Source organism: Copadichromis virginalis, linkage group LG16 (genome assembly GCF_057382275.1).
Source record: "Copadichromis virginalis isolate Kocher_CV1m ecotype Utaka linkage group LG16, C_Virginalis_male_GT1.1, whole genome shotgun sequence".
Classification (NCBI taxonomy): Eukaryota; Metazoa; Chordata; class Actinopteri; order Cichliformes; family Cichlidae; genus Copadichromis; species Copadichromis virginalis.
In genome coordinates, this window is record NC_140633.1 from 19240396 (window position 1) to 19507130 (window position 266735).

At 40.8% G+C, this 266735-nt stretch overlaps 8 protein-coding genes and 3 long non-coding RNA genes across 29 annotated transcripts; 5 read left to right on the forward strand and 6 right to left on the reverse strand.

Annotated features, from left to right (window-relative positions):
- The first annotated feature begins 2872 nt into the window (after positions 1-2872).
- On the forward strand, positions 2873-8014 carry LOC146690589 (uncharacterized). Its single transcript, XR_014915846.1, has 2 exons — positions 2873-3479; positions 7206-8014. It is a non-coding gene; the product is annotated as an uncharacterized LOC146690589 (long non-coding RNA).
- Positions 8015-10840: 2826 nt separating this feature from the next.
- trim13 (tripartite motif containing 13) lies at positions 10841-13928 on the reverse strand. Of its 3 annotated transcripts, none has more exons than XM_085435752.1 (2): positions 13871-13928; positions 10841-12387 (listed from the first exon to the last, which is right to left on the reverse strand). In XM_085435752.1, exons 1-2 carry the CDS (start codon positions 13898-13900, stop codon positions 11173-11175), a joined length of 1245 nt encoding a protein of 414 aa, XP_085291878.1. In that variant the 5' UTR covers positions 13901-13928; the 3' UTR covers positions 10841-11172. The 3 variants fall into 3 exon arrangements, with proteins under 3 accessions (XP_085291878.1, XP_085291881.1, XP_085291880.1); XM_085435755.1 differs by lacking the exon at positions 13871-13928 and adding an exon at positions 13081-13143; XM_085435754.1 differs by lacking the exon at positions 13871-13928 and adding an exon at positions 12517-13074.
- A 166-nt stretch (positions 13929-14094) lies between these two features.
- Positions 14095-20843, forward strand: spryd7b (SPRY domain containing 7b). The gene is made up of 5 exons (XM_085435756.1): positions 14095-14200; positions 15172-15288; positions 15702-15868; positions 19121-19223; positions 20220-20843. Exons 1-5 carry the CDS (start codon positions 14095-14097, stop codon positions 20315-20317), a joined length of 591 nt encoding a protein of 196 aa, XP_085291882.1. The 3' UTR covers positions 20318-20843.
- Positions 20844-21599: 756 nt separating this feature from the next.
- Positions 21600-37367, forward strand: kpna3 (karyopherin alpha 3 (importin alpha 4)). Of its 2 annotated transcripts, none has more exons than XM_085435762.1 (17): positions 21600-21766; positions 24288-24332; positions 28433-28522; positions 29709-29738; positions 29860-29912; positions 30000-30095; positions 31667-31752; positions 34478-34564; positions 34681-34850; positions 35168-35212; positions 35359-35490; positions 35580-35708; positions 36024-36128; positions 36404-36475; positions 36775-36937; positions 37054-37148; positions 37263-37367. In XM_085435762.1, the coding sequence occupies exons 1-17, from the start codon at positions 21698-21700 to the stop codon at positions 37359-37361; spliced, it is 1566 nt and encodes a 521-aa protein (XP_085291888.1). In that variant the 5' UTR covers positions 21600-21697; the 3' UTR covers positions 37362-37367. The 2 variants fall into 2 exon arrangements, with proteins under 2 accessions (XP_085291888.1, XP_085291887.1); XM_085435761.1 differs by lacking the exon at positions 21600-21766 and adding an exon at positions 23922-24074.
- Positions 37332-41098, reverse strand: LOC146690593 (uncharacterized). The gene is made up of 2 exons (XR_014915848.1): positions 40673-41098; positions 37332-37634 (listed from the first exon to the last, which is right to left on the reverse strand). It is a non-coding gene; the product is annotated as an uncharacterized LOC146690593 (long non-coding RNA).
- A 562-nt stretch (positions 41099-41660) lies between these two features.
- LOC146690594 (RCC1 and BTB domain-containing protein 1-like) lies at positions 41661-56306 on the forward strand. 3 transcript variants are annotated; one of them, XM_085435760.1, is made up of 13 exons: positions 41661-41930; positions 43890-44137; positions 46682-46832; positions 46915-47081; positions 48516-48674; positions 48771-48878; positions 50265-50407; positions 50484-50674; positions 51818-51944; positions 52071-52222; positions 52434-52564; positions 52772-52862; positions 55157-55278. In XM_085435760.1, the coding sequence occupies exons 2-12, from the start codon at positions 44012-44014 to the stop codon at positions 52817-52819; spliced, it is 1503 nt and encodes a 500-aa protein (XP_085291886.1). In that variant the 5' UTR covers positions 41661-41930; positions 43890-44011; the 3' UTR covers positions 52820-52862; positions 55157-55278. The 3 variants fall into 3 exon arrangements, with proteins under 3 accessions (XP_085291886.1, XP_085291884.1, XP_085291885.1); XM_085435758.1 differs by lacking the exon at positions 52772-52862 and having other exon boundaries at positions 41662-41930; positions 55157-56306; XM_085435759.1 differs by lacking the exon at positions 52772-52862 and having other exon boundaries at positions 41662-41930; positions 43899-44137; positions 55157-56306.
- Positions 56307-56354: 48 nt separating this feature from the next.
- Positions 56355-65818, reverse strand: phf11 (PHD finger protein 11). The gene is made up of 18 exons (XM_085435757.1): positions 65595-65818; positions 63701-63805; positions 63480-63613; positions 63312-63346; positions 63131-63234; positions 62341-62411; positions 62174-62223; positions 62006-62085; positions 61894-61916; positions 60696-60763; positions 60518-60606; positions 60382-60401; positions 60028-60062; positions 59878-59930; positions 59443-59602; positions 57970-58341; positions 57808-57879; positions 56355-57052 (listed from the first exon to the last, which is right to left on the reverse strand). The coding sequence occupies exons 1-18, from the start codon at positions 65700-65702 to the stop codon at positions 56976-56978; spliced, it is 1656 nt and encodes a 551-aa protein (XP_085291883.1). The 5' UTR covers positions 65703-65818; the 3' UTR covers positions 56355-56975.
- A 762-nt stretch (positions 65819-66580) lies between these two features.
- On the reverse strand, positions 66581-115875 carry mcf2lb (mcf.2 cell line derived transforming sequence-like b). 8 transcript variants are annotated; one of them, XM_085435769.1, is made up of 34 exons: positions 100960-101470; positions 92477-92560; positions 91288-91402; positions 86174-86264; positions 82786-82905; positions 82532-82648; positions 81361-81510; positions 81114-81238; positions 80399-80513; positions 80207-80326; positions 78938-79129; positions 78651-78842; positions 78279-78438; positions 77546-77604; positions 77364-77449; positions 77146-77212; positions 76943-77058; positions 76764-76833; positions 76576-76668; positions 76137-76229; positions 75906-76031; positions 74685-74906; positions 74499-74591; positions 74329-74407; positions 74149-74221; positions 73892-73998; positions 73532-73624; positions 73050-73109; positions 72466-72531; positions 72240-72317; positions 71700-71809; positions 68962-69074; positions 68770-68873; positions 66581-68673 (listed from the first exon to the last, which is right to left on the reverse strand). In XM_085435769.1, the coding sequence occupies exons 1-34, from the start codon at positions 101453-101455 to the stop codon at positions 68594-68596; spliced, it is 4065 nt and encodes a 1354-aa protein (XP_085291895.1). In that variant the 5' UTR covers positions 101456-101470; the 3' UTR covers positions 66581-68593. The 8 variants fall into 8 exon arrangements, with proteins under 8 accessions (XP_085291895.1, XP_085291896.1, XP_085291891.1 ...); XM_085435770.1 differs by lacking the exons at positions 73050-73109; positions 100960-101470 and adding an exon at positions 115331-115875; XM_085435765.1 differs by lacking the exons at positions 72240-72317; positions 100960-101470 and adding an exon at positions 115331-115875.
- Positions 115876-122726: 6851 nt separating this feature from the next.
- Positions 122727-158113, reverse strand: LOC146690597 (phospholipid-transporting ATPase IH-like). 5 transcript variants are annotated; one of them, XM_085435771.1, is made up of 31 exons: positions 157894-158112; positions 157572-157800; positions 148985-149107; positions 148655-148744; positions 145984-146064; positions 145216-145323; positions 143121-143249; positions 139503-139606; positions 139343-139393; positions 139170-139234; positions 138979-139060; positions 138716-138866; positions 138416-138613; positions 138149-138322; positions 137449-137615; positions 135785-135856; positions 134880-134953; positions 134692-134795; positions 133817-133998; positions 133128-133361; positions 132806-132983; positions 132614-132716; positions 132187-132332; positions 131703-131762; positions 130649-130776; positions 130419-130554; positions 129885-129908; positions 128977-129042; positions 128744-128847; positions 128468-128633; positions 122727-125687 (listed from the first exon to the last, which is right to left on the reverse strand). In XM_085435771.1, exons 2-31 carry the CDS (start codon positions 157608-157610, stop codon positions 125415-125417), a joined length of 3612 nt encoding a protein of 1203 aa, XP_085291897.1. In that variant the 5' UTR covers positions 157611-157800; positions 157894-158112; the 3' UTR covers positions 122727-125414. The 5 variants fall into 5 exon arrangements, with proteins under 5 accessions (XP_085291897.1, XP_085291898.1, XP_085291899.1 ...); XM_085435773.1 differs by adding an exon at positions 126458-126676 and having other exon boundaries at positions 125624-125687; positions 157572-158113; XM_085435774.1 differs by adding an exon at positions 127727-127841 and having other exon boundaries at positions 125632-125687; positions 157572-158112.
- Positions 158114-176513: 18400 nt separating this feature from the next.
- On the reverse strand, positions 176514-189321 carry sox1a (SRY-box transcription factor 1a). Of its 3 annotated transcripts, XM_085433582.1 has the most exons (3): positions 188060-189321; positions 184084-184133; positions 177349-177402 (listed from the first exon to the last, which is right to left on the reverse strand). In XM_085433582.1, the coding sequence occupies exons 1-2, from the start codon at positions 188900-188902 to the stop codon at positions 184113-184115; spliced, it is 864 nt and encodes a 287-aa protein (XP_085289708.1). In that variant the 5' UTR covers positions 188903-189321; the 3' UTR covers positions 177349-177402; positions 184084-184112. The 3 variants fall into 3 exon arrangements, with proteins under 3 accessions (XP_085289707.1, XP_085289708.1, XP_085289706.1); XM_085433581.1 differs by lacking the exon at positions 184084-184133 and having other exon boundaries at positions 176514-177402; XM_085433580.1 differs by lacking the exons at positions 177349-177402; positions 184084-184133 and having other exon boundaries at positions 187561-189320.
- Positions 189322-198490: 9169 nt separating this feature from the next.
- Positions 198491-200055, forward strand: LOC146690599 (uncharacterized). Its single transcript, XR_014915666.1, has 3 exons — positions 198491-198967; positions 199771-199926; positions 200011-200055. It is a non-coding gene; the product is annotated as an uncharacterized LOC146690599 (long non-coding RNA).
- Positions 200056-266735: the final 66680 nt, after the last annotated feature.

The window sequence follows — 266735 nt, forward strand, 5'->3', positions numbered from 1 at the left end:
GAGTACTTGGTTGTTAAAGTGTAATTATAAAACAAAGTCACACTGAAAATGTTTTGTTTCAAAAATCGAAAAGTGATAGTGATTATAAATGACACTTTGTTTCAGTGTAGATTATTATGAAGTGTTTACAATATCTAATTTTGTCTAGTTTAGTTGAAGTGGGCTTTAATGTTACTATATTAGCTGCAGCATGAGTAGTTATTTGTGATATTAGTATTGAAGGGGGAAAGTGAGAAATTGCACCTCTAATGTCTAGAAGAGAGCAGGCAGCACCTTGTCAAAGTGAAATTTTATGATCAAAATATAGTATCAAAGTAATATTTGGACTCTTGCTTGCTGGTAACTAGGTTTTAAAATGTTTCTAATGTGCTCATATAGGTAAAGTGGGTGTAAATATTTACCTCATTTTTCATTTTAGAGTTACAATGCAGCATTATTCTACCACCCCTCACAATCCCTTAAAAAATATTAATGCAGTGCCTTCAGTTGATCTCTATTAAAAGCTACAGGTTTATGTTTCCTCCGTTCTGTGGTATTTGCCTTTTCACACTCTTTGCAGAGCACCGATGTGCTGTTTCAGACATTCTGTGACTCATCATTCTTCAGACCCCTCTGGCAAAATAGGCTCCCACCCCCCATTTCCTGATAAACTGTGACTCTCTACTTGTACTTGCTCACATGTGCTGTAGCCAGACTGCAGAGAACCCCCACCCTTCTCTCTCTCTCTTTTTTTTTTTTTTTTTTTTTTTTTTTTCTTTCTTGCAGTGCAAAGTTGATAGTATTCAAATTTGCTGTGATAGGGACAGCTTTCGATCTTTCTTTTTTTCTTTCTTTCTCTCTCTCTCTCTTTTTTTTTTTTTTTTTTTTTTTTTTTTTTTTTTAAACACTTACTCGAGGAGTTGGCCTTGGCTTCAGCTCTGCACCATTAAATAGAAGCTGTCAAATGGTCAGTCACTTTTCTGGAACAGTTTTAAGCACTGGTCATTCTAGTTAAGCCTCAAGCTTAGATGTGATCTTTTGAGAATGTGTGCTGATTTGCATGATGATTTTTCTCTTTCTCTCTCGCTCTCTCTCTCTCTCTCTCTTCCATCCTCCAAAGCATATAGTTTAAGGCTGATGGTACTAGTTACAGCTGCTAATTGCCTTGCCACATCTTTAAATACTGCCCTTCTATTGGCTTTATTATTATTTTCTAAAAATGTATTTTTGCGTACACTAAGTGCTATAGTGCATATAGCCTTACATTTCTTTAACTAAAAAGTTGTAAGGTTAAGCAGTGTAAGGATTAATTAATCTGACTTTTTTTTTAAAATTGTCAGTTTTATGTATAATTGTTATCGTTTCATCACATTTTTTTTGTAAATCTGTTCAGTGGGGAAGTGCACTTTTGAGGTCATCCTAAAGTACGGTCATGTGTCTCGAACACTGAAGTGATTAGGCTGGTCTGTGTTCAGAATATTAGTCATTTTAAATGGTCCGGTACAGCTCTCTAAAACATGTATCTTTAAAATATATATATATATATATATATACATTTATTTATTTTAAGTGAAGTTGTGCCTCAGACAGCACGTTTAGAAAGGTATCAGCTGTTACAATGCTAGGGAATAATCTACTTGATGATTACATTTTAGATTTTAGGTAAGTAATATGATAACCTGCTGCAGCACCACCAGTAAGATTAAACATGGCAAGAGTCTGCCTCCTGGTTAGACACATGGTGTTTTCATTGGTGTTTTTCTGTGGCACAAACTTTTTTTTTCTGTTTTTTTTTTTCCCCACACAAGGGTTATAGAGTATCTCACGGTATTAACTAGTATGCCGTCAGATTGAAAAGATTTAATTATCCAAAAATATTCAAGGCATTTTTATGTTATTATTTTTATTTTATTGCTCTAACACAAATTACACCTCACCCACTACCCCCAGTAAGGGGATGTGTTTGTGTTCACATAGACCAGATATTTTCATACAGTGTGACAAACAGTGTCTTATTTAGTTAATGTTAAGTTTTAAAACTATTTTGGTTTATTTCCAACAGTAATATAAACCCATGTAATTTTGGGTTTACTGCTTTATCTTGTGTCGATTCACTGGTGTGTAACTGTCACTCTAGCTGTAAGCAGATAAGTCGAGCCTAATAAGGAACCTGGTGAAAACGACAATCATTCTTGTAATGTTTTGGGGTTTTTTGTTTTTGTTTTTTTAACAGACTTAAAACACACAATAATCATAATACACTGTTTGTGTATTTATTTTTTTTATTTGTGTTGTTTAAAGTCAGCCAACTGTAGCAAAACTTTACATTTTTTAAAAGCCTTATTTTTGGCAGATAAGACTTTTGCTTGTGTTGTGTGCTTAACTTTTTATTTTTTTTAAACACTGAACTAGGACAAGTTACTAAATTTCACCTAGACATTTGTGCTTTAATAAGTAAAACAACAAAAACAAGTATAGTCTGTTTGTGTAATTGCTGCATGAGTGTATGGGTGTGTGATTCAACTCTCTCTCACTTTGCCTTTCCTTCCTCTTTTTGCCCCTCTTGCATATGTAAGCATGCACATTCAACATACATGCTTACTTAGATCCTAATTTCAGTCTTACTCATCGATCTGTAAGTACTGCTTGAGTGTAATGAAAAAACTTCAAGCAGCCATTTTAAAGGTTGTGGTAGTTGGGATTTTTCTTTCATTTTTTTAGTATTATTTTTTTTCAGGGTAGTTGGAGCCCAAGGTTTTCTTAACTAACCTCATGCTGTTGGTCAACTATAAATCGGGTTCTCAGGTCGAACTTTTGATATTGCATCACAGTTTACAGCATTGTCTGCATCCTGTTTATGGCTGCTCTGTCTTTTGCGACAGGAGGAGCAAACTTGAGAGAATTCAAGTATAGGAGTAAAAAACTGGAGAGACCAGAAATGTATTTGGGTAGTACTTAGTGGTACTCAGTTGAATTACTGTTTATATTGTAGTTCAGGTACAGCAGTTGTTTGGATTAAATATTTCACCACACATTGTGGACGTACTTGTATATTTAGATGACAGACACTGCTGTTTGGCATGGGGGAGTCTTACAGTGTGGTCCGTACTTTCTCTGGAAGTGGTTAAAAATGGCTTTAACTATAAAAAAAACACTTAAAAAAATAAATGAATGGAACAATGAGTCAAATTAAGCTTTGCATATTAGTTGATTGTTGTTTGCACCAAATTAGTTTGTTTGAAAAAATATTGCTGGAGCTTCTAGGGAATCCCAGTCACTGCTTTACATGTGTGAGTGGCCATGCAAATGTAACTGGCTTTTCTTGAATTAACACATACTGTCATTACAGTGCTTTTTTTTTTTTTTTTTTTTTTTGTTTGTTTGTTTGTTTGTTTTTCTAGAAAGGAACAAAGCAGTTCTTTATTGGTCGCATCCTTGGACTACTGTGAACAGTAAAACTATTCATCACCTTCTGAGTTGCTCTTAAACAGCTCTTAAAGGTAATCTGCCTCTTTTTTTTTTTTTTTTTTTAATTATTTTTTTTTTCTTCCCCCCATGACAGTTGATACCTTTGTTATTTTGTGGACTGATCTATTTTGTGTGGAGATGATGAAAAGATCTCATGCTGTGTAAATATTGCCCAGTAGTTGGTGAAACATTTCATCATTAATTGTAAAGCTGTGGCACAGTGAACACAGTATATTTTTACCCTGTGCAGTTGTCTTGCCATATGCAGAACAACAATGATTTGGCTAGGCTAATCCCTGATGTTTATCTGGCTTACATGCTACATGAAACGGATTTGTAATTGGGTAAGGATATAGCTTGCTTGTAAAATGGAGAAGAAAATGTTTTAGTGTGGTTCCATGCACTGTAACTCTGGGATGGCCAAATAGTTTTAATCAGTGATATTTTTGCAAAGATGGATGGATGTGATTGCTGTTCCCTGTTTTTTCGCAGTTGATGATTTCAATGCGGATCTCCCTTTACTTTGTGCTTATACTTGCAGAATACTCTGTAAAACAGACCAGAAGAGGCTAACCCAGACCACTTGATCTGGGGAGGTGATGGGTTGTCATGTCCATGTCCCTTTTGCCCTACTGGGTGTAGGAGGTTACTTGACCTTTCAACCTTGGGGTCAGGTGACTCTTTAAGGTCATTGTATGGGTAGCAAGTGTCTGTAGGAATGGGTTAAAAAGGCTGAGCAGAGAAGATGACATGTCCGGGCATGCTTCCTTTAAAGGAGAGAGAGAAAAATAGGGAGAGGTTGGAGTCAGTGATGTGAACAGTTCCACCTGGACTTGGAAAGAAATGATCAGCTTATAAGGAAATTGCACAACTTACCTGGTTTGTTTCTTTGTGTGCTTTTTGTTAAGTATTTTAGGTTTGTTTGATTGCAACTTCAGTGTAGATCAGGCTGTTCTGCAAAAAAAATGGTGTGTACAAACTAAATATGAGATGAGAAAATTATACATGATTATTCTGCAGGAAAGTAGATCCACTGTAACAATAGTGGGCTGTCATTGTTTTTATAACTAGCAAAACCTTTTTGTAAATCAGTGAATTTATTTTTCTCACAAATTTATTTATTTTTTATGATTTTAAAAACAATGTCTGATGTCATTTCTCACCTGCAGCTTTGCAGAGCACACTCATGTCTTCTGTCAATTTTTTTTTATTTTATTTTATTTGAATGGCTATTGCAAGTTATTCCGTTTACAAAGCTTAAAAACGGCAAATCCCTGTGATCGGGAAGTAAGTGTGTGTAGCATTTCTGTTTGAAGACTAGTGTCTAATTTTTGTTGCACTCCTAACAGGCAGTGTGGACTTTATTAGCCTAGGACTAAAACAAGAATTTGCCCCACAAATCTGGCAATTGCACAGTCCTGGTTTGTAGTTTTAAATTAACAGCAGCTTCAAATGTCTTAAAACTCTGTTTTCTTGGTAACAATCTTATTTTTATTCTTTTTTTTTTTTTTTTTTTTTGTCATTTAGGTGCAAAATTTTTTTTTAGGTATGCATGATATCAACTGTAAAATTAGAATTGAGGAAGTGTTTAATTTCATACTGACTTGGCTTGTACTATTTTTTTTTTTTTTTTTTTTTTTTTTTTTTTTTCCCCATGTGTTTTTTTTAATGTTAGGCAATAAGGGACATTATCTGTGAATTACAGGCTAGACTTCTACTTATAAACTGGGTAAGTAGAAGAGGAAAGTGGAAAGGGGGCAAAAAAAAATACACCACACTAAGTGGTCTTCACTGTTTTTCCACCCACCTGCCACTCTCAGGTAGGTCTGGCTGAGTTGTGCTGTTGCACCTGTGTTGACTACATTGGGTTATGCAATTGGGCTGTAATCATGAATGCCTCTCATTAATAAAGGTGTTTAATTTGCCTGAAGTCAGAATCACGCGATATCCTTTAGATATCAGAAACTTTGCGGTAATGGCACAGGAGGTAAAATCAACATTTCTTTGCAGGCTGGTATAACAAGTTTTAGTTTGCCAGTCATCATAGTTCAAGTTGCATCTGTTTAACACTTTATTGAGAAATACAACATGTTTGGGGATTTTTAAAGTCAAATTCAAATTAAAGACTTTTGTCTGTTACAGTATAACAGATGAAAGCAGTGCCTTTGTGCCACTATTGTTGTTATCCCTACTCACACCTTCATTATCACATGAAGAAAAATGTTTGTGGCTTTTCTTTTCTTTTTAGTCTTTCATGTGAACTAGACTGGAGTTTGTGTGAGAAAGAAAACAACTGCCGAACTTATCAGTGTCTTTTTGGAGAGGAAGTATGCAAGAGACTATCAGATTCAGGCTATCATGTCCATTTCAGACTAAGGTCATAATTACAGGTCCATTGAGACCTCTAGTGGTAACAATTGTTGGCCTAAATCTCCCATGGGATTATTATCGGGATAATGTTTGTTTTAACACCTTCTACATGTTTTAAGATTTAAATGTTTTGTTGACATTTACTACAGCAGCCTAAAACTTTTTACATCAAGGGTGGCACATTCTTCAGTTGAAATAACTGGAAGATATTTTATTTGCTGAGCTGTTGTGGGCAAATTGCTGCTTTTTTTTTTTTTTTTTTTTTTTTTTTTTGCATTTGCATTTGCTTTCATCTACATTTCAGATGACCTATTGTGTGCTGGCTCCTGAAAAGGCAAAATATCTGTTAGTATTCATGTGAATTTTATATTTGTGGTCTCTCCATATGACCCCTTTTCTTTGTTTGAATTTTAATTTTTTAAAGTAAGCTATTATTCTTATTCTTTTGATTTTTCCCAATTTTAAGATGAATTTTAAACCTAAGTTATTTTCAGTAGTTTCTATGGAGCATGAACAGTGAACTGCACTATATGCTAGCTTTACACTTGGATGTTTGAACATCTGCCAGTAGCACTAATGGGAGTGGAATGAAAATGCAACAATAGTTTGCAAGTTTACATTAGGGAGAAATGATTTCTGACTTTTAGAAAAGTGCCTTGTCAAATAGTTTTACACTGCTGACATAAATCAGTCCATGCCTTATTTGCAAGGGTGTAAATAAATAGTCATTTAATTTTGACTCCTACTTGTGTTTTTTTTAATAAAAGTAGATTGCAAAATCTTTAAACTTCAGATGTAACACTATAAGTACATTACGAAGTCTGTGGACATTGGTGCTCCTATAAGCTGCTTGGCTCAAAGTTGAGGGGAATCCTAATTGTAGAGCATACAATAATATTTCTGTATTTTAAATGTGGCAACAGTTTGGGGAATACGTCTTCTAGTTTCAACAGTGCTTCATGCATTGAGCAATATCTATAAAGAAATATATTTCCAAGTTTTGTGTGGAAGAACTCCACTGGCCTACACACAGCTCTGACCTCAATCCCTTTGAACAGCTTGTGGATGAACTGGAGGCCGACAGCTAGCCAAGGGTCCAGGCCTTATCATCCAGCATCATTGTCCGACCTTACATTGTGGTTAACTGGTGCAAATCTTGGCAGCCAGGCTTTGAAATTGTGATAAGTGATTTCCTGGAAGAGTGCAGCAGCTTAGTAATGCCCATACATTTTTGAGATGAGGCTTTCAACAAACGCAAGAGTGTGAAGCTCTCCTGTCCACATACTTTTCAGCACAAAGAACACTTTAATACTTAATGTTAATATTTTGAGAATGACTTCTGTATTATATTAAACCTTTTCTCTCTCTTTTTGTTTTGTGTGTTTCAGATGCCGAGTCTCCATGGCCACTTTAGGAGAAGACTGGAAACTTCAATCTGATTCTGGTGATCACCTGAATGTCTTTAGGTGGTTTAAATAATAGGTAATGGCTCTGTATCCATCCGTAAACATGTGCTAAGGATTAGAAGGCCAGAAGATGAAGACAGCGCAAATAACACAGAAGCAGAGACTGTTTTGAATGGAAGGACCGCAGCAGCAGTTCTGGTGATGTTGTAGCAGCACGGAATGGTTTGTGGGTTATACTGAGATGCAGGCCATACTGTGCTGCCGCACTAAAGCCTGAATATACTACATAGCTATTATCTCACAGTCTCTCCACCAAACATACTGTTGCAGTGAAAGCTTGAGGTAACAGGTAACGTACTGTCACTTTTGCATAAAACAGTAGTCTTTACTGACTTGAATTAATTTCTCATAGCCTTTCTTCTCCCTCCCCCCAGCTGTGATGAGAAAGTTGTTTGGGCTTCCCCATTCTCATTTTCTGGTCGCCTTACTGTAGCAGCACGTAAATATTGGAGTTAACACTCTAGCTGAAGTCTCCAGTATTGATCGTACTGCTGAAGCAAAGCGGGCCACTCACAATCACAGCAACTAACCACCACTGAGTGTACTCAGACCACTCAGGTGGTGGCAAACAGAGGCTGGCCTTTAGAAATGTTTACAGGTACAGGTTGACTCACTGATTCTTACTTAATGTCTATTCCATATTGTATTGACATGTAAAATATGTATACTACATTTTATTACACTTCACTATTATGTGTAAACCTTTTGAGAATAAAAACGTTTTAATTCTGTTTTGTCTGCAGTGTGTTTTCAAGTTGTCATGCTAAACTTTTGTCGGTGTGGTGTGTTTAGTAGTCTTTAGTTTAAGGGACAGGAAAAGCGTTTGTGTTCCTGATAGCGGAAACTATTAACGAGGCTTTAAGAAGCGCTGCCGTCCTTGGAGAAGAAATGCTCACAATGGCCTGCGTGGCCTTTCTGCAGCGCTGCTGGGATATTTGGGCCTATTCAGCAAAGCGCAGTGACAGATTTGCTTCGGATTCAAATCGTTACAATCATGCTTGGATTGTCGCCCAAACACCAGGAGTGCTTCTGAAAAATCAAGATGAATTCACTGTCTGTATACAGTGTGTTTAAAAAATTAAATAAAGAAAAAGAAAATACGGTTTTTAATACAATTTGGGCTCAGTTTATTCGATAGTTGTTGTTTTTTTAATAACTTGCTTATAGCGGTCAGAATTTACCTTATATTCTTTTGCATTATAACTGCCTTTATATTTTTAATCTATAGCGATATATTTTGTGCACTAAATCTGCAGTTGTGCTCGGGCGGCGGGCTAAGCCCTCCATTTTAAGTCCTGCCAGGATGATGCTGACGATGATCCAGATTCAGACTCATAAATAAAAAGCGTTTAACTTCGATTTACAGGCCTTTGGTATAGGATCGTTTAAGCTGGTTAATATCTGTATTCTTTCAAAACATCACGTAGGCTTTATGTGAATGTATAAATTAGAAAAGATTAATAGAGAAGTTGAGTGCGTTGTTACACTCCTCTGTAAAGTTATACATACCGGACCTTTCCGTTTTTTTTTTAAAGTTTGTATGAAACACAAACTAAGTGCTTGCATTTTCTTTCTTTTTTCCTTGGGAACAGTGAATTCTGTCTAGTCCAACATTTCCCCTTTACTGACGAAACGCAGCTGCAGCAGTTTCCTTCCATTTGGCCTTATGCGCCTTTTGTTGTTATTATTATTATTAAAAGTTCAGAAAATCACGTATTTATGAAACTAAGAGAAAAATTGAATTGGTGCATTTAACAAGGGTGATATTTATGAATTTTTAATAAAAGTTTCAGGGGTTTTATTATCCCTGATTTATTTCTTTGCAAGAACTTTTGAGTTTTACGAAATTATACAAACAATATAACCCTCCTACTTGTATATACACATTAAGCATATTTTATACCATTCATACGGATTTACTAAATTATCTATAATATCTTAATCTTTAATATTGCCAAGACTATACGGTGGACATAAAACAGCTGTGTGTGTGTGTGTGTGTGTGTGTGTGTGTGTGTGTGTGTATTGACAGGGTAGGTGGGAAAGGGGAAAAATGTTACTTATAATTTTGGAAATATTTATATCTTGTCTTTCTAAATGCTATGATTTAAATGCTCAGTGTTGCATTTAAATTCCATTATTTTGCGCATTGGAAAAGCAACAGACTCCACACACATCAAAATGTGGAAGCAGCGATAATCGATGTGCAGTCTGAAATTCCCTATAGTGACTTAGAATTGTTTATATATGCATTTTTATCACTGCTGGTATTTTAAAAAAAATGCATATTTACCTGCTTATACCTTTCGACGCATTTTATTACCTTTGCCTACATTAATATACGGCTGTACATTAGTTCCCATATCCACCCCCACACCAAGAGAAATTGGTTCCTGGGTAAAATTTGTACCCGCTAATGAGAAAAATAATGGGAAAACTCATTATTCAATAAACAGCAATTTAAAAAAAATTACAATGGGGTTTAAAAACGTCCCAGAGTGCTGGAAATGCTCCAGAAATGTGATATTTGCTACACTGAAAAGATTATTCACAAATTATTTGAGTATTTAGTGACCGCCGATTGTCCAGATGAGAGCTTGGAGTTTTTTATTCTCACTTTTGGTATAAAGCGGCTGACCGTGCGCTGTCTTTATGGCCGTGTTAAAAAGTCAGTTATACAGCCGCCCAGTAGTTTTGTTTCATTTTTATCTAGTTAACATTTAACAGGCTGTGTTTATATTTGCGTGAGATTAAAATTAAATATTAATAGAGACTCCTACTTTTATACCCATGCTTTATTTGCCTGGCAACAGAAAGCTATATATATGTACATGCGTGCCATGACGTAGATCCTGAATTATGGTCAGTGCTGACATCACTGATTCGCTTTGTGGCGTGATCTTATGGAGTCTCCCTCTCCAAAATGCATATAGGGAATACATAAACAACAGGATAACTGATCTTTAGTCACAATCCACTGTCCTTTTACTCTGATCCATTAAAAAAAAGAAAAAAAGCCAAGTATCTGATTTGAGTTAACCCAGATTAATTCAATTTAACCACGTGTTTTGAGTTTTAGGCCTCAAAGTTACTTTCATTTCTATTCAGACGCACAGCAGAAAACCAGAGAATATACACACTTCTATTAATTACCCACTCTGCAGGATTGACTTCACTGTCTGGACACAGTCATGCAATGAATGAGTCGCATAACAACAACAAAAAATAGTATGCACGACTGCCTGCAGATCTATGCTCTGACAGAGACCTATAAGGATGTAAGGTTTCATCCACACACGTCAACGAGCGGTGTGATCACCGGGAGCTGCGGTGTCTGCAGCCTGCTGAATTTTTCACACGGGCCCTGTTATGTAACGCTTATAACCTTGAAGAGGCTGCAGCATCACTATGGCGCAGAAGCCTCTGTGGGAGAGAGGCCGTGGATCACACTGCATTCTTTCATTACGCACTTGCTTACTTCATCGAATTGCATTTACATGTATACATTTGGAAAAAGCAGCCCGTTCTGAGCTGTCGCATTAAATAAAAACAAAGAGTTGACTCAAAATTCTCAGATTTATTTGTGAAAATCACGTTGAACAAATATGAAATGATTTTTTTTCTTTTTAGGAAAAAAAAAAGGAATCGATTGCACATGGGAAAAAAAGTGAATTGGTGTTTACTTGATGAAAAGACTATAACCTCAGAGGATTAAGGGTTGATTCGTTTGATTCTATGGCTTCATCGAGGTTGCAGCTTGTTCAATAAGGCAAAAAACAAACAAACAAAAACAACTAATGTAAACAATTAGATGTTTTAAAGTACTCGCTAGAGTTTTACATCTCACTTGTCATGTGTAAATTATCTGACAGCTGTGAGTTAACGCTATCTAGTTAGTGGGTAATTTATAACTGTCAATAAAGCGGGCAGTAGAGTCGATTAACTGCATGATATATTTCTGACCTGCATCAACCACATCTATGTAAATGTCCTTGATTTCCTGGAGGCACGCACCGGTATGTGCAAAGAGAGAGAAAAGTGCAGCGAGAAGTGATTCAGCCTCCCTGGTCACACACGCTGTGAAGGTGTGCGGCAGCAGCAGAGACAGCACCACCGAGCTGATAAGTGTGAGGATAAGAATGCTGATCCATCTGGGCACTGCCATGCGTTTGTTCCCTATTCGGTAGGAGCCACTCTCGTGGGGGACCGACATCCTGTCCACTTCCCTGAGCCTCAATGAATCCCAGTTTTTAACGTCGAAATTACGCACAAGGGGACCGACGTCCATGTCTTTCCGAGACGGCAGTGGAGTATTGTTAAGCAGCTTTAACTTGTCCCGGAACTCTTGCATCTGCTGCAGAAAGCACAGGGTGTCGGAAACGCTCCCGAAAGACCCAGCGATGCTGAGCGCGCGTTTCTGCTCCTCCAGCGCTGCGCTCAGCTTGCTGATCTCCGGGTCGTATGCTTGCATCACCACCAGCTTTAGTGTTTCGAAGTCGGACAGGATCTCATTCTTTTTGCATTCAAGGGCACTGATGAGTTTCTCGAAATAGTTTTTTACCTTCTCTGCGTCCTTACTGACCGACAGAAGCGCCCTTTTCTTACTGGCTTGTAGTGTATCCAGGCAGGACAGGTAATCTGCGCTACGCCAGTTCTTCACCCCGCAAAGCAGCTCATCAAACGCCTTCTTTTCCCGTTCATACGCATCCTCCAAGGAGCAGAACTTGTGCCCTTCGTGGTCATTCGTCGCTGCGCAAAATCCACATATTAATTTCAAGTCGGTGGCGCAAAATATGTTAAGAGGCTGACCGGAGTGTTGTTTACAATCAGACATTTTGGGTATAACCTTTATTTTGCTGAACTTCTCAACTATCCCGCGCAGAGAGTAGTTGATCTGCAGGCTGTTTGCGCCGTTGTGGGGGGTCTCTTTGCGGCAGGTGGGGCATTTGAAAGGTGTCCTAAAAGCTGGACCTCGATTCCCCTCCAAGAGTCCCTCCAAGCATTTCTTGCAAAAGCTGTGTGAGCACAGCAAGACCCGCGGGTCCTCGAACAGACCGCAGCAGATTGGGCATGTAAGTTCCTCTTCTAGCTGCTCCATTGCACCCTGCAAACACATCATCCAGGCGTCAAATCGATACTCAATTTAGAAAACAAATGAAAAAACAAACCAACAACAAAACAAAAACCCAACAGCAAAAAAAGGACACGATAAAACGCACTACACAATACGCACCCACTAAGGGATGCCTCCCCATAAGGCAGAAGATGCAATATTTGAACACGAAAAACAATGATGCAGCATCGCAAAGGATACAGATTTGGCTGTCACGTTCCAAATGTGTGTGGAATATCCCCATCCCGAAAGTGAAACCGACTCGGATCCCTGTACGCGCGTAAAAGCTTGGATTGAGCTCTGCCAAAAGCTCCGTTTGAGCAATTTGGGTCATGCAACATCCTGATTTTTGATGTATCTCAGTTGCCAGTTGGCGTTGTAAGAAACTTTTAAAAAGAGAGAGAGAGATCTCTGCAGGTTGGATGCGAATCAGAATAATCAGTAACTTTATAGTTAACAGTAAATCATTATCTCCTAGCTGTGTATTGCAAAATAGGACGGTGGTTAGCTGAGCTGAGCTGAGCCCCTAAAATCCCCGTCGTCTAACCAATCCAATGCGACAAATTATCGACAAACAGCGCTTGCGTTAGAGTCGATCCTGTTGGCAAGGTACTGAAGGAGGGCTGTGACAGATTTTGCAAGCGCATAGTAACATGCAACTACTGGACCAAAAGATTCACTCACCAGCTGCTGACTGCTGAGACGCACAGTGCAACGCAATCATGGCGCTTGTTGCTGTGCAGACTTCGCCCTTTTCCGGGTTTGGAGTTAACCATTTCAGTGGCGTGCCAAATATTTTCTGCAGCATAAAAACTCCTCTATAACAGCGCACTTATAATTCAAACTGCACATAAATCCATACCGAAATGAAAACTATTGGCGTTTTAAAGCGATTTGACAGGTTTCTCCTTGAAGATCGGATGTTTACGTTTTTAGCCCTGCGGGTAATTTGCAGAGGATCCCTGCTTGTCTGTTGGGGGAGGGGCTGTTGCTATGCAAAACATTCCAGCGTGAAAAACTGTCAACTAGGTTTTAGTAGCAGCTTTGCCGTTGCACGTTTTTTTTTCCTGCAGTGGACTACTTCTGTCCCTCGTGTTGGCACTTGTCAATATATACCTGCAAACGATTTACACGCTAAGAGGCGCACGTGTGGACCCCATCTGTATTAGCTTATATATATATATGTGTGTGTGTGTGTGTGTGTGTGTGTGTGTGTGTGTGTGTGTGTATATATATATTACAAACTACATTTAAATGCTTTGTTATTATGGAGCCTCAAGTTTGAACCTAAACTGAAAAAATATTAACTTAAAGTACATCAGGTGCACTGTGCTGGGCGAAAACAGCACATTAGTAGGCTATGTATCCACCATTAAACCTTTGATGTTTTCCCTCCAAAATTCACTCTCTCTTCGTTTCGGGTTATGTAACATCGATATCCAATAGTTACTTAGTCACGTGTAGAAATGTTGACCTTGATTTTCTTCCCTTGTTTCCATGCCATCAGGAGCAACTGCCTATCTTAGGCGCTGTGATTGGATACAGCAGGGGTAGCAGGGGCTTATGCTGCACCGCCCTCTGCCGCTGGGTGTCGCCGTTGCGCAGCGGGACCTCTTGACGCTTTGACGTCCAGCGCTCTTTGGTTTCTGGTCTAAGTTTGTTTCCGGATGTTCGGCTGGTGTCGTGGAAAAAATAATAATGGCTGCGATGTTTACGTGTTGTCTAGGCTGCTGCGGAGATGGCGGATCGGGGCATATTCCCCTCAAAGAAATGCCCACAGTTCAGTTAGATACTCATCACATGGGTAAGTGAAGTTTGCGTGTAATTCTTGCTGCTCATATAGGAGCAGTTTATGTCTACACACGCCCAGCTGCCTCTCTCCGTGTATGTGTGTGGCAAGGTGGTTTGCTACTTCCGCTGCTACTTCTAGCTCGCTAGCCGATAGCTGCTAGTAAATTTTTCTGCGCTGCTAGGCTAAGTGTTTCTGTGTGTAGCAGTGAGCTGCCCTAAAACGTTCATTTGGTAAACTTTCAACAGGGCTTTCAGTTGTTGCTAACCGCAGCTTGACATGACACAAGACAAAGACAGCAACAACTGACCGGACAGAAAATTGAACCTGAGCTCTTTTACAACTGTTCATGGATGGAAGCTGTCAGAATCCCCCTCTTTGCGCCCCAAAGAGAATTTAAGACACACTAAATTACTGTGATTTTAAGCAGAAAGCTGTATTTACTTTGTATCTTTGGACAGAACGGATTAATCAGCTCGTTTCAATGTTCACTGATAAATGGAGAAATATACACATTTGTCCATTTTTATCTTGGCCACAACATGTTTCCCACAACATTGTAAAGTATGACTTACTGCTTCCTGAAGATCTACTTAAGTAGACTTCACAACCGGCTGTGACAGTAGAAATCACGATACGTGTGCTTTTGTATTTGAGGGGAAAAAAAACCATGTTCACCTGTCTCAGCCTCTGCACATTAAGATGGAAGAGAACTAGTAATTTTTAGAAGATACAATCATAATTTAAAAGTTATGATATTTTTTAAATGGTAGTTGTTACCGTAAAATTACATGCATGGCCTCGCCTGTATTCATCATAGGATTACAACTTAAAGGCTATTTTTATTAAAGTGGTGATGGTCTGGATCAGAATGATTACAATATTAATAATGTAAAAGTCTTTTCAGCTGTTTCACGGGTATCATGTGAGCTAGAAAGTGCATATTATAAGTTGAAAGTAAAATCGAGCCTTGCTTTGTCTTGCAGGCACAGATGTTGTCATTGTAAAGAGCGGCCGAAGGATATGTGGAACCGGAGGCTGCCTGGCCAACGCTCCTTTGCACCAGAACAAAAGTTATTTTGAGTTTAAGATCCAGTCCACTGGTGAGCACTTGGTTTTTAAGCCTTTTAGTTATCGTCTTCTTTTCCTTCATGATTGCAATTTTCTGCGTTCCTGCTGGGAGTTATTGACACACTATTTTTAGATGCACACTGGTCTTGTGACTGCATGCTCACTGGTTCATGCTTACTTCTTCTTGCAATGACCATATTTGAAAGCACACATTGTATTTTTGTACATGTAGTTTGTGGTAAAAGAGTGATTGAGATGACATTCTCAACAGTTTTAAAACAAACAATCGGATCTCAGTCCAGAAAAACATTGTAGTAAAGTTTGTAACATAGATTGGAGGTCATCAAATATCAGGATAGTTTGGAATACACGTTTTAAAATGAACATGTTATTGGTGTGTGTGCCCTTCACATCTTCGTACTTGAGTGGTGTGCTTTGTGTGTAGGTGTGTGGGGGGTAGGTGTGGCAACCCAGAAAGTGAATCTCAACCAAGTGCCTATGGGCAGAGACACAAACAGCCTAGTCCTGAGGCACGATGGCTCCATTTACCACAATAATGAAGAGAAGAATCGTCTACCCGCTAACAGCATTCCTCAGGAGGGGGATATTGTGGTAAGTCACAAAAATAATTGGGCTTAATTACGTATTTAATTTTGATGCCCTGATCTTTGAAATGTTTAAGTGTTATTAGTTGGGCTGTGAAGCTAAAAATGGAGAACTGTTTTTTGGGGAGAGGGTTTTCTCGGAATCTCGTGGAATCAATTAGAACTGGGGTGGGAACTAAAAACATTAACTTTTATCCTAAAGGCTGTTCCAGAGATAAAAATATCTTCTGTTGTAAGTACCGAAACGATTCATTGCAGAGAACATACTCTACACAGCTGCTGATCATCCCTTTTTTATTACATATTATTGGAATTGTTCACAAAACTGTCAGGACTCGGAAATAAGTTTTAAAAAGATACAAGTTTAATGAGTTCAGACTTGAGGTTGGAACAAATTGATTTTTTAAAAGCAGATTGATGGTGTAGAAATTCCAACCATGCTCTTTATAGGGCAATGTTTGGTTCTGCCACTACTAGACAGTTTTACCATAATTTAAACTTTGGTCACCGTGGAAACCCTTCAAGTCTGTTAGTAATTAAAGGTTCAAGGTTCTTTATATGTCACATGCATAGTTATACAAGTATAACACACAGTGAAATGTAACCTGACACGCTCTCGACATGTGCAAAAAAGGGGGGGGGGAGATAGAGGAAGAACAATAAATATATATATATATATATATATATATATATACATACACATACACATTGGGTGAATGTGCAGTAGTAGCAGGAGGCAGGTGAATTCTGTACATTAATAAGAATGTAAAATAAATCAGTCAGATTTATTTTACAGAATAGACAATATAAACATATTTAAAATTAAAGGAATTTGAAATGTGTCTGGGTTTAGAGTGTCTGGAAGAGAGTCCTGTCTCAGTCAATTATAGATTATGTGAGTTTAGATGATGTGAGATGTGTGTGTTTAGGGCCCGGATGGCTTGGGGATAGAAGCTCCTCTTGAGTCTCTCTGTCCTTGCCTGGATGATGCAGAACCTTCTACCAGATTGCAGAAGTTGGAACAGTTTGTTGCCAGGATGGGACGGGTCCTTCAGTATCTGCGCTGCTCTAGTCCGGCATCTCCTGGTGTAGGTGTCCTGGAGCGGGGGGAGAGCAATCCTGCAGCAGCGTTCTGCTGTACGGATCACTCTCTGGAGAGCTTTTTGGTCCTTCACACAGCTGTTCCCGAACCACGATGTCATGTTCTGTGTGAGGATGCTCTCCACAGCGCCTGTATAGAAAATCCTGAGGATCTTTGGAGAGACCCTGAACTTCCTCAGTTGTCGTAGGTGATACAGCGTTTTTGGTCTGGACCTGAATGTGGGCAGCCCATGTCAGGTCTGAGGAGATGTGGACACCAAGATACTTGAAGGACTGCACCCTCTCCACTCCATTGATGATAATGGGCTTGTAGTCTCTGTGCTGACCCCTTCTTAATAGTAGTACGAGTGCACCAAAGTCACCTGCCTTAAAAGAAAGCAAGAAGCTATTTCTACAGATTAACTTGACATACTGGAACTACGTAAATGCAAAGGAAGAAACTTGTGCAAAGAGAATTATGAACTCTTTCCCCCATAAAGACATTTGATGACCTCCCCTGTACCCTTTAATGGCGATTTTTGACACCTCAGACACTCCTTTTGATTCTTTTCCCCATAAAGACACGGTTTGATGACCATTAGAGTAGTTTCCGTATTTTTCCAAGGATAGCTGCATAGGCTGAGACCACCCTCGTAATTTCTGATGTGAACCCAGTTATTTGGTTTTATAAGCAGGCCTAAACTTTGACAGAAACCACTCAGATCCCAGTAGACTCTTAGTAGGCTTTAAAGGGGTAAAGAGTAAATCTATAAGTGATTATCATTAATTTTATTATGACACAAAGTATTTTAATTTTCATCAAATTCAGATCAGTCACTCACTCTGCACTGTGTTTCAGATTTAGCTGTTTGAATCTTGTCTGACACACACGGAGCGATCCATCTCTGCAAATATTTTTGCTAGAGAAACCAACTTGTATGAAAGTTGTGATTGATCGCTGAGTTGCTATACTGAGATTGTTTGACGTGTGTGACTGTGAACGTGCTCACCATACACACAATTCAAGATGAGCTTATATTTTTCAAAAAGCAATAGGATTTATCAGATCCAGCATTTGATCTGTGGTGTTTGTTCTATCCTATATGATGGTATTCTGCAGCCCATGTGCAATGAGTCTGCACATTTAATATCCTTTATTTATATCAAATAATCATAAAGACAGATGCAGTCACAAAGTTAAAAAGAATATAAGTGCACGGCCTCTCTCAGGGACAGTAACCGGACAGCTCATTAGCAGTCGATGCTTTTCGACAGTTGTTTCTATGTAAGTAAGTTGAACTTTACACAGCTTGTAACTAACTAGCTTGTAAGGTTGTGGTGGAGCACACATGTACGTTATCATCTGTTCTCTTTATCACTTCTTACTGGAACACTAGGCAGCTAAACAAACTGACATTGGCCCTCACTAGTGTTTCTTGAGTGATTCAGGCTACTTAGGCATACTTCTAAACTCTTAAGCCTTTGATTACAAAGGCTAAAATTTAATTTACGGGTTCAATCGGCTAAGTGCTGATGATTATTGCCTCTTTTCCGCTGATACAGTGCAGTTTTGAGTCAGTTCTCGCTTGGCGCCTTTTGAGTACAAGCCCACATTTTGACAGGTTTGAAAACCAGCTGTGTGTGGAAGAAGTTGGGGTGATTTCTGTGGGAAGAATGTCATGAACACATTCAGTATGCGGGCTATAAATCATCTTTTTTGGGGGTAGCCCCTCCCATTGATGTCAGTGGTTTCGGCTTTGGGAGCAGCAGTTTTGTGCTACAGTGTTGGTGGGTTTGTTTGTTTTTGCTTTAAATGCGTAGAACCGGTTTTGTATTAGACACTAACACTGTGTTGGTGGCAGAGATTTAGCATGTCTTCATCAAAAAATGCTTTGGCATGTTTTTTAAATCCAACTTTGTCAGTCCCATTTTCATTTGCCATAAGAGGAGAAAGCAAAGAAGTCTGTGAGATGGGAACCTTAGTGTCTTGTATTGTCTTCTTGTCTTTGTTTATTTGATAAAAGTTCTGTTTAAAAGAGAAAAAAACAACTTTTCCTGCTTCTTTTAAAATATAGGAAAGATTTTAAACATGGCACAGATGTAAGCTGTGACCTCCCGAGATAAGATACTTCAACAAGAGTTTCATGCTTTTCTCAGCTTGTGTATTTGTGTTCCTCAGGGAATCACATATGACCACGTGGAGCTGAATTTATATCTGAACGGAAAGAACATGCATTGTCCTGCCTCAGGGATCCGAGGCACTGTATACCCTGTTGTTTATGGTAAGTTGATTTCATATGTTCACTAGTTACCAATGATTGCTAACTATATGATCATTGTTGCCTTACTTGAATATAACAAAAAAAAAATGTATGGATCTTTTTGTATTCGTTACAGCAGTTACAACTTGATTCCACTAGAGGGCTGTATTGCACATCTTTGCACAGCTGTTCTACAGACAGGCTGACAGTTTTAGTTGAATTGAGTTTAATAGAGTTTTTAATGTGAATATTTCGCCACACACAGGAAAGAGTGTTCTATTTGAACTGATCGAACACAGCTTTCATCGGAAGGCAGTGGCCTTGCCACGGAGAATCAAGACATGCATAATTTCGTCCAGTAAAAAGTTACTGCAATGATTTCAATGACTTGATTCAGTTCTCCATCTGATGTGTGGAGCTTGTCCAGATAATCAGCTGGCGGTTTTATGTTGGACAGCACACATGTAAGATGTTTGCTCTTGACCTGAACTCTCTAACTAAAGCCGTGATCAGAATGCAATCGCAAGTGTCCCAAATTGCATTTAACATCCGGGGGGGTGTCATCACCTGGAACCTGATCACATCACCTTTAATTTGGACTGATTCCATGTGTACTTGTAAATCAGATCTTGGTGTAATATTGTGGCATAAACAGCCAAATCAGAATTAATTCGCTAGCATTTCCCGAGTGTCTGAGAGTTGTAGGTAAAAGTTGATGAAATCCGTTTCATTTATGCCCCCAATCCCAACCACTGTAATTCTGCATACGCAAACACATGTATAATGTGCTGTTTTCATCCCTGTGTTTGGTAACATTCTCAGACAACATACGTACACAGGCTCAGGTTGAGGTTTTGAGAGTTTATCTTATAAACAGAAGAAAACCTAAAGCTGTTTTCACAGAGTATATACTTTCAGGGTCTTTAAAGGTGAAATTCAACTATAGAAAAGTTAAGACGTGAACAAGAATACAGTGTCTGAACTTATGATTGATCGTGTCTTTATCTTCTGTTCTAGTGGATGACAGTGCCATCTTAGACTGCCAGTTTAATGACTTCTATCACACTCCTCCACAAGGATTTGAGAAGATCCTCTTTGAACAACAAATCTTCTAAAGGAGCACTTCGGCCTCAGCCCCTCTATATGTTGTCGCCCTCCTCTATATCTCTTAGCAACCTCTGTATCACTACAGTTTGACCTTAACTGGTAGTATCATTATGCGTGGCTTGGAGGCATCTTGTTTCGTTCCCCCTGTTTACTCTCTCTCTACTGCTGCTCTGGATTGACTTTAGAGTACCCATGAAGAAGTGGGGATTTCTCTTCCTTGTTCGACTACAATCGGCTGTCACAGTCCATGATGATGGAAAGCTGTAAAATCACAAACTTATGTAAATAATAATCGATCTGTATTAATTGAAAACCTTTCAGTTGCTGCTTTAATCCACAATACATGTGTGTAGATAACAGACAATGGATGTAATGGTATGTTCACTGTTTTTGAGGATGAGAAGCCATGTGTTATTGACATTGCTTTATATATATATATATATCATCCAAAATATCATACTAACATCTCAGCATACACCCTGTATTTATTTGTATTTATTTGGTTTCCAGATCAAAGTTTGGCATCTTATTTTTTGGCCAGCAGAAGTTAGTGACCCAATGAAGGGTCAGCTATAATTCTAATACATTAACTATTGCGCTGCCTTTTTGAATTATCACGCAATGAAAACATGGAAGTACCGCAACACTTTTATGATTAATGTCACTGCATTATTTAGAGTTGATAGGGAGATTAATACAAACAATAAATCGGTGCACATTCCAGGAGGTGATGGTGCTGGAGACTGACATATTTCTGAAATTGGAAACACTAATATATATAAATCACTTCTTTGAGCAGCCTTTTTTTCACCCTAAAAAATATAGATTGTGTGTATTCTAAGTATCTGAATATTTCCAGAGCTGGTGTTGGTCGTCTCTGATTAGAGATACATCAGAAACGTGGAGTTGTCGTTATGTACAGATATCGCATATCCGCTGCTGAAGTGTGACGAATAAATATTTCAAATGCTTGTCCTTGTTTGCACTAATGATGTTATTGTATGAAACCAAATATTGTTGATTCATTAAAGTTTTGTGTCTGGCGGCATCATTCTGGACCACTGTCATGTCTTGAGATTGTAGATCATGAAGCTGAGTGTTTTTCATTTGCCTCGCTGTTAACGTAGCGGTTTCGCAGCTTTTTTACGTCCGAAAGTCGTCGTCGTGCGCAGTAAATCGCAGGTGAATTTATTGTCACTGCATCGAGGAAAGCCGTGGAAACCAGGGCAGCCCAGACAGGAGGTATGCAATAACTCCTCCCCTCGCTCTGCGATCTGTTACGTACTCCTCCCTCTCTTCGGAGCCAGCAGCGGCGCAGGAGCTGCCGTGCCTCGTCTTTCACGGAGGAGATCCCGAAAGCCGGAGTAACAGCTAAACCCCATACAGCCATGGCAGAAAACGCCGGCTTAGAAAACCACCGCATCAAGAGCTTTAAAAACAAGGGGCGTGATGTCGAGGTGAGCTGACATATAAACGCTAGTCTTCGTAACACGACTCGAATTAGATTTATGTAGAAAACGACAGTCTTTGGGCCTCCGTGGGGAGCCTGGCCCCGGCAAAGCTCCCTGCCAGCCAGCCAGCCTGCTAGTTAGCAAGCTAGCTGGCTAATGCGAGCTATCGTGAGGAGTTCGCCATCAAAGGTGCTATCTTGCTACCGGTAAAATTCCTCGTAATGAACCAAAGGTGGTGATAGCTATCAAGTGCATACCAGTGGCTTGCAAATATTGTAATGTTTGTGAACGACAAACTGTTCTATTTGAATCGTTGGAACTGGGGGAATTAAAGGCAGACGATGTAGCTGTCAGTGCCAGCTAGCGCTGACTAGCTACTTGCAGAGACACCGGTCACAAGCAAGGCTGGGCCCTCCCGGCTCCGTAATCCTGATGTTCGCTCTGTTTTACAGCCAGCTGAACTCAAATGACACCCGTTTTAACTCGCGGCTGTCTCACACAATTGCCATATTAAGCAAAAAGAAAGTGCGTGTGTAATTAAATGTCTGTTCCATATCCACCCTAACCAAATATTGCCCCTCCTTGTTAGCTTGCTAATGTCAAGCAAATGACTAGCATGCGATGCCAGGTGAGGCGGCTGAAGAGGGCTGCTAACTAAGCCACTAAATGGTTAGCTGAAAGGTAGTGATGCGGTGACCTTAGCTTTACGGTACATTTTCAATCAGAAAAGCAAACTACACTGAAATTGCTACAACACCACGATGAAGTGAGGAGAGTCACTTTAGGCACAACATTAAGCTTGCATTGCTGTTAATAATAACTTTTTCTGACACTGCGGTTTTTTATGAAATTTCTTAAGTTAATCTTAGATATATTTCCTAATAAACAGTGCTGTTACAGAATAAATGGTGAGGACATTCATATCAGATTCGCTGCTAAGACTCATTCTAGAAATCGCCATCAGTAGTCTGTGTGCACAGCTGGCAAATCTACGCTGGGCATTTTGCAGCATCATTCATCTAACGAGTCTAATTATAAATTTCTCTGACAGCATTTGACTGCAATGCTCATTGACATGATTACCAAACCATTTGGGTAAAGGCTGGGTTCAGAGAAGTCAAGATAAAGGAAGCTGGGACCAAAGGCTGTAATGAAGTACCAGATATCTAGCTTTTTTTTTTTTTTTTTTTTTTAAAAGATTACATATGTTATTTTTTTGGGTTTCATCAGAAAACAACGCTCAGCCATGGCATTCACCAACAAAGACACACTTGTGCTGGGTTGTTCTGATCTATTGGTAATCCTGTGATAATCCTCAAACAAAGGTATGTCTGGAAATGGCCTTTCAAAAGCCACCAGTTTCCAGAAAAACTCCAGTTTCTAAAAACACAGATTGAAGACCTTTGGGTGGTTGTTTTGAAACTCAGAGTCACTTTGACAAGCACATGGCTACTATGACAGGCAGATTTGTGCCAAGTGAATTCCGGATGCTATTTTTGACAAATTGTTTGACCTGGGTCCTCTTAAGAGTCTCGGCGTGAATTTGAGTTTTTGTAAACGGATGACTCAGACTACAGCAGAGGGGGGGGAAAGCCAGTTTGGGGTTTTATTTATTTAGGTCAGGCATAACAGATTGCTCTTCATGTCTGACACCATTTGGAACAGCAATGAATTGCAAAGCAGTAAAGTCTCGCTGCTACAGGCCATAAAACCCTCCTTTTGTTTTACTGCACATCATACACAGTGTGGCTATTGGACAGGTTGTTTTTTGTTTTGTTTTTTTGACTCCCAGTAACAAATCTGAAAAGAGTTGTTGTTTTTTTCCTCCTCTTTTGGTGTGTCTGGTAGCACCTGTGTGCCCTCATCAATTTTAATTTTATTTAAACATAATTGTTGTACCAGTATTGTAGGAACTTTTAAATCTTTTAGGTCCATCAAACAATCAGAATTTCAGCAATGAATCAGTTTAAATGTTTTGGTCTAGTTTAATTTCTCTTGATAGTCAGGCTGGGCGGCTACTTTTCATCTCGGCAAAGGAAAACATTTTTCAGCGTACGCGTCGTTATTGTTGTTTTGCCACGGTTGGGAGACACCTCTGCTCTGCAGCCTCCCAAGTTATGACTTTCCCAAATTACGTAAGAGGCTATTTAGGAAAGCAACATGAACCTCTTCAAATAGTCACAAGATCTGAGACCATCTCAAACTGTTCTGGATGAATTGGAAACCCAGCAGACGCACAAATACAGCAATTAGTTACTCTCTTTCTGAGTTGTTTTATTACGACTTTCAGTTGGATTGGTGATGGTTGCCTTTTGTGAGATACAGAATCTTGGTTTTTCATCAATTTTGTGTCACCTGTTTTTGACTAGTGTTGTTGTTGTTGTTTTTTTTATTAAATATATATCCATTAAATCACTTGGCGTAAAAGGCTACAGTTTCTATTTTCTAACCACAATAAATGACATGATTTCTCAAAAAAAGTGGGGGGGAAATTTCTCATTTCCTGTTGTGTTTGTTTTCATTGCAGACTATGAGAAGACATCGAAATGAAGTGACAGTTGAGTTGAGAAAGGTGAGAAACAATGCCCCATTCATCTACACACACAAGTATTGCAAACCTATTTCTGTTTTTCAACCAATGGATTTGGGCGTATTGGGCTTTAACATGCTTCATATGGATGTTTCACATTAAGAGTTTCTACAAACGCTTGGGACATTTGGGAAGAAATCTGCCTTTGCAACCTGAAATTGCATAGACTGAGGGTTTAGCTTTAGCAGTGCTTTAACCAAAAAGTAGCAGCAGATTCTCTGCGCCATCTGTCTGCCTAAGAAGCATTCAGGCACATGATTGAGCTATAGCATGCTTGCCCTTGTCCAGTACACAATCACTGTGGTTAGATGCACATCCGGGTGTGTAGACTGAGTAAATTACAAGCCATTATGCGGTTAATTAACGCAGCTGGATTGATTAAAATAGGATTCTGTGTGTTCTGTCAGAGATGTGAGACGGGCAACTGAAAAACAGAGCTGAATAGCTGTATTAATAAATGTAGCTTATGAAACTTCTATATTTATATTTTGTAGAGCACAGTGAACATCCTGATGTTGTTAATAGAAGATGATCTGCACTGTAGGTCTGCTTCAGGTGGTTCTGCCAAGAGATTTGCATACTCAAAAAGGACTGGGATTACTTCTGATAATTGGTATGCCATCTGCAAATGTATTTTTGCAGTAAAATTGGATCTTAATTGAATGCAGTGTGCACCAGTGCAACAAAAGTACCAGAGGCTTCAGAATATATTCAATTTCTACTTTGTGTTGCTAAATTATGTAAAACGGCAACAACAAATGGTTCTGGATTAAAGTTTATTTGATCAACTTAAATACGGAGATTACATTGAAAGGGCAAAAATAACCTTAATTGTTTTTTCTTCCTTTCCTGTCTGCATTGAGTGTTAGCTTAACATATGAAGGGGAGGTAGATCCCCCTCTACCTCCGTTCATAAGGTGTCATTTGGGTATTTATTTTGTCCTGCACCACAAAAGGAAATCAGTATGATGTTATTAAAATGCAAACTGATCTTTTTTTTTTTTTTTTTTTTTTTTTTTTTTTTAAATCCACTTTACCGAATCAGTTTATTCATTGCTAGTATGTTTAGCTTTGAATCCATATTTTTGGGGGTATTTCAAGGATTGGCCCAATCATTAACCTCTAGGTATAGCATCACTTTTCATTTGCTGGGTAATATTTTCAACTAATTGTGCTGCTTCTTTAGGGTGTGGAGTCATTAAGAGATGTGATTCAGTTAACTGATCTTAACTGAAAAGAAGTATTGCATTCATTCTGCTCTCTGTTGTGGCTTCATCAGTGAACACATATAAATGAGTTCACTGAAAAGTCTGCGTGTCTCAACAATACCTTTTCTACCCGATCACAAGTGATGTGCTGCAGCTTGTATCATGTTTTTCTGTATGTGATTCTATTGGCATTGCTCTAGTATGGGTGTTTTCTATTGTTTTGTTTTGTGTGTTGTTGTTTTGTTTTGGGGGGGGGATCTTTAGACAACTCCCTGGCTGTTCTATATACAAGAACTAGAATCCATTTAGGTTATGTTGTTGAAGCCATTCCGACAGTGGGCTCCTAATCTGTTAATTTGAGTTATTAAGTAATCCCAAGTTTGCATCTGATTTTTTTTGATTTTTTAAACTTTTTAACATGTTTGAGAAGAATCATTGTTTTTGTTGCACAAGTTGTTAGTCATATGTAGATTTCTACAAATGTAGCCTTTGTGGACACTTTAAAGTGCCAGATAGATATTCCTTACAGATCCTGCAATTAACACCATGAGGACAAAGTCATTTGTAGATATTTTATGATTTTAAATGACTGGAAGCCGGTCCTCAAGAAGCTTTAGATCAGAAACAAGATCTGTATGATCTGCATTGAGACTTTGAAATTTGTCTTTAATTGAAATTGTGGCTCTTAAAAATTTGAGCTGTTTACCAACAGTTCAGTCTTTACAGCAGGGAAACCAAATCCCAAGTGAAACCACTTCTTAGAAACTTTCTTTTAAGCTTACTGATGTGTCAGAGCCTGTTCTCACTTTTATGTAGTTGGAAGCTGATTTCAATTTATTGCCACTGCTAGCTTGGTGAGGAATATAGCAGGTTTTAATGGTCGACTTGCTAGGAAAATGGGAAGTAGGTGGAGTAATTTATTGAAACTTGTGCAAATATGCATGGAAACATACAGAATATGAGTGAAATTCTAATGTCAATATTTTGTATGACCACCATTTAAAGCTCGTTGGATGTTGCCTGCTTTTATTTATTTATTTAAATGATCCCACACAGTTTCAATACTGTTGCTTTGAAAGAGTCATTTTTGTATTTTTGTTGTTGTTTTTATGTGTATGTTTGTTTCCCCACCCTCCACCCAGGTGTGCTTTTTGCAGCGTGTTTGGGTTTGTCATGCAGACTCTCTCCAGATGGTTTTACATGGTGGATTAAAATTTTATGGTACTTTTCTCTGTTCATAATTCCACCAATTTTGCAAACACCTCCAACACCACTGGCTAAGATGGAGCCCCAAACCATGATGGTGGCTGCACCGTGGTTTTCAAATGCCTTAAATTGACAGTCATTTGAACTATAAATTTCAAATTTGGATTAATTTCTCTAACTGAGCACTAACTTTCAGTCTAGTTGATGATCAATTGAAGGGTCAGATGCATCTCTCAGTTCTGTGGGAGGATCCCCCCCCCCCTGACGATACTTCTTAAGGACATGACTTTCAGATGCTATAGAAGATGGCCTGGCTGCTTTCTTTCCTTTTGTAAAGCTCAAGACTCTTGTGCAGGACTGTATATTTCATGTTAAAAAAGCAAAACAAAAAACTAAAGCTTTAAGATAAATGTAGTGGAGTAAATGCTGTGCCGCTCTTTAGAATCACCTGCATGTTGCAAGAGGGAGGCTGGCTGCTCTCAGCTTGAGCAAAGTGTACAGGAAGTCTGCCATATTTAAAGCTCCAAATTAATGTCTGCAAATAGAGATAACTTTATTTTATTTTTTTCTTTATTTAGTTTAGCTGTGTTTGAAGTGGGTGGGTGGAGCTAGAAACATTTTCTTCACATTTAAACTTTGCATATGTGGTTTGATAGAGGACCTTTATTGGTATTTTAATGTGAAAATATTGATTGCTTATTTATTTTTAAACTGACCCTAGGCCAGTTGGTTAGGGCAAATGGGGTTCTGTAGAACCTGCAAGAAATCCAGAAGCATGTTTTTGTTCATGTTCATGTCATGTTCATTTTAACCACGTGTGTGAAATTGACATACTGTCCCTGTGTTTTTGTAGTTCCCAGTCTCCCCATATTGGAGGGGTATCTGGTTAGTGGAAGGTGAAAGTGACTCTACTCTAATTTAGTGTAAAGTGAGAGAAATTTATATTGACTGTTTCCAAGTAACATTTCTATAAAAATCTGTTCTTAGCAACACAGCATTGAACAACTGAACACTATTAAGACAGTTGCCATATATAATCACCACACTTAGAAAAAGAAGCGTATAAGATGTATAAGACCTAAACTTGAAATTCAAATTAACACGTGGTAAACTGTGGCATTGTGCTTTCAGGGAGAGTCGGAGAATGTTGGTAAACCAATGCATAAAGCAGCACAGCCTTCAGTAGCTGGGGATGTTGAAACATAAAATATTACTGCTGAGGTGGTCTCAAGTCTGGTACATTCCATTTGGATCAGAGGAACAAGAAGCACTGCACTAGCTGATTAGTCATCAGTGACGCACATCGGCACTCTGAGCTGGAATGTAGGGCAAGGGAATCTCCTCCTACCACTGACTCGCATGTCCTGTAGATTGATACCAAATGAAAACGTTTGATGGGGACGCCGAGTGTGTTGAGGGTTAAAGGGTAAAGGTTCAGCGTCTGTTTGCTTTGTGGGTTCTCCTGCAGGCATTCTTTTCTGGATTAACCCCTATGATACGAGATTCTTTTCATCTGGCATGCTGGATATCCTGCAGAAAATGAAAAAGTTTGGCAAAGAGAAAAACGCTCTGCCTAGACTCACTGTTGGTTTAAGAATTCATGAATGCATTAATGAATGCTTTCATCTCCTCCTCTCATTGGTCTTCTTGTCTTTTTCCTCTTGTTAGAACAAACGAGACGAACATTTACTGAAGAAGAGAAATGTCCCGCAGGAGGAGAGTCTGGAGGACTCTGATGTCGACTCAGACTTCAAAGGGGTAAGTGTGGGTGTGTGGTGGGTTTGATTTGAGTGAGCGAGATGTAGCGAAACCGGACTATATGGATATCAGGTCAGAAGGGTTAAAAAGGTGGGCAATGTACCGTGTATGGGATGTGTCAATAGGATTCCAGTTAAAAAAAAAAAAAAATCACTTTAATCTCTCATCTTTTTAGATGACGAGGTTGTTAATTAGTATGCCAGGTGATACTGAGAGGAACCCCCACTTAATTTTTTTTTTTTAATTATTATTATTCAGCCTGCATAGTTCTCATACAACCAGGGGAGGATGAAAAATAAAAAGCATGACATTGTGTAATATCTTGCCAGAAGCCTGAACACTAGGTGTCAAAAGCAGGGAGGGTTCATCACACTGTTAAGACTTAACAGTGACTAATGCCATAGAAGATCCCAGTCTTATAAAATCTCAGTACAGACTTTGACTCACTGTAATTGCAAGAATTTTGCAACATTGTTTAGTCTTGTAGTTGGGTATAAAACATTTCATTCACCCCATACCAAAGCCCAGAAGAACCGTTTACCCCTTTGGATTGTCAGAAACAAAGGTAGTCTGATATAAAGGTCGAATGTGCAGCTTTCTGCTTTTTTTTTTTTTGTTTTGTTTTCATCAGTATTATCTGAAAGCAACCAGGAATTTCACATATGTGCACTAGAGGTGCTCCCTAATGAACTAGCAGGTGCATATTTACAATACCAGTTTATTATTTGACTTGTGAGGCAGAGAAAGAATGTGTTGCAGTAACAAGAAATACAAAATTGTAATGCACTACTTTGTAAAATGTAAATCTTACAACCAAGCCAACTGTTTAACAATACGAGCAAAATCTGTAGTGATTCTGAATGTGTCACAACAAAACAGCAAGTAGGCTATGCAGCGTTAATGCAAATGGCTAAGTTTTGTCTTCACATGATGAGCCATCTTTGCAGTTGGTCTGCAATGTTCTTCATCTTTTTGGAGTCTTTCCTCTCAAAATGATCCCACACTTTGGATTTCCTGTCCAGTCTAGTAAATTTAATGAAGTTAGTTAGTTTGTTATATTAACCCCGAATAACGAATAAAATGCACCATAGTGACAATGTGTAGCGTTAGCTCTTCACTTGCTATTGATTGCATGTTCTTAGCAAATTACGACATTGCTAATATTCTTCATTTTCTCTTTGCTTAGCAAAATGTTACGCTCGATGCCATTCTACAGGTACGTTTATCTCGTTCACGCCTTTTAACAAATATTGAATCCTTTCCCAAATGTACCAGCAGTGCTACCTTAACTTTTGGCTAGTTATGCTGATGTCAGTTATGGCTCTTGTTCACTGCAGAACGCTACCAGCGATAATGCGGTTGTACAGCTCAGTGCTGTACAGGCAGCCAGGTGAGTAGCTGATGAAACACTTTTGTATAAATACCAGTTCTTCCTTGTGTTTTCTGGTGTTAACTTTTTTGCATTCGATTTTTTTAGAAAACTGCTCTCAAGTGACCGAAATCCTCCCATTGATGATTTGATAAAATCTGGGATCCTGCCTATTTTAGTCAAATGCCTGGAAAGGGATGACAAGTAAGTGTGCTTCCTAAGTAGTACTTTTTTATTAAAGTTTTTTAAAATTATTATTTTGTTTAGCTTTTTGTTAATGTAATAACTTTTATTACTGATCTTGCTGCATCATTTCTCTGCTGCAGTAGAATCATTGTGTGCATGAGTGTTTCCCACTGTGTCCACACGTTAGAGTGTGTGGAGGCATGCAGGGCAGCTGGCTCATCCTCTCAGTACAAACCAAGCCAAATATATCAACATTCCTGTCTCTCGGAGTTCCCCAATTCCCAGGACCTTGTGTTCACTGAGGGGGGGGCAGGAATGAAAAACTCGAGTGAAAGAGCTTGTAAGGAAGTAATTGTAAAGATTTTACCATGACAACTAACAGCTGATAGCATCATGTTGACATTATTAGATATTTGTACATCAGGACTGGACTATTAAACTAGTTGATAGGGGGGCTTTGGGTTTTTTACCCCTCTCCACTCCTCCCCACGCCAGCGATCATCACACTTCACTTCACCTAATTGTTGCCAATGCTGTGGCTATATTTAGCAGCTTTAAACACCCCTTTTTTTTCTTTTTCCTTTTTTTTCCCCCTCTTCCCCAAAAGTGCCAAACAAGTAATTAGGGAATAAACGCTCAATAGTGCTGCACTACAATGACAAGCTTTTGCTCTCGGATGGCAGACACAGCACTGCTTTGTGTATGTTGTTTTCAGTGAGTGGCACTAGCAGCAGTACCCTTAAAATATTCACTGCTGATTACTATTGAAGCTCCTGAACCCAAAAATCGTATTCAGGGTAGCCCTTAATATGTTGCCATAGCGCTGTGGCAGAAACCCAAGCCAGCTCAGCTTGATGTAAAGCCTCACAATAGAATTTACAGCATGAAAACCTCTGCCAATTAAAAATGGACAACCTATCCTTTGGAGGTCTATAAATTATCTGTGAATGCCTGGCAGGGCAGGAAATAAAGCGGGTCTCTTCACAACTGGATACCTCCCAAAAAGAAGCTGTTTTATTCTTTTAAATCCCAGAAGGTGAAACTTAGAAACTTCAGATCATGGCAGGTTGTCTGATGAAACATTTCTTTGGGAAGACGGAATTATCATCCTTTGTTACAATTAGCTAGCATTTGGCTGGTGGGTGGCGTGAGAATCACTTTTATGTGTGTGATTTTTATTTTGTGTTGCATCAGTTTTCCTAAACTCATTTTAATGATGGTTCTCCATTTTGAGTGCAGTTAAACTGAATGACACAGTTTCTAGACCTTTCTGGTGTCAGATTTGTTATCTGTCACAAGATCTTGGACTACCTGTATTAATTCTGCTGTTGTAGTTATCTTTTTCTTGAAAAGCCAGCCGTTGAAAACTCTGTTCTCTAAATGAGCACCACAGTTTGGTTAAAGCATGTTTTGCTCTAATTAGTTCAAGAAGGCCCAAAACAAATATGTTAAGAATTTGAAATGGCAAGTGGGGGGGGGTTGCACATGGATATTATTAATCCCTGCTCCTTCCATTCTGTCTCGTCTACTGCAGAATAAATTAGCTTACTTTGTTTTCTAACTGGTTTTGTTTTCCCTCTGTCTTACAGCCCGTCGCTTCAGTTTGAGGCAGCTTGGGCTCTGACCAACATTGCCTCTGGGACGTCAGCACAGACCCAGGCTGTGGTTAAATCCAGTAAGCTGACCCCACGGTTCATGTTCCCCTGTGTTACCCCTTCAGTCTGTGTTTATATTCTGTCTGCAATTTGCCAAGCAAGCATATTTATTTATTTTTTCACCCAGTAAGGCTTAGTTAGTTCTTGGGGTAAGGCTTTTTTTTTTTCTGCCTCAAAGTAAAACATGGTTATCTAATAAAACTAACATGACTCTATAGCTAAAACCATGTTTAATATTCAAAAGATAAGATGGCTGTTAGAGATGTGGAACAACTTAGTTTGAAATTATGGAAAGCCCCATATTAAACACATGCATGTTTGCTGAGAGTTATAATGAGGGGTAATTTATGCTTAGACGTCTACATGGCACATTTAATCATGTTGGCATTTAAAAAAAAAAAAAAAAAGACACAGCATCCCTTTCTGTTGCTGGGAAAGCTTTGTGCTCACTTGCTATCGGTCTAACATATTTTAATGATAAATTTGTAAATTTTGAAGACCATGAACAAATTGGTTTAGACAAAAGGTTTCTTTATGGTCCAGCCAGTGCATCGAATGAATCAAACTATAATGGTTGTAGCGTATGTATATATTTGCATTGCACTTCCATTTTCTCTATATGAGTGGGCCAATCTTGACAAAATTTGCATAAACACTGCCAAGGCATTTTGAGTGCATCTATATGACACACATTTTATACAGATCCCACAATCATCTTTTTTTTTTTTTTTTTTTGTACATTTGAGAGTTCAGTTAAGCACCAAATGGAGTGTTGGATTGGAATAGTGTGTCACACAATATAATGTACACTATTGCCAGAAGTATTCACTCAGTCATTCAATTCAGGTGTGCCAATTGCATCAATGTTTAATGTGTATAAAATCAAGCACCTAGGCATGCAGGCTGCTTCTACAAACATTTGTGAAAGAATGGGTTGCTCTCAAGAGCTCAGTAAATTCCAGTTTGGTACCATAATAGGATGTACCCAGTGCAGCAAGTCCACTTGTGAAATTTTCTTGCTATTAAATATTCCACAGTTGACTGTTAGTGGCATTATAACAAAGTGGAAGCTACTGGGAATGACAGAAACAACAGCAACTCGGCCAAAAAGTGGTAGACACATGATGGTCTGCACAGAGGTCGCCAACTTTCTGCAGTCAGTTACTACAGACCTCTAAACTTTACATCACCTTTAGCTCAAGAACAGTGTGTAGAAAGAGCTTCATGGAATGTGTTTCCCTGGCCTACCAGTTGCATCCAAGCCTTACATCACCAATTGCAAAGCAAAGATTTGGATGCAGTGGTGTAAAGCACACCACCCTTGACTCTAGAACAGTGGAGACGTGTTCTCTGGAGCAATAAATCACTGTTCTCCATTTGGTATCCGATAGATGAGTCTGGGTTTGCCAGTTGCCAGGAGAACCGTACTTGTGTGACTGCACTGTGTCAATGGTAAAGTGTAGTGGGTTAGTGGATTATTGTGTGGGGCTGTGTTTTAGGATTTGTTATAGCGAAAGGCACTTTTAATGCGTCAGCATTCCAAGACAATTTGGACAATTTCATGCTTCCAACTCTGTGGGAACAGTTTGGGAGCAGCCTCTTCCTGTTCCGAAACGACTGCGCATGAGTGCACAAAGAACGGTCCATAAAGACATGGATGAGCAAGTTTGTCATGGAAGAGCTGCACAGTGTCTTGATCTCAGCCTGACACAACACCTTTCGGTTGAATCGCAGTGGAGACTGAGCCAGGCCTTCTCATCTAGCATCGGTGTCTGACCTCACAAATGTGTTTCTGGAAGAATGATAAAAAAAAATTCCATAAACACACTCCTAAACCTTGTGAAAAGCCTTCCCAGAAGAGTTGAAGCTGTTATTGCTGCAAAGGCTGGGCTAACATCATTTTAAACCCTATGTATCAGGAATGATATGTCACTCGTGTTCATATGCATGTGAAGGCAGATGAGCAAATACGTTTGACACAATGTAGTGTGTCATAGCATCATACTGTAATGATTGTAACACATGCATGTTTATGTTCCCGTAGTAAGTTGAATCAAATGTCTGGATTTCACATCACCAAGTTGTGATTGTGACCATAAAGAAACAGAAGTGAGTGTAGGTCCTCAGCATTTTGAGAGTGAGTGCGTAGAGCCAGTTACCAAACCATTTCATTAATAGCCATAACACATTACACCATGTGTTACAGCTATTTTTATTTTTTATTTTTTTATTTTTATAGTCATTTAACACCTGAGCCATTACGGTGCCCCTGTAGAAAGCTGTATCGATTAGCATAGAAGCCTATTGTCTAGAAGATGTAGTACTTGGAGTATAGCTGAAAGCTTTCTTCATAATACAGAACCATCTCTAAAGTGGAGAGGACCTGCTTGTATGAGGGGTGTATGTGAAAAATGACCATTCATCTCACCCCTCCATAATAACTGTTAGTCCTAAACAAATCAGGTGTCTGTGTCAGTTTCATCTCTGTTAGTCTCTATAGAAATACAAGTGTCTTAACCCATTGTGGTCCAGCATGGTTGGAGCAGATGTAATGATAGTTCAACACATTACTGTGCGTAAGGCAAAAGTCTGTTGGCTCATTCTGCAAGACAAGTGGTGGACATTTGGACTCATGTTTTGTTTGTTTGGTTTTATCCCCCTTGCTAGATTCTGATCATTTAAGGTGGCAAAATAAACAGTCCATCACCCTGGGCACATCTGATAGTTTAATCTTTGTGCTTGCAGATGCAGTGCCCTTGTTCTTGCGACTGCTACAATCTCCTCACCAGAACGTATGTGAACAGGCTGTGTGGGCTTTAGGAAACATTATAGGTGAGTGTCCCTCTATGATAGATGTGCTTGTTTTTTATTTTGTTTTTATTTATTTTAATACTGCTTGGAAGCAACCATCCAGAGTTCTGTTGACCTCTGCCCCCTTGCACAATCAGGTGATGGGCCACAGTGCAGGGATTATGTCATCTCTCTGGGTGTGGTCAAGCCCCTGCTTTCTTTCATCAATCCATCAATCCCCATCACCTTCCTCCGTAATGTTACCTGGGTCATTGTTAACCTCTGCCGCAACAAGGATCCACCACCACCCATGGAGACTGTGCAAGAGGTGGGTGTGACTGCATGTGTGTGTGTGCGCGTGCGTGCGTGTGTGTACCAGCTCTCATGTGCCATACAGATGGTTGAGTTTCTTTGCATTTGACTCTGTCACAGCAGGCTGAGTCACGCTGAGCTTTTACAGCACATTTTCAGTAGCCAAATCAGCCTCTTCACCCCGGGGAACTTCTGACTAGAAAGCTTTTGCTGACAATTGAAGTCTGGTTTTGACAGCTGTTCCTCTTGTGATGTTTTTTTTCTCCTGTTTTTACCTTCATCTATTCCTTTGCCTACTTCCAACCCACTCACAACCTACTTCTTTCCCCACAGATATTGCCTGCCCTCTGTGTGCTAATATATCACACCGACATAAATGTAAGTATCAGGCTGTGCTGTGATTACTCAAGTTATCGGTTTACTAATGTACATAAATTATAAAGACAAAATTTAGTGCTTAGTTTTTTCAGTTCTAGCAGTATAGTAACTGTCTCAATTCTTACGTGTTCTGACTCTGTGTATAGATCCTAGTAGACACAGTGTGGGCTTTGTCCTATCTGACGGACGGAGGCAACGAGCAGATTCAGATGGTCATTGATTCTGGAGTTGTTCCATTTCTTGTGCCTCTCCTCAGCCATCAGGAGGTGAAAGTTCAGGTAAGACTAATTCAGTCCTCCCACCCGGTCCACACTCTGAAGCCAATTTTTATTTGAAGTTGTATTCCTCTTTTGTTCACAAACTATAGACGGCAGCTCTGAGGGCAGTGGGAAACATTGTGACGGGGACAGATGAGCAGACACAGGTGGTTCTCAACTGTGATGTTCTGTCACACTTCCCCAACCTGCTCACACATCCTAAAGAAAAAATTAATAAGGTATGAGATCCTCAGCCTTTAAGCTCATTATGCTTTTTCTTCTAGTTTCTTATAGCTTTACATTAAAGTAAATGGAGAGTAAAGTAGTATTTATTGTACAGATAATGTAACGGGAGCAAGTTTTTTGTTGTATGTAGTTATTTTATTTAATTACAGTCAAAGCTTGAGAGTTGTAAGTTAAACTGGTACTAATCTGTACTTAAAATCCATTATTTAGGTGAAATGTTAAAATATTTTTTATTGAAGCAGATTCATTCTATATAATACACTGAATGCAGTCTTTTTTTTGACCATTTGTGATTGGTCTGTTTGCAGGAAGCAGTCTGGTTCCTGTCCAACATTACAGCTGGGAACCAGCAGCAAGTCCAAGCTGTGATTGATGCTGGTCTGATTCCTATGATCATTCACCAACTGGCTAAGGTTTGTGTGTGGTTAGAAATTGGAGGAAGGGGGGGGGAAGCTCAAGATTTTCTCTAGTTTCTGTTCAGTTCTGTCCCCGCATGGTACCAGACACACGATGTGTAAATTCATCTTGGCATTTAGTTGCACTGACACCTTTTTATATTTTCTAGCCAGAAAGCAGAACAGTTTCTGATAGAAGACATGGAGACTGAATGCATATTTGGCCTACATATTGTGTGTATTTTGGCAATTTGCTGTGTAGTACATTTTGGTGACAGCCTGGCTCTCTACAGGGTGATTTTGGCACTCAAAAGGAGGCAGCATGGGCCATCAGCAACCTCACCATCAGTGGGAGGAAAGACCAGGTGAGCTTGGCTTGTGGACCAGACAAGATTTTTTTTTTGTACTTGGTTTAAAAAGATTTGCTACAGTGAAATGGGTATATGTTGTCTTAATGAAAAAAACAAACTGCATTTCTTCACTGCAGTAGGAAATGTTTGCCTCATTGTTTCTTTCAAGAAGCAGAAAAATAATAATTGTAGGCTGAAGCTACACAACATTGACTTAAGTTATGAAGGTCACTGTGAGTGCACTTTCCACACTTGTAACCATGTACCTATGTTGTAATCAAGTATGGATGTGGTGTATGTGTGGGTTTGTGTAGGTGGAGTTCTTAGTGGAGCAGAATGTCATCCCTCCGTTCTGTAACCTGCTGTCCGTGAAGGACTCCCAGGTGGTGCAAGTCGTCCTGGATGGCCTGAAAAATATTCTCATCATGGCAGGAGATGAAGCCAGTACTATTGCTGAGATCATAGAGGAGTGTGGAGGTCTGTGTTTGATGGTTTCCTTGTACCCTCTTAGAAACTTGGTGTAATTGGATTGTTTATCTTACTGAAGTTTTTTATAATGTTTGTTTCTAAAACTGTTGTTTTGTCTTTTTCAGGTTTGGAGAAGATAGAAAATTTGCAGCAGCATGAGAATGAGGATATCTACAAACTAGCCTTTGAGATTATTGATCAGTACTTTTCAGGAGACGATGTGAGTTAACCGCCACCATGCGTCTCACTTTCTGTTATTTTTGGATTTGTTTTCCTTTTTGGGCAATGTCTTACTCTAGCATTCGATCTTACAATGTTTGTTCTTTTTTTTCAGATTGATGAAGATCCTAGCTTGATTCCTGAAACTACTCAAGGAGGAACCTTCAATTTTGATCCAGCTTCCAACATGCAAACAAAGGAGTTTAATTTCTAAAAACCAGGATGTTTGGTTCAACCAGTTGCACGGGTACTCTGTAATCACCCCAGACATTCATCCATCTCTCCTCCAATCTGGCAACCTGGTACAGAAGGATATACTTAGCATCACGTCAACATGGAAACTCACCACTGAAGGGTTTACCCACCCCCATCTCTGCACTATGGGGTGTTTTTTTTTTTCTTCTTTTAAATGGTCATCGTTCACAGAACACTGCAACCCTTCATAGGAGTCCTTGTTATCCAACAGGCATATTCACCATCTGGCAACCTGCATCAGGAAGATTGTCAGTATTTTCTGCCAGTGCTTCTAAAATGTCACACAGAAAGGAAACCAGAAGGAAGGAAAAGCCTTCACGGAAAGATTCAATTACCAAATGTCAAGTTCTCACAAAGACGGAAAAATATAAGCACATTTTCAGACACATGAACACGCATGCATATACACGCACTTTTTTTTTTGACACTTAGAAGAATTTGTGTGCATACTTCAGTTAGAAGCCATCATATCACTCATGGGGAAGAAATACTGCTGTTTGTTTGTGCTTTATTTTGTGCTTTCCCCTTCCCTGGATTGTCCTCTAGTGTTACTTCACCCATGCACACTGACATACTACAAGTACATACATTAATACATTTCGTGACACTGATTCCTGATAGCCAGGGCACACCAATATCCTCTCTCTCGCCCAGTTTAAAGAGTTAATCCCAGAGCTAAGCCATGATTAACCACGGACCCCCACTGCCCTCCCAGGAGAGTCCTTGGGCAGGTGGAGGGGCGAAAGGGCTCTAAGGCAACAAGAGGACTCCGTGGCAAACTGACTGACGGGACTTCTGACTCAATGGCGTCACTTTTTTAATGTGACCTCTGTTGAATTATCAAACTTACTGTTCGTTTTAAAAAAAATCGTCAAAAATGTGAAGAAAATGCCATAATTCTTTTTTTTTTTTTTTTTTTTTTTCCCCCCCCCAATACAACTGTTAAGACCTGCTAATTGCCTGCTACTGATTAAGCAAAGCGGCAAAATTTTTATTTTAACGGATGTGAATACCTGTCACGGGAGGAATCACCTTTGGGCGAAGGCACAGAGACTTAAGAGGAACACATCAGCTGTAGCGTTTATCTCCCCCCGCCACCCACAGGACATCCTCCTTCTGAGCTCAGCCACGTCCTGGGATTCAGTAAACTATTTGCTCGGGATTCCCCTGTAATGTGAAACTCTGAATGGAGGGAGGGGGTTTAACGAAAAGAAAGAAAACAACTTAAAGCTAAAATCATCCTAATTGCAATATGACCTTTTTTTTTTTTTTTTTTTTTTTAAATTTCGCTACAGACAAATTGGTTTCATGTTTCCGCTTCTACTGGTTGGGTCTGTGGAGCTTCCTTTGTATTACTATTTTATTTTTTAGGTTTTCTTCAGTCTTATGCACACGTCTGAGAGGCATAACGATGTCTGACTGCAGAAACGACAAAAAGGACCTACACTCACTGAAGACTAGACTTGTACAACGAGTGCAGGTCCTGATCTTTACATTACTTAACTACTTTCGATAAAGAGGTCACATGTCATCACTCAATTTGAATAACTGTACAAAAACATGTGTATCTCTCCTTGCCGTCTAATGAATATATATTTACATAAAGCCTGTACAAAGCTGCTGCAGCTGACAGTCATTGGATGGACGATAACTGTCAAAGATGGCTGGGGAGGGTCTCTATTTTTTTTTTCTCCTTTTTGAAGCAATATTTCTTTTATTGTTTTTACTTTCGACTTGCATATGTATTGTGATGACATGCTGATAAATTGGAACAGGCTGGTTTTGTTTTGTTTTTTCCTCCTCTCTGTAGTGGTGACGGGCTGTTTAAAATGTACCATCCCGTGTCCTGGTTAATGTGCAGGCTTGGGGTAAATGTGTCAAACTTTAATCCCAATCATAGCCCTGGTCTGGAAGACTTAATGATCCCACCCCCCCGGTTGGCTGCTAACTACTTAGAGGGGTTCAGAGCTGGGGTTTGGGGTGGGGATTGGGGGGGTGGGGCTGGGGGTCACACTGGGGCTTTAAATACTGAGTGGGCTTGTTATGAGCAGCCCAGGCTTTTTTGTTTGTTTGTTTTTGGTTTTTTTGGGACTAGCTGTTTATTACTGAACAAAACTATAGAGAGGGTGTACAGTCATGAACTAGCAGACTAGACCGAGCCACTTTAAAGATTTACAATTTCGTTGCCTTGTATCCGCATTGGATACAAGCTTATGTTTGTTGCAAGATTTTTACTTGCTAATGAAAAGTTGTTTTAAATAAAATAATAGGAGAAAAGCAACAGACAGCGTTTTGGCCTCTGATTGTTTGTATCTTTTTATAAATTTTAGATTGAATTCTTCTCTTTAAGGTGGCTCACTGATGCTTTCAACTCTTGTGCATATTAAAGACGAGAATGAGTTGAAAATCATTGTGCCTTTTGTTTTTCATTTCAACTACAGCTAGGTTTTATCGAATAGAAACGAGACTGAGTGACTGGAGAATCTCTAAATAGGGGACGTGGCTTTAGTAACGCGTAGTCTCCTTGTTGTTGGAGTTTGCCAGTAGAAATGGTCAATGCTGCTCCCTGCTGTTGGAGAGTAACTTGCTTCCCTTCTAATGTCATTCACTGAACATTGTATGACACCATGCATCCCGACCATTTACACCCCCCCCCCCCCCCCCCCTTCTCTTGGAAAAACCACAAGCCATCATTGCCATTTTTCAGTTGGGGGGGATTCTGATATCTCCTCTTCATCTTTGACCCTCAGGACATGATCTGTGTTTCTGATCCTAACCAAAATAAACTTGCTGTTTAGCCGTTGGATCTTTCGTGCTTTTGTGACTCACACATATGGTAGCTGTTTTAAGTTGTATGGGTGAGAGTTGCTTTCTGCAGGGATTCATTTGATCTAAGTGTTTGTGAGGAAGATTGAACTCCCTTTGAGCTCAGTTTTTACGTGCTCTGAATATATTTTAAAGATGAGCATCGCTTCCTTTATGTGACTTTAGCAGGCTGACCACCTTGTTATGAAAAAGCAAATGTAAAGTACTCTTTCTCCTTTCTTTGGCTTGTCCTTTTTATAGGTCAGACATTTCAGCAGCTAATTGGATGATATTTATTTGTGGTTCATGGCTGTCTTTCAAGTAATTTTTAGACTTTACTCTGCCACCCTAATGTAGACTATACCAGACTTTTGGCTCTGCTGTACATATTCACAACTGAAAACTAGATTAGAGGAATAAATGCCTCATTTGTGCTGTGAATGTTTCCGTTAGCCGAATCCTTACGTGAGTGTTGATGAACACACTGGCTCACTCAATGATTAACTTGGACAGCAAACACTGAATCTGGATTTCCTGTGGAGTACAAAAAGAAGCAAAATAAGATAAGAGGCCTCCAAATGGAACGTTAATCCTGCTTGACCCAGATCCAAATGCACCAAGTTAACCGCGTGGGGAATTGTTTTGTTTTTTTAGTAAAGTACAAGTATTTTACATAACATGGTGCATTTTGGAAGAATATGTAATCAATAACTCTAAAGAGGCACACAGCAAATCTGAGAATGGATCATCTCTTGAGTGAGGATGCTAACTTCTTTCTTGACCTTTGGAAGAGCAGGCGACTAAAATGTCCACTTAGATCTGAAGGTTTTGGTTGCATTACAAAAGCTTCCTTTGCAGATCCGGGCACTCAGTTGTCTTGAAACTTTAAAAAAAACCTGACAAAGAGGGAGAGACACTCAAAAGTATATTTCAATGATGAGAAAATGCAATCAGAGAAACAACGACCTTTTATTATAGAGAGGTAAGGCAAACTTTATTTTCAGAAGATGTTTTTCCTGCTGATTCTGGTACCTCTGGGTAAAATCTGATTTTTATTTATGTAGTCTGACATAAGCAATGTACATAACTGATGTTTAAGACATTAAAGAATACAGTACTTTAAACTGTGCGTCAGGATTGTTCTTTACACTTCCAAATAACAGACACAAACGCACTACTAGTCTCCCCACCGCATCAAAAAAAAAAAAAAAAAAAACTCCCTGAGTATAAAAATATTAATTCTGAAATTTGGGCTTCAAAAGACCAGATGTCTCCAACTTCAAATCCTAGGTGTTTATTAAGTTCTGGTTATATCCATGTTGCATTTTGGATACGGCATAAAAGAATAACTATCTAACAAAAGTCTTATTTTTCTTAAACCTGACCAAATATTCCTCTATATTCCTCTTCGGCGAATGAATGTGAAATCTAGTGTACTACTTGGCGGTTAACTGCATACTAATCTAGCTGAAAACCACAGCTAGATTTGGTAGGAAAATGCGAGGTGGGGATAGAGGCGAAAGGGAAATATTGGTGAAATCTGCAATCGACTGTGCTGGTCTTAGAATCACGTGACATTATTTTTCTCCTCACTTCCGCAAATAAACGCACTTGAGCACGGCGGCCACGGCAGAAAGTGAAAACGGACTGTCAGCCGTTATGTGCCATGGTGAGGCGGCCAGGAGCAAGCGCCAACGGCCGTAGAAGCGGACCTGCCTAACGGGTGAGTCAACGAGAACGTATTAATGTTGTAGCTTTAAAAAACAAACAAACAATCGAACTGAAATGTGGTTTGTTTGTTTTTAAAAAAAATCTTAAACGCTAGCTGTAGCCAATTAAAAGATAAGTTAGTACCGATTTTCCCGGCGGGTGCGTCAAGTACCAGCTGCATTCACGGTGTGTTATGATGCGTCAGCTGGACTCACTGTGCTGAGTAATCCCTTTGTTAACAATAGCAAACATTAAACAGCAAGCTGTGGTCATGTAACAGTAACTACGAGTGGTTTTAATCATTACACATGATGCAGGTGGGAGGGGGTGGGTATTTACGGGATGACGCCTGTGTTGTGTCAAAAAGGGATTTCCGGCATTTGTCAAAAATAAACAAATAAATAGTCCGTCTTTAAAGTGTTGTAAATTACTTGTCAAGCGTATCTCTTCTGAATGATACCAAGTTAGTTTTAGTCAGAAAGAACATTCATGTCATAAGGTAGACGCTTTTAACAGGGGAAAAAGGCTCTTATATATCCTTTACTTATCCAGGGAGAAAGTCTAACTGACATTTAAAATAGCTTTTTCAAGAAAAAGCTAGCCAAGAGGGCAGCAAAAAAAAATAGAACATCACAGTTCTTTTGGGATATTTAAAGTCACCTTAAAGGTGCGGAGCAATTGTAATGTGGGTGCATAACACAGAGTCATAAAGATTATTGCAACAAAGGTCATTTCTTTATTTTATATATGACCCCTTTATAAATCCTGTTGATTACAGTCTACCAAAATAAGCAAAGATATTACACTTAAAGTTTTAGTTAGTGTTTAGCACAACACTGATTTAGCCGTGTTGTTACCAAACAAAGAACCTCTGTGACCCGGCTTACTACGCTTTTAACACCCATTTTATCAGAAAACCTTAAGACCTTGAGGATCATAAGCTGTGTTTACCCATAACCATATAAGTGAGAGTCAAAACAGCATGTGTGTGTGTGATGTCTGTGATGAATATAAAGTAGAAGATTCTCCAAAGCAGAATTATACTTTTTAAAACTGAGTTAGAGTAAGCTACGGGGAAAATAAAAGTAAGGATGCAACGTTACATTTGCCCAGCTCGCAGTGTCATCTGATATCGGTTGTGAAGAGCAAAATGATCATTTTTGTAGCACTTGCTTGAATCTGAGCAAGAAGTAAAGGCTGTACACGTCATAATTCACCTTGCTGCTTCTGTGAGCAGTCACATCACCAATGAACGGTAGTGGCCTAGCTCCACTGGCATCCATATAAACTTAAACAAACAAAGCAATTATACAGAGCACAACATGTAGTGAAATGCTTGTGTCCGAGCTGCGGACAGGCTGTAGACGTAGCCACGCCACTTACATTGATCAGAAAGTTTGTTAACTTGTTGCCTTAGGTCCCAAGACTCGTATGCTCTAAAGATTTCCACTGAACTTAGAGAAAGAGCATTAAACTTTGCAGCTCCTTACTCCTAGAATCAGATGCAGGCCTTTTGGTCTTGCTGAGGTTCCTGGTGCACTGATTCTTTTAAAGAATGTAGCAGATTGTTGATTAGACTCCACCTAAAGTTTTTTTTTCTTTTAAATCTCTGATATGTTTTATTTTGTTTTTTCCACCTAATGATGACCTCCTCCACTTGCACTGATGTCTCTTTGGACCTCATATTTAAAATTACAATAAAAAGCAATAAAATGTAAATTAAACACTTTGTCATGAAATAACAAGTGAATAGCCTTTATCTGGCCATAAAACTTCTGAATATGTATGAAAATGGCTGTACTTCCAAAACAGCCATTGACTCTTTTTTTTTTTTTTTTTTTTTTTTAAACAAGCCAAAAACCCTTGACTTAAACCTGAAGCCCTTTGAATTAAAGCTACACTGAACTAACAATATATTGTGAAAAGATGATTATCTGGAAGACATTACAATTTTGCTTGTGTTTGTGTCCAGTGACTGCAGCGCTGGCAGCCTTGCCTCTTCAGACCTTCCCCCTCTCCCTGTCCCGTGTCCCACCTGTGGATTGAAGTTCATCCTTCTAGCCTGCCGCCCTTGCCACATACTGTGAGGACACCATGGTGGATGTAACCAAGTGGCCCATGTTCAGCCTGATGGGGCCTCAGGAGCTCGCTTCCATACGGAAAGCATGCGTGTTTGGATCATCTGCTAATGAGGCCATCTACATTACCAATGATGATGAGGTGAGGGGTCAGAGGGAAAACGGGGTTGTGGTTGTGTGTTAATCAAGAGCAAGATGACTGAAAGCTTTGAAGCTTGCTTCATGTTGCATAATTGATAGTCAGATGACCTGTTGTTTTTCCACGTTTTTAGCCTTTAAGCTACATTTCATGTTTACATTATTATAATTTCATTCAGCCTAGTGTGGATTGTTTGAGTGTCCTACCTTGAAAACAGCTGTTGGGTTCAGTTTATAGCGCATTCAACTTTAATCAGTGGTAGAAGAAAACATGCTTACAGTAGGTAATCCACCACAGAGCATGCTTACACTGCATTGCATTTTTTTATGTCAGTGTTATTGTAGCATGATAAACAGAGACTGCCTCTCAGTAGCTGTGTGTTTTAAGCTGTAGTACTCAATATTTCTGACAATAGCTCCAGGGAAAGAACCAGATTTTTCTTCTGGAGACCATAAAGAGAACCAAAAGTTAAAGAATAAATAACAATAATAACAATTTTAAATGTTGTATTGTAACAGCCTGATGTGTAAAGATTGCAGTTGAATGCTAGTGTTGAAAATCAGTTATTTGCCATTTTAAAAAAGCTCAAAACTGTTAAGACTTGCTGAAAAGTATTTATTCACATGATGTAACACAGAACAGCAACAGGTGCCTCAAGGCGCTTCACCTTATATTGTAAGGTAATAAAGACCCTACAATAACTCAGAGAAAACAAAGAAACCCCCAACAATCAGATGACCCCTTTTAGCAAAGGCTTTGTTAAAAAAAAAAAAAAAAAAAGTTTCGGAAAGAAAAGAAGGCAGGCTTTACAGGGATATTCAGTGTATCACGGTTCACAAAGCATTCCCAAGTTCTGCTGTCTGAACACTGAAAAGATGCTCCTGAAAGATGAGAATTATCTTGTAATTTTACAGCCAAAATTACAAAATAAGCTTAAAGGGTTCAAGACAGTTGTTTAAAAGGATGGATCTCTGGTCCTTTCATCCTTTTTTAATTAGTACTAAAACTTGCAGTAGCTACCTAGATGATTTGAATTACTTTGATGTTGTTGGTGTTTTAGCTCAGTGGTTCTCCAGGATTCTGCAACCCAGCTAAGGGGTTTTAAATTTTTTAAAATAAAATTTATATACACAGTTTATACCGTGTTGTGTGTCGTTACCTCTTAAGATGTTGATTCCACTCTTGTGAAAGTGTTCGATTATGGTGATGCAAGGGGATCTTCACTGTGCTTACATATGCTGGATTCTGTCTATCATGGAGCACTGAGATTTATTACAAACCTTAAAGCTTTTAAGAGTCACATGCTGTACATTGCCTGCTTAGGTCGGGTGATCTGCTTTGTCATTTTGAAGACTCAACCATCGATATAGTCTTATTGATAATATCTTGGTCTGTTCCCATCTTACTGACTTACATTGATCAGAAAGTTTGTTAACTTGTTGCCTTAGGTCCCAAGACTCGTATCTTCTCTGTGCTCTAAAGATTTCCACTGAACTTAGAGAAAGAGCATTAAACTTTGCAGCTCCTTACTCCTAGAATCAGATGCAAAATGAACTACATTTAAGGAACTGGTCTCACTAAATGAACTTAAAGAGACTGCAGTTCCTTCAGCCTGAAAATGTTTTGCCTGAATATTATTACCCTCGTTACTGACGCTGACTTATTATAAAGACTGTTGAGGTTTCAGGCTTTATTGATGCTGAAGTTGTAGTTTTACATTTTGGTTAGTTTCGTTTTTTTAATAAGCTGTATTTTAGTGTAGTTAATTTGTGTGTGTGTGTGTGTGTGGGGGGGGGTTCTGTGTGTATTTGTCTGTGTTGCATAAAACGTAGTTGCATAACACACACACCTCTGTTTGTATTGCTGTCTTTCTTGGCAAGGATGTGGTTGTGAGTCATATTCTCCTGGTTAAATAAAGGTTAGCTAACTAACCAACTAAATAAATAAATGAATAAGAAAAAATGTTATTGTTTGGCCAGAAGAAATTCTATGTTAGTTTGTTTGTAAGGCTGCAAAAAATCACTCCTTTTGGTTTGTATCTTGGCACATTATCTAGCTCATAAGCATTAACAAATATTTGAGTCAGTCTACATTATCAGGTGATGCGAAACCCAAGCCAGCTAAATCAATGTTAAGATTTTAGGAGAAAGGGGGGTCCTTTCCCTGGCTCCTAGAAATGTGAGCACCTCTGCTTTAACACATGCTAAGTGGCTAAATCGTGGTACCACTGTGATAAGAAAAACACTTTTTAGAGGTTTGTGAATGGGAACTTTGTCAAGTGTAAAAAGATTTTTCATACCATTGTAATGAATTTAAGTCAGGAAAGAAAATGCAACTTTCTTTTAAAATGATCTTTTATATTTGTGTTATTGCACAATTAACACACATCTTCCTCTCAGTGTTGCCTGCTGGTGTTGATGTTTCTGTGTTTGTACTCTGACCCGTTCCCTACTCAGCTGACTGGCGCTGTCTGTTTAGCACTCCTTATCACCAATCAACACTGAATTCTTTTTTTCTTTTTTCCTCTCCCCCGACCTCCACACTCAGGTGTTTGTGTTTGGGCTGAACTGCAGTAACTGCCTGGGAACAGGGGACAGCCTGAGCACAATTGTACCCAAAAAACTGGACTTCCTGAGTGGCAGAAAGGTGGTTAGCCTGACTTACGGTAGTGGACCCCACATCCTGCTGGCCACAGAGGGTAGCTTAACAAAAGATGTAATCCTCCTCTTTACAGTTGGATTAAAAAGTGCAGGAGAATGACTAAACTCTTTGTATTTCAGATGGAGAGCTATTTGCCTGGGGCCATAATGGCTACAGCCAACTGGGAAATGGGACAACCAACCAAGGAGTAGCTCCAGTGCTCGTGTCTGCCAACCTGCTCAATAAGAAGGTCACAGAGGTGGCCTGTGGCTCTCACCACTCAATGGCTCTAACTGATACAGGAGAAGTGAGTTTGTAGGAGTTAAAGAAGAGAGACAAAAATAATTCACTTTTACAGCAGATTTACAGAGAGGGAAATACAGACGCCTGTTTGAAACTTTTCTAGTTACACAGGTGACTCTGCTCTGACTAAAGCTGTTACCTAGTTAATGGACCCTAACACTTACCCGTATTCCAGTCACAGCTACATTTGAGCCCCCTGAGTTAAGAACCTAGAAAAATAAGCCCAGCCACAAGGAATGTATTGTGCTTCGAGTTGCTTCACACAGTTAGTGAGCTCCGTTAGATCCTGGCCTGGCTGGTCAAACTTTTTTTTCCCCTGTTTTTAATATGAGGGATGCAGCTATCCTGGTAGCTAGAGAGTCTGTGTATTTTTCTTGTTATACAGCTGATACAATAATCACATTTGGATCTTAATAAATCCATCATTCACTGCTGTGAACATGGCTGACATGTTCTTGCAAATCTTACAAAAAAATTAAACAAACAAAAAAAACAGTAATAACCATAAAACATGAGCCAAGTCAGCTCACTCTTTGTACAGTATTTACATTTAAGGGGATATTTTTATATTATTTAGTGTAATATATTTACATGTCATTTTGTTTTACACATACTTTCATAAATGATGTTATTAAAAATAAAATATAAATGCATACGTTTGTAGTACACTAAAAATGAGATAAGGGTAGCATGACATGTTTGCTTTGATTTCAAACATTATGGAGGAGTAGGTAAAAGATTATAGGTATTGATTTGTAAATGACTTAAATAACGCGAATAACTTGAGCTTAATAGAATAGCTTTTTATTGTCACTGTTACAAGAACAATGAAAGGCAGTTTGGCATTTCTCCATGTGTGTGAAGTACACATTAGCGTAAGTATTTACACAATAACAGACAAATTTACATTTACACAAGAAAGATATGTACAAGTTATACATACATGCACATACATACATATATGTATATATACATGTATGCATCCGTACATACATACACACACATATTTCCACACATATATAATATTATACCTCATCTCTGACAGTAACCATGCAGCTCATTCTTTCTCTCTACAGTACTTTCTTTAAAGATGTAACACATTATGGGGTCGGCTTAAAAAAAGATGTGAAATATAAAAGTGAGGTCAGAGGTCAAATGTGACATGATATTTGGATGCAAACCATAATGTGATATTTATAATTCCCATATATCATTCCTTGTGTGCCTTTATGTTGTCAGTACAAACAATGTAAGCAGTAAGAACTATCATTTTAAGTAGCTTTATATTACATTGTCACTTTGACCTTAAGATAAATCTGTTGACTCGAAGGAGAAGTGAGAGGGGGTAATAACCTTTTCAAATTATTTTTAAAGTATCTGGCTTTCATAGAGAATTTCATCCTGTTCTTATTCTTAACTTTATCTTTTTGCCCGGCAGGTGTATGCATGGGGTTACAATAACTGTGGTCAAGTGGGCTCAGGCTCCACAGCGAACCAGCCCACACCCCGCAGGGTGTCCAGCTGCCTGCAGAACAAGGTGGCTGTGAGTATCGTCTGTGGTCAGACCTCATCCCTGGCAGTAGTGGACAATGGAGAGGTGATTTTTTTTTTTTAACTTATCCTGGAGCTTTATGAAACAGTATTGGCTTACTCTCACTGAAGCAGCACTCATGTTCTCTTTTTGTCTCTCTAGGTGTACAGTTGGGGCTATAACGGCAACGGACAACTTGGACTTGGAAACAATGGGAACCAGCTGACCCCCTGTCGACTTGTTGGTCTGCAGGGTTTATGTGTGCAACAGGTGTGAGATTACACACGTCAGGTTACTGTGAAACAATTTGTATGAAGTTTTAAAAAAAAAAAAGACATATATTCTAATGTTTTTATATGCCTCAACTACAGCTAGATCCTGATGTTTTTGGGTTGGGCAACTCTTAGGAATGCCTTGAGGGAATTTGGCAAAAACAAGGACTCAGGAATGAACTGATTATAATCACTAGACTTGTTTGTGTCAGAAACTCAATAATCCGTATGCTAATCATAGAAAACAAAAATCCACACATACCAGTATCTAAAATGATATATAATAACATCTCTATCCAAAATATCAAAGATTAGACCTTTTCTTACTGTTTTTTTAAATGCAGAAAAGTACTTTCATAAATAAATTAGTAAATTTTACTATTCCTCCCAAACTGCAGTGAGTTGTTTCTTTCGCTGAAACAAATGAAAATGAATTGCTGTCATATTATCGTGGTGTACAAAAGCAGTTACTACAAAATTCTATAACAAACCAAATGTCAGGAACTTACATCATTTACTAATATATTTCTTCAAATATATACTTAACTAAACTTCAACAGAAAGCAGGATATTGACCTGTTTCTGTTATTTCGCTTGTCTCCAAAATTGTCCTTGTAACTGTTTCAGTCCTTTGACTGTTCATACCGAGGCTGCTGGATTATAGCAGGCTTGGAGCTCTGGATAGTTTTAGCTTTAGCTTCGTTTTATTGGTCTTCCACCGTTGTGTCTTCCTCACTCACAGTGAAGAACTCGTCATGCATGAGTTCTGTACGAACGACTGTTTGTTGCACATGTATGAAAGACTGTACATTTTGGATTACAGTTTATATGTGCTTTTATATTTTATATATTCTTTTGTGCAGAATAAATGGCATAAGTAGCTCTATGTTAGATATGGACATTTATGCAGGGCCTGTGACTTTATTTATTTAAATTGTAGTTGGGTTTATATTCACTTGTTTTTATGTTTTGTTTTGTTTTCCCTTAAATGAGCATTCTTTACAGTAATGATTTAAAATCTTAGCACTCCTGTAAAACTACTGCCAGAGTAATTATAAAACACCAGAATTTGAGTGTGATGCTGTATGTTGTCCAAAAAGGAGTGAAGTTCCCAAAATACAATATTTTACACAGGAATCTTTGTATTATTATAGGGTCTACCTTACAATATAAAGCGCCTCGAGGCAACTATTGTTTTGATTTGGTGCTGTATAAATAAAATTGAATTGAAACCACAATTAAGAGGCTGTAATAAGCACATCTGTAGTATAGAATGTATAAAAAATGTTGCTAATAATTTGGAATTATTTTATTTATTGTAGACAAGAGTTTCAAATACTACGTTATATTGAAAATTGTTTGATTTTTTTTTTCCCCTCTCTAGATCGTGTCAGGATATGCACACTCCATGGCACTAACGGATGAAGGGTTGCTTTACGCTTGGGGTGCCAACACATATGGACAACTGGGCACTGGCAACAAGAGCAACCAGCTGAGCCCAGTTCAGATTCTGACTGAGAAAGAGAGGTGAGGTAAAGCATCACACATCTAACTCATCCTGTCCCTGCACCACCATCCACTGACTTCTCTGCTCCTTTAACAGAATTGTAGAGATTGCTTCCTGTCACTCCACACACACGTCAGCTGCTAAAACCCAGAGCGGTCAGGTGTACATGTGGGGCCAGTGCAGGGGCCAGTCCATAGTGCTCCCTCACCTGACACACTTTGCCTGCACCGATGATGTCTTTGCCTGCTTTGCCACCCCCTCAGTAATGTGGAGGCTTCTTTCAGTGGGTAAGAGAATGATCTGAAAGAGTCCAAGGATAGCACTAATTATGTAGTATTACTAATTTTTGGATTTCATTCCATTAACCACAAATGTATGGCTATTGATCACTGTTTGTTTTATGAAGCTCTTTTTATTTGATGTGCAATTATAAAATGTATTGACTCCGTCCATAAAAGATAAAAACCTTCCCTTATTTGTCCACTGTTCTCTTCAATGTCATCTTCTTGTGCACCTCTCCTTGGAAGTCTTACATGCCAACTTGTGTCAAACTGACCTTCACTGAAAAGTGAAAGTTGGTTCTTTGGCTATAACGTGGAGACCAAAGAGCAGTTTTCATTTGGAAAGTCCAATCTTGAAGTCAACGCATCTCTGGCTTGTATTACGAAACAAGTTCAGCTCACCCAGGCTTTCATTCCATTATCTGGCTTTCCTTATCCCAACACTTGGAATCAGGCTAAGCAGTCACACAAAGGTGGTTCACAACTAGGTAAAGATGTAATGTAAAAACATTTTAGTTAACAAAAAATACAAATAAAATATAGACTTTTGGAAAAAATGAAATGATGTTGTGAACTTTGAAAACTAAATTTTTAAAGAAAGACTAAAACTAACACTCAAACTAATAAAAACTAAAGTAAACATTTTTAGCTTTCTAAAGTGAAACAGGAAAACTTACTGTGTAGCAGGTTATCTCTACAGTGTAAGCTGGCAATGTATCCTGGAAAGAAGTAAACTGCCTTACATAATACAGAGAACCCAGAGTTAACCCTGAGGTTAGCTGGATAAGACCAAATCCAAATCGCTGTTAAAAATTTTTTTTATTTTATTTAACTAGAGAACACCTTACAACGTTTTTTGTTGTCCTTGTCCATTTTTTAAAAGTGTAATGCTGGCCTCGAACTAAAAATGAGCATATATTTATCAAAAAGTAATAAAAGTTTCAGTTTCAACATGTGTAATGCTGTCTTTGTCTTGTCTTTGTCTACCAAATATAGGGTTTAAAGGTTCTGAAAATCTTTCAGTGTTTTCTACACAGCTTCCCACCTTTTTGGAAGTGGGATTGGTCTCATTGCTATAGTTGTTATCTTTCTGTTGCCAGAGCTTGAGTGTTGTGGGACCTGTATGTGTGCTGTTTTTTCCCCCTCCAGAACACGATGACTTCTTGACTGTGGCTCAGTCTCTGAAAAAGGAGTTTGACAACCCAGAGACAGCGGATCTCAAGTTCTGTGTTGATGGAAAATACATCTATGTCCACAAAGCAGTTCTCAAGATCAGGTTTGAATTTAACAGCCAAGCTGGTTTATCGGGTTATGGGAGTTATAAACCGTTTAAAAAGAAAACACATTATTGGGGGAAGAAATGGTTCTTGTAACACCTGTGTCTGTATCGTTTGCTGTGCAGGTGTGAACATTTCAGATCAATGTTCCAGTCTCACTGGAACGAAGACATGAAGGAGGTGATTGAAATAGACCAGTTCTCGTACCCTGTGTACCGCTCGTTTCTGGAGTTCCTCTACACAGACAGTGTGGAGTTGCCTCCCGAGGATGCTATTGGTCAGTCTCACATACACTTCACCACATGATCTCTGAGTGATTTCAGTACTACCCATTGACCTAGTATCAGTGATATTAGTAACAACGATATCTATTTGTCATGAGTTTATTACTTTTTTGTATTTTTATTTATTTCTGTGAAAGGGACTTCAACTAAAAGTTCTTGAATATAATCATAATTCCAGTCCTGTGTGGTTCTGTGTGCGCTCAGGGCTCCTGGATCTGGCCACCTCCTACTGTGAGAACCGCCTAAAACGCCTGTGTCAGCACATTATCAAGAGGGGAATCATCGTCGAAAATGCTTTTTCTCTGCTGTCTGCCGCTGTGCGCTATGATGCAGAGGTTAGTCTACCAACTATCAGCTGCATGTGTGATAATATGCAAATGTCCTTGAAAGCTCTTTTTACTTTAACACATGTAAAATTGATATTTTAGATTAAATCATAGAATGCTGGCTCCCTTAGTTCTGTTTTGTGAAAATCTTTGTTTTCTAAATAAGCTTATTCACTCCTACTGAGAATGCAGTAAGAAGGTTGATTTCACTCACAGGTCTGTACAGCCAGTATGATGCTACAGCCAGCAGCCTGTTTTGCATAAATAATGCAAACAAGAGGGAAACTATTAGCCTGTCTGCACAGAGGTAATAGAACGTATTTGTTAGCATAGGTTTCAATTTCAAAGCCAGACATGGCCGTCTGGAACTTTTAATAGGACCTACCAATAAAGTCTGAAATTCATTTTATTATGACTTGTGTGCTGTTAATTACACTTACATTAGCATTAATATGAAATCCTGAAAATGCTCCCACACTTCTTTAATCAGTTAGGCTACAAATTAGACAGAACATAAATGCTAAAGCATCTGGTTTTCCAACAGTAGCTGTCACCGTCACTGTGAGTCACACATATGTGAACCTGACAGACACCACAGGCAGGTGAACCTTATGTGCAGGAAAATGACTCAAATCAGGCAGTGATTCACATTAGGTAGTGATGCTAGCAAGCTTAAACAGTGGGGGGAAAAAGTGGTGGATAAATGTAGACAATGAATGTATTTGGGCTGGTATTTAAAGCACTTTCTTAGGCTTACTGACCTCTCAAAAGAATTTTATACTACAAGCCACATTATTAACCATTCACACACACATTGTTATCAAGCTAATTCTTTATATACATTGCTTTGTTGCAATTTGCAGTATGTTGTCCAAGGAAAAGTCAGTGGGAATTGAACTACCCACTTTTTCTTCCCCCAATAATGTGTTTTGTTCTTGTTGTTGTTGTTGTTGTTGTTGTTGTTTTAAAAACAAAATTCTTCAACACAAAAAAAAACCAAATCCAAAAAAGAAAAGAAAATTGTCTCAAAGTTGTGTTTAATCCATCGATGTAACAAATTAATAACGCTGCATAGTTAAATGCAGTGTTAGTAATGATTAATGATGAATTATTCTTAAGTATAGTTAAACTATTAAACTAGTACAACCAAAGTTTTTCAAAAAGTTGAAAAACGAGTCTCCAGAGCCTTTTATTGTGCTTTAGTGCTCATCCCAAAAGTTTAATCTTTCTGTACTGCCAGTCACAGTGAAACTGCCTCTGCTTGTAGTGCATGTTTGGTATAATTTTACTATACACTTTTCATAGTTTATACTATTCTGCTATTCAACTGTCGTTTTATTTTACCAATATAAATGTCATAAAGACTGTTCTTCCTTACCAACTTACAGAAAAAATATGTATCAAAATTTTCAGGCCTGTGTAACCTTATAACAATGCAGCCGAGTCTAACTTATTATTTTTATAAATCACTGTTCAAACTTTCAAGAGAAGTGTAGAGGAAAATAAAATACCTGGAAGTTAGACAAAGTTAGGCCACTCAGTAATATGACCCTCACCCTGAAAAGTACAGTGTACTTACTGTTCCTTTGTTTCCAGTAAAAACCTAAATTGCTATCCCCTTAATCATTTGTCCTGTCTTTTAAGTATTTGTGGTTAAATAAAAATTTTTAATTTCAAATAAAATCCACTAAAATTTTGATTCTTTTTTTTTTCCAGCAAGCGTTTGTTGAGCCTAGAGAGTCAATTGTGCTTTTGTGTTTTTGCAAAAATACTAAGCTGCAATATTAAAATGAAGAATTTTTAATTTCATACCTCAGTTCTTCATGTTCTTATGAAGGACTTCATAACTGCATGCATGAATGATTGAAATCTTTCATTCTTGAAGCCCTTTAAAGTAGATTTTGCTCTTGCTGGGGTGAAAAACTTTTTGTTTTTTTGTTTGTTTTTTCAGAACAAATCTGTTTGAGGCAGCAGAGAAAAGATAAAGTAACTTTGTTAAAACATTGACCTTCAAAAAAAAAAAACAGCTAATGAAAACACCCACCAGTCCTGATTGGTGGATGACCAGCTCCACCTGCTGATCCGCAGCTGCCTCCTTAGCCATTTTCACACATGCACTGCAGCCCTGCTTTGATCTTTTATCCAACAGAAGTGAGAATGCATGACACAGTCAGACTCAACATTAATCTGCTTTTAACCCACCAGCTCAGCAATACAAAGACTATTTGATGTCATATTGTACCGACATGTCAGCAGGGCTACTAATAGTCTGATGCATCCACCACTACAGAGTGGGCATCATGTGTGCTGCCTCCTTCCTCCTGCACCCTTCATGCATCCACTCCGTCTCCCTCACCTAACAACACTAAGTTACATGTAGTGAATAAAACACATCTGATGCAGACTGTTGGCAGCTGTGTGCTACATGAGAAAAAAGCAAACCATGTGTGAGCAACTGGGGCTTAGAACAGTGGAACTGGGAGGATCACCAGGATGCAGGAAGCTGGGTCAGCACTACGAGACACTCAGACTGTCTGTTGTTGGAGCGTTTGACCAAGTTGAAGAACAGTTTATTTATTTGTTCTCTTCTCTGTCACTCAGGACCTTGAAGAATTCTGCTTCAAATTCTGCGTAAATCACCTGACTGAGGTGACTCAGACTGCTGCTTTCTGGCAAATTGACGGTAATCTGCTCAAAGATTTCATTTGTCGAGCCAGTCGCTGCGGAGCCTTCAAAAATTGACCACGTCTCAAGGTACAGATTTGGGCTGATGCAAAACACACGGCTGGACTCCAGGAAGGATTTTGCCTAATACATCGTTACCATCAGATGGAGATTTGCACATAATTTCAGTAGAAATCCTTAGATTTACCATCACTGTTAGATTTGTGGTTCATCTTCTTCCAGATTACTTAAATTACTAAAATCAGAGCTGTAAGGTTGCAGCATTGTTCCATAATGCTGTTACAGTAGCTGTTTCCAACAGTGCCTGACTTTTAACTTACACATTGTGTAAAGTAGGAGCTCAGATTAATGGAGAGACATGACAATGCTTGAACTTATTTGTTTTGAACTAAAACTATTCTTGCCAGTTGCCTGTGACGGCTTTACTATTTCTAGTATTCTGTTTAAGTGACCAAGTTACTTGTAGATTTTGCATGTGTACTTTCAGGATGAGTTTACTTCTCTTTACTATAAGAGGTCATCATAGTTTGGATGTCATTTAGATTGAATGGTTTGAAGTATGAGAATCTAAACTTTTTTTTTTTAAATCCTTACAGTATTTAAAGACAGGACACTGAGCCTTAAGCCTTAAAGGCTTGATTAGATCTGTGTAGGTCAACTTCAAGGCTTCCAGTTTTCTGTTTAGATTGTAAGATGGGAACTTGGGTTTAATCTTTACAATTTTTTGCATTTCATTCTTGATTATCAGATTCCATATGTTAGATTGAATTATTATAAGCAGCTAAAGCACCATAATTTATATTTACAGGCAGTTAAACATGCCTGGTTGTCAGTTCACACAAACCAGAAACGTATGAATCCGGTTTAAGGCATGTGACCTTTCTTAGATTTCAGTCTGTATGTTGAAAAGAGAATTTTACAGTATAAGCATTTATAAAGTGGTTTTTGTAACTTCTGCACTACTGCTGTGAATATTTTTGAAAGATATTTGAAACTGAGGGTTATAAAGTGCCAGTTAAATTATCTAACCTATGCAAATAAATAAAAAAACACCTTGATCATCTTATCTGTAAACTTCTCAATGAGACAAAATGGAGAAAGAAAACAGTTTTTTTTTTTTTGTTTTTTTTTAAATCATAGTAAAGTCAGAAAAACAGCACATCAGGTTTTTCTTTGGGGTGCCAGTAAACTAGAACATGTTAACACTTTCTGCAAAAATGAAAAATATAAAATGATCAGAGTATGGGAAAAAAATATAAAACTGCTCAAGTAACTTAACTTCAAGTGATTAATCCAACACATCTCTGGCATACTGTCATTACCGTCTTAAAACATTTTACTTTTTAAAACTCCTCTTTGATAAATAACATAAGAAAAAACAGACACTATGAACATAGAAATTCCTTAAACATATGGTAAACCTTTTTCAGTGTTTTTTTTTTTTTTTACAGTTTAAGAATCTTGTGGGATATAGTTTGATATAAATCTTTGTATTGTACAATAATATAGAAAAAAAAAGAACAGTCTTGAATTCCAAAAAAACAAACATTTTTAGTAACTCAAATACAGCAAAACAAAAAAAAAAAACCTTGAATCATTTCAGTTAATCACTCAGCTAAAATATCATTCATATTAAGGCCTACTCCATATAAAAGTATAAATTTTTTTTATAAAATGTAATCACAGACAAAAGAACCTAGCTTTAATAGCTAACACTCAGTAGCTGCTCATCAGCTCATTTTCTCAGTGCTGAGACGACATCTTTCATCGCTGCCGCTGCCTTCTGCAGTTCCATTTGTTTTTTCTGTAGCTCTGTAACCACAGTGAACTGTCATTTAGTGATTACAATAAAAAAGGAGAAACATCTTTTAAAAATAAAACAACAAAAAGTAAAACGACTTAATAGCAATTATTTCTACAGTATGTTTTTTCCCCCAAACTTCTGAAATAGTTCCCAAAGAGCTTTTAGCTGGAAAATTGGCATTTCAGTAATGCTGTGCACTGTGTCCTTAATAGATTTGCAGAAACGTGACTAGTGGAGGACAAAAACTGTTGCAGGCTTTAAGGGGAAAAAAACAACCTGCAGAAGATGAACAGTATCTGAAAGTCACATCATTAAGAAAAAAAACCCAATCAAAGACCTGGCAAAGGACTTGAGAGGTGCATCTGGTCCTGCCATATATCTCTGCAAAGTGTCCAGGAGCTCAGTGACACAAACCCCAGTGTCTAATAATCGTGCCCAGATGTCAGATGGTGTCTAATCAGCCACATTAGGACAGAAGTTGGATCAGCCTGTCATTGCAATTTTTAACTTTATTAACTTGATATTTGAATTATGCCCTTATATGGTTGTAGATTTTGGTTTCCACTGACCACTGCTGTTTCATTTTTTTCTCATTGAATTACAGAATATATCAATACACACAGTTTCCATGGTATTGTAAATGCTATGAGTATCTATAGGTCATCTGTTGAAACCTCTTGAAATGCTATCAATGAAGCAGACATTAACTTCTGTTAATCGGCCAACTAATACCACACCCCTAGAGCAGTACTGTGTACTTTACCTTCTTGCTGCTTAGCCACAAATTCTGACAATTTTCCAGAAGCTGCCATCACCGACAGTGCAAGATCATATTCTGTGGAGAAAAAAATAAAATTTTCACAATCCCCAGTTTAAAACATTAAAAAAGGTCAGACAGAGTCTCATAAGTGTCATGCACCCTTACCCTCCTGGCTGGCCTGATCTGACTGGATTTTGCTGGAGATATTTTTCATCCCATCAAGGAAGTCAGTGAAGATGGCCTCTGTACATCCTGCTGCATTACAGCTTTTCCAGAAGCTGCTGGAGTCAATTTTGGGCTCTGGACTTGAGGGAAGTGCCACAGGAGAGGAAGAGGAGGAGTTAATGGATACACTGGCGCATTCAGGCGGAGCCAGGGCTGTGGCCGAGCTAGTGCAGGGAGGTGAAGTATGAGACTTCAGGGAGGTGAAGTATGGAGGGGGAGATTTGGACTGGCCAGGAGAGGGAGGGGGTGAGACAGAGGATCCACCGGTGAGTTGACCCGGGGTTTGGACAGCGTTCTGCTTGGGACTGGACCCTAAGAAGAGAGTTAGTTCTATAAGTAATCCCAGCTTTTTATCATTTCAAAACCCTTACTCCTGTCTGATTCTTAAAAAATCTACACATTTCATGCAACAGCAACTTCCTAAGCTTTCTAGATAAGTGTTTGACATGGCACATTTCTTCTTTCTACGTTTTTCAGTGAATGTGTCTTAATAATTTCATTGTGTGCTTTTTCAAACAAAGCTTGCACATAACCTTCACTTTGCGTTTTATAAATGTGAAATACTCTCGTAGCGCGACTTCTTTCTCATTCATAAAAATCATAAAGATTAATCAGCCACAAGATTAAAATCACCTGCCTTAATATTAGATCTGCTTTGTGCCACAGTAACACCTTTGAGCTGTCAAGGCAGGGATTCCACAAGCCCTCAGCAGGTTTCCTGAGGTATCAAGAACTAATATGACAGTAGCAGCTCGTTTAAGCTGCAAGGCAGGGCCTCATGGATGGGTCTCATTTTGTCAGCAGATCCCATAGATGTGCAATTGTGTTAAACTACTTGCTGAGATCATAAACTCACCAAGAAGTGCTTAAAGTTCTAGAAAACAAATTTTATATTCCTCTTTTTTTGCAATCAGGATAGTCCTTTTTACACCACAAAGCTACTTCCTTCTTTTATATATAGCCTATGGCTGTTGTAACTGCAATTCATAGCCATCAAGTCCTTAAACGTCCCATTTTTCAAACATCAACTTTCAGAGGCAATTCTTGTTCCCTATAGTAGCCCACCCAGACTATACTACGGAAGAGGATTAGGGACACTGGAAAAAAAAAATCTGGGGAAAAAAAAATCTGAGAAAAAAGTCAGACTTTTTCATCAAAATGATGTTTTTTTTCAGAATTCTGAGAAAAAAGTCAGAATTCTGACTTTTTTCTCAGAATTCAGGAAAAGAAGAAAGAAGAAAAAAAAAGACGTGCCCATTCCCCCCCCCCCCCCCCCAGTGGCCCTAATCCTCTTCCGTACTATGCAGGTGTCTTTATAGTCAGATAAAAGTTTTGCCTAACTGCTGTGTAATCATTATCAAAGCTCTTTGTTCTTATAAAACATTTGATCAGTCCCAGGAGGAGAAACCTTACCCTCGTGTTCATCTACGACCGGCTCTACATCTGCATTAACCAGAACATCTTCAGGTGAAGCAGATTCAGTCTGAGGTGAGAGTTCACCAGCTGACATTGTAAGTGACTGGGTCTGTATGCAGATCTTTACGGGAAGCAGCAGACTCTCTGACTCAGCATCCTCAGAAGACAAAGAAAACACATCTCATCACACCTCATATGAATCTCATGCAAAAAAGAGGGATTTCCTTTAGTGACAAAATCTATATATATTTCTCTATATCTATATCTATCCATAGATAGAGAGAGAGATAAATAAAGAGAGAGAGATATAGAGATATATATAGAAGACCAAATCTTCATAGTTCTAAATTACCAAACATTAAATGTATAACAAAAAAAAAGACCATTTATAGCTGCTAAAGACAACGATTAACACAATATCAGAGAACTCACTGATTCTATGATTGTGTCGTCTTCATCATTAAATTCATCCTCAATGCGATTTCCTAAAAGAACCAGACAAGAGGAGTTTGAAAAAATAAATATTTATATCTTTAAAAAAATATTTAGCAAACTATACACACTGAATCAACAACTGCTTACCTGATAAAGACACAGCAGGACTCTTGGTGTCTCTTCTGTAAAGTGGAGAATATAATTTCAAAAAACGACCCTCTGCTGACATTTTTTACAGACCAAGAAAAGAAAAAGTATGTATGCAAAAGCCCTTTGGGGAAAAACTAAGCTTTCATAGGGGATAATTGCATTCATAAGACATGTTTGTGCCTTTTGGTGGTGCTTTGATAGGCTGCAGTTTACTGAAACTTGCAGGTAATTAGCTTTACTGGTTAACTCTGGACAACTTTTCATAATTTTATATACATATAATTTAGAATTACAAATATTAGTGAGACCCCCCCCCCCTGCAGAAACCCCTCCAAAACTAGCAAAACCTACCTGATAACCTCAGGCACAGTCTGCCATCACGAGAAGAGAAATCAACACGTGACAGGACAAAGATGAGACTTCAAATTATTAGACATATTCAGCATACAGTGATGTTATTGAAGAATTGATGAATGATTAGGCGTACTTCGAGCTCTGGGACGGAGTTTGCATTTTCATCTATATCAGACTCTAATGGGGCGTATATATCCATTGGAGTGTTATTGTCATTGTCAACTATATATATAAGATAAAAGAAAGGGGTTTGTTAGCTAGAGTGATAAGCCCACAGAGGTTACATTTTCTTCCCTTGCAACGGGGTTGACCTGAATTTGAAGAATCGGAGAGTCTCCTCTTCCGGCGAAGCTTAGGTTTCAAGAGGGTCTCCTCCCGCCTGTAACAAAGGTAAGGAATCATCACAGCTGTTTGCAAGGTTTGCACCATTTTTATTGTAACCAACAGGACACAATTTGCTCTTCTCATTTCTTTATATTGTCAAGCAGAAATGTTATTTTGTTGTTTGTTGTTATTTTTTTAAAGTGATCTTGAGCAATAGCTCTCCAGGCTTTCTGAAGTCTTTCAAAGTTTTGGTTGCTTTATCGCTCGTTTCCAGTCCAGTCCTTAAACCTGGGCATTTTCAGATGAATATTTCTTTTGTTTGTTAAACCCCTTAACACTGATCTATGAATCATTCAAGCTTAAAAAGTGCACTTACCTTAAGGGATAAACCAGTGAACCCATTTGAAATTGTATTTTCAGGCACTTTGTTACTAGCTGCCTGTTGCAAACATCTCACGTCACATCAAGACCTGAGAGATGCATCTGGTCCAGATGATCCATCTATTGTTCACTAAAGCGTCATCAGAAATGGTTTCAGTGTGGCTATCAAAAAGCCATTATTAATGATGCGAAACAGGAAGGAAATTAACAGGTCTTATGGAGTAATGAATTCAAATTGGTAAAATGTTGTCCAGTATGTTTGGAGGAGGTCAGGAGAGAGGGGCAGTCTACACTGATCTGGTGTAGGTCGGTCATAATTTGTGGCTGCATTTCAGCCAGTGGCGTTGGGGATTTTGCCAAAAACGATGGAACATAAATCTAGAAAAGGCAGATTTTCATCCACCATACAATACCACCTGGAAGGTTTCTGATTGGCAAGAAGCCTGGAGAATTATTCCTGTAGAATACATTGACATTTCCAGCTATTCATTCTCTTTTCCTTATCCAATATTGCGGGTCTAAAATGGGCCTATTTCCCATTTCCTAGCAAAATATAAAGAAATGAGCAATGACTTAAGACTATATAGACCCACTTGAGTTCCTGACTTGTTTTGTGGGTGAAAAAAAACAACAACTGGGGTTTTAAGTGTGAAGTTGTTTAAAGTAAGAACGAACGATGGATCGAACTGTACAGACTTTTAAAATAAGCATTTAAGCTACCATATTAGATATAAGGGTGATATTCTAGCCAAAATTCTGAACGTAAAATTATTGTTCAAGACATAGCGAGCATCCCATACTTACTTGTCACAGTCACTCAACTGTCTCTGTTTAAAAAGCAAAGACAAAAAACTGTAAAAATAACAAGCAAACTTGAAAATAGAACTAAAAAACTTTAAGTGACTGTGAACAACACCTTGGAAGAACTACACATTGTACTGTTAGATGAGCTGGAGTCATAGCTGTGTACAGAGGATCCAGCTGCAGTACCTTCTCCTGCCAATTACAAAGCAATTTAGTATTTGGCACAATGGAAAAAATAACGACTTCATAGTAAATGTCAATCTCTCTGAGCAACACTTACCGTCGGTGTTCTTCTTAAGTGACGCAGGAGCATGTTTGTCACAATATGACCTAAAAACACACATCTGCTAATTACAATGTGATACATAAAAATAAAAAAAACAGAAAAATTAAACCACAGACAAATAAGTCAAAAAAGGGGGGGAAAAGATGTTTGTAAATACTCACATAACAATGCTATTAGACAAACTTTCCAAGCTGATATTACCTTCTCTCTTCTCACAGGTTAGGCAACATACCTCATGAAAACAAAACGGATTGGTTATTTATAACAGAGGAGAACGCACACACAAATGCACCACATAGCTCGCAGGTTAATGATGATAATCTCTGGCTCCATTCCACTGGTGGAGGTTTCTTCCTGTTAAAAGGGAGTTTTTCCTTCTCACCGTCACCAAATGCTTGCTTATGTGTTACTGTACACACTTTTACCTTACAATATAAAATACTCTAAAGTGAACGTTGTTGTCCTTTGGTGATACACAAATAAGGCTGAATTGATGATTGATTTTGTAATGGTATCATCAGACTTGTGGTCATGTCTTTGACTGAGTCTGACTCGAGTATGTTCAGCACCCCAACTGCTGATGTAGGAAATCGCACAGACATGCATGTGTAAAGTCTGCGCTTACACTGTTATTTTGCTTAATTCCTCATGGGATCTACTAATTTTGACCCATTTGGTTAACTACAGAAATTAACTGTTCGAGTCTGTGTTTATCAGTTAGTGCATTGTTAGCAAATCTTAGTCAATCAACTACCATCTGTGCATTCTTGCGATCCATGCTACATTGCTTCACATAGCAAAATTTGGCCTTTTGTTGAAATTACTAAAAAAAAAAAAAAAAACACACACACAAAAACAACAACAAACCCAAAACTGCAGGATCAAGCTGCTAGAGAGAGATGGGGGCCTCTCCCCCCCAAAAGTCTGTTTTAGTAAATCCATAAATCTAACCTTAGATGGTCCGGGTGCGTTGGGGTTTGGGGAGTTTTTGAGTTTTTTGGAGGTTCTGGGCTTTTTGGTGGAAGAGGCAAACTCATTTGTGGAAGCGCTTTTTTCTGGTCATGAGAAATAAAAATGAAAATCAAAGTCTGTCATACACTGAATAAATAAAGGATAAAAATTCAAAACTTACGTGTTTGCTGCTCAGAGTGAGATGAGCAGTATATCCTGTTAGAAAAACACATAAAACACATTTTTAGACAACTACAATTGTCCCAAGCAGTGCACAGCAGGAGTTTTTATTTTTAGGATAACTGAATATCTTTTTCGACAGGCAATTAAGCAGATCTGTTAAACTGACACATAGCGCCCATGGTCATCATCTTCAATAGTCGTCGCTCCCTCTTTAAGAGCACACGGGTAATGGTAGGACTTTTTGCAGCGTTTGACTTCACACCCAGCAGTGGCTCCCCTTTTCTTACAGTGGTTACAGGTCTAAAGCAAACAAAGGAGTAAGACATTTAAACATTGCTCCCAGTGCGCGCTATACTTTAAATCACACAATTTCTAATATATATTTACCAGCTTGCTTCCTCGTTTCACCTCATTCAGCACATCCCCCACCGAGAAGCCAAACAGGTCATCGAACTGTGGTGAATCCCGGCAAAAGATGCCAGCAGAAAATAACTGGAAATAACAAACAACACGAAATTCACGTGAAGGACATAAATGAGCATGAAGTAGAAAAACGGTAAATGGACTGGTTCTTATAGAGGGCTTTTCTACTCCACCTTACCACTCAAAGCACTTTATGCAGCATGACTCATTCGCCCAAGCACTTTTCTTCTATGCTTAAGTACTTTCTATCCAACATTGACACTTCAGGGGACACATTGAAGCAATTGGGCCCTGGACTTGGACTGGAGGAACCGCGATTGAACCCAGGGATTGAACCACCAACCTTCAGATTAGTAGATGGCCTGCTCTACCTCCTGAGCTACATCTACCCTAAACTTGTGAGTTCATAAATATGGCATTTGTCCTAAAGCAACTCAAAAGAGGTTAAGGTAATCCAGGTAAGTATGTGTAAATGCATGTGCTTGTGCACGTGTCCCCTCTTGAAGTGTATTTTTTTTTTTTTAAAAAAAGTAATAAAAACATGGCTGTACACTTAGATATAATCAGTTAAAATAATAGATTTGGTTTATTAGACTAAGTAAGCCAATACTTAAAATTCATAAACTAGCCACCAAATGTCATGTTTCCTCGGTTAAGATCCTCTGCTAAGCCTTGAGTGCAGACACCTTGTGCGTGGCTGTGTCTTCAGTAAATAAAAAAGCATTAGGCTGAGATCAGGTGACTGACTTGACACTAAGTATACTGCTTTGACAGAACACTTTGGGTCATTATTCATTCACTCTGAGAAGGGCTGTACAATCACTTTGGCAGCATTTGGCTGAATCTGAGCTGAGACTGTAGCTCTGTACTCTTCACCGTTTATCCTGCCGCGTCTATCGGCAATCCCATCATCAGTAAACACTAGTGCTGGCCATGCTCACAACAAAACATAGATAATGTAGTATGCTTCAGCTCACGATGTGAAGGCTCTTTTGCTGACTTTTTTCTGGCAAAGTCTAATCTGACCTTCATGTTCTTGAGTGTAAACCGCGGTGTGCACCTCGTAAACCGTCTGCATCTCCATTCATGAAGGAGTCTCTAGACAATACTAGGCCAACTTACTTGTTTACATGTTATCAAGTTGTTTTTTTTCTCTCAACCAAAGAAAGAATTTGTGTGATCACACACTTTAGTTGTCTTCTGTGGTCTTTCAGGCCTTTTGATGCTGCTGGGCCAAAAAGCGATTGCCTACCAAAAACAGATTTCCAGTATTTGCCAAAAAAAAATGTATCCCTCATGAATAATATAAAGTCATCTTGAGCCACAAGGTAGAAGCTGCAATCAGTTTTTGGCAAAATTACTTTTCTATATCTTTTATTTGTCCACATAAAAAGTCTCAGTGACACTGACAAAAATAGCTTTAAGAGGATCCAGGAGGACAGCAGAACTACATGGAACCCTTGGAAATCAGTTATGGCAGTGTTTTCCTGCTTTTTAAGAACGTACCACCTTCATCTGTATCCACTGTGATGCCATTAGAAGCATATACGGCACAAACTGTGCCGATTAGTGTTAATCGTCGCATTTTAATGTTACAGCAATTGCAACAGAACTCATCTTTAAACTGCTGGAAAGTTTATATGCATGAATCAATTTGTACGTTTATCAAAGGTGGTAGCCTATAAGGAAATTAAAGGCGTCAGGAAAAATTACTCGTGTGCGTTATCTTTATAACTTTTCCACACTTCTTGTCCACAGTTACGTTGTGGACTTAACCGCTGCACTGAGCGGTGAATCAAGTCCTCGTCGTTACACACGAAATAAAGACGAAGAACAAAAGAAGCGTGCTTGTATTTACCAGGCAGTTCTGGTGAGCCGTGACTTCATCTTTAGTCGACAAGGTTCCGGTAATCTTCGTCTCTTTGGATCGCTGACAAAGTATGCAGGCCACTCTGCTATTGCTCATTTTTTACCGACAAACACACCGCTTCCACTTTTTCTATCAGGCTTGCTCGCATGCGTCCATGTTGAATCAGCGCTGCTGTTCAAAAACGATTTCTTATCTACTTCGCCGCCCATTTCTTTGGGGTTGCCAGGTTCTATCAGAAACATCCTCCTTTCAGTCACCACCGCATGGAAACGCATTTCAATCGACGGAGAGAGAAACTGATGCGAAATTGCGACTAATATCCATCTTCTTTGGATAACTATTTTTAGGTTACCTTCACTTTAATACCCGACAAGGAAAAAAAAAACTAACCAACCTTTGGCTGCTCACCAAATAAGATTCATTGTCGGCTTATTATTTCCGGTGAATATAGAGCTATGATATTAATCGATAATAATACAATATTTTGTATTTTTTTAAAGTTTAAAAAAAAAAATTAGTAATAAAAATGTTCTCTGGCTGGGGAAAAAAAGTGGAGGCAAAAGCAACCTACATTGCAACCTATATTAGTTCACGGTTCAACCCATTGTCTATCTAAGGAAATGATCCTTAATACTATTTTAGAAAAGTTTCTTATGGGGTTCCAAAAGCCGTAAATAGAGAGTGTGTGTGTGTCTCTCTCTCAAATACCACATTTCAATGAAAGGGGTATGTTAGTTCCTTACTACGATTTTTTGTTTGTTTGATTGATTGATTTATTTATTGGGGGGAAAGCTATGAAAAGACCTGGCAACCCGTTAATTTGTTTCAGTTTCGTTTCTCGCTTTTTGTTGTTAGCCTACGACCACAGCTCTTTGAGAAACAGCTGGTTACAGAAATGTTTCAGGATGACTCAGAAATCAAAAGCAGAAGGCTTCAGATTACATCTCAGCACCGAGAGAGAGAGAGACAGTAAGTGAATTGTCACAAGTCATTTATGTAAAAAACAAAACAAAACTGGACAAGTCACAAAGCAGTGACATCACCATACTTAATGTACAATATAGCATCTCCTTTAACAAACATGACAGACACATATTAATAAACAATATCTACATTCCAAACATTTTCCCTCTGCTGGGAATAAGTTAGCCTATACAGTGATCTCCCATTATTCACATGGATACATTTGTAAAACTGTAGCATATATGAAAATGCACAAAGAGTTTGACCAGGCTATCAGAGACAAAAGCAAAAGGACAAAAGCTCACACACACAAACTCTGGAGAGCTGGTGACAGAACAGGTTTCTAATGACAGACTGACAGCAGACAGGAGGAGAGTTTACAGACAACAATAAAATTAAAGAGTGGATGAATATCTGTGGGTGCTTCATACAAATAAATAAACTTTTTTTTTTTTTTTTTTTTTTAAAGTGGACAGAGAGTTGGCTCTCAGGAAAAATTCATTCAAGCTAAAGAAAGTGGACATTGCCCTCTTTCTCATTCAGAGTTAAAATATGAACTCCTGAAGAAATTAGTGCATGTGAACACAAAGACAGCTGTTGTCCACTAACCTCTCCCCGCTTTTAGTGTGAGCATAAATAGATGCATTTGCTGAGATCAGTCCTGCTGGCCCATTCATACATCTATTACATTATCAGCACGTGGATCTTCTGTCTCCATGACAGATCTATACAGTGAAATTACCATATGCATGTGTTTTGTTCCTTCACAGTAAATGTATAACATTCTGAATGTGCAGTGTATGTGAGAGGTTAGAAAAATTAAATAAAAATGCAGTTTTGTTTCATTAACTCATGACTGCCAATGGCAGGAAAACACAGCAAATATGTCTCCTCATATGCCACACAGGGTGAGATCCTATATGCTAAAATGTGATGGAAATACCCCCTGGTAGCCCAGCCCCGTTGATTTTCATGCTGTCAGCCCGGTGTTTTTTCTTGGTTAATTGTTCTTTAGGTTGATAATTAATGATCTATAATCTATGTTCAGGAGGTAAGCATCCCTTGGAGTAAGGGGTAGGAGGTTGTCATTCAGACTGTCATTGTCAGAGTGCAGTCTTTGCCCTCTTAAAGGTGTGGCTGGTTTGTATTTGCTATTGGCAACTCAGAAGAAGAGCTTTTTGGAAGAGCTGAAGCTCTGCTGGTCTTTTCCTATTATGGCAGGTGTGCTAGGACCTTGAACATTGGGACATGGGGGGCACTGCAACATGGGACCTGTCTTTGATTTCTTATAATGAAAAGAACAAGAGAAAAGATGTGTTCATACTGGGGCATTCCCACTGAGCTGTAAACATGATGAAACAGGCATATGGAATAGCAGATGTGCCTGCATTCTTCAGGTGTCGTCTGTCACTCAACCAGGGGTGCGGCCACCTCCTGGAGAGCAATGTGGGGTGTCCCATCTGTGTAATCTGTGCAGCGGCATCTTGGGGAACACCCTGTACATTTGTGAGGTTCTGTCAGCCTGTGGATTCACGTTACCAGCCACTGGTTGACTAGAAGTTGTCTGTTCCTCTTGATGCTGCTTTAAGTCATCCACTTTGTTTACTGCCACTGGCAGTAAGGAAGAAGTAAAACAGTACAGAAGTTTGATGACTGTGGTTCTGTGAAACCCAAGATGATTGCCAGTCATGCTGGTCACTTGGAAAATTTCAGCATGAGAAGTTTCATAGAGCTCATATGTAGCCTACCAAGTTATTTATAGTGCATATGCACAGGTAGCCTACACATCATGCATATGATTTTGTTTATATAAGATTTCAACACGTGCAGACTATGAGGAGACATTTTGTTTACTGCCACCGGCAGTGATCCTAGAATTCATAAAACTATAGTTACCTTTGTAACTTCTGTTTTCTGTGGAAAATTGACAAAATTCATGATTACATATGCTGGCAAAACGGTACAGATAGCCACATGATGTAGGAATGATGGCAGTTTGATGATGAAGAAAGTGCAGAGTATTTTCAGGGTTTGATATCAGAGAAGCTTGTGTAGGTCTCACTGCAGCTAGATGATGTGCTGAGGTTCCCAGAGCCACTGCCTTCTGTTTGAAACACAGCCACATTGAGGAGTTAATGCATGTGTAACAAATGCATGTTGGATTTTGACATGATTTATTTGGGACTGTTTCTTAGAATACCTGAGCTGGTGAGAGACTGACAAGACTTTGATTTTCCAATGAGGTTGATAAGATTAGCAGCAGGAATCCAACCCTCCTTAGATGTGTTTAAGTTACGCACAAGCCTAGACACAAAAGTATAGTTAAACCAATGCTTCTAAATTATAGATTTTTTTATTAGTTCACATAGATAATATAAGGTTGTAACCTCACCACTGTCCATTGTCCCCCTCCTTGACCAGCTGCACTACATCTCCGCTCTTCACAGAGAGCTCTTGAGCGCCACCGATCTCATACTCAGCCGTGACGGTGTATTTTCCAGCACACTGTTCATAGTCAAGATAAGAGACGGATTCAAGAGAAATTCAGCAATCTTTCCAGATCATGAGTAACACGTTAAGATAATTCCATAAATGGATTTCCATTAATGTCACACAATACAAAAAACAATTGCATGCCTTCAGTTACCATAGGCTCTTCCAAACCTCCAAAATCATGTTTCATGCGTGTTGAATTGTCTCTTCTTCACTTTACACTACAGTTTTAGATCTATTAGAAAGTAATGGCTTTATGACAGTTCTGAAGTCATTCTGTGACAGCTCAGATTAATAAGACTCAGCAGTAATTGATATCAGAGTTTTGACAAAAGGTTAGCAAGAGTTGAAATCAGCTTTAAGCTTTCAGCTGTTTGTGGAAGTCTTTCTTCTGAATTTATCAGTATTGGAAAGCAGCAGCATCCTCCTACGAGCACAACAGTGGCAACTTTATCAAGTACTTATAAAGTTACAGTTTTAAACTGTTACTATTAACTAAAGTGTACAGCAATACTTTTCTACAATGGCAGAAAGACTTGCACACATCATATGGTAAATGGCCTGTATTTATATAGCGCTTTTAATAGTCCCTAAGGACCCCAAAGCGCTCTACATATGCAGTCATCCACCCATTCACACACACATTCACACACTGGTGATGGCAAGCTACATTGTAGCCACAGCCACCCTGGGCGCACTGACAGAGGCGAGGCTACCGGACACTGGCGCCACCGGGCCCTCTGACCACCACCAGTAGGCAACGGGTGAAGTGTCTTGCCCAAGGACACAACGACCGAGACTGTCCAAGCCGGGGCTCGAACCGGCAACCTTCTGATTACAAGGCCTATATAATACAGGGAGTGCAGAATTATTAGGCAAATGAGTATTTTGTCCACATCATCCTCTTCATGCATGTTGTCTTACTCCAAGCTGTATAGGCTCGAAAGCCTACTACCAATTAAGCATATTAGGTGATGTGCATCTCTGTAATGAGAAGGGGTGTGGTCTAATGACATCAACACCCTATATCAGGTGTGCATAATCATTAGGCAACTTCCTTTCCTTTGGCAAAATGGGTCAAAAGAAGGACTTGACAGGCTCAGAAAAGTCAAAAATAATGAGATATCTTGCAGAGGGATGCAGCAGTCTCAAAATTGCAAAGCTTCTGAAGCGTGATCATCGAACAATCAAGCGTTTCATTCAAATAGTCAACAGGGTCGCAAGAAGCGTGTGGAAAAACCAAGGCGCAAAATAACTGCCCATGAACTGAGAAAAGTCAAGCGTGCAGCTGCCAAGATGCCACTTGCCACCAGTTTGGCCATATTTCAGAGCTGCAACATCACTGGAGTGCCCAAAAGCACAAGGTGTGCAATACTCAGAGACATGGCCAAGGTAAGAAAGGCTGAAAGACGACCACCACTGAACAAGACACACAAGCTGAAACGTCAAGACTGGGCCAAGAAATATCTCAAGACTGGTTTTTCTAAGGTTTTATGGACTGATGAAATGAGGGTGAGTCTTGATGGGCCAGATGGATGGGCCCGTGGCTGGATTGGTAAAGGGCAGAGAGCTCCAGTCCGACTCAGACGCCAGCAAGGTGGAGGTGGAGTACTGGTTTGGGCTGGTATCATCAAAGATGAGCTTGTGGGGCCTTTTCGGGTTGAGGATGGAGTCAAGCTCAACTCCCAGTCCTACTGCCAGTTTCTGGAAGACACCTTCTTCAAGCAGTGGTACAGGAAGAAGTCTGCATCCTTCAAGAAAAACATGATTTTCATGCAGGACAATGCTCCATCACACGCGTCCAAGTACTCCACAGCGTGGCTGGCAAGAAAGGGTATAAAAGAAGAAAAACTAATGACATGGCCTCCTTGTTCACCTGATCTGAACCCCATTGAGAACCTGTGGTCCATCATCAAATGTGAGATTTACAAGGAGGGAAAACAGTACACCTCTCTGAACAGTGTCTGGGAGGCTGTGGTTGCTGCTGCACGCAATGTTGATGGTGAACAGATCAAAACACTGACAGAATCCATGGATGGCAGGCTTTTGAGTGTCCTTGCAAAGAAAGGTGGCTATATTGGTCGCTGATTTGTTTTTGTTTTGTTTTTGAATGTCAGAAATGTATATTCGTGAATGTGGAGATGTTATATTGGTGTCACTGGTAAAAATAAATAATTGAAATGGGTATATATTTGTTTTTTGTTAAGTTGCCTAATAATTATGCACAGTAATAGTCACCTGCACACACAGATATCCCCCTAAAATAGCTAAAACTAAAAACAAACTAAAAACTACTTCCAAAAACATTCAGCTTTGATATTAATGAGTTTTTTGGGTTCATTGAGAACATGGTTGTTGTTCAATAATAAAATTATTCCTCAAAAATACAACTTGCCTAATAATTCTGCACTCCCTATATAGCATGAATACTGGGAATCGTTCCATCACTGTTGTCTGAAGCTATGAGCAACACTGACATAAAAGTGTATTCTATTTCTGCTGGCAGTGTTATGGTACCAACAATGATATCAAATGTCTGAAAACTTTGAATGTAACCTTAGATATAAATACTGGATACCATAGCACCAACACTGTGATTACAAGCCTGCTATCTGTTAGTCATACACAGTGACTCACCAGCTTCTTGCCATTTTCGTCTTCTGGGTCAGAGTTAAGAGGATCTTCAGCGCTGGAGTAGCCGTCATGTTCCCCTGAGGCATCGAGTGACAGGGAGGCTTTATTCCAGCCTGAACAGAAAAGGCAAAAAACAAAACAAAACAGGTGCTTAGTTTGCAGCAACATTCAGCCTCAGCTACTGTCAAACATGTACGTGACCTGAAGGGAGAGTGATGAGTATGGAAGAACCACGATAAGGTCCCCATTGTTAGAACAAAAGTGGCTAAAATCAGGAATCCCAGATTACACAATCAGATCCACAACTATGCACTACAGAAAAACTCCAAGATGGTGGAGACTGGCATGCAACTTCATATTTTAAACTTTCTTCAAACAGAGGTATAAAGTGGGCAGGCAAACATGCCTCTGTGTCAGAGGGTATTCTATGATTTTCTCTGCACTTGAAGGGGATGTGGAAAAGACAAACGCGCTGCCTTTAAAAGGTTCATAGCAGTGAAACACCCTGACACAGCCAGCTGTGGCAGGTTAGTGCCAATATACCTCTCCACTTTGTCTGTAAGAGACTAGAGGTGCTGAACCACCTGGCTCTGGTCAGGTGGAGGGCTGGAGGACCTGCATCTGAGGGACAGGAGGCAATGGAAACACAGCTAGTCACTTTTCCTGCTGTAGCTGCAGCCAACCAAACCTGTGTAAGACCTTGGATGTATTCAAGCATTATGGAAAACAACTAACCCAGCAAGGAGGCTATGCAGTGGCTGAACATTACCTTTAAAGCCAAATGGTGTGGGATCACTCTGGCGTTTCGTCTTGTGATCTGGGCTGGTGGGAGATCCTGGGGAAAAAAAGTAAAAAGAAGAGATGAGGTTGAAAGTTAAATCAAGAAAGACATAATTATCAAAAAGTAATATTCAACAGGCCTATTTTCATGAAAGGAATGAAGGAAAGGTATAAAGGAGGCATAGAAAACAGCACTTTCTCAGCTCAGACTAATAAAACAAACAAAAGTCAACTAATACAGAGGTAGAAAAGTAACTCTAACTAAAACAGCACCTGCAAAAAGTAGCTGAACTCTGCAAGATTTCAGAATAGAAGCTGCTGCCATAGAAAAAGTGCTTCAGCAACACAGAGGCCGCTCACGGGAGACATTTTGACATGTTACAGTATGCAGGTGTAAGGTTTTTGCACTTCTGTGGTTCTGATATTCTGCATGCTGATTTATTCTGTTTACCCTGACATAACTTTCAACACCTGCTCAGATTCACATGCTTTTCTTAACAAAGTCAAAATGTCAACTGTGCACATGCCATTACATTGGATGAAATAAAACTGGGGTCTAGAGCTGTGCGATACCTGATGATGGGAAGACTGTCATGGGCAATGTAAAACTTTTGTCATCAGTACTTGAGGGCTCTGTGGAGGGAAGCATGCAGCATTTCTGACTAAAAGGCTTTAATAAAATCCCCCAGATACTTTCTCCAGACTGAGCAACAGTCACACACTCATGTCTTTGTGGTAAAAGTGAAAAGAGTGCTGTCAGAAGTTAGCTTTACCCAGAAGTTGTGACAAAGTCAGGAAATAGGTTAAAAACATAATTGTATATGATCTATGATGATTTATAGCAATAACTTCCTGCAAACTCACTTGAGCCTGATTATTTCTTGTCCTAAAGACATGAGAGTGATCCAGCTTCTAACTGATGTAATATTAGTGTCTTAAGATGATTAAACAAAAATGTATTGCGTCACACTAAATGGAAAAATCCTTTTTTTGTTTCACAGATGCAGAAGATGACATATCAGGTGGATAATGGAAAATCTCTGGCTTGCAGTTACCTTTCTGAGCTTTGAGGTTACTGAAGCCCTGTAAAGTAAAGCGCTTTTTAGCCACAGCAGCTCTGTCTGAGGTCGGGCTTGTCACACCCTCATCTGACTCAGACGGAAAGCAAGGAGACAAGACAGACGGACAAAAAGAATTAAGGAAGAAGGTAAGTTGGGTTAAGAGGGAATCAATACGGAGGGAAAATGGAACTTGATTCATTGGGAAATGAGAAGTTAAGACACGAACCAATCATAAGAAGTGGGAAAGCACAGAGGTAGGGTAAAACAGAGTTGATGCAACACATGCATTGCAAATGTTACAGTTAAAATTTAACAAGAAACAAGGCGGGTATCCCTCGTGCGCTCTTCACTCACCTTTCCCTGCAGCCTTTACAGAAGAGGAGGAATTGACATCAGGACTGCAGGACTCAGCTTTCTTCTCTTCTCCCTTTTTAATGCTCTTCTGGCCTGTCTTGAATGGGCTGCAAGTGGAGAAGAGAGCAACATGAGAAGCTTCAACAATTTCTGAAAGAACTGGCCCAGATTATTAAAAGTTTACAAAGGGCAATCACATGGAAAATGTTCGTAACACCAGTGAGAGAAAGTAAATGAGGTGGGGAGTTCGGACTTACCTGAGACTTACGGTTCCAGTGGGAACAGGTGGAGCATGGGTGGCCTGATCTGGTGCCCTCTGCTGGCTTGCTTCTGAATGACACAAATGAGAGAAAAACAGCGATGCTGGAACATCACTTCAGCTAAGGCATAAGTTATAGAAAAACTTTCATAATGGCTTTCATAATACATGAATGTACCTCTGCATTCCTCCAGCTGGGTCGTCAGGACCTTCCTGATCTCATTTACCCAAGTGGTTTTGACTTCAGCCGTTGGTGCCTGAGACAAAAAGGATGTACACCCCTCAAAATCTAACCATTATCAGAGTATTTGCTCAGTAGTTGTTCTTTATTAGTCTTTGTTTATTTACCTGAACAATATAGACTTCTTCTCTGGAGTTGCACCAAATTTCAAACTTTTTGTTGTCTCCTTTTGCATTCTCAGTGATGCCCACGGCTCTCATCTGTTCAATAAACAGTGAAGAGAAATATGCATCTTTGTTACCACATCAGTAAAAAAAGAATCAAATGCAATTTGCAACCTTAGATGGGCTCACATTCAAGGACTGCTTGAAGCTGTATGAAGGAGCTTTCTCATAACCTTCCCCGTTCTCCTCTCTCCTCTTGCAGAAGAGCAGGGCCTTCTCGTGGAGGAAGAGGTGTCTCTGCATGGGCTTGAAACGGGCCAGATCCTTAACCTTGGCATGGCCTTTCTTGTGCTCGGTCCACACACTGAATGACCCTTGCATAAGCAGTTTACCCAGCTCACTCAGATTACCCTGAGAAATGAATGGGTTGAAGGGAAGAGATACTTTAATTTAAAAACAAAAACACGCTGGATATGCTCTAAAATAGTTTACAGATGCCCAAGTTTGACTTTCACACACCTCAGTCTTTATGCCAAATGTAGCTCTCTTTTGTGCTGTATGCCAGAGTTATCTGAAGTGTCACGATTATGACAAATATATCTTTCTAAATAATTTATATATACACTTGTAAGTGGCTGCCAAGTTTTAACAGGCGCAAGAGCAGAACACTTGTCTAATTTATCCTAATTTCAAAGCTCTCACGTCACTTATCATCATGTTTCCATCTGCTAGATGAAAGTAACAGTGGAATTCAAAAGGAGTTTCACCTTTCTGGACCTTTATATCTCAAATGATCTGTTAACACTTGATCCTTTGACATCAAGGAAGTCGAAGGATCATGTCAGCTCTTTTCTCCCAACAGTTTTCACAGTTTGCACATTATTTTTGAGTGTTACAGATTTGCATATCTGGGCCACAGATATGTTGTTGCAGTGCAGTTCTTTAATGTTTTAAATATCACAAAATATGTAGACTTTCTTACTCGAGTCTTTGTTTGAACTGATTTTACATTTTGATTTAAAAAAAAGAGCTTTCAGTTTTGCTTCATGGATTGTAAAAAGCTCTATTATATCATTTAAAAGAACAATTTCACCTCAGAACCTATCTGACGTCCATGACATGTCAGTGACATACACTAAAGTATTGGCTGGCAACTGTTATTCCTTGAATTCAGGTGTTAACAGTCCCATTGCCACAGGTGTAGCCTATAAAATCAAGCACCTAGCCATGCAGTCTCAGTCTACCTTCACAGATATTTGGGCACCTTTGCAGCAGGCCAGTTTGTGAAATTTCTTCCCTTCTAGATATTTAACTATAAACTGTAGGTTATGGTGGCTCTGAGAGTCCATGTAGTGGATGCCAAGCATCTGTTAGGTGACTGATAAACTCTGCGCCTGTTTAATGTCTCACCTCAAATCCTGTAATGGCGATAAGGTGCATGGAGTCATTGACAGCCTTGAGGATCCCCACGATGGAGGTCAGCGCATCCTGCAGGTCATCAGCCCCTTCACAGCCCTTACTGTACTTCAGCATTTCCTGAAGTTAGAAAAAACCGAAGAAACAGCTCATAGCAACCACACGAAAACAGAAAAAAACAGTTGTAGAGTCTGTTTGATTTGTGGCCAACAGATAGATTCACACCTTCAGTAGCAGCTGGTACTTGGTAATCCTCTGAACCGGCTTCAGGAGATATGAATCTAAACCCAGTTTATGCTCCAGCTTTTTCTGGCATTCCTGATGTAATAAAAAGAAAATGATGTCAAATAAAACATTAACACCTTTTTACTCTGCCCACCTGAGCGTAAATCTCTTTTGAGCTACTGTATCTCACTGAAAAATGTGTTTAACTTGGTAACTTGAGTTGTTATATAATGCTGTGTTTTTCAAATATTATAGCTTTTAATTTCCCACTGGACGCTGGAAAAATCAGTTTGCAATTTTTGGTAACTAGGCAACTGAATTTAAGTATTTATACAAATGAGTTTTTAAAAATATTTTTTGGGAGGTTGTTATTTCCCCAAGCAATGAAATGTTAAATGGGTTAGGCTAACACAAATGTGCTGACGGCTGATTTGTTCACCTGGAAGAAGGCGCAGTCTGAGCACTGCCTCCACAGGCTCTCAGAGCGAGGTTTGTTGTGACAGTACTTCTCATAGATCTGCAGGTCTGTCATCTGAGGGGAAAGCAATGAAAAAGATTTGTACAGCACAGTCCCTTCCTTCAGTAAAATTTGTTGTGTGCCTCTCGGCTATCTCACCCTTTACTCACCCTCTCTAAGAAGCATCTACCAACCAACTCTGGGCAGTCTGTGTACTGCTCCAACTCCCTCAGAAAAGTTCTGGTAAAAAAAAAAAAAAAAAAAAAAAAAGATTTTGAATGTGTTTATTGGCCTTGATGTCCAACACAGGACAGATATGATCAGTGACCACCAGATGGCGCTCCGTTACCTTTTGTGAAAGTGGTAAATTTCCGGCATGTTGCCAAACAAAACCTCCTTTTTGTTCTGCAAAGGCGCAGGGATAAGGTGAGACATTGCTGGATTATCCATCTCAGAGGCGTATCCCTGAAACAAACCAACAAAAGCACAATATGAAATACCCAGAGCAGGAAAAACAGAGCGCAGAAAACCTTCTGTGGAGTGATTCTACACCTGTAAGACACAGAGCAGCTCCTCCACGTAAGCCCTCTCAGTTTCCAGCAGCTCGTTCATAACATGTCTGCAGAAAGGCAAAGGCAGAGAGATCAAGTAAGGGGTTTGGTGTACTCAGATAGCTGCACGGAGCTTTAGATCCCCAGATAACCCTTTTCACACAGCCCATCTGCTGTGTAATTTGATTACAGATGAAAGAGTTAGTGTTGATCCCTCACCGCCTGAGCACTGCCAGGTTCTCCTCCTCCTCTGACAGAGAGGTATGTCTGCTGCTACTGTATTCGTTCTTCAGTTGGCCATTTCCCTAAAAAAAAAGGGGGGAACATTGGATATGGAACAGACTCCAAAGTCTTCAGAAAACACTTGTACAACAGTTTACAAACAGAATCTTGAGTCTCACTTTTTCACAGTTGCCGGAGTCTGTCTCTGAGCATTTCTTCTCCAGCTTTGCTCTGCGTGCTGGGGATGTGAAAATACAGGGATGATTTTCAACTTATTAAACTATGTAATAACTATTAATAACTTTGATCGTTTTAGCTGGTCATGAGGAATGTGGCATGATATTAGAAAAGCTGCATTCAAGGTTTCCAAATACTTTATTATTGTAAGAAGCTGGTTTCAGCTCAGTAATGCTTGCAGCTTGAAACATCCTTTTTGCAACATGTATATTATACATTGTGTGGCAATTTTGTATAATTAATACAAAGAGGTTATGTGGTTTCTATTACTGTCAATGCTTCAATATACTGACTAATAGAATAGCTGTGAAAAACTATAAATTAACTGGAGAGTGTGTAAAGGCCCTTGTATGTAAATGTGTAGGATGCAGGATAAATAAAGAAAATGTATACATTTTTTTTGTCGTGAAAATAATGATTTCAAGCTAAAAATATAAGATTTTTTTTATTTCCTTCTACAAGGTTGTTCTGCAATAAGTTATGTATCCTTATTGTGTTTGAACAGTGGAAAATGGACTGTTAATGCATGGTCTCAGGTATTGCACACATAAGACCTAGAGACAGCATCAACAGGCTTCAAGTAATGCTAAGACTGAAGAGCACAAAAACCTGAGAAAGTCTGAAAAGGCTCTGCACTGCATGACGAGTGTAATGTACGGCCGTGTGAAGACTGACCAGGTGAGCTGAGAGGGGATTTGATGAAGGCTTCGGGTCTCGGGGCTACTGGCTGCACAGGCCTGGTTTGTTTAGCTGCTAGCTTCTTGAGGCTGACTCTCCTCTTGTCAAACATCTCCTGCATGGACGCCTGCTTCTGGAAAACTTTCTCCACTTGGTCCTGATGCACAGGAAGCCACCGGAAAAGTGTCACCATTAAATGTGTTATTGATGTATGCCAACATCAGTAAAGTCGTAACACAATAATCTGAGATGAGATATTATGCAATGTTAGACATTAGCACTAATGTGGTCATTTTTGTTGGCGAAAACCTCAGCGATGTGACGTTTGAATGCAACACGTGTGTTCTCCTCTCATGTCAGTCCTCTTACCCTAAACTGCTGGTTCAGCACGGCCTCGTAGTCTTTCCAGATGGTGCTGAGGTCTGTCAGCTGATTCTCGCCTGCATTATCCAGGTAACGTTCCAGCTCCTGCAGGGCCAACTCTGCGCCCTCATGTGACTGACATTTATCAACCGGCTGAGAAGCCAGCAGGTATATGCCATCATCAACCCACTTTGATGCCTGCAGAGGAGAGCAGAGGAGGATGAAAGTGGAAAAACCAGAAACAACACAAGACAAAGGGACTAATGGGGGCATGTATGCAGTTGTCTTCTCACCCGCTCCAGCCGGTGGTGTAGCTCCCTGGCTTTGAGGAGATGGTCCTTCTTGGCTCTCAGATTGTTGTTCACAGTTTCACTGATTGTTCTAAGCTCACTGCATTTGGGCTGAATGGAGTCCTCAGCGTAGTGGGACTTCTGGATCAGTTCATCACCCTCCTGGGACAAGGCTGCAGTTCTGACCAGAACCTCCTGAGGACCAGTGTAGTGCAACAGTTCAGTTCTGACCTCAGCTCAGCGGACAGTTTGTTCCAAAGAACAGGACCACAGTTATTGAAAGCACACTGAGATGACCTGAGAGGTCCAGTTGGGTTATAGACACTGAGTGAGTCAAAAATATATGGGGTTGTTGTGCACACAGGTATTGTGCTTTGAATGCACTGTGCAGCTGTGACACGAATTTTAGGAAATATAAGCCTAAAAGCTCATATTTAAGAGTTCCTGCAGAGTGTAATGGGATTTTGTCCAGATGAAGCTGCTGATGTAGTTTTGGTTCTTGATTTAAAGCTGATTGCACTACTTTTTTATTTAGGTCTTTCTTGCTTAGTATGTGGTTCTGTTGGTCAGTGCATAGCATGTTTCAATTTGAATTACTTACGCTTTTACTTTAAATTTGTTTAATTTTTTGTGTAGATTGTTGTATTTTTAGACACAACCTTGTTCTTTTTCCACCCTTGATGTCATCTGAGTTCCCTTGCTCCTTGCTAACCTTCCTTAAGCTTTGGTTTTCCTTATTATCTTTATGGACTTTAATTATTCTCACAGTTTGGGAGAAACTCATCTAGTTTGATGTCCTTAAGTTGGACTTTTTTAGTGATCCCTGCGTCCTCTGTGCAGTACTTTATTAGATAAACGCACATTATGAAATAAGAAAACTTGAGAAAATTGCTGCACTTTAGACATTTTACACATGAATATGAAATATAAAGATGTTTAATCACATTTCATGATGATGATGAGCACTATTATCTGTTCTATCAACCTTACTACATAAAATCGCAAACAAATGAGTCATTTTGAACAAAATGAAGCACATCTCCGTTTTTTTAATTTTCTTACATGAAAGTTTATTTAAATATCATTTAATTTCAATCATCTGCTAAAACACAGCCGGTGATTTGTTTTTGGAGTGTAATGTAATTTCGAAATGACAAAAAAGAAAGCAGAACACCTCCCCTCCACCCCCATCCATATTATAAAGCATCTTATTCAGCTGTTTGGGTCATGATTACACAAAGCTTTAATTGTGATGATTCAGGTGTGACTTACACAGACTTTCTCCTCGTAGGTCGTGAGCTCAATGAAGATGTGGTCAGCATGGGCTGGACTGATCCCAACCTCAGAGAAGGTTGCAAGTTTCTCAGACACCTGATCCAGCAGAGCCCTCACCTGCACCAGAAACACAAGTTTTGAAGAGATCCAGTATGCGGGATTTCAATATATAAAAAAAGTCCTGCTCACCTCTCGGTAGTTATGCTCAAAGTGGCGCAGTTGAAGACACTGCTCTAGTTTGGTTTGATGTCTCACCCAGAACTCATCAAAAGCTCGTTCTGTCTCGTCCAGCTGAGACAGCAATCTGCCAGGCAAGGCGAGAAAGACGGAGAGGAAAGAGCCAGCGTTAAATCGAGCTAAAGCCGTAGGGGGAAAATTAATGAAGCAGAGAATGCTGACTGAGGTTTTCAGATCCTCTTGGTTTATTGTGTTTGCATGTTTTTATGCTATTTAGTGGCAATAACTATTATGATTATTGTGGAGATCGGTTCTCTCAATGTGCCTTAAAATACCGTGTGACCTCAAAGCATACTGACTTGAAACAATATTCCTAAAATAGCGAAAAGAGATGAAACAGGCCAGGAAAAAATATCTTGCATTTTAAAAAAGGCTTTAATTTTTGTTACGTAAATACATCAGGATGTGAAATGCCTTTATAATTCAGTGCTGGCCTGATATGCTTAGCTCTTAATTTTAACTTAGTTCAAAGCATGTCCGAAAAAATCTAGGGAATCATTATTTATGAATTTCAAACAAATATTCATCCCACAAAAAGTTAAAAGTTCTGTCTCAATCAGCAAAGAAAAAAGTGCTCCTCTAATATCTCCTAATGTGCCATGACTGGAAGTTTTTTAGTTTTCAGTCACCGTCCCGCAGCTGTGCCACTGGCGTAACTGGTTCCAACCTTTGAACTGTAGCCAGATTCTCCAGTTCATCCTGGTTCATGTTGTGGTCGGGGTCTCGCACTACAGGCTCATTGATGCTCTCCAACAGCCTGCTGCCCTGACCCAGAGCCACCAGTAAATCCTCCTAGAAATACAGAGACAGATGGGGCAAGCATGCATTATCTGAACAGACCAATGAAGCAATTAATGCATATCATATTACTCTTGTAATTTCAAAGAATGCATTTTTATATTTGAAGGTATTACCTTCATTCTTTCTTTCTTGCTGGTGTGTGTGCTCAGAAGGATGGTTGTGGCCTGTATTTCATTTGGGAGTTCAGTTTCTGCCAGCTCAGTCCCAAATGACTGCAGAGTCTGTGCCGTTTTCTTTACCATCAGTGCAAAGCCTTCAATAGCCTGAATCACGGGAGACACAACAGAGATTTTCATCGAGAAAATGCCAAATTTTCATTCTCAGGTGATGCTGATAAAATGCACTGTGTTCTTGTAACATGTAAAACAAATCATAAAGTGCACTTTTGAGGGGATTGGCTAGTTCCGAATTGCAGTCTGTAAGTAGAATACTTTATGACAATATCGTCAGTACTCAATTTGCAAATATCACTTTACATTTTGATCTTACTGTATAGGCGGAGGTTAAAGTAGACTGGATGGATCCAGTTCTGGCACTTTTAGCTAATAAGTGATCAAATCTTATCAGCAGTTTAATATCTAATAGAACCGAAAAATTTATTTTTCATGTGCTGCAGCCAACTTACAAGCCAGCTTCCACATTAAACACAAGTAAGGTGTTCATGGATAAACAGAGTAACACTTATAACCTTCAGGTAATTTCAAATGCTTCAAAAAGTTTAGCAAATATCAGCAAATACAAACTATTTCTGTACCGTTTGGACCACAGTGTGGCTGCGAGCCAATTGTGTGTGGTATAGCAAGTTCCCTCAAAGAGATGGAGAAAGGTATAAGACAAAGAGGACAGGAGAGGAAGATGAGAAATTATTTTCAAAGGCATCTGATAAACTGGAAATTTAAAGCTTATGTAACCATGCTTATTCTTTGGTCATCAGATGTTGGACCTGTACATGGTACATACTGTATATATGTGCTGGATGAAAATGCTGGGGATTTTAGTGCAGGCTGTAGTGGTTAGTTTACAGCACTGTGGCACACAGACTAAGCAGTGCAGGTTGTGGTGTTCATTGTAAGTGGTTATGTCAAGGGTAGCACATTTCAGTTTAAATTAGATCTTAAAGTATTATTTTTAAATGATCCCGCCCCTAATCCTTACAGCTGCATTGAATACTAGAGTTCTCCCTTCTACCAAAACCCACTTTAACCCTTGCTTACAGGCATGCAGAAAAAGGTTTTTTTTTTTAAATTGTCTTATAATCAATGGATAGTACTGAACAGTACATACTGTGCGGTGAGAGATCCACTTCTCATGGCAGTACTCCTGTGTTCCCCCGAGCTCCTGGGTCAGTTGGGTGCGATCAATATAAGAGTGCAGCTCAGTTATAGAGCTCAACATAATCACCTGAGAGAGACAAACATCAACATCTTTGAGCAACTATATTTCTTCTTCATTTTTTTTCCTATTTGAGAGGAGAACACAAGTCACTCATGGAATAGACACAAGTGTGTTTTTGCACAGGAGACCCAAAGCGCACGCACCGGCACCTTCATCTTGAACTCATCCTTGTTGAACTTGAAGAGGATGTCGGAGAGTGTGCGTTGCAGAAGGGTAGTGGGCCTCAGAACCAGAACCAGCTGGAGGTTCCCTGGGAAGGAGCCCTGACATAGGAAAGGAGACCGAGTATGTAGTAAGGCAAGCAAGTCATCACACTTCAGTTGTACATGTTCTGTTTTTTTCTTCTTTTGTTTTCCTGCTGACAGCATGGACTTCTCATATATTACTCCCCCCCTTTGTCTCTCCTTCCATCTCCCACGTGATAACACCGATGTGAAGAAGCTAGTAGACTACCAGAGAATGAAGAAAATGTGGAGGGTGCAGGGCGCCATCGCATGCCAGGGACATTAATCTTCATGTCTCTGAGATGCTTCTGCATGAATAATGAGGCAGACGGCGTATTCACACATGTGTGGAGGCACATTCAATCAGGGTTTCCCCTTACTCAGTTGACATTGTCAAGCTGAACTGGCATAGTTTTGAGTTGTTTGGTGACAAGGAAGTTATCAATTTATCTCCTTTTTAGACACATCTATTTCACATCTTATCCCTGTATCTGAGGAGTATTTTTTTAGCCCTTTTCACAGCTTGGCTGCACAGTATAAACACTAGGGGACACGTCTATAATTAACTTGATTATTTCTTTGCAAAAAGAAAACAAAGACAGTTGCTTCAAACAACATACTCAGCACAAAAACAGATTTCACTAAGCAAAACAGTTTTGCTTCATGTGTTCAGAACATCCACATAAATCCTTTTCATATGTATCTTTCTGTCCATCTACCACACACTCTCAGCCAACAGACCCAATAAAAGCTAATTAAAATGTCATGATTGACACCCACTGACAGCATGGAGGGCACAAGCTGATCTCCCTTCTTCAGGCAATACAATAGATAATGCAGCTTTAATTAGCTAATGACCTAAATGGATGGTTTGTCTGATTGGCCATCCTCCTCGAGTGAGTTGGGGAATGCTGGTCCAAGCAGAAGTGAGAGCGAATACATTGTTCATAAAAGAAATCCTCTTGGGAGCAGCATTATTAATGGGATTAATAAATCAATCCATTGTTTGTCCTTACTGACCCGCTGGAAGAAGGAAGATAACTGGTTAAAATGGTCATTCACCATCTGCAGAGATGAATCATGCAATCTGCAGAACATATGGCTCTGTTTGTTAGTGGTAGGTGTTATCACAAAACAGGCCTGTTATTAATTATTTTATGATTAATGGATCTGGCAGTCTTGTGCAGAAACAAATCTGAAACGAGTAAATGGTAAATCTGGTAAGATTCTATATTTTATCACCATCAAAAAAACAAAATCCTAAGAAATATATATGCAAATTAATATCTGAGCCTGTGTGTAGCAAAGCCTGATATATCCGATTCCTGGTAAGAATCCAGAATAGCTGTTAGGAACTTTAATGTAATGTATTGTTAAACCTTCAGAGAATACATTGAACAAAGGCACTGCTGTGAGTCCTAGTGCACTAGCTAAATATAGTCCAACTAACACAGTGTGTTTTCTAAAACAGTCGCAGGAATTAAAAATATATATTTTTAGAAATATAACTATATATTCATGTGCAGCAGGTTATCTTCTTTAAATTAAAGTTCTCATAGGCTAAAGGCTACAGACAGTTTTGGGAGCTGACACTATATTATATATCCAGTCTTAGCTTCCAAGCATTCATCCATGTTGCTTGGATCTGTTGTCTCTGGCAGTCATGCACTACTTGCTCTTTGACAATGGCTGACACACACACGCCTCAGGAGGAGCCTGATAAATGACAAGCTTTAGGTAGTGACAGACTTAATTAAGACCAGTCTACAAACACTTTCTCTCATAAGACTCAGCTCAGCTGTCCTCAAAAACACACTGACCCACATTCAGGCCCACAAGCCCACATATGCACGAGTACACACATCTACATAGACATGCACATGCACAGCAAAAGACAAAGAGCATCACTCCTCAGCCGCCTTATTTTCTCACAGACACAGACCAACACACAGACGGAAGAACCTCCACTCTACAGATAGCGCCACTTTTCATCACCACGTATTTAACAGCCTGGTGGAATCACTTCAAGCAGAGTATTAGTACAGGGCTGACTGAATGGCCCCTTATTACCAGCCTGTCAACCTGTAAAAGTCTGCCTTGTGGGATTAATAAAGCTTGATTTAATTTGAAATGACTGAGTGGGTCTCCCATATCTCTGGAGACAGTGGGTGGTAATAGCCATCATTTGCTCTCCCACTCAGGCATTTCATCTTTTTATACATCTGCCTCCTTCAGTGTTTTCAATAGACACGTGAGGATCTGCTTCACACAAAAAATGCTGTTCTATGTAGATTTCCTTAAGGAAAACTGTCCTACACACCATCTTTGTCATCTGCCGTGTCTGAAAAATCCTGAGATTCTTTTGATTCCAGTGGAGCAATTCTATGATACTGGAGATCAACACAGTAGCTCATTTTTGTTACATAAAGAAGCTACTAAGCCAAAGAAAAGTGGCCTTCTTTCATTAGTATATGAATCATGGTGCTTGTCAGCAGTCCATTGGTTTAGCTCCAGTTAAACAATACTGAGAGATTGTGTAAGAGGGTGATTCCCACCCCCATCTATATACACTATGGAGCGCTGCCAGTGCTTCATCAACTCCCTACAGAAAGCCTGAAACATGGATGATCATATAGACACTCTGGCTCACTGTACACAAGTAAAGCCTGGGACAAATGAAACATGCTCCAAAATAACATTCTCCTTATTCTGTTAGTGTCAGTTTTCCATCTAAAAAGAAGCAGGATTAATGAGCAATGGAAGAGATTATATCAGAAGTTCCCTCTATCCTGATGTATCATGCAGCAGCTGAAAAACATACAAAAGGCTACTTTGCTTAGTAGGTTGTGCAGGAGTCCTTTAAGCCACTGTGAGCAGCATTTAAGTGACTCATTTATACTAATTTACTCAATTGTTTATAATAGAGGCCCAAATATCAATCAATGTAAAGCCAAGATGATGAGTGAAAGATTTAAACGAATGTGTGAACAAAACAAACACATTCTGCTGTATTTTCAGCTTATTTTCCCCCATAGCTGTGAAAACACTGGCTGTGATGGTAATGGTCGAGAGCTTATGGCTGTGCTTTCTCATATATTAGTGGTGGAGCTGTTAAGTAGAGGAAGTTACAACATCTCTCTGAGGCCTAATAAGCTTCATCCTCCCATGGGTGATGGTGTACGGACAGTTCCTGTCAAACCTCGGTCCCCTCACTCTCACAACTGATGAAATATCTGTTTCTGTCCCAGTGAGACTCATGCAGAAGGCAAGTGCATGCTCAGATCTGCAGAGGCAAAGACAAACTTACTGCAATACGAAGCAGGGTCCCCTTTACAGCTGCCCATCGGTCTTGCCGGCGATCAATCACCAGGATGAACCCCACGCCTGTTGACGACAAGCTGGAACACACAAGGAGGAAACATTTTCAGCACAAACTAAACAGATCTGTTGTGACCAGCTTGATGGTTCAAGGGTGAGAAAGTTAGCAGCACAGTGAATGTGGAGGATGTCATATCAGTTTGTTTGTTTGTTTTACATGGAAACAGCCTGTACTACAACCAAACGACAGACAAGTAGGGAATTCTTTAAACACAAGAGCTTTAAGAGGTGGGAAAAAATCCTCTATGGCACAGAAGTGAAGCCAAGTGCCTGTTCACAGATTTCAGTTTTGTTGTGCTGCTCTTTATCTTCTTAGACAGCTGGCGCCATCAATAAAAGGAGATACTGTGAAGCGCCTCCAGATTTCTTGGCCACCAGCCCCCAGCCCTCACTTCCCCCATTCCCCTGCTCTTCTTTGTGGTCCCAGTAGAAATGGGGAGGGGATGGGTAAACACTGACAACAACTACTGATGGCCGCACGTGCAGTTTACCAGCAGAATCCTATCTACACTACCTGAAACATGTGCATCCTGTTTCAGGTAGTGGTAAAGCACCGTCATTACCTTTCAAGCAGAAATATTCCAGTAAGCTTCAAGTATTTGTTTTCACATCTTTCATTCTGCAACTATTGACTGCGTAGACAAGGTGGCAGCAGTTAAAAAAAAGAGCGGTCCGTGTAACAATGAAGGCAAAATGAAAACACAGTAGATGCAGATCCCAGTGTGTTGTGCTGTTTGAAGCAGAGGCAGCCAAATGTTTAAGACCATTCCAGGATCCAGACTCTGCACCCCCTTCACTGCATCTGTGCGCTAACCAATGAGAGCTGAGAGCTGCTGGAATAAGAGCCAACCAAACCAAGGGTGCATAGCAATGGGCAGCTTTATTAGCCAATCAACGGATCAAAACAGATGTGAGTGAGGTTCTGAAGAGCATTTACAGTGTGCACCCAAAGCTTGCAGTATTAGTAAATCTATTCATGTCTGCCTCTCTAGTTAATGCTGTTACTTACTGTATCATTTACATTAAATTACTCATGACACTTCCTTCCCCTTTCATCTTTTCCTTTTTCTCCTCCTCTATCATCCTCACTTTTCACCCCTGCAGTTTCACACAGTCATTGCTTTACAATTCATGTGCAGAGGTAAAGTGAGACAAGAGCTTTTCATCCTTTCAGACATTTATGACTCCTAAAATAAGAGGGTGGTTTATGCTGAACATCCACTGCCAGGGGATGGGAAATTTAATCATTTGGCCTATCAAGTAGTAGCACAACTTTAAAGTAAAGTATTAGCAGAAATTTGAAGGTAAATGTGAATAAGTGGATGTACAGTTTTTTGTGTAGCTATAAATTTTTTTTGCAAACACACAATTTCCCAACTACTGCAAAAACTACTCATTTAAATATTCATAGATATTTTCTGGTGCTTTGGGGGCTGCGCATCCATGAGTGTCCTTCTAATAATTGGATTTCTAATGTCAAAGGGTACAGAAGCACCTCGAGCTGTGAGTCGAGCTGTGAAAAAGCTTTTGCCCAAAGCCACTGCAGTGATGGGATGAGTCTCCTGGTTTAGTGGATATGCAACACATAACACGCATGGTACAGCTCCGGCCTCCTCTTGTCTTTTAACAGGGCAAAGAAATGTGCATCTGTGTTATATAATAAATAAGAAGCAAACCAATTGTTAATTTGTGAATCTATAAGAAACAAAATAAATTAAAATAAACTTTAATTTGGATTATGCTTATGAAAACAAAACCATTCGCCTGACTTCTAAGGGGGATTTTCTCGCAGTGATTGTATCCATGTTAATTTAATGTATTATGAAGTTGAAATGATTTTCTCTAGCAAAGACCAAATTAATATAGACTTAGATCAGAGATGGTATGATTTCAGAGAAGTCATTTGGGCCTCTCTTTCTTTCTTTGGTCTTTCGTTATCAACAAAAAGCTTACAATTTGATTGTACACACTAACAATTGTAGTTGTGTCTTTGTTGAAATATCACACAATCTGTGTATGTTCAGACAAAACCAATCACACCAATTTTGAGACCTACTGCCAAAACATAGCTGACCTGCTTATAGGTACCTGGCTAATGTGTCTGAGGGAGCATTCCATTAGTATTGTCACAAAAATTGATATCCGGATGCTAATCGCTACTAAAAATGACTACAAAATTAGATACTCAATCAAAATATTACCAAAACCAACAGTGCGATCTTTGGGTCCACCAGTTGTGGATAGAGCAGGCACAGAGCCCCTCCCCTCACTAGCAGCTGAACACATGAGTGGTAATTGACATTTAAAACAGTGAACAACATTTTATGAGGAATTTCAAGAGGTCAGTAAAGCTCCTGTTTCAAGAAAATTGAAGTATTGAACATTCTCACATGTGACGTTAGACATTTAACTATTTGAATGGTCACATTAGAGTGAAACTGTCTGTGGAAGTACTGAGGTTTCATTTTATTTTCGGCATCAGTCTGCAAAGTGTGATATGAGGAAGACATTAAAAGTCATATATAATTACTTCCGTACTTACTATAGTAATATAACGAATGTAGAATGTTCTGTTCACTGATTATCTCATTCTAAAGGTGAGAGTTCAATTTCCTCAGGCCAGTTCTCAAGGTCCTTGCATGGTTTTTGAAGAATTACAAACTATAATTATTTGATGCTTTATACTGGTTTATTTAACACGATGCAAAACAATAACTTGTATTCAAATTGTCTGTGTCAACATAGTGTAACGAGATCTGGCTGAAGGACTGATGAAGTTATGTGATGGCAACGTATCTGTTCATCTATCCCTCTATAAGGCACAAGAACTGCTTTTCTACTTAGAAATATTAGCAGATTTCAGTGAAAGCTGGACATGGTGTTTATTTACTGGGTTTAAACCCAAAATGAGCTTAAATCCAAGATCATATTTGCTGTTATATAGGCATTTTTTTCATTTTGGCAAGCATTGGTAGGTCCCCTAGAGTAGTGGAACCACTGCAGACACTGGATGTGCCATATTAGAAATTCATACAAGAAGTGAGGAAAAACAAGGTCCAAATGTAAGTGACCTCATTTATATCTGGACCTTGCTGCGGACCTTCTGTTGGAGATTGGCATTCCCAGTTGTGCTTTGGTAAAAAAACGTAGTTATGCTTGTGTTGTGATGTGCATGTAGTAAATGTTATATGCTGTAAACTGGATTTCCTCCATGCAGTCGTTATTTATAAAGTACTCTGCAAACCCTAACATTACGGCTAACAAGTGGATTCTCCTGTTTCGGTGCAGCTAGCCAACGATAAAGAATCAGTTAGTGAAAAAGACGCAGAAAGTGAAAAAGACAGTAAAAATAAAGTAGCCACCATAAACTGCTTTTTAGTTTTAGCTTCCTTGCTTTCCACTGAGTTATCGCTTCTTTCACTAGTTATTTTACATAAACTAATCTAAGTCTATTAGCAGCAACCAACCCACCAACCCTGTGACATCACATTCTGTACTGGCACAAGATGTTGCAATGCATTTGCTAAAGCCTGTAGCTTTAAACACTTCACAGTCACAGACTGTTAAATCTATCACAATTCTTTTAAGAGTAGAGCTCCATGGTCTTAACCTTCATACGTAGTGTTTCATGTCCACTTTAAGAGTGCACCAGCTTAATGCCCCTCCCCCCACAGTCTGTCTGCTGACTGTATTCCCCAAGATACACAAACCATTTACGGGTTCATTTACTGAGTGTTGGTGGATGCAAAGAATAGAGTCAATTAATTAGATTCCTTCATTCACAAGACAAGACCCAAATTAGTTTAGTAGTCAACACATCCCAGCAACCAGCCGTCAAGCATGCACACGTACGTATGTATGAGAGTATCAACATAAGAAATTATGTCTACAATTAATATCGATCCTGTGGTATTAATTTCAAACAAGCAGCAGCTGTCCAAGGTCAGAACAGACATTTGTCCCTGGATTCTGTGTGCCTCATTCGTGGTGTCAGTCCCTCAGGTATCTCCAGCCATCTGTCTGTGCATTCAGAACAGCTTGAGGCTGGCTCAGCACCATCTCACCCTGTGGCTGACCCTCACTCACTTGACAGAGTGACCAACAAGTAAGTGCATTACCTAAATTGTATCCAGTTAGGAAAATTAAGCCCATACTGAAATAAAGTTAGCCAAACATTGGCCAACTAACTCTGTATTTACTTCAAGTGATTAAAGCTCCACTGTTAACGGAAGAAAAGCTGTGCTGTGACTAAAGGCCATTGCAGACACATGGATACAGAGACATGCCTCAGTGAGCAAGTGGCCATGTCTCACACACACACACACACACACACACACACACACACACACACACACCCCCCCCCCTCTGGTTAGCTGTATGCATTATTCAGGTTCAACCCGCTAGAATCACTGCTGGTTTCTATTTATACACAATGAGAAATTTCAGGCAGAATGAAGGGAAAGCAGGACATACAAGATGATAAGCTAAATCAAAAAACATAAAAAAAATATCATGATTTAAAGAGCCAGGTATTGATTATAAAAGAAATTTGGAGAAACGGTTGCTCCTGCAAATTTTTTCCTCTTCTCTCGACATCTGCTCTGCCCATGTGGACAAAGACTGAACTGAAGAACACTTATAAAATAAAGTGTCCGCAGGAATCCCAACTGGCCCTCTTCTTTTATACAAAGCTATGAGGTAATTGAGTCTTCCTCTTTGAGCAATTCTAGAGTGAGGCTGTAATAAGTTAACTACTGCCATCTACTGGCAGACTTCATACACTCCTTCCAGTACATCACTATCCTTCCTCTAGTTTCAGTTCAGGTGATCAGCATGAAAACTTCCCTAGTTTGAGCCACTTTCAAAGCCTTTCTATTTTATTACATAATATTTGATACTGTCTGGGCCACATGGTTTATCCATAAACCTGGATATGTTCATCAGCAGTACTTTGTTGCAATGACCGTAGAGAAACCAAGGGAAAGGTGACACAGGGTGAGCGAGATGAGACTTTAATTAGAGGTGAAAAAGTTCAGACTTTACCTTGGGACGCTTGTCAGGTAGGTCAACACGTTGTGAAACTCCTTGTCTGTGATCTCCCCAAATGCAGGGAATTCTGGGAACACAATGATGGGGCTGCCATTATCTCCTCTTCCTCCTAAGAAAAGGAAAACAAGATACACTGAAACTTTCCAGATAAAATAGGGGGTTCTGTAAGAATGCTTTTTGTTTAATAGGACATAAGAATAGAACGAAAAATGCAGTCACAAGGGGGCACTGATGTGAAGACTAGATTGTGATACTGGAGACTGGACAGAAAAAAATACTATATATTCACATAAAAAAATATAGTCTTGTAGGCTCTCGTTCTCTTCAACAGACAATCGGCAAAAAGCCACTGGTTTCATGTAAATACATGTTTTCTCCAATACTGATCTCCAGCACATGATTTAAATGTTGCCTCAGGTGTGAGACTTTGAGACTCAGAGATCATTTACATGAAATAATGACAAAAAATAAATATTCGAGTGTTCTCACTCTCAATAAGACGATGACAAAAGATTATATAACAATTAAAGATGGAAGGATAGTAAAATAATAAAATGATATGAGACAGAGGGATGCTTCAGTGTTTGCACACAGTGAATAACGTTGACAACAACAGTCTCACCACGCGCACGCACGCACGCGCATGCCTGTCCCTGTGTGAAACAGCTGCTCTGTCAGCACTCATGACTAGAATATAAATCTCTGCCTTTTCCTTCCCTCATCACTATAGCAACAGCAAGTGCATGGTCATGGTTTCAACGTCTGCTTAGATCTTTGTCTGCAAAATGTTTTCTCAATTCTGCCACAGCCACAAGGTCGCCTCTTGGACAGGATTTTTGTCACTGTAGGACTTGCTGTAGCTTGAAATGTCTTTAAAATGATGCTAAAAATACACTTTTTTGGAGGTGAAAACATCTAACATGCAGAGGCGGTAAGTCCAAAAATTCCAGGTAACAGTATCAATGAAGCATGGGCCGTAACGTGATAAACCGTGAAGAGGAAACCGATAGAGGGGAAATTTGAATGGCAAATTAAAGCTGTCCTGTTCAGCTGAATTATGAAAAATTTAAGAGGAGTGCTGATCATTGAAAAATAGCAAACAAAATGACAAAGAACCCAGATCCGGTGAAGCAGACAGACAAAACAAAAAGGAAGACAAAAAAAAAAGACATGGCAATTTGACCTGAAAGGAAGGCAAACTTCTTTTGCAGGTCAGGAGTGATGTCAGCAGCGCGGAGAGGACAGCTGTCCAGCTGCATGATCTCATCTGGAGAAAAAAAAGTTACAAAATTATAAGTAGCAATACATCTGAACCGAATACACAAAGTTTAGCAAAGTCTGACAGATTAATTTGAGGATTGTTTAGACTGTCATGGTTCTAAAAATATGTCTACCATCTCTACACATAACTCATTAATAAAACAGTATATTGTGGTGCATTTTCATATATACTTCATTTCACCAAAACGCAGGTTACTTTTGCTGTAAACAAACAGTACTGATATGTTAACAGGCTTTGTCAACAGTTCTTGATCTGCCCATGTGCTCGCCTCATACAGATTAAATTAATCAGATTAAAGGTCATTCCCCCAGTTGGAGATAGAGATTGTAATTATACTGGGGATCAAACTAGAGGTTAGGGAGCCTTGTAGGCTAGACAAGCTGTAACATAATATGCAGAAGTGGAAGGAGATTTTAATCACGCAACAGACAACTTTCCAAAATAATCTTCACCACAAAGCACAGAGAAACAGATTAAATACATATTGAAAAAGCTTTACAGATTCCAGTTTCTGAGCTTTTAACCCTCATGAATATGTATTAAAAGGGACTAAAAACATACTTTATGTCCTCGGTTGGCCTCTCACTACAGTTTGAGTAATCAACTCTTAAATTAACATGTTACTTTCTGCTGAACTATTCTGGTTGCATCACATAAGAGTTTCGGTGTTCTTTTCAACACTTCTCAATGATTTGAAGCAGAAGGGGCTCAACAGGGAAACTTACTTTGGTGCAATCATGAATTAAGACTCTGGCTGAAGTGGCAGGGTCGCTTACTGATGTTGGCACAGGCTGCTGTGATGAAGAGGGCAAAACTCTAGCAACACTCACAGCTGATTTGGACTACTGCGGTGAATGCTGTAGGGGTCATGACTGCCTGGTATTTTATATGCAATGGAAACTATACAATAACAACTGCCCAGAGCTCAACTTGAAACTGATAGTCATACATTATATACATACAATAAAAAAAATGAACATCACTCACTCCCACTGTTAAGACATGTAAACTAAGCCACCTCCACAGCATCCATAAAAAAGCAGTACTCTACTGTAATCCATACATATCATTCACATGTTTCTATATCAAAGATCTAAACAAGCTCTGAGCTTTGTTGTGTTTTATTTAAAAAAGTTTTTTATTGGTTTTGAGCAGGGAAAACAAGCAGAGAAAATGTGGCACTGCTGTAATGAACTCTGTGCCATTTGCTATTACAGTTTGGTATTTAATTATTTATGCTGAGATGTGTTTTATGTGACGAGCTCAATAATATAAGTGTTACACTTGCCCCAGTGTACCAGTACATCTGTCATCCTGTCATTAACTTTCTACAGTTACATTTAAGCTTCAGATTTATTCCTAGTGCTGATTGGCTGCAGAAGTTTCACCTTCGCTCATATAAAACCCAAGAAGCTGGAGCTTCTGCTCCCTCACCTCCATCAGCACAGGCATTATTCCTGTGTTACTTTTGCAGTTGTGTTTATTATTTATTAATTATGAGTTGAGTAGAAAGTTAGTGGCAATCCTTTTTTCAGTTGTGGTTCGATTAATTTGGGGAAGAAGCTTGAATCAGATGTGTGGTTGTTTCTGGGTTTTCTTTCTCTTGCAGCAGCGTTCTGGCATCTTTTACATCAGGTTCTTTTGAGCCATGGATTTAAGGTCCATAATGAGACCTAATAATTTAATTTAAAAACAGAACATGGGCAAATCTGAAGCACCACTCTATTTAGTTCCTACAGAAACATTCATGTTCACTAAGCTATCCAGGAACAGAAATCTGTATTATATTGAGCCAAAAGAGAGAAAGAACATTTATTTGTGCCATCAAGTTTCTAGGAGGGGAGTTTCCTGTAAATATGGATGTGAACACAGACATACTGCTTAAGATAAGACTGAAGAGCAATATTGACTTTTGGTATCAGTCTGACTTTGTTTGCTTCATTTTCCTAAAGCACATAATTCACACTGGATTCACATGTTATTGTTTCACTGTATCAAAAGTATTATTTTATTCCCTCATCATTATGATCTTTTCTTTGAAAAGGACATTAGTGGGGCCTCTGTGGATCGGGCTTGCTCTGGCACACCTCCTGGTTGCTTGACTGCGTTGGGATCTGTAAAGTCTGCAAGCCCAGGCTCTTCTTTATTTTGTGATGTGGCAGTGTCCTGACTGGAGACTGCCACTGGTCTGATGCGCTATATCTGCAATCGATCATTGGTTTTAATGTTGTGGCTATACTGCAAGCTGTTATGCTTCTTTTGATATCTATAGCAAGAGTCCATCCATAAACATACATAAGGAAGAGGGTGCCTAAAAAATATACGCATGGAAATTATTAGAACTTAAGAGAGACAACATAACGGTAAATTAAATGGTTTGTTAAGCTCATCCTAGCAAACTCAAGACTTGGTAAGCTGACAAACATTAGACTCTAGACTCTACATGCACACACGAAACATTCAGAAGAAACCCAATGTATAGAGAAATATACAGAAAAGTCAGACGAATAGAGTCTGTCCCCAGAACCATACCTGTGTCCATGATATTCGCCAGAACAAAGCATAGACAAGATATGACCTGGTGCTTTCAGTCCATCATACAGTAATCCTCATTGTTAACCATAGTGTTCCCTTCTTTGCTGTGCATTTTAGGTGACTAACACCCTCCCTTTATGCAAACACTTGTCTTAGTGTAGCTTAAACAAACCAAAGTCTTAGTGTCACTCTTTGTTTGACAACAGGTCATATCAGGTTACTTGGCCTTTGGGTATTACCACCATCATTATCAGAGAGTTAGTGTAGTGGGAAACAAAAACATGTCACTCTCTTCCCTTTTCAAACAAAGCAACACACACATATACACTGTTTAGTGATAAGACTCATTTAAATGTGCAGTCTTCGTCTGTCCTTTGAATCTGTTTTGCTCCCAGCTGTTGGCAGGGAAGCCCGAGGACTATTGTAACATTTATTGAGAAAAGGAACATATATATGTACACTAACTAGCAGTACAATAGGTGTTTCCTTTTTTACTAATAAGGACAAGACTGCAATATTCTTTTTAATCCAGGAAGTCAGACTGTTATAAATGGCTCCCTTGGTGTGTACAAACATGATCGGTGCGATCGTGGCTCAAGAGTTGGGAGTTTATCTTGTGATCGGAAGGTTGCCGGTTCGAGCCCCGGCTCAGACAGTCTCGGTCGTTGTGTCCCTGGGCAAGACACTTCACCTACTGGTGACGGCCAGAGGGGCCGATGGCGCGATATGGCAACCTTGCTTCTGTCAGTCTGCCCCAGGGCAGCTGTAGCTTGCCTCCACCAGTGTGTGAATGAATAGTGGAATTGTAAAGCGCTATATAAATGCAATCCATTATTATTATATAAAAAGTCATCATGCCACTATATCTCAAAAAGAAGCAATCTTTCAGGTAATCACATTGCTGCAATTGTATCTAATGATATAGCTTAAATACTTTAAAATTTGTTTAAATGTTGGGTACTGCAGGATGTGCCAAAGCCTACAAAGACTTGAAAAACCTGGAAGCTATTCTAGTGGTAATTCGATTTTAAGTCAACATACTAAATACAAGTACAGGTGACTTAAATGTATGATAATGCTTTGATGAAACAAGTTTCTAACGTATTTCATGTTAGTATTGACAACAGATATGGCAGATGGCATAACAGATCTTGATAAAATAACATAATAAGATCATGTAAACATGTTGATATATTAGTTTAAAAGCACCCGAAATAAATGGATGACATGTATTTATTCATTTCTCACATGCTTCACCTGTATATGTCATGAATATACCTGCAAACTGTTGCTTTCTTTTTCTCCTGTCCATATGTAAGCTAATATTGTTTTAACACATTAAACCCCCCCCACTATTTTACACAAAATATGCTTTTTCATAGTGTAGTGGAATATGTCCTTTTAAAGAAAACAATAATAACAATAAACTGTTACAATTGCCCCCAATAGATTGTCACAGCCAGGGGGAGCCGACGGCGTGTAGCGTGAAAAAGAGACGAAACTGCATTTCAAACAAAAAGCGAGCCGTTTATTCAGGCTGATTAAACCTGAATACAAAAGGCAAATAAGGGCAAAAACTGAACTAAAACCTAAACTCGGGAAACTACACTGTGGTTATTATGATTAAACTATAATAACTATGACTACAGACAGGAACATGACTCTGAGCAGGAACATGCAAATAACTATGATGAAAAAACATGAACTGAGCAGAATCATGAAAAACTCTTAACCTGACGTGACGCAGAAGGAATTAACACCGACGACTTGACGCTGAACAAAGAAAGACAGTGGACTTAAATACATCCAGGAGGTGATCAGGGGAAGTGGAAACACATGGGGAAACAGCTGACACAAATGAACATAGTGACGTTACAGGGAGGAGTAAAATTAAACACACTGAACAAAGAATCACAAGACAAACAGGAAAAAACAAAACGTGAAACATGTGACATAACACCGGCTAGACAACATGAAGCACACAGACAAGAAATTCATGAGAGTAACACAGAAGACTTAGGAGAAACATAAACGAAACGAAACTCAAGGCAAACACATGATAATCCTAGATCTTAACATCCTTTCAATATAACATAATAAATCACAAATGCAAAAATAAACAAAATTCTGGGTCACAGACACAGCCACAACAGTACATTAAAATCCTGGGTTCTAGTTACGAACACCTATGTTATAATGGGCTGTTGATGTAAATTTTTAACACAGGGATAGAACTGATGTGTCACTGTGACCCACTAAAGGGTCACAGTGCATGCATCTTTTTAAAGTTCTGTGTATAAACTAAAAATGCAAGGCACATGCAAGCCAAGAAAAGAACACGTGGTCAGTTTAAAACAGCCCAACAATGAAAGATAATGTGACATTTCAAACACCAAGAACTGCTCTTCACCAGATTTTCAAAATGTTTTGTACTATGAATGATTGCGTAGAGTGATATTGGCTTAATCATATTGTGTTTGACTATAACTGTGATCTAGCAAAAAGTAAACATATCAATGCCGTCAGTAATTTTCAGATGTTAAGATTTTTGATACACACTGGCCTTCTTCCAAGCTGTTAAGAGGAGTTAGGAGAAAGCAGCATTAAACAAACTCGAAAAAAAGTCATTTAAGAAATCAATCAGTAACAAAGCGGCCAAGAAAATAGGCTTTCAGCATTGTTTTTATAGCCACCTTATGTGTAAGAAACCAAATTAGCAATAAAGGGAGTGCACGTCAATGGCATGACCTCTGTGAAGCCTATCACACGTGGTCCTGTACAGCCTCTGTTTACTGTAGCAGGTGGTTTTAAATCTTGCATGACAGCTGGAGACCTCTGAGGTGGACTCCAAGATTACACTAATCTGCCACATCCAGACTGACGCATGTGTCCGAAGTTCAGTAAAGTGTACATTTCAAAAGCAAAAACCTGACCCAGTCCCCATCATCAGTCAAATAATCGGACTCATAATCTCCTTCACTACATGTTTCTGTAGCACTAAGCTTGGACAAATTTATTGTACATTACCCTCCTAAATGTAGGTGTGCAGACCATACTGATCACATACTGACTGATTGAACCTCAGTTTGTTTTAGTAAAAATCCTCTTTTCTTTGAACTGACTTAGTTTTGTCCCTTCAACGCTTTTAAGGCCAAGCAATAATAAAGGTTCTCTACTGACTGACCCCTACAGATGTTAATCGGAACAAAAACTCTTTTCCTCTTTTCTCTCAAATTAACCTCAAGCAAGGGTGTCGCCCACAAATGGCTTTTTAATAAAAGAAACCAAGCAAGTGGATATAGGCTCAGATAAATGACCATATCTGATGTTCGTAACTTGGTAAAGCAGTGTTGTTACGTCGATAATGGCCAGCAGTGCCTGAGGTCATTGGACACAAAGCTGCATGAGGCTAGCCATCTGGAAAGCTCTCACAGGTGCTCGCAAGCTTCTAATGTGCTCAAGTTCACACAGAAACCTCCAAGAGTTTCCACTTTCTGACCTGCCCAACCACACCTTGCACCCAGAATCTCCCACGCAGATCAAATCAAACGCCGGCCCCGACCCAGGCCAGCAATAGCTGCACTGTTTAGAGAAAGGGGCTATTCGGTTACCGAAAAGTCTCCCCCTGAATATCCGATCTGGCTCCTTTTTAACAGCTTTTTTGTTTTGATTTGTTAACATAACCTTATGCATGGTTACTTTCTATTATGCATTATTATTATTACACATTTTTATTAGAGTCTTCACACCAATTGTATCTCCTATAGCCCTTACTCTACAAATCGTAATTTTCTCACATGCTTGCATAAACTATTGCCACATGCACAATGCTAAAATCCCTCTGGCTGTGAATTGAAACAGTATCAGATACTACAAGACACTGAAACTATGACGTTTTTTTTTTTTCCAGTCTGTCTTTCTTTGTATTTTCTCTCCTCAGAGTATCTGTGGTGTCAAAACAACCTAAAGCGAGACAAAGATGTACGTGTAAAAGAGCACTCTTTACATTAAGATGACCGAGATGCTATTATTAGAGCATTCTGATCTTTAGTGATACAGTAACTATGTCTGTTACAAAAAATATTCCCTCTAAATAATTTTCAAGCAATTTCAACATTCCCTGTATACTCACATACAGACACACAATCACATACCACCTGCTGGGTGAGGCGCTAATGTTCTTTAGAAAGCTTAACGACTGGGATTAGCGACCACTCACGTACACGTTTGTGGGCAACTGGTCAAACTTTAGTGGGTCACAGTGACACACCTGGACTGCCTGCCACTACTGACACAGATTAAGCAGGAGTAGACGAGAGGAAAGAAATCCTGGATTGACAGGCCCACGTGACTGACACACACACGCACATGCAACAAAACAAACTGCCTATTTTCTTGTTAATTTATATGGTTAAGAAATTGCTTCATTCACCAGAGCTGTTTACTTGACCCACTCCCTCAATGTGATCTTATAGTAATGTACTCAAAAAATATAACATTTAAATAATTAACAGTTGGGATCAGGAAGGGGCAGGAAGCGGAGCAGTGGGGGTCTGGGTGGGCAACAAGAGGGAATAAGGTGCTTAAGGGGTCATGAAGGAGGAGGAGTAGCAGAGATAAAGCAAATGGTTGGAGGAATGCAAGGGGTGATATTTACCCCTGGAAAAAGAACAAAACAAAAAACCCCTATCTTATCTCATTGTGACTTACAGTGAAGGGACTTGATGGTTTTTTGGAACATTTTGCTGTTATAGTTTTGCTGATATAGGCTCACTTGTCCCCACTGGAGAAATGTTTGCTGCAATTCACTGCAAACTGAGACTTCATGTTAGAATGAAGCATTTCCATCCTACTGGGTTTGGGTTCCTATACAGCATTCCCATTAATAAGATACAAGAGGTCACTAAGTTTATTAGTATAAAAAAGCAAATAAATTGCTCTTTGAGTATATCGGATTTTGTTCATAAGCAAGGAAAGAGTGGAACAGGAGACTGACAGATGGATTGGTGCAGCGTCTGCAGTGATGCAGAAGCTGCACCGGTCTGATGTGGAGAAGAGAGACCTGAATGTGAAAGCTACGCTGTCAATCTACTGGTCGATCTATGTTCCTACCCTCGCCCTTGGCTATGTAGGTAGTGAACAAAAGAAAATGATAGTAGCAACAGAGCTTCAGCTGAAGGTCTTAGAAAAAGGATGAAAAGCTGTCGTTCCTCCACTTCAAAAGCAGCCAGGTGATGTGATTTGGGCTCCCGTTTACTCCAAAGTGACTTTTTTTGTGGGCATATGCAAACTGGTTAGTTTGAAGTGGTGTCTGGACATAAATGGCAGAAAGCTGGATGCATAGAAAATTGAATAGTAGTATGGTTCAATCCCTTCAGAAGATTTACAGAATCTTCAAATATCTCTGTCAGCTTGCACTGTTGCTGCTTGTGGTGGCTCAGCACCTAATCGCGATTTCTTTGGTCAAATGATTTACTGGGTTTACATTGTGATGTCAGTCATTTCTGGCCCTTGTCCAAATTCAGTGCTGTCATGCTCTCTGAACCTCTGGTATTTTTTTTTTTTAGAGAGAACTAAATATTAGCCTTTCTTTTCTTATCAAAGGTGACACTCCAGAAGAAAAAGAAGGGAGAGGAACTACTTTCTCAGACCATGGATGAACTGAGGCCTGCACAAACACACAGTATAAGAAAAATAAGAATTATTTGAAAGTTCAAGAATGAAAATATCATGTCTTAATGATTACAAGATACCCCCTTGAAGATATGAGAGCCATTACTTAAACTGCTGTTAATGTAATACAACAATAAAAAAAGAAAGAGGATGAAGAATGAATAGGTATAACTTACCACATAACCAGTTGCAACGGCAAGAAAATCTGTAGTAACTTTCCACCTCCTCAATAGTGAGCCGGACATGAACCCCAATTTCCTCCCTTGGCCCCAAAAATGCATCCAATACTTCCTCTACCATTTCCTCTTTGCTCCTCTGATCTTCCATATCCATGTTTGCATTTTCATCAGTCTCTCCAATCTCCTTTGATGTGTAATACGCCTCAATCTCAGCTGCCCTTCCCTCTTTCATGTCTTCAACCACAACCAGAGAATCTGTGTGTCCTTTAATTACACACCAGTCCACTTCCTCACTGTCAGAGCACTCCTGTGAGCCTGGACTCACCTGTCCAGCTAGAGTCACCTCTGAGTCCATTTCCAAGCAAAACCCAGGATCTAGCTCAACCTCGATGTCTGCATCCATCAAGGAGCCCAAATCTGCTATCTCCTCTCTTCCCATCTTCCTGTCCCAGTCTATGTCTCCTTCACTTCTTTTCTCCAGCATTTCTTCCATGTAGCTTCACAAACAATATCACAACAACAATTTCCCTCTCATCCTGACTCTACCTTTTGCCAGACACTACATTTAACCTCTTGGTCAGGCTGCAGGTGCTCTACAGCCCACAGACGCAGTAACTGAGAGGACTTCCTATTGCAACCTCAGGTTACCTTCCCTGTATACAAAAGCTACAGTGTACTGCTAGACCCCACCCTCTCTCCTGGTCCAACTACCTTTATACCTCCCCTAAGAGGACAGTTATCTAACTAGCTAAAACGCCTCCAACTTTACATAGCTGACAGTCTGACCAATAAAAAGGAAGTAGTCATGCCTCTTCATGACTAATCAAGAATAGGGAAATAGGTTCTACATTAAGCTGCTGTGCGTCACTTTGGTTATTAAAGGTACTGCAGCTTCCACTGCTCATTTACCTATGGCAACAAAACTCGCGATCCGCGTCTGCCTTATCTCAGGAAATGTGGACTAAAAATACAAAGCCTCCATTCTGACCAACCCATTCAAAGACATCCCCATTTAACCATTCACTGACTCGATCCATTCAAAGCCTCTATTCTTGTTTACTCCGCTCAAAAGACCCCATTCTTACAAACTTACTGAAAGACTTAATTCTAAGGAGACCTCTCAAAGAAAGACGCTGTCTCTTAATACAAAGTGGCAATTTAGATTCCATTACAGTGAGTTGTTCAAAAGATACATTTCAGTTAAAAAAAGGCTAATAGACTTGATTCTTTGTCTCCTAATTCAGCCAATATCTATTAAACGAAGATGCAGTGGTGCTAAATGGCTTGGGGAACATATACCTGTGTAAAGTGTGTGCAGCTTGCCTCTGCATCGGTGTGTTTGTGTGTTTAACGTGGGCATTTGCTTTATGACCAAGGGCATGCAGGTTATCAGTGCCATAAACTTTATAAGTTCAAAGCTAAAGCCACTAGACTGGAAAACTATGCAGCTTAAAGTGAGCAAGATAGTCAAACAAGGCACAGTCCATCAAATCAGCTTACAGAGTCAGTCGAATAAATGAAAACACGCTGCATAAAACTGTTAACACACACACACACACACACACACACAACCCCCATTTTGGGTAAATCTTTGTTTCCACCACATCACACAGGTGTTCTACTGGGCTGAGATCTGGTGACTGTGGATACCCCTTGAGTAAACTGAACTCACTGTCATGTTCAAGGAAGCAGTTTGAGATGATTTGTGAGATAGTAGGTTAACCTTCTGGGAGCAGCCATCAGAAGATGTGGCCCTTTGCATGTCCTTCCTTGCTCTCTCTCCCCTCCTTTTTGCTCGAAAAAGGCTCAACTTTTTGTGAGCCCATGCAGACTGTAACCTCGGCTTCCTGTTCTTAGCTGGGAGGAATAGCCCCTAGCGTGGTCTTCTGTTGTAGTCCATCTGCATTAAGGTTTGACATGTTCAGAGATGCTCTTCTGAGATCAACACAGCATTTTCACACAGAACTGCTGCTCTCTGCATATTTCCTTTCTTTTGGATCATTCCCTAGAGATGATTTTATGGAAGAATCCCAGTAAATCAGTAGTTTCTGAAACACTTGGACCAGCCTTTTTGGCTACTTTCTTCCTTATTTTTTGCACAAGGCAAATTTCTTTAAACGTTTCACATCTGTATATTTAGAACAGGGCAATTTAATGCCTGTGTGATGGATGCATGCAACCACACAACTGAGATACTTAGGTAATATTCATTTGGTCTTTTGTCTTATGTTTACGTTATGCTCTAAAGTTTCTGTGATCATAAGTTAACTAATTTGATATTTTGAGTTTACCTGTAATGCATGACAGCACTAAGCTATAGCCCAAATGTTGGCATAGACTTTGCTTTGCATTGTTTGTTATTTTATATAGGCATGTTATATTGATTATATTTCTACTCTTTCTGAGTTACCTGACCTCCGCTCCAGTCCTTCCTGGTTTGGCTGAAAGAGGAGGCTGAGGGTGGAGCTGGTTTAAATGCAGAAGCCAATAAAGTGGACTGGACCATCTATTGTGATCATGCAGGGGGAATGGGGTTCTTCTTGAATGATGGTTATCTGTTATCTCTTTAGTTTTCACCTTTGGTTTATATAATGGTTTATTCATTTGCTATATAACTGGAGCTGTTTCTCATTTGGGCAGGTCAGTTTGTTGAGTTATGTTTTTGTTAAGTGATTTTTGAGTAGCAGTCTGTTAAGTTAACCTCTTTTATGGGCCCACTTGGTTCTTAAAAACGTTATTTTTTGTTATTTTGAATTTTTGTAATCATCTTGTCCTTTTTGGGGGTATAATAAACCCATTTTTTGAAGATTATATTTGTGCCTGTGTGTTCCTGGCTGCTTGGATCATGACAGCCTGGAATAATGATTTACTCTGGTTTTCTGCTCCATTGTTAATATTCTGTAAAGTTTTACCAATAATAATGTATATGGACTCATTTCTCTTATATTATTATGTGCACATATCCTAGATTATATTTTTATATTTTATACCTTTAGATTAATTTATTATTGAGCAATTGTGCAATGTGATGGCGAGTAAATGCATTGAAATTTCATTCTGATGTAAACTAACTGGTGTATGTATTCTAATGCTCAGTTTGAATTTTAGCAGGTCATCTTGATCAAGTCTACATGTCTAAATGCTGCCAACTCTGCACATGTAGGCACATAGATTAAATATTTGCATCAATGAGCAGTTCTTATAAAGTGGCCGATTAGCATACTTCTGTATACAGTTTCACTGTCTACAAATGTTATTATAAAGGCTGCGACAACTGTGCAAAAATCACTTTGATCAACAAGAAGAGCGAAGAACTGGAAGACTATGAGTTACTTGCAAATGCAAGAAATCACACAAAACTACTACACCAAAATATTTGCTAATCTTTTCTCCTGAGAATTTTCCATGGTGTCAGAGTTAATAGTCTCAGTCTACAAAACATAACATCTAAAAAACAGAAATCCCTCTCTCAAATTCTCCTCATGGCTAATGACTTAAACAGAGCTGGGAGGACAGGAAATGAAAACCTTCCTCCGAAATCTCATAGCTTCAGGTACAGACAAAAATGCACATACTGTATGTTCAGATCATGCACATTGTGCATAAAGTATATGCACAAATTGTATACGTAGAAGTAAAACCTACAGCAAGCACTGCATGAATATCTAACAAAATCACAAAGAGAAACATGAGAAACAAGAATATGAAGACTACAAAAGGTTTTAAAATATTTATATAGACAGTCAGCAGGAGAATCGCTGAAAACAGCTGCTTTCTATATGTCCCAGATAAAGAAAAACGCTGAAAAAAGACCCCTGACTCACATGGCTTAAGCGGGACCATTGGCATCCCACTATCCCACTGAGAAACACTCTTCTTGGTTTTCTTCACCATTTCTTTTCTTGCTGTGTGTTAGTAAAAGTGGCAACAATCTGGCTGAGACGACACCAAACTGTTAGCTCAGCAGCTTTAATCAGCATTCCTTTGCACCAGCTCTTCTGCTGCTCTGTGCTGCAGTTTCTGCATCTGCTGAAGAATTTTTCACTGCTTCTATGGAAAAATGTCAGTGCAGCTGCCGAGATGTGCATGTTGGATACTGAAGCAGCTGATTAAGCTGCGCAGTCATGCACTCACACACAAAATGTTATACACATCAAGACACAGAAACAGCCCAGCAGAGGGGGTGGGGGCAAGGGAAGCCCACAGGAAACACTGTATGTGAGTCTCTGGGCGCGATGCCCTACATACTCTAGCCAGAGCTTCAATGAAAAATATATTATGCGCAAATACACACACAGGCACAAAAAGTTGCGAGTATACGTGCACACATGCACACTCACTCTCACACAGAATACACTCTTTTTTCTCAGTCCTACCATCCCAGGCTCTCCAGGAGTTCTTGCGGCTGGCAGGGCTGAAAGGGAAAGCCGAGCCCAGTCCAGAGAATTCCAAGTTCTGCATAAGATGACTGAGGCGGTTCATGATCCGGAACGATGCCTCACCGCCCTCCCGAAGAAACTCATGGAGAGACATTAGAGCTGGCTGCTGGTCTCACCCCTCTAAAACAAACTTTGTCATCCAGAGAGAGAGACCCCTCGCTGCACTTTTTAAAGCTTTGACAGACTCCAAAGCATAATTCCCAAATGCTGACATGGGAAGGATCCTTCTTTTAATGTGCCAGGTTACTCAGGATTACAAAGAGATGCTCTCACACGTGTTCCTGTGCGTAGATGTTTGCAGTGGCTACATATAAGATAAGCCTACTGTCCTCTGCAGAGCCACATTGAGGACTCAAGGCAAGCGCACAGTGCAAAGCTTGCAGAATCACAAACAGCTGAGTCACTGTCTGCATAAACTCTGAAACAAACACTGCTCACACTAGAGGTGAGAACAAGCCCAGGTCCCTTCACACACATTCGCACACAGACCCCTAGTACACACACACATCGTCAGTGGAACTATTGACAACTGAGAGAAGCAATGCTTTCCAAGGAAGGACAAGAGGGGAGGAGGGTGGAAGGCAGCAGAAGCAGAGGGCAGCCGGCAGAGCATAAATCCCCTTCTGCTGTTTAGGCTAATTATACTCCTCTGCTCCTGAACTAATCTACCCTTTCTTTCCCTCTATCTCACAGGATTCCTCCATGCATTAAATTCACAGTGCAAAAAACTACTGCGCTAAAGCCAATCACCTGTAAGACTTAAAAAACAAAAAACCCAGCAAAAAAAACAAGAAAAAACCCCATAAACTTTATGGCAACAGTTAAAAAGTTTCTTGTTACTATGTTGCCTGAAACCGAGGAGGAGCAAACCCAGTGGAGAGGAGGTTGCTTATTGGCAGGCTTGGGTTTATTTGTGGGTTTTGTGTGAGTGTTTGGCTGGCAAGCAAAAAGGCAGCTTGCACTTTATAGGCTTAGAATAGAGATGAGAGGGGAGATGCACTCTCTCACATACCAATGAGGCACCTACAGCGGATGGGACACACAACTTCAGCTTGCTATTCAGTGACATTGTGATGGACCGAGTTGAAAAACAGGAGTCGTCCCAGGAATTATTAAAAAAATATGGTTTTCATTTATTTAACCCCCCAAAATTATATTTACAAAAGTAATAAATGTTGAGCTCATAAAAGAGGTCAAAGAAACAAAACTGAACTCAGGCAACGACTGCAAACAACAAACCAAATGACTGAGGGGGTAACAAACAAACACAATCATAAATCACAACACAATGCAGTACAATCTAGTTTGTTAATAAACTAAACACTAAAGAAGAAAATCAAAACCATTAAACCCTAAACTCAAATATTTAATTTAATACAAATACTTTGTTTTTAAATGAAAGAAAACACACATTCTCCCCTTCAGTAGGAAGTGGCGGTGTGGTCCAATTATCCCTTTTTGCATTTAGTGGTTTCAAACCCTGGCTACCATCTTTTGTCCAGGAACTCCCAGGGATGATGGCAGGTAAGAAATAAAAAGAAAAAGGTTAGTCAAAAATCAAAGTAATGAAGTGATATGAATACATAAGTAAACTAAATGTACGCGCTCACAAATAGAACAGATGTATCCAAACCAATCAATAAAGTTATTGGAAACTAAAGTGGGTTACTATGTTCAAATGAAGAAATGAAAATACAAGAGTTACTGACTTCAGAGTGTGGACAAGGGTTTGGCCATCACAGACATTCAGCCCTAATCTCCACCTCATCCCTCCATCCCTGTCTTCTTATTAATCATGTCTTATCCCCCATTTATGACATATTCCACCTCCTATACTTAACTTTCTATTACCCTTTTGGTGTTTGGGCACATACTTACATACAGTGCTGTGAAAACTTATTTTCTCTCTCTTCCTGTTTTTTTATTTTTTATTTTTTTATTTCTCACAGTTAACATATTTTAGATTAAATACATTTTAATATCAGACAAAGATAACCCAAGTGTGCTTGAGCTTCAGGGAATGAACTGATGAACTGACAACTTAAATTTCCTCTCCTTCATACAGACCAAAGCAATAACCCAATGTGGTAAAACCTGCAAAGAGCACAAATAAGTAAAGAGTCTACAGTCATGAAAAAAACTCCAAAAGTTGTCAGGGCATTTAACTAAAAACCACAAATGCACACTTATTAATAATGGTGCTTTCTTCTGTGCTCCACACACTTTGACCGGGGATCACCAAAGCCATTAGGATTCATCGTCTGGGGACCTCAAATCGAGCATTGCATTTTCTCAAAGTCAAGCTCAGCTGCAGTCCAAGCTGATCAGCTGATGGCTTAGCTGATACCCTTCTACACAAATGACAAATCCTATATAGGGCCTACTTTTTAAGTCTGACTGCAGTTGCAGCATATCACCATCTTCACCTCAGGTCCACCTTTCATGATTTCTTCTCTATTTAATCAAAGTTATACTGATGCTCTATTCTTTGTCAAGGTCTTACTGCTTCTGTCCCTGCCTCTGGGGTTTCATGTACATTAGAGGAAGGTCACAGGACACAGCCACACTGCTAAATATAAACCACTGCAGATTGAAATCTTCTCTACACTACAGTCGTCCAGACTGAAACTTTTGTTCAAAATGGTCTCATTTAGTAAATGTTTCAGTGTATCCCAAAGTGGTGGATATATATATATATATACACTCAACAAAAATATAAACGCAACACCTTTGTTACTGCTCCCATTCCCCATGGGATGGACGTAGAGACCTAAAATTCATTCCAGATACACAATATAACCATCCCTCCCAAACAGTGGTCACAAATCAGTCCAAGTGTGTGGTAGTGGGCACATCTGCTATATTGAGATAATCCATCCCACCTCACAGGTGTGCCACATCAGGATGCTGATCTGACATCATGAGTAGTGCACAGGTGTACCTCAGACTGCCCACAACAAAAGGCCACCCTGGAATGTGCAGTTTTGTCTCACAACAAAATGCCACAGATGCCACAAGCAATGAGGGAGCGTGCAATTGGCATGCTGACAGCAGGAATGTCAATCAGATCTGTCGCCCATGCATTGAATGTTCATTTCTCAACCATAAGCCGTCTCCACAGGCGTTTCAGAGAATATGGCAGCACATCCAACCGGCCTCACAACCGCAGACCTCGTGTAACCACACCAGCCCAGGACCTCCACATCCAGCAGGTTCACCTCCAAGATCGTCTGAGACCAGCCACCCAGACAGCTGCTGGAACAATTGGTTTGCACAACAAAACAATTTCTGCACAAACTGTCAGAAACCGTCTCAGGGACGCTCAACTGCATGCCCGTCGTCCTCATCGGGGTCTTGACCTGACTCCAGCTCGTCGCCGTAACAGACTTGTGTGGGCAAATGCTCACATTCGATGGCGTCTGGCACATTGGAGAGGTGTGCGCTTCACGGATGAATCATGGTTCACATTGTTCAGGGCAGATGGCAGCTGAGAATGTCCCAGTTCTTGCATGGCCAGCATACTCACCGGACATGTCACCCATTGAGCATGTTCGGGATGTGCTTGACCGGCGTATACGACAGCGTGTACCAGTTCCCACGAATATCCAACAACCTCGCACAGCCATTGAAGTGGAGTGGACCAACATTCCACAGGCCACAATTGACAATCTGATAGACTCCATGCGACGATGTGTTGCACTGCATGAGGCAAATGGTGGTCACACCAGATACTGACCGGTTCTGGGTCCCCAGACCCACAATAGCGCAAAAAACTGCACATTCCAGGGTGGCCTTTTGTTGTGGGCAGTCTGAGGTACACCTGTGCACTACTCATGATGTCAGATCAGCATCCTGATGTGGCACACCTGTGAGGTGGGATGGATTATCTCAATATAGCAGATGTGCCCACTACCACACATTTGGACTGATTTGTGACCACTGTTTGGGAGGGATGGTTATATTGTGTATCTGGAATGAATTTTAGGTCTCTACGTCCATCCCATGGGGAATGGGAGCAGTAACAAAGGTGTTGCGTTTATATTTTTGTTGAGTGTATATATATATATATATATATTTTTTTTGGCCTGTCCCGTTTGGCTCTTTTGCCATCAGAATTGTTGTCTAAAGGCAAAGAAAGATGCCCAACGGATTTACTTTACCAAACTGACCATCCCAGCCTTGCCGTAATGGTCCATTTGATTCACCTTTTATTGTTTATTTTATTTTCACTTACTGAATACGGGACAGACTTGACTGGGGGAAAGAAGGGGAGAAAGAAAGAGGGAAAGAGAAACAGCTGAGAAGAGGGACGGGGGAGAAGGGCAAAAGACAAAAACCAACAGAACGGGCAGAGAAAAAAAAATGCACATATCAATCACCTGGATCACCTGCTGAGAAAGAAAAAAGAAAGCAAGCAGAAGAGAACAAGAGTAATAGAATAAACAACATCACAATGATATATGGGAATATGACAGTAAATACTAAATATTAAACATTATTGTGCAGCACATAAGATCAACAGAACACAGTGTGCTTTGAGGTAGGAGCCAAAAAGGGTGTAGTTTGTGGGTGTGATCACCCGTGTGTACACCTGTGAGCATGGACGCGCTTGTTGTTGTTTTTTTTAAAAGGTTCCTTCATGTAATGATCTGCTAGAGGGTGTGGGGGGGGCCACAGCCCCATCCTCCAGGGCGTGAAGCAGGTGTGGAGGAGATCAAAACTCCAGACATCCAGAGGCCCCCAGAACACAAGAGACCAAGGAAGACCAACAGAGGGGCAGCCGCGCCACTGTCCCGGAAAGAGCTGAGGAGAGTCCCAGATGAGGGCTCACTCAGCAGCCGCGGAGCAGAAGCCAGGGGGAGTTGCAGTGACGCGCCCGTGAGCTCCGCCGGCAGCCAGCTGCGCCTGAGTGACCGAGCCCCAGGCCGAGAGGCCGGGGGCACCCCACCTCCGAAGTGGCCCGAGCGAGCCCCAGGCTCCAGGCCCCGATAAGCGGCCGCCAAGGAGTGAGCCGGTGTGTACCTGGACGCCCACCCCCGGACACAAAGAACCACCAACGCACCGATGTCTGAGGGAGTCCGCCACTGGCAGGGGAAGTGGTGGTAGGGGGAGATAGGCCTCCAAACCTTGGAGGGCCTGAGATGTCCCCAGAGAGGTGGCGCCTGACACCCAACCTGACATATAGACACAGACATACAGGCACACACAGATACAAACATCCATTCCCACCCTCATGCTCTCATATGCACTTACTCCACACTCAACCAACGTGGAGACAGACATAAAGAGACGCTGTACACACGATCACACTCCCCAAGCGTACTCTACAAACCGGGTCTAGGTCCCCCCGCCTCTGGAGGGGGGAACTGCACCCAGACCCAGGTGGTGTTTCCCTTTTCCCTGCGGTGGGGGGAGGCAGACCGCCCCGACTCCGCAGCAGCAGGGAGGCCCCACACTCCAGACCGCAGTCGGACGGCCAACTCCTCCTAGTCCTAGCCCCCCTGCTCCAGCAGGTCGCAGAGAATGGGGGTGAGAGAAGACTCCAAACCTCCCTCCAGCCGCTCATTGTAGTGTTGATGCATGTGTGTTTTAAGGTGCATTTAAAACCCAGGAGGGCTTGGAGCTACCTGCCAGAGAGCAGCAGGTAAGCGCATGGTCCCTCCTGCTAGCCCTCAATGTCTACGTGTATTTAAAATTGAGAGGTGGGCAACGATGCCAGGGGTGGGGTGTACACCCTGATGGTACTTTGGACTCCGTGCATCGTGCCCACCCCCAAGATCCTATATGTATGTGTAATGAGAGTGTGAGTAATGTGAATGTCTAAGTTGTGGGATAAAATTGAGGCAGAGGCAGCCAGAAGGGGACAGAGGGGGGGGGGGGGGGGGGGGGGTAGCCTCCTCTGCACCCTGGTGACATACCCCTACTCCAAGGCCCTGCATGTGTGGGTGGTTGTGGTGGAGCGGGAAGGGGGAGGCAGCTGGAGATGGGGAGGGAAGGAAGGGAGGGGCAAGTGACCCCTCCCTGGGGCCAGCTCCCCCGCTGACCCCAGTAGGCACCCCCACACTCCGCGACCCGCCAGGGAAAGGGGGCCCAGGCCCATCCAGACCGGGGCCCAGTGCAGCAGCGCCGCCCGGCCCCACAGAGCCCGGGACAGTCCACCCAACCCCACCACAGAGAAAACTGCACCCACCCCACCATCCACTCATCTTCCAGACTACATAAGACAATAAACACCCAGGCTGAGATCTTCCTCCACCTCTCCTGTATCTCCCCCTCCTGCAGAGGGAGCTCCTGAGGAGAGGAAAGCTCCTGCAAGATGTGACAATCTCCCCCACCAGTTGAAGAGCCCCCCAGGTGGCTCGATGCACCGGCGGCACCCTGCTCCAGGGCTGGGCCCCCATGCACCCACCTGCCCACAACCCCGGCAACACACCAACCAGGACCCAAGCCCCCGAGGCCCGGTCCGGGTCCCAGCCCAGAGACAGAGCACCCCCAGAACCTCACGCCCATCCCGGACCCACCCAGGGGCAGCCAGGCTACCAGGTCAGTAACCCACGTCCGTCAGCACAGACCCTCCCCTAGCCCCGCTGCACGCAGCCGCGAGGAAACAGTCACCTGAGAGCCAACAGAGCCCCTAACCGGACATGACCGCTACCCCGGGTTGAGCCCCCCAAGGAAGATGCCTCCGGGGAACCCCCCGACGCCCTAAGCCTGTCCCTACCCCCACACCAATCACAACAGTGAAGGCGGGACCAAACTATGACCCCCCACCCCCACTAGGTGATGGAGCTGATCAAAGGAGCCCAGAGCAATTGATCTGATGTGGTGGCAGAGGCTGTATCAAGACTAATGTAATAAAAGTGGTGGATATATATAGTGATACATTAGATTTTGTTTTACATGAAACAGTAATTGTAACTAGCAAAAGACAAATTTAGAATGCTTTTACTACCACTCTTGCTATCCCTAGGTACTATATCTCTCTGAGCATGGCTGGCTAGCTGGAAGCTGATAGTTGCCTGCTGGATCCATCTGGTTATACACCTGCTCTGCCTTTAAGGATGAACAGCATAGCCCACTTAGGGCAGAATGAACCATTGACCTTTAGCTTAAAAAGGAACCTGACACAATATAGTATTTGATTTATACACCTCCTTGTTGAGTTAATGTTCCATCAATGAAACAGTGAAAAATCTGCTCAGTTACAAATGACCATTATCAAAATGTAACCATACTCATGGGATAGATGGACTGCTTTCAAGCAAAGGTTCATGAGAGTCAGCTCCTTCCAAGCCATAAACTCCCCCACGCAATATATAATAAGCCTCTTCCACTTGGCTTGCATGCGTGTGCTGCACGATAAATAAAAAATAAAGAAACAGCCCCCCTAAGCTTCACCAGCTGCAGAAGAACACATTCCTGCTGGAAAAGCCGACACCTGTGACTCAGTGAACTAGATGTGTCCTTTTAAATCAGCTGGAAGTAGGTCAAATGCCCAGTTAGAAAGTCAGAAAGAGGCTTCCAGTGATTATGGCTCTAAGTATTATATTCGTAGTTAACCTACTGTTTTCCTTTCAGTTAACTGACTAATGGTTCTGCCAATTAAATTACTGAGCATGGTGCTGTGGATTGGTTCATCAGTGTTATTGTACTAGAAAACCTCCACAATTGTTAAAAGGACTGCCATGAAATTTCATGGTTTACACATGACGCTAGTGATCCCATGACTTCCTGTACGAAAACAACAGGTGTCTTTAATTGTGATTTTGTGAGTGAACATCTAAGTATTTAATAAACTGCCATAAAGGCTCACACACCTACACAAAGACCCACGCACACGTCCCTTAGAATGATTACCGTGGTGATCCTTTAACCTGTATTCTAGCACCATCATCAGGTCAAAGTTTTGATGTGTCTAATATTTTGGTTTATTACCTGTATAAGTGTAATTCGCAACAATCTGATCAAAATCCGTTAGCTTTATTTAATTGCATTTAGGAAAAGCTACCATTTACCCAATATTTTATTTTCTCTCTCCCTTGAATAAGCTGTAAAAAACGACTCTTGTCCACCCACAGCTTACTACATTGACGAATGAACTGGATCACCCATCATCTTTACCAAAAAAGGAAAATGCACTCAGCTACAGGTCATGATCCAAATAGATGCTTTTGGTTTATATCACGTTGTGTTGCACTCATGCTAATGGCGCTGCAAAGACAGCCAGCAGCCAGAAGTTGAAACAGACAGGAGTGCAGTATTCCCCAAGGGACAAAAAAAAAAAGCAATTAATACTTCAGCTTTCTACAGTGTACAATGCAACATCCATCAGAGAATGGATCAGAGAAAAACAAGAAGAAAAAAACAGTTCTTCAAGTTAGATGATGCTAAATCCTATGCATCCTTAGCTGACTCAATTCCCCAAATCTCCCTTTTCCTCACTCTCCCTTCCTCTCTGCTGTCTTCTGTGATCAGCGTTACTCTCCTCTCTGAGCCGATTGCTGCTCTCATTCTCCTGCCACAGCGAATTCCTGTCACACTTCTTTATAAACAGCTACCAGGGACTGGATTAATGTACAGTTTTAGGATAGTATTGCAAACTTAAAAACCCCCAGGAACAATATGACCTTATTTTCATTTTGATTTTAGCTAAGTAGAGTGATGCAATTCTTGATTTGCCTTTAGAGTCTTTGCATTTTCATTCCTCTAGCCTGGGCATAGCCAAGTCCCCCCTCCTTAGTCAAGTCCACCCACTCACTACTGCCATGCTTTCATCATCTTAAAAATGAAACCATGCAAAGGGGAAACCAGTAAATGCACTTAGTAAAACATTATTTCCTCTCACTTTAGCTTGACATGTACAGGTGCAAAATGAAATGAGGGTCTGAAAGCTATAACTCTTTAGGGTAGGCTTTTCTAAGTAAGGTTTTACAAACATTAAATAAAATATTAACACACCCAAGTGTTTGGCAGGTTGTCTGTGCAGGCTGTGCAGGCTGTGCATGTGTGCGTTCATGCTTATTAGAGTGGTTGTGTGCTGGCAGTGAGTGGATTAGGGGAGATCTCTATAAATGGATCAAAAGGGACCAGAAGCAAAGATCACAAATCACATCAGTGGCATTAATTTAGCACAGGAGAAACGTCTGTCCTTGATTTGGTGGCGATAAATCAAGAAGCTGCAAAAGCAGGAGAACGTCATATATAGAGTAGAAAAAAAGCCGTCTAACCACAAAAACACCATGAGGGGAGCTCAGGAAGGCAGACCTAACAGCAAAATCAGTAAAAGAAACCGTGCGAATATTCGGAAATGAAAAGGTTATGTTAAATAATCATTCTACGGTTACAGAGGAAGGTCATTGTGTCTCATTTTTTAAAAACACTTTTGCTAATCAGACATATTCCACACACTATAGTTTTCTAGGGTGGAGTACTACAATTGGGGTTAGTGAGGTAGTGTATCACAACACAAACCACCCTGTGTACAGCCTGCGTTTCTGTAAAAAAATGAGACAGCTTTTCATGCAATAGTATTTCTGTTTATCCGCATTGTAAATACTTTAATATCTCTTTAATGTCAGCATGAACCAGATTTTATTTCAGAGGATAAAATCGTATTCCGACTAAGCACCTGCATGTCTTGAGGCAGAATGATCATGAACAGCAGCACATTCAAGCTTGTGTGGTTTCCTGTACAACACGCTTCGACATTGTGATCCTGCATTGGCTTTGTAAACTGCTTTTGTTTTGATGTCCATTTGGACTTGATTCCATCAAGGCAAAGGAATAATATGTCTCTTACTGTGTCTGCATTTTAGTAATAGTATTTTCACCTATGTCTATGTTTAAGATCAACATGCAACATCCTCAGCAAGCAAAAAATACAATGACCAGAGACAAGAGCTGCTTCCAATTGTGTCGTTGCCACCCACCTATGCTTTGGGTGACGGTCCTCAGTCTCACTAGCAGCTCACCGAGGGCCATCTCCTCTGTCTTCATCCACAGGATCATCCTCCAGAGGGACAGTGGAAGACCAGCTGTCCAGCTAAGAGACGCTTTTGTAGGAAGAAGAGACAGCTTGCCTGCTTTTTGCTGAGCGGTGCTATGGAAGAGTGGATGGTGGTGAGGGAGACTGTTGAGTTGAGCAGAAGGGAAGAGGGAGATGCGACAGGGTAAACGAACCTAGGATGTGAGTTAAAAATCTAGAGGAAAGAGAGGTAAAAGGGGGTGTGCGCTTGTGAAAAATGAATGCTCTCCAGGATGGAGTGGATGCTGCTGAGACAGATGAGGAAATGATGCTGATGCTGAAGCTGTTATGGCTGTGACAGCCTCAGCCACAGTGACGAGTCTCCTGCAGGAAAATGCAGCGCAAAGGATGGTGAAGGAGGGAGACGGGGAGGAGGTGGAGCAGCAGACAGCCTCATTCACACATGCATGCTTCTGCCTCAGCACACATGATGGTGCAGACCTGGCAGGCAGATTGGGGGAGGGGATGTGAAGGTCAGCATAACAGTTTTGCACAAACAGCTGATCCAATAGTGACATCCAGCGTAAAGGAAAGGGACAACAGCTTTGTCATGAAACATTCTTATCTGCAGAAACAGAGACGGCAATGGTACCAATGCCGGCCATGCATCATTGATTATGCTGCATTGCCACCATGTGACGGCACATGGTTATGACAAAATACAGTAGGATCATCTTCGGTAACCCTCTTTGCAAATTCCATGTGTAAACAAACTTCACAGACTGCATATATAAGAGCTTTAATTACATGCATCCTTGACACAGCTAGGTAAGACGCTCAATAAAATGAGGGATGAATTTCATAAATCTGTATTCATTGTGGGTGCTGGTTGCTGCTTATCTAGTTTCTAATGTTTTAGCGATGTCTTGTGTAGACTCAAAAGCTGAAAATACAAGATAATCCAGGGAAATTCAAAGAAAATGTCACTCAGACAATAGCAATACAGCATTTAATCCATAAGTTAGCAGACAGACCTCTTAAGTGAGGACCATCATTATTGTGTACTTTTCCATTCAGGTGACACTAGGTCTCTTCTGGGGACTCTGACCCCAGTGACCTTATATTTTTTAGCACTAATGTAGAACAAGAGGTTTATTGTTGTTTACACGCACACTGTGTCTGAGGAGGATGTGCGGAAGTGCTTCAGGAAGGTGAACGCACGCAAAGCTACTGGTCCGGACGGGATTCCCGGCCGCGTCCTCAGGTCATGCGCGGCTCAGCTGGCTGGAGTGTTCACGCACATCTTCAACCTTTCCCTCTCTCTGTCTGTAGTCCCAGCCTGCTTCAAAATGGCCACCATCGTCCCTGTACCCAAATCCTCCACCATCTCCTCATTGAACGACTGGCGACCTGTAGCCCTGACCCCCATCGTAAGCAAATGCTTCGAGAAGCTGGTCAGGGACTTCATCTGCTCTGCACTACCCGACTCACTGGACCCTCTACAGTTTGCATACCGCCACAACAGGTCCACTGATGATGCCATAGCCCTGACACTACACACTGCCCTGTCACACCTGGAGAAGAGAGACACGTATGTGAGAATGCTGTTTGTAGATTACAGCTCAGCATTCAATACCATCGTTCCCTCGAAGCTGGACAGGAAACTGCAGGATCTAGGACTGAGCAGCTCCCTCTGCAGCTGGATCCTTAGCTTCCTGTCTGACAGACGCCAGGTGGTCAGACTGGGCAGCATCACCTCATCCCCCATCACACTGAACACTGGTGCTCCACAGGGGTGTGTACTGAGCCCTCTCCTGTACTCACTCTACACCTACGACTGCACAGCCACTAACAGCTCCAACATCATTGTGAAGTTTGCGGACGACACTACAGTGGTGGGTCTTATCACCAACGGTGATGAGACGGCTTACAGGGAGGAGGTCAGCGCCCTGACCCACTGGTGTCAAGACAACCATCTCACCCTCAACGTCGTAAAGACAAAGGAGTTGATAGTGGACTTCCGGAGGTGCAGAGAAGTACACACCCCCATCACCATCAACGGCGCTGCTGTGGAGAGAGTGAGCAGCTTCCGGTTCCTTGGTGTACATCTGGCTGAGGATCTTACGTGGTCAGTACACACAAACAAAACAGTGACGAAGGCGCAGCAGCGCCTCTTCTTTCTCAGGAGACTGAAAAGATTCGGCATGAGCCCCCGCATCCTCAGGACCTTCTATCACTGTGCCATTGAGAGCATCCTCACTGGATGCATCACCACCTGGTATGGCAACAGCACCGCCTACAACTGCAAAGCTCTCCAGCGAGTAGTGCGGTGCTCTGAACGGATAATTGGAGGTGAGCTTCCCTCCCTCCAAGACATCTACAGGAAGCGCTGCCTGAGGAAAGCGGGGAGGATCATCAAGGACTCCAGTCACCCCAGCCATAAACTGTTCAGACTGCTTCCATCAGGAAGGAGGTTCTGCAGCATCCGGTCCCGTACCAGCAGACTGAGAGACAGCTTCTTCCACCAGGCCATCAGACTGCTGAACACGTCATAGACACCTCAGCTTCACTACTGGAACTTCAACATTATGCACTCCACACTGTATATAAATGCCATTTGTTTTGCACATATTCAACTCTGTATATTTTATATATTTTATTATTATTATTATTATTATTATTATTATTATTATTTTACTATTTAATTTGTAAAAATGTGTATACACACACACACACACACACACACACACACACACACACACACGTAGAAAAATATTTAGTATACACATCCAGAAATGCATACACTATTATATATTGTACATATATTTATTAGTTTCAGGTTGGCCATTCTTGTATTTTGCTCGTTTGTGTTGTTGTGTTTGCACATCTCTGTTACTTGTGGGGCTCGCACACAAGAATTTCACTCGCATGTGCTGTGCCAGTGTGCCTGCACATGTGATGTGACAATAAAAAGTGATTTGATTTGATTTGATTTGATTTATCTGTCATTGCTCTACTCCAGTTATGTCAGATGTTCACTCATTTTCTTACACTGCCATAGTTGTACGGCAGGGATGTTCTTGCCATCTGTAGAGGCTGAAGCCACTGAGGTGTTCGTTGACGGGGGTGACGCGATGTCACTGGTATGTCTGAATTCATTAAACAGTCGAATAACTCCAGCCTTACTTATTGACAATAAGATGGGCACATTCTGGCTTGACTGGTTGACACCTCAAGATAGAAGTGGTATTGTCAGTTAGTCTAGAGAGAAATCTGTGACATTGCATGATGAACTTTCTTCTCGTTTATATCATGAGGACTAACCCTAACTGCCCTAACCCAGAACTGCAAACATTTATGATAACTGGCAAGTCTGGCGAGTCTTTCAAATTGTTGTGGAAGAATTTTGCCCCACTCTTCTTTACAGAATTTGCAAATTGCATTGCAGTTTTCAAGCATAAATGGCTTGTTTAACTTCATGCCAAAACATGTCAATTGGACTCAGTTCAGACTTTTTTCACTCCAAAACCTACCGTTTGTTTTGTGAGCCATTCAGAGATGGACTTGCCTGTATGTTTCGGATCATTGTCCCACTGCATAAACCAAGTGATCTTGAGCTTTAGGACACAAACTGGTGGAAATCCTCTTTTAGGATTTTCTGGTAGAAAACAGAACATTCATCAATTACGGCAAATTGTCCAGGTCCTGAAGTGGCAAAGCAGCCTCTGACCATCACACTATCACCAACATGTTTGATTGTTGCTTTAATGCTCTTTCTATGAAATGCTGTGTTAGTTTTATGTAAAATGTAACAGAACTTAAACTTTCCAAAAAGTCCAACTTTAGTCTTGTAGTCCACAGAATTTTTACCTAAAAGACTCTGTGTGTTTTTTTTGGTCAGGAGTGGTTTTCGCCAAGTCTCCAATGGATGCCATTTTTGCCCAGTTGCTTTCTTATTGTTGAATCATGAACTCCGACTTAAACTGAAATAAGTGAGGCCTGCAGTTCTTTTGATGTTTTTCTGGTTTCTTTTGTGGCCTCCTGGATGACTTGTGAGTGTACTTCTGGAGTGATTTTGGCAAGCTGGCCACTCTTGGGAAGGTTCACCACTGTTCCAAATTGTCTCTATTAGTGAATAATGGCTCTCACTGTGATTCACTGGAGTCCCAAAGCCTGGGAAATGGTTTTTAACCATTTCCAGACTGGTAGATGACTTTGTTTCTCATCTGTTCTTGAGTTGCTATGTGTGTGGCCAAATACAAAGTTCTACAGGCAGGATGGAGATGCAGCCCAGTGACTGCGTAGAGCTAGCGCCAACTTGTGGGTGGAGCATTTTGGTGAAGTTTTGATGAACTGTGACATACTATATTGCTGAAAATATTCACTCACCCATTGAAGTCAAGTCATTGAATTCAATCACTTCCATGGCTATGTGTGCAACTTGTCTGCTAGCTAGCTAATGTCCAGCTAACTTCACTCAGAGATGGAGAAAGAAAGACAGGTCAGGACAGGAATACCTAGTTAAAGGTAAGGACTGCTCAGTGGTATTTAATAAACTGGAAATATATGCAAGTTCTCAATTGTTAAATCAGATTTTGGATATGTATTTGATGTGAATTTATGTTATTCTAAATTGAGAGACATCCTGTAAAACAAACTACAGTGTGCTAACTCTACGGGAGGGGATTAGGGCCACTGGGGGGGAAAAAGGATTCTGAGATTGATGTCAGAATTCTAACTAGTCAGAATTCTAACTAGTTAGAATTCTGACTAGTTAGAATTCTGAGAGAAAAGTCAAAATTCTGAGATTAAAATAAGCATTCTGACATTTTCTCAGAATTCTGAGTCAGATTTCTAAACATTTTTTCAGAATTCTCTTTCTCAGAATTCTGACTTTTTTCTCAGAATTCTGAATCATAATTCTAACTTTAATCTCAGAATTCTGAGTCGGAATTCTGAGAAAATGTCAGAATGCTTATTTTAATCTCAGAATTCTGAATCAGAATTCTAACTTTAATTTCTGAGAAAAAAGTCAGAATGCTTATTTTAATCTCAGAATTCTGAGTGTGAATTCTAATTTTAATCTCAGAATTCTGAGTCAGAATTCTGACTTTTTTTTTCTTCAGAATTCTAACTTTAATCTCGGAATTTTGAGTCAGAATTCTGACTTTTTCTCAGAATTCTGGCTATAATCTCAGAATTCTAACTTTAATCTCGGAATTCTGAGTTAGAATTATAACTTTAATCTCAGAAATCTGAGTCAGAATGCTGACTTTAATCTCAGGATTCTGAGAAAAATGTCAGAATTCTTACTATAATCTCAGAATTCTGAGAAAAACGTGAGCATTCTGACTTTAATCTCAGAATTCTGACTCTGGATTCTGACTTCTTTTTTTTTTTTTTTTTGTAGAATTCTGAGTTGGAATTCTGGCCTTAATATCAGAATCCTGAGTGAGAATTCTAACTTTAATCTCAGAATTCTGAGTCAGAAGTCTGAGTGTAATTTCAGAATTCTGAGTGAGAAATCTAACTCAGGATTCTGAGAAAAATGTCAGAATTCTTACTATAATCTCAGAACTCTGAGAAAAACGTGAGAATTCTGACTTTAGTCTCAGAATTCTGACTCTGGATTCTGACTTGTTTTTTTTTTTTTAGAATTCTGAGTCGGAATTCTGACCTTAATCTCAGAATTCTGAGTCAGAAGTCTGAGTGAGAAATCTAACTTTAATCTCAGAATTCTGAGTGAGAATTCTGACTTTTTTCTCAGAAATCTGACTATAATCTCAGAATTCTAATTTTAATCTGAGAATACTGAGTCTGAATTCTAACTTTAATCTCGGAATTTTGAGTCAGAATTCTGACTTTTTTCTCAATTCTGGCTATAATCTCAGAATTCTAACTTTAATCTCGGAATTCTGAGTTAGAATTATAACTTTTTTCTCAATTCTGGCTATAATCTCAGAATTCTAACTTTAATCTCGGAATTCTGAGTTAGAATTATAACTTTAATCTCAGAATTCTGAGTCAGAATGCTGACTTTAATCCCAGAATCCTGAGAAAAAAGTCAGAATTCTGACTAAAATCTCAGAATTCTGTGAAAAAAGTCAGAATTCTGACATTTTTCTCAGGATTCCGACTTTATTCTCAGAATACTGGATTCTGAGATACGATAGGGCCACTGGGGGAAAAAAAAGAATTCTGAGATTAAATTCAGAATTCTTACTAGTTAGTTTGTTAGCACACTGTGTGATGGACAGTGTGCTGGGTGGAGCTGGGTTACATAAAGGATAGCAGAGATAAAAATGAATTTAGCTGAGTGGCATTCACTGAAATTAACCTTCATAGCTACTTTATACCATCTAGTATAAACAAAATATTGTCAGTGTATAAGATGGAAATCAGCCAAGACCATTCATGAAACATCTGCTTACATCTAGTTGAATTCAGTCGTGCAAATCCACACAGAGCAGTAAACCTAATAGTAGCAGCAGTAGGCCAGATCGGCTGATCACAGCCTATACACTAAGAAACCCCACTGGAGCTCACAATAAAAATTTTCAGCTGTGATTCTTTACCCAATGCTGTGCTACTACGACCAATTTTAGGGTTCCCCCACCTGCCAAGTTTCACTTTAACACTCCCCTTTTTTCCATAACTGATTCAAGCAGTGTAGATTCATAAGGACTCATTAGACTGAAATAAAGTTTGCATTCCCATTTGTATTCCCACACTATGTTAATGTGATTTTAATTACATGAATATAACATAAGGTTCAACTAGCTTTCCACAGAAATAGCTGGTAGAAACATCTTCAAAAGAGCTACTTTGAGTACGTTTCAGAGCCCGTACTTTTTCACTTTTACTTGAGTAATGAAGTTGAATCAATACTTTAACTTTCATAAAATTTCTGTACTTTTGCTTCCTCTACAAAGCAGCTGCCATCCAAGCATTACATCAGCAAGTGCAACGCACTGAATGCAGTGGTGTAAAGCACACCACTACTGGACTCTAGAGGAGCGGAAACATGTCCTTTGGAGTGATGAATCACACTTCTCTGTCCGGCAATTCCCAGAACAGTGCTTGTGTGACTGCATTGTACCAAGTGTAAGTTGGGACAACTCCTCCCCCCCAAAAGTTAGGTGGAGGGGGAATTATGCTACAGGGCTGTTTTTCAGGAGTCGGGCTCGGCTCTTGCAGAAAGCCTTCCCAGATGAGTTGACGCTGTTGTAGCTACAAAGGCTGGGCCGACATGTTCAATCCTATCGATCAAGAATGAAATGTTACTCAGTTGCATCTACGTGTGATGGCAGATGAGCAAATACTTTTGGCGATATAGTTTATAACACAAACCATGGCAGGACAAGTGTTTTCACTCTTTATTACAAGCAGAATGACAATACAGTGCTTTGCCCTCATTTGCTACAGACAGGCTGGCAAAAAGTCAACAGGTGAACTTTTAAAATCTTTTATCCAAAACGGAAAAAAAGTAATTTCTCAAAACCTGTTTAGTAATACAAACAGTGCCGTACTAAAAAGGTATGATATGAAGTGTGCTGCTCAGAGCACAGAAGTCGACATATCAGACCTTTGCCAAGCTCAGGAGTGACAAGATGAGCACCTGCTGTTGTGCTGATGGACTTAGAAAAAAGCAGTTTGACATTCTGATCAGCAGTAGAAGGCTGGTGTGATAAATCCATTGCGACAGAGCTGACACATACAGACAGTTCATTCCTAGTCAAGTTATTTGGTCACTTCTTTTTTTCCCCTCCCCTTCTCACCCAATACAATCTTGTTAGAAAAATAACTTGTGAGGAAGAGTGAACCATAAACCCCAGCTGACAAGACAAGACCTGGTTTTGAATGGTCAAACAGATCTGTTGTAAAACAAAGTGCACTGTGTATAACTATTGGTAAATCTAATGAATCTTAGTTTTTTCCTCTCGTTTTGGTTACAAACTCGACCACATACTCTAGCATAGAGTTAAAATATAGTCTTCTCTCTGAGATACAAAAGTAGCAAAAAAAATATACACAATGGACAACACAAAAATTGACTAAGTGGTGAAAATTTGAAATGTGGAGGAATTTGCTACTAAACATGTCTGAATTACAACAAATGCTTCCCCGTCATATCACAAAAGTTACATTATTATTGTAGAATATGACATTTAGACTATGTCTCGATACGGTATGGCAACGGCACAGTGAGGTGGGACACTGTGTTACAAGCACCAAGTACGTTCCTTTTATCGCTGAGGTCGGGATGTTGAGCCCCTCCACACCTGTGGAGGCTTGTGGAGTGAAAACTGAAAGGAAGAGTCCAGATTAATGATTTTATACATATTGGCAAATGGTGATGTGTATGAAACTGTATAAATGTATAAAAAAAAAAAAAAGAAGAAGAAAATCTCACATTCATGACTTCCAGAGTCAGTAACTTGCTATGTAACCCAACAAAATTCAGATTTTTAGAAATGCAGAAAAAGAGGTTCACCGAAAATGAGCTACAATCTTCAGCTGGAGGACGTGATGGACAAATCACTTCAACATTCTCATTGATTTGATTGTGACATCGCCGATTCAAGTCTCCCACCTTCTTACAAGAAATGAAATCTATCCAACACCCCTTCTCACCACAATATAGATCAATATTGTTTTTTTAAATTTACATCCACACATCAATAGTGACTGACATCAATAATTTTCGAACAGTACAAAAAAAAAAAAAAAAAAAAAAAAGCCTCATGGAATTATGTGACACAGAGACAGCCCCTTATAACGTGACAACATTAGCATTCTTACGTTAACTTTTGCATAACACGGAGCACAGCAGCAAACACACGAGCACAATGCAACAGGGAGGAGTAGCAAGTCATTTAGGACATCCACAAACAAACACGCAAACAAGTCCCAGGCTGCTGCTGTTACCCTGCACAACCACGTGGTGGCAGGAGAGGGTGCAGTTTTGCTAACTGTTCAGGGAAAAGGAAAAAAAAAAACACAAGTGCCATGAAAGGTTTGGTGATGAATGATGTCTGGGACAAAGAGGGATGTGGAACAACTGAGAGAAGAATAAATCAGCATGCAGAGAGAGATCTGACATGCTACGCTGACAGATAAGGGAAACAAAGCTCGACACAATTGTGAGGGTAAAAGAAAGTAGGAGGAATAATAGACTCATTGTACTGTATATATTTATATCTATGCTCTTTGAACCTCCTTGTACTCTCACAAATGTGTTTAAAGTGACCACATATAATCAGTTTAAAAGGGAAAAAAAGGGCATCTATGAATTAAGGCAGGGTGGCTAAAATACTGCACATCCCTCTTCAGATTTCCCCCGCCTCTCTCCTTCAGCTGATGGTTGTGTGTAAGGCTTTGTAAAAACATCACTTATGCTTCTTTTTTTCCAGTTTTTCTAAATCTAAACACCTTTCTCCTTTGGCTCCTAGCCTGCTGCTGTGTTGTTACCTGTAAGGCAAAGGTGTGTCACATACAAACATACAATAAACAGGCAAAATTCATGCGTACTCACGCTCATGCACACGCACGCACACCTAAAGGGCTGCGCTTGAAGGCTATCCCCCTTACTTGGCCAGACCACAAAATGTACATAAATGTTTCCGACAAACATTTACAAAGAAGCGAAAAAAGGGGACGCAAAAGTGGAGGACCAGGCAAGAGTGTCAGACTGAAAATGAGACGAGGAAATACAAAAAGGTTCAACAGTTCAAACGGCACAGCTCCACAGTGCGAGAAGCATTTTCGCACATGGTTCTCCTTTTGCTCATAAACTTTTTCAAGTAAGAGTCTGAGCAGGGAATTTGCTGAATCAAACCAAAAAAAAAAAAGAAAAAAAAAATGAGACAAGTATGTGAATTAGGAGTAAGGGCAATACTATCTAAAGGGTTTTTCACTCAGGTGTAGCCCAAAAATGCACATGGTGAACTTAGCATGGAGTGTCCATGCTTCAGATGTGTTTGAACATGTCTGCGTTGTGTAATTCACAGATCTCTGAGATGCAGAAGCTTCAGAGTCTGCATCTGTGTTCACACTGAGGTTTCCGGCCCAGGAGCGTAGTAGGCGAACCCTGCCCCAGAGAGACGGAGCATGTAAGGGCTGAGAGGACACAATTCTGTCCCTCGGCTCTCTGCCAAATGGGCCAGGAGTTTCTGGGGTAGAGGGTCAGACCTGCAGAGCGACAGTGACTCTGCGGTGCCAAGGTGGAGGTGAGAGGAGTCCGCGCTCGTGCCTTTGCAGGATCGACAGAAGGACAGTGGAGTCACGGCCGCCACGCTACCCGGCAACAGCTTCTGATGATCCTGCACAAAAACAGAGAATCCACCGTCATAAGACATTTCAAGCGATAGAAGAGGAAACTGGAGGAAAAGAAACATGCAGGTGAAATTATAGAATTTGCGAGAAAATCTGACACATGCACACGAAAGGCAGAATTATTTTCAGAAGGTTTAACATAGTTATTTGGTGGTCTGCATATTTATTTATTTATTTTTTAAATGTGAAAAGTAACCTTGACTCTACTTTAAATGCTGAAAAGAACATACTCAATAACAATAAACCTTCTGAAAACAACCCATCATGATTAGCAATCATGTTCGATTAAGCATGCTTGTGTAATGAAGACAAAACTCACTTGCAATTCTATGTTTCAGCACCAGATGGCGCCAGTGTACACTTATTACAGACACTGATGCACAACCTGGTTTGCCAAATTGCCAGAGACAAACTAAATGTCACCCCTGAGTTTAATTTGTAAACATGAGTGCTGGAAGTAACCTACTTGGGGCCTTTCCTAATAAAATATAGCCTTAGTTACAGACTGCACTTATCAAATCTGTATTAAACCTGTAGCCTCTCTGGGTGAAACTAGCGCTGCTGACTTAATTGGGGATTGTGATTCCTGAAAGTAGCTTTGGCAGAAGGAAATTCTTCATGAAGCAGCACTGCACCCCCGTCACTCTGAGCCACAGCACAATTGCATGCCGCATGCAGTGCAAAGCAGCAGGAAGCATCATGGCATCAGCATTAAGAGCCCAACACCCCACTATCCACGCCCTTTGTGTGCCGTTACCATGGTGACCCTAGCCCCCTTGTTGTGGGTACTCTAGGGTTTGCTGAGTAGGGTGCTGTGACTATGTGGTACCAAGGAGTCAGAGCTTCTAGCAGCTTTTTTTCCACTGTCTCCTTCACAGGTCCTCTCAGGGTGGAGTGGGTCCCTTTCACGGCCTCCACCTCCACCAGCAGAGCCAGGAGCTACGCTGTCCTCCAGAACCTGCACAGAACTTACCCTCTGTGGATGATGTTAAAGGACAGGGGTTGATGAAGGAATCTGCTCAACCTTTCGTCTTTTGTCTAGTAATGCTTCAATACTTTAAGCTGATTTAAAAGAAATATGGATATTTAATTTTGGGGTGAACGGTCCCTTTAACAGCTGTCCAATTCCCAGACGTGGTCTGGGATTGCAAATATTTTCCATAAATCAGATTTGTGCTAACATGTAAGGCTGCTATGGTTTGGTGATGTTTGAAAAACTCCAGGACTATTTGTCATTAAATATACAGCTACTCTTGGCTGCTCCCTTATTCACAAGGGGTGAACCACAGTGGATGGCTTTGCATATTTGATATGCAGATTTTTACACTGCATGCCCTTCCAGACCCCCCCAAACGGATTTGTGGATTTGTGTCTCCTCCTGGGATTGACCTGGGGATTTTTAGCTTGTTAGGCAAATGTATAAACTGCTACACTATTTGTCATTAAATTCAATTTTAGAATTGTTGGCCAAGGCAACAAACATCTAAAAATGGATCAAAAACAATTTAAAAAAACCCAAGAATACTTGCTTAAAGTGACATGAAAGTTACTCATACTGGAGCAGCTAGAACCAAAGGTCGTTTTGAATTTTTAAACCGAACAGCTAATAATTGATTCACTTTTTGACTAATAAACCAGCTACAAATAAATAAGGAAAGCTAAACTGGTATTTTCTAGAGGAAACAGTGTGCAAATTTCTGTAAAATTCAACTGTTTCAGGTAAAACCTAATATGACAAAAGTCCTACCAACAACGACACATCATCATTTTAACAACATATAGATGAGACTGGCTGGAACGGTGACAACAAAATACATGTCAAACATACCAAGGGAAACTAAACGCAATGAAATATGTAATGAAAATGGCAGCAAAAGGATACTACAAATGCAACCTTACAAACCGGGTGCTGTGTCGTCATTAGCAGCTAGTAGTTAGTTTCACATTAGTAGAGATGGTGCTTTGTGGTTTATACAGGGGCATGCCACCATGCAAACAGAGATGAGGGCTTAAAAGAGAGGGTCACCTCTTCTTCCCGCTCCTCTCTCGTCTCTCTGGCCCAATCAGAAACTCATTCTGCTGGAGGACTGTGAAAGCATGAAGATGGTGGACGGTTCCACAGTAAGGCACGGGCGGGTGGACTGTAGTTACCATGAAAGAGCGCGTGAGTGAGTGGGGGGACAAAACAAAGGAGGGCGAGAGAGGAGACAGTAATGAGGAGGGAGGAAGAAAAAAAGAATAAAGAGGAGGATGGAAGTAGTGAAGATAAGGCATAACAAGGCAAAAAGAAAGGAAAGGAGAGAAAGGCTCAATGAGAGGTGGTGTGGATTTTGATTACGGTGATCCATTAGGGTGCAGTGAGAAAGAAGAGAAGAGGAGGGGGAAAAAAGCACAAGAGGAAGAAATCTGTCAGACCTTTCACTCGCTTTTCCACTCACGGTGAAGCTTGTTTCACGGCAACGTAAGGCTAAGCCACAGAGAACGGGAAGTCAGTAAATCCAGCTGATATTCAGATAAACTAAGGATCTGAATGGCCTCCTTTCATAATACAGTCAACAGATTTATGGCACACCACTAGGGTACTGAGATGTGTAGTATGAGCTCAGATTTTGAGTAGTGAAAAGGGGGAAAGCGTTAATTAGTCACTGGTTAGCATTTAGTGAACACTATCAGAAATCACTACAGTGAAAAAATATCTACAGCCTAATTTCAGACACGAGACAATTCAAACCTCCAGCTTCATGTGGAGGTGGTGCCAACATTGTACCTGTGCGCGTTCAGTGGCTGTGGGACACATGGCCCTGCAGAGGACCTTCTTGATGACATCTGGCAGCAAGCTGACTGTAATGAGGAGGATGATGCTGAGCCAGGCCGGACCGCTGGACAGCATCTGCATGAACACGTAGTACATCCTCTGGTAGTTCAGGAAGGGCCTGAGCAGCGAAATAAAAGGCAGAAAGAAAAAAAAAAATCAATGACTTTCCTGAAATACACTGATCAGCATAAACTTTACTGATTCAAGTAAAATCATAGCACATCTTACCAAATGATCCCACCCCAGAGAAGAGAGAAGATAACATAGAAAAGTAGCGACCCCCAAATGACAAAGTGATTAATCCAGGTCCAGTGGTGCGTGTCCAAGGCAAGCTGAAACAAACAGAACATAGACATAGTGAAAAGGAGCTAGCTGGGTACAAACTAAGATATCATTTATGTAAAGGTAGTTGATATTAGCTTTACTTAAATATTTTCCCCTCAGTGGATTTCCAAACACACCTTTAGTGTTACAGTGAACACCAGAACAGTAAAGATGAGAGTCCCAAACGTCCAGTTCCCAAACATCTGCAGGGATAAGAGAGGAAGAAGAGAGTTAGAGGCAACATCAATCGCACAAGCTGTTCTCCCTGCATCCACGGATTACTTAACACCCTACGATACCCGCCCGCCCCTCCAGCAAGTAAACCGAGGAGGGAACAGACACTCTTACATCATATCTGCTGTGATAAAAGGTGAGAGAAAGGGATATTGTGGGCACTGAACTGGAGGCTTTTTCACTTCATATCTCAGTGTGCAAATATTTCTACCTGATGAAATCCTAGAAAGGTTTAAGGAGACATCGGGGGTGAACAGATGGGATGAGAAGATGAAAGAGGGAGGATCGTGACAGGATAGGAAGATCAAGGCAAAGAAACCAGCTGTCTGTTGATACCAGTGTCCATTACTTCTTTCCTTTATAAACTGCAGAAATAGTACGGTCCCCCCCCCCCTTTATAAACCTCCCACATCAGTGAAATTACATGGACGTACAAATACACACAAATGCACAAACAAGGTCGACAGAAAACAAACAAAACAAACAGATGTTGGATCTCGAGCCACAGCGATACTAGTATTCATTTGTTTACTACCAGAAGGAAACACAAGGATAATGTGAGGAAGCATCTAAGATTTCTACCATGTCAGTTAAGATCAGGATACTGTGCAAGGATTCAGGGCTTTACATAGATTAGGGGAATAATGGAGCGCTAGAAAACTACACATTCAAACGGAAGTGCATGGATGGCGGTGACGTGAGAAAGGATGGAGCGGTATGAGACGGTCAAACTGAAGGCGTAAACAATACGACAGGAACGAAAAAGGGTATGAGAGACAGAGAGAGCTGACAGGGAGGGAGACAGGCTTACCATCTGTGTGTTGGTGGTCATAAGCTGAAGGAGGAGAGGGAGAAGAAGAAGAAGAAGAAGAAAGAGGAGCAAAATAAAGAGAGAGGAAGCAGGGAGAAGGAGGGGGAGGGGAGAAAAGAGAAAAGAATCAGGACAAAGGGCAAAATGAATTTCAGGATGTCTCAACTTAAAAAACAGGACCGATCAAAAACAGTTGACATGATACAAATTAACAATACAGAGAAAGATGCTATTGTCAATATGAATGGAGATCCAATGTAGCTGACCTATGGGGACCCAGGACAGACACGTTACTACTACAGATCCACAATGCCAGGACCGCAAAGTCAAACCGCTACACCTAAGCTCCTCTTTAACGAGACCCCATCGAGTGAGCGTTTATAATGAGAGCACTTACTTTACATCCATTTATTCCCTCTAATCCCCTAAAAGATGCCTCAAACACCACAAACACCCCTTAAGTCTTCAGTTTCCGCTCTGTTCGCGTACTGGCCGTTATCACCGCCTTTTGCCGACAGGGAGACAGAGGCTTACCTGGCCGTTGCTGGTGAAGGTGGTGTTGTCAAACAGGAAGTAGGCACCGAAGAAGAAGACAACAGCATCAAACACACCCAGGCATGTCCAGTAGAGAAAGACAGGCCAGCGGAGGAGGGAGTTCTTCGCAATGTCCCTGAGAAAAACACAGAGTGACAACGTACATTAGGAACAACAGCTATTACATGCACAAAGAGAATATTTGGGGATCGGATTTCTTCTGAGCTCACCTGTACAAGGAGGGCTCTCTCTTCAATGTGTCCATGCTGACGTGCTGCTCAACCAGGCTGTACAGCAGAATGGGGAGGGAGGTGAAGCTGATGTTGTAAAGCGTCAAATACGCCGTGTCGTACAGAGGCTGCAGAGGAAACAGACGGCATCAGTGATCTGAAACCATTTACATACTGACATATTTGACTTATTAGAGCTAGGAACGTTACTGTGGTTCTCTTAACGGTGTCCGTTGAAACACTTTAGGTGCACAAACAACTTTTACACCAACAAAACAAGCACAATGGCTAATGTGTGATGGCTTTTGATGAAGCGACATGAAACAACCCCTTCCCTCCTCACTCTGATGCTCAGTTTGAGTTCTTACAAGTCATCTTGAATACGCCTACATGCCTCAACGAACTGGGCTGCTGCCATGTTAACTGCATTAACAAGCTGTTAAACATGTGTACCTAATGAACTGGCCTGTGAGTGTATGTCTAATTTATTCTATCGGTTTTAAATTGGTCTCAACTGCTATATGCTTCGCTAAGTTTGCCAGACGATTAGTGACTTCATCTGCCATATAAATACTGTTGTGCATGTAATGTTGTTTTCTGTTACTATGGTTGATAGATCCCCAGAGCTGGAGAGAACACAGCACTGAGAGAAAATGTGGCGTCTATGGGTGCTTTTCATTATAATAACTTGTGAACTATCACTTCCTCTCCCCTCCATCTATAAATTATTCCTTGTCCAGCATTGCTGAAGTTCTTATAATCACTTAAATTCACTTCAAGACACCTCAAGAGAACCTTTTGGATAAGGATTAGGTCATGTCTCCTCTCTTGCCCCTCTCTCCTACATCAGTGGGAGGAGTTAAGAATCAAAGAAGAGATACAAGTGAGGGAAGAAGGATGACATGCCAGCACACGGCTTGAGCAAAACCTCTCTCATCATCAGTGATAGATACAGAAATAGTTACTATTTGAAGCTCCTGTGAGAATATGTGACCAATGCAAATATGACTGCGTGCTTCTCAATGATAACTCCGACACCGTATAAAGTACTTACCTGCTGGGAGAATCCACAGAAGAATTGATAGAGGAACTGAGGGAAGATGAAGCATACATTCTGGAAAGATTTAAGGGGGGGGGGGGGAGAAGAAAAAAAACAACACAACAAGCAAAGAAAGTGATAAGCTTGTGACAAGTACGAATGAAAAAAATTAAAGACTCTAAAAATGCTACTATCTACACATTTCTGTTTATGCAGAAATTGTGTGCTATAAGCTCACTGAGTGGGCCGTAAGCAGCTGGCCTGCCAAAAAGGGAAAAAAAATGAATCAGTTGGCAGGGCACTGTTTGCTGTGGAAGCCGCCCACACTGATCATCATGGGCATGAATCCGGGAATAGGTTGCACCACGGATTCATGAATCCAGTAATCTGTCAGAGTAGCTGCAAAATCTGGTTCATTGTGGCTCTGTTTCACTGGGAATTACGATAAAGTGATTAAAACGTATGAGCCACTTGAGCGCATGAGGCGCCCGTCTAGTACCTTGTAGAAGAAGTACTGAACGAGCTCAGCAATTCGGATGTAGTAGTAATGGCCATGGACCAGAAGCATCTTCTTCAGGTGTTTGAACTTCGGGATGGCGTAGTCACTATTTCTTGCTGCTTGTCTACCTTCTTTACCCATGATGCCTAAAGAAATGAAAAGAGGGTTAAATGCAGCCTGATCACGAGTCTAATCGCATGTTTATTGCTGCAGTTACTGCCTTTAGCATTTTACTTGCAAATATCCTGCAATTACTACAATTATGCCACATGTGATCACCTAAATTGATAGATTATTGTCAAAAACAAAGGTTTACTTTAGGTTAACCTAAAGCTCTGCTATCAAATATCATGATCAGCATTGGGTTAAATATTAAATGGATGATTTAGCAAATTAGCTGATAATTATGGTGCTTAAATGCACTCACCAATTCCCACATGTGCTTCCAAGATCATGCTGACATCGTTGGCTCCATCGCCAATAGCGAGGGTTATGGGGTGCTCCTTGGAGGCTTTAATCAGCTTCACAATCTGCGAAAAGCCCATCCCATTCCAATCAGTACCACTGTGAATGTGCCACTTTGGAGGTGGCATATTTACTTCACGCATACTTCCTTTACCTGTGCTTTTTGCAGAGGTGCCATGCGACAGCAGAGTACGGCGCTACAGTTACGACAGATCTCTAGAAAGATCTCTCTGTAGTTGCCGTGGCCTGCACCCTCCTGGTTGGGCTTCAATACTGCAGAAAGAGTGGCCCCGTCGATAATGAGGCCAAAGTCGAGGCAGTCTACGGACAAGCTGAGAAAAAAACAAAAAAAAAACAATGCGTCACAGACTAATCAACAGGGAAATCCATGTACACATCAGAAGGACTAAAAGATCTACTGATTTGACCAAGAGGCAGTTGCACACATAACGCAGATTGCCCACATGAGCATATACCCAGAGATGGAGCGCTGTCTGAGAACAGTCCTGTTGAGTTCAAACAACACATCGTGAAGGCTCTGCTCTTCCGTGCGTTTCTTGGTGAGCTCCAGGATTTGGGTGGTGCGACGGAACAGCTTGCTGGCGTAGCAAGTAGCCGCCGCCGTCTCCATCTTGTCCCCGGTCAGGACCCAAACTTTCATCCCAGCCTTGTGCAGTGACTCAATAGTGTCTGCTGCTTTCTCCTGGAGCCTGCGCATCGATAAGTCAATAAGTGATGCAGCCTCCACTCAGCTATGCAGAACTAAAGCATTCATCAAAGCTTCAATCAATCCATTACAGACTGGTGATAACTTATCAATGCATGGCCACCCCTGTCCCTGCCCATCAGCAGCTTATCTGTTAGGAAATTAAACTGTCGTGCTTGCGATCAATCAAGTTGGGGTCAATGCTGTGGTCTGCTATTTCCGAGCGTAAAAACATCTTGCATATTTATTCTCTCAGTGGAAAAGAAACAGCAGTATTAATAGTAAGTCACCTATCAGAGCTCTGACACAATATTCTTCTTGCACTCATGAGTCATGAGAACGCTCTGAAGACAATCCTTTAAGGGCGGCTTAATGATTCATTAATCTTCCCTTCTGTCCTTCTGCCCCCCCGCTGCTGCACTGTTTTTAAATCTCTCCGTTCCCCTCTTTCTGACCAACCTGTCCTCCACTGCTGTGGCACCCAGAAGAACAAAGTCTCTCTCGATGATGTCATAGGCCTGAGCCAGCCTCTGCTCCCTGTCCTGCAGGGCAAGTTTGGCTTCCATCAGGTGATGACACGCCTCCTGGTATTCAGACTGTGAGAGCCTTCGATAGGCGACGCACAGAGTTCGCAGCCCTTCCTGGTGTTACAGCGAAGTGAGCGATGGAGAAAAATGAACAAATTCAAATGCTGATCGCAAGTGTTCCAATCTCATCCACATTAGAGCCATACGTGCTTTAGAATAAAATGTGTTTTCATTCACATCTAGCAGAGTTATAAGTGCACTAGCATTTATTTGTAGTTACATTTGTATCTGTCATTTCAAGGTAGGTGCAATCTTCACTTTTTAGCTGGGCTCCAAAAACCCCCCCTGAGGGAAATATATGGCTCTTTAACTGCTACACGCTCAACTATCCTGTCTAAGTAGTTGCTAACTTTGTCTTCTAATAATTTGAGTGCTGGATCGGTACCATTTAGAGATTTTTTTTGTTGGCTGGAACAGTGGACTGCTTTAGCTAAAAGTAAGACTCATTAAGGTGCAAGGCGTCAAAGAAGGGCAGTAAAAAAACAACAACAACAACAACAAAAAACACACACACAAAAAACTAGTATGCTAAAAGATGAAAAAATAAAAATGCCACACAGAGGTACTCTTTTCATGTTTTTAAAGGAAATATTAATTTTCTTTAAACCTCTTGTTCAAATGTAACATTAAAATTTAAGTTTATAGCATGAAGCTATGAAAGATTTCTGAATGATATCTAAAACTGACCTGATGCAGTGTATCATCAATCCCCTTATATAACCAGTGCTGGTTAAACTGTCCACTTACCATTGCATTTTGTTCCACCCGGGCTTTAACTTGTTCCACCTTTCCCGAGACCACTCGTGGAAAAATGGATGAGTCAGCACCCTTACAGAACAGCAGGTAGTCTCCTGGGAGCACGCAAAACAAATATCCGTAAAGCCAACTGCAAGAACTGCATCCGATAAACAGCCCCGTGTTAGACGATATCTTACCTGAGCTCGACTTGACTATAACACTCATTCGCCTCCTGACAGAGTCAAAGTTCAGCACATGGAGCAATTCAAACCTGATGGAGAGACGGCATTGGCAAAGACGCAGTTATTGTTTTGTTAATTTTCTTATTTGCAAAGATATTTGTTTGTGGCTTTTTTTTCCCCCAGAGTGCTGCATATTATCTACAAATTGTCCAACACTCAACAGTTCTGATAAGTGCACACACTCATTTTTGCATTTTTTTCCTCCATTCAATTTAGTTTCCAATAATTTGTAAGATAAACAACTCACATTATCCCCTCTTACAGTTTCATTACATCCTTTAACTTCCTGATTAGCAAGCTGTAAAACAGACCACAATGCAGATTGATGGCCGAGGCTTAAATTAATTCTATTTTTGGCTCGAGTGGTCTTGGATCCCTTAAAAAGGGTAAAAGCACAAAATGCAAGAAAGCTGTAAAACCTTTTTCTTTCACATTGCCGCTAAAGTCTTCACCGCTGCCCACTGCACCACCCTCCCTTCCTGAGCTCCCCTGCTTCCTTAAAATAGCTCACTATTGACAGGCCACTGCAGAGAGTGATAGCGAGGGAAAGCGGTTACACAAACACATCCCACGGATCAAAACATTAAACACTTGCCACAAAACCACTCTCTAATGGAAACTCGTTCGGCTTCTGTTTTTTCTGATCAGCTGGAACGTTTTGATTCGATTGAGTAGTTCCGTAAAAAGCAACCCTCTGCCTGCTCTTTGGTGGTTGTAGTTTTTTTGTAACCTCGGGTGAACATGAGACACAAGCTGAGGGCTGTTGTATGACGGCTTATGTGTGACCACAACTCCATCAAGTGAATTAATCTCATTTTATCTCCTGTGGAGTAACCGCACCAGTCTCTTAGCACACCGACCTTTCAATCTCGTCATCTTTGTTGAGGATCTCCATGTAGTTGTCCTTCAGTCTTAGATATGTGTAACCGAGCCTAGCAACAAGAGTGAAAGGAAAAAGATGCATTAAAGCCCAACAAAAAGCAACCATGTACACCAATACTCGCTTATGCCCCACTTGGAAAGGCTAAAGGTGCTCTGATGCATTCTGCGTAACCTGAGCTCACACATACGCCGAAGACAGAGCACATCTGTGAAAGCTATATAAGACAGCAGCATTCCCTGATGGTGCATGGTTGACGTGTCCTACACTATACTATTAAAATAGCACACACAAAAAAAATGAAAAGGTTCTCTGTGTTGGCGTGGACTTGGTGCTTCTTGGGGTCCAGTTTGAGTAATTCAACAGTAATCAGACAGTAAAACACAGCAGAAGTTAATCAAGGATAATACAAGTCTGAAAACTTCACAGCAGCCTGTCTGCATCATCCTCTGTGCCATCAAGGCTTTAAATTGTTCTTGACCGACCAACAATTTGCACTGCCAGATAGTACTTCAGGAAAAATTGAGCCAAGACCATTTTGTTGGAGGGGGTGACCCTGCACCCTCCCTCTGCCAACATAGTGGACTCACTGCAAGTGGTAAGGAGGATATGTCTTTGAAAACAAGCTGTTACTACAATCAACTGTACAGGAAGTTATCACAGTTATAATATTTTTCAGACAATTTTATTAAAATGTCCCAAAAGCTGCCACAAACATAATCTAGAGGAGTTCAGAGTCATAACTTAACAGAAGGGACAGCGAGCAGACTGTATCAGCACCTACGTGTCACACATTACTTTAAATTATAATACAAATTAAATCATCATGAAGGAGGCAATTCACCATGAAAACCTAAACTGTTTATTTGGGCTCTAACAGGGAGACAGCCTCAAGTGGTCATTTGTGGAACTGCAGTTTTTGGTACTTGCGGTACAAAGAAGGTCAAATATTTTAAAAAAAGAACATTGATCTCCTTTACTTTACTTCAGTGAAACACAGTAATGAAAGAAAAGATGACTAAAAAGGTGTGAAGGAGAATTTCCAAAGACTGATTATACTTACATTAGACTAGTAACTGTCTGCCATACTGAAACTACAAAATCCAGAGGATGGATTCCAAAATGCACCAATGTGTTCTCACCATGTCGTTTCATACAGGCCAGATTAAATAAAAATAAAATACTGGTGCAACATATTCATTAAAAGGTTGAGATTTTAAATAATACAAACAGCCTATAAAATAAAACAAACTGTAATATCTTATTTTATCCTGTGTATCCTCTGCTACAGGAGGTAACAAAGGAACCAAGGAAGCACTTTCCCTTAATATTTAGAGAATTGAACCAGCTCCTGTTATGGCTACCACACAGACACTTCCAGGTCAGGTTTCCCTTACTGAAGCCTTTCTAGATAAAACTGATGAATCGGCCAAACCCCTAATCCGTTGTGAAATAAACAGCAGATTCCTGTTTACTGGCTGAGTCCGTGTTGGAAGAGCAGCCTGAAGGCAAAAGTAAAGGTTCTGGACGGTAATTGACCGAAATACATTTTCAACCAAAATATAAAATACGCACTAATAAAGTTTAATGTAACTTGAACCTATAAAGATTTTAGGGGACTTTGTGTGGTTTTAGCGCATTTACCTTTTCATTCCCTCGACCAAAGCTACCTCATCTGGTGAGGAAGAGATGTAGAAGGAGGTGGGCCTGCCCTGGTGGATGCCCCTCTTGATGCCATCCACCGTCTCCTCCTCCTTCACCTGCACCGTGTGGCACAGACACAGCGCCCGAAAAAACAAATCCTCGTATTCCTGCAGCGACAGACAAAAGGCACAGCTACATATCGTAATCATTTCTTATGGAGGCAACAGGCCGAGTTAGAAGGTGCATAATTACAACAAGAGTGAAGAACGAATCCTCTTTTTGTTTTTTACACAATTGATTCTGTTTAGTCGATAGCGTGACATTTCTGTGCTATATATAAACCCCCCCCTCCCCCAGCAATAAAGCAGGAAATCTTTTCAGCACTTTTTGGCAGTGAGCACCCTTCGTCCTCTCTCTCGCGCGCTCTAGTCATCTGTGGCAGCTACTGCTGCTTATGCTGACTACACAAGTTTTCTTTTATTAAATCTAAACTAATCTTTGTTGCCACTACCATAAGTGCAATGCTCATCACTTTTCCGTGTACCAGAGGACTTTTTTTTCACCCCCAATATAAGACAAAGTATACACTATACAACGAAAGTGTTAAAATTTATATGTATTGGGTATAGGATATATCAAAATCCTCCAGCCTTATAACTGAGGTTAGCTTCCCCTTGTTTGTTTAGCAAAACACACTTACTCTCCTGTAGCCACCAGGTGAGGAATCAATCATGTCTATACTTGACGCAGCGCTGAGGATTTGGCCGTTGCAGATCGCGTGTGGGATATAGACGTTCCCATCAACGCAGCATTCGATAAACTCCATGTTGTTCTCAGTTAGAGTGCCCGTCTTATCAGTAAACACATATTCCACCTAGGAGGGAGAAAGGAGAAGGGTACAGTAGAGGCATGCCTCAACAGAGTTTAGATTGCATCCGACAGTCCGCATCTGGGCGTGCGCGTGTACCTGTCCCAGCTCTTCATTCAGGTCCGAGGTGTTCACCTGAGCGCCTTCTCCCAGCTCCTCGTCAAACATCTCCTCGTCCCAGCTGATGAAATAGGAGCCAAGAAATTTCTGCATCTCCACCGTTACATACATGGACACGGGGATGATGTAATTAAACAAAACCATGAAGGCCAGGAAGTCTGTGAAGGCTCGGATCACCTGAGTTGGGGGAGGGAGACAAACAGCTATGAAGTTTTAAGTGACACCAGACGCTTGGTTTAAGTGGTTACTTTTAAAAACGTAGAGGACTTATGAACGGACCACATGGCGCTGACGCTCGTGCTCAGTCCTGTGGTTGTACCAGGGCTCATCCCGATCGGGCGACCACTGCCAAGCGTACTTCAGAACAGTGTTGATCACCGCTTTACTGATCAAGATGCACAAGTACACTATGAGGAAGGCATTCATCGACCTGCAGAAGGAGAAGGAGAGAGAGTATGCATAAAGAAGGGTGCATTTCAATTAACCAGTTCAAAGAACGACTTTCAATCATGCAGTGAAATGAGCTGGGAGATTCATCATACTTTTCCACAGCAGAGCGCTTCTGAGATTTAGACTGGTAATTAAGTGCCATCTTGGTCTCCATGCCAGTGTAGACTGCAACAGCTGAAGGTACAGACAACAGTGAGTTACAAATGCAGAAATGATACCAGCATTTCTTCAACTGTTGTAAAACATTCAGGAGTCATTAAGCAAAGTGAATCCACATCAATACCGTAAATATGCTGTGTGTTCTTCAGCGTGGCTCCTCTAAGGAGCAAATTCTCAGCTCCAAGTGGTCTGAAACAATACAATTAAGATGCTGGTGTTATTACAGAGAAAACAATTGAAGGCCGTTGGCATTAAACCCTTGAAACACACTCACACACTCACACAGTGAACACAAACCTCGCCACAGGCTCTTCTTTGTCCTTGTAAATATTGATACGTCCCACAAATCTGTAAAGAAGTCAGTGCGATGTCAAAACAAGACCCACACAGTGACGAGGACGTATCTTGTAACAGGTTTGCATATAAAGATACATCAGTGAGCATGCTTCCCACTCACTTGTAGAGGTCAGGCTGCGGTTGTTCACATTCAATAGTGGCATGTAGCGAATCCACCTCCTGCTCTGTTCTAAAGGCCATGGTATCTGGTATAGCATAATAGGTCTGAGACAGAAAAGGTGCCGGAGAGGGGGATGAAGAAGACAGCAAGAGGAAAATGTCACCCACAGTCGCTAATGAGAAGAGCCTCAGCCGGTTCACTAAATGACTGAGGGGGAAAAAAAAAAAAAAAGGCAGCAAGATGAGTCGGGCGCTCTTGGGGTCACCAGGGGACAGCATGCTGGGATGGTGAACACATCAGAGGGCTGCCCCGAGGGCATGTATGAGGAAGATGAGTTCAGTAGTCTGTTCTGTACTGTGGGTAATACGTGTGTGTGTGTGTTTGTGTATGCATATGATCATCCATGCATAAGATCATGTGAGTGACACCAGTGATCACCTATGCAGGTGGGCCAGTGTGTCACCTCGATCATTATGAATTTATGAGTAGGTGCATGCTGCCTGAAAAGTGCAGGGCTGCAGCCAGTTAATGTTCTGATTATTGAGTAAATCTGCTGATTATCTTTTGTGAATAATCACTGACAGAAAACATGAGAAAGTAGAATAAATGGAAACCTCACACTCCCGTTAAACCTTAATAGAATAGAATAGAATAGAATTCAACTTTATTGTCATTGCACATGCACAGGTACAGGGCAACGAAATGCAGTTTGCATCCGTCCAGAAGTGCTTTAGTGATATAGATATATTACAATATATATTAGCAATAATATAGATATGTAAGTATATTACAGAAATGGGTCTATTATGGTATGTTATAATGTACACGGTATGAAGTATGTTGTGAATATTCTATAACTAAGTATGTACAGGCTGTAGTGAGTACAAGCTATGTGCAGGCTATGAACAGGATATAAATATGAAAAACTATACAGAATATGAAATAAATAACTTTACAGAATCTGGGATATACAGCTATACAGAAATGGGAACTATGCAAGTTGTAAACAGTTGTAGGATTAAAGATTATTGAATGTACAGAATGATTATTTACACAGAGCTATACAGTAGTGCAGTTAAGATAAGTGAGGGTGTAGATAGTTTCTACAGAGGCTATATAAAGTGCTAGTGGTTGTGAGTGGTGGTTCAGTCCATGTTATTATTGTGTGTTTGAGGGTACAGTTGTCCATTGTGGGTGTGTGTATGTTCAGTCCATGAGTTTAACGTGGGTCAGATGTCAGGAGGCAGAGTTCAGGAGTCTGACAGCTGTGGGGAAGAAGCTGTTCCGGTACCTGGTGGTCTTAGTCCGGAGGCTCCTGTAGCGCCTCCCAGAGGGCAGGAGGGTGAAGAGTCCATGTGATGGGTGACTGGGGTCTTTGATGATTTTCCCAGCCCTTTTCAGACACCGCTTCCTGTAGATGTCTTTTATGGCAGGAAGTGGTGCTCCGGCGATGCGCTGGGCAGTTTTCACGACCCTCTGCAACGCCTTCCGGTCCGAGGCAGAGCAGTTCCTGTACCAGACTGTTATACAGTTGGTCAGGATGCTCTCGATGGTGCAACGATAGAAGTTCACCAGGATGTCTGAGGACAGGTGGTTCTCCCTCAGAGTCCTCAAGAAGAAGAGGCGCTGGTGAGCCTTCTTGACCAGCTTGGAGCAGTTGGTCGTCCAGGTGAGATCCTCGGAGATGTGGACTCCCAGGAACTTGAAGCTGCTCACACGCTCCACAGCCATCCCCTTAATGTGGATGGGTGGATGTGGGTCAGCATTCCTCCTGTAGTCCACGATGAGCTCCTTGGTCTTCTCGGTGTTAAGCAGCAGGTTGTTTGTGTCGCACCACTCAGCCAGACGATCCACCTCCTCCCTGTAGGCGGCCTCATCGTTGTCACTGATGAGGCCAATCACCGTGGTGTCATCTGCAAACTTAATGATGGTGTTGGAACCATCAGCAGGTCTGCAGTCGTGGGTGAAGAGGGAGTAGAGGAAAGGGCTCATCACACAGCCTTGTGGTACACCGGTGTTCATTGTGATGGTAGATGAGCAGCGGTTATCCAGCCGGACATGTTGGGGGCAGTTGGTGGGGGAGAGAGTGTGCCTTCTTAAACTGCTCCGTTTTTCAGACCAACCAAAAAGATATTTGTCCTATTATTATTCGTTGCTATTATTAGCAACAAATATGTACATTAGACAACTGGATTTTTACCCTAAAGTGGCACGTGAATCAATTAAATTCATCGTTACATGGTCGCTACTTGCAGAATGTATGAAATGACAATAAATCATTAATACAATCATACTTCATTCATCTGAATGTTCGCTGCTGTGTTCCAGTGGCAGTGTCATCCAATGAAAGGTCATTATGGCATTTCTGTTTTTCCTTCGTTTACACTGGCGTTCATAATAAACACGGGCATAATTTTATCCCTGTGAGCCAAAACCTCAGACTTGGGACTGCTCCAAACACTTCAACCTTTTCTTTTTTAAACGTTTAGATCTTCATGATGTCAAAAAGAGAAGATATCCTTAATATGTTCCTCTCGGCCACACAGCTCTGCCTGTGAGCATAGCAGGCCCGCCCACCTGTTGTTCAAATCTTCTATTTGTGGGGTCAGAGGAAAGTTAAAAGTTTAACTCCCCCTAAGTTAAGAGAAGGGAGCCAAATGATTGGCACAGTTTAAAATAAATGAATCTTTTAAATACTGGCAGAGTCAGGGAGCTGGAAAATAGCGTAATAAATATGTAATAAATTAACCTTTAGTCAAACAGCCGAAAAGCAGGGTTGTAAAGCAGCTTGCACGAGCCCAGCAACTGTGAGCAGGGTCAAGCAGCTTAAATAGTGCACTGCAGCAGATAACTAGTAATAATTACAGGCAATATTCACACAATTTAAAATCTGTAACACATAAGACTTTTCATACTCCAGGTAATTAAAAACTCCCAAATTATAAACCATAAGGTTTATAGATTTACAGTAAAACACTGCAGAATAGTGTTGAGATTACATATTTACTAGAATGATGAACATGGTTGCGTTAGCTTCCTGCATTTTTTCTTAATCAATATTATAATAATCAATAGTCCTGACAATGCAAACTACCCTCACCTATGGCCCCGAGCTGTGGGTAGTGACTGAAAGAACGTGATTGCGGATACAAGCAGCAGAAATGAGCTTCCTCCGAAGGGTGGCTGGCCTCTCCCTTAGAGATAGGGTGAGAAATTCGGCCATCAGGGAGGGGCTCAGAGTAGAGCCGCTGCTCCTTCACATCGAAAGGAGCCAGCTGAGGTGGTTCGGGCATCTGACAAGGATGCCTCCTGGGCGCCTCCTGGGCGCCTCCTTGGCGCCTCCTGGGGTTGGTGTTCCGGGCACGTCCCACCGGGAGGAGGCCCCGGGGCAGACCCAGGACACGCTGGAGAGATTATATCTCTCGGCTGGCCTGGGAACGCCTTGGTGTTCCCCCGAATAAACTGGAGGAGGTGGCTGGGAAGAGGGAGGTCTGGGCTTCTCTGCTTAAGCTGCTGCCCCCGCGACCCGGCCTCGGATAAAGCGGATGAAGATGGATGGATGGCTATAAAGACAAGTTGAGAACAGACTGATTCAAACAGTTTCACTAGTTGTGGCACCTTGTGACTAGACTCCCCGTCCAAGCTGGTGGTGGTGACGTAGCAGGTCCCATCAGAGCGACTAGAGGAGAGAAGAATGAGGTCACAGGGGAACGTCTCATCTTCCTTCACCACAACGATGTCCCCCACCTGGAAGAGGACAAAAAGTGGTTTCGATATCATTAATAATAAATACATAAACACAGAATTAGTGACAGGGACTGACAAACCTGTTAGAAATCCTTTACCATCTCTCTTTAAAAAAATTAAAAAAATAAAATCAGAAATTGCATAACGGATTATGCGAGCAGAGCAGCTTAAACTCTGATAAATCCCATCTCCACGGTGACCATACACATGACACACGCTCTCTGATTTTGCATGATTAATGTATTCATCATTATTCCTGCTCCCAATTCACACTTTAATCCTCTCTGATCTATGGAAGGAAGAAACCTTAGCACTAAAGAAAAAACAATCCCCAGAAGACAGACACAGACAGCTAGAGAGAGGCAGAAAGACAGGAAAGAGACAGTGACAGATAAAGCCAGGCAGGAAACATAAAAAAAAGAAAAGAAAAAAAAAAGTATATTTGTGCATTTGGGCTTTCACTTGGTAGATTTGTGCAAACTATATACTGAGGTTCCCACATAGTCTGCATTAACTCTACTTTAAGAGCAGCAGACACGACATGTAACCAGCACCAATTACATATTATGAAAAAACAATGCTTCAAAACGAGAATGAATGTGTCGTTATTTATGAGTCCATAATAAATTCGCAATGCAGTTTAAAAATGATCTCATTTTATTGTCTCAACAAGTTGTCGATTGCTCATTTATGTTCTACCCTACTCAGATCAGCTGGTTGCTGTGTATGTGGCGGTCCAAACACATAAACAGTAATGGAAAAAGGACTGGTTCTTATACAGGGATTTTCTACTTGAGCAGGCAAAGCACTTTATACAACATGCCACATTCACCCATTCATACAAACACTGTTTTTATGCTTCTTCTAAGTGTTTTCTATATTCTAATGAACGCTTTAGAGAGCAACTGGTGGTTCAGCATCTCACTGATGGAGACTGTAGCAGGCTGTCTACCTCGTGACCTACAGGCACTCCTGTGTCGCCAACAGGTACGTTTTAGAGTTGTAACACCCATTACACGGTTGAAGCGTGTTTCTCTGCTCTCTTCTTTCCTGTTTTTCTAGCAGATAAATTAAAAATTTATCGGCTGCTATAACTGCCAATGCAGATTCATCAGCAGACTGATATTAGCACACACATAATATCGGTCAGGCTCTATTCTATGCATCTACATTTTAGGTGATGGGCTAGTATTAAGCAGTCTGATGTTTTCATTCATACTTGGATGATACAGGCCAGATTACTGCAGAGCAGCATGCCAGCTGAGTGACACTAGTTTATATTTTTCACAGAAATATTGGCATTCGCCCCTGCATTTGGTACCACGAGCAGCACTGCTGTAAATAAAGCCACACTAATAAATGCAAATTAATGAGCCTTATTTCCAGTGTGTTTTCATACAGAAAGAGGTGTAATGGCTCTATAAAAAGAAGAAGAGTTCACTTGTGCATTAAAGTGAACAGAATCGGATAGTGGGCTGAGAAGATAATACTGGAATAACGTGAAATCCTACGTGAGCTGAGATGGAAAAGATGGAAAAAAAAAACTACCAGTTCGATCAAAGATGGGATGTGAAATTATGAAAATCATTTGCAATCATGGCAAACTGAATTACACCACCAAACAGAGATTTACTGTTGCATCAGAATGACAGAAGAGAACATCAGAGGATGATGACAGGAATATCCTAAATCGTGAAATACATCAGTCGTCTTCGTCCTCCGAGGGACTCGCGTGCTACACCGGGGGACAATCTATCACAGCTTCGGGGAAATTAATTGGTGGGAAAGTGAAGAGAGAGCAAAAGCAGCAGTAAAGAAAGTTCGAGAGGACTGCAGAGAGGAAGAGAAAGGGGTGGGCTGGTGAGAGCGACAGTTACAGGGAAAAAAAAAAGTGAGCTATGCAGCAGAACAGCAGTGTTGCTTTGTGGCCTCAGGTGCTATGCTGCTCTAATGAGGCCATTCTTACCCGTAGCTTGTGACTCTGTGTCCTCACCACCTTCCCCTGCTGCACCACGTCCACCGGACACTCGTTTATAGAGCAGTCAGCTTTGTGTCTGAGCCAATCCTCGTAGCCCTGAGAGAGATGCAGCAAGTGGGTTGCAGCAAGGGATAGAAAACGAGATTGTAAGGGGAGGTGGAAAAAAAAAAGGAGGAAATAAATATGTGTGTGTGTGTGTGTGTGTGTGTGTGTGTGTGTGTGTGTGTGTGTGTTGGCAGTGGGGAAACAAAGAATATAGACTGTTGTACAAGCAGAATCGGGGCCAGCAGCAGATCAAGAGAGAGGAGAGCACGAGGTCAAAGTCATACATAGTAATTAATTAGCATCGCACTTTCTGAGCTTGGTGACCCGTTTCCTGGATTTGTAGCCAATGTGTCATGTTTTAGATTTATGTCCTAGTAAAGCTCTGGCTTCCTGAGCGAGAATAGCTCTATCTATCACTGATAGTACCCCATCCCTCAGTACTGGGACGGAACGGAGAGGATGCATCGCCCAGAGTCACGGGATCCTCAGCTCGAGTGATTAACAGAGGAGACCATTCATGATCATATTTCTCACATCAGCAGACAGATTCAATGGCATGCCCCTTTGCTGGGAGTGGAATGTGTATATACAGATAATAGAGCAACGGAGAACGGAGAGTGCGTGGGTATTTGAGGCCAGCAGTTGATGCGTATAGAGGATAATCACAGGCAATTTTTCTTGGACATATAAGCATATTTGTGTGCATCCTACCTGTTTGATGGCGGTGACCGTGATAACAAAGAAGAGGGGCAGGCCACTAGTGACTGGGCTGGTGGGGGTGTCGATGATGAGCTGCAAGGGAAAGAAACAGGAGGAGGAAGACGTAGAGTGGGGGGGGGGCAAAAAAGTATTTAGTCAGCCACCGATTGTGCAAGTTCCCCCACCTAAAATGATGACAGAGGTCAGTAATTTGCACCAGAGGTACACTTCAACTATGAGAGACAGAATGTGAAAAAAAATATCCATGAATCCACATGGTAGGATTTGTAAAGAATTTATTCGTAAATCAGGGTGGAAAATAAGTATTTGGTCAATAACAAAAATACAACTCAATACTTTGTAACATAACCTTTGTTGGCAATAACAGAGGTCAAACGTTTACTATAGGTCTTTACCAGGTTTGCACACACAGTAGCTGGTATTTTGGCCCATTCCTCCATGCAGATCTTCTCGAGAGCAGTGATGTTTTGGGGCTGTCGCCGAGCAACACGGACTTTCAACTCCCGCCACAGATTTTCTATGGGGTTGAGGTCTGGAGACTGGCTAGGCCACTCCAGGACTTTCAAATGCTTCTTACGGAGCCACTCCTTTGTTGCCCGGGCGGTGTGTTTTGGATCATTGTCATGTTGGAAGACCCAGCCTCGTTTCATCTTCAAAGTTCTCACTGATGGAAGGAGGTTTTGGCTCAAAATCTCACGATACATGGCCCCATTCATTCTGTCCTTAACACGGATCAGTCGTCCTGTCCCCTTGGCAGGAAAACAGCCCCATAGCATGATGTTTCCACCCCCATGCTTCACAGTAGGTATGGTGTTCTTGGGATGCAACTCAGTATTCTTCTTCCTCCAAACACGACGAGTTGAGTTTATACCAAAAAGTTCTACTTTGGTTTCATCTGACCACATGACATTCTCCCAATCCTCTGCTGTATCATCCATGTGCTCTCTGGCAAACTTCAGACGGGCCTGGACATGCACTGGCTTCAGCAGCGGAACACGTCTGGCACTGCGGGATTTGATTCCCTGCCGTTGTAGTGTGTTACTGATGGTGACCTTTGTTACTTTGGTCCCAGCTCTCTGCAGGTCATTCACCAGGTCCCCCCGTGTGGTTCTGGGATCTTTGCTCACCGTTCTCATGATCATTTTGACCCCACGGGATGAGATCTTGCGTGGAGCCCCAGATCGAGGGAGATTATCAGTGGTCTTGTATGTCTTCCATTTTCTGATGACTGCTCCTACAGTTGATTCTTTCACACCAAGCTGCTTGCCTATTGTAGATTCACTCTTCCCAGTCTGGTGCAGGTCTACAATACTTTTCCTGGTGTCCTTCGAAAGCTCTTTGGTCTTGGCCATGGCGGAGTTTGGAGTCTGACTGTTTGAGGCTGTGGACAGGTGTCTTTTATACAGATGATGAGTTCAAACAGGTGCCATTTATACAGGTAACGAGTGGGGGACAGAAAAGCTTCTTACAGAAGACGTTACAGGTCTGTGAGAGCCAGAGATTTTCCTTGTTTGAGGTGACCAAATACTTATTTTCCACCCTGATTTACGAATAAATTCTTTACAAATCCTACCATGTGGATTCATGGATTTTTTTTTTCACATTCTGTCTCTCACAGTTGAAGTGTACCTCTGGTGCAAATTACTGACCTTTGTCATCATTTTAAGTGGGGGAACTTGCACAATCGGTGGCTGACTAAATACTTTTTTGCCCCACTGTAGGATGTCAAGTAAACAGCACTGTTCAATGTGCATCAGTGAAGAGCTTTTAAAACTTCAAGCTTGGGATCAAATTTGATCTTTTCCTTTAGGATTAACCTCCTGGGATAGCATATACACCCCTACAGTTTCAGAGACACATTAAATGCAGCAAGCAATGTCATTATTTCAGTTTAAAAAATGTTATAAATTACAAACACATCCTCAGCACGCCCCATCATCAATAAATGCATGCACCCAGTCTGTGGCCATGTTTCAAACTCCTCTATCAAGGCAACTGCTGGAAGAGAAATTGCCTTAATAGACCGGAACTATTAACTATCTGACTATTATCACTAGTCCATCCTTGCATTGTTATTCAGCCACTATATTTGATACAATGTGGCAGTTCAGAAGAAGAAGAAAAGCTTCTGAGGTACAGAGAGAGCACTACAACAATCCATTCGAGAATGTTGACTTTGCAAATTTGCATTAGCCTCAGATGAGTGAGTGCTCTTATTTTGAAATATGTGAACGATAAGGGAGTGTCTAAACAGCTTTCAGCACTCATATGGTTAAACAGTGCACACAGCCACATAATGAGACAGCACCACTGTGACTTCTGGCAATTATGAATCAATTCCAGACAAATGTAAAATCAGCAGATTCTAAAACAACCAGAGATCCATATTAAGGGTGGAAATCAAAGAGTGACACAGAACACTATTACTGTTTCCAAAGAACTTGTGAAGCTGTGTTTAAAAAAAAGAAAGAAACCAACCCCCCCTCCAAAAAAAAAAAATAAATTGGAAAAAAATGATTTGCTAATTCTACAAGGACAGAAATCTGGCATAAACATACAGTATCTTCTACAGAGAGTGCACAAACATGCAGTGCCTGCAGTGCTCGCACAGTAGGCAGATTAAAGAGAAAAATAATTGTCATTAATAAAGCCGAAATCTCACCTGAACCAAAAATATGACCAAAAAGTAAAAGTTAGCGATTCTTCTGAACTGCTCAAACAGGTTCTTGGGAATGAAGTTCCAGAAGGTGTACTGTGGAAGAGAGTAACAGCAAACATTTAGAAGAAAGGCATTTAGAAGAAAAGAAAAGCAAACATCATAACAGTTCCTGTGCCAAAAAACAATGATAAAGACAAAAAAAGTAAAGCATCCTTTAAAAATAAAAGAAACACAGCTACAAAACAGGATTACTTGGTTGCCTGAGTATAAAACTAACATTGCGTGATGATAAAAAGTGTTACAGCAGTGACTTGTGGGCTGAGGACCGCTCACCTTGGAGGACACAATGCGGTTGTCGGGATAACGCTGAGGGATGTACGCCTCAGCTCCTGGAGGGGGTTCTTTATGCCCGATATACACCGTCCGACTGTCCACCCAGATCTCCTCCCCGACACACTGCAGAAGAAAGAAATAACATGCAGATATAAATAGCAATAGAAGGTGGGGACAAGAAACTGGGTTATAGGGCTGTGCGATATGACCAAAATCTCATATCCCGATATTAAGACATCTATGTCCGATAACGATATAAATCACAAAAATTTAACATTTTCTATAAATTCTGTAAATCTCGGGCAGTTCGACTTGCGTGAAGTGTTTCCAGCTGGGCGTCGTGTACCTGGAGTTGAGTGTTTTAACTGATGCATGAAACTATACATTTTTAGACATAAGTTGTAACGGCGCCGTTTTCTTTGTAAGTATTTATTACACGGCGTGCTGCGGGGAAAAGCCTGTTCTAACGTTTGAGTCTAAAGTTGTTGTTTTTTTAGCACCTGGCGGCTCTTTTTTTTACTTCTCATCCGTAAATAATCTGCTCTTTCACGTGATTCAGTTTATTTTGAAAAGTCTCAACAGGCTCTTGAGCTTTATTGTGGCTAAGGACAACACATAAAAACAAACGCTTGTCTGTCTGTAGTGTGGTTCTATTAAATATAAGAGAAAGTGAGAACTTTAAGAAATTAATATAGCCACTACAGTGACCATCAAAATAATGAAAAAAATATTGCCGTAAACAGTTTATTTTGCAACACCACGAAGCAAACGATAGCGTAAAATGAAACAATAGATGCTTTTATATCTTCATCCGATATATATCGTTATATCGAACAGCCCTACTGGGTTATATCACAAAGTGTCCGATTACAATTAATGACCTCCTTGCTATTATCTGGCTTACATCAATTGAAACGATGCAGCTGAATAACACCAACATTTTACCAGCACCTCCTTAAAACATGACTTCACAGCGTGGAAGCATAGTTTACCGGTATATGAGCAGCCAGTATACATTATTGTAGATAATATACAACTAATCAAAAAATACTTGCAAACAGTATTTATACATTTTTTTGATTAGAATCAAGAAAAACAGAGTCCTAGATGAAAAACTGCAACAGAATGTTACACAAGACTGTGTTACACGACTTCTGTGACTTCTTTTAACAAACAACTTTACAGACAAGACAAGCCAAATTGAAGGATGTGTTAATGTTTGTGATGCGTGTAGGTGGGTTCGGCTCTGAGTCACGGTAGAGTGGATTTGTCATTTATCTTTTTCTTCCTGCAGAACAGTCAGGATATTCTGCAGTCAGCCCTCTGCTCTCTTCCATCTGCACAGGTCCAAAACACAGCTATGTTGTTGCTCTTACAATTTTCAACTGATTCAGTGGCTTGACTTTAAAAAATTAAATACACATCAGTTCCCGTGCATGCAAACCATCCCCAGGCCTTAACAGAATGCACTGTGGGACTTCACCGCAGCACATTTTTTCTCAGAGATGTCCCACATTAAAAGCTACTGCAGTAACAGAGCTCTCCGAGACAAAACAAGAATCACGAGACCAGGATTTGGCTGTTTGTGTCTACACGAGTCCTAATGTTTTGGCCTGAGTGGGCACCGTTAGTGTAGACTTTGGCAAAGCGGCCGACCTGACACAGCTCAAAGCAGAAGTGTTGACCATTAGCAGAAAAGTTCTGGAACAAGCACTTTAGAGGAAGTAGCGCTTCACTGCTTCAAACGTCCTCAACATTTTGGCAGAGACGTAGCTCATTATTGTCAGTGAGAAAACCCCCCCCCCCAACTTCTAATACATTTGTGCTCAGTCCACAGCACGTACATGTCCCAAATGTGTTTCCTGTCAACTTAATCCACAAGTTTTAACAAGTTTAAGATCAAATGAAGGTTAATGCAGCATCACAGTGAATTCAACGCAAGATGAGACACCCAAATAGCTAACTGCAAAACTTAAAAGCAAAGAGACCCAGATCCTGGCATCAGATGCTTGGCAGTGAGATAAAAATAGACACAGATCCAACAGTGTCAGCCGACTGGAGACCCCTCCAAACTATTACGGGGTGGGGGAGCAGCATGACCCAGACAAACACTGAAAATGGAAAGAAACCGAAAGAAACTCAAAGTAAGGCAGAAACCGAAAGCAGCAAAAGCAGAGAACAGGAAGAAATCAGCAACAACAGATTTCTACAGAAGAAAAAGGGTAACAAGGACAAAGAAAAGGATGTATAGGGAGAGTAACGGGGAGAGAAGGTGGGGCTGAGGGCAAAAATAGAAGCAGTTGTCACTGACATGATGCAGCATGTGCGAGTAATCTTTCATTTATTTATTTTTTGTAAAGGGAACTGACCAAATCAAACAGCTGTCCTGGTAATATTAAGCCACCTAACCTTGAGCCTTAGTTGTTTACTTTAAACGTCTTATAAATACCCGACATAACCACGATGTGCAAAGGAATTTCATGTTCATGTTAATACCAAAACAACAACAACAACAACAACAAAAAAAAAACTTGGTTACAATCAAACTCTCTGACCATACAGTACATTTGATGGTTTAATATTAAGAGCAGTGTATTGGACCAAGGACGGCTTTGTACAATTTGTTATAGTGCTTGCATCAAATCAAGCTAAGGATGTGATCCATTCAAAGGACAAACCGGGGATCTAAATGGGAGGCTGGAGAATAGAAAGCACTGTCAACTAAAAGGGCAAATTCCAAATACTTCTAATTTGGCATTGCAGGTTTTTCCTGCTATAGAAAGGGCCTTTGGTGGGAGGTTCACTTTATTTGACAAGAGGAAGCTACTTTCAGCTGGTCCCTTGTCACATGGGGTAGTTCCACATATTTGATTTGACAGAGTTTGGCTTTTTGAACCAGTGACCTTTCAGTGGCCAAGTAAATGCATAAACCATATGCATTTTTCACCTTAATTGACAGCAATAAAGACACCAAGCAGGACAAAACATAAACTACAGGAGTAGATAAAAGTCTGAGCCTGGGTCACCTGATCCAGCCCCAACTATAGGTTTGATCGAAAAGGAAGTCTAATCATGTATGAGGGTGGTTATCTTCCAAATCTAAACTGAGAGCTGATAACACACATGAGAGGAGGCTGATAGTTGAAGGTTCTGGCTCCCCTTCTACTTTTGGTAACTCACAAAGTGCTCAGTTGTGGATAATATGGTGATATGAAATCTTTACGACGTGACTGACCCTGATCGCTCAGGCCTTTAAATGTGAGGAGAAGGACTTTAAATTCAATTCTGGATTTAACAAAGAACCAGCGAAGAGAAGTCAGTAAGAGAGAAATGTGATCTGTCTTCCTGTTAGTGCTCTTGCAGCAGCATTTTGGTTCAACTGGAGACTTTCCATAAAGCTATCAGGAAAACCCGACTATAAGGAATTACAATAATCTAGCCTCAGATTCGTTATGCATTAGTGGGAGTTCAGGTTAAAGTTTTGCACTGTAATCAGGACAAATGTGGAAAATGGTCATTGCTATTTCAATGAAATTGCTCGCTTACATCTTAAACATTCTAAATATTTACTTCTGTCTATTTCTACATTAGTTCAACCATTCTTCAAATCCACAGCTCTCTGAATTCACCATCCATCTCCCCCATATTTCTATCTGCAGTGTTTTCTCCCTTTGTTCCTATCATCTCCTGGCAGCGAGTGTCACATTATGACAGCGTGACTGTGGGAGAGGAATGGAGGAAGACGCAGAGAGATTGCATTGTGGTGTGCAGTTATCTGATCATTAATCCTCACTGATCCGTATCAACCCGTGTCCCACAGCTCCCTCTTCACTCTGCTGCTCCAACAGACAAAGTGGCTTGGTGGCTGGTAGCAGGACATGGAGGCTTTGTCTTTATTAACAACCCCAACCAGCAGAGCGACGGGTCTTACATCACCATCAATCATCAACAATGACAGGATATACTTTATTACAGCAAAGAATAAAAAATTAAATTAAAGAAACCACCACTACAACTTTCCCTTTTATGTTTCTGCACTGTGTGAAGCACTCCTATTAGGTAGGTGCTTTGCCATTTGTTTATAATTCGAAATGCTGCTTTAGAAAGCCATGAGAGTATTTCCAGATCTAGCATTGTGTAATAATGTGCCTACCATTCACACAGGCTTTGCTCCATAAGCACTTAATGGCACCATGAATGCATACATTTTCATTACGAAAACGCCAACTCGACCCCAGCAGTGCCATCTATGCCACCTCTGTGATGCGGTGCCTTTCTACTAGAGAGGGGCAATAAAAGACATACGCCATTAACTGGCTTGATTATATGGTCATGTCTCATACTTCCTCCACTGCCGAGTCATGCTGTGCTGCACGCAGCATGTTTAGCAGTGATCCTTCATTAACCGACAGATCAAATTCCTCTGAGCGAGCCTTACCTTAATGAACTCCTCATGCTAACATAGAATGGACAACGTACACAACTCCAGAGCAGGACGTGATGCTGTTTAGCTTTATTCAAAACAGAAGCTAGCGACCATATTATTAAGCAATTTTAGCTCGTTTTAAAATATATATTGCTACAGAGCCTCAGAAATGTTATCTTTGAGTATTATGTGGATGCTACAGTGACTCCATGCATAACTGTCTCTCATCACCTGGTGCATTTCTTTAGTTTAATTGGCACGATTCAACTTTTAATTTTACTGCTGCTGTAACCCATCGATATTAGCCATCTAATGGACTCTGTTGCACTCTAATGAGCAAAGCAAGTAATTCTGTGTAAATTTGGGGTGGTAACACTAAAACAAATGCAATAACCTATTAACAGAGGCTTTGAAGTCTGTTGTCGCACTGAACACGGATAAGAAAAAGGAGCCTGAGGATCTTGATCAAAAAAAAAAAGACACTCATTAGTCACTGATCGCCACAGCAATACAGTACGCAGAGACTTCTACAGCATGTCTGCAGGTTCATTAGGCAAAGAGACAGATCACAGAGGCTTCATTATAATGGCTGCTGATCGAACATGTAAGATTTTTTCCTCAATTTAATGCTCTGATACAACATTAGTCAAGTGATTATGAGACTGGATTAGTGTCCCAGAAAATATCCACAGTATCCTCTTGGTGTTTTTTTATTTGGTTTAATGAGACTTATTAGACTCTGTTGTTTATCAAATTTATTTTTGGGGGGTATAAAGTGAAATGAAAAAGGAAGTGGTAAAATAGGGAGAGAACATGGCTCCTAAGGACAATATGGGCATTTAGGGATTCTAATCATTCATTAAAAATTGTGTTTGGGACAAATAATTATACAGGCGCAAACAAACAAGCAAAAAAGGGAATGGTGACCCTTCAGCCCGCGCACAGCATTTCAAAAGCATTAAAGAGCCACCGGATACCTCATAACACAAACACCGGCAACATTATCAAAGGATAAATATGAGCTGATTACTTTAACATGACAACATTTGTATTCCGCTGTTGTCCCAGCTTCCTCTCCCACTTCAGCTCGCTGTGATCCAACAGTTACATAAGTCTTTAATCCAGCTGTGCTACTTCTCCTGTCCCTCTCCTCTCTCCTTTTCCTCCTGCCACCCTAATCTGCATCCCAAAAAAAAAAAAAAAAAAAAAACCCTCTCATTTTGTCTGCGTTTAACACTGAGACGATAATACAGGCTGGAAATGATGGTGTGTCATAAAGAAAACGTTGTCTTCGGGTCATGCTGCGAGAATCAAAATTTTTTTTAAAAAAATCAGTCTTATTTGCCAGCACAAAAGATGTGTGACTGCTTCCTCTGATATGCACACAGATCAGTGGGCAAAGCTCAACCCCAAACACAAATCCTGTGTGTTTTTGTCACCTACAGCTGCCATTGCTCCACCAGTGCCCCGTCTCCAAAGGGTGCAGCAGACAGGAATAGACTGGCCTTAACTGTTTGTAGCAGTGATGTGGCAAACAGTAATCTAGCAGGCTGTGTTCTGCCTTTCAACACCAGTCAGGACTCAAAGGGCTGTAAAGTTGCTTGAAACCCTTCTTAAGCCCTTCAGCGCGCACGGTGCTGCTGGCACCTTTTTAATCAAAAGGGAAACATCGCTGGCCTTTCTCTTTTTATCTGCTGATTTTGTGAGAGGTCTCAGCATGAATAACAGTTTACATTTAGAGATAAGATAGAAGAGGGTTAGGATAGCAGGGGGGCAAGGGTAAATTACAGCTATATACAGCACAGTGGCAATAAAGCAGATACGGTTTCAAATATTGAGACCCTGATAGATTGTTGTGGAAGTTAAAAGCATGAGGACATAATTATGCTATTACATGGCATCAGCTATTTCTAATAAGTCCAGCCCCATACACACAAGCACTATCTTATACAGATTATGACCTCATGCAGTTCTCACAGTTTGCAACAGTCTAAGGCATCACTCCATCTCTATTATTACCAGATGAGAAAAGGGCGCTGAAGAGGAAGGGGAGCGGAGATCGAGAACACACATAACACACACACTCAGAGCACAGGTGGTCCTTTTACAGATAAATTTAATTATAATAAAATCTCTTCCTGCAACGACTGCTAACATACCAGAAGAAGTCTGTGTGCACACTCATGCACCTATCAGCCTCTATATCTCAATGCATGAGGGCTCAGCCATTCTTTTATGCAAAAAAAAAAAAAAAAGTTTAACAGACTTAAGTTGTTACGCAACAAAAATGTCCCATTTAAACGTCACGCACCACAAAATCTCATGACACCACAGTTTTCTTTCCCGATATTGTTTGCCATGGTGCACAGGCTCAATTCATCCGCAATTTTTCAGCCAGGGAAGAGGTGAACGAGCATGGCTGAATGCAGTGCATTCCGAGTTTTCATCTAATTATAAAGGCGTATGCAACAGATCTGAACTATTAAAGCAATGAGCAATATTGTTTTGAGGCATCTACAATACTTTGTAGCGTCACTGACCAACTGCCAACATGTTTCAGTGATTTTATAGTTTTTAATGAATCTCTGTTGAAACAAAGACACCTGAAACAACAATGAAAATTTGTATTTATTTATTTTTAATCTCTAACAAAACTAGGTTACACATATATGGCATTGCAATGCTGTCCAGAAAAACCAGGAAGCTCAAAGAGCAGAGTAGCAGAAATGCTTCAAGCAAGAAATCCTGAATTGATGACAGTAAAAATAAGGAAACTAGTTGCAAAAGCAATGGCTCAAAAACCTGCCCTGTGGATTAAAGTGGGCTAAATCAAATTTGCATCCTCTAACGGCCAAAGAACATGCACAGTCTTTCTTTAAACAACACTGATAAATAATTAGAGGGCCGGCTACATTTGGGCAGCAACCTCAACTTGGGTGTACTTGGCTCCATCTGGACTAAATAAAAAAGGTTTGGACCCTGTCCTCATCTCATGTAAGGATGTAAGGTTTGTTCTACTACGCACCCTCATTACCCGAGCATCTGTTATAATACGGCAGGGTTAATAGAAGGTGATACACAACTAATAGGTGCCAAGGCAGTCATCATCCATCCCTCCAGTTGCAAATCAATATGCAGAGGATTTAATTTGTGATTAATTGCGTGTCTATTTAATATTGCAGGATGCAATTGGAAAAAAGAGCGAGGGATCGTAATGATGATGACCTCCCTCCCAGATCTGATTTCCCCTGATATTAGCCCTGCTGAAACATCAGTCAAGCTCCACGCACACTGTCGCTGGCCTGCTTCGCACACATGTGCACACACATAGACACCAAGGGGTACGAAACAGGTTTGAATGATGAGAAAGATAACTCGATACACGTCACTGCACCTGAGCCAGATTTAAGGTCACGGGAAAGGGCCACAGACGGTAGCAGATTTACCAATGCTCTATACGTACACAGTCTGATGAGCATCACTGGGCCTGTCAAAGCAGGTTCCTAATAGTCTTTTTTTTTTCTCCTCTAATTCAGGCTCCCACCGACCAGCTGCCTCATGTCCGGATAGATAATCAGTGGCTGTTGATGACAGAGACTGAGACCAGGCTAACCAGTAATATTATTACAGCTTGCAATCATTACTGTGTGGATATTTCCTGCTCACAAGCAGACCTGATTGCTCATTAGAGATAAATGTTGAAGCTTTGATGGCCTCGCCTTTCTTAGAACCTCATTAACTTAACCTGAGCAACTTCTATCAAGCTAGAGGTGTAAGGCACGGCCTCTCACTTCTTTTGAGTCCCAGCCACGAGGAAGTTTAGTATGCATGCATGCATTTTTTTTCTTTAATTCTACACATTCACCAGTCATCACTGCATCTGTAGCTACTGGAACATTCTCCATTCAGCTCCACAAAAACATCGCAAAGCCCACAGCCACCGGCCTGTGCCAAAAAAACAAAACAAAATAAAACAGCTAGAGTCAAATGTGTATTATTGCAGGAAGTTATTTATCACTCTCACACAAACCCTCTGAGCAAATGTACAAGCAACACGGTTTTAGGTGCAAAAACCAAAGCCATGAAAACGTGTATCAGAGCACTTCCAGTCACCGAGCTACACTTGTGTGACAGTGTTGACAGACACACTGGGGGCCTTACGTATCTGCTGATGATATTCCGGAGCAGGCTGAAATCCATCCTTTACACGGCTACACTGCGCGACAGAGACGTTCAGCTCTCCCTGGATGGATCTTCGTAAGCGCTACCTCGTGTAGATCTTTCCACGAGGATCCATCGCTCACCACCTCCACCGTCGCCGCCGGGTGTCTGCGATAACGAGGAGCAGCGGTCTCTCAGTCACTCGGCTGCTCTGATTTTCATGGCATCCCTGGGAAGAGCCATGCAGCCCCCGAGAAATTACAACGACCCCTCACCAGCGCTGCTGGCTACATTTTACACTGAATCTTCAGCGCTTGCAAACCTCCAAACCCGCGGGTGTTCTTGCAGGGTGCTCTCCGTGTGACGAGTTCTTTTATTCTTGCAGGAGACGGTCCCTCGTGGAGTCTGTGTCCTGCTCTGTGTTCCCAGCGGTGGCCCTCGATGTAGCGGTGCTGCGAAACGTCCAAAGCGCTCATCTGTCAGATGACTACGCTGCGCGTGCGCAATGGCATGTCTGGCGTCTCCCGGGATGTTATATTGAATGCTGCACCGAACGAGCGATATCCACATGCAGAAGCACGAGAGGGAAGAAAACGAGCACAGGTCCAACATCATAAACCCCACGTCCTGAGATCACAGCACGATTAAGCCTGTTAGACCTGGACAACTTTAGGTCAGTCTGTTTTAAAGATGGACCATTCAGGTGGAAAGAAATGCTTACTTAAATAAATAAGTAAATAGGCATAATCAAAATTAGAAAATATTCTACTAAAATTCATACATTCAAACTGCAATCACGTAAAAATGTACATATAAAATAAGCAGCTGCTCCTCTCCATTAGTAGACTGTTATGCAGGAAAATGGAATTTACTTATGGCATATTTCAAGTGCTTATTACAGAGTGCTGTGCAAACTTTTTGACATGCACAAATGTGCAAACATTAATGGAAATGTAGTATATAAGGCAATAACAGATTTTGTACAAATGTAATGAGCTTGAAGGTCAGTATTTTGTATCACCATCGTAGTTCTTTAACACAGCCTGAAATCTTAGACAGGCTTTCTTGTAATTTCTCAAAGTAGTCTTCTGGAATAGTTGACATGAACGACATTCAAAGCCCTTCTTTGGACACTGCCTTTTGTTCTGTTCTCTTGACAGAGAACAGAACAAAATTCTTCAATACTGTTAAAGTGCAGGCTCTGGGGAGCATAATCAGTGACTGATAGTGTTGCATTGTATGATTTGTCTGTCTGGGTATGCTTATACTGCTCTGGCAGCATACACTTTCCAGATGTTATATCACAGTGGATCAAAATCTGGTGGTACTTTTCCATCAGGCTTGACAAGATACCCAACACTAATGGCTGCAACGCCTCTCCAAACCAGGACAGAGCCTCCACTGTGTTCTACAGATGGGTGTAGATGGTCACAGCTGTACCTCTCCAGACCTCCTCTGCACATATTTACAATGATTTGAATTAAAAATTTGGATACATCACTCCATAAGACCTGTTGCCACTGTCAGCATATCTCCATTCCACAGCTTTTTTTAACGATAGATATGCCAGGTTGTCAGATGATAGCTTTTTGGGAATCACCTTGTTGCTGCAGTATTTTATGCCTCTCAAACTATGTTAACTTTAGATTCATCAAAAAATGGGAACAATTATGTGTTTTTGCAATAGGCTGCTGGTAACAAAGTTCGTAAACATACCATTTAAAATTGGTTCTTTGCTAGGTTGTCTGTTATGTGTAGAGCATTCATCTGAAAATGCTCAGGTACAAGGACTAGACAGAAAATGAATGAAAAAGCAGCCAATGCCCATAGAAAAAGTTGGCTGACTATTGCTTTTAAAATTTGAATCTGCAATTATCTCAGATTTACAGCTATTTCAAGTACAGCAATTAAGCTTAAGTTCAGAAAAAGACCATTTAATTCAGATGTGCCAAACATACAGCAAAGCCAGGTCTGCGAAATTATCCAGTCCTGAACACTGGATACAGAAATTAAACGTTTCAGAGAAGCATTTTTTTTCACTGTTTTTCTTTGCGAATGGATCATGTCATACAAGCTCAATTTCATCCAGTATCGTCACTTTTACCATCCTCTTATTGACAACAGTAAGACATTGCTCATTGACCAGCCATTCCACACAAAGGTAAGATGGATGAGTTGTAAGTGGAGTTGTGACCACTTACTTTTTTATCTGTTCACAAGAGGATGTGTTTATATGTATGGACAGAAAATCTTCAGAAAAATGAGTCATGAAGGAAGAAGACCCAAATGTTGTCCAGAATCCAAATCTTTCCTCCAGAAGGGTACCATTCAGTGGGGCAAACAATCTAATTGAGGAGTAGGCAAACAACACAAAACAAGTCCACAAATCAGTCCAGAGGCCACACACAAGAACAAACGAGAGGAACCCTGGAAAGCAGGTAAGAAAACTGCAGGTATACAGACGAGGCTGATGACTGCTGTGGCAGACAAAACACAAGCGACACTAACAAGGGTGATCTGAACAATCACACAAGGAAAATGAACAAAAACAGCAAATAAAACTCACAGGAATGCCCAAAGACCAGCGATAACAAAATAAATCAGGAAACGACTCGATGGGAGAACAACCTTGTTATGTTTATGCAATGGTTTTACTGGTCGAGCCGGTGGTCTGAGCCACACGTGGCCTGTGATCTAAAAGGATGTCAGCAACCCTGACCTAACTTTCCAGAAATAATTGCTCAAATGTGCCAGAGGGAACAGTGTTCATACTTCATGTTTTTAATAGCTCAATAACAAATAAATCAGAAGTACACTAGAACACACACAAATACAAAGTCTGCAGACAACCCAGCAGAAATCAGCCAGCTCTAAAGCACACAAACCTACAGGTGTATGCAGAAATAATATGATGAAGTAGAAACCTAAAATCTAAAATTAGCTCCACATCCAGCTGAGGGCATAAATCTGGCAGCAGGGCAGAAACACATGATGTCTTCCCCAGATGCTTTTATTTGTGGAATTATGACTTTCAATTAGCACTGACGCTATTAATAATGTAGGGATCCAGCACTTTCATGTCTGACCTGCTAATGTTTAATGTGGCTGTTTATGTCCCTCAGGGCACTTAATGGCTGATGACGAGCCCACCTCGGCATGCAAATTACACAGTCTTCTGTCTTTATCGGCTGTGACAATTATATGCATGTGTAACGCCATTGTTATGTGATTGAAGTATTCCTTCTTGCCTCTTTTCACCTTTGTTTTCCCACAAAAACCTCATTGATAACAAGGGTTTAAGCTAGCTTATGAATGTCCCCACGGGAGGTATAAAATACTGTAGTGTATGCACTGTAATGTGTGCTATAAGGCTAACAGAGGGATTCCTGACTGATAAAACAATGTTTTCATGTTCACACACTATACCCTTGTTATAACAGGAGGAATGAATGAAAACCAAAAATCATTCTCCGAATAGCACATCTGGCTGGATCTGCTGTTTTTGTTTGTAACTGGCCTTAATTTCTAAAGTAAATGGGCCAAAAAATGTACCAAAATTAGCAGCATATGATAATATTTCTGCTGTTGTTGCTGATATCATCACATAGTTCACTGGCTGTAACTGTTCCATCTGAGAGGAAGAACTAGGTCATTGTTCATTTCTTCCTTCTGTCTTCTGTGTGGGTGAAAGACAGCAGCATATGGGGCAGTGGGTTACTTCTCTGTTGCCATCAGGCTGTTGTGGGCAGAAACTCTTTAACAATTAACTTTCCCTACAGGCTCAAGAGCTCAGATTGCTCAGTATAAGGCATGCTTGTATCATATAGCAATCTTTACACTATAGTACATTCAGTAGTTGCCATGTCAGTATCTTTTTATCATGTTCTAATACTAATTAATCATGAAGTATGATGATATGATCCATAGTCACATTGATTGATTCATTTGAATTACAGCAGGTTTGCCAGGAATCTTTTTCTCATAAAGTAAAAATATTTGTTGGTCTTGTAATAGCAGCTAATCTTGTGAGTCCTTCTAGCAGAAGGTTCTAGTATCAGTATCAGTAGTTCATGAAGTGATAACTGTTTACTGTTTTCAAATTACAGAGGATCTAATTATTCCAGTACACGAGCTCTGGTCGAATTCTTGTTGTCTGATCTCATTACAAAGTTTCAGTGTGTACTTTCGTGTTTTTAATCGCCATAATAACAAAATTATTATGTATTGACATATAGACCATATGGACAAAATTACTGGCAGCCTACATTATACACCTATGAGCTGCTCAGCCACTGAAACCATGCCAGAAGCTCCCAGTACACTGTTTGTGTGCTGATGTTAATGCAATAGGAGGTTTTGGAGTGCTGGAGTTATTGAGGCGACTTTTACACACTTTGTGTGATCTACCACTTTGTGACTGAGTTGCTGTGGTTTCCTTACATTCACCTTGCATGAAAACTGCTTCCAGTTGATCGTGTAGTATGTAAGAAGGAAAACATTTTATCGTATTATAGTAAGAAGTCTAAATCAAGCCAAAATTTGGTGAGCTCTTTAGTGCAACCGATTTTTTCACAAATATTTGTAAATGTTAAATGCATGACTAGGTGCTTGATTTTACACACGTGGCATTGGGAGTGCAAACACCTGAATTCAAAGATAAAGAAATGTGGCCCAGTACTTTTGTACACGTAGTGCATCGTTTACAAAGTTGATAAATGCTATGAAAACACTAAGATGGGTGTGATTAAAGGCTTTGTGGTTTAAAGGTGTTTCATAAGTGCTTCTAACTGAAGATAGCTGGCTAAATATTCAAAAAATACCTGTAAGTCATCGAGTTTCCATATGCTGACATGCAGTAGGGTAGCCAAACTACTAAAATATTTATAGAAAACATTTTTACATAACTTTTTTATGTGTGTTGTTTGATCATTGGTGCTCTTGTTACATTACAAGCAGCTGACAATGCACTGTTGTCAGCACTGGATACTATTATGCTGTAGATGTGAATTTGTTCTATTGGTTTGCTGACACTGGACATTAAACAATCTGTGAGAAATGGCTGGATCTTGTCTGAGACATAAGTCTCTTCTCAAAAGCGATGCAAGGATAAGTATTTTAATTAGAACAACAATAATACATTATTTTAGGTATGCAGGCCTTAAACTTATAATGTTGATTGCAATTCTGTGATTCGTTTAAATAAATATAAAAAGTGTTTGTAAAGCTTCAGTTGTAAGTATCTAATTTGTTTTCAACACAAAATATGACATTCATAAGGGAATGAAGACTGGATTAAGATCAGTTTATGTCGGTGCATTATGAGCTTTGACAGTGAATGTTTACCACAGATCCACTATGGTTATTTGGGAAAATCAAACGCTTAATAGATGGCTGGTGAAGGTTAGCTGGAGAGCTTCAGCATGAGCACTCAGGAAACGCTGGTATATGGTGCCATCTAGGGGTCGCCGTGCAAAAGCACATTAGATGCCTCAACGTGCAACACGCTTATATCTGCCCCACGGCGCTGCTGGTGCAGATTCAGGTAATTTGGTAGCTAATTAATTGCTTTGATTAGCTGTAATTGGAGGGCCGTTGAAGCACGAGTTAACCCTGTATCATGGGAGAGCAAATTAACAGAAGGTAACAATTAGGTCTATAGTCTTTTGTCAGCCGTTCGTTCATTCATGAAGCTTCCACGGTGTCAGCAACATCAGGCTGATGTGCATTGACTTGACTGAATGAGTTTTAGAGTGTGTTTGGTGTGCGAGTGATTGCTCGGGTGAGTCGGTAAATGAAGAAGTGAATCAGCTTTCGGGTTTCTGTGTGACCTCTCGACTCGTGTCAGAGGTTAATAAATGTGGTTAATGCGGCTTGCGACACTGAGATCGTGTCAGTGCGCACGGTGCGCGCCGCAGGACGCCAGTGCCCCTCTGAGCAAAACAAAATAATAGGTGTGTTTGTGTCTCTGGCGGTGCTGATGCGCGTCACATGCCTTCTCTCCATGCCCGGTCTGGGTGCCAAGAGAGGGGCTTAAACCTGCGTCTGGAGATGGGAGCTGTGAGATCCCAGGGAACGGATGCTTGGCACCGTGAAATAGGATTTGGGAAGGACCGAAGCAATGAAGCGAGAGGGAGAAAAGCCACTGCCAAGTCCTCTCTACGGAATTGGTGCCCCCCTCCTCACCCCTTAAACACATTTAGTTTGCACACACACACACACACACACACACACGTGGATATATGAAGAGCAGAAAGAGGGGGTTGTGAATGGAAAGAGAAGAAAATAGAGAGTTTAAGAAGACGAACAGCGTTTGGAGCAATATCATACAGTCAGTGAGACATTGACCTCAACATGTGTTCCTCATCGTAACCAACTCTTACAACTCTCTAATCCTGCCACGGTGTTGCCAGGTGCTTCCTGTTTGCTTATTCGTGGGTGTAAATGTCCGCAGAGGCATATGGCATAGGTGTGTGCGTAGACTATTCCCTATAAGAGGCTGACAAGACACGGAGAAAAATGGGAGGGAGGGATAGCAACATAAGGGGGTGGGGCTCCCCACTTGGCTGTCAAATACTGTGATTGATTTCCCACCCCGTGTTATCAAGGCCAGCAGCCACAAGGATCCTAATACACACAAGCTATGAGCAGCCTCAATGCACTGAAAATAGGTCTATCAAGTCTCTCGCTCGCTCCCGCTCACGTGGTCATAACAAATATCTAATCAGCATAATTGGCTCTGCGTGCATCGAGCAAAGAGAGCAGAAGAAAGAGAAAACATAGTTTGCTCAGAGTGTCTCCAGTCTTGACAGCGTACGAGACAGAGAGAGAGAGAAAAAAATCTGTTAGGAACCTGAGCACAGACGACTGAGGATGTGTGGAGTCACATTTCTACTTCATCTCACACGTTTATTTATCTCACTCGGCGTGATCAGATCTGATCTGAGGAAAGCAGCTGAACTCGATAAGCCTCGCAGTCTAAGACAGACGGATGTTGTTCAAAGTGGGGACATCAGTAAAGAGTGAAAGAAAACTGGAGGCAAAAAAAGTTAAACCCCTGTCTTCGTCACACTTTCTTATTCTCTTTCTGCTTCCACCTGTCTTTCCTTTTCTTACTTCTTGCCCCCCCGAATGATTTCTCTCTCATTCTTCCCCCCACACCTCCAATTTTCTACAAAAGGACTTGTGCAATTTTGCCATTACTCATATTATTGCTGGTGGCTGCAAACCGAGTCTTGGCTCCATTCCTCAGGGGTAATTGGAAACTGCAGGTGTGAGAGGGCACATTAGCATACACAAGCCTTGCACAGCATACTGCTTCAACCCTAATGGCAGCATGAAAAATACATCTATCACGCTAATGCCGAAGAGACGGATGTGTTCTGTAGTTACACCACTGAGACCAGTCATAAAAATGCGATATCCTGTGGCGTTAGAGAGCCGGTGCACACTTTTTCCCAAAGTATGTCTGTTTGTGCTTTTACCCGCCACGCAAAGATAGAAAGAGGAGAAGGGGAGCGCGCAACTTGTAGTATGTTAATTTAAAGACATTGACAGGTGTATTTTTCAAATATCTTAAATATGTCACAAGTTATATGAACTGTGGCTGAAAACATGCTGCTTTATGCAGCAAAAAAGGGGCTACTCTACGCACGGTGCCAAAATATGTCTCAGTATGCTGGCACAGGGGGCTTCAACCAGCAAACAAACAGCATTTACTGAACAATAAGTAACATTTAATGTGCAAAGTGTCAGTTGAACAGCAGCTACGGGTTCCAGATGATTGAGGTGACAAGAAGAAGAATACCAGCCAGTGAAAATGATCAACCTTAAACTGAGCTGGTATTTAATGAAACAGGCAATAACCCAAAAAGGCTGTTTGGAAATTTCAGCATTTTAGAGACAATGTGATTGAAAAAGAAGCAGCTGAATACCTTACAGGCCATTCACTGAGCATAAACTATGAAACTTTGTCAACAATAAAAGCCTTTCTTGAAGCTGAGAAATGGTAGTATCATCTTAAATCAATCAGAGTGGCCAAATAACATCTCTTCAGATCTAATTTTGCCTTGAATATAAACAACAAAAATGCATTTAAAAATTGCAACAATCTTTTCTCTTGAAGGTGTTTCACGAAATGACAGTAAGAGGGGAGAAGACTGCAGTTTTGCAAATGTATTTCTGCTATAGTTTAGCATTCAAAAATCCAACTTAAATTTATTAACTATATATCAAAATCACCTTAATCACAATTTAGTTGCAAGAGCATGTGCCAAAACCTTATTTCTAGCCAGGTGAAACTTAAAGGGGACCTTTAAGTGTCATTTCTAGCTCACTAACAGTAACATATACATGACAGAGAATGGCTAAAAGCATAATAGGTGTAATTAAGAGTCATTTTCTGTGGTAAAAGCTCCCCAAAGCCTGCGTGACATGGCAACAGTTTGATCAGTAAAATGAGCTGTAACATCTGGTAAGGCTATATGATTACATGAAACATGTAATCTGTGTGTTTATGTTTTTTTTACTGGTGACATATGCTTGGCTGGATTGTTGTCCTTGTTCATCAGTGCCTCCTTCAAATCATTATTACCAAGTGTTATTTAGGCCAAAAGCTTTCTTGCCACTTTGGCATTATTGGTGCCATCTGTTGCTCAGTTACATGATTTGTAAAAAAAAATGTAATAAATAAATAAAGGAGGGCTTTGGCATTATATACAATCATAATCATGACTCGTTTTTAAATCAGTTCTTCAAATAACATAAAAAAAATAGAATACATGTTGATCACTTCGGTTAATAGTCAATGTTTTGAGATGAGACCTGCGGTGAAAACTGGCAAAGGAAAAAAAAATCTGTTTCAGACAGTGATGGCAACCCTTCTGGATATAATTAAATGTGAGTTCTTTGAGTAATATTTGTTCAGAAATTATGATCTGGTGTATTATTGAGAAGCAGAGCTGACTCTAAACTAATCACTAATTCCGCTTTTGAATCGGGAGACATTTGTTTGATTGTCATGAACTAAATGAGGAGAAAAAGTACAAGGAGAAAAACAGTAAGGACTCACACCATTGTAGGACATATTTTGCATATTTCTGCCATCAATCAGCTTTACTGCCGAATCTGTTTGTGTAATAACTTGTTGAAACCTTAAAAGAAACCTTGTACTTACAAGAAGCTGTTAAATTAATTTTAAAAACTTATGGAAATCATGCCCACATGGTTGTCAGCAATAAAAGAATTTAAAATTCACTAGAAATCCATATTGTCAAATGTAATTGTAGGATATTTTCTATATCTGGATGTCCAGTGAGTCACCGAGGTACACCTTGCCATCAAAAAGGAGAAATTTAAAGCAGAACAACCAATTTCTTCTAAGGATGTGAAATAATGACCCATTTGGACCCCCTGCTGTGTGTGCATAGGGTGTGTGCCCATTCAACTTGCTATGTTAGCAAATTAAAGGGGACACACAAGTCTGTATGTGTTATTACCATAACCGCACACACATACGCTGACTTGCAGAGACTTTCTTTGTCCTGTCTTCAGTTTTTCCTGTCTATAGGACAGTGCTGTAACAGCTTGTTAAACAGTGACATGCATTGACTTCCAGACGCCCTGCTGTGCACATCTCACTGCAGTCAGGGCTTCAAGAACACAAATAAGCCATCACTCCACTTCTTCAAGGCTGTGGTTACTTCACAGTGACTGACTTGAGCAACCTCACAGAACATGCATGTACTCTGTGACTATACAGAGGGAATATACAGAAAAACACAGGAAACCTGCCAAAAATGCAAAAAGAAGAACAGGAGAGATAGGGAGGTAGGACGGAGACGAGGCAATGAAAAATTTCAGAGCTGATCCTTCATGTATTCAAATTTTAATATTTCGTGTCAGCTCTGAAAAAATGTTTCTTTGGTTTAAAACATCATCTTTTCATCCTTTGCGTCACAAAAAAATGCAGCACAAAAATAAAAAAAGTATTTAGTCAGCCACCGATTGTGCAAGTTCCCCCACTTAAAATGATGACAGGGGTCAGTAATTTGCACCAGAGGTACACTTCAACTGTGAGAGACAGAATGTGAAAAAAAAATCCATGAATCCACATGGTAGGATTTGTAAAGAATTTATTCGTAAATTAGGGTGGAAAATAAGTATTTGGTCACCTCAAACAAGGAAAATCTCTGGCTCTCACAGACCTGTAACGTCTTCTGTAAGAAGCTTTTCTGTCCCCCACTCGTTACCTGTATGAATGGCACCTGTTTGAACTCATCATCTGTATAAAAGACACCTGTCCACAGCCTCAAACAGTCAGACTCCAAACTCCGCCATGGCCAAGACCAAAGAGCTTTCGAAGGACACCAGGAAAAGTATTGTAGCCCTGCACCAGACTGGGAAGAGTGAATCTACAATAGGCAAGCAGCTTGGTGTGAAAAAATCAACTGTGGGAGCAATCATCAGAAAATGGAAGACATACAAGACCACTGATAATCTCCCTCGATCTGGGGCTCCACGCAAGATCTCATCCCGTGGGGTCAAAATGATCATGAGAACGGTGAGCAAAGATCCCAGAACCACACGGGGGGACCTGGTGAATGACCTGCAGAGAGCTGGGACCAAAGTAACAAAGGTCACCATCAGTAACACACTACAACGGCAGGGAATCAAATCCCGCAGTGCCAGACGTGTTCCGCTGCTGAAGCCAGTGCATGTCCAGGCCCGTCTGAAGTTTGCCAGAGAGCACATGGATGATACAGCAGAGGATTGGGAGAATGTCATGTGGTCAGATGAAACCAAAGTAGAACTTTTTGGTATAAACTCAACTCGTCGTGTTTGGAGGAAGAAGAATACTGAGTTGCATCCCAAGAACACCATACCTACTGTGAAGCATGGGGGTGGAAACATCATGCTATGGGGCTGTTTTTCTGCCAAGGGGACAGGACGACTGATCCGTGTTAAGGACAGAATGAATGGGGCCATGTATCGTGAGATTTTGAGCCAAAACCTCCTTCCATCAGTGAGAACTTTGAAGATGAAACGAGGCTGGGTCTTCCAACATGACAATGATCCACAACACACCGCCCGGGCAACAAAGGAGTGGCTCCGTAAGAAGCATTTGAAAGTCCTGGAGTGGCCTAGCCAGTCTCCAGACCTCAACCCCATAGAAAATCTGTGGCGGGAGTTGAAAGTCCGTGTTGCTCGGCGACAGCCCCAAAACATCACTGCTCTCGAGAAGATCTGCATGGAGGAATGGGTCAAAATACCAGCTACTGTGTGTGCAAACCTGGTAAAGACCTATAGTAAACGTTTGACCTCTGTTATTGCCAACAAAGGTTATGTTACAAAGTATTGAGTTGTATTTTTGTTATTGACCAAATACTTATTTTCCACCCTAATTTACGAATAAATTCTTTACAAATCCTACCATGTGGATTCATGGATTTTTTTTTTCACATTCTGTCTCTCACAGTTGAAGTGTACCTCTGGTGCAAATTACTGACCTCTGTCATCATTTTCGGTGGGGGAACTTGCACAATCGGTGGCTGACTAAATACTTTTTTGCCCCACTGTATTTGTCGCTTTGGTGGCAGCCTTATGCGCCATAACAGCTAGGTGATCTCAACAAGAAAACACACGAAGCTATACCAGTTATTATGATAATTAATGTTTGTCACACAATTTAAAACATCGAAGCACACAGAAAGTTCAAAGGTAGCCTATTCCTGCCTTTTTAAGCCTTTATTTTACCAGTTCATTACCCCAAGTGTGCCAGGATCACACAAGGCTGATAGGCCTTCTGTAGTTAGTCGTTTAATTTACATATATGTTGAAATTACACAGATCAGTTTTAAAGGGGAGTTTAAGAGGGCAGTGCGTGAAATCTTGAACGGACACATAGGAAATGACTTAATCTAAAAAACAGAATAGATAAAAGAAAGAGCTAAGTGAGCTCAGTGGACTGGTTAGTACTGGTCAGTACTTTCCCGTATCATCTGATGCTGTTGCGGTCAGGTTCTGCTGGTCCACACATTAGCAGTTATGAGTTATGGATGCATTGTAAATATATGCAAAATGACTTACAAATAACTTTGACCGGCATAGCTATCTGTGCAAAAGAAAACTGAGACCTTTCTCTATGGAGTTTCTCCCTGTGCATGTGTTAGTTCCCTCTGGGTATTGTGCTTTCTGCTCCAAAGATGTGGTGACTTTAAATTTGTAACGGGTATGAGGTAGATAAAGTGCTTGAAGTGTGTAGAATACAACACTATATGAATATATTGTTAAAATCTGACTTGGTAAGTGGACTGGTTCTTATGTAGCACTTTTCTAGTCTACTTGAGCGCTCAAAGTGCTTCACACAACATGGCTCATTCATACAAGCACTTTTTTCCTTACACCTAAGTACTTTCTATCTAAAGCTCAGATGAATGAATCAACTTGGGGTTCAGCATCTTGCCCCAGGATACTTCAGCATGCAAACAGAAGCCAGGGATTGAACCACTAACCTTCTGATTAGTACATGACCAGCTCTACCTCCTGAGCTACACCCACCCCAAGAAGCTTGCAGCAAGTACTACCTAAGGCCAACCTTACTTAGCTTCAAGGACCAGACTATTTTGAGAAGTGCTCAGGGTGGTATGGCCATAAGCTAGTAAACTTGGTTTTTTAAGCACTTTGAGTTGCCTGTAAGAATAGAAAAGCTAGTGATACACTAGAATCACTTACCAAACGGTCAGCTGTTAAGTTTGATAGCGTGTAATGTAAGCTGCCAGATTTTGATAAGGAATAACTCTGGTTCTGCTTTTGATACTGAAAACAAAAGTTTGTTTTAATCTGTGAAAATGTGCAGCTATTACCAGGCTGTAGCTATGTTCTACGTAAACTGTGCAGCAGTGTATCTGACTTCTTTTCAAACCTCACAGCAAATACAAATAATAGATTCTGTATTTCACAATGGGACGCAGCAGGTGAATGTCTGTTTCAAAGATGGGTCATAGCCTAGCCTAACGTATAGTGCTCGTATTAGTGCCCACATGGGATTTTAGCCAAAAACGCTATGAGAAAAAAAGAGCAGTGAGGTGTTGTATCTGCGGCTTGTGGCAGATGGAGTTCATCAGTGAAACTGCAAATATTACAAAATAATGTCGCCAGGAGTTCATGTAGGTCTATTGTTTTCATTAAAATCTGTAAGTGTTGCTGGATGTGTGTGCCTGTGCTCTCCTTGCAGGAGGTCAGTATACTCCTGCGCTGACTGACTGAGGAGGATTATTATGGGATTAGGGGTGTCTCGGTTACCGGGGTGAGATGATAATCACAGTGGCTGTCCTCTGATCTCGACGGGGATAGGAGTGTCAATCAAACTGGAAACACTCAGAGATGAGAGGTACCACTGCTGTGAGCGTGAACACGTGCGCAATGTGCTCTCTGAGCTGGGTGTTACATGTTTGATCACATGTGTGAATGTTTTATGTGAATCAGCTGTCAGGTAAAGGGAAGTGGGGAAAAGAGGAGTTAGTGTTTTTTTTTCTTTTTTTTTTATCTCGCTAGAAGATGAGTGAATTTATGTTTTATGGAAATAAAATATGGCCCACACCTCCCTCCCTGCCTCCAGATGGTCCCTGTGGAGAGAGGGTGATTATCTGGCCCATCTGAGCAAGGGAACCTGAGAGTGTTGATGTTGGGTGGGCAGTGCGGTGCCACGCCAAGCCTCCTGTCCCCAGGAGCCTGAATACGATCCCCTTTACCTGCCCCTTGTCTCTGGTCCTCTCCCTCCCTCCTCCACCCCATCACCGGCTAGGCTTACTGCAACTCCCCCACCTCCTCCTATCCTCCCGCTGTCTACGCCCCAGGATAGACTTTCTTCCACCTGACAAGGCTTGGCCTGGATTACTGGAATACCTGGACAGGTAAGTCAACTGATGAAGGTGTCAAGTGCATCTATGTGTTTTTATGTTAGTTTGTAATGCTTAGCAACCCATCAGGAACAAAGCAGTAAACATCCACAAAAGAGGGTTGCTAAGAACTCTGCAGAGCACTTTGTTCCAAAGTCCACTTTAGTAATCCTATGAATAAATAACCAAGGGCCACCAGCTCGGTTAATAAACTCTTCCTCATTTTGATTTTCAACCTTTTACTCCCTCCTTTCTCTCCCTCTCCTCTCTCCATCCTACTCGTCCTGCCTGCTAATTAGGCCAGGTCTTCGGTTTCCCTGCCATGGGTGATATGAGTTTATCAGAGCTGCCTGTCAGGCTGCAGGGGTCAGAGAACGGTGTTGTTGGACCAGACTGCAGCTTGAGCCGTGGCACTAGCTCAGCCATGAGACAGAGAAAAGAAGCTAACGGATCAGAACTAAAAGAGATCCTATCTGATGCATTTTGTTTTCAAGCTCAGAGATCCCGCTAAAGGCCTCAGCAGAAGACAAAAAAATCATGATGGGACTTCTAAATGATATCGCAGCTACTGCCTGTATGTAACTGTTTCCTTATTATCACTGATATAACACTGAACTATAAGCACTAGACCAAACTTAACTAAATAAACCTACAGGTCATCTCATGCTTCATTAATGTGTGTAAATAAAAACACAGGTGTACATAGAGGTGTTTTGAGCACTTTTTGAGCTCGAGCACCAGTTTTCAAAAGCTAAGAGCTGTTTTTCCTCTTAGCTGATTCTCATACATCCTATAAAAAAACTATGATTTTTTTTTTGCAACACTTGCTATTAAATTTGGCGTATGATTTGCAACAAACAGTGATTAAAGTCTTGATATGTCTTTTGCTGGTATTTAAGCAAGATAAGACAAAGATGAAAGGCTGGTTAGCACTTCAGCTTCACTTTCTTTCTCCTTTGGTTAGTAATTAGTAGGTTTAATTTGACAGTTTTAGAAAGACTTTTATAAATAGATACTTGAGAGGTTGGCCTCTCTCACTGAACTCAAAACACAAGATCTTCTTAACCATTTTCTTCTTTCTTAATGTGATAGTACATTTTTAAGCACTTATTATTTGAGTAATGCAAACATTTAATCATCCATAGTCCTAATATATTAAAAGTGGACTGAGTTGACATCAGTATAATCACTGATATTATTACACAAGAGTTTTTGCTGTTTTATTAAATAAAGATGTGCATAAGAAAAAAAAACATTAAAATTAATGAGATATGTTTTAATTCATGAGATTCATTATGTTACATTTGTTATGGGTTTGTTAACGTATTAGAAAAAGAAACAGGTAATCCATTACTTTTGACTTGACATGAGATTGTGCTGTAGGTGAGAAGTTTAACAAAACAAATAATGATATATTACTTACCGATTTAGTCACCTTGTATCAGGCTGTGCCACATGTGCTGTTGTTGAACTATTAATTATACATCTGTATTTCTTTATCTTTCCCTCCTGCTGCAGATTACGAGGGTACACTGCAGTGCATTCAAAAGAGGGCAGTGTAACCACACATGCAGGGCTTCCTTGACGCTTGCCCCTATTTCCGCATCTCTCATATAAACAATATTAAAGCGTTAGAATACACCTGTACATGTAGTATTTTATATAAACGTTTGCATCTTTGCAAATAAAACCTTTCCAACAGCAACTTGGTTTTTTTTTGTTTCAGTTTAATAGCCTATTTGTCAGGGGCACAACGTGGGGAGAGAGAGAGAGAGAGAGAGAGAGAGAGAGAGAGAGAGAGAGAGAGAGAGAGAAAATGAAGTATGACTAATGTAATTTGAACAGACATTTCAACAGTCAGAGTGAAAAACCCAGTGGTCAAGCTGTGAGGAAAAAGCTGCACCTGGTAATTGCTGCAACACCCACTGACCCCTGTGTAATGTGCATCAGCATAACCCTTCACAACATGTAAGAAAATTGCTTCATAGTTAGTGCATTATTGTTTCAGTGATGGCAGAGAGGTTGCTTTGCTTGGCCCTGGGTGGCATCATTAACACAGGCTGGAGCAACGCGTTTAAATCAGATGGCATTGTCACAGGTGTAACTACTGCTGTTCATGCATGTGATTAATGTCCCCTTTTTTGATTAATTTCCTACGTTGGCTGAGAAGCCCTCGCATTTGTGATTAATGAACCTGCAGCCTAATATAATGTAATAGTGGCTTATTTTTTTTTTTTTTTGTATGTGCATATGCATGTGTGCTCTCACTGGTTCCTGTGTGTGGTATCCCAGTTCAGTCAATAGTGGCAAGCGAAAGGTCGGGGTGGAAGAAATCATGCACAAAACCTGAAATTTTCTTAACAGAAGAGTCTGTCTCACTTGGAGCTGTGATAAGGGTAATATGCCAGGGTGCTACAATAAATCAGTTTTAAAAAGACAAGGGGAAAGATATAGAGAGCCTAGCATACAGCTAGATGAAAAGTTAGTGGGAGGCTGATACATAAATCCGCATACAATGATGCAACTCTGGTCTTAAGCTTCTGTGTCTGCCTGAGGGCTATGATGGGTGTGACCAAGATGCTGCAAACCAGATCCTCACACTCTTCTCTTTTCAAGAGGAAAAAAAACAATATACTGCTTGGTTATCCTCACTGTTGACCTTTTGATGTCTAAGTCAATATTGTGTCTTTTTTTTTTCACCACCACTCTCAGGCTTCTTCCCTCTCCTGCCCACCTTCCCCATATCCCCGGTGGTGACAGAGACGGAGGACACAGGGGTCTGTAATTAGTTGGTTGACCCCGGGGTTGGGTTGTGTGACCCCGGCAGCCGTGAAGCGCAGATCCAGCCTGATCAGATGAGTAGTTCTGAGGGATCAGTGGTTGAAAGACAGCTGCCTCCGTACCTCGGCCAACCCAGTCACACTAGCCAGCGCAGCAGCGTCGGGCACAGTTACAGGAGCCCGGCCAACGAGCCCAAACAGAGTCACAAACACCTGTATGGGGTAGACTACAAACATACAGACACATGCTTTTCAACATCCACAGACACCGATGGGGCTGCAAAACAGACTACCTGCCACCATTCAAGGAAAGGAAGGGAGGAGGGGGGCTGACGGGTAACCCGACCCAGGTAGGGGAAGGATAGGGAGGGAGGGGACGGGAGGTGAGGGAGGAGTAGTGCTGGCCCTTGGTCAAGTGCCTTGTATTCCACAAACAGGCCGCATCCAGTTACACTTTACCTGAGAAGCTGAGCCTGAGGAGAGGATTCAAAGAAAAGCTTGTGGACCTCCCTCTCTTTGGTGTACTTTCTTTGGCGAAGAACTACATTCTGATTTCTTCTGAGTGTAAAACCAGGGATTTAGTGAAAACAAAGGCCAGTTCACATGTGTAAGTGCTGCACAAACATTATAATAGCTGCGTTACTGTACGTACGAGCAAGACTGAGGATTGGTAAATGTGGCTCAGCTGCCTGCACTGCCTCCGCAGCTCACCACACTAATTAGAAGCGGCGAGATGGGAGAAAGGGAGAGAGTGTCATCAAGGACACACTGGGAGACGTTCACCTGAGACAGCTCAGTCACTGATGCTCCGGGCAAATCAGTATGACCTGAACACCGGCACTGTTTGAAGTTGTGACAGAGAGAACGAGAGACAAAAGCGTCTGGATCTAACTGTAGGCCTTGGGGGAATAAAGAGATGGGAAGAAACAGAGAGGAGGGAACACAGAGTGAGGAGAAGGAAATTCGCTGGAGAAAAATAGGCAAAGAGGACAGGGAAGAAAAGCAAAGGGAGAGCACTTCCCCACTTTCCTGTGTGAAAATTGAGGCCTGCTCTTTAGGACACTTATTATTTAGTCTCACTTTCTGTTACTTATCCCTCATTTGTTTCTACCTCTTTACCTCTCTCAAGTCATCATGTTTACACAAGCTGTTATTGCCATTTCCCCGTTGTCTAACCCTCTGCTGTTTTTCCTCTTTTTTTTCTCTCCCCCCTCTTTCTTTGTCTTTTCACTACTGGTTGGAAATCTGGAAGGCTTGCTCATCGGCGCCAGCCTCTGTTAATCCCCTCCCAAAGCACCTTAGCAACGCTAGGAATTTAGAGATGCTAAAAAAAAACCACACGACGACAACGACAACAACTGTTCTTAACACTGGGCTCATATTGGCAAGAGTGGCCACATCTTGAGATGTGTGTGTGTTTTCCATAAGTAGTTCAGAACAATCTGGATGGGTGTGATAACCAAGGATCTCTCAAGAGTGTGTGTTTGTGTGTGTGCAAGTGCAGAACGTGTGGGTCTGAACGTGTGCACAGAGTGGGACTGCGTGTCTATGTAATATAGTTCCTATATAACAACCAGCAACCTGGTAATCACAGCATGTAGTCACCTGAGATACTTATTATCTAGTCTCTTTACATGTTCCCTCTTTGTCTGTACCACGGCACAAGCTGCACGCTGCTGGATGAGCGTTTGTCTTTGTGTGGCGGGCTGCACACACCTGAACAAGTCAATGAGAGGCTGAAAACGAGTGAAAGAAATATATAAATTATTACAGACTGCAGTGAACAATTTATGTTATTATGGGCCCAACTTTGATGCTAGCAAAATGCATTGATGAAAAAAAATCAATAAAGCAAGGTTACAACACTCACAGCAATTACGACGTCAGTTATTTTTCATTTATTGGCTTTGTGATTTTCACACATCAACACAGATCACCCCAGCACCTTTCGCTTTCTCTACCCAAAATCAATTACTTAGGGGCAATGGTAAAATAATTGAGGGCGCATTTAGGCCTTGAAATTAATACATAGTTTAAATGTTAAAACTTTTCTGTAACTCCTCACTTTGAAGTATTAATTTACCTCTCAAATTGAATATGAAAATAAATGACGGAAAGCACAGTATTTTTTTTATTCTCAGGCTGTAATAAGATGCAAGAGTTTATTTGGTATGTACTCTTTATTCCCCCCCCCCCCCCCCTCCCCAGCCATGGGTGGCTGTGTAAGCTAACAGAAAAAACAAACTGCAAAATGCAAGTGCATAGCACACGTCTATCTCATAAGATGACTTTTAATCCATCAAAAGACAAAACAAAACAAAACACACGGAAAAACCTGATAATAATAATAACAGTAGTTACTTTTCTAAAGCAAAAAATATGTATATTACATGGCGTATACACTCATGCACAAGAAAGATGTTAATAAGAAATTAACAGCATATCCAAACAATACATGTTTATTATAGGGGATTGTGTTCAAATGAAAATGACCTGTTTCATCTGATCCTCTGTTCCTATAGTGGCAGATCTTTACAAGGTTTCTTTTGGGCTGGTCAAACAGCACGTTAAATACACTTGAGGCTGTAGAAAGATTCATTACAGGCATTTTGACGGATTTTACAAATCTGAAAATGCAGCGGGTTCTTGGACAACATGCCAGCTGAGGGACTAAGAGTATTAAGACAGTGAAACTGGCTCCAGTGAAAACCACGAGGGAAGGAGAGCTGCTGCAGTCAATGCAGTTTCCTTTTGTGTGTGTGAGTGTGCATGTGTGTGTTTGTTTTTGCTCAGATGGGCAAAAATATGGGGCTAGGATTGTTTTGTTATCCACAATTTTAAGCGAAAAAAAAGCCACACGATCTGAAGTCATACACTTTACTTGGATACAAAACATTGGGTGACAGGAGAAAGGGGTTATGTAATTAAGGGGTTTCAAGAAGGTAGCATCACAGAGGAAAGAACGAGTTAATGGAAGAAATTTGGGGTTCTGACAGTTGCTGACATTTTCTGAGAGGTCTTTTCGCCCGCACCACCTATCTCCCAGTGCTCATGGTAAAGATGGCCTGCCAGTAAAAGGGATGAGAAGCTATCTGTAAATCACAGTCTCCCCACAGTGATCCAGTTCAGCTGGTCATAGACTTGATGGCCATTGTCCTGGAAGACAGATAGAAGCACAAAAACAACAGATATATGTTACTAATTTGTAGAGGATATCAAAAGTCAGTAAAAGTAAAGTTATTAGCAAAAACACATAAGTATGTGTATGTATATATATATATATATATATATATATATATATATATATATATATATATATATATATATATATATATATATATATATATATATATATATATATATATATATTATAAGCAGACAGAAACACATAGAGTACATGTACATTGTCTAATCTGAGGAATGGTTAAATGCATAGAATATATATTTGCAGAGAAATTAATCAAATTTATCCCACACCTTAAACAGTCTGATGGGTGACAACAATCTAATGGCTGCAGAAACAAATTGAATAGGGTTATAACCATTAGGAGCAATTTATCTGTACCTCTCTGACATTTTCCGGTGACATACACATCCTTCACTTGTTCCAATCTGACCTATCTAAACGACCCAGTGTTTTGATCACTTGACCCAGCAGAGTTCAAAGGGCAGCCGGTTCAAACGGCTATCAGTGCGCTGCAGGTTGCAGTGAGCATCATAAAACTGCTGTTTCTTATCTGAACTCTTTGACCCCTCATTAACCCCTCTCTACTGCTTTGAGAATTATCGCCTGCTGCACATTTGTCGAGGCGGTGAGAGTCACTGAGAGTTTGTGAAACACCGAGCTAGTTGTAACATTTATAAGAGCAAGCATCTTTAGCTTCACTTTGGCAACGCAAGGGTTTTACCGAAATGGAAACAATAGCATTGTAAGATGCTCGCGGCGCTAACATATCTATGCTGCACTGAGGTCATGTGGGAAGGGAAAAAAAAGATTTCCTTAATACCAACTTGTGAGTTTTGACATCTTCAAGAAAGCTGTGCGAATAATAAAATACTGTGAAGTGAAGAAATATGACAAAGTTTTGATGTGCGGCAACCTTATTTGCATGATTTAAAGGATCATATTAAAGTTAAACAGCGGAACTTTCCCTGTTATAATTCAAGCCTGGATATTCACAGGCACCCAGAAACTTTTAGTGACAACGCATGAATGTGGCATAATGTAAGCGGTGGTAATACTCACTGACTTCAGAATCACAGTTTCAGCTGAGGCTGATGGGAATGCCGTTATTTAGCGTTAAATACATAATTTGGTCTGTTAATGGCACATGATGAAAAGGGAGGGGATTATTTGATTTATTTGATGGGAAATATTGCATATGAGCCACATGACTTATCAGCCTCACTGAAGGAAAACTCAGTATATCAACAAAGTCCTCAAGATACACTGGACTACATGGGCAACCTACAGATTATACCTACAGCAACTACTAAGCCATGGAAACCCATGTCACAAAGCTCCCTGTGCACAGTTTTTGTGCTGATGTTAATGTCAGAGGAGGGTTGGAGCGCTGCAGTTATCGAGTCAGTAGAGCACTGGTGATTTTTATGCACTATACGCCTTAGCACTCAGCAACTCCGCTCTGTGGTCTGCCACTTCATGGCTGAGTTGCTGTGGTTTCTAAATGCTTCCACTTTGCCATAATACCACTTACAGTTGATTGTGGAGTATCTAGGAGGGAAGAAATTTCACAAACTGACTTGTCGCAATGGCGGCATTCATTTACAGCACCAAGCTTGAATTCAGTGAGCACTTTAAAATGACCCATTTTTTCCACAAATGTTTGTAAAGGTTGACTGCATGGCAAGGGGCTCGATTTTATATTCCTATGGCAATGGAACTAAAAACACCGGAACAGAGATGTGGCACAATACTTTTGTCTATATAGCATACATTGTCTGAGAACCATGCATCATGGCATTTTGTTTTGCAGATGAAAATATGTTATTGGACAGCTAAAGTCTCTGACCTGCTGGTGCACTAGAGGAAAAGTCAGCAGAAAGCAACAAAAAGACTACGGAGAACATGAATTTTTTCTCAAAATTTCACCTCACTGCTTTTGTTAGACGGTGTCTGAACACCACCTGACATCGTCTACTATGTAAAGAGCATTGAGCATAGAGCATCTCTATGTGTGTCCAAAGCTTCAAAGTTTGTCTCATTGCTTTGTGGGGACCAGCTGGGAAAGAAGAAGCAGTGCTTCTGCATGTACATGCTTTTATTTTTAAATAAGACTTCAATCAACCTCCTGAAATTATAAGGTTCTGTTTAAAAAGAAAAAAAGGTGTTCAAATGGGAGAGAAGAAAAAACAAGATAATAAGTAGGCTAGAAAGAAAACAATATTATTGTACTCAAAAGTACCATTACTTTTGTATTAAAAAGAACTTATTAGAGTCAAAATGCTTTCGAGAGTTTTATAGTTTCCAAATGCTCTCTTAGTTTATTCCCCCACCCCCCAAAAAGACTCAAGGTTATTGCATATATTTAGTGAGGGACAGGAAGCCACTTACCGTGCTTTTATTAACATTCATTCTAAAATCCCCTTTTCTCTCTGGAGCACATGTAATAGTCTGACTGTTGCTGCCAAACAACACTAAGTTTGCTTGTCTTGAAGAGTCCATGAAAGAAACTCTTTGTGGAAGCACTTCTGCTGAGAGAGGGGGAAAAAAAATCTAACAGTAAACGATTCTTCCTTCAAGAGCGCAAACAGGAGTATTTCAGAGGACACTTAAAACTTATCATGTGGCCTTTCCTTGTTGTTGTGTTTGGAACAAATAGGTACTGAGGTATTTTCTTATTTGAGCAAAGCAACACAATGCTTTTGCCTGAGAAAATGAGATTAACTTTTAAAATATCTGGGGGGTTTTTCATTTAAAGAACAAGATTATTTATTTTTAGCAGCAAATAGCTGATTTTATTCATGTTAAGGAACAATTTCTTCATTTCAGAGCCTTAAAAACTTCCCTCTACATCTGTTCACCCATTGATGGATTATGGATTTATGTCAGGTAACAAGGAAGTCTCCAAGAGAAATAATTTCCTTGCACGGTCATAGTAAGTATGACAGGACCAATATGGCAAATGGGTAAAGTTGGGCTTAAATTCTTAAAGGGCTGTACTTTAATACAAATGATATTTTCTTAAACCCAAACAAGTTGTTTTATTATCTAAACCTAACCGAAGTGCTAGAAAACACGAACTAATGAGGAAAAAAGATATTGTTGTTATTGAACTGCAAAGTCCACATAGGGTGGAGGTCAGGGTTAGTGGATGGGTCAACAAAACACTTTTTTATTTCAAAATGCTCTTGTTTTTTTAACTATGTTCCTTAATCTTAACATGTTTAATATAATAAGCTTGATGAACAAGGTCCTCTGCATTACCATAATCCTAACTAAGTTGTTTCGTGTCTCGGCCTTTGCAAACATAGGCAGAAAACAGATGAACCATATTGTGCTCTAATGGGTTGTGTTCAAAGGGGTTAAGCTGGAGGACCTGTCACTGTGCTCGCCAAAGTAATTGCTTACATCTCCTTATGCTGCTGTAATCACTAAACAACTCTGACAGGGCAAGAGTCAAACAGTCAGGGAGACTGTAGAGCAAGCCAGCTCTTACTTTTATCCATTTTAGTTGTGGTAAAAGTCACAAAGTCACATCTGTGAGGTGAGAAAAAATTAAAGAAATATCGCTCTGTATAATGCAATTTAATTAAACAGAGACACAGTGTGAATGATTAAAAATGACCATACAGTTGAATTGACACTTCTTTAAAAGAGTTAAAAAAAATTATATGAACACTATATTCTTCAAGAAGATGGGAATTTATTGATTGTATCTGACTTTTTAAGCAAAGTCGAAAGAATAAAATGCCTCCTGAAAGGACAATCTGATGAATGCCTGTAAAGGTTATACAAGTTTTTCTTTGGTCTTTATTTTTGTCCTAATATAGCTTCAACCTAGGGGGTTTACTTAGAAGTTGTCTGTTGTCTGGCAGATTTTGTTTGGGCCTGACTTTTGTGCCACTTTATGATCGTTCGGCAGTTATTTGATTAATTATCAGAGCACTGCATGCACAGGTGCTTGTGAACTAGGCCTTTACCCCAACGCTGAAATCTAACATAAAAGATAGGATAATTAATTTTTAAACTCTAAACCAATCACATTACTTCACTCCTACCACTAAAAAAGTTGTGCCAGTCAGAGTGGCTCGCCACATTAAAAGATTCCTTTTAAGTGCTGTGTGCACGGTGGAGAACTTCGAGCCCAGAAAGCATGGCACAACAAATCTACAGTCAAAGTGTTTGTGGAAAAGGTGAAAGCTCAGTCATGTCATGTTATTTAAGTATGTTGACACTTATTCTTTGCAACACAGTAATCCAAAAATATACAGAACAGTCAGTATACTGTATGTAGTTTTGAATTTGTTGCAGGTATTAGTAACATGACATCAATCCAATATTTCTAGAAATAATTCTGCATCATATTTTAGCGTGATTAAAATTGTATTTAATAATAAAGCATGAAACACTGCTTTTGCCAGAAAAGTTGAAAAAAGGGTTATGATGCACAGGATTAATGATCTCTGAGTCCCCCTTCACAAACTGGCAGGTTACTGAATATTAATCCAACAGTATGATGTGTTTGAAGCTTCAGTCTGGTCTCATTTCCAAGTTTGTTTAATTAAAGGTAAACACAGTAGATCATTGTGAATGATGACAGTTCTCAAACCAGAAGCTGTATGTTTATCATTGATGATAATTCCCTGCTGCCATCAGAGGGCAACAGGACAGGTCGTTTATTATATTATTTAAGTAACCCAAGGTGGTTTTTCACAAGTACTGACTGCTCTACCGTACTTCTGCAATGCATATTTAAATTTTACACAGTAGGAATGTTTTTTTATGTGTCTTGCATTTCTTATTTTGGACTTCCTATTTTGCTTGCCCCTGTTTAAAGAACCTGCTGAGAAACCCGGTTTCTACCAAAAATATCAGTGAATAGCTTCGCTTCATTTAGATGTAATGCCCACTTGTTTGCAAGTCTCCCACCTGCATGCCATGTACCAACTCTGAATTTAACAGAAACAGATGGAAAAAGCAGGTGTTATGTTAGTTCTGCTGCTAAAATAAAGTGCCAGTACCTGTGCAACCTAAATTAAATACAGCAACTGCCTGTGTCCTTGGATTTAAACTTATTCCTAACAACTTTAATACAGTTTGCTCCTGAATTTCTGCCATTAGGATTTTTTTTCCAGTGCGCGAAGTATCAAATTTCTACATGGCAAATAAGTCTCAGGTAGGATGATGGGGTGGCTGGTTTGGTCTTTAATATAAAAGCCTTTGACACACAGAATCTATAAATCATTTAACTCTATTATGGGAAACTGTTGTTAATTACACATCTCCTACTAATTGTATATGTTGGTATCTTTTACCCATTGCTATGAATCTTTGCCAGTCTTGACTAAATCATGCTAGCCACCTATACTGTGGCCACAGTGGAACATGATGGAAACACAATATCAATATTGAGATGTTGATATGGTGAACAATAGGAAAATGAAATTCACTGGTTGACAGTTTGGTCTGCTGCTGTCGTGGTGACAGAAACTGTTGACAAAAATGTAAGTCATTAAGACATTATTTTTTGTAGAAAGTGATCAAATGTATTGGTGTGATTAAAGAAATTTTTAACACAAGACATTTCAAGAGTTTTTTTTTCCACAGGCAAGGCTGGAGGAGGCTGAGATTGTGTCTTTTGTAACATTTTGTAACATTCTTTCAAAGTTGGATTCATGAAACTTTTTTCAGATGGCATTGGTGAAGATGTAAAATAAAAAAAAAAAAAAAAAAAAGAATACGCAGAAGAGGTAACGGTGTAGCCCAGATGGGAGGGTCGAATAAGCTTTAAAGATTTTAACTTAAAATTTGCAGTAGTTTCATAAATGTCACTCCGTGTTAGACTATTTTTATTAAACGAGAAGGGATAAGTCCAGATTGGTAAAGGGAGACTGCAGACTTGTGACTTTTGTAAAAATCCAGGCTACCATCTTGACTAGGAATCCTTAAACACTTTCATTCAGTGATGGACAGTGAGACCACTCAGTATGCTGCACCCCACCCCCTTAACTTGCATCTTCTACAGACTTATTCTTCCCTTTCTCCTCCTTCCTCCCCCCCAAAATCCCCGGTTCCTGTGGAGTGGCAGGTTTTGTGTGGTCCCCAGCACTGTCCCGTTTTTATCTGTCCTCTGACGGGTTACCCCGGTCCCCCTCGCACCTGCGCCGCTCCCAGGTCCCTACAGGAATGCGCTGGGGCTTGTAATCGCCTTTGTGGGGGCCATTGAGTTGTACGGCTGACTGAAACTTCCCAACCTCACAGCGCGCTGGCCGCTGAATGGGACACAGCGTGGGGCGGCTCTCCAAACCGCGGACCCTGCCAAATTCCTACAGTGGCGCTCCACAATCACTCCCACACAGGCCCCGATATACCGCCAGGCAGGAGGGACGGGGAGGGGTCGGGATGTGGTGGTGGTGATTGTGTGTGTTGGATAGACACATGGAAAAGTCTACATTTAGCTCCAGACAAGACGGACACTTTCTGCGTCGCCACTCCGGATGCACATGGCGCCCCCCCCCCTTTTTTTTTTTGTTATTGTTATTGTAATTATTATTATTATCATCATCATCATTATTGTCACTTTGTGAAGCTGTTACAGTAAAGCAATGATTTGGGGTAACAATAAATGAAGAAGATGTATTTTAATATCTCACCTCTTAAAAAAAAAGTTCCAGTGCAGATGCTATTCCAGCAACGGTGAAATCTGGAAAAAAAAAGCAAATAAAAAAAATGCGTTTGGTGGATGTTGTGAACAAAGTTTCAAAATAAAGCAATTTCTCATAACTTTTAGTACATTTGTGCCGCGTTTCGGTGCATTAGGTCTGTGTGCCGGCATATAGCGTGGTAGCTGTGGGTAGATAGAGCAGCACTGCAGGATTAAGAGGCAGCAAGATTGTTAAACATGTCAACGTGTAATTGCACGATAAGGCCCTTCCGAGGAATTCATTGGCCCAGTTGCTTTCTCTATTCCGCGCTAATCTCGCCCGGCACATTCGCTCTGTGCAATCTGTCTCCATAATCTTCTGTGACAGAGCGGGCGACGAGAGCAGGCTGCTTGGTAATTTTTTTTAGGGAAGGGGGGAGACGCAGAGAAAATATGCAGAGGCGTGATAAAGTGACGCTAATTATCCCCATTTAGGACAGGGAGTGCAAGGGATCGGGGCTTTACGAACAACCGAGTGTGCGCTGGAGCTGATGGCCTCCTAGCACGGAATATATCGGTGGCTACAAGATAAGGGTATCGCACGGTGGAGAGATTTATTGGCCAGCCAGCTGTACGTGCGCGCACTCACACAAACACACATATACTCTTTCTCCCACACGCGCGCGCGCGAGCGCACGCAGCAGTAGCAGCAGCAAGCGCCACATAGCCTGTATACTTTGCACCCTACACTTACCCCCTCTTCCACCTCAAGGTGTAATTTATTCGGGTTAAATTTGCCAGAACGCTCCTCTTTTTAGCCTGGCGATGCGCCGTGACGCGCTCCGCCTCTCCGGGCTTTCAGTGTTAATCCGCATCTCTTCACATCAACAGATAAGATAGAAACAGATGCAAAAACACACGAGGAGGCCATCCCCTGCCATACGGTGCACGCTGTATTGCGGAGATGTCTCCATAGATGCAATTGCTTTCGGGTTTTGGAATTTCAACTAATTTCCAGACATTGTTCCTCTGATTTTTTGCCCCCTAAAAGATTAATGCGCAGCCAGACGTTACATGCTTTACTATGAGGCCTAACAGGTTTAATTGACATACCATGCAAGTCTTCATCAGTGTGAAATAGGCCCTTTAACTATGTATTTGAGATTAATTGATTTTTTTTTATGCCTAAGCAGGCATAAATTCCCCTCATTTGCATGTGTATGACTATTAGGGTATCATATGAGGCCTACAGGCGATAAAAACGGAAAATCTCAAAAACATCTGTGGCCTGTCTTCAGCCTAATATATACATATATTTCTTTTAGATTAATGATAATTATAAAAATGACGCGGGCATCTTATTCAAAATGCAGGTGTTTTTGTCAAAGGTACCAAAACCGGTCCAAAATCAAAACACTACATCTGTGAAATTCTGATGAGTCATCACCAACTCAACAAGCTTGTCTGTAGAGCTGTGACGAGTGGAAGTCAAAATTCAGTCCGAGCAACAGTTTGGACACTGTCAGGTTTGTGCGTCTGTTTTTCATCTAAACAGAGATTTTTCTCCTTTAATTACAATCACGGGTCGTTGGTTCACTCTCAAGTTTCAGTGGTTTTTATCGAACATGAAATTATTGTTCGAATCCCAGTTTGTGCCTCACGCACTTTGCCCACACCCCCTTTCACTTTCCTGCTATTTTGCTCGAGAGTAAAAGGAGCAAACAAGTCCCCCACCACCTTGCTGCTTCTCACATTATGGGAGTAAATAATTAGAATAAAAGCCAAGTAACATAGATTGCATTTATTTGTTAGACGAGTGATCAAGCCTCTTTAAGTGCCGGTTCTTTGATTAGCAAGCTGATGAAAATGCAGCTAAAGAAATTAGGATTCTTGTGAATCCCACCCTTTTTTTCTTTTTACCCTCTGTCGCATTCTAGCTTATAACGTAGAAATCAATATATATAATCTAATAATTCACATATATTATCTGACATCACCATAAAAATAAAGCTAATAAGAGAAGTGAATGCAAGATGAACTGATGGTGCAGTTCGGGTGAAAGATTACTGACAACCCAGACTTCGATTTTTATCCCCTTATTTAAAGAAACAAATAATTTTATCTTTAAAATCTTTTTCTTTCTTTAAGAAATTTTTAGATAGCTGTTCTTTGCTATCCCTGCCTTATTCTTTTTTTATAGTGTGTTCAGAACAGAAGCTGTAAAATTGGAATTTTAAAAAAATGCATCTCAGGAGATCAAACACATGTTAAAAGTGATTAAATAAAAAAAGAAATAGCTTAATATTTTCCTTTAAAAAATGAAATACACAGTGGAGAAGTTGTTCAGTTTTTAAGAGCAGTTTATACTAAAAAAAAAATCTGCTTTCATCGGAAAAGAAATGAAATTCTGGCGCAAGTTTCCGTAAAAAAAATTGCAATTAGACACACTGATTAATATAATAGTAGAATAGATAATGAACTAGTTTCATTTAGAAATATATATATATATTTTTAAAAAGATTTAAGCTGCTCTTGCTAATAAAGGATTAAAGGATTCACATCTCATACGGTTTTGAAAGGGGAAAATGACATGTGCTTATTACAAATATAATCAAATTTCTATTCATAAACGAGAAGGCTTCGTTCATAACACTAACAGGTGGCTGTCATGCTAAATGTTCTTCTTGTGCGTTATGTCATCATAAGTTTTCAAAATATTCAAAATCAAGCTTGTCCTTTTATATTTATATTAAAGGAGAACGCGGGCCACAATCTGGGCCTGCATTGAATATTTAAAAAAATGTTTTCATAGTATTGGAGCCTGCGTGCTACTGAAATAGAGAAAAGCAAACTTTTTAAAAACAATTTATGGACACGTTTCTAAACATGAAACTTCAGCTTCTAAAACAGCATCCTGTTAGTGAAATGGTTCCCTCACAGCCCTACAGGCTGTAGCTTTTACGCGTAATTACGCACAAACAATTGGACCATTTAAAAGCTCGAGGGATCTGTCCACCAGCGTCAAAATTTAAATAGAAGATTTTGTTTTTTGTTTTTCGTGAAGACTTCTGATTCTTGTTACCTAAAACAAAACAAAACACTTCTGTAAGACCACTGTGAAAAATAATCAATCTAAGACGTTCTCTTAAGAATCAAAGCAACATCTTGTGAAATTTATTCAATTATTCTTCATTGCAATATCAGAGCTTTTCGCTCGCGGAAAAGCACTTAAATTACAACAGCGGTTGCCCGTCATCCTTTCAAATATTAAAATTATTCACAATTTACAAGAATTAGAGTGTTACAATAAAAAGAGATGATTTCCAAGAATTATGACACAGGCTTCTGCAAATGAACACAAATGTTTAAAGAAGCTGATTTTCCCATATCTTTTAAAGCACTTTCTTATGATTATGACACTTATCTCATTTTCAAATAACTTACAATAAACTCCCCCCTCCCCACCCCCGACCCCCAAAAATGATGAGACAATTGAAGCAAATCTCCCCAATGTGAAAACCTGGCGTAACCCTCAGCTAAGACTGTGAAATAAAGGACAAAAAAAATAAATAAATGATAGCACAATAACCAATATCTCAGCATCATATTTGTTATATAATTCCACTGGTGGCTATTCCAAAAAAAGCCGAGATGAATATGCTATTTACCCTTCATTTACAATATCATAAACATTCTGTACAAAATGCAGGTAGTTCTCAGGACCGGGGTTATTTTAGAAAAGAGGTAAATATTTGGTTATGGTTCGTTTGCAGTTTTCAATTATTCTATGAGTTCTAAATGTGTGTTAGCGGGACGGTCCCGTTCACTCCAGCCGTGGCGCTCTGGTAATGCTGCGGCAAGGCATGGAGTCTAGTTTGCATTGAGGGGTCCCCCGGCTCTCCGGTAGGTAAATACATGCTTATCATCTCTCTCAAGTCTCCGGGGCAAGGACCCCGTGAGTGTGTGCTGCTGACGGGAGGGCTTACACTCGGCTCCGACTTCACCAGCGACCCTAATGTCCCCATGGCAGCTGAGGAAGAGACGCCGGAGCTCTGGTGCTGCGTGTAGGTGATCCCGCCGTAGCCGGATGGGGAAGCGTTCATGTAGCTCTGAGAGTTCGAGATGGGGCTGTACTGCAGGGCTGTCATGTCATAGCGGTGCATGGGCTGGGGGTTGTGTGAATGATGGTGGTGTGAGTGGTGGTGGTGGTGCGCTCCGCTCCCCGGGTGCTGGCTGTAGGCTAGCTGAGCCTCCTGCATCATCGCTGCGGCCGCCGCGGCAGCAGCCACCTGCCCCGAGTACGCACCGTTCGCCCAGCCGTTCATGTGCGCGTAGCCGGAGCTGGCGGAACCTCCGTGACCTCCGGGGCTCTCCAACCTCTGCCCGACCCCGGATGAACCCATGCCAACCCCTAAACCAACTCCACCGCCACCGCTCGGCCCAGAAAGAAGTCCACCAGCAAGGGAATATTTGTCCTTTTTCAGCAATGTCTTGGTCTTCCGTCTTGGTCGGTACTTGTAATCCGGATGCTCCTTCATGTGCATGGCTCGCAACCGTTTAGCCTCGTCGATGAATGGACGCTTTTCAGCCTCGGACATCAGCTTCCACTCGGCGCCCAGCCGCTTGCTAATTTCAGAGTTGTGCATTTTGGGGTTCTCCTGCGCCATCTTTCTCCGCTGCCCACGGGACCACACCATGAACGCGTTCATAGGTCTCTTCACCCGCTCCTGATTCGCTTTCGACCCGCTATTCGGCCCCGTTTGCCCCGTCGTCGTGTTCGTTTGGGGGCCGGGGGAATGAAGGTCAGTTTCCATCATCATGCTATACATTCACCTGGTTTTTAAACTTCGCCACCAACAGAGAAAAAACAAGTCACTTTCACAACAGGTCAGGCGCACACAGGTACGGGTGCGCTCGAGATGACTGGGCTACAAAATTAATATTCTACCCCAAATTGAAATAAACACGTGATGAAAATTAATCCGAAAAGGCATATAAAATGTTCTCCAACCAGCAGTTCGCCCTGTTTTCGCCTGGGCTGGTTCACATCCACTGTGATAGAATGCGCATTTGAGCCACTTTTCCTGTCGGAGTTGAGAAGTTGGTTAAAGCGGCGGCCATATGATGAGCACTGACAGCGGTTAAATGAGCCACAAGCGGCCAATGAGGCTCTAGCAGCGGAATGATTTGCATGGCGTTTGGTCAGGTGACTAGAGGACCATAGAGGAAGAACACACCGGAGGAGGAGGAGGAGGAGAATGAGGAGGGAGAAAGGAGGGTCAATCCCACAAATAGCACGAGGCATTTGAAATTTCCAAACACGCTCTCGGAGACTTCATCCACAAAAATAACGAAGATTTGTTAGCACTGATGTAGCGGCCAAACAGTGGGTGCAGTCTGTGATTAGGATGAGTCAAACATCTCAATTTATTTATATTTAAAAAAAATAGGTTAGACTATGGCTGCTGATTTTTTTTAAAGAAGGAAGAAATCAGACAGCTTATAAATTAGGAAGCATAAAAGTGTGGGTAAAATTCTTTTTTACCTTCAACTTTCTTCCCAGATTTGACATTGAAAAGACACTTCCTCTCCTATTTAACAAGTTATACTCACATTCGCAACGCGCACTAGAAGCCTGGGCCTCACTATATTTATGCACAGGATTTGCAATACACTCTGCCCCCAAACTAGTCTCAGACGACTTGATGCTGAGCAAGCGCCTCAGATATCAAATTTTAAACCATCTCTCTCTCTCTCCCTCGCCTGTGCCCCCTTACCCCCACCCCCTCCTCCTTCCAGGTATGTAATTAAGGTTTGAAGTAATAGCAGGTGTCAGATAGAGAAATTAAGCGCATTTATAGCTGAAAACTATTTGAAAGAGATTTGGTTAAAAGAAAACTCTTGGTCTGAGAGACGAAGCCCAAGAGAATGGATAGTCGTATAATGACGTGAAATTGCCGGGGCAAAGAGCCATTATCGCCGTCTGCTGGTGATGGTGAATGAGTCCTGGCCACGCGCCCGCGTGCAGCTATAGATGAAAAGAAATACTACACGTAAACTGTCATTTTTAGTGGATATGTTGTGGGTCTGTTAACGCCTCTTATTTAACAACCAGTCAGGTATTCCGTTTGTTTAAAAAAAAAAAATACACGAGAGGGGAAAGCGGTCTGTGTCTTCGAGTCCGCGCATATATAATCCAGATTTCACAGCTGACCTCCCCTGAAAAGCCCAATCAACCTCTAATTGAAAGGGAAAACGAAATACCACTTCCCGCGGCGAGACTAACGATTTAATCATTCTATCGTTCTTTTGCTGTTTTTATTTTAATTGGAGCTTAGCTTGATATGGTTCTCTGTTTAGGACCAGAGGGAGCGAGATCACTCGGACGGATCCGGGCGTTTTTGGTGATAGGGTTAACTTGATGTCACGGTGGTCAATAAACGGTTACAGCGGTCCAGGCAAACGTGGCTTAAGGCCCGAGGGAGATGGCAATGTAATGATGACACCCGGAGAGCTTTGGGGAGGTGAGTGCGAGTGAAGCGATCACACACACGCACTCATAAAAAGAAAAAGAAAATAAGAAACCAATTCTTGTCTCATTATACAGATACAGCGATTTGTCAGTATCTGCTCAATATTAAAAGTCTAATTCATAAAAACATTTAACCTTCTTTTTTCTTTTTATTTAAACATATTTTTAACTAAATAGTGTAAGCACACATATAACACCGCTAATATTAAACCGGCCTATTAATAAATGTATTAAATACATTTTCATGCTTTTCAGATTTCTTAAACCTGCCTGGACCCTGCCCTGACACGACTCTGCTTTAATTCACACCAGTGCTGCAATGCATCAATGCATCTCCAGCAGTTATTTTAAAAAAGTCGACATCCTGATGAAAAGATTAGAATTGTTATCGTTAGCTTTCCTAAATAGCCAATAGTAAGAGAAAATATGACTTCTACTATTACTGTCACTCTTGTTAGAATCATACTATTATTGTCGTTATTTATTCTCCGTGCTGAGTGTCTTTAGGCTTGTACGCACAGGATTAGCCTTTACAGTGACATTGGGACCCTGGTGGCCCCTGTTTACTTTCTCTGTCATTCCCCGTCAGTCACTCCTCTTTTAACAAACCTCCTTTCAAACCTCCTCGCTCCTTTTGTGCGCGGCCTTTGTGACGGGTTGTGTGCGCACTGTGATGATGGTGCGCGACTGGGGCCAAGGGTCAAAGCGGTTATCCAACCCTCCCACCCTCCATGGCCACAAGAAAATAAAAAATATATATAAATAAGTGAACAATTTTAAATAAATACACACAGCTTGCGTGCCGACTCCTCGAGCGCAGCGGCCAGCGGGTGCTATTATGCTTTTTATTTTATTTTTTTTATTTTACTCTGCGTCCAGGAATCAGTCCCACGCAAAGGAACCCCTTAATTAAACAAAAAAATAAATAAATAAATCTTTTGACCGATTATATCTGGCTTCCTCCCTTTCATCATCATCTTCTTCTTCTTTTTTTCTTTTTTTACCCCTTGATGCAGTTAACCTGAGCGGGGACAGCGTTTTTACACGGCTGTGGCTGTGCCCGAGCAGTGCACAAGAGCCGGCGCTCGTGTAACTGGGTGGCGTTAGTTTTAAGGAAGTAAAAGGAGTCCTGAACACCAAGGACACAAAACGTGGAGCTAATTATTCAAACGAGTTTAAGAGACAAAGCATCTGCTCCTTAGCCTTAAATTACACATCCTAAATCTAAAGATGTGACGGTCAGCCCCCCCGCCCCCGCCCTCCCCACAACCTACGGAAAAGTAGAAACACCAAGACAAACATAGAGTCCTGAGTGAAAACAGGCTGCCCCTGGATAGTCTAATGCGTCCCCTCGTATTTTACACCATCAAACAGTTATTCTTGTTTACGGCGAAACAAATGTAGGCGCCAGCGAACCTCATCCGATCTTCTTCCCTCGGAAAAATCTAACTGAGCTGGTTGAAGAGCAACTTGTAGGATCATGAAGCCACAGTGTGAGCTTTGCGCAGCCCCTTGTGGAGCTCACTTGTTCCAAAATAAAACGACAGCCTGCAGCTGGAAACACATATTATCTGCACTGCACTGAACACAAACGCTCCGAAATAAAGGCTGTCAACAAGACATTTATTTCAGCAAGCGGAAACGCCGAATTCAGAAAGCGTTCAAATTCGCTTCACTCTGTTAATATTATAACAATTTTGAGAATTAATTCCACCACGCGTTAAAAAGGCGATTTTACGCACAACAGACAGTTTAACTACAGATTAGATGTATATAAAAATGACTTTCTTGCGTAAGGAATTGTAATATGCAAACTTACGCATGTCCCCCTCGTTCCCTCTACTCCAGACAAAGTGGGAAGAATTCTCCCTCCATGCTCCTAAAGCCGTCCTAAACCCCTCCAAAGCTTCATGTAAGACCGCTACTCCCACTACAATCTGGCCGCTCGAGTGCCAAGGCCATCCGTGCCCGGTGCCCAAACCCACCACTCAACACACACTGAGGGGCAGAGACAAGAAGAAATGACATTTATTATACACTCTAAAAAAGACAATTCCAAGTTATTGTTTCTCTCTGCAAAAAGGGGGCTTGCTTCTAACACAATGAAGCGTCTTTTGTGTGGCACAGAACAATACAAAACAAGTATTCTAATAAATAGCCACTTTTTTGTGTGTGTGATGGTGAGGGGAGAGGAGTGTGTGTGTGTGTGTGTGTGTGTGTGTGTGTGTGTGTGTGTGTGTGTGTGTGTGTGTGTGTGTGGAGGGGGGAGGGGGGGTGCTCTCCAGGATGAATGGGCTGGAGCGGCGGGGTTCTGAAAGGCAGCTGTGCCGCATTCGGAGAGGAGGGGCGAGGACTTGGCGAGGAGCCCCCGCACCCCCTTCGCCTCCTCCTGGATACTGACTCCCATTACTGATCCTGGAACAGAAAATGACGCAAAGGTGGGGGGGAGGAAAAGGGGTGGGGAGGGGTCGGTATTGACTTTGGAGGCTGTTTTTACTCAGGACATACACTGTTTCCTACAATATGATCTTGGAGTCATCAAATATTGTCTCATGCTGTGATGTCCACAGAATCCAATTAGATGCAACCTGCACAGCTTGTAAGCATGTGGTTTTGACAGCTTCTAGGTGGGGAAGGATTTAGCCTACACACACTCACTCATACACACACACACATATAGCATACAAAAAACATGCAACAGCCACACAGCTGGGCTGATTAAAGCTTTCCTATCTACACACAGGTTTACCGTTTTGAGATGCAGCATGTGTTTCACACACATGGTTCGGTCTCCTCCTCTGAACTCACCGTTGATTGCTTCACAGATTAATTTCTTCCCCGGCCTAACCCTCACATGTCCCATTTGTTTTGCAAACACAGGACCAGAGCCCATTTGAGCAGCTCCTTCATTGTTAATGGATTCAGCAGTGCTTCTGCTGCTGCTCCTCCTGTTGCTGCTCCTCTCTCCCTCCAATGCCTGTTGCAGCATCCCTGCTCCAGGGCTGCCAGAACTCACAGACTCCCTGACTTTTAGCTGACGGGTGTCTTTGCTGCAGGCATCCATCTGCCTACTGGGGGAACCAAGGTGGAAAAACTCCTAATAAAAGTAATTTCATGCTTTTTCATTCTTTGCCAATAAAAATGCTCTAGGAATGCTTTCTTACAAACGTTCATTATTGTTTAGTAACCTAATCAGTTTAGAAGGGCACACAGCGCTTATGTTATTATCCCTCAAAATGTTTTTCTTTTTAATTTGTTTTAAAGCGAAAATACATTTCATAGATGCCTAAACATAGATATATAGATGCCAAGATTTCTTCCTGGTGTGCAACATCAAGATAACCCTCAAGGTGTGAGATAACCCACTGGCTTATTGCGTTAAACCACTGGTGGTTAACCAACATTTCCTTTTTTCTAAATCTACTTTCTTCCCAGGACAAAGAGAAGCCACATTGCAGATTAAAACAACTTCTCCATGCTGTCAGGTTTTACCGATTCACCGGTGAATAATATGGGAGATGTGTTGCATCAAATAAGCACTACAAATAAACCACATAAGTGGGAGATTGACACAGAGTGGCAAGCTAAGTAAAAGTGGCTGGGTGAGAGAGGGGGTGGGGTGGGGTGCAGGGTGAGGTTGGGTGAGACAGCCCGAGAGGGAGATAAGATCAAGTTCAGACCTAAAAGCGTTGAGGGAAAAAAGTGAGCCAATTGGCTAAAAGCAGAGGTCTTAGTTCCGTTCATTCTGTCTATCTCGAATCGCAATCATATGGCACTTAAAAATATGAAGACCTCAGTCAGCGATGTAATGTGATGTATCATCTGTTGCATGGGTGGAGAGGCGGTGTTTAGAATAGTTAACCTGGTTTATATGTAGGATTTCAAAATGTATTTCAGTAAATAGCTTAATGTCTTTATTGAGTCTCAAGCAGGATGGTAACCCCAAACTGCCAAAGTGAAAGTGTGTATTTTTTCTTTTTTCCCCCCTGTTTTTTTGACAAAGAGAACATAACATGTCATTCAAATCTGGGGCACTCTTGTCTACAAGCAATTTGTTCTTTTGTTGCTCCATGTGCTCTATTTTCATCTTCTTCTCTTGTTAGAACCGTGAGAGAAGAGCATATAAGGGCTTGATGGAGTGGTGAGTCAGAGACAGGATGACATAAAGAGAGAGAAAAGTGAGAAAAAGAGTGAGTAAAAAGAGCGAGAGAGAGGAGAAGAGAGGGGAGAGAGAAAGAGCAAGCGAGAGAGAGAGACCAAGAAGGCCAATGTCAATCCCACAGCAAACAGCAGCGGATAATCATGGGCTTTAGGAAAACACTGTGTCCATAATGCTATTACCCAGGATTACCTACTCCAGCAGAGAAGGCGAGACTCTCTTCACAATGTGCCACAGACCTTTCAGATAATCATCTTATCACAGATGACAAACCCAGAAGAAACATCCCATTATTCAAGAAAGAGGGGGGGAATCTACAGCATGTTTGGATGAAGACATATTGTAAGCCTAAATTATTCAAGTGAAAAAATATCAGATTTTGAAATTAGTACGCCAGCCGCTTCCTCACTTCCTCTCTTTCATTCGCTCACTGTCTCTTTCTCCCAGGGTGCTTTCTCCTTTTCCCGCAGGGCAATTAGAGACAAGATTTTATGCATTGTTCAGCTTATCAATTAGCCATAACACCTTCCCCTCTGATTGGTCTGTAATGAACATAATGGTTTTAACAGTCAGGAGTTGCAACTCTTAGAGGTGCTGTGCTAATGGTGTCGCCACGGCGATGGAGTCACAGTAACAGCTTTGCGGAAAAGCAGGAGGAGGAGGAGGGGGTAAGTCAGCTCTCCCTAACACATCTCTAATTAGAGCTCACAGTCAGTCATTACTGATGTAATAGGGTGTAACACTAATGGCTATCAGGCAAGCCTCCACAAACAACAGAGGGGGGCTCTTGTAAGGTGAGAGGAGCAGAAAATTTACGGAGGAGGGGGGAAAAAATGGGAGATTATGGTGAGGAGACAGGTGAAATGGAAAGTTGGGGTGTGGAGTGGTTGGGTGTGGGGGTGTGGGTCAAGGAGTGATTCAGGGAGAGTGTGCCTTGCAGCAGAGAAGGTTTTTAAGTACAGTAGTCAGACAAGGTCAGGGCCCATTAATGGAAAATCTTTCTTTGATGATAGTGAAATCTGTCACGCTAGACTTTGGGCAATATATAGAGACTGACAAGACTGAAAATGGTGAAAATTAAGGAGACATGAGGCTGGTTCAGGGAATGTAGATGACTGAGAGCGAGCCGGCGTGGCTGTGAGGGAGGACGGCGGTGAAGGCAGACTCCTAGTTAACCACTTTGGCACTTATACCTTGTTAGCACTGATGTACTCCGCAGTCCCATTCAGCCATTGATGCATGTTTTTACACTTTTCAGCACAAATTGCTCTGGCTGTAGCAAAACAGAGTGACAGAGGTAAAGATAAGGAAGATGGTTGACAGGAAACCAATGTTGGGAGAAATGAAAAGTGAGAGATGTGAAAAGAAAGCCGCAAGCGCTGCTCACTGCATCTATCCAAAGAGAGAAACCAAATTATGAGTAACTTTAAAAAAAAAAAAAAGATCTTTACACTAATTTGTAGTTTATTTCAATATTTATATACAGTGCTATCTATATGATGCACCACACAGGATGATACACATAGTTTTCAGTATTATCCTGAACTAATGACACACATTTTCTGTTTTCAAGCTTGGTAACTTTCTTGGTAATCATGAAAATAGGCCACGCTAACTGGAATAAAGGTTTTCTTCTGTGCTTGCTTCACCCAGGATCAAAAGTTGCAAAGACCAGCCTCTGTAGGTTAACACTGATATTCGACCACTTTATTTGCACACACTGGTGTTAATTGGCATTTGAGGTCATCACTGATAGTGTAAATGGTGGTGAAAATTGGTGGATTAGTCTTTGCATCGGTACAACTGGTAAGACAGAGGCAAGACATTCTGTTCTTGTAATCCACCCATTAGTTCGCTGACTGTCTGTGACTTGAACGCCTCCAAAAAATTTTGGTTATTGTGAAACTGTGTGTGAAACAAGCTTCAGGGTTTACAAGTTTACGGTCAAAGTCCCAAACTTCAAGTCTTCTTTAACACAACATGGCATTCATTTTCGTAACCGTAATGGTGTGGCTGATGAGTTTTTACCTTATGGGTGTCCACAGCATTCTCAACCAGGTTCCAGCCCGAATTCAAGTTTACGAAAAATACCCAAACAAGCACTAAAGCTAGATGAGCAATTGCCTAAATGCCAACGACAGGCTTCAAAACAGGTGCGCACAAACCAGTAGATCTACGTTACAGTGACTAGTCCCACCTTTTACACAGTTTATCTCTATTATTTCTTATCTGCTGGTAGGTCACTGGAAAGGACTTAAGCAAACCCTTGGAATGCTTCCTCTCTGCTCCCTCCTTCACACTCACAAATCCCATGATGTCTTCTAATCCATCTGAGCCATTGGTAACCAGTTTTGTAGATGTAAAACATCACTGACAATGTATTGTGTCATTTTCTTGTTTGTTTGTTTTTCACTGCTAATTAGCTGTTTTACAAGGTTTGAAGCTTGAAGATTGTTTGTAGATCTGTGCTCCAAATCTACACATAATCTCAGCCTTGCTGAAGGTGGTTTAGCACTTACTTGCTAAAGTAAGAAAGACTGTCTAGTTGGTACAATACTCCCCGCTGGCAGCAGCCTCCCCCAGCAGGACAATACATCATCAAAACTGTTCAGTAACAGTACAAAAAATCACAAATATCCAAATGAGCCTGATCTACAGAGCTGTATGTTGACAACACATTTTCCTCTTTAACCAAGAGGATGCAGTATCCATAATTTCCCAAAAGATTTTCGGATTTTGATCGATCAGATCACAGGACAGATTTCCACTTTGCCTCAGTCCATCTTATTTGCTTGGGCCCAGAGAAGGCTGCAGTGCTTCTGGATCCAGCAACCATTTGTGCCAATGACAATGAGACTTCCTGCATCCACGCATTGATTTCCACTACACCATCAAGTCTGTTTTTAATGCTGTGCTGCCCAAGGGATGGAGGATTACTGCGGTTAAATATTGTTTTTTTGACTTTTACCATTTGTCCAGAGATTTCTTTTAATAATATTATATACCGTACATAAGAAACACCCCAAGTTTTGGCAACCATACATGGAGAACTATGCTTCTTCAGTTGTTGAAGTATTTGCCTGGGCAGTTTCACACAGTAGTAAACCTCTTCTCATCTTTACTTCTGAGAAACAAGCTTCCTTTTATACACATCCTTGTTACTGACTTTTTGCTAATTCAGTTTAATGTGACTGCCACTTAAATATGGATTTCAAATGATTTGCAAACATAGCCTTTCTGATTCTGATTCTTTTTCTATTTACACATCCTACATCACAACTTTTTTCTTTGCTTTTCTTTTCTTTTTGGAAACTGAGCAGTGAGGAGACTTTAGTGTCTTTGTTGTCACTAGGATGTGAAGTTGAACCTTGAAGGAGTATTGTATGTGTAACCTATTGTGTAGCTTTACTAACGACGGCAGCAGCAGCTTGGCCTTTGAGGAGCTGCAGGACTTCAGGGGGGCTCTCTATTTCCGAACTCAGCCTTGAAAGTGTGTTTGATTGTGTTTGTGTGTGTGTGTGTCTGAGACAGAGGGGGGGCTCCTCAGTTGCCGAACTATAGTCCCTCACCCAGAATTTGAAATAAGGTCATCGTCCCCGGGAGGCCCCAAGTCAAAGCCTTCCTTCTTCACCTGCCCTTTAACTCTCCTCATCGCCCTCATTTCTTAATTTAACTCTTCACCTGAGTCCCATGTTTCTTTACTCCCCTACACTCAAAAAACAGATTCAGGTCCTCCTTTCAAAGAACACATGCAAATTATGTTAGTTGTTCACAAATGCAATTAAAAAATACCAAATTAATTTGATTTTCTTTGTGTAAACCTAAAATTATTCAAAACCAGCAGAGGCTGATTCTGAACACAAAATGAATGAGTTTGTTGGGGCACTGGGGGTAGGAGGAGTACATTTTTGCACTTAAGTATTTGTAAACTCAAAGAAATCAATTCAAGCCCCTCTTTAAGCTTAAACATTATTTTTAATCTCATTCAACGCAAATGTAGCACTCCAGCGTTACTGCAATTATTATTCGTGTGGTGAACCTAAATTATTTTCTCTCAAAGCAGTCTTTGTCACAAGAACACAAAGTTACTGAGTTACACAACGGTCCGCCTTCTTTGAAAATTTTGCGCTCTTTCAGGATCACCTAAATGAATCCAGCTGCTCTTGGCCTCTCTGTACTTTTTGGATAAAACTACACCTTCAGGTAAGGTAACATATTATTTTTCCATATATCCAATTGTGTATTTCTTTATCAGCTAAATCTATAATGCTATTTATCATAGAAGCTTGTAACAGTTGTTTTTTGAACTTTTGGTGGTGCTACCATTCTCTTCTCTGCTTGAATACTATTTTTTTTTTTGACAATATAGCCAGGTCTTTTCAAAAGTGCCTTGTTTTAGAGGAGAAATTGTGTAGCTGCCAACTTTTAAGTCGGAGCGTGTGCTAGCTTATTAGCAGCTAGCCATTGTGCTCAATGAAAGATGATGTCCTATAGCTAACTTCTTTCTTACTGTTTTTTTTTTATAATCTAAAAATATGGTATTCTGTGTTTATTATTATATGCCATTTTCTAGTAGAAAGTATCGTTTTGAGGTGTCTTTAAAAGCACTACATAGTTTACTGAGGGTGCTACCAAAAGCGAACCATGTGGCCGGAAGAGTAACTGCAGGCAGCACAATGCGCACTCCCATGACGTTCAAACCTATTTATTATTATAAAAGATTTCGGCTACGTCCACACTTACACAGGTATTTTTGAAAACGGAGATTTTCCGTTTCCGTTTTAAAAAATAATCCCGTCCACAGGTAAACGCAAAAATGAAGGAAAACGCTGCTAGGAACATGCCAAAGCAACAGGTGGCGATATATTCCTAAACTCAGCTAAAAACAGTTTAGGTCTTGACAAACTTCACTGATGGTTCAAATGTTTAGCAACTTTCAGTGTGTTGATTCAGCAGTCTGTATTTAAACTTCTAGTTTATTATATTTGTGTATGTTTTATTTCCAGGTGAATGCAGAGTTCCTGCAGATCACTACAAAACCCCTGCAGGCGAAGTTCTTGGCTCAGCTGGACAATTTAACAGACAAGCTGATGCAAAATTTTCAGGGGAGCAAAGGAGCAAAGGGCCAAAAGATCAAGGATATCATGGCGATCAGTAGTTTGGTCGGTACTAATGATAAACCCATCAATTAAATGCAATCAATCAATTCCATTTTTTTCACCATTTTTTTTCCACCCTTGCATTAGTATGATGACATCGACATAAAGAGGGAGCATACTCTTAAAAGCCTGGTGGTCTACTTTAATGAAGATCCAGACCTACTGTTCAAGGAGTATCTGGTACGCTTATCACACCTTCTTTTCTAGATTCAATTTGAGTTAGGTTCATCGCACACAAAATCCTCATATATTCAAAAGAGACAATATAATTGTGAAATAGTATTATTCTTAATAGTCATTGTTGAAACTTGCACTGGAGAGCACTTTTTAAGGGGATAGTTTCAGCAAAAATTCAATTGTTCATTCTTTTGGTGCTGCCATGTAGGTATCTACTGCCTCTATAAACACAGTAAATGTGGACAAAACATTCATCCATTTTCTCAGACGTCGCCCGGATCAACAAGGTCCGCGTCAGGTGTTGAGGAACCAGGGCACCCTGACGAAAAGTGGGCTACTGGAACAAGAAGGCATCGGTGGGCAAGGGACGAAAACAGGGCGTTGTTGGAATGCTACTACGCAAGTAACCCCGGCGGAAGGGGCTACATGAATAGGATGAGGGACCTATGGATTCTTCGATACCCAACATCCACAATGACGGCGAAACAACTAGTAGCTCAGTGTTCCAACATTCGAAAGAAGGGACTGCTCTCACAGCTAGAGATTGACGAGGTACAACACAAATGCTACGGCAAGGAGGAGTCAGGACGCCAGGTCAGGGGGGAGATATCATCACCCCCACCCGAGATTGGGTACATAGCCCCAAGTGTGATAGGAGAAGGATCGTTGAGTGCGAGAGGAACTGACCTGAAAAATAGGATCATGGCCAAGCTTGAAACCTGGATCCCCCGTAGCCGGTTACCAAGATTACGTGAAGTACCCTCAGAAGGTCTGCTAGATGATGTTAATGCAGCACTACGGGCAATACCTACAACCACGATTACCGACACTAACAAGCTGATCTACAATACGGCAGCAGTGATCAGTGAGATGCTTGGCTACAAGTTGAACAGCCACAAGGGGCAGTACCCTCCATGGAGAAGGAGGCTAGAGGGCAAGATCAAAGTAGCACGGAGAGAGGTTAGCCAACTAACGGAGTTGCAGAAAGGTGCGACGAATAAGGTGCCTAAGAAATACAGCAAGCTGTCCATACCTGAGGCCTTGGAAACTGCCAAGCAAAGACTCACAGCCTTGGCCAGCCACTTGAGGAGGTACACCAGAGAGATAGAAGGCAGGAGAATAAACCAGCTGTTCTCCACAGAACCAGCAAAGGTGTACTCTCAGTGGCAAGGGAACAATAAGAGAACAGCACCACCAAGGCTGGAGACGGAGCAATACTGGAAGAGCATATGGGAGAAGGATGCAACCCATAACGGCAATGCTCAGTGGCTAGAGGATCTGAGGGCAGACCACAGCGACCTCCCTGAACAGGGTCCAGTAACCATCACAGTGGCAGATATCCAAGAAAGGGTCTCCAGTATGAAGAGTTGGACAGCACCAGGGCCCGACATGGTTCACGCCTACTGGCTGAAGAAGCTGACTGCACTCCACGAGCGTCTGGCAGCACAAATGAACCAGCTGCTAGTTAACGAGAGACACCCGGAATGGCTAACTGAAGGCCGGACGGTCCTGATCCCCAAGGACCCCAAGAAGGGACCGGTCCCCTCCAACTACCGACCAATAACCTGCCTCAGTACTACATGGAAGCTCCTGTCAGGCATCATATCGGCTAAGATGAACAGGCACATGGGTCAATACATGAGCGGGACACAGAAAGGAATTGGCAAGAATACCAGAGGCGCAGAACACCAGCTACTGGTAGACAGAACAATCAGCCGAGACTGCAAGACCAGACTGACCAACCTGTGCACTGCCTGGATTGATTACAAGAAGGCCTATGACTCAATGCCCCACAGCTGGATACTGGAATGCCTAGAATTGTACAAGATCAATGGGACCCTAAGAGCCTTCATCAGGAACTCAATGGGGATGTGGCGTACAACACTAGAGGCCAACTCCAAGCCCATAGCACAAGTCACCATCAAGTGCAGGATCTACCAAGGAGATGCTCTGTCCCCACTGCTGTTCTGCATAGGCCTGAACCCCCTCAGTGAGATCATTAACAAGACTGGCTACGGATACCGACTACGGAACGGAGCAGTTGTCAGCCACCTCCTGTACATGGATGACATCAAGCTGTATGCCAAGAGTGAACGAGACATCGATTCACTGATCCACACTACCAGGCTATACAGCAATGACATTGGAATGTCGTTCGGACTGGAGAAGTGTAGTCGGATGGTAACAAAGAGAGGGAAGGTAGTCAGAACTGAGGGGATTGAACTACCAGAAGGCAACATTGCAGACATAGAGGACAGTTACAAGTACTTGGGGATCCCGCAGGCGAATGGGAACCATGAAGAGGCCGCTAGAAAAGCTGCAACCACCAAGTACCTGCAGAGGGTCAGGCAAGTCCTGAGGAGTCAGCTGAATGGTAAGAACAAGATCCGGGCCATCAACACGTACGCCCTGCCCGTGATCAGGTACCCTGCTGGGGTAATAGGCTGGCCAAAGGAGGAGATAGAAGCCACTGACATAAAGACAAGAAAGCTCCTTACCATGCATGGAGGGTTTCACCCCAAGTCCAGCACCCTGAGGCTGTACGCTAAGCGGAAGGAAGGGGGCCGGGGACTGGTGAGTGTCAGCACCACAGTCCAGGATGAGACAACGAACATCCAAGAATACATTGGGAAGATGGCCCCAACTGACCGAGTGCTCAGTGAATACCTCAGGCAGCAGAAACCCAAGAAAGAGGAGGGAGACGAGGAACCATCATGGAAGGACAGGCCCCTGCACGGTATGTACCACCGGCAGATAGAGGAGGTGGCTGATATCCAGAAATCCTACCAGTGGCTGGACAAAGCTGGACTGAAAGACAGCACAGAGGCACTAATCATGGCAGCACAAGAACAAGCTCTGAGTACAAGATCCATAGAGGCTGGGGTCTATCACACCAGGCAAGACCCCAGGTGCAGGCTGTGTAAAGATGCCCCAGAGACAATCCAGCACATAACAGCAGGGTGCAAGATGCTAGCAGGCAAGGCATACATGGAACGCCATAACCAAGTGGCCGGCATAGTGTACAGGAACATCTGTGCGGAGTATAACCTGGAAGTCCCGAGGTCAAAATGGGAGATGCCCCCAAGGGTGGTGGAGAATGACCGAGCTAAGATCCTGTGGGACTTCCAGATACAGACGGACAAAATGGTGGTGGCTAACCAACCGGACATAGTGGTGGTAGACAAACAGAAGAAGACGGCCGTAGTGATCGATGTAGCGGTTCCGAATGACAGCAATATCAGGAAGAAGGAACACGAGAAGCTGGAGAAATACCAAGGGCTCAGAGAAGAGCTCGAGAGGATGTGGAGGGTGAAGGTAACGGTGGTCCCCGTGGTAATCGGAGCACTAGGTGCGGTGACTCCCAAGATAGGCGAGTGGCTCCAGCAGATCCCGGGAACAACATCGGAGATCCCTGTCCAGAAGCACGCAGTCCTGGGAACAGCTAAGATACTGCGCAGGACCCTCAAGCTCCCAGGCCTCTGGTAGAGGACCCGAGCTTGAAGGATAAACCGCCCGCAGGGGCGTGCTGGGTGTTTTATATATATATATATATATATATATATATATATATATATATATATATATATATATATATATATATATATATATATATATATATGTGTGTGTGTGTGTGTGTGTGTGTGTGTGTATTTATGTATATGTGTGTGTATTTATGTATTGTTGGGTTGTTTCAAATCTTCAGTGACTGCCATACTATGGTGTGAATTGCAATGTTTAGTAGGTTATCATTGTGAATTTGCAAGTGTCACTATAAATATATACAATGATTCTGAAGTGAAATCTGATTTTACAGATTCCAGTTTGTTTTCAGTATTGCCTAGTAGTACAGAGGTGTGTGCTATTCAGATTTGACATTCATTACAAATGTACGTCAGCACTTTTTTGTGAGCACTTTGATTTTTGTTAAGGTTGATTTGACCATGTGACATGTATGTTTATTTACAAAATATTCTGTTTCTGCTTTTAATTCAAGTGAATAAACCTGAGTTGTAAAAACAAATTCATTTTGTCATTATTTTAATAATTAAATTAGTTTTCTGGTAATGAAAATTATGATTTAGTTGAACTCAAAATAATGATTTCAATGCAATGAAAATCTAGCTCAAGTGAATGACATTGTATTGAATTGGACCAACCAAAACCTTTCACATCATTTTAATGTACTTTTTTTCATTTTAGCAGTATTTACGAAATTGTGTTCTACTGACTCAATTTAATTGAATTGTCATGATGTATGTAGATTAGGTTGGACCAAAATAGATGTATTATGTGGAAAACCTGCCATCAGTCCAATTGAGTTCATCCAATGACTTATTTTTTTGAGTGTAACAGCCCTTCCCCTTTTTTTGTTTTGCGTTGTTTATACTTTAACACTTAGCCCTCTAATACATTCTGTAGATAAACGCCAACCAAAGGAAGCATAGACACGAAAGACCAGCATCACAATGACTCTGCCACTTCAACTAATATGGAATATTATGCTTTACCTCAAAAGTTTGAACTTGTTCTTTTTGTTTGTTTATTTTTTGTCTTGTCTTGTGCACAAAAATTGAAGCTCCCAATTATGTCATTGGGCCTTAAAACTGTAATTTGATTGGAGAAATGAATTTTATGGATTAGCGAGACAATAAAAACAAAAATGGCATTGTTCGTAGATAAGACAGGTAATAAGTGTATTAAAGCTTGTGGTCTGTGTGTGTGTCTGGAGCAACACAGATGCATATCCAATAGGATGCAGAGTGAGCAGGACAATAACGCACCATTCTTATGCTAATCAAGGAGGCCATTAATGTTTACATTCAAAATCAGGCCTTGCAAAGAAATGCATTCACTCCCTGCTAAACTGGGATAATTAGTTCCCTCTTAAACCCATATTCCATTAACTCAGGTGAATCCATCTGAGTTTCATCAAATTTCTGCCTCATTTTGCATAATAATACAATTTAATAGATAATGACATATTCAGACTACTCTGGGAAAACAAGCACCTATAAGAGAATATTATATGTGTAAAAAAAAAAAAGGCATTTTGCTCTATTTTATATGTATCTGAAAATATTTAAAAGCATTTCCTATAAGTCAGCAGGACTGATTTGTGCATAAATTAAATCTCTAACTGTAAACGGCTTATTAGAGATTAGTGACTGATGCATTTAATGCTCTCTGCAGAGTTTCTGCTCACTTTGTGTATACGACACATCATATTACACTGTTATTGGAGTGCGTTTATGTCTACAGAGAATCCCTGGAATCATCAGTGACATAACAGGCATTGCATTTAACTGGAATGTAGTTTGATACATATTTGTGTGTGTGTGTGTGTGTGTGTGTGTGCGTGCGTGCGTGCGTGCGTTTCCTTGTGTTTGTGTCACTGAAAGAAGTTTTTTTTAATACATTCACACATGCATGCTTGGGCGTATAAAGCTAAGCAGTTCCCATCAATATTCAGACTTTATCCCACCAACAGTTTTATAGAGCCAGTCACTTTTCCCATGGTGTGTGTGTGTGTACGAGTGGGTGTGAGTGTGCATACGAAGAAGCAAGTGCAGTCTTATTCAATATAAACCTTTAAATAATTTTTAAATAAAGTATTTTTTCTTCTTCTCATATTTTAGCCTTTATGTAATATGTATGTTTTTCATATCCTCATTTGGAACACAGACATTTAGTATGCTGAAAACACTTATGATTTATATAGGTGAGTAGCTTCACATGTCTCTCTTTCACTCACTCACACATACACGCGTACACACACACACACATGCGCACACACTGTAATGGATAGGAGCTGGCTGAGGGCGTCTGTCAGGGGCGACTGTTCTAATCAGAGCAGTGGGGAGAGAGATAAAGGAGAAAATAATGAGTGTGGCATCAGGCCTTTCATAGCGCAACAAAAGGCCACGGGATCAGATAGACACACACAATGTGGAGAGGAGAGGAAGGGAGGAGAGGAAGAGAGGGAAAAGAGAGAGGGAGGGATGGGAGAAGGCAGCGCGGTGAAAGAGAACAAGGGATGGACGGGGGAATGGGTTTGCAAATATGCTTTCTTGCAAGCGTAGGTGATGTAGGCAACATTATGAAATGCAAGCTTATGTCTGGCTTCACTCGAAGGATGCCGTCAAATGGAGTGGATGGATGTTTCTATGACAACATCAATCATTTTAGCACAGAGTAGTCTTTCAGCAAGTACTGACTATAAATGCATTTGCCAGCACACATCCCTCCTTTTTTCCGTCTCAAAGACTTTGCTGGCCTCATGCCCTCTTTCTTACTGCAGATTAGTGCTGCTTCATTTACTGCGTGTGATAATTTCCAGTCATCCTTTGATTTTTAATGCTTAATTTATCCAGATTACACTCCTTTGATTATTAATGCCTAATTTAGCCTGATGACACCAATCATTAGATGGTACCCAAACTGAAAGCAAACAACCTTAGTGGTCTTCCAATGTACCGATACAGCCTCTTCTACAGATAATGATACCGTTCAGAGAGCCCTGTGAGTGTTAAGTCAATGCCCACATTTTTACCCAAACTCCCATCAAACTTTAAAGAGAAGAGAAATACTAATTAGAAACTGCAAGCTAGGAGAAATGAGCAGGCAGACTCAGAACAGAAAATCCTATTCAGGGACTTAATGAGCTTGTCGAAGCTGAATAATTGATTTCTAATTCTAGCCTGCAGCTGTTGACCCAACCAGGGAGTGTTTTGAATGGAACTGAAATATGTTGCGCTCTGACTTGGCACTGTTGGCTTTCTGGTAACAAAACCATTATCAGATACTCTCATGTCTACCTCACACTTTCAGGTTTTGTTTAAACCCAGATGTAAAGTTTCTTATTCAATTACTCGGCTGCCGTGTACCAACAAATATACCCAGGCTCGCCCTTTGTACTCTCTTGACACCTTAATCCTGCCACAAATCTTGTTTAATATTTCAGACTTGCAGATAATTTAGTAAAAGGCTGTTTGATTTGTACCCCCCCCCCCCCCCCCTTTCCCAAAAAAGCCCAGTAAGGTAAACTCTCCCAGCGTTTTAAGCGTTGAGAACCACAGTCCATATCAGATTGTAGGTGTTTTATGTTTCGCTCATTTGCTGCGGAGTGATTCTTTGTTGCCCTGTGTGGACGATCATATCCTGGGGGCTCTGGGGCAGGAATAGCATAGAGCACCCTGTGTGTGAACCACAGCCGCCCAGCGTCCCTGTAAGATGACCTCACGGAAAATAGGCCTAATTATTACCGTGACAGCCCATGCTATCATATTCTGCCAGATCAGTCACTACAAGGGAGAGAGGGGAGGGGGGGGAGGAGCGGGGGAGAAGAAAAATTAACAGAAATATATACCACTGTGCCACCAACCCCACCCCCCCACCCCAAAAGTGCGCATTTATTTTTAATACCCTAATCAGCAAGTCCCAAAGGTGGTTTGGCTCTCACTCACCTGCACAGACAGACGTAGCCGAGCACAGGTAAGGCAGCAGTGAGAGAGCAGGAGGAGGTGAATTGGGAGCAGAGCCAGAATGAGGCCAGTTTTTATCGTGAGAGGCAGCGGCTCGTGCTGCGGTTCTGATCGAGAAATGAAAAATTAGCGTGCTCATATTGCATCCTCTCATGTTCTAGCAAAATAATTGCCTCAAAAGTTGCCAACACACAACCCCAATTTCTTTCTTTCCCTTTAAGAGGAAATTTCATTCTGTACAGTAGATAGTAGATGGAAGGATGAAGTGGTGGGGGAGCGCAGAAGTAACACAGGGGGGCCCAGGAGGACACGGTAATTACAAGATACAGAGGTGAAGGTAGACAGCAGCGATTAACTGAAGGACTGTCCTACTCCTGAAGCCATAGTCATTAGGGCTGGATCATTATATGATAGATTTCAGGGCTATTTGCCTGGTTTTGTTCCCAGAGACAGTATTCCGAGAGACACCCTGGGAATGGGACATACTACACCAATAGCTACCTCCGTGAGAAAAAAACATGGCAAATATCAATGCTCTGTGCTGATGTGTGGTAGATGCTAATGATTATACTTGGATGCTTTCATACCAGACTGCTGGAGGTCACAACAATGGGTTACACAGTAAAAGAAAATTTTACACAGTGAGTTTTGACAATGACACAAAAAGCAGTTTGTACATTGTGCGTGGAATTATTTGGCTTCTTTTAACTTAAATGGAACTTTTATTGGACTTTCTTGCACTTTTGAAAATGAAAATTCCAGTCTTTTGTAACTTGGGTCTCATATTTGCAGGTTTTGTTTTAGTTACAGTGACATCGCATTCAGCAGTTTGCACAAAAGCCAGCAGTTCAAACACATCGAACTTCTTTATTTAGAAGTACAAAAGTGAGTGCACAGAAATGTCAGTAGTAATGTGCTTTTTTTTTTTATCTTGGATTTATGACGTATAAGAAGAAATTTCTCCTACCAAGTCAGTTCTACTTAGCCTTTGTTAGCAGAACTGGCTTTTTTGTCTGTATGATGATGTTTCTTTGAAGAAATCCTGCAAATTGTAGCATGTGTTACAAAATCAGTCATTAATCATTGTTTCCTGGAATGACTCAGGGTGCTATGATGTCCCCATAAATTGAAATTTATCTGTGGTTTCCAATCATTTCCAAATCACAGTCAAACACTGTAGTTAACATTTGATATTTGTACCCACAAGCTGGGTTAGGTACAGGGAGAGATCATGCATGACCCATCCATCCACCCCAAACTTTGTTCCTCTACTAAAAATGCCTCTTTTCTTTTGACTTTATTACCAACACTGCATGCTGGTTTCTTACCTTGCTGATCTTTTTTTAGTGATGTGGCCATAGTTATCACTGTACAATAAATAAATACACCAAAGGTTTATGTTTGACATTACACCTTATTCAGGATTTTACGGTAAGGAAATTCTAACAGCTTGAAACAACTTTAGATGCTCGCTTCATATCTTCTACATTGCTGTGTTAGCAGGAAAAATATGTTCCCTGCTAACACTTACAAACATAACGTTTAGAAATAGAGACACACAGGCCACTTACATGATAAAATAATCTTAGTCAACATATTCTAATGATCAACAAAACAGAAAAAGCTATGTAGACAGATCAAAACTGGGAGAGGGGGAGCGTTACTAAGCAGATGAAGCTTCTGTGGAAGTGAGTGCCATCCAAAAATCTTACACCACAGAATAACTAGTGGCAGCTCTTGGTTTTCTCCTGTGAGCTCACTGACTTTGGGGGAAAGGAAAGTATTTCTTTTCTGTGAGAGCTCAGAAAATGTCTTAGGAGTGGCTTGTTTAACAGAACTTGATGCAGTATTTGTATGTGTTATGAGAGGCTTTTGAGGGGCTTGCTTGCTTTGAGATGCAAAAATTGTAGCAAGTAAAGAGTTAATGTTATTGTCTTGCTTGAAATATGTTTTTGAGCTTTTTTATATTAAAAATGTTTAGTTCTGTTAAATAAGTTGTTTGATCTTTATTTTCTTTTATATTTGTGATATACAGTGATTAGTAGCCACTCCTGATAGTGTTTCTTATTGTGTTTTTGTGTTTGGAACATTTTAGTTGGACCGCCCAGCCTTGTATGACCTATAGCCAAAAAGACTTTTGTCACTTCACTAAGGCAGACTATAACAAAAAACGATCTCCACCTTAACAAGTCTTAAAATTAAGTTAATACAATGTGAGTTGAACAAAACCTGACGTATGACACTGTGGCAATATTTATCCAACCAAATTCATCAAAAATGTAGAACCACTGTGTGAGAAACTAAAGACACACTCATTCCAAAGCTTGTTGAACCACTTTTAACAGGAATAACTTGAAGTAATAATTTTCTGTGTGACTTTATCAGTCTCTCACATAGTTGTAAAGACCTATTTGGACTTTGATTCGACCTTTGCAACACCTTGATTATTTTCTTTTTCAGCCATTCTGTTATAGATTTGCTGCAGTGTTTGGGATCGTTGTCGTGTTGCATGGCCCAATTTCAGACCAGGTTTATCTGTCAGACAGAAGGCTTCACATTTGACAATACTTCGGTATACAGAGGAGTTCATGTTTGACTCAGTGACTGCAAGGTGCCCAGGTCCTGTGGTTGCAAAACTGGCCCAAATCATCACCCTTCCACCACCGCGCTTCACAGTTGGTATGAGGTGTTTGTGCTAATATGCATCCCCGCTTTGGTCTTGCTTGTCCAGAGGACATTATTCCAAATGTCACACATAAGCCCATAAGTATTTACATTTGAACACGTAAGTATTCAAATGTGTTCATTTAAGCCATACCTTTTCTAACTGGGTTGTCATAAACTTTAATACTTTATATCATAACTAAGGCCAAAAGAATCTGAGAGGTAGTTCTACAGTTTCTCTGAATGTTTGGGTATCTAACCTTTGGGTGAATTTGCTAGGACATCCACTCCTAGGGAGAATGACGACTGTTTTCCACTTGTGGAAAATCTTTCTCACTCTGGAAGGATGGACTTCAAATTATCTGGGAATGACCTTATAACCTTCCACATATTGTTGGGCAGCAACTGTTGCTTCTCTAAGATCATTGTTAATGTCTTTCCAAACTTTAACTTTTATAAAGATGGCTACATTTGCTGATGATCAGTTAAAAAACTGCATTTGATTAGCAGCACCACTTGGCTGTTACTTACCCTCTTAATACCAATGTAAGGGAGTACTTCATTTTTCACATACTGCTTTTTTTTTGGCTTCATTTTTGGCTAAATAGATAATGACATTTTGGAATATGTCATGTTTTATTGTTAATTCAAGGTTGCATTTACCAAATATTAACACCTGCTAACACCAGATGATTTTTATTATGTCCTAATACCCCTCAACGAAAAATCTAAACATTTCATACTTTTGTTGTACTTTGACTGTGAGCACCTTTTTGGGTAGGGTTAGAGGACCCTTGCACAGTTTGTCATATGTTGCGTTCTGTATGTAATAAATACTGTCTCGTGTAAATTTGCATTAGCATGGTCCTTCGCAGGCAGAAATTTCACAGTAGACACATGTGCCGTCCAAGCTCGTACAGATGAATAAACAAATGGATAAGGCTAAACGTGTGATATGTTGGCTGTAACAAAAAGCTTAAATTTCTGCTTTTCTACAAAAATGGACCCATGCAGGACTCCCGTGCCGGTTGCTGCAAATGGAGGTAATGCAGGCTATGTGTTTATTTGCATACAGAGCAGGAAAATCAGATTTAACTACAAATCATCGCAGGGGACACATGTGGAGACAAATTTTAATTCCAGGTGTAAACGCATGCTGATTTAACAGCAAAGGGTGATCACACCACGTGGTGATTTGATTTGGTTTTGTTTTCTGCTCTTTGCATGATGTTAATTAATAAATTAAGAAAGTAAAACATGTCAACAGTGCTACAAATCACACACACACACACACATACAGAACACACAATCAGGCAATAGTAATAAGCTAATAATGAGATTAATTCCACTGATTACAAAATCAGCCTTCATTTGAGACCACTGTATTTTCATTTGTGAGTTTTTGATTGTTTGTGTTGGTGTGTGTTGGTGCATGTTGGGCGGGTGGCGGGGGGTACTATTTCGCTTGGGTTTGTTTTTTTTCCTGGAAAAGAAAAGCAGACTGTAGAAACCCTTGTAACCCAGCCCTGCCCTCCACCCCCAGACCCTCTCGCTGTCACCGGCCATGTGTAGTGTGTAACAGGCACTGACAGTTGCTGTGCAGGTCAGTAACCCTGTGGCCTTGTCTAATTGAGGCTAAGGATCCCGGCTTGTCCTGCCATCTATAATTAACTACATCATCTGCAGCCGTATGAAAGATTCAGCTGGACTGGGAGTGGCCGACACATGATCCCGCTGTTAGTGTTTACTGCTAGTGTGTATAAATGTGTGTGTGTTAGTGAATACATCATAGTCACGGTGACTTTCAGAATCTTCTGATTTACCCAATAGGTGGAATATGAATTTTTAATGCAAAAAAAAGTAATTTACTCTATCTGATTAGATTTGGATGAATACATTTAGCCCTATAACTGTAATGTTGCAGACAGTCCGTCATGTTATTACAAATAAAAGCTTGCAAAATTTGCAGTAAATCCAAGGTATCCTTGTTACCTTCTCTTTAATTCCTGCTCCTTCCTCCCAAGCTTGAGCTTTGCCATGACAGAAACTTGAAGTGCACTCTACACCTTCAAACACCTTGGCTCTGCCTTCCCCTGCCCTTCTCTGCCTCCTCCACCTCTTCCATCCTCCTCCCGTTCGCTCAGCTCTCCCGGCTTACCCTGCCCCACTCAACTCCTCTCTCTGTCCTGTCGATGCCTTTGAAATAGGGCTTTCAAAAATGCTGCTTTTTGAATTAATGAATCATTTTTCGCCAGGTGTCGTCGCGAGAGGAGGAGGAGGGGGGAAGAGGTGGGGTGGGGGATGAGGGGACTAAAGAGGAGGGAGTGGGGGCTAATAAATACAGAGTGGAGAGAGTCTCACCACTAGCAATCCCTCTCCTCCCTTTGCCCGACGTCCCCCCACGCCGCTCCACCTCTCCTCACCCAACACAGACACACACACACACACATTCACACACACGCCTTTGCTTTCCTCCCACGCCCCTCCACCCCCAGCCCTAGATGAAAGGCCTAGCTCGTTCCTGTACCTTTAATTTAAAGCTGAAAAGGAAAACGAGAGCGGGGGTGCGAAACACGCTTATGAATATGGAGAAAATTGAATGAGAACCGTCCCTTTGAATAAATCAGTATGAATATCCCTTGGCCTTGTTGGGAGGAAGGTCACAGGAGACCCTTGGATATACAGATGGAGAGCAGTTTGATGGACCAGTATGTGTGTATGTGCATGTATCTGTGGTCTTGTTACATGTATGCATTTGTTTTGAGAAGTTTAGACTCTTTATTATGTTTTTGATAGTTTAGTACAAGGCAATTAAAGACAATCATTTGCTGATTAAATGGGATAGTGATTACTACTAGATGGACTCCGTTAGATAGATGATTTGAATGACTGATTCAACAGTTGTTATAGCCTGTAACGTCTGTGTCCATAAGCAGATACCTACTGCAGAGGTGCGTTCACCTTGAATGGCACGTGGCCCTGCAAAGCTTGAAAAGGAGAAAGCGCTAAAAAGCGTGCGTATAACCATGGCAGTATGGACCATTCCACATGAAGACTCTCGAGTTGTTATTTACTTGCAGAAGATTGCAGCAACGTTGCTGCAGACCAAGTTTGAGTATTATATAGTGTTCAAGGCTGCAAACAAGCAGTAAAGAAACTGTGGACTATGTGGGAGTTAACCAGCAAATTAAACGTATTGTGGAAGACATTCAACAACATCATCCCTCACATGAAAACAGTGTGGCAACAACGACAACTATATATATTTAATAACAATATAGCAATATGAGGAAAAGCAGCAGCACACTGTCCAGTCACTCACAATCAGAAGACATGAGGAGAACCAAAACAACACATTTATTAACACAATATTAATGTTGGCAGTTTAGTTTGATCTTGATCATCAATTAGCCAGATTACAGAGCAAGAATCCTGAACATTGTGATGAAAGTTTCTTTCTTTTGTTACATTATATGGAAGAGAAAGCACATTCTGAAGATAAAACTTGTGATATTTCCCGACGTCACATATGTGCATGTATGTGGGGTTGATGACGGTGGAGCAGATATTTAGCTGAACCAAAATAAATCTCTGTATGTTCAAAACTGTGAACACATATACTTGAAGTATGATCCATCCCAGCAACCTAAACTTAACAGAATCTATTGTTTTCCACAGGAAGCTATTAAATCAGCAGGTAGTATAGGTAAGTTTTATTCTAAGTTGTTCTTCATTTTGTGATGAAATAAACAACAGGGCAACACGTCCACAGCCCTGCAGGTTCATGGCTGCCTTTGCTGCTTATAGTTCTGTTATTGTGCGCTTTTCTGCACAATGTGATGCAGGGGAATTGAAAAAGAATCCTTCGATTTGACTGAGAACATGATGCTTAGACTGTGACAAATCAGAGGGCACAGTGGTAATAGTATATATATGTGTGGTGACAGTTGAAAAGATCCTTTGTTACATGTTTTCTCCTTGTACTTCCTGTCTCTATCTACCGTCAACTCATCAATAATGCTAAAATATAGAAACTTTTTTTAAATAAATGTAAAATCAGAATAAAAATCGTCACACAATAAAATCACAAGTTTGCAAAGAGTATGTTCTGCTGCCTGCACGAGTTGTTATTTCTAAATATTTGAAAAAGAAAAAGTTATGAACTTATTTTTGAGACGCTAGCTAAAAATGACTCAAAAAATGGAAAATCTATAGACAGAAATTTTAAGCACTACATCAAAAGAGTAAAAAGATAAATTTTATATGATGTAATCAATGTTTTTTTTTTAAATCTGCATTTGGTTTATAAAGACAGAATTTTTCCCAGTGCTTAAAGGAACATCTTAAAATGTCTTTCTGCAACCCCAAAATATTTAGTTTGTACATAACAGGCTCAAACTAGAGACTTTGTTAGCCGTAAAATGTCCTATTAAAAATGTAATCTGTGAGCATAATAATAATCTATGATCGACTAATTCTTTCAGAATTACCACTTAATTTGTTTATAATTCACCAAAACTTGGGTTAACGGTGAATACTTGTCGAGTCCATGACACAATCTGTCAGCAGGGTTCTCACTGAATCACTGATGCGCGTTCTTCTGTTCTTCCTGCTGCTCATTTTCAGGCGTAGGTTTTCATGTTTAAAATGACACAAAAGAAGAAGGAGACACTCTGTAACATTGTTGAAGATTTGGAAATTGAATTTGTAAGATCTGCTTCAACAGCCCAATGAAGACATGAATGAGTGGAAACGGAGAGCACGGAAAAGACAAAAAAACAAAACACTGGAGGACAGAGGAAGACTGGAGGAGCAGATGATTGCAAGGACTCTGTATCATTTTGAGGTTGTCTTTAACCCAGTCCACTGCCTATTGTGAGAGAGTGGCAGGGAGAAATTGAATTCCCAGTTATTTTGGTGAACAAGGAAACACTGACTGAGTCTCATGAGTTAAATACTAATTGAAGACGACAGAGATTTGGATGAAAGTCGTGAGAGCTCAGCCTGAATGGCACATGGCCTTGGACTCAGAGCACCACAATAGAAGAAGCAAGAAGTGGTGTGTGTATTCTTGTTACTAGTGAATGTGGGTTTAAGGACACTCTTTCTTTCTTTCTTTTTGGTTGACACGTGGATTCCATTCGATCGCACACATACAGTGGGGCAAAAAAGTATTTAGTCAGCCACCGATTGTGCAAGTTCCCCCACCTAAAATGATGACAGAGGTCAATAATTTGCACCAGAGGTACACTTCAGCTGTGAGAGACAGAATGTGAAAAAAAAAAAATCCATGAATCCACATGGTAGGATTTGTAAAGAATTTATTGGTAAATCAGGGTGGAAAATAAGTATTTGGTCAATAACAAAAATACAACTCAATACATTGTAACATAACCTTTGTTGGCAATAACAGAGGTCAAACGTTTACTATAGGTCTTTACCAGGTTTGCACACACAGTAGCTGGTATTTTGGCCCATTCCTCCATGCAGATCTTCTCGAGAGCAGTGATGTTTTGGGGATGTCGCCGAGCAACACAGACTTTCAACTCCCGCCACAGATTTTCTATGGGGTTGAGGTCTGGAGACTGGCTAGGCCACTCCAGGACTTTCAAATGCTTCTTACGGAGCCACTCCTTTGTTGCCCGGGCGGTGTGTTTTGGATCATTGTCATGTTGGAAGACCCAGCCTCGTTTCATCTTCAAAGTTCTCACTAATGGAAGGAGGTTTTGGCTCAAAATCTCACGATACATGGCCCCATTCATTCTGTCCTTAACACGGATCAGTCGTCCCGTCCCCTTGGCACAAAAACAGCCCCATAGCATGATGTTTCCACCCCCATGCTTCACAGTAGGTATGGTGTTCTTGGGATGCAACTCAGTATTCTTCTTCCTCCAAACACGACGAGTTGAGTTTATACCAAAAAGTTCTACTTTGGTTTCATCTGACCACATGACATTCTCCCAATCCTCTGCTGTATCATCCATGTGCTCTCTGGCAAACTTCAGACGGGCCTGGACATGCACTGGCTTCAGCAGCGGAACACGTCTGGCACTGCGGGATTTGATTCCCTGCCGTTGTAGTGTGTTACTGATGGTGACCTTTGTTACTTTGGTCCCAGCTCTCTGCAGGTCATTCACCAGGTCCCCCCGTGTGGTTCCGGGATCTTTGCTCACCGTTCTCATGATCATTTTGACCCCACGGGATGAGATCTTGCGTGGAGCCCCAGATCGAGGGAGATTATCAGTGGTCTTGTATGTCTTCCATTTTCTGATGATTGCTCCTACAGTTGATTTTTTCACACCAAGCTGCTTGCCTATTGTAGATTCACTCTTCCCAGTCTGGTGCAGGTCTACAATACTTTTCCTGGTGTCCTTCGAAAGCTCTTTGGTCTTGGCCATGGCGGAGTTTGGAGTCTGACTGTTTGAGGCTGTGGACAGGTGTCTTTTATACAGATGATGAGTTCAAACAGGTGCCATTCATACAGGTAACGAGTGGGGGACAGAAGAGCTTCTTACAGAAGACGTTACAGGTCTGTGAGAGCCAGAGATTTTCCTTGTTTGAGGTGACCAAATACTTATTTTCCACCCTGATTTACGAATAAATTCTTTACAAATCCTACCATGTGGATTCATGGATTTTTTTTTCACATTCTGTCTCTCACAGTTGAAGTGTACCTCTGGTGCAAATTACTGACCTCTGTCATCATTTTAAGTGGGGGAACTTGCACAATCGGTGGCTGACTAAATACTTTTTTGCCCCACTGTAAAAACAGAGACGTAAACCGTGTTAATATCAGTAAACCAATCACAGCGGGTTATTAAGAATCTAATAAGCTTAAGCATAGAAATCAATATATGTATATATTTTTTATTTGGTCTGGTAGTGTGAGGACGACAGAAAAGGATTAGGGCCACTGGGGGAAAAAGTGGGCAAGTCTTTTTTTTCTTCTTCTTCAGAAGTCTGAGAAAAAGTCAGAATTCCGAGATTAAATTTTGACTTTAATATCAGAATTCTGTTTTTTTTTTCTCAGAATTCTGGAGAAAAAGAAAAAAAGTCACTTTTTTTTCCAGTGGCCCTAATCCTCTTTTGTAGAGAACATCTACAAAGCAGGTGGAAGTGAATTCTTTGTCTCACAGAACATTTTCGGTCTTGTTTGGACTGAGCCAAGTAACATTTTAATGCCTTTGTGTTTTACATTAATGTTTCACATATCAATAGAAAGAGGAGAGAAATTTTAATGACATGTCATCTCATTGTCGTTGTTTTCTCTGTATTATTGTAGGTTCTTTACCTTAAAATATAAAGCACCTTGAAGCAACTGTCATTGTGTATTGCTGCTAAATAAATAAAATTGAATTGAATTGAATTTTGCTGTGTGCCGAGCATGACAAAAGTAAACACGGGAAGAAGGTGCCATGTTCTAGACTAGTTGCATGGAGAATTAACATTGATTTTATGGCTCGTTGCTAGTTTGTAAACTCTGCACATCTGTGGTACTCAGAATTCAAAGCATACCTGGCTACAGGAAGGCATTTAGCTCAAACTTGAGGTATACACCTGGTAGCTGGGTTGGATAGAAGTTGGATAACAATCTCATCATAAAGTAAACTATTGTGGCGTTCATTTGGAGAGACCAAGACCGCCTCATCCAACATGTCTTGGTGCATTTGTTTTGTCCTGTACCCGAGTTTGATTACTGTCTTCACATGTGCACAAAGGAATCGCTTCGAGGGGGAAATGAATCAGAGTTCAATTTAAATGGACTGAATAGCTAACAGCGCAGGTGTGAAAACACCTCTAGAAACCGAGCATACGGCACACTCATACAGTAGCTACATGTCAGTGACAAGGTAGTCGCATCATTTTCTGCTTCATTGTCTATTTTATTCAAAAAATTACCCTTATTCACAAAATCAACATCATGCCTGATAAGAGTCAAAAATAGCAATTCACACTAATCATGAAAGTGTTTACAGGATTGTTTACATACTATCTATACAACCTGACTTGCTTTTTTTGAGTTGTCCCCACTGCTGGCCATTTGGAGTAAGTCCTTTCTGCACACGTTTCATAACAAGTGGTTAGAAATTGGTCCCCAAAGAATGGAAGTACTAAACTAACTTTAGTACTATTGCTTTATGCCCATAGTATACATTAATTGACCTTGAAAAGAGTTGATTGCTTACAAAACAGTCTGGGAAAAACTGGGAATCTTGTAGGGTCACTATTTGAAAGATTATAGCTTTCACTTTGAGATAATTTCCCATCTTGTTTGTTTATTTGTACAAAGTGTGCTTCTTGGTGTTTCTGAAAGTTTGAGAAAAGAATAAATAAATGAATAAATTGTCTTTTATTATGTAATGTGGCTTTTGGTGTCAATAAGGTGCTATGCAGCATTTCCATAAAAGTGAATTGAAATGTGCTAAAATGTAATATTGCGCAAACATGACATGTGTCAAGACATGCAAAAATACTGTGTCTGAAGTCCCCAACTGTTAAAATGTTTTTTTGTCCATAATTGGAAAACTGAGGTTAATATGCAAACATTTCCTACTTTTTAAATAACTAAGACACTTTTTAATTCATTAAAATGTTTATTTTCAGTTTATGTGGATACTAACTCACAATCATTAAAATGATTGGTGCCCTAGGGGTTTTTAAATTTCTACTGTATGTCATTCAGACACCGCGAAAAGGTTTGATGCCAACCTGAAAGTCACGGCTGTGACACATTATTCTTTCAACGTACATAAAACATATTTGAGTTAAAATAACAGAGACACAGAAACCTGCAGATACAACCAGAATAAAGAAATAGGAGCAAATACTCAAAGGTCCATAAAGACACATAGGGAGGTAAGCTACAGGAAGCTCAGAGACAAATGGTTGGAATTATACTAAAAAGAAAAAAACAGCTTTAACTTACTATTTCAATTAAGCGGCACTTCATTGGAATGACAGTCTCTAAAAACAACATTGCAAATGCATGAAATACAATTCAGTGACGCAAAAACAGAACAATTTCTTCTATCTGATATCTTATCTTGCAAACAACTTATCTCAATTTTTGAACAATAGCACCTTTCCAGACTTGTCCCTTAGAGAAAGTTTTCCATCTTGCATGATATTAAATTTCTGATTGCTGAAATTTAGTTTAATATTGTTTTGAAATAGTTACTTTAAGATTCTGTTTTCAACTCAAGTGTGTCATTAATTTAGTTGTGACGCAATCATTATACAATATGCCTGTCAGTTATGTGGTATGAAAAAAAAATTAGATGGAACAAAAATACCCATAATTGTGTTGTTTTGGAAAAAACAACACAATTATCACAAATTCGTTTACGATGATGAAATATGTACTGTGCAAAAGCTGTCCGTCTGTTCTTTATATTTTTCTAGGAAAGTGGCAAGTGGAAAAAAGTATACAAGGCAGTTTGTTCAGTTCTAATGTATGACCACCTGTATCCTTCAACAGAGCCTGAACTCTTAGGCAAACTTTCTTTAACTAGTCCTCAGGAATAGTTCTCCAGGCTTCTTGAAGGACATTCAAGGCTCTTATTTGGATGTTGACTACCTTTTGTTCAGCTCTGTGAAAAGACGATCCCACACAGCTTCAATAATGTTGAGGTCCGGGCCCTGGGGAGGTCAGTCCATGACTGATAGTGTACCAGTGTGTGTTTTTCTGTCCAGGTTTGCTTTTACTGAACTGGGGCCATTTCTGATGAGGCTTCAGCTGACAGCAGATGGATCGAATGAAAGGCCAAATGAGTCTCTCGGGTCCCGTGTGAGGTCCTGACTCGACTTTTTTTTTTTCCATTTCTTGAGTACATCACTTTCAGATATTGTTAATCTGCTGTAGATCGTTTTATAGGCCTGTCATCTCTTCTTTTGTCCTCTTCTTGTCCAGTTTCCTCAAAGTTTTCAGTTAATAGCACTTCGGGAATCACCTCATTAGTGCAAAAATACTACCTTATGGCTGTTGAACTGTTCAGATTCAGATAAAGAATTTTTTTAAATTGTGTAACTAGGCTGCTAATAATTAAAAGCCTAAAGACAAAATTTAGAATTAGAATTAGTTATTTGATAAATTGTCTGTGACGTGTAGACACAACACTGGTTTGTTAGGTTCTTCTTTATGCTTGATTGACTCATAGGTCAGCGTTAACTGAGTTAACAAAAAAAAGAAAAAGAAAAAACATTCCTCTGAAAAGCCAGGAACAAAGACTGGACTAAATGTATGGAAAAAGCCTGGAAAACTATAGCTCAAGACCACTTTAAAAATAATAACTCTGGATTTCTCGGTAGCAAAATAAAAATGAATAAGGGGTAGTGTCAGACTTTTGCACAGTACTGCACAATTACATAAATGTAAATCCACTCACATGCAGACATAAGGCACATGGTCCTCTCAGCTGCAAATGGAGACTGCTTTTATTCAAGTATATCTCTTTTTGTGTTTGATGAAGAAATGCAAACAAACCAGACACAACCCGAGTCTCACTACTCTCTCAATAACAGACTCGTACTGAAAAGATTTCCTTATCCTTGGTTTCACCTCACCTGTCCTTTACAGGAATGCGAGCCTATCTTTAGCAGGCCTTCTTCTCCAGACTAAGAGAGTGATATTTTTCACTTTTTACCCAGCACATTTCCATGGGATCTCAGGGGCAGCAAATGCCAGCTCACAATAACATGCGGCTTTAACCGTATGTATACAGTAAAAAAAAAACAAAAAAAAAAACAGATGATGTAATAAAAAACATCAAAGATGTCTCAAGTGAAAGGTAACATCTGAAGTTTACAAATGATATCAGGTTTATGCCATTCGCTGCGACTCGTGGAATAAAATGTAAAAAATATTTTCCACAATATGAGACGCCACTTAAAGCTCATTCTACCTTAGCTGGTGTAAAGGTTGTATATTTATCACCTGCCAAAGATACCGTTGAGATGCATGAAATGGAGAAAGTGGTTGGAGTATTTTTTTGTTTATACATTCATCGTCCGTCTGCCATTCACAATAAATAAGTTCCAGCTGAAACTGAAGTGATGCATCTCATTTTGTCGTGCAGTTGATAGCACTCAGCTTTGATCTTTTAAATGTCAAATTTTGCCTTTGAGAGCAAAGTCTTTGAGGCAGCAGACATATCTGCAGTGTTTGTTTTGTTTGGCCTAATGGTACTGATCACACAAATCATTTTGTGTTTCCATGTGGAAGCATGCAATGAAGTGACAACACATTGAGCAACACACACACACATGGTGCTCAGCCTGTATGTGGAAAGAAGGTTGGGGTCAAGTGCTGTGAGGCTAATTAGTTTTTCCAGAGGAATACAAGTAAAACCATCCAACGGCACAGTGTTTCTAGCTGCAGGTCAGGGAGATGACCTCGTGTTAAGAGACACAGATCTTTTCTTCCACCTCCACCTCGGTCCACCTTCACTTTTACATTGCAAAAAAAAAGAAGAAGAAAAAATTCAATTGACTTTTCCTCTCTTCTTCCTTCTGCTTCTTGGTCAAAACTCTCAAACGCAGGACATGAAAGGGGATGCTCCTGTATGTACACTCACCCATATTCACTTAAAGGTTACAAGGACTCGAGACAACTGAGACCAGTTTCCCGTCAGTGTTGTCACAAATTTTAGACAAACAATCTCTCAGATTCGTTCGAATTAAATTCTGTGCAGAAATTACTTCATCTTGAGCTCTTGCACCACACTTGCAAGTTATGCATACACTCTGAGGCTACATGTTACTTATAGGAATAAAACTAGATGTTGAGCTTCGATTTTCTTGATTTAAAAATGAACAGAAAATGCTCGCTTGTATTTTTTTCTCCCTTTTTTAAATTGAAAAGCTTGTCTCAGGGCTGTGCATCTCTTGTCGCTCTGCTAATTACAACCTTATTAGCCAGGAAGGACTCAGGTGCTGCAGAATCCTTCAGTGAGGGACATCTGTGGCTGACAGTGCCAGGAAGGCTGTGTCATCCAGTCTTAATAGCTAATGAACAAACACAAGGATTTTCTCTCAGATTCATTATCGTCACAATGAATGAATTCAAGGTCCTTTTGGTTGTCGTTCTCAGCATATTATCTTCCCATCAGCCCATCAATCATCTTAGCCGGCAAACAAGTCCCTGTCTGCCAACTCAAATATAGACGCACACACTGCGAGAACGCACACAAACATAGATACACCCAAGCAGACACTCACCCACGCACAAAATCAGATCAGCTAATCAAGATGTGGTGGCTGAGTGGGAAGAAAAGTCAAACAGGGCCGGACAGATGTCTCACTCTGGTGACTTCAAAAGGGAACTAAAGAACACAAGGCCATGTAATGTGATTTAGATATAATGCTTCCAGGTCAGGGGTGATGGCTAGACTGCTGGGCAGTGGGAGAGCAGCTGACAAGCGTGTAACTAACCATGACGGATGGGAATTCAATGGACTGCCTACTCTGAACACTTTGAGCTAGACGGGAACAAATTACAGAGCTGACCACCTTGTCAGCTAGAGCAGAAGAGGAAATTCATTTGTTCCCAGAATATTTTCTGACATGTGTATGCACTATAATCAAGTCAGGCACAACTGTATTGTGAGGGAAATCCTTCTCGCTGACCCTGCAATAGTAATGTCCAGTCACCACAGAATGACGTGATGATTAATAAGGGGGGGAAAGCCATTCTTACGTGGCAATGATGAGGCAGGTTTCAGTGGCTGTGGTGAGCTGAAAGCAGAACGCACTAGGTATTTAATGCTTAAAGGGTAACACTGATGATTTTTTTTTACAGCTTTCCTACGGTCAACTGATTGATATTGCTAACAACAAAAATTGGCTGCCTATCTAAGACATGTATCCAATTCATGTGCCATAAAAATCCATTGCTGTCCAGAAACTATTAATGAGGCACAGACACACTGGGTCATGTGTCTTCATTTAGAAAAACATGAGCCATATAATTTAGAAACAGCTACACATGAGGCAGAAATCTCTGTAACATATTAAAGTCATCTTTTTATCTCTTGCTGTACGGGCCAAAGTCTTTGCTCATAGGGGATCATATGATTATATAGATAATGACAAAAAAAATCCATCAGTTTGTGTTGCAGTTGCAGAGATATAACGCTTTCACAATTGCATGAGTATTGGGCCATGTTGTGGCCAAACTTTAGCCTTTTTTCCTTTTTTATTATTGAGAAACCCCAACCGGTCGCAGCAGATGGCCGCCCCTCCCTGAGCCTGGTTCTGCTGGAGGTTTCTTCCTGTTAAAAGGGAGTTTTTCCTTCCCACTGTCGGCAAAGTGCTTGCTCATAGGGGGTCATATGATTGTTGGGGTTTTCAACCTTACAATATAAAGCCCCTCGAGGCAACGGTTGTTGTGATTTGGCGCTGTATATATGAATTTGAACTGAATAGAACTTAACCAAAAAATTAAAAAGTGCAGTGTTGAGATGGTTAGCACTCACAGCAAGAAGGTCCTTAGTTCAAACACACCATTCGCCCGGGGTTTTACATGAGGGGTTTGCATGTTCTCTCTCTGTGTACAGCTCCCACAGTCCAAAGACATGCGGTTAGGAGGGGTTACATTAGGGTAAGGTTGGCTGTCTTTCTGAATTGGATAAGCGGAAGGGAAATTAATGGATGGCATCCACAGTATCAATCCTTGGACCCACCATTATACCACCAGCAGGACCAATCTATGTGCTAGTATTTCTACTAAGCTAATGGCTACTGTCAGCAGATGAGACACCATCACAAAACAAAAGTTTCCTTTAAATAGATTCAAATAAACTTTTATCATTTTCTTATTGGGTTTCTATCTATAATGGTACAGGGTTTTTAACTTTTTAATATAAAGTAACTCTAGACTATTGTTATTATTTTGTACTATATAAATATAATTAAATCAAAAGGTACATAACTTCTCTTTAATTGGAGCTTTGTAAACCTTTTCAGGTGTCATCACCACCAATGGTCTCAATTATCACACACCGTAGACCCCACCGTAGATCCTTCATGCAATGAAGGACCTTGCATAGCATCAGTGTTTTGCAGGGAAAGAACTGCAGGTTTTGCATATATGATTGTTTGGTTTTCAGATTGCATTTACGACAGCTTTCACAAAAAGAATTTTGAAATGTGAACACCATTTACATATCTAAAACTCATTATTATTAAATTACTCCAATGTGACATGAATGTGTCACAACTTCAATGACGCCTCCCGGATGTCAATCCTTTCAAAAAGAACTTACATTGTTAGTGATGCATAACAGATGCTATATCAGCTCTTTGAAACAGGGTGAAATGTCTTGTATTAGACTAAAAGCAACAAGGCTATGACCTGCCACATTCACTAGTGCACCATAGTAGGTGATGGTATGTCTCCTTGTTTTTTTCAGATGTCACTCAACCACCCACAAATACATTCCCACAATTATGTATAAATTTTTCTCCTTTGCTATTTTGAAAGATGGAAAATTGAGAATAGCGAGAGCTTCATGGCTCTTTATTTTCTTTTAAAAAATATGAAGGGCCTTACATTTTAATTGTCTGCCGTGATGATAAAGAATAAATGAATTTACTTGCTGTATATCCCACTATTAGACTGCAATTGCCATTTATTATAAACCAACAGGCTATGTGACAAAACATTCAGAGAAAAAAGTTTCAGAAAAAAGCTAATAACTCTGATATTTTTGAAGCTCAAGAAAAATCAGAGGTGATGACTTAATGTTGAGAAGCGCAGATGAGCTATTATGCAGAGAGCACAGACATCAGTAAAGAGGAGGTAAAGGAAGAAATTAAAACACTGAAGGGTTAAAGCATTTCGCCAATTATGCTCCCACTCTTTCCTATACTCTGAGAAATTAATCGGAGAAATTAGCAAAGCAATTACCACTTTTAATTGGACTAATTCTTATGGTCCTGTCACAGCTGCATCCGGAGGTACAGCTTTAAACCTTGAACATGTCTTTTCACAAACGTTATTATTAATTTCTGTGACCCTCTTTTAGCCTTTGACATCTGAACCATTGAGGGTGAACTGCTGTCAGCTTCCCCTAGATTATTATCCTCTGTTAGCATCTCTATTTTTTTCCATCTCTTACTCCCAAGGAAAGAAGACAGCGGTGCTGTCATCTGTGACAGAGAAAAATGGAAGTAATTAAAAACTGAGCTTTAAAGGTGTACAACTTTAAAGAGGCTGTGCAAAGTGTAAATAAAAACAGAATGCAATCATGGACAGATCATTAAAAACTCATATTTTAACTGAAAACAGTGCAACATATAAAATACTTCACTGAGAAATTTTTATTATTTTTGTAACATATATGCTCATTTTAAAATATCATGGCACATTATAGCTCACGTTATATTTTACAAGAATTAAAGAAATTTGAATATTTTTAGGTAAAAAAAACAAGAGTGAAACTTTCTGGGCAAACAAGAAAATAAAACATTCTCTAAAATGCAAAATCCACAGCTTCCTTCTCTTGACCAGGATTGGAGCGAGTTTGAAAAAAAGGAAAATGATGGATGCCATGATCCTCTGGGCTGAAGAGGAGAGAGAGTGTGTTGCTTGTTTTCAGAACAGTGCAAAATCCAGCAAAATCCAGTGTGTGCAATAGTGCACATGGTATAGGAAACTCGCACATCTGTGAAGATGTCCTAGATGAGTGACTAAACATACACAGTGTTTGATACAACATATAGTACTGTCCAGACAGCATCTTCAGGGAAGGCCTTGTTAGTTTCAGCAAGACAGTTTCAGTCACAAGCAAAAGAGAAATCTTGTGCACAAACAACCTGTATAACCTTTTTGCCTCTTGTTTGCAACCTTACAAGCTTTATTTAATTTGCTAATGCCATCTGAACACCAAGAGCTTTTCATTGGTTAAATGTATTATCAATACAAGAGACTTTTTTTTTTGAGAAGCACATATTGTGCCAAAATATTTATCTATATTTTGCTGATCAAACACATTTGCACTCCTCAGAGTTAAAATCCATATTAAGCTTCCGATCTGTTATGGAAGTTGCTGTGCTTAGTAAAAAAAAATGTTTTTGGCTGACTCACTCTTTTCAACAGGGAATCTAATTATGCTCATGAGGACATAATTAGATACCATGAAAATGTTATTGTGAAAATTCTAACTAAAAATGGCCATGTGAGGCTAATTAGGTCATCACAACTAAGCAAAGAAAGCACAGCTTAGCCTATTCTTTATTGGACCTACAACAGACTTATCCAATGTGCCCAGCTGTAAAACCTTTGCATAATTGTTTGAACTGCAATTTCTATGCTGGATTTTTAAAATAAGATGGCTGGAAGGAGGCAGGCAGAAATATATATACTTTTTAAGGTTTGATTTTTACTTGTTCTTTGTCGAGAGACAGCTATCTTAGCTATGTCCATAATTCCTAGGGTATGCCACTGGCTGCACTGTAGGTGACACGCAGCCTAATTAAAAAATCGAGCTGAATGCACCTGGGGACCACAAATAGCTGTGACTGGTCTGTACGGGTTATTGTATTTTGTCTTTTAAGTTTTCAAATGCTGTGGAATCTTCAGCTTGACTACAGCACAAAGCAATTCACCATTCAATTAACCCCGCGCTTTAGGGTTAAACAGGAAAGATCTAGCCAAGGATATGAAAAAATGCCAATACGTTCACTGTTTCGTTTCACACACAAAAAATGGCCATAGGAAAGAAAAGAACACCCCTTCTGTTTACTGTTGCTCAACACTGCTGTCTTAAAACTCAATTGATCCAACTCGACGCCAAGTAGTTCACTTGAGATAGAGTCAGAGTATATTTTACACCGAAGAGGAAGAGACAGAAGCATCTGTTGCCCCTGATAGCTTTGACTTATTCGACTTTTCCTGACACAGAAAGATTGGTGCCTGCTTTGAACCTTCTCAGATATGTTAGCTACAATACATTAACCCCGGCCGGTAGCAGTGATTCCCACTGGGGCCACTCACAGAATGTCTTGCCCTGATGGGCTGATGGGAATCAGAAGAAATCAATAAGCAATGATAGACTTCTGCTGTCCACTCAGCTAATCCCGTTAGTGATAGCTGTGGATTTAATCGAATGATTGCACACACTACAGACACGGAGACAAGCGTACGTGCACACAGATACAGTATACGCGCACACACACCTCCAAGTACACTTAACCCCATAACATTCGTATGGATAAGATCTGTAGATCTTCCACAGACACTCTCCGCTGTCATTTTGTTGAGACAAGCAGCAATTTGAGAGACAATTCCTTCGAGCGCGAAGAGGAGAATCAATTTAATAAATCCTTTGCTCATAGTCCAAGTTGGACCAGATTGCAGGAACATTTTCATTTGAGCAGAAGACGCGGAATAAAGACACATTTTGTCCTTATGATCACTCGATAAAGGATCTCTTTTTGATATGGAGATCAGTACAATGCATGGCAGTGTATGGGAAACTGAGCAGAAATGGACTTCCTTTGACAAAGACGATTTCTCACATGCTGTATACATATCAAAGTGACATAAACCCTGATAACTACTATCAATACATGAGCCACACATCTGTTGCAAAGTATTTTTGGGTTAATACTTCAACCCCCCTCACCCCATCCCACCCCACCCCGTCCCACCCCTTCACATGTGTGAATAGACATTATAAAAGCAGGCCCCAGTGGCACATGTTTAAAGGTACATTAAGAGAGCACATCAATTGTAGATGACATAATCCCCAGTCCTCTTTTCAGTTGCTCTCTCACTTCCTTAATCTCTCCGTTCTTTAACCCTCATCTTCTAAGAGGCTGAAAGCTCCCTTCATCTTCTCCTCAAGCTAGCAGAGAAACCGCGAGCTGCCTGGGGAGAGAGGGAAAAGAAGAGGTATTACTGAAGTCTGATTAAATTAACACTGTGATGCAGATTTCTTGCCTTTTCCTCCCTCTTGTCATCTTATCTGACTGTGTGTTGTGAAAATTAGATGAACTTGTTACATGAGGGTCCACGTATGTACAATGTGTGCGCGTGCGGGCACACGCACCTCTGCTTTTTAATTAATTACTCTTGTTGGTGTCATTAGCAGGCTCCATAACTCCTGATTTGCATTGGTGTCTATGATAAATAAATAAATATTAGATAACGCAAGCTAATAAAAGACTGGAGTGTTCCATTCTTCACACACACCCCACCCCTCTAACCTATTGTAACCCCCCAGCCTTGCCCACCTCCCCCCAAGGCAGAAGCAGAGCAATCCCCTGTAGAAGTACTATAATTACAACGTTTCCACATCCAAATAACTAGTGGTTTACATAAGTCCCGCACGAGCTGCTCACTGTTCAGAAACTATTCTTGCTATATCCCGGTCTCCCCCCTCTAATACAAATGCTGCTGAACAATGTGTGACCTCCCACAATGCACATGATGTAAGTTAAAGTAAAAATGAAAAGTTCACTTTGTGCAAGCTTACATCCAATTTACCTCCTTAAATGTGGACTGAATTCCAGCTCAGGCACTGATTAAATTCCATCTATTTGAGGCTAATTAATCATTTCCATTGTGTCCAATATTGTCATAAGAAAGGTGCTTAGTTGACACTCTAATTCATGAAATGTGGCACCTCTCGTCTAATGCAATCAGTACAATACGCCAACAGTAGCAAGAAATAGACACTAGTTCAGTGGAGATTATTAATTATACTCAATATAGATATTGACAGAGACAAAGTATATGAAGATGATCATATATATGGAAGCTAACTGGAAATATAACAAATTTGCAGTTAAAAATCATGGTCTGAAGCCCTTTTTGGGGGAGGGGGATCACATGTCCATAACTTTAAAACATAGTTTACAAAACAGGAATACACAGACGTTCGCAAATTTTGTCTTGTATGTACTCAAGAGGCAGGTATCCAAATGTTCTTTCCTCCACTGAATTTTGCAGCATCCCCTCATATCACATTTGATCCTAATTTATCCCCCCCAAAAAGGACATCGTATGGAAATTGTGCAATTTTATTACTTCTGCCCGTTCAGTGCCTGAACCAATGCCATTGTCCTGCTTCTTCTTCCATTGACCCCATCCTGCCTCCACCCATCTGCTCCAACAAGGTGATGTTTATCTCCAGCAGGAGGAAATTAAAGCCTTGCTTCATGAGCAGCAGATATGCAAATCTTATACAGTGCAAATAGATTGCGAAGCTCACACAACGGACAGTGGCGTATTGGGACACCCATTGAGCCCCAGTGATTTGAAATCCAAATCAAGACATGCGGAATTACAAGACACACATGGGCTTTCTGGGAAAAAAAAAATCTGCACGTTGAGATATTAAGGGAAATAAATAGACGAGAAGATGAAGAATTAATGTTGGAGTGAAAATTAAAAAAAAAAAAAAAGCCAGATTATTTATTCAGCTGCTCCGTCAGTGTAGATATGTTTTAATAACTTTTGTTCAACCACAGGTGAACGCTTATCAGAAGACATGACACACACACACACACACACACACACACACACACACACACACACACACACACACACACACACACACACACACACACACACACACAAGAGAGTGAGAGAGAGTGAGAAAGAGAGAGAGAGCATGGAAATACACTCCTCTGATATCACCATTACATGGGATATGTATTTTCTTGAACTCACAAAATTGGAAAGTAATAGTGGCCATGCAAAATGCCTTGCAGTTGTGGAGTATGTAATTTTGATATGCATTAGTGTTATTGTCAGGCAGGGTGTATGGGCTGTTTCCTTGTGTGATTGCAGGTCTGGCTTGTATTGTGGGAGGGAAGCAGACAGGAGAAGATAGTATTAAACCTGTCCTTGCCATTCCAATCTGTCTGCATGTTTCTCTTTATCATTCTGCAGTTTCTATCCACTTACGCTATAATTAAGTTTCCTGACCCCTGCCTTGCAGCCTTAACTAGGCATTGGGAAATATACAGCCACTGCAGATCTCATGCCTGATGTGCTCTCTCTCTCTCTTTCTTTTCCCTCCCGCCTCCCTCTCTCGTCTCCTTCCCTGTTTCAGAAAATCTCTCTCCCACCGTCTCCCTCATTCTCTCTCTGAGTCTCCATGGCACTATAATGGAATAAGAATTATTAATCGAGTAATTGTGTGGAACACATTAGTTTGCACTGAATTTCTCTCATTTTCGATGCTTGATTATCAGGCTGTTGGACAGACTCTACCCTCTCCCTTCACGTCTATACCCACCACTCTCTAAACACATAAGAAATGCCCCCCCCCCCCCACACACACACACACACACACACGCACACCGACTGGGCTGGACCACACTTTTCAAACCGTATAATCTCTCCCTCTTTATAATGCACATACTTGGACACACACACACATACACAGTGGACTGAAGTATCACACCTGATGCTTAATGTTTGTGAGGTGGAGAAGCGAAAGCCTTCTGGTGATGGGAGAGTCTTGTAATGTCCCTTTAACCTTCAATCTGTCTCATAAAAAAGTCAAACGTGCAGAAAACAACCTCTAGCATATGTACAACCATAAATTACAAAAACAGAAGGGGGGGGGGGGGATGCCTAAAAGCCAGACACAGACGTGTTGGCAGTAACACCCATCATAAAAACCCCACTTCAATCATAATTAGTCTAATTAATTTAAATCAGTGTTGGATGCCTATCTAAATACAGTGACAACATAAAATGAACATCCACCCTGCAGCACATAGCCTCAGCCTATACGTTCCCATAGTGAAACACACCCTCGTAGGATTAGAGCAGAAGAATAGGGGGATTATTATTTCATGACCTTTCAATCCGCTGCCTGTCAGGTTGAACTAAAGCCATATATGCTGCTGGAGGACTAATCTCCTTCTCCCTTTGTGTCCGCAAGGGATGTGTCATTTCTTTATCCCCTCTATCCAGATTTAGTCCATAAAATAAACTTCCTAGCCTGATCTGATAAGAAGCCATCTCCTTACCGGGATAAGGCTGTGGTGCCTCGTCTCCCTGCTTCCCCATAGCCGTATTTTTGGGTGTCAGATAACTCAGACGGGGATGGGAACAGTCAGGAAATGCCACTTTGTCTGTCTGGGAGCAGGTGACAACAAAAACGACAGTGACTCTGATTAGAAAACACCCCACACCCCACCCACCCATCACCCCGGCACAACCACCACTCTCCATTTTCCTTTCTCTCTTTCTAAAACTACTAAAAATCACATATTATCAACACTTTCTAGGCAGTGCGTTAAACACAAATAAATTGATGTTTGCAGGCACACGGACACAGACATGACACGCCAGACTCGCTGCACAGACATGCACTCGTGATTATTTTGTTATCACTTCATCTTAATTTGGTAAGTCATCACTGATTCAGCTGTCAGCCTGGACCAAGATCTGCTGATCTGACCATTGCTGCCTGTCCCCATTCTGTCTCCTGTTTCCTTCCTCCCTGTGCTATTTTTCTTAATTATTTAATGGGCATAAATCATGTTTCACCAGCTTCCTTAAAGCCACCACACTATTTGACTGGATATTATTCTTCATGCTTGCAGTTCTTTTATGAGGCACACACTCTCCCCGAAGGTCACAACCTACAGGTGGCACAAATGAGCAATAGGGATTTTTTGGGGGGGAAGAGGTTTGATGCATCCAGTAAAGCAGTAAAGCACATGTATGTTAAAAAAAAATGCTGTAAAATTGCTTTAGAAGTGTTTTTGATGCTGCATCTGAAAATAAGGAATCAATTTTGTCATTTAAAAAAAAAGTTTTCTTTTAAATTACAACTAAGAGGTACGAGGTGGCCATGTCTAATCACAGACTAAACAAAGGCATTATTAGTCCACACTGCACAGGCTTTAAGATTAAAATTCTCCTGAAAACAGCAGAAGGAAACACATGAACCAGAAATAAAATAAATGCTTGGTAGTGGAGGTGGCGGGGTCCCGCTGTGCAACAATCAGCAGCAGAGTCGATTTTCAGCAATTAAATATCAGCAAACATAGGCAAAGATTTGGACTTGAAGCAACAATTTATACTTGACTGGATATTTTTAAAGTGTGTGTGTGTGTGTGTGTGTGGGGGGGGGGGTTGAAGGAAAGACTCTATTAGAGTCTATTAGAAATAAATAAATATTTTATGCTGTCTGATTGTGTAAATATTTCAAGGTCTCCATCTTGTTTTTATTCCCCTTCAAGGTTTTTGTTTTTTTGCCTGAAAAAAATATTCGACAGAGTTTGTTTCTTCCGTTAAAAAGACTGTTAGGATCCATCCAAGTGACCAGTCCCCCCATCATCACCAACACCACCCAAAGTGTAAGTGTTGCAATTCATTGTGAACCATGCCCACGCTGAAATGCCCTTCTGCTATGGACCTCTCGCGGTGGCCGGAGCACCTGTTCCCCGGCGCCTGTTGATTTCAGGACACTGTTCCTATACACGGCATTATGGCTCTGATTGTTACGGAGGAACGTTTGTGCTTGTCCACAAAACGGGATCTCCAGCACGGGCTACAATGTCGCCTCCAATTCGACACCACCGGAGGAAAAAATAGGGGGAAAAAAACAGGTGCATTTACGAAAAGCAGTGGCTATTTATGCGCACTGTGGCACCAAATTGCTTAAAATAAGCGGACACGAATGAAGAGGGGAAGAAAAAAATACTCAATGCTATCATAAAAGAGACAAAAATGTCTCTTTTAAAATGTCACAGTTGTGGTGATAAGAATCTGAGGATGCAGGGAGGACTTTGGTGAGAAGTGACTAATTACCCTGTGGACCGTCCTGATAGTGGAGAATAATTAGAATCACACAAAAGACCCCAAAGCAGCATCTGAATAACAAGAGCAACATTTTCAATAGAAAATTTAATTTGATTTTGTTGCGAGCTCCCTCCGTGCACTCGAAAGGGAAACTGAGAGAAAGCATATAAGAGGAGAAAGGAAAAATACACACGCACACACACGCGAGATACAGAGAAAAACGTCTTCCCGGGACGTTTTTTTTTGTTTTTTGTTTTTTTTTTTAAGAAGAAAAAAAAAGCTGACAAAACCCACGGAAGGCAGAAAAAAAAAACAAGTGCACGGCCTACACGGTGGCTTATATATTCACAATTAGAGCGATTAGATAGGAAGCATTCATTAAACACGGATTAAATAAAATAACCCGGTTTATTATGAAAGCAGCAGCTAAAAGTTTTGTTATCATTTGGCCCCGTTTGATAAGAAAATTAATCAAATATTACAAATTATGTAAATAAAAATGTTATCTGTTGCAGAATTCTTTATATCATAATGACAGCCTTAAATGCAGAATTTAAGGCTGTCATTGTGGAGAATTTTAACCCGTTTTGTTTTTTGTTTTTTTAAACTGCCAGACTCAGGAGTGAAATAATAAATAGCATATATTGGAGAATTTAAGGATTTGAAGGCCAAACACAGGAGCACGTTAATTGCTTCTTAAATTTTGTTATGTGAATATAAAAATATAGCTGTTAAAAAGCAGCTGCACCTAAAAGAATTAACACACAGCATCATAAGTACAATTTGCAGTCTGGATGGAGAAATAGAAATGAAGCAGAAACTGGTGAAATCGATGAAAGATCGCACAAAAAAACCTGTTCTCCAATCATTTTCCAAAGCCTTTTCTGCATGGCCTATATAAATGGGCATATGCTAACTATTATGTAGGCCATATTACATGCAAATGGTGTAAGAGTGCTTTAGAAGATTAGAAGATAGACACCCGGCCCACAGTGGGCTGAGAGGAGTGGGCTCTCCTCCAAGACTGTGTCCTATCTCCTCAGGACTGAAAAAAGCATCCTAATCCTTTACCTTTCATAGTGATCTAAAGCCGATTTAAAACTGTCACTACCCTAGTTTGTGTTTATTTCATGTTCATCTGCAGCTCAAGGCGATACTCTGCACACCCACTTATGACATGAGCAAAAAGATGTGTGCATATGTGTGTGTGTGTCTCAGAGGAGAAGAGAGAGCAAGACTGCAAAACATAACGAGAAACTCAGAGAGCGAGAGAGAGAGAGAGGGGAAGGGTGTGTAGAGCTAACTGACCAGTGGATGAAGAAGTGGCCATTGTGTGCGTGTGATCCGACTGCACTAATTATTTTCCTTTTCAGGTGCTCAGAATTTGTCCTTTGAGGCTCAGACATCCACCTCTTATTTCATGCGTTGTCTAACAAAACCAAGCAACTCAGCTTGAATTCGCTTCCAAAAATACACTCTCCCACACAAACAGATAGTCCAGAAGACGGATGCGTAAACACAGTCTCTCTCTGTCTCACACCCACACACACACAGACACGCACACAAGCACAGGTATGCACACTCAATAACACAAACCATTGACCTACAGGCATACCGCCTTCCTCTTCTCTCCCTCCTGCTCCTCAAGGCCTTACTGTATTATTCTGTAAGCAGCAAGAGCCCAGCATTGACAGAGCTAATCACTGGAGGCAAGAGCTCTCTCTCTCTTTCTCACACACACACACACACACACACACACACACACACACACACACACACACACACACACAGAATGATTGACACACAATGGCAGCGAATCTATGCAGTGCCCCCCTGTCTTGCTTTTTGCTTTCTCTCTCAGCTGAAAAGACAAGGGGGGAGGTGAGTATGATGTGTGTGTCTATGCTGTGCATGTGTGTGTGTTAGTGGTGGTGCTGAGGTGGGGGGTGTTACAAGCAGTGATGTCCAACAAACTGAAACACAGCCAGAAGAGAAGTGAAGACGGCAAAAGATGAGCCTGTGACTAATGCTGTTGCTATCCCTACTCCTAATCCGCCCCACTCCGTTAGGTGCAGTCTGGAGAGAGTCTCAACCCCTCTCATATGAATATGATCCCTGTGCTGGCTGAAGCCCAGCGAACCACTGATCCTGTTATCATCTCGCTGGTGAGAAAAAGAGAAGAAAGGGAGAGACAGAGAAAAAGAGCTTTGTTTGTTATTTACGCAGGCCTCCCGTGTCACATACTCCCAACTCTATATTTCTCTATAATTTTGAGCCTTAAAAATCCTCGACCAATAATATGGTATTTACATAAGAGGTAATAGAGCCGGGCTGCACGGTAATTGTAAGGTTTGCGGTCCAACCCTCCTGGCTTTCGCACATAAAAGAGTGAGAAATTGAATATATGAACACTGTACTTTTTTCAAATGTGTTGACAGAAAGTTGAAGAGAAAGTTGCTATTCTGCCGTTTTACTGCAGAATCAGTCCTGTCCACGGTGACTTGGTGGCAAAACAGAAATCCACTGGGCAACATTTTTAAGATATGAGTAAATCAGCAGTGAGCAGCGTCTCTCTTTGTCAGGCATATGTAGCTGGACAATGACACAGAAAGCAAATATGGGAGTTTGGGAAATCCTCCTTCAGAGGAATTTGACATCTTCTCTTCCTGTCAGAGATTTAGTTTTAGAAAAATTAGATCCAAAGAAATGTTCACATATTTTTTCACCCTAAAGCCTCAAATGCTGTATACAGCTATTAGAATGTATGCTGTTTGCTTTTTTCTCTAGGAGTGTATTGTCAGTCACATTACATATGTAAGACCAGGACTATTAATGACTGCTGAATGTATTTTTAGTGTGTTTGTGTTTTCTGTATTCTTGTTGCTTGCAGAAAGATAAAGATTCAAAGTGAACTAAACCCAAAATTTCCTGAATTCTGTTGTTGTACAGTTAAAATACCCTGACAAAGTTATTTTCTGAAGTTGAGAGCAAATTCTTGATGTTCAATTGAATTATGCCCAGAAACTTATCATTAAAACTATTAAAGTTGCCGTTGAGATTGTAATTTCACAACTATGAGTAATTTACAATATAAAGTATTTACCATCAGATTGTTTGTGCTACTACTAAATTTAGACACGTCCATTGCAAAGATGCAGATCACTTATGTAAAAATATCTTCGTTAACATCGTGACAATAAGGTTTTTGCCAAACACAAGCAAATCCCACAATTGATGTAACAAGATCCTGATTTATTTAGTGTTGTTTTGACAATGTGCGGCCAGTTGTTATCTGGCTGACATGTGCTGGTTGCCCAAGGTGACAGGAAGTGGTGTAGTTAATTAAAGAGTGGACAGCACTCCAGACTCCACTCACACACTCCTGGTATTGTCATAAGCACCACTCCTACCACACACTCCCTCAAGAGTCATTTTCCTCTGTTTCTTAGGACATAGAGGGCCGTGCCATGCCCTCCAGGGCACTGAAGCACTCTCTGGTGAGTCTCTTATGGACTTGTGAATGCACAGATGCGTGCGCAGTCTGCAGTCGCCATCTCTGCATAGACTCATCCAGATAGCCAGCAGATAACACTTTCAATTCAGTTTGATATTATCGTTTTTCTTTTCTTAGAGAAATATGAACCTGTCACATGGGGCGCCTTACAGATTTGTTACATAGTTCCACAGTAGATAAATCCAACAATAGAGGCCAAGGCCTTGCCCCCTCTGCATGGACTGTTAGCAAAGTTGCAGTGCTAATCAGTAGGAGAGGATCACATCTGGTCTGACAGCAGCTGCATCACTGTTTAGAGGAGCTGCCAGTGTGAGAAACACACCGGTCGATTCTCTTTTCTCCCTGGACAGAGTGGGTGTTCTTCTCATTCATTTCTTCTTTCTCAGTCCTTTTCTTTGAGCTAGCCAATTAACCTGGGAGCAGTGCACTAATGAGTTCCCTCTGGTGGCTCCGCGCCACTCTATGGAAAAGAGGGAAGAGCAGGGTGAGCAGAGAGGGGAAAGAAGAGAGGGGTCAGCGAGGGAAAGCTTGGGACTGCATGGGGGAGTGGGGGTTACAGACATGGCAGAGGCAGAGGGGGGTAAGAGTTTTGAGAAAAGGGTGAAGAAGGGCTGATAAAAGGGTGAGGAGAGGGGAGGGGCGAGAACAGAAAGGTTCAGGGCAAGGAAAATATGGGATGGGTTGATGCAGGAGGAGAAGGGACAGAACACCATCCAGTTGGCCACTACGGGCCTATCACCAAGACATTGTCAGCCAGACAATGGGCTTATCAGCCTCCTTTTCACACCAGTCTGATTAACTGGGAGGAATGGGAGGAAGAGGAGGGGAAGGGAAAGGGTACGTCCTTGTACCAGCCCAGTAAATGTCAGAGAATGGGCCAGACCCCGGGACTAGCCTCATGGATTGAGTATACATCACTGAGAAAATAGGAACAGTTTAAAACCCACTGTAAAACCCACATCTTCCCCATATGTGTGTTAACTGCGGAGGGAGATGCGTCTGTAATAAATCTACAACCTTTGTAAATGCATCTCGCCAGCCAGATTAGCAAGGAAGCGATAAGCACCTTGGAGCACCATTAGCTAAATCAGTGTGTGTGTGTGTGTGTGTGTGTGTGTGTGTGTGTGTGTGTGTGTATCATTAGTCACACAAGAATCAGAATCAGAATCAGAATCAGAATACTTTATTGATCCCTGGGGGAAATTATTTTTGTTACAGTGCTCCATTTTAAACCAACATTAAGACAAGACAGACAATACGCTAACTAAGAATAGTACAATATATACATATATATACATACATACATACATAAGTCACTTATAAATAAATATTTGGAAAAGAAACATGTGTAGTTGTAGCAGCAAACAGTGTGTTAAGTGGATGCGTTGTACAGGGAGATGGCCACAGGCAGGAATGATTTCCTGTGTCGTTCAGTGGTGCTTTTCGGTAATCTCAGTCTCTCACTGAACGAGCTCCTGTGACTGACCAACATGTCATGGAGTGGGTGGGAGGTGTTATCCAACATTGTCTTTATCTTGGACAGCATCCGCCTCTCCGACACCACCTTGAGGGAGTCCAGCTCCATCCCCACAACATTGCTGGCCTTACGGATCAGTTTATTAAGTCTGTTGGCATCTGCGACCCTCAGCCTGCTCCCCCAGCATGCAACAGCATAGAGGATCGCACTGGCCACAACAGACTCATAGAAAATCCTCAGCATTTTCTGGCAGATGTTGAAGGACCTCAGTCGCCTCAAAAAATAGAGACGACTCTGGCCCTTCCTGTAAAGTGCTGTGGTGTTTTTAGCCCAGTCCAGTTTATTGTCAATGTGTACTCCAAGGTATTTATAGTCCTCCACAATGTCAACACTGACCCCCTGGATTTAAACAGGGGTCAAGTGTTTCCTGGTCTTCCTGAAGTCCAAGCACCATAAAGCAGCACCATAAAGCAGAGAAAGGTGCAAGATTAGTAGATGCTAAGTTTAGAGAGAGTGGAAATATAAAATATTAAAAAATAGCACGCGATGTGCAAAAATTTAAAAGATGAATTGTTGCTCAAACGAATCAGCGACGCACACATTCAGATGACTGATCTGAAATAAAATTGGTGCATACTGCAAAACTTTACAATGCACACCAAATCACAAAGGCCTAAACATTAAGAGAAAGCACGTCTTCTCAAATATGATCATCTGTTTGCAACCTCTGGATTATTGTGAGTACATATTTGGGAGTGGCCCTAACACATATTTGATCACACTGCCTTGCCTGCCAGCTGTACTTCTGAAGCTTGGTGAGAGCCATGTGAAACAAATGACTGAGAGCAGGCTGGAGCAAAATTGTTTGTGACATTGTTCAATTAGTCTCCTGGGATATTGATCCCAGCTTGTTTGTTTACTTGCTTACTGCTTCCCATTTGTATGGCCTCAAGAACCATCTGTCACAGAGAAAGCAAGTGACTGAGTGAGATAAGGCGGGTAGAAGGTGACGGCGAGGCAGGAAGAATGATTTGCAACATGACAGCAGAGATGGCAAAACTTCTGAGCGCAGGCTTAATATTATATAGGAGGAAATAAGTATGGCAGAGAGATCCTTTACAGCACATTGCTTGAAATGTTTTCCAAAGTAAAGTCTTTATAGAAATTTTAAAAAAGAAAAGAAATCCTAAACCAAATGATACCATTTTAGTGGGGAGTGTTATAAAACCAATGCTTGGAGCAACAAGTGGTCGCAGTCTTCTTGTTCTTCATTTCCTTCTTTTTTTTCCCTCCTCCAGTTCTTTCTTTTTTTTTTCAAAAGAAAGGATGCAGTAATTAGAGGGTAGACCAGGTGGAAGTACACAACTCAAGAGCCCCAGCGCTTGCTCGCCCTCTCCTTCACAGGAAGATAGGGAGAGGGGATGTGGAGATGTGGAGGAGGGTAGAAGAGGGTGAACGTGACTGGAGAGGAAAAAGTGGCAGAAGAATACAGCTAGGTAAAATTTAAAAAAAAAACGGGAAGAGGGGGAGCAACAGCCGGGCTTGGGAGCATATTGGGTCAAAGAAAATAAAACGTGTCATTTAGCCAAAGAAAGAAGATGAGAGCAGTGTGCACGACGAGGGGTGGGGGCGAGAGCTGGGATAGCTGGGTGAGGTGAAGGGGGAGGTAGAGGCGAGGTTAGCTGTTAAATAAGGTGGGGGTCATAAGAGAGGGGGTGGATGCCCACTGTGATACAAATGAGGGACTGCAGGCAGGGGGGGCCACCCACAGTACAACTTGGCCAACAAAGGTGCTTCTGTCTTGGCCTCCCTCCTCCACAGACCTCCTTGAGAGGACAGGATTCCATTAGCAAGCTGCAGAACCTGGGGTCTATTCAACCGCCCGTCCAGGCCTGACTGTGGACGAACATACAGACACACGCGCACATGCACGCATGCACAATGACCCACACACGTGCTCATGGAGCACACATGCATGCACTCATTCACAGTCACTCACTAACGCACATCCACAACACCGCTAATTAATCCTCAGATTACCCAGCCAATTATTACCACACTTGTACTAATTAGAAATTATTTAAAGCATTTCCCAATTAGGGTTTACATGCTCAGTTGGGAAGGAGTCTGCCTCAATAAACCAACTGGTTTTAGTGTGGGGCGGAATGGTAAGCTCATTCATATACACATGTATTTTGGTGTGCACTCTCTCTCAAACACACACACGCACGCACAAATACATGCATTTCAGGATCTGACTGTGGTAATCAGGCCTTCTCAACGAGCCCCTCTGTTAGGACGAGGGGGATGAGGACAGACAAGAGGAAGAAAGAGAAAGAAATAAAACAACAAAAGACATGCTCCTTCAGTGCTGCTGCAATACTGTAGGCCGCTCTTGTTAGGGCTGGGGACAGTGATTAGGAGAGGCCACAATAAGACCCGCCAGGAAACACATGCCAATTAGGTTACCAGGAGAACCACGGGCCCACATCACTATGGGAAACCCACTAGTCTCCACACTGCAAGGCCCAGAGGCACACATATGCACACTCACAGGCACCTATGGCACATCTCCTACTATTTTGATTACATTATGACTTGAATAAGAAGAAGGTGAGGGGAAAACATGAAGGTGCAAAAGAAGACAAGACAAAATGACGGTGTTAAGGTAAAAGGAAAAGCAGCTGTTTGATTAAAGGAATAAACTTTGAAAGTTGAAAGGGTTTTTTAGTTATTCTCTAGTTTGTCTCCTTGTGTTTCTCAGTATTTCCTCTTGTCTGCTGCATCTTCTTATTTGTGTCTCTAATTCCTCTTTTCCACTTGGACCTTCTCAGCTCTACTCAACTGCTCGGTTTCAGTCGTTTTACATTACAACTGAGTACCACCCGAATGTGGTTGGGGACACTAAAGCAATGCGGTCGAAAGTCCTATGATGTCATTTGTATGCGACCAAACAAAACAGAAAAATAGAAGACAGTGGATGACTAACCCTAACCCTGCTGCTAAACTGATGGCAAGCATCTGGACCTGGTTGTGGAGATTTTTCCTTCATTGCTGGGTTTCAAAAACGACGTTTTTGATTTTTGGGAAGGAGTTGCTCTCCCGACTCACTGAGTGACGCCACCGATCGGCCAATTAGTGGCATGCAGTCTGATGACGTCACATTTTTTGGTTCGACTCAGATTGTTTGGCACCCCGGCCCACAGAACTACCACCTAATGGAAAACTTGAAAACCCCCAAACTAAAAACTGTAGTCAAGTTGAGCTGATAGGCCAAACTGAGTAGGTTTTAGCAGTAAAGGCCTATCAGGTTATTTTGTCATTTCCTGTTTTATTTTGATAGTCACTTGCCTTCTGTTTCATTTGATTTGATGCCCGTTTCCCAAATTTATGATGTCTTCCCTCCTAAGATTAATTTCATGTTTTCTTAGCTCCTCTTATAAATTGCCTTGTGTATTTGTTCCCACCTCTCTACGTCCTCACGTTTTTGTTCAGTTAAAAGTTGTCCTGTTTAACCTCACCTGCCATCCAGCATTCTTTGGGTCCTAATCTCAACATGGCTGCGCTTTTACATTCTTGCTGTTGATTAAAAGTTTACCTTCGAGTCAGCGTGCAGCTTTCAGCGAGGCAAAGATGAAGGCAGTACAAACAAGGGAGTGAGAAAGAGAAGAAAAAAACACCCGGGCTCCAGTGGGATAGCAGGAGTGCGACTTCAGGGAGAATTATTACCAGATCGAATTACAAGCTCATCCATGAGTGACATGTAAGCCTCAGATACACACTCAAATGTTTACAGCACCGATATTTGCTCAAGCACGATGTTATCAGGCCTCGATGTAATACTCAAGGCTTTTGTTCTGACTTGCGTGGCAACATTCACCATGTCTGCAGATGCAATAACCAAGAAGAAGATAGCAGCGGCACAATGTTTGCCAGCAGTGTTGTCCCGAGGAGCTGTGACATGACCCAGGCAGAACAGAGAGAAAACTCTCTCTGGAGTCTTTGCGCTGATGTGATGATGGCTGAGATGTTGATTAATGCGCGCAGTCCCTGTTATTAAATAAACAGGGTGAATACACAAAATATATTGAATAAATTAGAGCGTGAACTGATCTCCACTGCGACATCCAGCTCATTAGAATGCATGAGCAAACGATGTTCTGATTGCGACAAGAGTCACTTATTAAGCCATGTTTGTCGCCCGCCAGAGCACCACTCCCTGCACTCCCCCATCCCTCCCCCTTTCTCCCCCCAAAACACCTTACCCCCTCTTGCCCACCACACAATCCACACCAAATCCCTCACTCTCCCGCTAAACGCTCCCCGACTTAACTTCCCCTTCCCAATGGACATCGCCAACAAACCACTAACCCTCTCCTCTCTTTACCTCACCTCCCTCCCACCCCCCACCCCCCCCACCCCCCTTTCCGCCCTTAATTTTCCTCCACCTCCTCCCCCTTCTACTTCTCCTCCGCTGGGATCTGTGTCATCATTTTAATTAATTTCTAATCAGGCGAGAGTAAACTAATCAGGGAAGGCGTTAAACAATGACAGCTCTGCCTGCTCAGCCTCACACTGGGGGCTGCCATTACTGTTCAGCTTTGCTAAGAAGAACTGCACACTGATAAACAACTCAGTGTAGATGTGGCTATCTGCGCTCATCTTCTCTCTCGCTCACATGTTAATAAGCGGTACACTGCATCGTATACATGGCCTGCTTCTAGACTTGGACATGAGTTGACGACTTGATTGGTGCAAGATTAAATTACGGTTCACTTTTGTACGATTACTTTCATATTCATCTTTGTGCATAGATTAGTGATTGAATAAACATATCAGTTCAAGGACACGTGATGGAAATGCATGTAAATGATCAGAATGGACAAATAAATAACCTAACCCTGTCTGAATGGAACAGTATGTATCTGCTTAGAATGGTTTGCACAAAGACTGCAGTTATCTGTAGGCGGCCAGATCCCACCAAGGCTGAGCCATTCTGAAAAACAGACAGACAGAGGCAGAGAGAGGGAGAGGGAGCACTTCTGGGCAATACATTAAGTGAGACAATGTAACAAGAGAGCCTTGATTAACCTCTTCTGGGCTAACCTTGTGCCTAAAATACCTTAAACCAACATAAGCGGGCCGTAATTGGCAAATTCTAACTGTATGATTGCATGACAAAGAATGTGATGGCAGATGATGACAAAAAATTAGTTAATGACCACCATCACATGGAAGTGAACATTTTCTAGGTGCTTTCTGAATCTGGAATCTGAGTGAGCCATCAGTCACGCTTTAGGCTAGGCTACGTGTCTGCAAACTGAGGCTGGCCTCACCGCGGGCGCTGACGGGTGAAACTGAGTTACAACTCTAGGTGTTATGAAGAAAGAGGTTTTTATGTCTCTCTCATCAAAGCGTTGTAACAGGACCTGATTTCTCCTCCTGCAAGTGCCATGGCAACTAATGACCATCGACCTAAGAAACAAAGACCATTGGCATAGTTACGTGACACACAAGCAAACACGAGTGCGCTCACAGAAATGCACGCGCACGCACACACAGACACAACACTGGGGTAATAATTCCTTGTAAACTTTGTGTAAAGTCACACAACATCACAAAATCAAAGGAAGAAGAATATGAAGAGGATATTTCAGGAAGAAAAACTACACAGAGTGTGTTAAAAACGATTTTTTTTTAAGTTACCCCACCTCCCCTCCATCCTTGCCCTCTTTGCCAAGTATTAGATTCCCATGCCAACCGCTTCCCTGGGATAGAATAAGGATTGCGGAGGTGGGAAGCTGAAACCCTTCCATAACATGTCAAACAACGATGGAATCCAAAGCGCAAGAGGGAGAGAAAAAGGGTTAGAGGCAGATTTTCTACGGGGAGAAAGAAACTGTCACATCATCAGATTGGTTATTCTAAGTGGAGGGATGTGGGTATGGGGGCGGGGAGGGAAGGAGGGACGGGGTGGCAGAGGCTTGGGCTGGCAGAATCTGGCAGCGATACACGATGGCGGTATTTCCACTAAAATAATCAGCCCCCAGGCAACGGAAGGGGGTGGGGAGGGTTTTTTTGGGAGGGGGAGCAGGGAAGAGCGACACAGAGAGGTTAGGGATTGTAGGGTTAGGAGAAGGAGTTGGGGTGGGTGATGGAGAGGGAGGATACAAGGGAGGGAAATAGCGAGATTGAGAGAAAGAAAAACTGGGAAGCCAACCAAGGAAATCCTGCTTCTCAGATATGCAGCTGTGGAATTAAAATTGGTATAAAAACACGAGAACAAAAATATACTTCACACTTCACAAGCCTATTGAAGGGTAGAGCGGTGGGAGGGGGAAGATGTGCCATTCTAAACTGGCACTGATACCTCAGGCACAAGGGGGTAAACAGCTATTCTCACTTTGTCTGCTGCAGTGGTTTCAGGGGGTGAGTGAGTGAGTAAGTGAGGTGCCTGCAGGGGTCTCATCAGGCTACGGGGCGAGCTCAAGAGAGAAGACAAGAGCTCCTCGAAGATGAAGAAACGCAAAAATGCCCCCATGAAACAATTTCTACACTTCTGCGTCCCCTTGAGCACATCGTAACGTAACAGCGAGGCATTGATTTATGATCAAACGACCGTGATCGTCACTCAAATTCAATAATAACAACCTTCACAATCAAAGGCTCTCTAAATATACTGTACCTCCACTTGAGGCCAGGATTAGGCCTTTCTGCGCGCACATTTATGTTGATGTGCTACATTACTGAACAAAGAACTATCAGAATCGGAAACAACCGTGCAAACACACAGATGAACGACAAATCAATTAATTTGAAACACGGAAAAATAAACTGCACAAACCCACATCGTGTTCGATTGCTAAAATACAAACGGCCCCTATTAAGAAATTTCACATAGGCGAGCGAGACAAAACGAGTATGGCATAAACACACAAACCTGGAGGTGCGGCACATACATCAATTCCAACTTAAAGGAATTGAAAGTTGCATTTCTCATAGAAGCAGAAAAAAACACAGCTTTTTCATGATATAAAGATGAAAAAAACTAATTAATGACTGAGAGCTCTGAAAGTCGTGTTATCAAAACCAGCCTACTGGAGTGTGACGCCACTAAAATAATACAATCATCAAGCATAATGAGTGAGTTAAGAAGTTTCTCTTATTGCATGTATTAGAGTCAATGGTTGCAGCTGAGCATTGTGTTATTTCATCACTGTAGAGACTTGATCTTAATACGAATCTCTATGTAACACAGGCCCATTCATGCAGCCTGCCTTTCCCCCTCTGATTCAATTATCATGTGCTCTTTTTGAGAGATATTCAATTAAAATGGCTCCCCCCTTTTAATTTATCTGAAAATAATTTGGCAAATATAAATAATAATTTCAAAAGGCTGCACATATGTAACCATGTGCACAGGCTTAACTTGGCCAAACTAAGTAGAGCAAGCGGGCGACTAACATTCATCTTGTTTAACAGGACATATACGATTACTGATTCCATATTTTTGCATTTATTGGGCCACAGTTTTTTCTTAAAGTTTTCTTTTTAAGATGGCTAATGAGAGAAAAAAAAACTCTTAGTTACATGATGAGAGCAGAACACTGGAAAAGGAAGGACTATTGTGTGACCATGAAATCGTGAAAGGGAAAGAAAAAGACAGAGAGAACAGCAAAACTACCTTATTCAAAAGGCAGCCTTTTTGTTGGGAGTATTCTCTACTGAATCTGCCGGCTTTCATTTCATTTCTCTGACATTCTCTCTGTCTGACCATCCAAGTCCTCTCCTGAGACAGATGAGTGGAAGCAGAGTTCCAGAGAGAGCTATCAGGATTAGGATAATTAATATCATCTCATTTCACTGTGATCCTCTCCGCGGCCCACTGCACACACAAGGACAGGATGCAGCGAATATTGTGGCAAGAGTATCCAGTCGGCTGTCAATCTAGGCCGCGGAGCACCCCCCCTCCACCCCTCAAATACACACACATACACACAACCCAACTCGCTCACATACAAATGCACCCTCCTCAGTGGCTAAATTGCAGTTTGAGAGACGACAGGGGAGAGGCAGCGGTGGCAGCGGTGGTGGGGGGGCCGCCGGGGCCCGAGGGACGCCATACAATGGAGCGTGCGGCTGACCAGCGTTCAGGTGAAATTGAATTGGAAATCTTCCATGGCTGGTTAGCATAACAAAGGGCCTCGTGGCTTTAGACAAAGGCTGCTTCTCTAATGCACAAAATCAATCTCTCTACGGGCTTGGTGCATTGTTCCCTCCCGCCATACAGGTGTTCCTTCAATGGTCCTTAATCAAAAGTGTCAAAACAAAGTTAAGAGTTATCTCTGCTCCTCCGCATCTGCTTCTGCAGAGCAGAAAGAGGAAAAGAGACCAGACACTCAGGAAGGCAAACAGCTGAGTGAATATGTGTGCATGCCTGTGTGTGTGTGTGTGTGTGTGTGTGTGTGTGTGTGTGTGTGTGTGTACAGGATGCTGAATGCACTACATCCTACACCACAGTCTGTTGGTGTTAAAGTTGTGTCGCCAAAGAAGCCTAATCACATTTTTCTCCTCAGCCTTGTCCGCATGTGAGCAACTGGTACTCTGTGATGTGATCACTGAGCAAATCCAGGCATGAAAAGAAAGCAGAAGTTTGTCCCGCATGCTTATTTCACAGGAAAAGAGGGTGGCCGCAGCGAGGAATCATTTTTGAAAGATCTCTTCTTTTACAAATGCACCCTGCGCATCATTTCTCATCTCTATCTTCAATCTGAAGGCCTGATTGCTAATATTGGTAGTGGTTGCCTTTCTCTCTGAAGGTTGTTTAACAATGAAAAACACAATTACACCTCTTATGCACCCCCCCACCCCCCGCCATCCCCAACTCCCTTCTGCTTCACTATAACACTCGTCCCGCTCACTCCATTTCTCAGACCTTGACTTGTTCAGACTGGATTGAATCAAAGAAGAATAGTTAAAACACTAAATAGAGACCTTAGTCCATGGCCTTTTTCTCTTTCAGTCTGTAGGCTAGCAGATTCATCCACTATGAGAAGGTAAGAGTTATAGTTCTCCCTGGCTTTATGTACTCACTTCTGCTCCAGGGCATGCAACATGATATTTATACACCTGAACTTTAAGTGGCCTATATGACACTGTAGTTTTTACCAGCACCAAAAAAAAAGTCTTTAATGACTGTCAAAGATCTTTCATCTTGTGTTTTTCCAGTGGGCTGAACACATTAAATTCATACATTCTTTATGGAGAGTGTATGTATTGTATGGGTATTTTGATAAGGTGAGAAACTTAGTCGCCGTGCTGTCAATGGATTACTATATGTATACTAATGTACATAATATGTAGACTAATCCCATCTCCTAATAAGTAGCATCACAGGCTCAACGCCTCCAGTTTGACAGCCGCCAGACGACAATCTAACCACTACACATCCCTCTTGAACATTAGATACCATGTGGTTTAAAATGTCAGATAAGTGGCAAAGAAATCTCTGCATAATACACTTTAAACCGGCATTTTCAGATTACAGCAAAAGGGGCAGCAATATGATACAAGCTGTTTCCAAACATTACTAAGCTTTGTTTTTTTCTTGCAGTAACTTATTAATATGACTTAAATGTCGCTGCCCAATGTGGTAGCAATAAAAATCACAATGTGATTTGCATTTAGATCGTTTCTTTATAAGTCTTTTCTTTACCAAAGTGCTTGAAGACATGAGGCCATCTATCTAAAAGCCGAGTTTGAACCAGAAATAGACCTTTTAAAGGTATAATGATCCTAAGCACACAATCTGCCAAGAGCTCGCTCCAGAAAAAAAAGTAAAACATCATTATTGAAAAGTTTTAAAATTTGTGGCACTTTAAACTTTAAAAAGAAATACTCAAATTATCTTGCAGCTCAATTGAGTTTGCACTGAGGAGTGGTCAGATTTTTCAGCAAACTAATGGGACAAACCACTACACAATTATGCAAAAAGAAGAAAAAAATGCATTTTGGCATATAATTGACATCTGTACAAAGTCAGAGTCAAGCTTGTTCATCAGCCATGAGAAAGCTTTCAACACTAAAATGCTCCATGTGAAACCAGGAGAGACATCCTGCTGGACATTTCTGCTGGACTGCTTAGTAATGTGTCAGTAAAGCACATGGTTACTTCATGCACTGCATTTTTATTGACTAGTAATTAGTTACCTATTACATTTCAAAAGAAAACTTTCCAACACTGTACATTACTGTGCAAAAGTCTTGAGCCACCCCTCTTTTCTTTGCTATATTACTTCTCGTGAGCCAGATTTTCCCGCAGTTTTTAACAATAGCTCTCCAGGCTTTCTGAAGGTCTTTCAAAGAATTTCTTTGAACATTGGCTGCTTTTTCACTTATTTTCTGTCCAGTCCTTGCACCTGATCATTTTGAGAGGAATTTTCTTTTGTTTTTTTAAGCAATTTAACACTGACCTATGAATCATTCATTCAAGTAAACAAAAGGCATGTAATTCAAGGTTGTGTAACCAGTGTTGTCTCTACAAATAACAGACAGCTTGACAAAGAACCAGTTTTAAATCATATCTTAAGGCACTTTGGTATTAGCAGCCTGTCACAATCCAAATAATTTGTTCCCATTTAGTTGAATCTACAAATAATGGAAAAGATAAGACAGTTTGACAGGCCTAAAATAGTATTTTTGCACCAATAAGATTCCTGGAGAGCTATTTGCCAAAAACTTGGCTTATCTCAGCATGGCGTGCAAAGCGTTCTTAAAAAAAACTGAAGGAATTGGACAAGTGGAGGACAAAAGAAGAAGTAGGAGGCCTAAAGCACTATCAACAGCAGATGATCTGTATGTGAAAGTCACGTACTCAAGAAATAGGAAAAAATCTGACATAGACCTGAGAGATGCATCTGGTCCTTCATTTGATCTATCGACTGTTCACTGAAGCCTCATCAGCAATGGTCTGAGAGTAAGGGTGGCTGTCAATAAGCTATTCTTGAGGAAGAGAAACAGGGAAGAAAGGCTAAGTTAGGCCAAATTACATAATAACTGTATTGAACATCAGTGACAGCAGGTATTATGGAGGACAATTCCAAAATCTTTAGTTCAAATCATAAAAAATATACAGAGGAAGTCAGGAGAGTGGTACACAGTAAATGTTTACAGCCACTGTCATGGTTTGGTGCTGCATTTAAGCTATGGTTGTTGGAGATGTTTTCAAAATTGATTACTTATGAACACAGAAAAGTACCATCAGATTTAGATCAACCATGCAATACCATCTGGAAAGTACTTGATTAGAAGCTCCTTTAGTTTTCAGCATGACAATGATCCCAAACACACTGCCAATGGAGTTAAATCATACAGTGGGGCAAAAAAGTATTTAGTCAGCCACCGATTGTGCAAGTTCCCCCACTTAAAATGATGACAGAGGTCAGTAATTTGCACCAGAGGTACACTTCAACTGTGAGAGACAGAATGTGAAAAAAAAAATCCATGAATTCACATGGTAGGATTTGTAAAGAATTTATTCGTAAATTAGGGTGGAAAATAAGTATTTGGTCACCTCAAACAAGGAAAATCTCTGGCTCTCACAGACCTGTAACGTCTTCTGTAAGAAGATTTCTGTCCCCCACTCGTTACCTGTATGAATGGCACCTGTTTGAACTCATCATCTGTATAAAAGACACCTGTCCACAGCCTCAAACAGTCAGACTCCAAACTCCGCCATGGCCAAGACCAAAGAGCTTTCGAAGGACACCAGGAAAAGTATTGTAGACCTGCACCAGACTGGGAAGAGTGAATCTACAATAGGCAAGCAGCTTGGTGTGAAAAAATCAACTGTAGGAGCAATCATCAGAAAATGGAAGACATACAAGACCACTGATAATCTCCCTCGATCTGGGGCTCCACGCAAGATCTCATCCCGTGGGGTCAAAATGATCATGAGAACGGTGAGCAAAGATCCCAGAACCACACGGGGGGACCTGGTGAATGACCTGCAGAGAGCTGGGACCAAAGTAACAAAGGTCACCATCAGTAACACACTACAACGGCAGGGAATCAAATCCCGCAGTGCCAGACGTGTTCCGCTGCTGAAGCCAGTGCATGTCCAGGCCCGTCTGAAGTTTGCCAGAGAGCACATGGATGATACAGCAGAGGATTGGGAGAATGTCATGTGGTCAGATGAAACCAAAGTAGAACTTTTTGGTATAAACTCAACTCGTCGTGATTGGAGGAAGAAGAATACTGAGTTGCATCCCAAGAACACCATACCTACTGTGAAGCATGGGGGTGGAAACATCATGCTATGGGGCTGTTTTTCTGCCAAGGGGACAGGACGACTGATCCGTGTTAAGGACAGAATGAATGGGGCCATGTATCGTGAGATTTTGAGCCAAAACCTCCTTCCATCAGTGAGAACTTTGAAGATGAAACGAGGCTGGGTCTTCCAACATGACAATGATCCAAAACACACCGCCCGGGCAACAAAGGAGTGGCTCCGTAAGAAGCATTTGAAAGTCCTGGAGTGGCCTAGCCAGTCTCCAGACCTCAACCCCATAGAAAATCTGTGGCGGGAGTTGAAAGTCCGTGTTGCTCGGCGACAGCCCCAAAACATCACTGCTCTCGAGAAGATCTGCATGGAGGAATGGGCCAAAATACCAGCTACTGTGTGTGCAAACCTGGTAAAGACCTATAGTAAACGTTTGACCTCTGTTATTGCCAACAAAGGTTATGTTACAAAGTATTGAGTTGTATTTTTGTTATTGACCAAATACTTATTTTCCACCCTGATTTACGAATAAATTCTTTACAAATCCTACCATGTGGATTCATGGATTTTTTTTTTCACATTCTGTCTCTCACAGTTGAAGTGTACCTCTGGTGCAAATTACTGACCTCTGTCATCATTTTAGGTGGGGGAACTTGCACAATCGGTGGCTGACTAAATACTTTTTTGCCCCACTGTAACTGGGTAGAAAAAGAGACAGTGGAACACTATCAGTCACGGACTGACCTCCCCAGAACCCAGACCTCACAATTATTTAAGCAGTTCGGGATCATCTTTTCATAGAATGGAATAAAAGATGAGCAAAGAAGAGCACTGAATGGCCTTCAAAAAGCCTGGAGAACTATTCCTGAGCAATATTTCAGACAGAGTTCAGGCTGTGTTGAAGAATAAAGTAGCCATGTCCAATATTGACTTTCAGACATGGTCTTTGGTTTTTATACTGTATTTCCATGAATGTTTGCACACGTGTCAATAAGTCGCTGCTTGAATTCCCATTTTCCAAACAAAATATAAAGACATCCACAGGATATTGTAATGTTATGTGGTGTCTAGCGGAGAATATTTAATGTGAAATGATGTGAAAAATTGTGCATGCCTGCTCACTATCAGTGTGGGTGTACAGTGCATTGAAAATCCAGGAGATTTTAGGCCACAGAAACACAGGACTTTTTTTTTAATCTGCCCTCATTTTCTAATTTGGACAAAAGTATTGGACCAGCCCTCTTAATCACCAAATTCAGGTGTTTAATTTAGTCCCACATGCAGCCATGCACTCTGCCATTACAAAGATTTGTGAAAGAATAGGTCCTTTTAAAGTGAATTTGAATGTGGAACTTGAATAAGACACTGTTGCAACAGTTTATGAAATATCGTTCTCCCTTGAAGTGGAAGAACATATGAAGCTGTAACTAACCTCAACACTCTTCAGCCACATGTGCTAAGGTGCGTAGTGCTATGCTGACTCAATAACTGGAATATTCCAAACCTGCTCTGGCATTAACACCAACACAAACACTGTACACCAGGAGCTTCATGGTGTGGACTCGTAAGACTAAGTACCTGTATTCGGGCCTTACATCATCCAGAATAACAGGAACCATTGGAGGGAACTGTTTAAAGAAAACCACCACTGGATTCTGTAGCAGTGGAAACATGTTTTACAGAATGATGAATCATGTTTCTCTATCTGTAGACTGATATAGATGGGTTTTCGTGTATTGGGACCCAGCTGACTGCATTGGGGCAGCTGTAAAGTGTGGTGAAGGAGGTTTAATGCTATAGGACTGTTATTCAGGGGATGACTTGGGCCTTTAAGTTGGGCTGAAGAAAAATCTTATTGCTTCAGCACAGATTTTGTACGAATCTATGCTTCCAACTTAGTAGGAATACCTTGGGGAAGGCCCTTTTCTGTTTCAGCATGGCTGTGCCATAGTGCACATGGTTAGATGAGTTTGGTGTGAAAGAACCTGACTAGCCTACACTGAGCCCTAGTCTCAACCCCACTGAACACCATTGGGCTGAAATAGAAAAGATATTGTTAGCCCACAGAGACAAGATTTCTACAATCATGTAGAAATCTTTTCCAGAAGCGTGGAAGCTGTCATAGCTGTAAAAGAAGGACCAACTCTGTATTTCGCAGCAAAATATTAAGAAACTAAGTTTTAGAATGAGATGTTATAAAAGCCACTGTGTGTATAACATGTAGGTGACATAAATTTTATTGCCCACATAATGTCAGCAGTCCACGGTTAAGATCATATTGAAGGGGAGAAACCTGAAATTTGAACCCATAAGGTTCTGTATTTACATGGGCTGTTCTTGGAACTCTCTAATCACATCTTGAATTTTTGGAAGTTGTATTCTTGGAAGAATGCGTTCTGGTCACCTCAGAAGTTGGGAGCCAAGGAGCCACTGCCCCAGAGCACTCTTACATCGCCTGCTCCACATAGTCAGATCTGTTTATTCAGATCCAAAAAATCTAAAGAGTCAAGCTTGGTTAAAATAAAAATGCGTTTGAAATTACCAGGAGAAATTACTTACCTCTGTAGCTGAAACCTTTTCTTTGGCCTTAGCTAATGCTTGCTAATGCATGCTTGCTGTTATTCATTTCAGTTGTGGAGTTCCTCAGTTGTGGTTCAATATCAGTATCAGTCATGATATCACCCACTACTGCTGTACAGATAACAGCAGTAGTGCTCTTTTTCCATGTCCAAGCAAAAAAGTTGCTCTCTCACGCTTTTCCAAAAATTGATCATTCCTGTCTGCTGGACAAGGTCATCCATGCATTTTTTTAACCCACTTTGACTATTGCAGTGTTGTACCTACATCAGTCAGAACTTATGTCAATGACGGCAGTTAATTAAGAACCCTGCACCGAGAAATATGAACATATTACTAAAGTTAAAGTTAAGTACATTGTGAATTGATTAAAATTTTTAATAATGCCTTTAAAAGCATAAAACGGTTGTATGATGAAGTACATTAAGGATTTATTAATCCCTTATTGTGGTTAAAGCACTGCAACTTAAGAAAACAGCAGCATGCAGAAAAACGTTAAAAAAGCACACAAAGCAGAGCTGAAGTTTTATTTCATTATGTTTTATTCAGCACAATGGAAAAATAAAAAAGCGTGACAGAAATTGAATAAAGCACAATGAAAGTCAAAAAAACAAACTCTCAACAGAAGTGCTCCTGGGAAGAAAATAACGTGACAGAGCAGATGCAGAAGTGACACAAACCAAAGGTTTGCACTGAGATGGGCTTAAGAGAAGCGCACGACTGACCGGTGTTGTGAGGGGAAAATGGTGCAGGGTAATTAATCACATGATACATATAATACTGTGGATACATGTTTGGTGTTTTTTGTTTAACCTCGTTTTCTACGGCACCATCTTCAGGACAGCTGAACTGGTGTAGCATTGTTTAAATCTTTGCATTATTAGCTGGCATTGTGCTTCTGTACCTTTAACCTACCCACAAATTCGACTTCAATCACAGCATACTACTTGTTAGCATGTTTTCTGTTATGCTAACACATTGCATGTCACTGAATTTCATTGTGTTGGCTGCCACTTTCATCTGCAAGACAAAATTACATTGAGGGTGGTTGCTTAGGCAGTAAGCATTTATTTTTCAGCCACATGGTCAGAAGTTCACCTTGTGATCTGAACATATCCAGAACAAATTTTTTAAAATTTCACTTTGTTAAATAAAGTGAACCTGGCGCTCTTGCTCAATATTTTTTTTTCTATTGGCCTATCGATTGGTTGAAAAGTAAGTATGATTTCAACTGAAAAAGATTTTTCCGTGGTTCCCTACATCCTGTAGGCTCTACTTTACACTAGTGTGGACATATTGTTGTCAGGGCAGTTGAAAAATTAGCTTACTGTGGATGCAGTCTGTAGTGCTCTCTTCCACTATCTCAAGCTGGCTATCCACCAGCCCTCAACAAATCTCTCACAGCCTCTCCTGCCCTGGCCCTTGGGAGGATTCATGCAGACTAGTTGATGAAAATTCACTTAGTGGAGAACACAAACAAAGCTGTCAGTCTTTAGCTTGCCCATGGGATAGAAGACGGCTATCGGGGTGGGTGGGGGGGCAGAGTGGCATAGTAGGTCTTAAACTGAAAATGAAGAAGACAAGAAAGAATAGATGATGGGTGCTGTTTTAGTTTAAAAGAATCTAAGACTAGAACCGTGCTATAAGGAAGGATTACAGCTGGTTGAAGGATTGTTATTATAATAATACATTTTACAACTGCTTAAACAATCATACTGTATATTTTCAAATTTAAATAGCCATTGAAGCTTCAGACATGACAATTTAAAAAAAAAAGAAAGAAATAAAATAAAATAAAATAAAATAATGATCCTTGATTTAGTAATTTTTGCACCTTGAGAGAAAGGGTTTACCTTGCCATCACCACCACTAACAAACACATTTTCACTAATTGTTTTGTAAAATAAAATGTATTTTTAAAATTCAAATTACCCAAATATTCGAAATATTTGTTTTTATAGTTTTATAAAAACTAGGAAAAGGCTCACACTGGAGAAACTGTAGCAAGCGATTATTCGGAATATTGTAATATTGTAATTTCCTCCTCTTCTTATACCCGTTATCTCTCCTTCATTGTCTGTTTGTACTTCTCCCCCAAAAACAACAACAAAAACAACAACAACAACAAAAACCTTCTGAAACAATTATTCAGGTTCTTACCAATTTATTAACTAACTATTTTAGCTCTAATCCACCCATTGCTAAATTTATGATGGAGATTTTTTTAACCATTCTGGCATTTATTTAGGCCAAATTATATGGAAGGGCTTACAATATTAGTCAGTAATGATGATGAAAACTTTATTAATGAGGATAAATAAATAAATAAATAAAAACCACTGGCGTGTTTCCCATAACTGAGACACGCAGCATCAAGTTATTGACTCTCTCCAGCTATTCTTGTACAATTCAATCATAGGTTCACTGCTGCAGAACAACAGGAGGCAGGAGCGGTTAATCATTTGTTCAGAAACTATATGTGTCAACACATGATGGCCGTTACTGGTCTGATCGTACTGTGACACCCATGACAGTAATTACTGAGCACACACATGGACACACACACACACAGCTGCCACTGACACGTAGGAAGCAAGTCTCCAACGGTCTATTGGCCTTCACGACCAGATGGTATTTCCCACTGGCTTTCCTCACACAATCACACACATATTTGTAGGCCACATTTATATTAGTGTATCCAATACACATTTGTTACAGAGTGCATAAGTCTTCAGTAGTATTATTACTCGCATAATATTCTGGGCTCAAGGACTTACTGCTCCTGCAAGACGCAGTCTACATCACCATGTTTAACAAGCGCTCAAACTGATCACGACTGCAGAAACCTTGACCTCCTCCATCTACAGTTACTGAACATAAAGCAAAATCTGAGCGCATCACAACTTTATTGATTTATATTATACCTCAATAAGGATGGGTCACGGAAGAATACCCGAAAGAAAACTACATAAACATGCTCAGCATTTAGGAGCAAGGTGAGAGGCGTCCCAGAAGAGAAAAGTTGAAAGAGAAATCGAGTACATGGTAAAAAAGAGAGAAGTACAAACAGACAATGAAGGAGAGATAACGGGTATAAGAAGAGGAGGAAACAATGAATATGGAAGTCTCCCAGGCTACAGGAGCAAAGTCACCCCCTCGGTATCCCCACTGGGGCCTTTAAGGGTCAGCTGAGAACTAAGAGGCACATTAGTGTCTACTACATTGCCTGTTGAGGTGACTGGAGGAAGGATGAGAGAAACACAGCCATGCTTGGTGAATTATACATACATTCCTCCCTCTGACACACACACACACATAAACACAGGTTACTCCGCACTCTCTCTTATGTCAACCCTTCTTCAAGCCATTCTGAGTCTCCATCTTATTTTTTTGCTGACCTGTATGTGGAAGGGTTGACAGAGGTGAGCACACAATCTCCCAACGCCCAAACACAGAGAATTGGATCACCCCTAGGGTGACCTTCTTGGTGCAATGCCTTGCCTATCTGCACCCTGTGCAGTCTAGGGGACCATTTAGGGCAGACGTTGACCCCTATTTGGCCCCTGGGGTTCGTTGCTCCTCTGCTTCGGCTGCTGGGCAACATGACAACCTATACAAGACCCTGTCAAACACATGACTGACACATACCCGCCCATCTTCTCCACCAACATTCACACCCGCGCCAGCAAATTATCCCAAAACCCAGACAGATGACCATGTCTTGGCTCCCTATTTGCTCTCTTGTCATCTTCCATATGTTGCGCGCGCACACACACACATGCACGTGCACGAGCACACACAGGCACACACACACACACTCAGTTCTGTCCTGGGAACCACTGTGTCAACATAAAGCAGGTTTCATATTGCAGTAAAAGGAGATATGTGCTCATCAATAAACAGCTTATATGGTAAATAATTGCTATAAACAAATATCTTCAAATGTATATACTGTACAGAATCTGTAGGCATGATTTTTGTGACTGGAACTCTCCTTGTTTCTGCAGGTACTTGCAGTCTAAGCAATACTGCCCAGACATAAGGAGGCTTTGGTTGTTGGCAGGTAAACTGTCCACATAGTGACCCAAACAGCAGCAGCACATGTGTACATGAAAATCTCTGCAATTGCTTAACAATTATTTTTGCTTTTTATTAATTGTTTTAAATTGATTTGAATTCATAAATAAAGACATAAAGACACAAATAAGGTTAAGACAGACATCTGCCCCACAAAAACTGGCTTTTGCCCTTAAAGGCTAAGTCAGAAGAGTAGCTGCCGGTTCCCAGATTTCATGGAAACGAAACCAGAACAAATGCACTGTATGTTATTTAGTCCCTGTTACTTTTTCCATCCTCCTGAGATTGATTTTGTTAGTGTTGCAGGGCAGTCTGATCACGCACTGCTCTTCATAAACCACAATGCATCCCATGCCTTTGCTGTACCTGTGGTGGAGATTGGCACACACACACACACAAGCGCAAACAAATTGCACGCACACATACAGAAAAGCCATACACACAAACACAAAAAGAGGGTCCCCGCTGTGAGAAAAAGAGCTACAGTACTCCCTACATCAACAGTGGCCTAGATAAACACAATACACACAAAAGAGTCACCCCATGAAAATAACCCTCCATCTAAGCATCACTGCACTTATCTACTCATAAACATAGGGATAAATCAATTCAGTGAGAAACACATATTTTTTTCTCTCATTTGAAATTACAGCTGCGGGACCAAAGCTAGAATGATAGCATAGGTCAAATTCACTAACCTCTTCTCTCCATGGCAACAGTCTACCTCTTACAAAAAAAAGGCTTAGTGTGGTTTGTTGAAGTCACTGAGAGATTTTTTTTTTGTTCTTGTTGTTTTTTGGTGACATGCTTGTGTTATGAGAGTGTTGGTGTATCTTTGCCTGCTTTTCACAAGGACACAAGAATGCATACATGTGTATACATTTACATCTGTCTGTGTTTCAGTGTGCGTGTATGTGTGTGTGTGTGAAACGACAACCCCGTTATCACAGCGTCTGTATTAGCATCGCAACGTCTCACCGCTTTGTTTTACTCTGACCTGTATAATCAGTGTCACATTAGCAACACAACAAATCAAACGCTGCGAGTTTCCCCTGTGCAACCTTTCACACACATGCGCTCACGCACACACACTTACATGCACACCGCATGTCCTCCTTCATGCTCCCAGCTGGCCACCATACTGTGTCAAACAGATGTTAATTAATATGATAACTAATACTTATTACACAACGCTGAAAGCTCCAAAACTACTAATTAAATTTCTTCTTATTCAAAGCAAAAAAGATGAAATGGATGTAAAACAACTCTGCCCTCTGTTTATATGCAAGCTAATGCAGTTCATATCAGTGTAGGCGGTTAGGTTTTACTATATTTGAAGTGTAACAGCACGCTGACTTGAATCAACAAGGCAAGTTAAAAGTCTCTCAGACTATAGTATTCGCGTTAACTCGTGAATGAAAACAATTGTTGACACGTTATAAGATTATTAAATGTAATAAACTGGTAGTTATACTTTAGTAAATAATTATTTTAGTGTTAAACCGTATTGAAATTATAATAACAGGTAGTCATCAGTGATGTTGTAAGTTATGTCTTTTTTTTAACCAGATAAGATGTACTACTTATTTGCTCTTTAAAATAAGTATTATAAACATCGGTTGCAATTTCATATCCATCCCAATGTTCACATATGCTGGAGACTGTATTTATTAGTTATTTACAAAGTTTTATTTACGTATTTTGTAACTTTAACCCAGCTATCCAGATGATGTTCGAAGCTGGTTTGCTCAATAATAATTGGCCAGTGAGTCAAAACCGGTTTTTGTTTTATCAGTTATTAAAAGGCCAACTTTTAACAAAAGTCCACCATTAACATTTATGATAAAGCTCAATCCAACAATTAACTAGAAATGAAAGAATCAACCACCAGAAAAATCCTATTCCCAATATTTTGGTAATTAATTTACTGTCTGAGCTTCAAAATTATGAGAATTTGCTGCTTTTCTTGTCCGTACAATATTATTGTAAAGTGATTATCGTTAGATTTCGGAGCGCTGGTTGAACAAAACTTACAATTGACTGAGAAGTGCTTTACCCAATCGTTTCTTTTTGTTTTGGTTGGTGTTTTTTTTGTTTTGTTTTTTACATTAGGTCTCAAACAACTTTTCACAAATACATTAGTAACAATGCAAAGATATGAAACAGGATACACATACTTAGAGATTCACCACCAAATCAGCAAATTAAAGGTTTCAGTATGTGTGTTTTGTAATTCAGTAAAAACTTGTATTTATAAATAAATATCGGCTGTGAGACTTGAAAATCACAGCTTTGAGTCTTTGGGTCCACAGTTTTGGGTGAACCAGATATTGTGATTATTTTATGGAAGACTAATATAAGAGCCCGTATTCATGAGCATGTGTAATTGTTTATACATGCCTTAAATCCTTTTCCTCAACCTTTCAGTATTTAGTACACAAAAGTATTCAGATATCAGTCAATAAATTATTAAACAACACTACTTACAAGCAAATGACATTTAGTTAAGTATGTATAAATTAATAATAATAAATATATTTTTTGCTTTTATTTTTGCTGTTGTCAATTTGCCCAGTTTAATAGGAAGCCAAGGCATTACAGATACTTTGATTTGGTATACAGCTACAGCTTTTATTTGTTTTCTTCTTCTCCTTTTAATAAGGGCTCTTTTCCTTATCGTTTTAACCAAAAATGTCAAAATGCAAAAGGAAGGATTCACTTAAACAAGGTTACTGAAGTATTAGGCAAAGTTTGGGATGGTGGAGAGTGAAAGTGATAGTATGATGTTCTTTCTCATGCTGAACGTGACTTTTAACACCAGCTGAAAAGAAAATGGAAAAAACAAAAAAATCCACTCCTGATGAAGACTATATTAAAAGCTCACTGACAAATTAATAAATGCAGGGGAGACAATTATTATTTTTAAAAGTGCATATTGGCTTTATCCACAGCAATGCAGATTCTTGTCCTGATTTCTTGATGCATGAGCAGGGAAGTCAGCATCTGCTCTGCTCCTTCTACTGTACACCCTCCAGCACTGAAAAAAGGGAGAAGAAAGAGGAAGAGAGGAAGGAAGAAACTGAGAAGAGGGGAGAAAAAAGAGGAAGAAAAGGAGAGAAGACAGACGGAGACAGATGGGCAAAAAGACAAGTGCGGAAAGACAGATGGGAAGAGGGAGCTGAAAGGAGAAGGAGAAGAGATAGAGGGATAGATTGAGCAAGGAAAAGGAGGCGTATTCTAGGAGATCCAGCTGACATTAGTGGGTGAGTTTATGAGATGTGATGATTAGCCAAATCCTGCTAATCAATGACACATTCACATGGGTTCCTGCTCTGTTGCTAAACACTAATTGGTCTATTCTGCAGCAAATAGGAAGATGCTGTTCCCCACTTCACTGTAAGCACTGCGAGCTGACACGGAGGGCACATATGGGGACACACACACATACACACACACACGCGTGTCAAATGTTACTTGCATGCACATACTGTACATCTGTAGCGGATTTTGGTGCATAAAAGGTCAAATTGAGACTGATTAAATTTGAAAGTGGATGAGAAGCAGAGGATCATGCTTGACTCCCTCTAACAATAAGGAGAGAATGGGATCCTAGAGCGGCCCAGTTGAACCAGCAGAATGGGTGGGTGGGGGTCGGGGTGGGTGCCGGGAGGGGGGTGGCGGCTGGAGAAGGAGCCCTAAATTCAATTTCACTTTGTTGAGCATTTAGATAATGTCCCCTAATGTAATGTCGGGCTGTGAGTGGATCCACAGTATAGCCTCGGCGGTCGTTAATCACAATGCAGCAGCAGCACCACCAATGTCTGAGGACGGGCACTGCAAGGACGGATGCAGGGAGTACACCTGCAGCTGTGTTGGAAGCAAAAACACCAAAATATTATATTTGATTACTTTTTCCAGTCGCCTTAGTTTTCGACTCAGCTGAACTTGAATTCCAAAATACGGCTTGTGCGCATTATCCATCGCTGTCAACTCAGAAATACAAGCAAGCTTAAGAAAAAAAGCTCTGCATAGATGTGTGGGGTTCACGCGTGTAACACACATGAACCGCATATGCTGCAAGTGTGTAACTACTGTATTGCACTACCTTATCATTGCAATTTGCTCTTGTGCACTTTCTTACACATTCTTCTGTTTAAGCCTGTCTGTAACTGTCTGATCGCCATTCAAACAGGATGATGTTCACGTTGATTTTTTTAAACGTTTTCATATGTTTATGCTGGAGAACTTACTGAACATTGTTTTTAGCACAAGAGCCACTAGAAAATAGAGTTATGTTCCCTTGTGCATGACCAGAAAATACTGTGCTTGTTAAATTAAAGGAGACTCATATTTCTATCTAGTGATGCTTTTTTAAAGCGAATTGATTACTCAGGAAACAATCAATTCAGTTACTTGTCAGGTAAGAAGATGAGATATTCAGTAGTTCTAGTGCTTTTAAAAATACTTCCACAGTTTTATTTTTAATGTACTTCAATTTGCTTTAAATGGTAATTCATGGGGAAAAAAGCAGTTAGTAAAGGTCACTATAAGAACTTCTTCTTGGTTTAAAATACCCAGTTTTAATTAAGTTATGATGAACAAACATCTATATTCAGTAAAGAATCCCTCACCTCGGAGGATGAAGCTGTCTTAATGTCTGATATATTTTTATTCTCACACAAGCACAAACAGACAAACGTCGACACCCACGGCGTGATGAGTACCGTCGATGTGGGGTGTATTCCTCACTCGGTGAGTGCCAGTGGTTAACAGTGCTTTGCGTTGAAGAGGGGGACAAGAGGAGGGTTCACTCAAACACATGACTGCTACAACCTAAATATTAGTGCAGGGACTCTCCCTCTCTCCCTCTCTCTCCCTCTTTCTCTCTGAGTGCGCCTCAGTATGTGACGTGCATGTGTGCGTGTGTGTGTTGATGTAATTATGTGTAGAGGAGAGGCTGTTTGGGGTAAATAGAGTTGCAATTATTCTTTTAACCTGTTTGATTGTCAGTCCCACTAACACACGGGGCCAGGGAAAGATAGAAAACAGACAGAGAGAGAGAGACAGATAAGTACTGCATTTAGCGATAAACAGTGGCACACATTTAACTCACAGCTAAAAGGCCCCAAATTTCTCGATGACACGTATTAGCAGAAATGTGATTTTGTTTTTCCTTTGGAATAAAACAGCAGAGCGACGATTGTGTGCCTCCAACATAAAACATATATAATTTTCTAATTGTGTTGTGACCTCCCCGAACACAGTAAAAGCATGAAGCGATGAATGGATGGATTTATGCGTTCATATATTTTGTCACTCTTTTTTTTTCACCTTATTTCAAAGCAGCTTCAGATGTGCCAGGAGCGTTTAAAGGAGGTGCAAATATTTCTGCAATAAGTGATTTGATTGCTGCGTGTCATGACATGATAACGTGAACTGATTGAATTTGTGATACACTTGCTGCTGACAGCTGTTTGACTGAGCTGAAGTGTAATGCTCCATCAGCATCAAATGGAGTAACCCATTCAGCACCAATACTGGCGCATTAGAGAACAGGAAGTGCATTTTTATTTTCCCCTCAATACCTTCTAAATGGCCTCACAGCAAAGCGGATGACTGGGTTTTGAATGATTACATTTCTCCGGCAGCGATTTCAGGTGGCAGGGGAGTGTAATTCAGACCTTATTTTGAATATATGTACTCGCTACATTTAATGCAAATTATGTTACATTCAGTCACTAAATATATCAAATATAATCAATGACTTATTAATCATATCTTTTCAGATCTTCAGACTGCCAAAGTGTCAAAATAAAAGCACATAAATACGTATTAAATATGGGCTGCTCAATTTTCGATCAAATACTTTATATAGAAATATTTTCTCCTCCCACTCTCTCGTCATATTTTGCACACACACAGGCACACATACACACACACAACTAATAATGTTATCGGCTCAGATCACCAACTCAGCAGATCTCATCCACATGTCACCTGCAATAGCTCAACACATGCATGCACACACACAGATGCAGAGTTTTGTGCTCCTTGTCAATAGGACGTTAAGGGTTTTGGCACTAATGACCAGTGTAGAGATAAGAGAGGAGAGGTTAATGTGTTGCAGTGGGTGATCAAGATAAGACCGATCCCTTCAATCCTGCAGACAATGAGACAGTGAGAAAGGGAGAGAGGATTAAAAAAAACACAGGAGGAAAAATATCTACAGAAATACAAAGAAAAAAGAAAAAAGTGTGCTTGTTTTCTATAAGTTTCATTGTTGAGTGTAAAATGTTTGGGTTTTTTTTTTTAATTATTACGTTTTATGTATGAATAAGAGGATTCATGTCAATTTGGTCCATCAGTGTTTGTGCGCATAAATATGCACACAGCACACAGTAAAAACACTAAAGATGCAAACACATACAAACACTCAATAGCCACCACAACCAGCCAGTCCTGCCTTTCAGCGAACATGTTATCAGTGCAGCTCAAAAGACAAACCAAATATACGACCCTGTCTTGCATGCTAAATGGCTTTATTTGGAGGCTTTCTTTGCACCGGTTGAGATATGTGTGTTTACAAGTGAATACAGCTACTGTATTATGTGTGTGTACCTCTGGTGTTTTGTTTGTTCGGTCTATTCATAGCATCACAGGGTAGATACAGTTTATTGTGATTGCTAATAATTTAAGTAATTGCTCAGCTTTAACAGACACTCGGTGCACGTGTATCCACAAGCACACACACACACACACACACACACACACACACACACACACGCTTTCCTTCCTGTGAGTGAAAGTAACATAAAATGGCTGCCCACCCCCAACTCCCCCACCCCACCCCATCTGTGTGGCCGGCTGGGTCGGCTGACATTTGGACACTTGTCAATCATCTCTTTCAATAGCCAAGCGGCAGGAAAAATGAAGTCGGGGGGTCAGCAACTCAGTGTATCGCCATGGCAACAACTGCACTGAAGTTCATGTGCCTGCTGGGCCTGTAGTTCGAAGTGTGTGCAGCTCTATGCGTGTGAGTGTGTGTGAGAATGTCCATTTTTGTTTCGGTGTTGAGTGTGTGTGTGTGTGTGTGTGTGTGTGTGTGTGTGTGTGTGTGTGTGTGTGTGTGTGTGTGTGTGTGTGTGTGTGCATGCCGTCTTCTGAGCCCAATTGTTCCCTATCAGCCGGAGGCAAATACTCCTCCCATTCTAGCTCTTCCACCTCTCACCTTGCAACCTCACATGCAGCTTTAGCCTTTTCTCCCTCCTTTCCCCTTTGCTCACACTTTTTTTTTCAAACTCTCTCCTCTAACCAGCAGGTCAAGGAACAAGGCCCTGCAGGAAGTACAGCATCCAAAAAAAAAAGAGAGAGTACTTAACCTTTCACCACCTCAGCCTTTCCCTCTTTTTTGCCCCTCTTTTGCCTCTTACCATTATCCTCTTCCTACTTCCTATGCCAGTGTGTGTTTCGCTGTGATCCTCTACTCACGCCCGCTCTAAATGCAATTGTTTTCTCATCCTCTATAGTTGTGCATTCATCTGCTTGTCAGTTTGGCCTTTGTTGTCGAGAGGGTGAGAAGCATGCATGTGTTATCCCATGTGGTTCACATGTGTAAGCGGGCCTGCGTATTCAGCCAAAGCACAAGAAAACAGAATGAGCGAGCGCGCAAGCACAACAAACTATGTGGAGTCTGCGCCACTGGAGGTCTGTTTATGGAATGAATGCAGAGGATAATTTGTGTTCTCAGCCAGGGAAAATAGCTCAGATTGAGCCTCAGAGGACAATCTACTGACCCGTTTACCGAACACTTATCGCAGAGAGGTTCACCAGCACTATTCATCCTTTTGGGGCTCCGACTGCCACACACACAAGCAAGCAGCTAGTCCCCTCCTATCTATCCAGACTTTAATGACAGCACGATGTGCAGAGACAGCAGCAACACAGAAATGAGTTCAATACAATGGTCCAACGGGCATGAAAACCTGTAGCTCTGGGGGAAAAAAACAAAAAAAACCCAACCTAATAAAAATTTACACTTACACTGTAGCTTCTGCCAGATTTTAAGGATTAGATAACATTTTAATTGGAGGGCTAAATGATAAACTTCTGCTACTTAACTGAATTTTTTATTGACACGTGTTGGAAAACAAAGCATGCATGAACCACACAGGTTTGCTCAAAGTATTTAAATTTATCGCCCCTCTTACTGAACATAGCAATTTTTATGAGTAAAATCTGCCGGTAATAGCCATTTGATGTGGATTTACATGCTCCATTACCCCAATGCACCAACACTGCCAGAATCATTAAACACACACATACACACAGAGCTGCAATACGTAATATAGACACCAACATTGCTCCATCCAAAGGTCCCCCTAACAATATGCACACACACACACACACTTGGTCCAACACTCTCCTCTTTCCAGTTCCATCAATGGACAAGGCCTGACTGGAATTGTGTAATTCTCTGGGATAATTCATGGATAATTTTGGGATAATCTCCAGCAAACCATTCGCAGCGGTGCCACCCAGTTTGCCCGTTGCCTGATTACCAGGCACCAAATGCCAGCCACTTGTAGTGACCAACACCGCCAACAACCACTCTGATGCATGCAAATAAACAAAACAAACAAGGACCTCCAGCAGGGAAACATCCAGCTCGGCTTGCACAGATATTCAACAAACACTGCAGGTTATCACAAGCACACATACACACACATTTGCATACACACACTCATACACACGAAAGACAGGGCAAACAAACCAAAAAACACAACAATGTGAAGACATCTTGTTATATGCAAAAGCATGCGTGTTGAGAGCAAATCCAGCACCGACACACTCACGCACACAGAGACACACACACACTCACAAATAGGAGAACATATGCACACATACGGCCGAGAGGTTTTTCATTAGGTGTGATTGCCATCTCGTGGCAGGAGTAACCATATGATTAAAAATAAATGCAGCACATGATCTTCACTGTGACATGCAATTAAATGATCAGCGTTATGTCTTCTCATTTTGCACTGAAAGGCAAAAAGCACCTGCTGAAATCTATCTTAAAGAAGTGTTATGATTTAAAACCTTTAAAAAAACAAGGTATACGAGCACCTGTTTACTGTTGCACATAATGTCACATTTATGGTTTTATAAATCTATAACATTTTTGCGTAAATACACACACACTGAGGCAAATAACAGAGAAAATCTTTGAGCACAGAACCTCAGGAGGCTTATGCTGGATGTCTTCTGCAGGAGGGCTACAGTGCTGGTGTATAGCTTGTTAAATACTGACATCTAGTGGCTCAAAGCAAAAACTTAGGTGCCTTAGGGATTGAAGTGCACGTGTTGGTCAAATGAAATATCACCACCTCTTGGCTAATACACCTGCATAACCAAAACAAGAAGAAAGCCTAATATATTTAAGCAATTACAGCAATTATCCAGATATTTCATGCAAATCATTTTCCCCTCACTAATATTTTAAATTCCTTGAGTTATTTCCACAGCACTCGTTTGGCGTGAAATAGCAGGTAGAGGTGTTTGCATACACCTAAACAGAGCAGAGCCTTCTTGGTAATTATGACTAACAACAGTATTTACCTAACACCATGGCTCGTTATTTAACATTTTGCTTTCCAATGAAAGAATCCATCCATCAGTGAGACAGAGGGCTTCACACTCGGACACACACACACTTACATGCACACATCATGTCCTCTTGATGTGCAGTTATGTGCAAACTTGCACACTAAAAGTAAAAACACAAACATTCCGTTAAA

What these genes read in the sequence shown, in the direction of transcription:
- phf11 (XM_085435757.1), bottom strand. Translation starts at nt 65,702, where the DNA reads ATGAGCAATAGCAGAGTGGCCTGCATACTTTGTCAGCGATCCAAAGAG. An exon ending in ACGCACCCGGACCATCTAAG is followed by an intron (nt 62,412 to 63,130) that starts GTTAGATTTATG and finishes TGTTTTCATGAG; the next exon opens with GTATGTTGCCTAACCTGTGA. An exon ending in GGTCGTAGATGAACACGAGG is followed by an intron (nt 58,342 to 59,442) that starts GTAAGGTTTCTC and finishes CTCTCTTCTTAG; the next exon opens with GGTCCAGTCCCAAGCAGAAC.
- sox1a (XM_085433580.1), bottom strand. Translation starts at nt 188,902, where the DNA reads ATGTATAGCATGATGATGGAAACTGACCTTCATTCCCCCGGCCCCCAA.
- LOC146690597 (XM_085435771.1), bottom strand. Translation starts at nt 157,610, where the DNA reads ATGGATTTCAGCCTGCTCCGGAATATCATCAGCAGATAC. An exon ending in GGAAGCACATGTGGGAATTG is followed by an intron (nt 132,333 to 132,613) that starts GTGAGTGCATTT and finishes TCATTTCTTTAG; the next exon opens with GCATCATGGGTAAAGAAGGT. An exon ending in TGACCACCAACACACAGATG is followed by an intron (nt 129,043 to 129,884) that starts GTAAGCCTGTCT and finishes TTATCCCTGCAG; the next exon opens with ATGTTTGGGAACTGGACGTT.
- LOC146690594 (XM_085435758.1), top strand. Translation starts at nt 44,012, where the DNA reads ATGGTGGATGTAACCAAGTGGCCCATGTTCAGCCTGATGGGGCCTCAG. An exon ending in GCCTCCCGAGGATGCTATTG is followed by an intron (nt 52,223 to 52,433) that starts GTCAGTCTCACA and finishes GTGTGCGCTCAG; the next exon opens with GGCTCCTGGATCTGGCCACC. An exon ending in CTGTGCGCTATGATGCAGAG is followed by an intron (nt 52,565 to 55,156) that starts GTTAGTCTACCA and finishes TCTGTCACTCAG; the next exon opens with GACCTTGAAGAATTCTGCTT.
- kpna3 (XM_085435762.1), top strand. Translation starts at nt 21,698, where the DNA reads ATGGCAGAAAACGCCGGCTTAGAAAACCACCGCATCAAGAGCTTTAAA. An exon ending in TCGACTCAGACTTCAAAGGG is followed by an intron (nt 28,523 to 29,708) that starts GTAAGTGTGGGT and finishes CTCTTTGCTTAG; the next exon opens with CAAAATGTTACGCTCGATGC. An exon ending in ATCAGGAGGTGAAAGTTCAG is followed by an intron (nt 35,491 to 35,579) that starts GTAAGACTAATT and finishes CACAAACTATAG; the next exon opens with ACGGCAGCTCTGAGGGCAGT.
- spryd7b (XM_085435756.1), top strand. Translation starts at nt 14,095, where the DNA reads ATGGCTGCGATGTTTACGTGTTGTCTAGGCTGCTGCGGAGATGGCGGA. An exon ending in GTTTAAGATCCAGTCCACTG is followed by an intron (nt 15,289 to 15,701) that starts GTGAGCACTTGG and finishes CTTTGTGTGTAG; the next exon opens with GTGTGTGGGGGGTAGGTGTG. An exon ending in TGTATACCCTGTTGTTTATG is followed by an intron (nt 19,224 to 20,219) that starts GTAAGTTGATTT and finishes CTTCTGTTCTAG; the next exon opens with TGGATGACAGTGCCATCTTA.
- trim13 (XM_085435752.1), bottom strand. Translation starts at nt 13,900, where the DNA reads ATGGCATGGAAACAAGGGAAGAAAATCAAG. An exon ending in AACAAGGGAAGAAAATCAAG is followed by an intron (nt 12,388 to 13,870) that starts GTCAACATTTCT and finishes ATGTGTTTGCAG; the next exon opens with GGTGCAATGGAGCAGCTAGA.
- mcf2lb (XM_085435769.1), bottom strand. Translation starts at nt 101,455, where the DNA reads ATGGAAGAAATGCTGGAGAAAAGAAGTGAAGGAGACATAGACTGGGAC. An exon ending in GCAAGAAAGAAAGAATGAAG is followed by an intron (nt 81,239 to 81,360) that starts GTAATACCTTCA and finishes CTGTATTTCTAG; the next exon opens with GAGGATTTACTGGTGGCTCT. An exon ending in TAACCTCAAAGCTCAGAAAG is followed by an intron (nt 73,110 to 73,531) that starts GTAACTGCAAGC and finishes TTCCCTCCACAG; the next exon opens with AGCCCTCAAGTACTGATGAC.